At 39.1% G+C, this 286574-nt stretch overlaps 3 protein-coding genes and 2 long non-coding RNA genes across 10 annotated transcripts; 2 read left to right on the top strand and 3 right to left on the bottom strand.

The window, feature by feature from the left end:
* Nucleotides 1-7671: 7671 nt before the first annotated feature.
* On the top strand, nucleotides 7672-9736 carry ppp1r35 (protein phosphatase 1, regulatory subunit 35). 2 transcript variants are annotated; one of them, XM_058067792.1, is made up of 6 exons: nucleotides 7672-7927; nucleotides 8213-8413; nucleotides 8477-8597; nucleotides 9008-9129; nucleotides 9191-9281; nucleotides 9358-9736. In XM_058067792.1, the coding sequence occupies exons 2-6, from the start codon at nucleotides 8255-8257 to the stop codon at nucleotides 9660-9662; spliced, it is 798 nt and encodes a 265-aa protein (XP_057923775.1). In that variant the 5' UTR covers nucleotides 7672-7927; nucleotides 8213-8254; the 3' UTR covers nucleotides 9663-9736. The 2 variants fall into 2 exon arrangements, with proteins under 2 accessions (XP_057923775.1, XP_057923774.1); XM_058067791.1 differs by having other exon boundaries at nucleotides 7673-7927; nucleotides 9005-9129; nucleotides 9358-9735.
* A 420-nt stretch (nucleotides 9737-10156) lies between these two features.
* Nucleotides 10157-25219, top strand: LOC131125714 (uncharacterized). Its single transcript, XR_009129053.1, has 3 exons — nucleotides 10157-10574; nucleotides 22933-23132; nucleotides 25033-25219. It is a non-coding gene; the product is annotated as an uncharacterized LOC131125714 (long non-coding RNA).
* Nucleotides 10727-12324, bottom strand: klf17 (Kruppel like factor 17). Its single transcript, XM_058067517.1, has 3 exons — nucleotides 12215-12324; nucleotides 11330-12146; nucleotides 10727-11242 (listed from the first exon to the last, which is right to left on the bottom strand). Exons 1-3 carry the CDS (start codon nucleotides 12251-12253, stop codon nucleotides 11067-11069), a joined length of 1032 nt encoding a protein of 343 aa, XP_057923500.1. The 5' UTR covers nucleotides 12254-12324; the 3' UTR covers nucleotides 10727-11066.
* A 29637-nt stretch (nucleotides 25220-54856) lies between the features above and the next one.
* Nucleotides 54857-57759, bottom strand: LOC131125006 (uncharacterized). Of its 2 annotated transcripts, XR_009128961.1 has the most exons (4): nucleotides 57451-57759; nucleotides 56299-56836; nucleotides 56003-56175; nucleotides 54857-55524 (listed from the first exon to the last, which is right to left on the bottom strand). It is a non-coding gene; the product is annotated as an uncharacterized LOC131125006 (long non-coding RNA). The 2 variants fall into 2 exon arrangements; XR_009128960.1 differs by having other exon boundaries at nucleotides 56003-56836.
* Nucleotides 57760-58047: 288 nt separating this feature from the next.
* rnf220a (ring finger protein 220a) lies at nucleotides 58048-240270 on the bottom strand. 4 transcript variants are annotated; one of them, XM_058066074.1, is made up of 15 exons: nucleotides 239991-240270; nucleotides 222827-223694; nucleotides 88560-88689; nucleotides 83053-83101; nucleotides 81042-81137; nucleotides 77643-77685; nucleotides 75465-75511; nucleotides 74855-74984; nucleotides 69420-69612; nucleotides 69192-69247; nucleotides 68989-69103; nucleotides 66038-66149; nucleotides 62991-63185; nucleotides 62489-62563; nucleotides 58048-59645 (listed from the first exon to the last, which is right to left on the bottom strand). In XM_058066074.1, exons 2-15 carry the CDS (start codon nucleotides 223476-223478, stop codon nucleotides 59574-59576), a joined length of 1965 nt encoding a protein of 654 aa, XP_057922057.1. In that variant the 5' UTR covers nucleotides 223479-223694; nucleotides 239991-240270; the 3' UTR covers nucleotides 58048-59573. The 4 variants fall into 4 exon arrangements, with proteins under 4 accessions (XP_057922057.1, XP_057922056.1, XP_057922059.1 ...); XM_058066073.1 differs by having other exon boundaries at nucleotides 58050-59645; nucleotides 75387-75511; nucleotides 239991-240264; XM_058066076.1 differs by lacking the exon at nucleotides 62991-63185 and having other exon boundaries at nucleotides 58050-59645; nucleotides 239991-240265.
* Between the last annotated feature and the right edge of the window lie 46304 nt (nucleotides 240271-286574).

Genomic DNA, 286574 nt, shown 5'->3' with positions numbered 1-286574 from the left:
AATATTTCAACAACATACTATTTTATTTCATTTTTTTTTTCAATAGCATTAGGATGTTATTCTCATCAAATTCTGACTCGTTTCTGTTAATATTTTCATTTAATTCTTCTAAACCTACTGCTGATTTTTACATTTTTTTTCCTAGTCTTGTTTTTCTTGTTAAATTGTATTTTTAGAATGTGGACAATTAAAAAAAATATTTCAACAACATGTTATAACATGTTATTTTTTTCTCATAATTATATCAGGATGTTATTCTCATCAAATTCGGACTCGTTTCAGTTCATATTTTACTTTATTCTTCTAAAGCTACTGCTGATTTTTCCATTTTTGTTTTTTCCTAGTCTTCTTTTTCTTGTTAAATTGTATTTTTAGAATTTGGACAATTGAAAAAAATATTTCCACAATATGCTATAACATGTTATTTTTTTTCATAATAGTATGAGGATGTTATTCTCATCAAATTCTGACTTGTTTCAGTTAATATTTTCACTTTATTCTTCTAAAGCTATTGCTGATTTTTCCAATTTTTTTCCTGTTCTTCTTTTTCTTGTTAAATTGTATTTTTAGAATGTGGACAATTAAAAAAAAATATTTCAACAACATGCTATAACATGTTATTTTTTTCTCATAATTGTATGAGGATGCATTTTGTTGCCCTGTACAAGTGACATGAGCAATAACAATAAAGTCTAATCTAATCTAATCTATGTTATTCTCATCAAATTATGACTCGTTTCAGTTAATATTTTTACTTTATTCTTCTAAAGCTACTGCTGATTTTTCCATTTTTGTTTTTTCCTGGTCTTCTTTTTCTTGTATTAAAAAAAAACACTTTTGACACCCCAGAATGAATCAATGATTAATCATTTCTCTAATTAATCACCTAGTTTGGGATTAAATTCATTCATTTATTTTTTACCGCTTTTTCTTCACAAGGGTCGCCTATCCCAGCTGTCTTGGGGCGAGCGGCGGGGTACACCCTGGACTGGTGGCCAGCCAATCACAGGGCACATATAGACAAACAACCATTCACACTCACATTCATACCTATGGACAATTTGGAGTCGCTAATTAACCTAGCATGTTTTTGGAATGTGGGAGGAAACCGGAGTACCCGGAGAAAACACAGAGATGGCCGAGGGTGGAATTGATCCCTGGTCTCCCAGCTGTGAGGTCTGCGCGCTAACCACTTAACCACTGTGCCGCCCGGATTAAATTCAATTTTTTTTATTTAAAAATGACAATATTCCTCTGAAATGGGAATATTTAAACATCCAAAGTATTATCGTTGTGTTTTATGTCAAACACAGATCAGCTTTGACGTTGGAAAACATTTCCGATTCCTGTTTGTGTTTGATTCATATTCATACTGGGTCTGTCTAAAATAAGTACTGATTAGTTCCAGCCTGAGCCTAAACAGTGCTGCACAGATTCAAACCAGTACTACCAGTAACGCAGTAATGCCCCGGGACATCCATCTTAACAGTGCTAAGATGTACTAATAAGACAGAATTGGGTAAAGGAACTAAATCTTACCATGTAGTGTTCTAATATTTCAAGAAGGAAGACGGAAAATAAGAAGTTGAGCACGTCAGCATCTGCAAGTGACTGGTGGAGGAGCAAGTCAAGAGTCCACTGACTCCATCCAATGGTTGAACTTAACGTATGTACACAACGCATGGAGGGGGGGTTGGACGAGCCTATTGGACGGTGGCAGGAGGAGTGGCAGGCAGTCAGAGATTACGCCGGAGTCTCCCTGAGGCCTGATGATGTGTTGCTTCTTATGACAAGAACCAAGAGTAACATCATGGCAGTTTCTGCCGCCTGCAGAAACTGCCCATATGGAATTGTCCATAGGTATGAATGTGAGTGTGAATGGTTGTTTGTCTATATGTGCCCTGTGATTAGCTGGCCAACCAGTCCAGGGTGTACCTGATACATGTTTGTATCAGGTGCACTTTTGGGGTGTTAAGTTGCTATGTGATGAATTTAGTGCCGTTGGTAGTGACGACATCATAACTGTCACTGTACACTGGTATATTTGCACATTTACACATTTGGCACCTAGACCTCACGGCTGGGAGACCAGGGTTCAATTCCACCCTCGGCCATCTCTGTGTGGAGTTTGCATGTTCTCCCCGTGCATGTGTGGGTTTTTTCCAGGTACTCCGGTTTCCTCCCACATTCCAAAAACATGCTAGGTTAATTAGCGACTCCAAATTGTCCATAGGTATGAATGTGAGTGTGAATGGTTGTTTGTCTATATGTGCCCTGTGATTGGCTGGCCAACCAGTCCAGGGTGTACCTGATACATATTTGTATCAGGTGCACCTTTTGGGTGTTAAGTTGCTATGTGATGAATTTAGTGCCGTTGGTAGTGACGACATCATAACTGTCACTGTACACTGGTATATTTGCACATTTACACATTTGGCACCTAGACCTCACGGCTAGGAGACCAGGGTTCAATTCCACCCTTGGAGTTTACATGTTCTCCCCGTGCATGCGTGGGTTTTCTCCGGGTACTCCGGTTTCCTCCCACATTTCCAAAAACATGCGAGGTTAATTAGCGACTCCAAATTGTCCATAGGTATGAATGTGAGTGTGAATGGTTGTTTGTCTATATGTGCTCTGTGATTGGCTGGCGACCAGTCCAGGGTGGGCTCCAGCACCCTCGTGAGGAAAAAGCGGTGGAAAATGAATGAATGAATGATTGTTGCATATGTTGAAATATGTGTCAAAGTGAGAGTTATGCTTCACAAAAAAACTGCCTTTTAGTCGGGAACAGACATTTCCCTGGAACTTACCTATGTTTTACTGCTGATTACTAAAGAACGGAATCAGTTTGAATGATCTAAAATGGCCGCTAGTGAACGGCAGGGGCGTCACTAGGTTCTGAGGAGCCCCCTGGAGATGCACAGGATATGAATGAATGTAGTAGACATTCAAAAAAATCCAAAAAATCATCAAAAAAATCAAGAACCGGGATATAACTTTCCTACTTTTGGACAGATTTAGTCGAGATACTCAATTGTTTTAGGCCGCCATTAAATGTACACAAGTACACACTGCAAAACCGCTGCTCAAGTCCAAAGTGTCCGGTAAACCAGAAGCACTTTGACTGCTCAGCTGATGGCTCTTTGACAAGTTGATGAGATGAGACTCTGATTGGGATATGACGCCCTCTGCTGGATGATGCCATTATTTTCCTTTCCCAACATAAACATCTTTGCTCTATACGACCGAGTATTAAGACCACATTGAAATAAAAACAAAAAAATCTGACTGTTTTGACAATTAAGTCATGCACAGGTTACCAATATTCATGAAAATAAGTTGTAAATTTACAAGAATGTGTGACTTTATTCTTGTAATATTAGAACTTTATTCTCATAAATTAATCACTTCATTTTCATAAATACACACATTTTTTCTGGTAAAAGTAATATTACAGGAATAAAAAAAAATTGTATATTCAATATTCAAATTCTAAATACATTTAAAAAAATTGTAAAGTCATAAATGAATGTAATATTATTTAATAAAGTTCAAAATTTACCAGGAAAAAAAGTCTTAATGAGAGTAAAGATGTAAATCTACTATTAAAAAATTCTAAATTTACCTGAATTCATGAATTTATTCTAATATTATGACTTTTTCTCATAAACATAATATTACAAAAATAAAGTGGTACGTTTATAAGTACACATTCTGGTACACATTAGCCTGGAGACTTGCTGCTGCTGCCTGGGTAGACAGCCACCCAGGGTGGATACTGATATCATGGGGGGGGGGGGGGGGGGCTGCATCTGGTTAAGGTTGGGCTTATCTCCGACCATTCATGCATGGTGTCTGTTGACATACCCTACTTGGACCAAACTAGTTCTAGAGAAACCTAGATCTGCTCGACTTAGAATAGACTTCATTGTAATGATATCAGCAAAGTAAACCACTTCATTCAGTACAAGTTATAGGAGAGTGAAAGGGAATATAGGGGTGTTATTTTATTGTATACTGGGCTCTAATGAAGTTTAACAGCATATTTAGAAGGTCATGAAAAAAATATGAAAATATTCTACTCATAAGCAGGGATTCCTACTTATGGAACTTCATTTATCACTGTGGTGTCTGGAAGTAATTATTGTCAAATAAAGGAGGGATTCTTGTCTGTTTATATAGACATATTGAAACATGAATGAATGCAATATTAGGATATTTTCTCATACATGTAGTATCAACTTTGGTCTTTTACCATTTTGGTTAAAAGTGTACATCTTTTCTGCTTGTTTTTCTTCTTATTCAATATTTTTTTAATGTTATTTAATATTAAGATTAAGATTTTATTATATTTTGACTTTATTCACATAATATTATGACTTTATTCTTGTAATATTATGACTTCACTCCCATAATCATTCCCATAATATTATGACTTTATTCATATAATATTATGGCTTTATTCCCATAATGTAATGACTTTATTCACATAATATTATGACTTTATTCCTATAATATTGTGACTTTATTCCCATAATATTGTGACTTTATTCCCATAATATTATGACTTTATTCATATAATATTATGGCTTTATTCCCATAATGTAATGACTTTATTCCCATAATATTGTGACTTTATTCCCATAATATTGTGACTTTATTCCCATAATATTATGACTTTATTCCCATAAAATTGTGTCTTTATTCCTATAATATTATGACTTTATTCCTATAACATTATGAAGTTATTCCCATAATATTATGACTTTATTGCCATAATATTATGACTTTATTCCTATAACATTATGACCTTATTCCCATAATATTATGACTTTATTTGTATAATATTGTGACTTTATTCCCATAATATTGTGACTTTATTCCCATAACATTATGAAGTTATTCCCATAATATTATGACTTTGTTCCCATAATATTGTGACTTTATTCCTATAACATTATGACCTTATTCCCATGATATTATGACTTTATTCCCATAATGTTGTGACTTTATTCCCATAATTTTTTGACTTTATTCCCCACAATATTATGACTTTATTCCCATAATATTATGATTTTATTCCTATAACATTATGAATTTATTCCCATAATATTATTACTTTATTCCTATAACATTATGACCTTATTCCCATAATATTATGATTTTATTCCTATAACATTATGAATTTATTCCCATAATATTATGACTTTATTCCTATAACATTATGACCTTATTCCTATGATATTATGACTTTATTCGTATAATATTGTGACTTTATTCCCATAATTTTATAACTTTATTCCCCACAATATTATGACTTTATTCCCATAATATTATGACTTTATCCCTATAATATTCTGACTTTATTCCCATAACATTTTGACGTTATCCTCATAATACAATGTTTATGAGCATGTACTGGTGATACTGCTTTTGGGGAGATTTGGTTAGGGAGATTTTTCTACTATTGTTGCATTTATCACTATGTGGTCATAATAAATATACAGTATATGCACTGTATGTACTTGTACTCATATTGTTACTTGGTCCATGTTTCCATAACTCTCACAGCTGCAGGGAATTCTTGAATTTATTTATTTACGTTTAAATGAAAGTTTCAACAAGCTATCACATGTGTGTGATGGTAAACAATAATAATATAGTATATATATAGTATATAGTAATATATAGTAATATAGTATAATATAGGTTATAGTCTTACTGTGATGCCGGCTGCTCCTCTGCTTCATTTTTGGTTCTCTGCCAAGTTGCATCATTTTTGTCCAACTTCCTCTCCGCGGTCACTACATAACAGTTGGTGTCAATACCACGGTTTGTTTAGGTTGTTGTTAGTACGATATCATATGAAGATCATATACAGAACTAGCTATATCTTTGATATCGAATCCACACCAAGTATCGCCCCACTTCCAGCCGTTACAAGCTGGTCGTCGACGCCGCCCAAGCCCCGCCCATTCCAACTCAAATATCCACTTGGGGGGGAAGAGGGGGGGGGGGGTAACTTCATGGGAGCGCACGCTCGCACGCACGCGCACTGTCGTTGTCAGGGACGCTACTCTTCCTTGATTATTAATTGATTATCAATTACTCGTCAATATCTGCATAACCATTCTGGGGATGCGTTCACTGTCATGTTTAGGAATCATGTTAAGGAATGTAATAGAATTTATAATTGCAGGTGTTTGCAGCACTGAATGCGTCATCTTTTTGTCAACGTGCACGTGCACACGCGTTCACGTGCATGTGTTCGCGTGCTGCAGAGGCATGGATGCATGCGTGGATGCATGCAGCGTTGCAGACAGGTGCGGTAACCTGGAGTGTGTGTGTGGTTGGGGTGTGGGGGGGGGGGGTTTTGATGATGAGGATGATGATGCATGGACGCGGCGCTGCAAATATGGAGCTTGGATGTGCACGTGACGGCTGCACGAGTGATGCAGACGAGGAAGACATGATGGTGGAACTCCGGCATGCAGATGTTTTTACCTTTGGCTTTGGTGTGGGAGACGCTGCCGGTGCGCCGCTGGTCAGAAGGTGTGGGGGGGGTTCGGGGTGGGGGGAGTGGGGGGGGGGTGATGGGGGCTCTGACCATGTCATGTTGCAGCAAACCCATACCCCCCAAACAATTACAAACCACCACATTACTTCATATGTTATTATTGTTGTTTGTCATACAAATACTAAAATACATTACATAATAATAATAATAATAGAGTCATTCACTCTCTCTCAATAGTTGACATGTTTTATTGTTCTGATGCATTTTGTCAAGAGTGTTTATTTTGTTTTGTTTTGTTTTTTTTTTTTTTATTTATACACTATGCAGCCAACAGGTGAAACAATACATTCTTCATTTCCGGGTATTTTAGTCATGGATGTGATTGGAAATGATTCATACCAGGTCTACTGAGTCCAGTCTGCTTCTAGAAGATTCTTCACACATGTCATTTCACTCAACATTCTCCAGCAGGAAGAGGCTTGAACAAGATGTTAGCTTGCAAATGTAATTTCTCTACTTTAAATTGTAAATAATTTGTTTCTTTAAAGCTATAAAAAACAGAGTACGTTTAAGGCGGACACCTGCAAAAGTAAAAAAAAACCCTGCCATTTATAACCCGCAAGGCATGCTGGGTAACTTCCCAAATAGTATTGCTTGTCATGCGAACATATGGAGAGCCATTGTATTTTGTTGTGATTTTAATCATAAGTTACAAATGGAAGACAAAATCACAGAATCATCAAATTTTCTAGATAATTTAAATTAAAATGTATCCTATCAGTATCTGTATCGACTATACTGGAACTGTATTTACTTGGTATAGAATCGAACCCCTTGTAATCTGTCAAAATTAGCTGGTTCCAGGCTCCAATCTATCAGCGAGTAATGTAAATATATGGACATCTAGTGGTGAAACACCAGAATGCAGGCACTCAGTATGAACATACACGAATAGCACCTTTGGGTTGGGGCGCGTGCACGAGGCCAACTTGCTCTTTTTCAGTTATTGTTGTAGTTTTTTGTGTTGTTTTATTGTTTACATTTTTTTAAATGTATGTGGGAGCCAATAAAAAACACTTTTGTCACGCCAGGTTTAAAAAGAAACCACAAAACCGACTTATGATGAAATTGGCCGCCAGATGTCGCTGTGGAATTTAATACGACCGGAACCGGAAATACATTTGGAAAGAGCACCACTATGGAGGGGATTTGAAACGGACACGGCTTCCGTGTAGCAATAATAACAAAGATAGAATAAAACGGGAACCAAGGACTTTATTTAACTGTATCATGTGATACGTATCCACGGAGAAGTTTCATTGTTGATGAAATGAACACGATAAATTAACAACGCTAGGAACTGCTGTTTCTCACACGGCTAATGGTGTCGGTGGTCGAACACAAAGTCAGGTAGGACCGTTTTATGTTACAATAATAAATACACGTTACTATGATCTGCATATTACTATAATACAGAAGTATTTAGGTTACTAAGTCAGCTTTATTAGCAGCTGACATTGGAGGACACGTTAGTTAGCTAAGTAGCCCTGTTAACGTCCTTTTAACGTCCCACTGTTTATACAGTGGGCCACCAGGCACATTATTCCTTATTGTGTATTCCTATGTGTATTCCTTATTACGTCATAAAAATGCTTTGTTGAAGTGTACGTGATATTTTTTTATGATTTATTCCAGTAACTTCAAGGGAGGAGTGTTCCACCGCCTGTTGATGCTAGGATGCAAGACTCCGCCTCCATCCCTTCACCATCAGCACCCCCCATCCCTTTCTCCTCCACCTCTTCCCTGACACTCTGTCCCGAACTTGACCTTTCAGTAACGGCCAGCCCCCCGAAGCCGCCGTCCCACAAACAAACGCGAGGAAAAAGAAATGCAAAGGTGAGGTATGTTTGCTAATCATGACAACACCCATGCACTCTTTAACACTGCTGTCACTGACAGGTGTCTTTCCACGAGTGTGTGGTTGCCAAGGTAACACCAGAGCCGCAAATGCCACCGGATGGTGATGCTCTACCTCCGCCAGCGACCACCAAGCAGAGGATAGGGAGAGGCTGTTTAAGCAGTGAGTTTCCTTGGGCTTTCTTAGCCATAATATTAAATTATATTATATTCACAAAATATTCTAACTTTTCCGACAAATTAATTTTCTGAAACTACAACTTTTTTAAATGATATTATTTTTAATAAAAAATATTTGACTTATTAGAATTAATACTACTAAAACAATGTTTTTTTCATCCCATTATTATGACTTAATTCTCATAAAATCATGTTTTTTTTCTTGTTAGATTGCAAATTTTTTCTCTTAATATTTTCATCTTATTCTTTTCTTCAATGATATTTTTAGAATGTGCTGCAGTCCACCAAAAAACAACATTTTCTGAATTTTTCTTTGACATGCTAGGAGTTAAATCCGGTTTTGTTGTTTCTGAATGTGTCCTGACAATTGAAGCTATTCGTCTTCCCCAGCAGGGGGAGCCCCAAACCAGGGGGTGGACCCACCGGTTGAGGCGTCCAACGAGCATCCAGACAGTCTGGAAGATGTGCAGCTCAACACCACCTTGGCTGTCAAAGCGGAGCTTCTGGCGCTACAGGTTCATGCTACTGCTAATGTCGTAATAAAAACCCAGCTATAACATTAGCGGTCCTCCACAGGGGGCGGAGTTTAACTCCCAGAAAGCGGTGAAGGAGACGTTGGAGAAGATGGAGCACACGAAAAAGCAGATAAACAGCAAAGCGGCGCAAGGTGAGACGTCGTTTTTATTCTTGGGTACCTCGCCCCGCTCCGGTTAAGTCATTAGCCGCAACTCATTATCTGGCAGGAATCAACGTGTCGCGCTCGCAGACACTTTTCACCTCGCTGGTCAGCGTCGACGTTCCCGAGAGTGAGCTGATGAGCCAAGTCTTCAAGGACAGGCTGCCTTTGGCCCCGCCCCTTCGCAGCCATGACGCCAAATCCACAGACGGCCCCTGCCATCTCATCTTTTTGACCTCCGATTTGTTTCGGCAGAAGCCACTTCCACCGGAAGAGGAGCCGTTCGATAGCACCGCTGGCCCTGTCCCTCGGGCCGCCTCTTCGACCTTTGACCTTTACAGACGACAGAGACGTTGGGAAGCCAGCCCGTGACACGCAAATTATCTACATCTTATTGGTCAAATTGTCCTTTGTCACATCGTTTTTTTTCAATAAAGTCTGTTTTTTTGTATCAGTAATAATTATATATTCTATTTGGTATATAACCAAATATAATATAAATAAGAATTAAGGGTAATGAAAAGACACACACAGACAAAATTAGCGGTGAAAACTACTAACTCTATCAAATCATTGATGAACGATTCCGTTCACTGACTCGAGTTCGTATGAACCACTGAACTAAATCGGGTATTCTGCATGTACTCAATTCGCTGGAGTCATCCGTCACATAAGTTGAGACACCCGAGTCTTTCTCCAGCACCCGTGAGTCAGAGCGAATCAGTCATTGAGTTTGTGATTCATTCGAGCAGGAAGGGGAATCGATTAGTGACAGTTCATAACTGGTTCCCTTTTTTTTGTTTAGCTAGCAGTAGCTAGCTAACTGGCTAGCACATACGGTATCTATCAGTTGAGTTTGTGAGCAATATATACTATGATTTAACAACACAGCAGCTATTTTTTAATGAATAATATATACTGAAAACGATATGGTGAAAGAGTCGAACATTTCTGTTACATGGGCTAATTAGAGGAAACACTTAATTTGCCTTCTGATAAACCCGTCTGGCCCAGCTGTCTCAGATTCCAAGCATAATTGAACAAACTGCCGACGTGTATCTCACGGAGTAATTAATCTGCCGCACGTTAATTACAGGAATGTGTCTGTTGGACGGCCAAATCGTCCGCCGTAGTTGTGACGCACTTGGTTATTTTAGGAACGTGAATGTTAAATGAATGAGAGCGAATGTGAAACCAAGTCAATGGCAGCCCGGTTGCTGTTACACAGATTGGCCACAAGAGGGCGGCGTTTCACCAGCAAGGGAAGCCCTGCCTGGGAGACAGGTGAGTGTTATGGTAGGCCATTTATATGACTCTATTATACAGTATCTTATATTACATGTCAATTTAGGTAATACAGAACCTCGAGGCAATGCTAATAAAACACGTTAGTTTGCTAACGAATAAAAAATGTGCATCACTTGGACACTTAGACATTTACTTAAAGTACTTTTTATTTTTCAGCCCTTTAGCGTAAAAAATACAATCTTTTCAAGTGAAAGAGGTACAGATCTGTGTCTCATACAGCAGTTCAAATTTAAAAATATATATATATCATGATAAAATAGTTTTTCCCCTGCGAATGGAACATGAACACCTTCATTGCTTAGGCACTTTTGTCATGAAAATATAACACAAAATGTACAAACAATTCTAAAGTCAACAGCAGCTGGTTAAGGCAGTCAATAACTTATTGCAGAGACATAATTTAGCAAAAAATATATATATGCACAGGTATGTACAAAGTGTGGAGAGTACGCGACATCCCATAATAGGCTACATGTGGCGTTTCATGTGCAGCGCCAAGTGATCCGAGCGGGAGAAGGCCCTCTCGCAGAGGTGGCACTGGAAAGGTCGGTGACCTGTGTGCTTGCGGAAGTGGCGGGTCAGCTCGTCCGAGCGGGCGAACTTCCACCCGCAGCCGTCCCAGTTGCAGTGGTAGGGCTTCTCACCTAGCAGAATAAAACACAAACACGTAAGAGAAGCTGTGAGGTGGCGATATATACGCCACGCATGAGGCGGCGACGGCGGGGGCTTACCTGTGTGCGTCCTCATGTGCGCTTTAAGGTGCGAGCTCTTAGTGTACGTCTTCCCGCACCCCGGGAACTCGCAGTTGTGTGTGGCGGCACGCTTCCTGGCCCACGACCTGCGTCCTCGCTTCTGCTTGACGTCATCCGGAGCGTAGAAGTCCATGACGGACGGCGAGGACGGCGGGGTGAGCATAACCACCCCCTGCGTTTGGTGGTGCGGGTGCATGTTGTACTGTCCGTGGAAGTTGTGTTGCGCGTAATGGTAGTGGGTGCTCACGTAGTGGGGGTGGAAGTGGGGGTCAGCGCGTCCCTGAGGGGGCACGGCGTGCATGAAAGCTGCCTGCTTCTCGTACATGTTCCAGTCCGCACCCGCCAGCATGCAAGACTGACCGCCGGACTCTCTTTTCACCTTGCATCCGGGAGGCGGCTGCTGCTGGTAGTGGCATGCCGGGTTCGGCGCGCGCAGCTCGGTGTACTCCCGCCCGTCCCTCCGCTTGGCGTCCGCGCACTCCGGCAAGCCGACATCGGGCGCCAGAAGCTCCGCCATGAGGCTCCGCTCCGTGAAGCGAATCGCGCCTTGGTAGCACTCGTTGACCGAGCTCCCACCGCAGCTGTCCGGGGACTCCGGCAGCGCGTAGGCGCACGGCGGTGACGTTCCTCCGCTGGAGTCGGTGCCGCTGCTCGGCGCGTCGGAACCCAGCGTGTTGGATAAAATGAACTCCAGATCTAAGAACTTGCCCAGTTCGTCGTCCTCTTTCGGGGGCAACAGCGGAGACTGGATGCTGAACTGCACTTGGATGTCCGTTGCGCAGTCGTCTTTGCGCCGCTGTGCGGAAACGACATGTTTAAAACATGGCTTTTTTGCGCAAAAACACCCGGAAAAGTCATACTTACGGGATTAAAGTGGTCCATCGTCATGTCGATCAACTCCATGCCCGACTTAAAGTGTCCTTTCTGTGCTTCCAGGATGCGGCATGGAAGCTTCTTATAAGCACCTTGGCGCACACGGGGGGCGGGGCTTCAACTTCTCTACACAAACACACACCTCCCCCATCTACACACACACACACACATTAAAAAGCCATCAGGTGCGCCATGCAAGGTAAATCATCCAAAATGTCATTTCCTTGCTTTATTATAAAAAATGCAGCTGTCAATCATTTAATCAGTTTAATATATTCTTGTTTCATGCAAACCCCTCCACCTCTGCGGTTTCGCCCCCCTCCCAAATCATGAATTTGTCCTGACTTGATCCCTGCGTGTTTAAAACAAATGCGTGAGATGGCCCATCGAAACGACCTGTTAATCTGGGAGCCAAACAAAAGACGACATGTTTTTTTAATGACCCCCCCCCCCCCCCTCACACACACGTACACACTCCCCCCCAGTCATTGCAATTATAATGTAGCCTCCAAGTGCATGTAAGGCTGCAATGCAGGGAGAAGAAAATGTTTCTTAAAATGTGGAAAAATGAGACTTTTACTGGATTAGGATATTTGAACATGCAGCATCTGGCAACCAGCATGCCTGGCAACCTTTATGCTAGTCCTCCAACAGATTACTTAGCCTATATTTTTAATCCAAGTGTTGACAGGTATGTGTTTTTTTTAGTTTAAAGTTAAAATATGGCGCCGGGTAAGAAGAGTAAAGGTAAAAACAGGAAGTCTGACAGGTAGTACTACCATGTTTTGGTACTTTTTGTTTTAAAATTAAAAAAATAAAAAGTAGAAAATATAATATTTTTATATTTTAAAGTTTTACTAAAAATGCTACAATATTTATTTATTATTTTGTAAATTATTTTATAAAAATATTTTTTAAATGAAAAAAATAAATACAATTCTGTTTTAGGAGTAAAATTATTTTAGGGTTAGGGTTTTGTAACATTTTATGCTTTATGCTTTATGCTAGTCCTCCAACAGATTCCTTGTCTTATATTTTTAATTCAAATGCTAACAGGTATGTGTTTTTTTTTAGTTTAAAGTTAAAATACGGTGCCGGGGATGAAGAGTAAAGGTAAAAACAGGAAGTCTGACAGGTAGTACTACCATTTTTTGGCAGTTTTTTACACATACCCACACATAAAAATACTAATGATAATACACTATTTCTACTTACTAAAAATATGGCTTGTTTTTGAAAACATTTTCCCCCAAGGAATTCCCGTCTTTGTCATTCTTTCCCTCGTTTGAATTTAAAAAAAATAATTTTCTTTTAATTTCTTCAAAATATTTAAAATACATTTAAAAAATAAAAACATTAAAAAAAGATTTTGTAGAAAAAATAAAATTTTAATATTTAAAAGTTTTACTAAAAATGCTACAACATTTATTTATTATTTTGTAAATAATTAAAAAATATTTTTTTTAAATGAAAAAAATAAATATAATTCTGTTTTAGGAGTAAAATTATTTTAGGGTTAGGGTTAGGGTTTGTAGGGGTTGTTTGTAACATTTTATGCTTTATGCTTTATGCTACTCCTCCAACAGATTCCTTATCCTATATTTTTAATCCAAATGCCTATAGGTATTTGTTTTTTTACAAAAAAAAATAAAATACGGTGCCGGGGAAGAAGAGTAAAGGTAAAAACAGGAAGTCTGACAGGTAGTACTACCATTTTTTGGTAGTTTGTACACATATAACATACACAATAACAATAGTAATGATAATACACTATTTCTACTTACTAAAAATATGGCTTGTTTTTGAAACCATTTTCCCCAAGAAATTCCCGTCTTTCTCATTCTTTCCCTGTCGTTTGAATTATTTACAGTATTTTCATGAGTCTTTTGTATTTCATATTATTTTAAATGTTTCTTCATTTTTATTAATTTCTAATTTCATCTCTAAGAGTGACAACATATGACACGTAAAAATGGGAGGGTTGACTATTTTTTTAACTTTTTACCCATATTGACACATAATAATAATATTCATACTATCATTTGGATTTCAATCTAAAAATATATTTTTTTGTCAACCTTTCCATTTTTACCGGCCGACGCCCTCCTGTTTTAATAGTTTCACGTATATTCCCCGTCAAAAACAAAAATCCGGTTCTGCTGGATAAAAGAAATAAAATAAAAAACGCAGAGCAGTAAAATAGCACGGTTGCACCGCCGTAGGCAGTACCCCCCCCCCCACCCTTCCAAAAACAAAATGTCTGAAATAAGGGGAGGGGTTGCTGGCAGATGAATTTTATGGCAGATTAAAATAAAAAGCTGCTAAAATCGTTGAAAGGGTTAAAAAAGGAGGGCACCAGGAAAATTGTTAGTTGATTACCATGGTAACCACTTTGTAGTTGTAGTTTGTACACATCGTCATTGGCGTTTTTATTCCCGTTTTGACTGCTCCCTTTCCCGGCACCTTCCTGTTTTAATAGTTTCACGTATAAACTGTCATTAAAAAAAAATTCCAGGTCAACATCAATGGCAAATGGTGTGAAGGGGGGGTACTGTTTTGCCCCCTCATTTTCACCGGTTGTGTATCTTAAATATCTTTCAGTATTGTCAAAGGTAAATGCTCCCTGCTTCCGTGGAATTCATCCCAACCGACGGGTCTTACTATGCAAATGAAATAGCATTAGCGTCTATAAAGCTAACTTAAATAAACACACAACGATGCTGCCTTTCATAAAAGACGCTTTTTTGGGAGTTTCCAGATAAAGAGAAAGACAAACGCATGCGTGCTCGTCGCCCTCCCCCTGCAGAGAAACACACATCCCGTCAATGGTCGGCTCAAACTCATGTAAGTCAGGTGAAAAACAACCGGGCCGAGAGATAAGAAGCACCTGAGGCTCGGGTTTCTGCCTTTGTGACTCTCTTTTTAAAGCGGGAGGAAGCCATGCAGCGGCCGTGTTGTCTAAACACAATTACTGAAGATTACACTCGGACAATAAAGTATGCCAGCGTTCCCAAAGAATCAAGACAACTGACTCGGGTGAATTATTTCCACCTGAAATATGGCGGATACTTATCTTCACCGCCCAAAAGTAGCCAACCTCTTCTCTGTCTCCATCTTCACCATGAAGCTTACGACCGACATATAACTTCATCTCTGCTTTCTGGCTTCAGCGTGTTTCTTACCAGGGCCAAGTTTTTTCAATAAAAAAAAAATGTGTACAAATTTTTGCTTACATTTTTGTAAGTTTGTGGTCAAAAAAAATAATTCTTTAAATATTTTTCTTCTATTTTTGCTTACATTTTTGTAAGTTTGTGGTAAAAAAATATATTTTTCTTAAAATATTTTTCTTCTATTTTTGCTTACATTTTTGCAAGTTTGTGGTAAAAAAAAATATATATTTTTCTTAAAATATTTTTCTTCTATTTATGCTTACATTTTTGTAAGTTTGTGTTAAAATATATATATATTTTTCTTAAAATATTTTTCTTCTATTTTTGCTTACATTTTTGCAAGTTTGTGTTAAAATATATATATTTTACTTAAAATATTTTTCTTCTATTTTTGCTTACATTTTGCAAGTTTGTGGTAAAAAAATATATCTTTTTCTTAAAATATTTTTCTTCCATTTTTGCTTACATTTTTGTAAGTTTGTGGTAAAAAAAAATCTTAAAATATTTTTCTTCTATTTTTGCTTACATTTTTGTAAGTTTGTGGTAAAAAAATATATTTTTCTTAAAATATTTTTCTTCCATTTTTGCTTACATTTTGCAAGTTTGTGGTAAAAAATATATCTTTTTCTTAAAATATTTGTCTTCCATTTTTGCTTCCATTTTTGTAAGGTTGTGGTAAAAAATATATATATATATTTCTTAAAATATTTTTCTTCTATTTTTGCTTACATTTTTGTAAGTTTGTGGTGAAAAATATATTTTTCTTAAAATATTTTTCTTCCATTTTTGCTTACATTTTGCAAGTTTGTGGTAAAAAAAATATATTTTTCTTAAAATATTTTTCTTCCATTTTTGCTTACATTTTGCAAGTTTGTGGTAAAAAAATATATATTTTTCTTAAAATATTTTTTCTTCTATTTTTGCTTACAGTTTTTGTAAGTTTGTGGTAAAAAAAAAATTATTTTTTCTTCTATTTTTGCTTACATTTTTGTAAGTTTGTGTTAAAATATATTTTTTTTTCTTAAAATATTTTTCTTCGATTTTTGCTTACAGTTTTTGTAAGTTTGTGGTAAAAAATATATTTTTCTTAAAATATTTTTCTTCTATTTTTGCTTACAGTTTTTGTAAGTTTGTGGTAAAAAATACACCTTTTTCCTAAAATATTTTTCTTTTAGATTCTTCAAAATATTTTTAAAATACATTTTAAAAATAAAAACATAAAAAAAATTTTGGTAGAAAAAATACAATTTTAATATTTTAAAGTTTTACTAAAAATGGTTACAATATTTATTTATTATTTTTGTAAATAATTTTAAAAAGTAAAAAAAAAATGAAAAAAATAAATACAATTCTGTTTTAGGAGTAAAATTATTTTTTAAAGTAATATTTAAAAACAGTTGAAAAATTGTAAAAAAAAAATTTAAAATACATTTTTCATAAAAACATTTTTAACTGCAAAAAATACTATAAAAATATTTTCTTTAAAAGCATAATACATGATAAAAGTACACGATCATGTGTAAATAAATGATGATCCAGGTCTCATGTACGACACGCATGTCGGTCTTGTAAAAAAAAAAACACAATTTTGACATTTTTACGTCTTTATGCTTCACTGGCAATATTTTTCACTCATTGAGATTTCACACTTTGTTCGGCAGTCCTTGAAAGCACCATAGTTGTCACCAATCTGACTTCTGGATGAGCAAGCAGGAGTCGACATGTGGCCCCGAATCATCATCATAATTTGGGTTAGGGGGGGTGTGCTGGAGCCTGTGGTGGGCACCCTACACCAACGGGGCCGGTGGGCAGGAAAGGGAATAAGAAAAGTCCACGGATCATCCCGGGAAAAGTGTGTGATCGGCTGCTTCTTCTACGTCAAGTCCTTCCAGATGAAGAAGACACATTTGCATATGGATAGATTTAAACATCATGCCGCATGCTAATGGAATCAACAGATTATCGCCCCACCTCCGTGTTTAGTTAGCAACGGCGCTAAAAGGTTTAGCTTGCGCCATGAAGCAGACAGCTCAAGGCGGCTAAATGGTTTAACTGCGCTAATCAAGCTAGCGACAGCTCAGCTAATGAGATCAGGTGATCACAGACCACGGCGACAATCATAACCGGGTGATATTTTATATATTTCATCTCAGCTTTGGCTTGGAGGTGAAAAAAATACTTTCTTAATATAACGTCACTTTGTATTATATAATATTACAGGAATAAAGGCAAAATATTGACAGAAAAAAGTCAATTCTAACCATAAAATTTTATAATTTTACCACAATAATATTATTTAGTAGCACAGAGCTGAAATATGAAAGAAAAAATATGTAATAAAAATCTTTATAACATTAGAAACAAGGACAACAAAATAAAGTTGTCATTTTTGGAAAATTTTCTTGTGGAAATAATAATTTAAAAAAGAAAAATGAGCAGAAATGGAAAGCTGGAATTTCCAGTGAATAAAAAAATATGAATAAAATAATAAATAATATAATAAATAAATAATAAAATACCAAAAAGTGGTATTGTAACAAGGAAAATAAATTATTTTACAAAATGAAGTGGTAATAAAAAAAAATCAGCATTCTAAAAAAAATAGTAATATTATGAGTAATATGAACAAAACAAAATAAACAAAATAAAACAAAATATTTCATCTCAGCTTTGGCTTGGAGGTGAAAAAAATACTTTCTTAATATAACGTCACTTTCTATGATATAATATTACAGGAATAAAGGCAAAATATTGACAGAAAAAAGTCAATTCTAACCATAAAATGTTATAATTTTACCACAATAATATTATTATTTAGCTGCACAGAGCTGAAATATGAAAGAAAAAATATGTAATAAAAATCTTCATAACATTATTGTCTTTTTTCTTGTGGAAATAATAATTTAAAAAAAAGAACATTCACAAGAACACAGTTTAAGAAAAATGAGCAAAAATGGAAAGCTGGAATTTCCAGTGAATAAAAAAAATGAATAAAATAATAAATAAATAATAAAATACCAAAAAAGTGGTATTGTAACAAGGAAAATAAATTATTTTACAAAAATCAAGTGGTAATAAAAAAATAATCAGCTTTCTAAAAATGGTAATATTATGAGTAATATAAACAAAACAAAAAAATAAACCAAAAATTTGGTTGTGAAAAAGCTCCAATATTATGTCAATAAAGCCATCATTTTACAACAATAACATGTCATATACTAAAGTAGAAATATTTTCAGGAAGTTGAATCACCTCTCAGTAGGATAACTTCTGTGCGTGGCGTTCAAGGGCTCCCAAAAGCCCAAGAAACCAGAATTTGATGGGAACGATTGGATGGAAAAAACAATGGCAACCGTGTAACCAAACCCCCGGACTCAAAAGTCTAGCAGCTGTTATTCAACCCGATATCGCACTTTTTCCTCAATAAAGCAGGGAAGAAGAACCGGTCCCGCTTCTTTTGGCTCTCAGTTTCAGCTCCTCCGTTGTGGCCTGCAGTTCCTGCTACCAGCTCGTTCATACCTGCAGGGCTGATTCTCCCCGTTTCACCTGTCGTGGTGCTTTTCCATTCACGTTTATCATTAGAAACGTACACATTGACTTCACGCGGCAGCGATTCCAGCTTCGCGTGGAAACATGATGTATCCGAGCCGAGCTGTGACATTCTAGATGCGTGCCGAGGGCTCCAAATCGAAGCCATTGTCGTGCTTTTGTTCGGACCGCAAGAAAAACCGTCATTGTGCCAACAACGCCGCTTTAAGAAAGGTTACATGCGTCAAATACCAAAAGGACTTGGTCTTGACTTTCCTACGCGGGTGAGCGAGGGGTCGGAGCGTGATGTATGGGTTTCTAACACTTTTAGTACTCTGAGTTCAATTCCCACAGCGGCCACACATGCGCTTACTGGCAATATGTGGTCAAAGACGATGTCATAGTCCCGCCTCCCTACTTCCTGATCATGGACAGCAAGAATTGTAAACAAACATGAGAATTCTACCTACCGTAAACTGCAGAAGCAAGTATGGGGGGGAGGGGGGGGGGGGTTCTGAGGCTCATGGAACAACAAAATCAAGTGGTAGACCCCCCCAAAAAAATGAGCCGAAGATCCCAGTACTGGTGTCCAGTGCAGTCCACTTGACGGCGCACTTCCTGTATTTTACATGTTCTCTGGTTACCATTTTGTCATCGGGGAAAAAAATGATTAAAAATGTCACTAGTGACGCTCATTCATCCAGTAGAATTCGTTATGGCTTATTAAGAGTTAGCGTCCTCAATAAAATGTATATTTTTTTGCACTCTAACCTAGCCTGAGCTATGCTTATGTTGCTCTCCCACTCACGGTGCAACCAAAAAAATGAGCTGAAGATCCCATTGGCTGTCCGTCAAGAAACAATAAAGTTTGGTACTGGTGTCCAGTGCAGTCCAATAACCATCAGACGCCGTCTGTTAATCGTTAATTGGACAATGGAGCTTCTGATTGTGCAGGGCCGTAAAACGGCATGACGGACGGCCACTGGTCTGTGTAGTAATGACTGACTTTTCCAACACTTGACAGCGCACTTCCTGTGTTTTACATGTTCTCTGGGGAAAAAAAGGATAAAGAATGTCACTAGTGACGCTCATACATCCAGTTGAATTTGTTGCTAGCTTATTAAGAGTTAGCGTCCCCAATAAAATGTATATATATTTTTCAGGTTTTCCCTCTTGAGACAGTCACATTGAGTTGTCACATTGCGTCTTTGTCACATTGTGTTTATCATTTATATGCATATTAATGTTGTGAACAGATTAATTGGATTATACTCTTTTTATTTACAACATATTGCGCAACTGCAAGGTCTTGAAACACATGCTAACTCGCAAACTAGAGAGCTATAGCGACCTAAACGGTAGCCTTCAAGTTATTTCCTTTCAACTTAAATAGCCAAAAACTTTACCACTTCCACACGGATAGGGAGGATAACTATTAACAGTTATTTAACCTTTAACATGAACATTAATCAAACGTAATAATTTTTTCTGGGTACATGATACCATACAGCATCCATATCAAACTTGCGTGGGCCGCACTGACATCAAACTTTCATATCAAGGCGGGGGGGGGGCTCAAACTTGTGTCCTGCGGGCCACATTTGGCCCACGGGACGCATGTTTGAGACCCTGCTTTAGAGGGTACAGAGTTTTTATTTGCCAGCATACAACTACGTACTTTGGCTTGATTTTGGAACATGACTGAATTCAAGAAATAACTCATGGCAAAACATGAAGGTGGTGTCTGTGGCGATCTAGTTGTCACATTGCGTCTTTGTCACATTGTGTTTATAATTTATATGCATATTAATGTTGTGAACAGATTCATCGGATTATACTCTTTTTATTTACAACATATTGCGCAACTGCAGGGTCTTGAGACCCATGCTAACTCGCAAACTGGAGAGCTATAGCGACCTAAACGGTAGCCTTCAAGTTATTTCCTTTCAACTTAAATAGCCAAAAACTTTACCACTTCCACACGGATAGGGAGGATAACTATGATCATTAATAAAAACGTAATAATTTTTTTCTGGGTACATGATACCATACAGCATCCATCATTAAACTTTCATATCAAGTCGGGGTTCTCAAATTAGTGTCCTGCGTGCCACATTTGGCCCGCGGGCCGCATGTTTGAGACCCCTGGTCTATGTAGTAGAAAAATGAAATGAAGCCACAGGTTGAAGTTCCACCTTCTCTAATCTGTGGAGGCCAGAATGGAGGCTCGTTTTGCGATATACTTTTCTCGCCAACGGAAATGCAGGAGGTCAGATTGTGATAAGAGTCCGGCCCTTTGCAGGGCATTATTGGGATGAAGTGATAACAGGCTTCACAGAAACATGATGCAGCACTAAAATGGCCGATCATGGTGGGCACCTCCGATGTCTGAAATACTACTTCAGTAAATATTTGTTTTGTATACTTTACTACCTATATTGGATTAATTTGACATTTCGGCATTTGACTGATTGTTCAGTATTCAGTATTCGGTGTTCAAACATAATTATGAACCAAATTGGAGGATTAGAACTTGAAAAAAAGCCAACAAACCCTGAGATGTTTATGTGTTACACATGATTGTACGCATTTGTGTACGTGAGTTTCTGTTAGGCTCCTGTCCCCGTGATGGTGCCGTGCATTATCTCTTCCCTCAAGTTTGTTTTTGTTGCTCTGCTTGTTGAAACAGACCATTAAAGGTCGGAGGCAGACTTGGTCAAACAACGGTTATCTGAAGTGGATCCCATTAGGCCTCTAAATGTGACAGAAGGCTTGGGGGGGGGTTGGAGTTGTTGGTGGGGGTGGAAGAGAGAGAGGGGGGGGGGTCATTTCACATAGCAAAAGTCAGCGAGCGCATACATATCATGACAAATTGAGGGGGAGAAAAAACGTGTCAAGCAAGCGCATTTGAAAAGGGCCAAAGATGAATGTAGGACCTAAGCTGAGCTGCGTGCAAAAAACATCTGCAGACCACCTCAGCGTTTCGGGGGGGGGGTTTGCACAACGCCGAGGAATTAACCTGTCAGCGCTATAACCTCAAAAAAAAAAAAATTACATCGTTAACCACAAATAATGACAAATGAGGGGCTAAATGACAGGTTTTTTTTACTGACTAAACGCAAAGATCCTGATAAATGTGCTCAGCGCCCCCCCCCCCCCCCCCCCCCCCCCCCCGATTAGAGTGCAAAACTGCTCTGGACGGAGGAACGGCTTCATGTTTGTCTTGATGACCCTGCAGATAACATGCATGTCCTCATGTCAGCTAACATGATACACTGCAATTACAATAAATTGTAAATAAACTGTTTGAAAATATCCTGACCTAAAATTGGAACATGCAAGCATTAAAAAATGGTGACTCACCCAAAAAAAAAAAAAAATTTGTGTCACTTACTTAAGCAACTATGTAGAATTTCACCCAAAACCTGCTTATAAACATCTAAAAGCAAAACAAGTAAAACCTTTGTCCTCACCAAATATTCATATGAGTGATAACGGTTGCGATGACTGGACACCACGTGTTTTTTTTTTTACTTTTTTTTTTTAACGTTTTATTCAGGTGCCGTAATTGTGTACTAGAAAACAAAACAGACAGTGATTCCCATGTTAAATAACGCGTGCGATGGCAGAGGACACCAACAGTGAAGTTGCTGTATTTTGTCGGAATTACATTTGTGTCATGTAAAAAACAAATGTGTGTTTTTTTTCAGTCAGACTGATATTTATGATATATATTTATAATATATTTTGCTGGTGTTTTGTATTCTGTTTGTGTACAATGAAGCTAATATGATCATGTTTTATGTACTACTACAAACTACAGTTATTCATATTGAATGTTTATGTTATTCTTATATATTAGGCTACCATATTGTTAGAAGTTACTCTCAGTGTGATGCGCTAAACTTGTACACCGCCTGTGGAGGAATTTCAGAAAGTACTCGCTCTCATGAAAAGCCCCCCCCCCCCTCAAACATCTCTGCCCCTCTTTTCTTTTCTTGCTCTTCTTAGGCACGTAAAAGGGGGTGTAATTGGTTGGGCCCGCTCAGGTGAAAGCACACCTCTTGTCTGGGGACACAAAACTGTCTCCCGGTGTGTGTCTGCAGCCCAGTTGGGTCAAAAGGACATGCAGTGCTGGGACAAACACACACAGAGGCCTCTTCACTCATCCTTCCTCCAACCCCAACAATCGGCCCAGATACCTGGGAAAGGTAATTATTTGCTCTCCTGTCTGTCTTACAGCTGCCACGTCTGAGGAGAAACAGACAGAAACTAGAATGACGATACTCTGTTCTGGTACACAGTAGAACCTTGGTTAGCGGCATTCATCTGTACTCTAACCAAATAAAAGTTTTTCATAAGAAATCATGTAAATCCAACGAATCTGTTCACAACATTAATATGCATATAAATTATAAACACAATGTGACAACGACGCAATGTGACAACTACATCGACACAGACACCACCTTCATGTTTTGCCATGAGTTATTTCTTGAATTCAGTCGTGTTTCAGTGATCGCGACTGAAAGAATCCAAAATCAAGCCAAAGTACGTAGCTGTATGCTGGCAAATAAAAACTCTGTACTCTCTAAAGCATGGTCTCAAACACGCGTCCCGCGGGACACGAGTTTGAGGCCTCCGCCTTGATATGAAAGTTTAATGTTTGATATGGATGCTGTATGGTATCATGTACCCAGAAAAAATTATTACGTTTGATAAATGTTCATGTTAAAAGTTAAATAACTGTTAATAGTTATCCTCCCTATCCGTGTGGAAGTGGTAAGTTTTTTAGCTATTTAAGTTTAAAGGAAATAACTTGAAGGCTACCGTTTTAGGTCGCTATAGCTCTCTAGTTTGAGAGTTAGCATGTGTCTCAAGACCCTGCAAAATAAAATAAAATAAAATAAAATAAAATAAAATAAAATAAAATAAAATAAAATAAAATAAAATAAAATAAAATAAAATAAAATAAAATAAAATAAAATAAAATAAAATAAAATAAAATAAAATAATAAAGTAAAGTAAAGTAAAGTAAAGTAAAGTAAAGTAAAGTAAAGTAAAGTAAAGTAAAGTAAAGTAAAGTAAAGTAAAGTAAAGTAAAGTAAAGTAAAGTAAAGTAAAGTAAGATAAAATAGGCAACCAGGAAGTAAACAAATGTAACAGTTACTGATTGTAAAAGTACCAGATTCCGTATTTTGTCAGATCATGCACAACAGTCACATTATATCAACTTGTACTTCGGTATGAGGTGCATTATTAAAAAAAAAAACAAAAAAAAAAAACCTTAAACTGTATTGTGGAAAGCAGGAAGTGAACAAATGTAACAGTTACTGATTGTAAAAGTACCAGATGGAGGGTCATTGTATTATATTGTATGTAATGTAATGTTCGGTAAATAAAATTAAATAAAATTAAATAAAATTAAATAAAATTAAATAAAATTAAATAAAATTAAATAAAATTAAATAAAATTAAATTAAAACTATATTAGGAAAGCAGGAAGTGAATAAATGTAATTGACTCGGACTCAGTTCCTCAGCAAACCTGCCATCCATTTTTTTTTATTAAAAAAAACAGACCACACATTCTGCCACAAAGAAGATTGGCAGCCCGCCCCGCCAACCCCCCTACCCCCCTTCATTTTGTCGGGTCCAGAAACGGCGCCTGTGGTTTTGTAGATAGCATCTCTCCCCATGACCACATGAAAAGGATAAAGACCAACGACAAACCAACAGTCAATTACAACATTAGTAGCGCTTGTGATGTGAAATGGGCGTTCAACTTATTTCATCCCATTAAGGACTGGTAGAAACACACAAAACACAACACTAACACCTCAAGTATTTATTTCTAATAAGAAACTCCAACATGCATGTTAGCTGTCCAAGTCGTCCATAGGTTTAAATGTGCTAAGCTATCAACCAAGCCTTGAGGTCCTGGTGAAGTATTGACATAATAATAATAATAATAATAATGCTATGTCAAACACAGGATTATCTTTTGATTGCTTTCCATGTTTAAGGTGTGAAATAAAAAAAAAATACAACATGTGATACCACTAATGTGATTTGTGCTCGAGGCTGATGTCTCCTCATTAATCCTCCCCAGAGGCCCAACGGTGACAAGGACCTTTTTCTGCTTGAATGCCTCAGGCCAGTCCCTGGACAGATGAGTCTGGCTGCTTTGTCACTGGAACAGGTTTTTAGCATCAGGCCGCCAACACACACACATCTCGTAACAGAAGACTCTTGTCTTTAAAGCTGCGATGAACATAAACACGAATTTTGGATTATTACCATGACAACTGTGTATTGTTGACGTTGTGTTTTTCTCACAGAAGATCCTTGCTTTATGTCTTACATGGAATGGGGCTGGAGCCTATCCCAGCTGTTTTCCGGCAACCAGCCAACCAATCACAGGGCACATATAGACAAACAACCATTCACACTCACATTCATACCTATGGACAATTTGGAGTCACTAATTAACCTAGCATGTTTTTGGAATGGTTTTGGAGGAAACCGGAGTATCCGGAGAAAACCCACGCATGCACGGGGAGAACATGCTAATTCCACACAGAGATGGCCGAGTGTGGAATTGAACCCTGGTCTCCTAGCTGTGAGGTCTAGGTGCCAAATGTGTAAATGTGCAAATATACCAGTGTACAGTGACAGTTATGATGTCGCCACTACCAACGGCACTAAATTCATCACATAGCAACTTAACACCCAATAGGTGCACCTGATACAAACATGTATCAGGTACACCCTGGACTGGTGGCCAGCCAATCACAGGGCACATATAGACAAACAACCATTCACACTCACATTCATACCTACGGACAATTTGGAGTCGCTAATTAACCTAGCATGTTTTTGGAATGGGGGAGGAAACCGGAGTACCCGGGTGGGTATGGAAATAAAGGCTCCGCACTAATAAAGATGCAAAACAACCATTTTAAGACACAAGGCAAGCTGGGTAACTGGTTTTTGAAGATTCAGGTTTTACACGACCAGTTTGTATTTGTGGTGCAAACGGAGCCCGGAGATTGAGTGAGACATGTGGATCCTGATGGATGTCCTTGACCTTTGACCCGCCTGACACCTTGTCTGCCCTGGGGACTCTGTAGTCCTCCCTTGACTGCTACGTCTGATACTCTTTCTTTTCATGTCCTGGAAGCTAGCTTTAGTTAGCGCCACTGATTGTACAGCAGAATGCTAAAAACAGTCCATCAAAAGTCATGTCTTTGAAACACTATTCCATGGTAGCGACAACGCCGGAAGCCTTATATAAACATATTTTCACAGCCATATGTTTACTATGATGGGCACGGTGGTCGAGTGGTTAGTGCGCAGACCTCACAGCTAGGAGACCAGGGTTCAATTCCACCCTCGGCCATCTCTGTGTGGAGTTAGCATGTTCTCCCCGTGCATGCGTGGGTTTTCTCCGGGTACTCCGGTTTCCTCCCACATTCCAAAAACATGCTAGGTTAATTAGCGACTCCAAATTGTCCATAGGTATGAATGTGAGTGTGAATGGTTGTTTGTCAAAAAAATAAAATACAATTATTACATTAATAATAAAAATAATGAAATAATAATAATTATTAAAAAATATTAATACATGAATTAATAAATTAATAATTAATTAATTTATGTTTTTTTATAATTTTATTAATAAATTAATGAATAAATGATTAATAATAACAAATAATAACAACAATAATAATAATAATTATTATTATTATTATTATTACTCCGGTTTCCTCCCACATTCCAAAAACATGCTAGGTTAATTAGCGACTCCAAATTGTCCATAGGTATGAATGTGAGTGTGAATGGTTGTTTGTCTATATGTGCCCTGTGATTGGCTGGCCACCAGTTCAGGGTGTACCCCACCTCTTGCCCGAAGACAGCTGGGATAGGCTCCAGCGCCCCCGCGACCCTCGTGAGGATAAGCGGTAGAAAATGAATGAATGAATGAATGTTTACTATAAAAAATAGAACATCAAAATGCTTGAGAGCCCTTTTATGTTTATATTTATTGGCCTGTGTGAGAAGAAGAGAATTCCAAATAAAATATATAAAATATTTAAGTAAAGTAGATGAACCATGAGAGGGATCGTTTAGAAGAAGCATGGCGGCGTTTCATTGGCTCCTACCTCCCTGTGACATGTCACGTTTGATGTTGTACACTTTCCACTTTGTATCCCTCGCTTTTGTTTCCCTCGTGTTCCCTCTCTCGCCCTCCTGGTCTCTCATCGCTTTGCCCACGTGAGAGCACATGAGGATCAAAGACCGTACTTGACGTCGCAAGCAGCAAAATCGGAAGTGAAGACATGCTACATTTCCCCGTGCTTGAAGGTGTTCACCTTAAACAATCCTCCCCCCCCGGGGGCCTCTTTCATGTATCAAACTACCAATTCTGGTGTTTTATGGCTTCGTGCACAAAAGCTTCGGACCCCCCCTCGGGGACGTGGACTGGAAGATACAAGGCCTGATCGTCATCAGATCCCGTTGTACCTCCAGCAACACCGTGACACCTCTCCCTCGGTCTGACCACCACTTTCTAACCCCCTCCCGATACCCCTGCCCACCCCCCCTGCAGGAAAGTACTGAAGCAGCCCACTAAACAACACTGAACAACACAATAGTATTGACACGGAACGCTCATTTTTCCAAAACCTCTTTTTTAATTTTTTTTTTACCAAGAAAGTTCATTTTGAATTCAGTAACACTTCCACTATGTGTCAAATACTTCTTACGATATTTCTTCTATGAATTATGAATCCATAAACAAGCTCCAGAAGCCAGCTAGCACATTTTTTTTCCTCAAAAAAGCTGATTTATTATAAATTCATCTAACAATAGTATGGCTTCAATAATAAATAATTCTAAATAATTCTAAATAATTCTAAATAATTCTAAATAATTCTAAATAAATTAATAAATTAATCATTCCTGACACAGAGCAAATCTGTTTCGCATGTAAGGGTTTTTTTTCCCCCCAAAAGGCTGATTTATCATAAATTCATCTAACAATAGTATAACTTCAATAATAAATAATAAACAATTCTAATTAATTCTAAATAATTCTAAATAAATTAATAATAAATAAATAATAAATAATTCCTGACACAGAGCAAATTTGTTTAGCATGTAAGGGTTTTTTTTCCTCCCAAAAAGCTGATTCATCATAAATTCATCTAACAATAGTATAACTTCAATAATAAATAATAAATAATTCTAATTAATTCTAAATAAATTAATAATAAATAAATAATAAATAATTCCTGACACAGAGCAAATTTGTTTAGCATGTAAGGGTTTTCCCCCCCCCAAAAAGCTGATTTATCAGAAATTCATCTAACAATAGTATGGCTTCAATAATAAATAATAAATAATTCTAATCAATTCTAAATAATTCTAAATAAATTAATAAATTAATAATAAATAATTCCTGACACAGAGCAAATCTGTTTAGCATGTAAAGGCATTTAGATCAACAATACTATCTGCCCCAATGGCTGGACGGGACAAAAATAAAAATAAAAATAAAAATAAAAATAAAAATAAAAATAAAAATAAAAATAAAAATAAAAATAAAAATAAAAATAAAAATAAAAATAAAAATAAAAATAAAAATAAAAATAAAAATAAAAATAAAAATAAAAATAAATGGCTTCAATAGTGTGTCAAATGTTTCTTATTATATTTTTTCAATGAATTCCTACAAAACCCATAATCTTGTTTTGATTAATTCAACTCCTTTCAAGTTTTACACTTTATACTCACACAGTCCAAAAACACATCGAGTATGTAAGATATGAATATAACCCCTTTCTTCAAATAACTCAATTAACAAGCAACATACTGTCCTCAACATACTTGCTAGTCAGCATACCGTTACCCCAGCAGCCTTCCATAGTACTACTTCATGTCGAACAATTTAATTGCTTTCACCTATGCAGTAATTGATACCTGGTTTTGTTTGGAAGTTCTTGTTGTTTTCATCAGAAACCTCATCTCACCTCCACGTCTCATTCACCATCAAGAAAGTCCACAAAGTCTTCCACTTTCCAATGCTCATGTAGAGTTACGACAAGCTGGCAACATGACTTTCAAGTCGGATGTCTTATTCAGTTAAAAAACAACAACAACAACAACAAAACTGTATTTAACTTTGTAGTTTGATGTGGTCTGATGTTTAAAGTGCTCCTGAAAAAGGCAAATGAGAACATACAGCTGATAGTACGACACTTAATTAGACTAATAATTCAAGGCGGACTGTTAGAATTCCAAGTGTAAAATAATGTGTGTGTGTAAAATAAAATAAAATAAAATAAAATAAAATAAAATAAAATAAAATAAAATAAAATAAAATAAAATAAAATAAAATAAAATAAAATAAAATAAAATAAAATAAAATAAAATAAAATAAAATAAAATAAAATAAAATAAAATAAAATAAAATAAAATAAAATAAAATAAAATAAAATAAAATAAAATAAAATAAAATAAAATAAAATAAAATAAAATAAAATAAAATAAAATAAAATAAAATAAAATAAAATAAAATAAAATAAAATAAAATAAAATAAAATAAAATAAAATAAAATTTGAAAAACAAAAAAAAACGTAAACTATATTAGGAAAGCAGGAAGTGAACAAATGTCACAGTTACCGATTGTAAAAGTACCAGATGGAGGGGTAGGATTTAATAAGCTTTGCTTCTTCCTACTCCTTTTGGACATGTGGAACTGTGAACTGATTATGTGATGCATTCAATTGTAATCTGATGCATGTTCAAATCAAATAAAACCATTAAAAAAATGAAAAAAATAATAATTACAAAAAATGAACATTTTTTTTTATTAAATTAAAAAAATAAAATAAAAATAACTTAAATTATATTAGGAAAGCAGGAAGTGAACAAATGTAACAGTTACTGATTGTAAAAGTACCAGATGGAGGGGTAGGATTTAATAAGCTTTGCTTCTTCCTACTCCTTTTGGACATGTGGAAATGTGAACTGATTATGTGATGCATTCAATTGTAATCTGATGCATGTTCAAATGAAATAAAACCATTACCATTACCATTACCATTACGCTATGCCCGTCAAATTATTCAGATGACAGAAATGACAAGCCGGTGTTTTCAGACTTTCCCACTCTGGATGCCGTTTCAGGACACCCGGAACGCCAACGTCATTATTAAACATGATATTGCTTCCCCTGGCTATCTAATATAACTTTTCCACGTCTAACCATCATACATTTCCAGAGATATGAATCATAGTTTCATATGCTTTGACTGTTTGTGTGCCGATACTCTGAGATTAGCATCAGTTTACACATCCCAGAAAAGAAAACAAAACAATTACATGAGTAAAACATTGTTGTTTGGCTACATTTTTTTGTAACAGTTAGCCCATCAATTGATAAACATTGTTGCCCTTGAGTTGACTGTAATGACAAAGCATCTCTTTATGTAAACACGCTCGCACTGAAGGGGACTGAGTGCGATAAAAGATCACAGAGAATTTTTTGGTAATTGCTGAGCTAAATTCCTGCCAAAGGAAGTATATCCATAGACATGGCTGAGATGCCAGCGCTCAGATGGCATGGAGCAATTAGCCATGGCAAAGGGGTCATGTGATCACAGGCAAAAACAAACATGGTTGCTGAAGAAAACTAAATATGAGAGGCTTCGGAAAATTGCAACATTTTTCCGGGAAAATAGTTTGTTAAGTGAATTCGGAGCTAATTCCGCTCACAATGAGGGGTACAATGGACAGTTGGGATCTTTGCTCGTTTGGTCGTTCACATTACCAATGCCACATGTAAACGTGACAACACGGTTTCGTGTTTTTATCGAAGTAAACACGCTCCTTATTTGTGGTCTCCGTCCTGACGCAATTGTGGCAATTTGAAGAATTCCGAGTCGGATTGTTGGATGACCAGAAGAAGATTTGCCTACATCTGTGAGTACCTTTGGATGAAGTATAGGTCGGATATACGCAATCCAAACATTGGTAATTATCATAACTTTCTGAATTCAATACGAGTACGTATTGAGGAAGTACCGATAAAACCAATAACAACCACAGTAACCGATAATTTACTGGTTGTCTTACTGAGCTAATGTGATCAAATCAAGCGCTCCTTTCTGTGAGGTTCCCACCTCCCCGGAAGCTAAAAGCCAAACAATCATGGCCTCCATCGTGTGGGACTTGCTATTTCTACCAAATGTTCTGCAAACATTCAAGGCATCGGATCGTCCGAGCATCAGTTCCTGTTCAAGACTAGATAGGACAGCTCTGGTCCGACTGAGAGTCTTGCATATAGAATGAAAGCAAAGCAAACATCTCTGCGAAAACCAAACGATGCCCATCTTGTCCGGAACAAATACTTATACACGTCAATACTTCGTACCAAACTGTCACTACGAGATCAGACTAATATAGTCTATGGAATATTCCATAGACTGCATTGGCCTACTCCAAAAACTAGTTCTAACGAATCTATGCCCGGACCCTTGAATGTTCCCACGAATCCATCTCCCACCCACACGATCTAGGAGTGTGCAGATGTTGACTCACCGCACAACGCCAACGCCAAGAAACGAAATTGCTGATGGCGTGTCAACCGATTGTAACGACTGTAATTACCAACACAATGAAAGCAACTTCCAAGAAGGTCTGAGATTGTCAAAGCAATCACTAATTACGGACTAATATCTTTAGCCGTGCACGCCGCTGGAAGTAACGACTTGTTCTTGTGGTGATGTTCACCCGAGGACTGGCATGTTCTTTCATTGCGGGTTTAGTACGAGTTCTAACCACAAACTACAAAAATGTCCCACACCCAACCGCAATAAATTCATGTAATGCTAATAAATAGGGTTAGGGTTTTTTAATTTTTTTTCAACTTTTTGGGTAAAAAAAAAATAGGGGAAACCTCACACACACTCAACAGGGGCCCCAGGGGCACCCAAAAATGGCATAAAATGCCAAAATTTTAGGGCGTCAATTTTTTACAAAAAAACGTTAGGTTAGGGTTAGGGTTTTTTTTCATTGTTTTTCAAATTGCTTCTAATGCACTCTTCGAGTAAAAAAAAAAAAACAGGGGAAACCTCACACACACTCAACAGGGGCCCCAGGAGCACCAAAAAAATGGCATAAAATGCAAAAATTTTGGGGCGTCAATTTTTGACAAAAAAACGTAAGAGGTTAGTATGTCGTTTTTTTCAGTTTTTTCAGTTTTTTTCAACTTGCTTCAAATGCACTTTTTGGGTAAAAAAAAACAGGGGAAACCTCACACACACTCAACAGGGGCCCCGGGAGCACCCAAAAATGGCATAAAATGCAAACATTTTGGGGCATCAATTATTGACAAAAAATGCAAGGGGTTAGTATGTCGTTTTTTTCAGGGTTTTTTTTTCAGTTTTTTTCAACTTGCATGTACTTTTCGGGTAAAAAAAACAAAAAACAAGGGAAACCTCACACACACTCAACAGGGGCCCCAGGAGCACCCAAAAATGCCATAAAATGCCAAAATTTTAGGGCGTAAATTTTTGACAAAAAAACGTAAGAGGTTAGTATGTCTTTTTTTCAGTTTTTTTCAGTTTTTTTCCAACTTGCTTCTAATGCACTTTTCGGATCAAAAAACAGGGGAAACCTCACACACACTCAACAGGGGCCCCAGGGCACCCAAAAATGGCATAAAATGTCAAAATTTTAGGGCGTCAATTTTTGACAAAAAAAAACCCAAGAGGTTAGTAAGTCATTTTTTTTTTCATTTTTTTTTCAGTTTTTTTCAACTTGCTTCAAATGTACTTTTCGGGTAAAAAAAAAAAAAAACAGGGAAACCTCACACACACTCAACAGGGGCCCCAGGAGCACCCAAAAATGGCATAAAATGCCAAAACATTAGGGCGTCAATTTTTGACAAAAAACATAAGGGGTTAGTATGTAATTTTTTCATTTTTTCATTTTTTTTTCAACTTGCTTCTAATTAAATTTGTGGATCAAAAAACAGGGGAAACCTCATACACACTCAACAGGGGCCCCAGGAGCACCCAAAAATAGCATAAAATGACAAAATTTTAGGGCGTAAATTTTTGACCAAAAAACGTAAGAGATTAGTATGTCGTTTTTTTCAGTTTTTTTCAGCTTGCTTCAAATGTACTTTTCGGGTAAAAAAAAAAAAAACAGGGGAAATCTTACACACACTCAACGGGGGCCCCAGGAGCACCCAAAACGGCATAAAATGCCAAAATTTTACGGCGTCAATTTTTGCCAAAAAAAACCCAAGAGGTTAGTCTGTTTTTTTTTTCATTTTTTCAGTTTTTTTCAACTTGCTTCAAATGCACTTTTTGGGTAAAAAAAAAAACCCAGGAGCACCCAAAAATGGCGTAAAATGCCGAAATTTTAGGGTGACATACTAACCCCATGGGCGCTCGATGAAGACTCGAGTTGAACTGACTCGTGGGTGCTTGCTGTTACGCAATGGCCGCGTGATGGCGAAGGTGGCTTTTCCTTCACGTGTCATGTGATGTTCTACCACTACCGTGCCTCATGCAGCCGCCCAGCGGGCCTCACCGCAGGGGCTACAACAACGGTGCAGCCCCTTTTCCTGAGTCCCCGCCCACCATAAAACCCACCTGAAACCTTCAATCTCAGGAGGTCCATCTCGAGTTACTGCCAGGTATTTAGGACGGGAATGCGCTGTAAATATATGGAGTCAAAGCTGAACAATGCTAGTTTAATTAAAGCCACCCAGACGTGGAGGGAGGTGGGCCGGGGCGCCATTAGTTTACCCCATGGGGTTGCACGGCGGCCTAACAGCAGGGGCAACACTACCTGGCCAACACCTATTCCTCTGGGCTCCCTCCATCCCTCCCTCCTTCTCCGATGCCGGCACATTCCCAAGGATGAAACTCCAGTACGGGCGAGAAATTTCGATAACGTAAATATTTATTTTTATTTTTTTATTTTTATTTTTGCAAACGTCTTTTACAAAATGGCCGAATACAAGATCAAATATTGTCTGAAAAGCTTTTTTTTATGCTACCTTCTTCTTGTCTAATCATAAAAAAATACAAGAAAATAATAATTCAAACATACAAAAAAAATATGAGAAAATTTTAAAAAAATTATAATTATGGAAAAAATAAACAATTATGACAAAAAGTTATAGTTATGAGAAAAATGTCATAATTGTGAACTAAACAACCAAAATAAAGGAGCCTCCGTCCATTAGCACTTGTTTTCAATTTGATCATTTTAGCTTTTTAATTGAGAATGATGACTTTTTATCTAATAATTTAGAATTTTCATATCATAATTAAGACAGGGAAAATGAGGAGATAAAGCATAACAGCATACAAGATCAAGTATTGTCTGAAACCCCTTCTCCTTGTCTATTCATAAAAGAAATATATGAAAATAATAATTCAAACATACAAAAAAATGATGAGATAAAAATTTATAATTATGGAAAAAAGGAATAATTATGAGAAAAAGTTATAATTATGAAAAAAATGGCTTTTTAATTGAAAATGATGACTTTTATAATAATATAATAATATAATAATTTAGAATTTTCATATCATAATTAAGACAGGGATAATTAAGAGATAAATTTTATTTTATTTTAAGAGATATTCTTATTTAAAAATCTTATTTTATCTTAAAATAAATCATAAATAATTAAATTAAATAATTAAATTTAAGAAATTATTTTATTTTATCTTATTATAAATTTTAAATCTTAATTATAAGATAATTTAGAAATGGGCTTCCATAATATTGCTTGTACAGTAAAGTACAAAGTAAAGTAAAGATATGAATAAAAATGCAAATACAAATTAAATTAATATGCACAAAAAATTATACAAATTGTTATTTTTATATTCTAATAAACATATATAAAAATAAAAATAAAATAAATAAATAAAAATAAGAACTAAATCCAATGTATAATGTGAGTTTTTTAAATATCACACAATGCTGTTAAAAGGAGCTGCCAATGGGCCTCACGGCAGGGGCTACAATAGCTTCCCACCCCCTTTCCTGGGGTCCCTCCTACCATAAAATCACAGTCATTATTTATGGATGGCCTACAGCTCAACTTAGCGTCTGATGTTTGGCCTAAATCTACCGTCAAATTCCCAAAGAACAATGGGAAGACGACAGGTGAATGATGGCGCCGTTTCCAGACGTTCCCTAGCGTGAGCCCGCCATCCACGACCCAACCGTCGTCCCTGCCGGTGTCCCGCAGTGGAATGCCTGTTCCCGTTTAAGCTCCATTACTACCCGACGCTGGCCTTTTCTCCCTGCCCTCTATTGCCTGGGGTTGGAATCGGATAAGAGCCGTAAAGCCCCACGTTTCATGGGGCTGGGTTGACTGTAATTGGAGGGAGGCAGGCCCCCTCATTCCCCACACGGTTGGGGGCTACAATCACAGGCTAGCCCTAGCCTTTGGGCTGCCCCGGCAGGCGCTTAAGAGGGTCTAAAGAGGGCACGGCAGGGGGCCGTATCAAACACCCCCATGGTGGGAACACACTCGGGCGGTCGGTCTGTCGGGACTTGTTGAGCCCCTTGAATGAAGCATTGTGTTCACGTAGGTGACATGCAAACAAATGAGGGCAGGACGGGGAGAAAAACGCCACTTTGGGTTATTATTTTTTTTTGGGAGAGCCGGATGGAGCAATGACGGGGCTGTCCAAGGTGCCGCTCGGGGACCCTTTTTGTATCGGCACCTGAAACAATTTAAAAATAAAATTTAACAACACGGCAAAAAAAGGCAAAAATTAGAAGGCATTTTCCAAAAATAAACACCAAATGCTAGACCAAAAAAGTCTAACTTTTACTAAAATAATGTTGGATATTATGAAGAAAAAAAAATATTATTAAATAATAGTCATAGTATTGGCTGCACGGGGTCCGAGTGGTTAGCACACACGCCTCACAGCTAGGAGACCCGGGTTTAATTCCGAGGTTCTCCGGTTTCCTCCCACATTCCAAAAACATGCTAGGTTAATTAGCGACTCCAAATTGTCCATAGGTATGAATGTGAGTGTGAATGGTTGTTTGTCTATATGTGCCCTGTGATTGGCTGGCCACCAGTCCAGGGTGTACCCAGCCTCTCGCCCGAAGACAGCTGGGATAGGCTCCAGCACCCACTGCGAACTTGTGAGGATAAGCGGCAGAATGAATGAATGAATAGTCATAATTTTTTGGAAATTTTTTTGGGAAATTTTTTTTGGAAATATTTTTTGGAAATTTTTTTTGGAAAATTTTTTGGGAAAAAATTTTTGGAAAATTTTTTTGGAAAATTATTTTGGAAACATTTTTGGAAAATTTGTTCAAATCTTATAAAGAAAAATAAAATATCATGGGAATAAATTATTATGATTATTATTAGGAGAAGAACTAATAAAAATTGTTGGAAAATAATCCCATATGCGGTAGAAAATGAATGAATGAATGGTCATAGTATTATGAAAAACAAAGAAAACCACAAAAATTTGGAAAATTTGTTCAAATGTTATAAGGAAAAAATAAAATATCATGGCAATAAATTATTATTATGATTATTATTATTATGAGAAGAACATTTACAAAAAAATGTTGGAAAATAATCCCATACTAAGTGGTAAAAAATGAATGAATGAATGAATGAATGAATGAATGAATAGTCATAGTATTATGAAAAATTTGGAAAATTTGTTCAAATGTTATATGGAAAAAATAAAATATAATGGGAATAAATTATTATTATTATTATTATTATTATTATTATTATTATTATTATTATTATTATTATGAGAAAAGCATTTACAAAAAAAATGTTGGAAAATAATCCCATAAGCGGTAAAAAAATGAATGAATGAATGAATGAATAGTCATAGTATTATGAAAAAAAAAAACTAGAATTAGAAAAATTGTTATTATTATTATTATTATTATTATTATTATTATTATTATTATTATTATTATTATTATTATTATTATTATTATTATTATTATTATTATTATTATTATTATTATTAGATGAACATTTACAAATAAAAATTGTTGGAAAATAATTCCAAATGTAAACACCAGCAGAAATGGGAAAAACTTGTCATTTCACGAAAATAAATCCGCAGTATGACTTAATTCTCGAGGTGCTTCGATCAATCGGTGAAAAATCACAATATCGATTACGAAAACAGTCGCGGACCCCTTCACTGCACTTGGACCCCCCTGCACTACTCTATCAGTGAACTAGTCCTAGTCCTTTAGCAGGTTTACTACTATAAAGCTGAATCATGTACACTCTTGTCATGAATGCAGTCTTTGACACACACACAAATACACACACACACACACCCACACACACACACACTCATAAAAGGCATAGGTGAGGTCCAACCTGTGGCTCCTGGTTATGTCAGAAAAGTACGGACTTATGGAGCAATGACAACAAGCAGGCTGCGTCTTAGCAGTAATCTCCCCAAGTGTGCCGTAAGAACAACAACATACAGTAAAGTGGAGTCAGTCAGGGCGGGGGTCTCCTCTTTGTTTCTACAGCTAAAGCTGGCGAGTGTGCGTGCAGGAAGACCTCCTGTGGATTCTTCCACAGTGACCCGGGCGTGAGTGTGGATGGATGTTCTTAAAGTGGAAGCCGCCGCGTGACACCGCAAAGCCACGCTCGGGCGTCCAAACGGGTCATGTTGGGATAGCGCCAACATGGCGATGAAAGGCCCGACCCGGTCACCCGGTCATGACGCCGTCGGGTTGAATGGAGGTCATTAGAACGCCAATCATGAGAAGGACTTTCTCGTTTTTACGTCTTTATGCTGGAATTTAGCGACACCTTGACTTCAGTTCCATCTGCTCATGGATCATTTTTCATGATCGTTCATGAATGGTATGATCCATCACAATATTGTTCGTAATCACCTTCTTCATTGGTCCCTTTCTATAAACCAATGGTACATTCCTATGGCCTCACTTCCAGAAGTGAGGTTGACTTCTGGCGCACAACACATGACACGTTATTTGGTGTTGGGCAACGATAACGATGACTATAGGGGTGTTTTTTAATGTCTAGAGGGCTTTAATAATGTTAAAATAACATATTTAGAAGGTCGTAAATATGTTTTCTGTATTTTTAATGTCTTATTTCCTCTTATTATGTCTACCATATTGGATAATAGGAGTGTAACAATGACTATAGGGGTGTTTTCATGTCTAGAGGGCTCTAATAATGTTAAAATAACATATTTAGAAGGCTGTAAAGATGTTTTCTGTGTCTTTTATGTCTTATTTTCTCTTAGTTTGTCTATCATATTGGGTAATAGGAGTGTACCAATGACTATAGGGGTGTTTTTTCATGTCTAGAGGGCTTTAATGTTAAAATAACATATTTAGAAGGCCGTAAAGATGTTTTCTAATCACCTTCTTCATTGGTCCCTTTTATAAACCAATGGTACATTCCCATGGCCTCACTTCCGGAAGTGAGGTTGACTTCTGGCGCAAAACACACAACACGTTATTTGATGTTGGGCGACGTGTCAAAAAGACACGAAAGAGCAAAGCGCTACTGTACCGTAGCCAAAACGTATTGCTTTGCTATATGCAAATTTGAATTCCAGTGTGACTCTCCCACACACACATAGACACACACACACGCAGAGAGAGAGACAATCCAAGTGGAGCTTACCTCCTTGATCAGGTTGACAGTAATGATAGTGTTAAGCTCCCATGAGTCAGCATTGATCAAGTCAGCCAGAGGGAAGTGTCAAAAGGAGCAGTCCATGTTTAAAAAAAAATAAAAAAGGCCGGCTCTTAAAAAGAAATGTTAGAAGTTAGAAGGATGAAAGGATGAATGAAGATAAACGTCCTTCATTAGTCCTTCCTTTGGGAGAGAATGAATAACATTCACAACATGTACAACATGGACCAAAAGGTTTTCTATTTTATACATTACATTTCTCAATACATTATTTTACATTACATTGTAATTACAGTATGTTGCATTACATTACATTGTAATTAAATTGTCATTATATTATGTTACATTACATTATATTGTAGTTACATTACGTTGTCATTACATTATATTACATTACATTGTATTTCATTACATAGTCATTACATTACATTGTATTGTCATTACTTTACATTACATTACATTGTAATCACATTGTCATTACATTATATTACATTACATTGTAATTACATTGTCATTACATTACAATATATTACATAGTCATTACATTACATTACATCGTCATTACTTTACATTACTTTACATTACTTTACATTGTAATCACATTGTCATTACATTATATTACATTATATTGTAATTACATTGTCATTACATTACAATTACTTTATAATACACAGTCATTACATTACATTACATCGTCATTACTTTACATTGTAATCACATTGTCATTACATTATATTACATTACATTGTAATTACATTGTCATTACATTGTCATTACATTGTCATTACAATGTCATTACATTGTCATTACATTACAATTACATTATAATACATAGTCATTACATTACATTACATCGTCATTACTTTACATTGCATTACATTGTAATCACATTATACTACATTACATTGTTATTACATTGTCATTACATTACAATTACATTATAATACATTGTCATTACATTACATTGTCATTACATTACATTACATTATATTACATTACATTGCAATTACATGACATGACATTACATGATATTACATTGTCATTACATCACATTACATTACATTATATTACATTACATTACAGTCTCATCACATTATATTACATTGTCATTACATTACAATTTCATTATAATACATTGTCATTACATTACATTGTCATTTCATTACATTACATTTGTAATTACATTACATTACATGATATTACATCGTCATTACATCACATTACATTACATTATATTACATTGCATTGTCATCACATTATATTACATTGTAATTACATTGTCATTACATTACATTATACTCACTTTACATTACATTACATTGTCATTACATTACATTACATTGTCATTACATGACATCATTCATTACATTACATTCATTGTCATTGGCACAGCTAGTCGTTACTGAGCCTAAAGGTCTGATCAGCTGATGAACAGCCTTTTTTTTTCACTTGAATGCTTCTTTGCAATAAGAGAGAATCTCCTGCAAAATGTCAAACCTTGTAGTTTAACGTAGTTAACACGTCACAATTGGCAGTTTAGGAATTGTAGTAGTAGTAGTAGTAGTAGTAGTAGTATTAGTAGTAGTAGATTGTAAATATCCAGTAAATGAGGCCTCCAAAGATCCACTGGTGAAAGAACAGCAAGCGGCCATGCTCACTGTGTGCTTTCCCTGCACGGCACCCACGTTGTTGCCCCCCCCCCCCACTGGTGTCCACAGCATCTGATGAAGTCTAAGATCTGACGTGTGATCCATGAGGCATATCCACCAGAAAAAAACCCTTCCACATTTCCCACGCAGTCCTGTCTCCACTCTTCACCTCAACCGTGCATGTAGGAAGTGGAGAAGTGGAGGGAAAGCCCCCTGAAGTCCCTGCCGTCTGTGTGGCCCCCCCACCCCAAAATCCAAAAAGTCAGCTTTCATCCAATTTGGTACCCCCCCCCACTGGATCTACTTCATAATTGGGGACTAACTGATGGAGACAAACCCAAGTGGAGGAAGCAGACTGGATCCCTGAGTGGGCTCCGGCATGGATGCTTATGGAATTGGGTAAATGTCTTCTGCACGTTCCGCCATGAAGGAAACGTCACCCCCGAGAGACTATTAACTATTAGACAGTCGGCCATTAGCGCTGGAAAACGGAAACTAAGCAGTTTTGCCTTTTCCGGCTTTTCTGTGGTGTCACCGTGGAACTAGCGCATGTTGAGTTCGGGAGTCGGAAGACCGGGATGTGGATTCTTAGGTCAAGGCTGGTCGTGTGGGAATGGACCCAGGACCCGAGGAGAATTCCGTATCAGACTTGGGTCATGCCAGCAGACAATTTAGGTCGCATGGATGACAAACAAGGAATGACAGAGACTTTGAAAGAGAGTGCTGATGTATACAAATATAAAGCATTCAGAAGATGCATTCAAAGACTAGAAATATTACAAGCGATAATGAGGAAGTAATACATGATAGATAGTATTAACCACTGGCCACTAGGTGTCAGCATGGTACACTGATGAGACAACAAGGAACTTTTCTCCATGTCTAGAGGGCTCTAATGATGTTACAAAAAACATTTAGAAGGTCGTAAAGATGTTTTCTGTGTCTTTAATGTCTTATTTCCTCTTAGTATGTCTACCATATTTGGTAATAGGAGTGTACCAATGAATATGGGGTGTTTTCTATTTTTAGAGGGCTATAATGTCAAAAAAAACATATTTAGAAGGTTGTAAAGATGTTTTTTTGTGTCTTTAATGTCTTATTTCCTTTTATTATGTCTACCATATTGGGTAATAGGAGTGTAATGATGACTATGGGGTGTTTTTCATGTTTAGAAGGCTCTAATGATGTTAAAAAACATATTTAGAAGGTCGTAAATATGTTTTCTGTATTTTTAATGTCTTATTTCCTCTTATTATGTCTATCATATTGGGTAATAGGAGTGCAACAATGACTATAGGGGTGTTTTTTCATGTATAGAGGGCTCTAATGATGTTAAAAAACATATTTAGAAGGTCGTAAAGATGTTTTCTGTGTTTTTAATGTCTTATTTCCTCTTAGTATGTCTTCCATATTGGATAATAGGAGTGTAACAATGACTATAGGGGTGTTTTCCATGTCTAGAGGGCTCTAATATTGTTTAAAAAACATATTTAGAAGGTCGTGAAGATGTTTTTTGAGTCTTTAATGTCTTATTTCCTCTTAGTATGTCTACCATATTGGATAATAGGAATGTAACAATGACTATAGGGGTGTTTTTTCATGTCTAAAGGGCTGTAATGATGTTAAAATAACATATTTAGAAGGTCGTAAAGATGCTTTCTGTGTTTTTAATGTCTTATTTCCTTTTATTATGTCTACCATGTTGGGTAATGGGAGTGTAATTATGACTATAGGGGTGTTTTTCATGTCTAGAGGGCTGTAATAATGTTAAAATAACATATTTAGAAGGTAATAAAGATGTTTTTGTGTCTTTAATGTCTTATTTGCTTTTAGTTTGTCTACCATATTGGGTAGTAGAAGTGTAATAATGACTATAGGGTTTTTTTTTTTCATGTCTAGAGGGCTCTAATAATGTTAAAAAATTTATTTAGACGGTCCTACACTGGTTGTCTCTGCATTAACTATGAAAGTATGGCATTTCTAAACAAAACATCTTACTTTGGGGAAATGCACTTATCAATAGCTACTTGAATAGTTCCGAGAGTGATTAATTTTCTCTATTTGGAATAGCATATTTATGTAGGACTTGAAGACAGAAAGTTAATGTAGAGTTCCACCATTCAGGTCGGCATCCAGCGAGCGTATCCAGGCTGTTAGGATAATGGACAAACAGAGAAATAGAAATGCACACACATGGCTCAAGGCATGCATTGTCCATTCCCTTGAGGAAACAACCACAAACGGACTCTGTAATGCAAAACGGAAGCGCTGGGTCTTGCCGCCAACAAACTTCAAAGAGTCCAGAATGGCCGCTAATTGGCTCCGGGAGATTCTCTGTTAAGATGCTGTTGCAGCGCTGGCACCAGCAGCACGTCTCAATGGGAAGCCCCAAATCAAATTCCCTTCCTTTTTCCCCCCTCTAGTTTTTTTTTTTTATTCCATTCTCATTCTTTCTGTCCATTTTGATGGGCTCGTGAAAAAAGACGCACGCATCCTCATCACTTGTTCCACTTTGAGTGGGTAGGATAAACATGCTAGCATGCGTGACGTTGTTGTCTCCATCAAAGAGTAGAAGCCTCCCAGTTTGGCCTCCCAGTTTCATCTGTAAATGTTTCCTTCCTGACTCATTCTATTCCGAATCTGCACGTGCCCTTTTCGCTTGTTCGATACCTGTACGATTTCATATCATATGTGGGGTAACTCCTCCGAGGGCCCCATACTTTGCTTTATTTGTCATATATCATATCTAGTAAAATGATATTTTTCCAACTTTTGCCGTTTTTGTCATATTATTTAACTTTTTTGTTTTCTTGTTTAATTGTATCTTTGGAATATTTGTCAAATTATATTTTCAGAATGTGTCACAGGCCAAATAAAACCCAACCGTGGGCTGAAAAACGGCCCGGGGGCCACACTTTGGGCACCCCCCCCCCGTTGTAATGTGTTTGTTGTGTGCTTCCACACTCATTACGTTGGTCTCATAAACAGAAGCGACAGATAAGAAGAAGGCGACGTGATAAGTGAACTTCCGACTCGCTCACCGAGACACACACATACGCATGAACACACAAATACACACTTTGTTTGGAGGCACGCCAAAAGGACTAAAAATGTAAAATGCCAATTCAATTATTTCCTAAATACAAAATAATATTAGTAAAGAACAGTGTTTTTTTTGTAAGGAATAATGTAAGGCAGGGGTCTCAAACACGCGGCCCGCGGGCCAAATGTGGCCCGCAGGACACTAGTTTGAGGCCCCCGCCTTGATATGAAAGTTTAATGTTATGGATGCTGTATGGTATCATGTACACAGAAAAAAAATATTACGTTTGATTAATGTTCATGTTAAAGGTTAAATAACTGTTAATAGTTATCCTCCCTATCCATGTGGAAGTGGTAGGTTTTTGGCTGTATAAGTTGAAAGGAAATAACTTGAAGGCTACCGTTTAGGTCACTATAGCTCTCTAGTTTGCGAGTTAGCATGTGTCTCGAGACCCTGCAGTTGCGCAATATGTTGTAAATAAAAAGAGTATAAATGTGACTATAGTCGTGTTTTGTCATGTCTACAGGGCTCTAATAATGCTTTGTTCATTTTAATGTGAAAAAAATCATTTGTCTACACACCAACTATACGTGGTTTCTTAAGTTTTTATTATTTGATGTTTTATTATTATTATTATATTTATTTATTTATTACTGATTGATTGATTTTCTTTATTCTTGATTTGTTTATTTATTTTTCATCTTAATTTGTGCAGAAAAATAAAAATTAAGATATTTGAGAAGAGTGGAATGTTTTATCAGAGCTTTTATTGTAGAAAATCGGAACCAAAGCACTGAAAAAGTTTTTATATTTTTCTGTTTTTAATAAATGCGTTGCCCAGACCCGAGCTCCAGTGGCTCCCAGGTAAATTGAGTTTGAGACCCCTGCCTTAAGGTAATAATATTGCCCTCTGGTGGTCATGACGCACATTGCACCTCATATATCCATTGTACCTGTACTTAATACTTTTGGTAAAGCTGCCATTTTCATTCACTTTCATCAAAACATCAACACAACCGACAAAAATACCTTGTTGTTGTTGTTTTTACAATTCCTGACAAACACCCTGACACGTGAAAAAAGAAATGTCAACATGAAAGCGGTGTTTGACCTTTAATGAATCTCCATCTGACGGAGGTTCTTCACGACAGACAGGTTATGTAAGATTTTTTTTTTATAGCTCTTAGGTCGCTCTTATGCTTCATTAGTGGTGAGTACCTATATACATTTTGAAGTAAAAATGTGTTTAATGCATGAGTGATGAGAGAAGGGGAGGGCCCTGGAGTCGAAGTAAAGGTAATAATTAACAGTCACTGTTATTGGTGCACTTCAGGAAACAGACCGTGGAGTAGAAGGCTCATGGCATTATTGACGGAAATTGACATAATGTGAAGGAAATGAAGCTAGCGGGGTTAGCTTAGTTTAGCAAGGTATGCCGGTGAGTGTCACTCGGGCAGTTAGAGTGAGTTTCCAGGTCCCTGACATCATTCATCCACTTCAATATTTTATATAGCTCTTGAAATTATGTTCTACGTTTTTTGATTTTTGATTGTGTGAATTATTTGAAAATAAAAATAAAAATAAAAATAAAAATAAAAATAAAAATAAAAATAAAAATAAAAATAAAAATAAAAATAAAAATAAAAATAAAAATAAAAATAAAAATAAAAATAAAAATAAAAATCATTTGATGATATTTTGTTTTTTCCTTATAACATTTGAACAAATTTTCCAATTTTTTTGTTGTTTTCTTTGTTTTTCATAATACTATAACTTGATGCTGGAGCCTATCCCAGCTGTCTTAGGGCGAGAGGCGGGGTACACCCTGGACTGGTGGCCAGCCAATCACAGGGCACATATAGACAAACAACCATTCACACTCACATTCATACCTATGGACAATTTGGAGTCGCTAATTAACCTAGCATGTTTTTGGAATGTGCCAGAGAAAACCCACGCATGCACGGTGAGAACATGCAAACTCCACACAGAGAGAGGTGGAATTGAACCCTGGTCTCCTAGCTGTGAGGTCTGCGCGCTAACCACTAGACCACCGTGCCGCCCATTTTTTTTATTTTCAAATAAATTATTATTTTGATGTAAAACAACCCTTGTTTAATTGTTGCTAATGTTGATATTTTTAGTTAGTGTAGTACAATATGTTGTGTTGTTAACGGCATGTTTTTCGCCTTAGTTTAGTGTTTTTCGGTTAACATCCACTTTGCTTTAGTTAGTGTACAATATGCTGTGTTGTTAACAGCGAGTGTTTTTCGGTTAACATCAACTTTGCCTTAGTTAGTGTACAATATGCTGTGTTGTTAACGGCGTGTTTTTTGGTTAACATCAACTTTGCCTCAGTTAGTGTACAACATGCTGTGTTGTTAACAGCGAGTGTTTTTCGGTTAACATCAACTTTGCCTTAGTTAGTGTACCATATGCTGTGTTGTTAACGCCGTGTGTTTTTTGGTTCACATCAACTTTGCCTCAGTTAGTGTACAATATGCTGTGTTGTTAACAGCGTGTGTTTTCCGGTTAACATCAACTTTGCCTTAGTTAGTGTACCATATGCTGTGTTGTTAACGGCGTGTGTTTTTCGGTTCATGTCAACTTTGCCTCAGTTAGTGTACAACATGCTGTGTTGTTAACGGCGTGTGTTTTTCGGTTAACATCAACTTTGCCTTAGTTAGTGTACAAAATGTTGTGTTGTTAACGGCGTGTTTTTTGGTTAACATCAACTTTGCCTCAGTTAATGTACAATATGCTGTGTTGCTATTTTTATTTATTTGTTTGGATATTTATTTCCACTGTCAAAAAAGCTAAATATTTGTTTACAGATTACATTATTGTCTCATATCCATATTCCACAATGTTTACAAAGTCAGATGGCCCTTATTTTGAAAGGACATATGAAACTATATGGAGGCCTCCATTGTGTGTGTGTGTGATCAAAGCCAAATGATCCATCCTGGAGGACACAGGAGGTGACAGACAGACCTGCAACCAGATCCGCCAGTCCATTAACAGTCTAAAAACTTCTCAGGTAGGTTTTGTAATGTGTCTAAATTCAGGTAATATAGAAGTATTTGTTTCGTTTTTAAGATCTGATTTTGCAACCTAACGTGGTGTCGCAGAAGCAGGAGGTAGCCTCTTTGTTTGCTTAAGTAAGTACCGCAGGGAGAACCTGTTGCTTGAACCAGTCTATCGGGTCAAGGCCAGGATGTGTGTCAGGTTTAACTTAGCGTTGAAACATTACGGCAGTAAACAAAATGGCTTACTATGATGGAACATAACACAACGCCGAGTCAGACGTCTTGGAAAACCGTGGTTGGCAATACGTTGGAACCTCGGTTGGCGTTCGCCCTGGTTAGCATGTTTTTTCGGTTAACATCCACTTTGCCTCAGTTAGTGTACAATATACTGTGTTGTTAACGGCGTGTGTTTTTCGGTTAACATCAACTTTGCCTCAGTTAGTGTATTGTTAACAGCGTGTTTTTCGGTTAACGTCAACTGTGCCTCAGTTAGTGTACAATATGCTGTGTTGTTAACGGCGTGGGTTTTTCGGTTAACGTCAACTTTGCCTCAGTTAGTGTACAATATGCTGTGTTGTTAACGCCGTGTTTTTGGTTAACATCAACTTTGCCTTAGTTAGTGTACAATATGCTGTGTTTTTAACGGCGTGTGTTTTTCGGTTAACATCAACGTTGCCTCAGTTAGTGTATTGTTAACGGCGTGTGTTTTTCGGTTAACATCAACTTTGCCTCAGTTAGTGTACAATATGCTGTGTAGTTAACAGTGTGTGTTTTTTGGTTAACATCCACTTTTCCTCAGTTAGTGTGCAATATGCTGTGTTGTTAACGCTGTGTGTGTTTTTAGTTAACATCAACTTGTCCTCAGTTAGTGTCCAATATGCTGTGTTGTTAACGGCGTGTGTTTTTTGGTTAACATCAACTTTGCTTTAGTTAGTGTACAATATGGTGTGTTGTTAACGGCGTGTGTTTTTCGGTTATCATCAACTTTGCCTCAGTTAGTGTACAATATGCTGTGTTGTTAACGGCGTGTTTTCCGGTTCACGTCAACTTTGCCTCAGTTAGTGTACAATATGCTGTGTTGTTAACGGCATGTTTTTCGGTTAACATCAACTTTGCCTTAGTTAGTGTACAAAATGCTGTGTTGTTAATGGCATGTTTTTTGGTTAACATCAACTTTGCTTTAGTTAGTGTACAATATGCTGTGTTGTTAACGGCGTGTGTTTTTCGGTTATCATCAACTTTGCCTCAGTTAGTGTACAATATGCTGCCTTGTCAACGGCGTGTGTTTTTCGGTTAACATCCACTTTGCTTTAGTTAGTGTACAATATGCTGTGTTGTTAACGCCGTGTTTTCCGCTCAAAGTCAAACTGTAATTGGAACACTATAAAAATGGCTTTTGCGTTAACGTTGTTGGCTTTCTGGAACGGATGTAAAAAAAAACATCCCTTTCTGGAATGCATTAATGACGCTAAGCAAGGTTCCACTGTCTTATGACCAGGCAGACACAACATGCGTGTGCTACTGTCTGGGTCACTCGTGTAAGCCTTTGATTTGTTACTCCTCATTTTCAACATCAAGGTAATTTCCTGTGTCCTTGTTGTAAGCCTCAAACATCTTGTCTAGCAGGGCGCCGAGCCTTGTGTTAGCATTGGGACGAACTAAAACAGATATAGGACTGAACAGAAGACAAGTTTGGAGGCCTGAGTACCTCATCTGGGGTTGAGCGCTGACTGGGATGTTGGCTAACGATGGGGGTTTGCAGATGGATCAGTGTGGTTTCCTGCAGAAATGTGGTCGCTGTACCAGATTGTTGCGGTGACGACAGAAACGAGCCAAAGGCGAAGCTCTCGTTTTACGGGACGATGGACCAAACCGCTTGCACACCCTGACCTATGGTCTTGGTCTTCCCTTGGCAGTGAGCATGGGCTCACTCTAAAAGGGAGGGGGGGGGGGGCTTGGGCGTGTCCATGCCTTGGGGCGGACATAGGCCTGGGAATGACTGAGACCAAGTGGGACCAGGATTCCAACCCTAAGCCTATTTGGTACTTGGTTTATGGTGTTTTGGGCGCACTCCCATTCAAAAAAAAAAACTAAAAATAGTTTTCAAAATGTAATTCATTTTTTATTATTTTTAAAAATATATATATATGACCAAAAATTATCTTTCAGTTGAATTCATGCTTCTATTAATCACAGCAAAACCATCACACTACCACCACCATATTTGACTGTTGCTATGATGTTCTTTTTCTGAAATAAGGGGTTAATAATTTCATTCATAATAAACATTATTTTCTTTTGTCATGACGGAAAGACAGCAACACAGAGGCTAAAGAGCCGCAGGCCTTAATTCTGATAATTTTCTGATACTAATCTTTTCCATGTTCTTGCATCCTGTAACTCTGAAATCGTTATAATTAACCCCCCGGTCACAAGCCATTAATGGCTATGTCAAGAATCCTGCGGCACTTCAGTGTTATAAATGTACATTATTGACATAGACCGCTATCAGGTTATAATTCCCAACTTATTAAGATCATTTGTGCTAATCATGTTCATTGGTATAAAACGGCATATCGTAAAGGCTTTACATGGAAAATAATTCAGCTAAAACTGTAAGGAAAATAAATGTTGGCACGATGGAGTGGTTAGCACGCAGGCCACAAAACTAGGAGACCCGAGTTCAATTCCACTTCCTGAGCGCACTCCCATAAAAAAACACAAAAAATAGTTTTCAAAATATAATTAATTTTTGTATTATTTTTTTAAATATATATTTTTAAATCTTAATTTTTGCACTTCAAAAAAAAGAGCTAAAACAGCTAAAGCTGTAAGGAAAATAAATGTTTATTTTTTGTGTTTTTTTTATGGGAGTGCGCTCAGGAAGTGGAATTGAACTCGGGTCTCCTAGCAGTGTGGCTTGCGTGCTAACCACTTTGTCCACCGTGCCAACATTTATTTTCCTGACAGTTTTAGCTGAATTCTTTTTCATGTGAGGCCTGTATGATAGGCACAATGAAGTGCAAAAATTAAGATTTAAAAATATATATTTAAAAAATTTTGTTTTTTAAACTAAAAATAGTTTTCAAAATATAATTAATTTTTTTATTATTTTTTTAAATTAAGATTTAAAAATATATATTTAAAAAAATTATATTTTGAAAACAATTTTTTGTGTTTTTTTAAACTAAAAATAGTTTTCAAAATATAATTAATTTTTTAATTATTTTTAAAAAATATATATTTTTAAATCTTAATTTTTGCACTTCATTATGCCTATAATACAGGCCTCACGTGAAAAAGAATTCAGCTAAAACTGTAAGGAAAATAAATGTTGTCACGGTGGATGAGTGGTTAGCATGCAGGCCACACAGCTAGGAGACCCTCAAAATATAATAATTTTTTTTTATTAATCAAAAATCAATTCCATCTCTGTGTGGAGTTTGCATGTTCTACCCGTACATGCACGGGTTTTCTCCTGGTACTGTGTTTGTCTATATGTGCCCTGTGATTGGCTGGCCCGCCTCTCGCCCCAAGACAGCTGGGATAGGCTCCAGCATATAAAAATACTGGAAGTAATCATAACTGAGTGAACTTTAAAGAGACAATGCTCGTCCAATGCAACTTAACAAACTTAACAGTAAAATCATCTAATTGCCACAGGAACATGAATACTCCCCAAACCTTCTCCTTTATCCAGCAGGACAAAAGCTATTGTTTGCCACAATGCACATGTCTTCCCAATGCAGGGGAGACTATCCCTGTGAAAGAGCTGCTGTTGTATCGGATACACCGTCGACACCGCACGTCAAGCCCCTCAGTCATTGGATCCACTGCAGGAATCACTAAATCACACCACAATAGCCGTGGACTGGACTCATTCACACAGGCCACATGAAAAGACACCAAGAGAAAGAGGGAAGTCTGACTTCCACGGCTCAGGCCAGACAGACAAAAGGCTCAAGATCAGCTCAGCCTGGGGACAAAATCATATGACACTGGCGCACAGGAAATCACCCAAATTGTCCATTGTCTGGGACAACATCAAAATCTCCACTGAGACGCGGGGCAGGAGAGAGCTGGGAGAAGATTGATGGGTGAGGCCGAGAGGACGGTAGAGCACCATCGGGAGTGTGGAGGACATGCAGGGGAGCCGTGTTTTTCGTGGGGTACCCTTTCCAGACTTCCCAATAAATGAAGAACTGAGCCAAGACCCGCCCCCCTCCACCCATTACTGCATTTATTACACACATTAATATCATTAGAGCTCTTTAGACATAATATAACACCCCTATAGTCGCCTTTACACCCCTTACCTAAACAATAAGACATAAATAAAACTAGTAGTTGTGTGTGTTGCTGTGATGCGTTTCGGTGGCACGGACAGGAAGTGGCGTCGGTGCTTCAGAGTAGAGTTTTTTAGGATTATTATGCTTATTGTGAGATCATTCAAACCCATAATAAAAAGCCGGTTGCAGATCTGGTGCTTGTGTGTCGCACCGAACATTACAGTAACATTAGTGGCACCTAGTGGCCAGTGTAGAATACTACATGTCATCCCAGCCTCTTTGAATGCATCTTCTGAATGGCTTCTATTTGAATTCAAAGCATTCATATGCGTGGAAATAAAAAATATAATAAAATATATAATAATATATAAATAAAAATAATAAATAAATAAAAATAAATATATGAATAAAATATTAAATAAAAATATAAATATATGAATAAAAATATGTATGAATAAAAAATAAAATACAAATATGAATATATGAATACAAATATAACAAATATGAATACAAAATAAAATAAAAATATAAATACATTAATAAAAATTTAAAATAACAAATATGAATAAAAATAAAATGAAAATATAAATACATGAATACAAATTTAAAATAAAATATATCAATAAAAATCTAAAATAAAAATATAAATATATGAATAAAAATATAAAATAAAGAATAAATATATGAATAAAAACATTAAATAAAAATATAAATATATGAATAAAAATATGTATGAATAAAAAATCTAATACAAATATGAATATATGAATAAAAATATTAAATAACAAATATGAATAAAAAATCAAATAAAAATATAAATACATGAATACAAATTTAAAATAAAATATATGGATAAAAATCTAAAATAAAAATATAAATATATGAATAAAAATCTAAAATAAAAATATAAATATATGAATAAAAATATAAAATAAAGAATAAATATATTAATAAAAATATAAACAATAATAATATATAATAGAAATTTATTCCAATAGGCTGTATTAAACGGTGAAACAGTACTAATGAATATATTTATGAAAAACTGCCATTGTGCATCTGCTGTAGACCCACTGTAAAAATATTTAGCATCATTTGTGCATGGATGTGAGGAAACTGAAACCTACAACCAAAGTAGTTAATTCTGGTATTTGCAAAGCAAACACAACCAAGAGAGTATGTTTGACTATTGTGTTGACACTCTTTTTTTTTCCTGATTTCTGTCACATCAGTGGATTCACCGAAGCTGTCATGCAAGCCTCCGAGAAGAAATACATAAAATATGATAAGATCAAACAATGCAGAGAGCGGTTGATAACTAGCTCAGATACCTGAGCTCATTGCCCCCCCAACCCCACCCCCCAATGAGGGATGTATTTGAACAGGTGAGTGCAGCCAGTGCAAGAATGATGTGCAGGTCGGCAGTCAGCCAGCCTGCCAAGTCTACCCTGAGGCAAGGCATCTATTCAGACGTACAACTCCCCGTCCGTCCCTCCCATTCCTCATTGCCAGCAGACACACCAACATGAGGGCTGTGGTCGTGTCCGCCATGTGATGGAGGGACCGCCACAGCAGTCCCAGCTGTCACGTACATTTCATACATCAGTGACAGGACGCTGCATTCTAGTTAGGAGCCACTCGCTGATATGAATCGGATACTTGGTTTGATTCACTCGAGTCACACAAACAGTCAGACCACATGCATGGAAACTCAACAAGTTCTGCAACAGACTCAAACCCAAGACTGTGTTGAGTACCCATGAGTCAGGGAAGCTCAAGTCTTTGTTGAGTACCCTTCAGTCAGTAAAATTCAAGTCTTCATCAAGTACCCATGAGTCCATGAAACCCAAGTCTTGGTCTAGTACCGGGAGTCAGAGAAACTTCATGGAGTACCCATGAGTCCATGAAACCCAAGTCTTGGGCTAGTACCCGGAGTCAGACAAACTCAAGTCTTCATGGAGTACCTGTGAAACAGTGAAACCCAAGTCTTTGTCTAGTACCCGCGAGTCAGAGAAACCCAAGTCTTGGTCTAGTAAGTACCCAGACTCAAGTCTTAACGGAGTACCTGCGAAACAGTGAAACAGTAAAACCCAAGTCTTGGTCTAGTACCCAGAGTCAGAGAAACTCAAGTCTTAATGGAGTTCCCATGAGTCCATGAAACCCAAGTTTTGGGCTCGTACCCAGAGTCAGACAAACTCAAGTCTTAATGGAGTAACTGTGAAACAGTGAAACCCAAGTCTTGTCTAGTACCCTGAGTCAGAGAAACTCAAGTCTTAATGGAATACCCATATGACCATGAAACCCAATTCTTCATCTCGTACCCAGAGTCAGAGAAACTCAAGTCTTCATGGAATACCCGTGAAACAGTGAAACCCAAATCTTGGTCTAGTATCCAGAGTCAGAGAAACTCAAGTCTTAATGGAGTACCTGTCAAACAATGAAACCCAAGTTTTGTCTAGTACCCGTGAGTCAGATAAACCCAAGTCTTGGTCTAGTACCCAGAGTCAGAGAAACTCAAGTCTTAATGGAGTACCTGTGAAAGAATGAAATCAAAGTCTTTGTCTAGTACCCAGAGTCAGAGAAACTCAAGTCTTCATGGAATACCCAAGAGACCATGAAACCCAAGTCTTGGTCTCGTACCCAGAGTCACAGAAACTCAAGTCTTAATGGAGTACCTGTGAAACAGTGAAACCCAAGTCTTAGTCTAGTACCCAGAGTCAGAGAAACTCAAGTCTTCATGGAGTACCCGTGAAACAGTGAAACAGTGAAACCTAAGGCTTGGTCTAGTTCCCAGAGTCAGAGAAACTCAAGTCTTCATGGAGTACCCATGAGACCATGAAACCCAAGTCTTGGTCTAGTAAGTATCCAGACTCAGAGAAACCCAAGTCTTCATGGAGTACCCATGAGACTATGAAACCCAAGTCTTGGTCTAGTACCCAGAGTCAGAGAAACTCAAGTCTTCCTCAAGTACACGTGAGTCCGTGAAACTGGAGTCTTCCTCAAGTACCCATGAGTCATTGAAGCCAAGTCAGAGAAATCCAAGTCTCTGACTCTATCCAGCATTTAGCTAAGGGGTACAACCAAAATGTAGTGCTATTATGCAACATGCGATGCTTCATCCGTGGGTGTGTCCGGGTCAACGTATCCAAAAGGAATCAGACTTGAAGGCTGAGTCTTGTGTGTGCTGAGTCCTCACTAACTAAGCATTGTTTCAATGTTTGTAAAAAATCTTAACAAAAACAACCACGCTAGACTCTCCCATTTGACAAACTAGCAGCTTAGCCAAGGAATTATAAAGCTGATGACCTCCGTCTATTATAAGCATTACACAATGATTATGGATGCTAATCCGTACGGGGGTCACAAGACGTGTTGCATGGTGTAAACCAGGGGTCTCAAACTCAATTTACCTGGGGGCCACTGGAGCTAGGGTCTGGGTGAGACTGGGCTGCATCAGGTTTTCAAAAAAAACAAAAAAACACATTTATTAAAAACTGAAAAATGAATGAACTTTGCTTTGGTTCTGATTTTCTACAATAAAAGCTCTGATAAAACATTCCACTGTTCTCAAATATGTTAATTTTTATTTTTCTACACAAAATAAGATGAAAAATAAATAAACAAATCAAGAATAAAGAAAATCAATCAATCAATCAGTAATAAATAAATATAATAATAATAATAATAATACTAATAATAATAATAATAATAATAATAATAATAATAATAATAATAATAATAATAATAATAATAATAATAATAATAATAATAATAATAATAATAATAATAATAATAATAATAATAATAAAACGGCAAATAATAAAAACTTAAGAAACCACATATAGTTGGTGGGTAGACAAATTATTTTTTTTCTGATTAAAATTTACAAAACATTATTAGAGCCCTGTAGACATGACAAAACACGACTATAGTCACATTTATACTCTTTTTATTTACAACATATTGCGCAACTGCAGGGTCTCGAGACACATGCTAACTCGCAAACTAGAGAGCTATAGCGACCTAAACGGTAGCCTTCAAGTTATTTCCTTTAAACTTAAAAAGCCAAAAACTTACCACTTCCACACGGATAGGGAGGATAACTATTAACAGTTATTTAACCTTTAACATGAACATTAATAAAAACGTAATAATTTTTTCTGGGTACATGATACCATACAGCATCCATATCAAACTTGCGCGGGCCGCACTAACATTAAACTTTCATATCAAGGCGGGGGGGGCTCAAACTAGTGTCCTGACGGGCCACATTTGGCCCGCGGGCCGCGTGTTTGGGACCCCTGGTGTAAACAGTCGAAAAATGAATGGTGAAAATCCACAAGTAACTGATACGCTTATAAAAATGTCTATTTTGATACACGGCTCGCCTCTCCTGCTAGCTTGGTGTTGACGGTTTCCTGTGATTTCTGATCAACCTTTTCAATAAAAGTGATTTTTTTTGGTACATGTACATATGTATGTATGTATGAATGAAAATGTTGGCGTCGTCTCACACCTTTTGTGGATTTTGAGCTGTGCTAATCACAATTCAAACAGATGAAGCTAACTTCAGAGTCAAGCTTTGGGAAGATTAGTCGTGTCGGCAAATAGACATACGTCCTTACCCCGAAAGCCTTAAATTGAAAAGAAATTGCCTTTAGGTCAGTATGCTTCACTGATGTTTCATCAAGTGTTGTGATTCCGTACTTTACCTCGATACCTAGCGCTCCGTTTTGGCTGCCGAGACTCAACAAGATGCCGGATTTCCGTCAGAGTTTTTTGACCTGAGGACCGGATCGCACGTCTTGTGCTGGAAGACACGGCCATCCCAAGTAGAGCCGACATTCCAAGTGTTCTTGCTCTATCGTAGAAAAGATAGAGGTTTATTTCATAGTGGAAATAGGAGTATCCCAAGTATCTACAGTATTGTTAGCTAGCTTATATTAACTCATTTTCTACTGTTACAATGCACAGAAGTATTGGGAAGGATGGGCAACCCCCCCCCCCCCAAAAAAAAAAAAAGTGAATATTCGGAATTCGCTGGTGGGTAACCCCTGTGTATCTGCTGCACTGTCAATGAATACTTCCCTTTATTTTTAGAGGTCTTCATAGCGGAAATAGGAGTATCCCAAGTATCCACAGTATTGTAAGCTAGCTTATATTAACTCATTTTCTACTGTTATAATGCACAGAAAATTGAAAGAAATATGTGTTCATGTTTAACATAAGTATTGGGAAGGATGGGCAACCCCCCCATAAAAAATCGCTGGTGTGTAACCCCTTGTGTATCTGCGCCATTGTCAATGTATACTTCCCTTAGAGTGTTATTAGGAAATTACGCTTGTTTAGTCGATCCCTCGGAGCACAAGGCAGTAAGACCGGCAAGGTTACTTTTCTCGTCTGAAGTGCCTTCCCTGAAGGGTGACAGCAGCTGCAGCTAAATATGTAGATTCCTCGAGCTTTCATTCCCTACTTTGATGCCAGCTTTTCAAGGCTCCAATGAGTCAATTACCTGCAAATAGAATTTGCATGCAATTTCATGTTTTTCAGTTGATGGAAATGCTTTGAATGAACTCAGGCCACCCTCGTCGAGGATCGGAATGATACGAAAAAAAAAAAGTAAGTGAAATATTACCCCTTTTTATGCTGGTGGAGGTACAAGCACTTTGAAAACTGAATCACACATGCTTACACCCCTTTATCTCTTATTGCCATCTTCCTCTTAGATACTGGAAACCTGCAACACACACACACACACATGCATGCAGAAGGCCAGGGTTCTCCCCCGGGGGAGTGCTAGCCAAGATAAAAGGAGAATGAACTACTTGTAGATGACAGATTACTTTGTAAAGCCACAGTATATCACTGAGTGCATTTGCAACTTTTACCATTATAACCAATCAGCTGGCAGAAGAAAGCCTTATCTGGAAAAGACACTAACAAAAAAAAACAATGCATGCACTTCAATGTGCTAATCATCACCATGTTAAATAGACAACAACCATAACAACAGTTGTGTTGTTATTAAGTCATTTTCACACCACTCTATTTAAGTTGTTAGCATAGCTAGCTATGTGTGATTGAAAAAAGTTAGGACACCCCTGGTCTGGTGCATCCAGTCTACTGTGTTGTTGGAAGAAAGGACACCAACAGAGATTCAAACCTGCATACACCTGAAAACACATGAAAAATACAATAAATTAAGATAAATTAATGAAGCATCAAAAGTTAAATTGTGGTAAAATTTATAATATTAAGGGAATAAAGTCATAATATTATGAGAATATAATTTACAAGGTAAAAATTTAAATAATTTGAAAATAAAAAAACAGCTGTAATTTTTTGGTAAATATATATATATATATATATATATAACTTCTTAGCACATGTACATAAGGACTGTGTGTTTCCTGGTTAGACACTGCCCTCGTGTGGACAAGTTGAGCCACTGCATAAATTAGCACAAACAAACCAAAGCACAAAAACCCCACACAATCCTCTAGATGGCAATGCTGTCTGCAGTTTGCGTGGGGTTAAAATGCCACACTAAATAATTAAAACATAAGACACGCGCTGGGAACAACGGAAACAATGCCGGGATTTGGCAGCGACCAATTTTGATCAAATCACGTATAATCTGTACGTGGACTGAATTCGTATATTCTCCATCTTTAATTCACTAAGTATTAGCCTGGTCATGTGACCTCTCAATATAGTATGAATAATCTGACTTTTCACTGACAGTTTCATGGCCGAACTTTGAATTAGTAAAGGCAAACAATTTTACCTGAAAATGCTGTTTTCCCATCCAAAGAACATTTTACTGTGCACATTCAAAACTGGCTATCAAGGTATGCTAGCCGATGCGCTAGCTACTAGCAGCTAGCACGGCCTCTCGCTAACCAGTAGCTCACTTTAACCGTAAAACCTCACGAGTTTGTTATTGGGGGTTATACAATTATACAGCACGTTTTTAATATTATACTCAGAACCACTTATTTACGCTGAAATTTAATGTAAAATCGTATTAAAGGACCGCGGATTGGCGTCGAAGCTACTCAAAGCTTGCGCTTGGCCTTCTGGGAGATGTAGTGTTTACAACCGTATTGCAGGGGCTCCTCAGTAAGAGCGGCTAACGGTTGTCCTAAAAGTGATCGCTCACTCAATGAGAAATGCTTTATACGTTTAGATTTAGTATGGAGTATAGAGATATAATATATTTTTACATGATACTTGATAAAACTCGCAAACTCGAACCAAAAACAACGAGTTACATCCATAAAGTGGCCTAGCTTAACTGAGTGCATTGACAAGCAAAGGCGAAACCAAAGGAGACAAAAAGGGAGGTAAAAGTGAGATTTACAATCATTTTAATTAATGTCAAATGTAGTTTACAAACGGGAAAGACACGTACCATTTCCAAGAATATACAAGACACAAAATAATTGTGACATAATTCATCTTGTGCAATTTGTCATCTTTGGGGCAAGTTCGAATCAGCCGTTTACTGTGTTGCTGTTGAGCGGACCCAGAATGTCTTGCTACAGGAGATGAAAAGGCGTTTAAAAGAAATCAGTGGAGATTAGCAGTTTTGTCCAAACAATGACAGAAAGCCTATTCAAATGCACAAACATAAAAGTTTCTTTGCACCCCCCGTCCTAAAACCAAACCTTTTTAAACAATGATCAACACCTTTGAATATATTTCATGATTGGGGTTTTTGTGAACAGGACCACTTGCGGTATTTGAGAATGTTTTATTTTCTTTTTTCAGCATTTTTGACAACAATACAGACATCACAGAATACATAGTTTTACAAACACAAAGCACACCACCATCTTGGCTGCTGCTGCCAGAGAAGGAAGAAGAGGGCGGAGTCGTGTTGCAAGGTTGCCAGTCCAGCCTCGGCTATTCCTCTTTTCATCCAGCGAGAAGTGCCTTTCTTTTGACCTTTGCAGCAAAAGCGGTATGAGAATAACGGGGGGGGGGGGGGGGACTTCCTGCTGTTGAATCGAAGCCCCTGAAACTGTTGTTGAAGAGCACTTCCATCACTCATCTTGATGACGTCTTGGTTATCAAGAATCTCTCCCACCCATAAAACTAAACAAAAGATCGTCACTTGCTTATTATTTTTTTTTAGATCTACAATTCATCAAAGTACTCTGCAGAAAAATTACACCTAAATCTTGACCATCTAGTCTTTGAGTTTTTTTTTTTTCTCTGTACAGTGAAACGTCATCAAATGATATCGCTTTTGAAAATATGAAGGCTTTATTCATTCCAGCCATTTTCTCTGCAAACTGTTTGGACTAAAAGATAACCTATGTCGTGCACACGTGTTGCTGTGTGCTGCAGAACTGTATATGAGAAAGTACTACAAGTGTGTAAACAGACACCGACTCTCCTTACATGTGCTTGGACTGCATGGTTTCTCTGTGACTCTCTTCTTAGTTTGTACCGAAGCTCAGTTGTAATGGCCGGGCGTCTTCTAGAATTATTTCTGTGCATAAAATAAGGGAGGACAACAACAACAACAACAACGAGAAAAAAACTGTCCAGTTATGACGTTGAAGCAGAAACCAGAGCACAGGGTGGGGGAGGTCGGGTGGTTCACGAGATCCAAAAGGTCCGGCTCCGGTGAAGCTAAAAGGTCTCAGCAGGGCTACGTGTGTCCAGATGTCTGTTGAATGACAGTCCATCAGTTTATATGACACCCAGTGTTCCACATGGGGGGGAGGGGGTCGTTCAAGGGGGAAGGTTGGCCACAGACAGTGAGCGCTGCTCATGCCCCCTAAAGCTTAGTCTCTCTAGGAAGGTTTGGGGCCCATCGATTGTGGAGGGGAAGCAACAGGGCGACTGGAAATGGCGGTGGAGGGGGTGAACGAGTGGGTGGGGGGGTGGGTGTGCTCTTTACAAGTAGACACGTCGCAGGTCCCCGGGAGAGGTGATGGTGTTGCACTGCGGGCACAGCTTCTTGTTCCCCTGTGACCAACAAGGAGAGAGTTTATGGTCAGCGTACTGTGGCTCCACCATGCACGGCACCGCACATTTGCAGCTTTTATACATAAATAAGTATATAAATTATAAATTAAAATAAATTATAATAAAATATAAATTTCCTCTTTAAGTAAAACTGTAAAAACAATAAAAATAAAAATGTGTCTCTCCAGAATATATAAAAATATACATGTGAAATTTAGCTCCATCAGTCAAGCTTTGGGACTCAAGCCAACCACAGTGAGAGCCATTATCCACAAATGTCCGAACATGGAACAGTGATGAACCTTCCCAGGAGTGTCCGGCCAACCAAAATGACCCCAAGAGTGCTGCGGCGACTCATCCAAGAGGTCACAAAAGACCCCGCAACAATATTCAAAGAAGTGCAGGCCTCACTGGACTCATAAGTTCATTCATTAATTTTCTACCGCTTTTTCCTCACGAGGGTCGCGGGGGGTGCTGGAGCCTATCCCAGCTGTCTTTGGGCGAGAGTCCTGGGGTACACCCTGGACTGGTGGCCAGCCAATCACAGGGCACATATAGACAAACAACCATTCACACTCACATTCATACCTATGGACAATTTGGAGTCGCTAATTAACCTAGCATGTTTTTGGAATGTGGGAGGAAACCGGAGTACCCGGAGAAAACCCACGCATGCACGGGGAGAACATGCAAACTCCACACAGAGAGGGTGGAATTGAACCCTGGTCTCCTAGCTGTGAGGTCTGCGCGCTAACCACTCCCCCACCGTGCCGCCCATTATTGTTATTTTCAAATAAATTATTATTTTGATGTAAAACAACCCTTGTTTAATTGTTGCTAATGTTGCTAACAACCATTCACACTCACATTCATAGTTATAAGGTTAATATTTAATTTTATTTAATGTGATGATTCCCCCCAGATGGTAATAACTGACCGCTACGTGATGAAACAGGTGAACTGTAAAACTGCTAAACACAAAAAACAACATGACCGCTCACCATTGGTCGACATAGACGTTTCATCACTTGTGTATTTTTATGACACTCCATTTCTTCTGACACTCAACAGGTGGGGAAGGATCCCACACCCATAAACCTAAATCTGCCTTCCCCCTCTGGGCCCCTCCTTTCAGGACCCGTGTGCCATGTGCTGTGAAGCAGCAGGTGATAATTCAACCCGTAAGATGTTCAGACTGGGTGGGCTTCGCCGTTATCCAATGCGCACGCCGCCAATGAAAAACACATGAATACATATAAATATACTATTGTTTCCATGACTAGTGCTATAAAGTACATGTTTAGCATGTCAACTGCAAGGTATTCATAGTGTGGGAAATAACTATACGAGCCCCCCCCCCCCCCCCCGCTGACTCTCGTAATACAGTCCAGGTTGGTGATAGCTTTATTTGAATAGGGGGCTGCAGATTTGTGACCCCTCAGTACTGGATTCCCCGCTTCCCATTTGACAGCCATGTTGGTAAGCACGTGTGTATGTGTGTATACACACGTACACGTATACAATACACATATGTGTATTGCCTAATAAAGCGAGGAGGCGCTGGCTAGTGTTCACTTTGATCCACACGGCCCGCCCTTTTTTTTTTATAGTCGTCTCCAGGCGGTGAGTTTAATGTCCCGTTCATTATCGGACTGGCGCCGGCATGAGTGCGCACTCACACGACGTGCAGGTATGTGGCAGACGGAAACAATAGGCCTCGTTTTAAGGTGTTATTCACATCCGCTAAACGTCTTTTGAAAATCAAAAGCGAAATTAAAAGCCATAGAAGTAATTTAGAACACATTCATAATGTGCGTACGCCCTGTTTTGTTCCATGTTTAACAAGCCATTTGTAGGGTGTTGCTGTCTGTAAGTAATGTGTAAGTGTAATGTTATGATACCTGTATGGACTGGGGAAGCTTGGAGACGATAGCTGTGGCGTTAGCTGCTGGCTAACTGGCTAATTACATGGAATGGACTTATTTGTCGCCATGTTGGCGTACACATTGCCTCCTCTCTCTTGTTGGGATCGATCCCAAATAGCGCTAAACGCGATGGTAGTATTCTTAGTTAGGAAGAGATGCTAATCACTGCAGTTGGATTATGCATCCGCTAGCTGCTGGTGCTCATGATTTAGCACCGCAGTGGGGAAGCCATGACATGAACAACATCAAAAGTATGGAGGACCAAAACTGCCAAAATAAAAAATAAATAAATAAATAAAAATCTAAAAATAAAAGTATAAATATAAATGGAAATAAAAACAAAAATAAAAAAATATTTATGTATATATTTTTTTATTTATTTCCATTTATATTTATTTTTTGTATTTAATTTTTTTTTCATTTTTGTTTTTATTTTCACTTGTATTTATTTATTTATTTATTATTTTGGCAGTTTTGGTCCTCGAAATGCAGAAGGAAAAACTATTCAAATGAGGGGGCGGTCCTAAGTGTGTCTTGGGTTGAACTGTTCGCCTATTGGTTGATCGACATGTGAGTGCGAAAATCGACTAGGTATGCCTGCAAACAGTCACAGCAAGAGGAAGTCACCACACCACTCTCAATGGCGGTAAATATGGCTGCAATCTCCAGGGATCTCCGTTTGCTAGAAGATATTGTCCCGGTAAATGTATACTTTTCTCCCTGTATACTTCCTCTTGCTGTGGCCGTTTGCAGGCATACCTAGTCGATTTTCGCACTCACATGTCGATCAACCAATAGGCGAACAGTTCAACCCAAGACACACTTAGGACCGCCCCCTCATTTGAATAGTTTTTCCTTCTGATTAAGATAAAACGAGACACAACGGAAAACGAAAAGTGGTGCGTGTGGGGTGCGTACCAGAGTCCGAAGCCAGCATTCTTCACAGTGGACGTGCCAGCACTGGATGGACGTGAGCGGCATCGTGTAGGAGTCCTGCACACACACACACACAGATAGAAAGAAGAAAGCTTGACTCATACGGTTGACATTCATTACAGTATGGAGTATCTTGGAAACAAAGTACTGGAGGACAAAGACCAACCCCCCCGACCAAGAAGGTGCATGACACCACTGACCACCACATGACACGACACAACCGGCAGCCACAGAACCACTAAGCAAGGCAGCATGGGGGGAGAGGGGTTGCGGGGAGCATTGCAGTGGCGGCCTGCGGGTTGTTTATGCACACACGCATAGACAATATCGGGCAGGCAAACGAGCAGCGACGACGGGGGAGGCAGACTCGAGGGGGGGATGATGGAGACAGCCATGAATGAATCCGATAGGATTGGTGCTCTCTCAAAAGTACGGAGAGATGAGGGAGGATATGGGAGGGCGAGGTGGGGGGGGGGTGCCTTACCCTCCGTAGAGGCTGTGGGAGGAGCCTCTTTAAGCCGCTGCTGTAGCCACCAATCACAAGGCCCCTGTACAGGTAGTACAGGCCGAGGGGGAGGGACTTAGGCAGCCTCTCTCCGACCTCGCTGGCCAAAGGCCGGGGACCGGGCCACGCCCCTAGTTTCTTGATTTCCACACCTGACTGGATAGCAGGCTTCTTCTGCGGAAGGGAGCGGGAGGGGGGGTGTTGGGGTTGGGGGGGAGGAGAAGGGGGGGGCGAAAGGCGGCAGCTAATCATAGAGGTGCAGCTTGTTCTGATCACACATACGCTCCCCCACAGTGCGCAACAGACACACGACGACGCCGCAAGTCCCCACGCAAACGAGAGCCAATGAGAGTCGCTGAGTGTTTCAGCAAAGATGGCCGAGCGGCTCAGTTAGGAGAATCAAATAAACGAGGTTCCACGCAGCAGCAAATGCATCACTCTGCATATGTAAAGTACTGACTTCTTAGTGTACTATTGTGCGAATAGCTGGACACTGACAGGAAGCAGGAAGACGGGGCAGCATGCTGGCACGCTCACGTCAGTGACGGATCGGTGTCAAGACGTCCGTGTATAAAGGCTGTGCACATATTTGCCCAAACGTGTCTGACTGATGAAGGGATGGTGACGGATGAGGAGACAAGAGCCAGTGGCTGATCGATCGCTGTGTCCTGCCCTCTGTGTCACCTAGGGCACCGGGCGACCTTTTCGGAAGTGCAGGCGTCTGTAATTACCCGCTGACGCACACACGAGGGCCCGATTGCGGACGCCGCACCGTCCCCCGGACTTGAGCGATGGAAAAAAATGTGTTGACACCAATTGGGGAACATGGTATTGACAATATGTGCGCGGGCTTGTCAAAGATGAGCATGTAGCCTTTAAAGTATCGATGTTAGCGAGGCTAATCAATCCTCACTGCAAACGCGAGGCTTCCTTTTACCTGACAGCGCAATTTCGAGATGCTAATCATCCCGTCCACCCCTCAGGATGCGAGCCGCACTGTACTACTGATGATGTTCTGCAGCATCATCTGCATCGTGACACTTGATGAACGGCTCCTTGACAAAAATGTTCTGTTCTCCAACTTCCTTCACTCTGAATGGAACCAAACGTACATTTACACCGCACTAGCCTTGTTATTATGTAATCACACCGCCATGCACACATTCACGTTGCCTTGCAAAGCCATGCAAGCGCTTCGACCGCCATGACAACACAACACACCACCACCTGCAGACGTACGCAGCATCCACTCCATGCATAAAGACCATACGGCGTTTTTAATGTATATAATTTTCCAATCTTCTTTCATTTATCATGCTTGACGTTTGCCCACTGGTTACTTTGTCAGTTGCCGGGCAGAAATGAGGCTGTCCTAACAATTCCTAGTCCTTGGTATTTATTCCAGTGGGATCTCGGTTTTCGTACACCCTCGTCAGTGGACACCGTCACGGCCCGACACCGCCCACACAATGGATGGACAGTGGTTCTCTGTAGAGTTGGGACACTACAGACAGATTCCGAATAGGGAGTCCTTTAATTGTGCAACTCAGTTTGTGTCTCCTAAACACTGTGCGCCCCTGCGCTGATGAGGTCTTCAAGCGCACTGCGTCTGCTGTTTGTTTTATTCCCTGTTTGATTCCCTTTCCAAAAGAAGGTGAAATGTAGCAACATTTAAAAAGAAAAGTGCACCATTTTTGGAATTTTGCCCACCATCTACAATCCTTATGTGAGACATGAACACACGTATTTCTCCTTTCTGCGCGTTGGCAAAAAGAGGCGGTTAAAAATGCACGTAATGCAACCAACTACTCCACCCATAACGCCGTCGGGAACACACCTCCACAAAGCGTCAACAACGCTCAAATGACGTCATGTGCCCTGCATAATAATCAAGCTACCGTTACCCTGAACGACCTGCGTAGTGACACCTCGTGACACCGCACTAGCCGGCTAGCAACTAGCTTCACCATACACACTCGCTCACAACGCTTAAGGCCACTAGCCAAAAGGTAACGCTACATATTGATGCTGCCGCCACTGCTGCTGTGTCAACCAAAGTCGTATTTATACGTTTATTTAAAATGCAAGGTGATGATGCAACTCCACGATAGAAGAGAGCATGTTTGGTACAGTTTTAAGGCGGAATAAAAAACATCCACAAGATGGGAGAAGTGCATTGTATAAGACCTCGGCACATACTTTGGTGCACCTGCACCTTGGCCTGGGAAAGGAGCGCTTTGCAGCAACCAGGAAGTGACAACTTGGGAGCCATGTTGGGCAGCAAAGGGAAAATTTATTGCATACACACGCACAGTTTAGTTATAGTAAATAGTTAATGGAGTTATATTTGTAAAATGTATTGAATAATAATGAATAGTATTGAAATGTATCTTTTCACAAACAGCCTTTATTCTCCCTTTCTTTTGTTGACAAAAGATACTTACCTATGTTCTACTGTTGATTACAGAAGAACGGTAAGCACCTTTTTTTCTGCGGAAATATGAGAGTGTATACCATGTCTATATGGCTCAAGAACGCCTTGAAAAAAATGGCCTGTACCAAGGGGGACAGCTTTTAAAAAGCAGCTGGGATTGAATTAGTACTGAAAACTACTACCAAAATACTGAAACTGGTTGGACAAAAAAAACAACACATAAAACGATGTTTTTCTGTCTTTAGAAAAGACATGCGTTCATAACGTACATAAGGATTGTGGATGACAATAAAAACAAAAAGTGCACTTAATTCCTGGAACCCAGGTTGCAGGGGGAAGGGTTACAGAAATCAGTCACCTTCCATGCTTTAAAGTTCAGTGTGAAATGTTTGTGTTTATATTTTGGACCATTTCGGTCATTTGCGTGTATTCTTGTGCATGTAAAACCGGAATAATTCTGGGTGTCTGGTAGGGTTGAATTAGATGTACAATATTTTTTTGCTTTTTGTTTGACCTTGTTGGACGGATTCATGACAAAAACCGAGGTTCCACTGTTTAAGGACGTACGAGTGCTGACATTCTACATACTCACCATGCAGATGAGACATTTGTATCTGTCCCCTCTCAGTATCTGCTTCTCCAACTCCCGGATTCGAGCCTTTAGAGCTTCCATGGTGGTAGCTGTGGAGTCCTCTTCTGTTACTCTGAGGAAGTGGAAGCAAAGAGAGACGATGTTGTCATGTTAAGAAAGTTGCTAAGAGAGCAATGCACCCAATGATGTACAACACACAAATTTACAACGTACGGATGCAAAGAACAATTTGGAAACTTTGGGGACAGATTCTATTGTGTTCAAACCGCATGGAAATCTCTCCCGTATTGTTGTAGCCGAAGCGGCAAATTTGGCAGCAATCACGGTTAGTGACATTGGAAGGGGGGGCCATTTATCTTGAAGGGAAAGAGCGTCTAAGGTGCTCTTGCACGTGTAAACGTGTGTGTCTGTGTGTGAGAGCTCATTTATCTTGCAGGGGAATGAGCAAAGGGAACGAGGATGCCCACGGGAGGCGACCAGATCATTACCCATCTGGGATCAGAAAGAGAGAGAGAGAGAGAGATCACGGACGCCGCCGTGTGAAAAAGCCACACACACCTACAATGTATCAATGTAACCAAAGGAGACAAATCTCATTTTCATTTAGGAATTGGAGGAGCCCCACAAAGACATGCATTTATAGAAAGCAGAGAGGAGAGGCGGGGGGGGGGGGGGGGGGGGGGGGGCGGTAGCACCGAACCATCCGACTGCTAGTTCCAATGCAATCATTCAGCATCTACTTGAATTCTTTTAAATTGATACTTAGATTAAGGCAAGTTCTGCTTTCATCAACCGCTAAGAGCGTAGCCGTGACATTGTGCTGCAATGCATCGCTGCATTTTTGTGCTAAGAACTGACCACTCCTATCACGCATGCACACACGATGCAGGAAGTGTCCACGTTCCTCCATGACAAGCTACAATCCAGCTGGAAAAGCCTGTGTGTGGGGTGTGTTGTAAAGGGGGTAAAGGACATGATGACATGCCAGACATGCAGATGTAACCAATCAGCCAAATCCTTTCCTCGTTTTTAGCCACTAACGTTCCCAGTCTCGCCCTCACAATGAGCTGACCTCTATTACCCACGTCGGGGACGAGGTGCGCATGTGGGAGCACGCCGCTGTTTGCTTGTGGGAGAATATGGATGAGGGGATGGAAATGAGGGAATGAGGGAATTACTGAGCGCTGGCCTTTCCTTCGCACAGACACACAAACACGTGGGGGGGTGGGGGGTAAATGGATAGGGTCCTGTCCCAGCTTGCAGCGTGCACACGCATGTGAATATGTGCGGGGCAAGTGAGGAAATGCGTTCTTAGGCCCACTTAAAAGGAAACGTGCACGTTTGGAGGATTTTTCCCACATCTTTCCCTTATCCGTGCCTTCCATAGATATACAAAAAAAGCATGTATCAATTTATTAAAAACATGAACGGCAAAGTAATAACCTAGATGAGTGTTCACCCCTGACTGGTCAGTATGTCATAGTGCACGTTAAAGGGGAACTGCACTTTTTTGGGCGGGAATTTTGCCCATCATTCCCAATCCTGGTTTACTTGAGGACTGGAACACACAGCCATCCCAAGGAGAGCCGACATCGGAAGTGTTGTCGCTGTATTTGTGTGTGTTAATGCATGAAATAGGAGTATGCCAATGACAGCAGGAACTCATTTTCTCGTGTTATAATGCACAGAAAAGGGAAATAAATGTGTTCGCGCAGACCTCACAGCTCAGAGACCAGGGTTCAATTCCACCCTCGGCCGTCTCTGTGTGGAGTTTGCATGTTCTCCCGGTGCATGCGTGGCTTTTCTCCCCGGGTACTCCAGTTTCCTAGGTTAATTAGCGACTCCAAATTGTCCATAGGTATGAATGTGAGTGTGAATGGTTGTTTGTCTATATGTGCCCTGTGATTGGCTGGCCACCAGTCCAGGGTGTACCCCTGCCTCACGCGGGAAGACAGCTGGGATAGGCTCCAGCACCCCCCGCGACCCTCGTGAGGATAAGCAATAGAAAATGAATGAATGGTGATCGAGTGGTTAGCGCACAAGGCCACACAGCTAGAAGACCCGAGTTCGATTCCACCCTCTGCATGTCCTCCCCGTGCATGTGTGGCGTTTCGTCCGGGTACTCCAGTTTCCTCCCACATTCCAAAAACATGCTAGGTTAATTAGCGACTCCAAATTGTCCATAGGTATGAATGTGAGTGTGAATGGTTGTTTGTCTATATGTGCCCTGTGATTGGCCACATTTGGCCCGCAGGACACTGGCCCCTGCCTTGATATGAAAGTTTAATGTTAGTGCGGCCCGCGCAAGTTTGATATGGATGCTGTATGGTATCATGTACCCAGGAAAAATTATTACGTTTTTATTAATGTTCATGTTAAAGGTTAAATAACTGTTAATAGTTGTCCTCCCTATCCGTGTGGAAGTGGTAAGTTTTTGGCTATTTAAGTTTAAAGGTAATAACTTGAAGGCTACTGTTTAAGTCGCTAGCTCTCTAGTTTGCGAGTTAGCATGTGTCACAAGACCCTGCAGTTGCGCAATATGTTGTAAATAAAAAGAGTATAAATGTGACTATAGTCGTGTTTTGTCATGTCTACAGGGCTCTAATAATGCTTTGTTCATTTTAATCTGAAAAAAATAATTTGTCTACCCACCAACTATATGTGGTTTCTTAAGTTTTTATTATTTGCCGCTTTATTATTATACTTATTTATTTATTACTGATTGATTGATTTTCTTTATTCTTGGTTCATTTATTTATTTTTCATCTTATTTTGTGTAGAAAAATAAAAAGTAAGGTATTTGAGAACAGTGGAATGTTTTATCAGAGCTTTTCTTGTAGAAAAACTCGTTTTGTTTTCTTGTTTGGAAAACCTGATGCCTCGCCCAGACCGTAGCTCCAGTGCCCCCCAGGTGAATTGAGCTTTGAGACCCCTGTTGTAGAGGAACGTACTTTTCAATCTCGCTGTTTTTACAGGTGCGAGGGACACAGGAGGAGGAGGAGGTGGAGGACGAGGGAGTGCTGGGGTCCGTCTTGCTGCCCTCGCCGTTGCTCGTTGATGGCATCTCTGTAAGACATATAAACACAATGTTTCTACTTATGCTTGTTGCCAATATCAAGGCCGTTATATTGTTTTATATCTTCTATCTGCTTACCGTCGCTGGCCCACTTGGAGAACTCTGGTGTTATTCTGTTCGAGGGCATGCCTCCGCTGAAACAGACACACAAAAGAATATGTTTTTAGACTAAAATATTCCTCTTAGGATAGTGACTTCCTGGTTTAAATGGTCTCCTGCTGAAATCAGCCATTACTGTAGTCTTTACGACACAGCGTGGCCTACAATAACCTAATCCCGCATGATGCATGTTTTTGTTGTTCATACTTCAGCACAGCTCCCCGGAGGGCCTCTCGCTCTCTAGCTTCCCCTTGGTCCTCGCCGGCCCCCGAGCAGGGGATGATGTCCGCCTCGGTGTACTGGGCTTTGCCGTACTCCAACGTGTCGTCTCCGTCTACGTCCAGGTCGGCGTCGCTGTCTGCTCCGCTCTCCTTGATGCTACATGTAGCAAACCCGGTCGCTGTGGGGGGGTTGGGGGGGGGGGGGGGGGGGGGTAGTTGTATTAATGAGATCAGGTTGTAGAAATGACAAGATAACATTTGGAGTAAGGGTGACACCTCAACCATCTATCTGGCTGAGAAACAGGACGTGGGCTTGCTTGCACGTGGGCACATCCTGGTGATGAACGACCAGCGTTGCGAACCCTCAATGCTGCCTTCAGCTCCACTTAGGTGTGATGTCGGTTGTGTGTGTGTGTGTACGACATCTTGGAGAAGTCTCCTCAGTGTTTGTTTGAGACCATTTGTCTCTCTGTCACTTAGATCCTGTATCCATGACTCCTCATTCAGCATGTGTGCTTCCTTCGCCAGGGGAGGAGTGCGCTTGGGTCTTGAACGTGCGAATGACACCAGCAATCCCGTTTGTGTGTGTGTGTGGGGGGGGGGCTTAAGATGTAACCTGTGACAGGCAAGACAGCCATCTTATTTCCACCCATCACAACTTCAACTAGCTCTCTGCTGGACTAGTGAGTGTGAGGCAAGCCTTCGAGAGCGTGGACAGCTTTTGACAGTGTTGACAGCCATCTTATTTCACCACCAGCCTAGTGTGTGGAAGTCCCCCCGTGACAACGGGTCATTGTCAAAAAAAAAAACGAACTACCCAGGCTTGACTCCAGGAGCTTTCAGCACCAAAGTAATGTTGCTGAATTTAAAACAAGCCGTAGATGCAAATATGCTGACTCTTGGGAGTTACTGCTTTACACCAGAAGATGGCGGACATCTGCATCTTCAATCCAAGCAACATATATTTATGCTTTATGCTTCTATTTTTTGTATTTTTCTCATCAGCAGGATAGTTCAGAAAGTCAAAGGTTAGCGGTTAAATCCACGCTCTCACTGTGTATTTCACTTTTGATCAGTTGCAAACAAGCTAAATAAGTATTTTATACTTAAAATAAGCATTTCCGACTTAAAACTCCTGCTTATTTTTAAATCTAGATTTAAATTTTTTAGAAATATTCAGATTTAAAATGTACTACAGACAATTTCACTAGTTTGAAGTAGTTTTTCCCCCAAAATCTAGTCTTTTTATCTTTGCAGTGTAGGCATGTGAGTCTGCCAGTCATGTTCTCCGCCCCAGGCGTGGTCCGCTATATTGTATTGTAGCTATATAGTATTTTTGGAATTGTTGGAAGCTCTTAAAAGGGGTCTCTGATATGATGATTTGCTTAAATATATTAGTTATTGTTTTCACATTGTTGGTTAAATTAGCAAAAATGACATTTCTAGCGGATGGCGCCATCCCTCATTGACGTGACGTCATGGTGGTGACGCCTCTCGGCTAATGCGGAGTAGACAAATGCTTCTACAGTTCGACTTGGTTCAGTTTATTTCAATCAAAATAGTAATCAAGCCAAAACACGTGTTGCTGCTGGATGTTCATGATATCCGAGTGATACTGTAATTGTGTTTTTTTTTCCCAAAAGAGGACGGTTTAGGACAAGAATGACGGAATCAAGTGTATAAATGCTTTTTGAATAAGAATGCTATTCTGCTGGTATGCCTCGAATCGAAAAATCGACACGTCTCAAATCTTGGCTTCAATCACCATACGCATCCTCTGTCTCGTACACCGCCATGTTTGTGTATCTGAGTCATAGTACTCCACGCGCCATAGACTATATTTTGAGAATTTACTGTCCCCTTTCAAAAATAATCTAAAAGATAATTACAAAGAGTACATAAGATAAATTAAGTTGATTAATTGTGTCAGGGACCCTTTAAGGCAGGAGCCCAGTACACAGGATCGCTGTGTGTGTGTGTGTGTGTTGTTTGTCCCTCTAAGCGGTCTTGGCAGGCCAATCTAATCTAGCAGGCAAAGGTCAGCCCCACTCTAACTGCCTTTCACTCACATTATGAAACCGCAATTCCTGTTTTTTTCCGAACGCCTCATCTTACCCCGTGTTTCTGGACTAATCATCACATCGGTTGTTTTGGCGTTGTTTTTCTTTCATGTTGTCCATCCCTTGCTCATCTTTAAATGTATCACGAATTGGCTCTTATGTTCATGCTCCGTGAACTGTTTTTGGGCATCAATAGAAACGGAGGTACTCGCCCGCGGCAGCTGACCTCAGATGAGAGACGGCACGGATGCGAACGCAAAAGAGATGGATCAAAGGATTCGTCATCACACTGAATGAAATTCCGCATCGAACCGATTGACTGACCTCCGCCGCGTCCCGTTACTATAGCAATTATCGGGAACCTCCCGTCCCTTCCAACGGATCGAGATTGGGGATGGGGGGGTGGGTGGGGTGTCAAAGGTCATCACGCTATCTGTCTGCCCTTTACAGGTCAGAGGGAGGTACGGGAGATGAGACGGCCATCTTTGAAGTCCATTTACAAAGCAAAGGGATTTCTTCGACATTGCCAAGCCCTCTGGGCCCTCTCATCGGAAATAATCCCTTTCTTCTGTCTCTCAGGACGGGCTGATATCAAATTCAAGGGTCTGTCTGTCTCACTCGTGAGTGACATTTGCTAGGTTACAGCTTGGGGAAAAAAAACATTGGATGAAATAAAACAAACTATTTTGGGTGAGTTGGAGAGAAGAACTCAGGGAATTGAATGTGGAAGACCGGCTCCAATGTCTAAACCTTCTTATGTCGGTACTTCAGCTCATTTAATGTATATTCCAGTCAAGAACTCGGAAAGGTTTGTAATACAGTAAACCTTGGATATATCGGATTCAATTGTTCCCACTGGTTTTGTCCGATAAGCGAAATCCGTTATATGCGTATACCGGAAAATGTCCGTTTTACGCATATATCGGATTTATATCCGGTATATGCGTAAATCGGATTTTATCCGTTATAAAAAGGCACTTCCTTGACTATGTTTCCAATGTACCTGGACGCGCAGGCAACGCTGCAAACGCTGCAAATGACGTCGTATAGCGGCCTGTCACGATTCGGCAAATCGGAGCGCCACGATGCGGCCATCCGATATATGCGAGGGAAATTTAATGGAAATGCATTGGAACGGGACTGGAGATTTTGTCCGAAATAGGCGAAATCCGTTATAAAAAATCCGATATATGCAATGAATTTTTATTGGAAATACATTACAGAAAAATTGGTTCTTTTTTATCTGTCCGTTGTGAGCGAATTTCCGATATATCCGAGGTTTACTGTACTATGAAGTCCACAAGAGTGGAAGTGTGAGGGAAAACACTTACCCCCGGTAACCTGTGTGTGTGTGTGTGTGTGTGTCCTCCTGTGCATATGTTCACACACAGCTGCAATTATGGAAGTCTATAGAAGTGGTGGTTCTCCTGTTTGTTTGTGTGTGTGTGTCAATATTTTGCAAGTTCTCGCCACATTATAAGCTAGAAGAGATATGTCCTTTGACTTGAAAGGATAAAAGTGTTACAGTCAACCCCCCCATGGCCCCGCTTCTGCCTTTCTTTTTGTTCGAATTCACTACTAACACACACACACACTGAGAGCCTCACCTGCCTCCCTTCCTTCCCCCCGCCAGCCTGAGGGACGGCAGACAAGACAGATCAATGATGAAATCTTAGCTAAACGACACCAAAGAGCAGCGCAAGGGTTAGAGGGGTGGCCCCCACAGACAGCCAGCCATCCATCCATCCGTCTTCCCCCCCATGCCCGCTTCCATCCATGTGTCTCTCTTGAGCGTTGTTAAACGTGCAGACACTGGACGCTTCTGCTCCACTCTAATAGGGCACCTTGTGATGTGGCACAGATAACTGAGGTGGCCTGGGGAGAAGGACTTGAAAAGCATGGACACACACACACACACACACACACACTTGTGTGGGGAAAAAGCGCTTAAGGTGGATTTTTTGTCATAAAAGCTCCACAGCAGTTCTAAGAGATGGTGCAGAATCCATAAATCCATGGCCAGGATGGAGTTGAGGGTCTCCTCAGCTGGCATGATGAAGAGAAGAGGCGCCGTCGCTTTGAGGAGCCTTGCCTCCGTCTGAGAGTGCGAGGAAGAAAGGCGGCGGGAATACGGTTCTTTCAAAGCGGCGCGCAGGCAGACAGCACCAAATCCAACAAGATCAGTTCATGTTTCAACACAGTTGGCGGAAACACTTCCCTGCGTCTTTGCCCGGCTTATCCACATCCAAAAGAGGCGCTTTTGCACCGGCTGGAGTTGCTTGTCTTTATTTCCAAGATCTAAAGTTGCTACATACAGTAAACCTCGGATATATCGGACTCGGATATATCGGAAATTCGCTCACAACGGACAGATAAAAAAGAACCGATTTTTCTGTAATGCATTTCCAATAAAAATTCATTGCATATATCGGATTTTTTATAACGGATTTCGCCTATTTCGGACAAAATCTCCAGTCACGTTCCAATGCATTTCCATTAAATTTCCCTCGCATATATCGGATGGCCGCATCGTGACAGGCCGCTATACGACGTCATTTGCAGCGTTTGCAGCGTTGCCTGCGCATCCAGGTACATTGGAAACATAGTCAAGGAAGTGCCTTTTTATAACGGATAAAATCCGATTTACGCATATACCGGATATAAATCCGATATATGCGTAAAACGGACATTTTCCGGTATACACATATAACGGATTTCGCTTATATCGGACAAAACCAGTGGGAACAATTGAATCCGATATATCCGAGGTTTACTGTATATAAAAACATGTGCCGAGTTTAATTATAAAATATTAGCAACATTGAACTTTATCTTTTCCTGTTCCTGTTTGTGCATTCTTTCAGCCAATGCTGAGATATGACATAACACGCAGCTCGAGACGTTCTTCGATTTTAAAAAAATGGAGGCGAGCAATCGGCACTGGATTGCTGCGGAATGTTTGTTTTTGATCCAAACTACATTTCAAGACTGAACGAACGGAAAACCGGCAATATTGAGTTATTCCGACAAGTGAAAGAAAAACTCGAGGAAGTCGGTATCACGTGATGTTGGTGTTTACGTTTTACTGGGCATGCCCCATTGACTATTCTGGTTGATTATAGCGCCACATTGTAGACAGGAGATTGGAATATTCCTTTCCATGTATACCATTGCTTTCGGAAAGGTAATTCGGAAAGAGGAAAAACTCATGTAAACGTGGCTAATATGCTTTCTTTCCGCTTTTCACACACATCCCATTCACAATAACGATATAGAAATATGTTTATGCACCACTCATCGTTTTTCCACAAAGTGTGGAGGTTTCATACTCCATATTATAGGTCCATATTATAATCTTTACCTCTGAAGCCTCCTTCCAGAAGAGCAGTGGCTCTGATCCTCTTCTGTCCCGCCCACTCGTACTCCTCAAAGCCACGCCCACTGTCACCGTCCATATCCACCGAGTCGTCCTCGCCCAGCACACCCTCACGCTACCACGGGCAAAAAAAAAAAAAAAATGTCATATGTCATGTAAAGATGGAGGACAGCTTATATATATTTAGAGTCCTTGATAGAAATCAAGGAATATTGGAATTTCCTGCGTGTACGTTGAACTGGAAGAAAGGACGAGACTAGTTGAGCAAGGAAAAGGTGAGATGGTCTACAACTTGGGAGCTTGCTAGTTATCCCCCTTCGATGTGCATGCGAGTCCACCATTTTAAAAAGGAGGTCATCTACTACAAGGGCTGATGCTAGGACTAACGTCTACAAGTGAGTGGAGAGCTTTGACTTAGGAAGTTAAAGAGGTCTACAGGAAGTGAAGGTCGGACAGGGCGTCCAAACTGGAGGTTAGACGAGGGGGGGGGGGGGGGGGTGGCAAGGGAATTCACTACCTGGATGAGGCATTGTTCCACATGTCTACTCATCTCCTCCTCGCTCCCAGCCAGTGGGGCGCTGCACAGCGGACATACCTGGCCCCCATCCTCCGGCTTCCTCCTCTTCATCTTCCCTATACGGGCTGGAAACGGCGATGGGAAGGTGGAAAGAAAGAAAGGCAGACAAAAAAAAATGGTGTTTAGTCGCACATGGGAGAAAAAGATTTATTTAACAGTCTTATCTCTTCCTTTTTTTTTGACAAGAACCGGATGTGACAATTCCACATCCTCCACCTCCAATTAGAAATCACACAGAGCAGAACGGCCGTCATTGCGCCCCGAGACTTTGTGTCGTTTTTGGTTTAACTGCAAATGGCACACGGGGGGGGGCATTAATTTTTAAGAGAGCAAAGGAGGCGAAAAGCGACGCCGTGACTGCAGGGTAAAACGACGCATGAGTGACGAAAAGCGGGTTAAAAAAAGAAGCAGCAATGGCAGCAGCAGCAGCATCCGCCCCTCCCCTCCCCCTGATGGTAATTGAGGGGAGCGTTGTTAAATAGAGAAGAAGAGGGGGTGCTAATTAGGATCTCTGGCCTCCCTCCGGTTATTAAGCCCAAACATGACAATGATTCCCGGCTCCATATCAAGGCAGGAAGGGATTAATGGAAGGTGAAGCTGGCATTTTGGTCACACCGGCTGCTCCGAGCGTGTGCCTGAATACAGTGCACCTTGCGGGGCCTTCCTCCTGTTCTAGTCTGGTCCTCCTGACCCCCCACCCCCAATACGCTGCTACTCCTGATAATAGTGACGTGGTAGAAGTAATGTAATGGTATTTAATTAGGATAAATCAACAGGTACAGTTGATAAAAAGTCCCTCCTTCAAATTAAGAGCGCATAACATTTTGTCATTTTATTTTGTCGGTTTGAACTGCAACTTTATTCCGTTTCTCATATCAACTCATATTCAACTTTATGCTCCTTCTTTCTCTTAAAATTATGACTTTAATTTCATTTTTGGAAAAAATACTGATTTCATTACCATTATTGTTGTTGCTTTTTTTTTATATGTTTTTGATTAATTATAGGGACGGCACGGTGGTCGAGTGGTTAGCGCGCAGACCTCACAGCTAGGAGACCAGGGTTCAATTCCACCCTCGGCTATATCTGGGTGGAGTTTGCATGTTCTCCCCGTGCATGCGTGGGTTTTCTCCGAGTACTCCGGTTTCCTCCCACATTCCAAAAACATGCTAGGTTAATTAGCGACTCCAAATTGTCCATAGGTATGAATGTGAGTGTGAATGGTTGTTTGTCTATATGTGCCCTGTGATTGGCTGGCTGGCGACCAGTCCAGGGTGTACCCCGCCTCTCGCCCGAAGACAGCAGCTGGGATAGACTCCAGCACCCCCTGCAACCCACGTGAGGATAAGTGGTAGAAAATGAATGAATGAATGAGTTCTCCTCCTATTTTGTGTGGAAGTGGTAACTTTTTGGCTTCTTATTTTGTCTTTCCCCACCCTTGGCCATCTTAGTATGGAGGTTGCATGTTCTCCCCGTGCATGCATGGGTTTTCTCCGGGTACTTTGGTTTCCTCCCACATTCCAAAAACATGCTAGGTTAATTAGCGACTCCAAATTGTCCATAGGTATGAATGTGAGTGTGAATGGTTGTTTGTCTATATGTGCCCTGTGATTGGCTGGCTGGCGACCAGTCCAGGGTGTACCCCGCCCGAAGACAGCAGCTGGGATAGGCTCCAGCACCCCCGCGACCCCCGTGAGGAAAAAGCGGTAGAAAATGAATGAATGAATGATTAATTATATGTTTAGACTGTGCCGGGGCCACAATTTGGACACCCATGCCTATTTCGGACCAGGTTTGTGTTTTGGTCATAAACATATAAAAAAAGGCAACCACTGTTGTCCAAAATCAAACCTGAAACTATCTTGTTTTGCCTAAAAAACAAAGATAATATGCCTACTTTTACCAAATACTAACCAAATTTAAAATATTCATATTTTTTAGGCTGAAATTTAGGGACATTTACAATTTAACACATATAAATTAATGGATTATTAAAATATTAATTGGATAATGGGAAAATCAGCTACATACAACATGACCCTATTTAGCTAACCTAGTTGCCATGTAAACACATACATGGCTATATTCATAAATATATCCTGATATATTCATCCTTTCCAAATGTACAATATAAGCATATAAAGGTACTATAAGGGGTCCTATGAAGTGTCAATCAAAGGATGGAAGTGTACATACCATTCAGCCGTGTTTGCCTGTTAGCTCGAACCCGTAAAAATGTCTGCAAACAGAGGAAATAAAAACACAACAAAACCACATTAGCTCACCAGGAAACATCTGACCGGCCACAGAAGCACAAGTTCGGCTTCCTGACATAGGATTGCTACGGATGCTGACAACTTGTGTGTGCTAATTCCAAGCCTGTGGAACCTACTTCTTGCTTGCCTTCCACCTCCTCCATTTCGGCTTAGCTTTCACTCACAGGTCCGAGTCGAGCAGCTGAAATGCGCCGCCTCAAACCGCACCGGTGTGCTACCAACTGCCGGACACCGGTGTTATCATTATGCGGCGTTTATGTTTGGAAACGGATGGGAAAGGATTTAAATTGGCGCCCGTTAAGCCTGGCGAGCGGCTCGAGCGACGCCATGTTGGCTTGTTGTGATCATGTGACATCCGCTGTGACGGAAGTGCTGGCGGAAGCTCACGGTGGTCGTGTGAGGTTTGGCCACTAGAGGGCAGCAGAGCGTTTTATTCATGGCCTATTCAGTACTATGGAGGATGTGTTTATTATGACTAACTAATACGCCACAATACCGTCTTAAACTTCATAATAATGCATATAAAAAATTAAATGATGCATTTAAAAGTGAGTGAAAGCTTATCCAAAGACCTGTTGTGCTTTAAATCTCATAATGTAATGTGCTAATTGGGTAAAATTATTAAGTTTCATTAATGTTCATGTTAAAGGTCAAATAACTGTTAATACTGTACATTTGAATCTGAATAAAATAATTTCTCTACCAACTGTATGTGGTTTCTTACGTTTTTCTTATTTGCTGTTTTATTATTATTTTACTTATTTATTACCGATTGATTGATTTATTTTATTTATTCTTAATTTGTTAATTTATTTTTTTATATAAATAAAAATTAAGATATTTGAGAACAGTGGAATGTTTTATCAGATATTTTGGTGTGGAAAACCGGAACCAAAGTACTGAAAAAGTAGGGTATAGCAGAAGCAAAAGCATTGAAGATAATTTTTCTATTGATTTTTTTTCCAGTTTTTAATAAATGCGTTTTTTTTTGTTTGTTTTTTTTTTGAAAACCTGATGCGGCCCGGCTTCACCCAGAACCTAGCTCCGGTGGCCCCCAGGTAAATTGAGTTTGAGACCCCTGGTCTATGTGCTTATGCATCACTGTTTTTTGTTCACCGGTCCTTGAACGCACCACAGTTGTGGTTGTGCTTTAAATCTCATAATGTAATGTGTTTGCTATAGTCACATGCAATTGTATTCTTATTGTTATAATAAACATATGTATTATTTCAGTACACGTAAAATAAACGGGTTGAAGGTTGATTCCACTGTCCTCTCTAATGCTGTAGTGGACAATTATGCACCTCGGCTCTCGTGGGATTAAATCCCCGAGGTCTGAAAGTCCAAACTATGTGCTGACTAAAGCATTCTCAGTCATGGGCTGGATGCCCTCTCCCTGACACTGCAACGGTAGGCAGCAGCTCAGTCTTCGGACCATCGGACCGCCGTCCATCAAGAAGAACTGACAACCTCATCCTCCTTTTCTCAGACCCCCCCGTTCCCACTGTGGAGGGAGAGGCCGACCTGCCACACATCACAATGCGATCTTATTCTTGCAGAATGGTAGCGGACGGGTCAGATTTTTTTAGGGAGGGATCGGGGTATGCGTGAACACGGGGTGGCAAACTCTGCCATTATGCGCCATTTGAAGGGTGGTTAAAAAGAGAGTCCATTGACTTAATCATTTGTATAATATAAGGTGAAATCAGCAGTTTCACTTAATGAGAAAATCTACTTTATAGCTCGAAGGCCTTTATGAGCTGTGTCATCCAGAACGTATGGATGTAACGTCTGCGGGGACTTAATAGTTCTTATTTTATGGTGTGGGGGGCTAAGCCCACTTAACCTAAAGATATATCTCGGCCAGTACAATTACCCCAACAAACTTTGATGAGCATAAAAGATAAGAGCAGTCAAGATGAAAAGAAGACATTGCACCTCCACACAAATGGCTTTTTTTTTTTAAAACAAAGTATCAAAAAAAGCCTTATATTTTTTTGAAAATAGGCTCAAAATGCATCTCATTCACCAAATATGTCCGAGAATGTAATAATAGTATTTTTTTATATGTCTATGTCAGTGGTCTCAAACTTGCGGCCCGCGGGCCAAATGCGGCACGTGAGACGCTACATTGAGGCCCCCACCTTGATACCAAAGTTTAATGTTGAAATGACAGCTTAAAGCTGTGTGCACACCGGACACAATTAACATGATTTTGCCCCGCCCCCATACTGTTACCCTACCTTGTTACCCCGCTCTGTTTTGCTTTGGATTAGCAATGAAGCTAAATGTAGTATCTGACAAAGTATCAAAAAAAGCCTTATATTTTTTTGAAAATAGGCTAAAAATGCATCTCATTCACCAAATATGTCTGAGAATGTAATAATAGCATTTTTTTATATGTCTATGTCAGTGGTCTCAAACTCGCGGCCCGCGGGCCAAATGCGGCACGCGAGACACTACTTTGAGGCCCCCACCTTGATACCAAAGTTTAATGTTGAAACGACAGCTCAAAGCTGTGTGCACACCGGACACAATTAACATGATTTTGCCCCGCCCATACTGTTACCCTTACCCTGTTACCCCGCCCTGTTTTGCTTTGGATTAGCAATGAAGCTAAATGTAGTATCTGACAAAGTATCAAAAAAAGCCTTTTCATTAGCTTATATTTTGTTGAAAATAGGCTCAAAACGCATCTCATTCACCAAATATGTCCGAGAATGTAATAATAGCATTTTTTTATATGGCTATGTCAGTGGTCTCAAACTTGCGGCCCGCGGGCCAAATGCGGCGCGCGAGACGCTAGTTTGCGGCCCCCTAGCTCCGGTGGCCCCCAGGTAAATTGAGTTTGAGGAGAGCACCTCGACATTTTATACTTGAAATGTGTTAATTAATTCAATCCCAGTTTTTTTTCTAAATGCCAGCCCTTCAAGTATAGCTGCCATTTTGGACTGATCTTTCAAGGCGCACAGTATTTTGTGTTCTTTGGCTCCATAAAGACAAATTACACTCTTGTTTTTCAGCAGAAAATAATTGTTTCTCCATTTTTCTGTTCTTTGGTAATCAGCAGTAGAATAGCTAAGTTTCAGGAAAATATCAGTTCCCAACTAAAATCAGGAGAAACACATTTCTTGGGGATTTAAGTTGATCCAAAATCAGATGTTTTGGTGGAGGACATATTATTTCTCACTGTGAATGTTATAGATTTGGAATGGATTATTAAGGCTTGGTGATCAGCACTTATTGATAGGTCATGCATCATCTCTACCACACAACATGTGTGTGTTTGTGTGTGTGTGTGTGTGTGTGTGTGTGTGACCTGGTATCTGTCCGAGTGGTGGGCGTCTTCAGACGACAGTGGCGAGACCACCGGAGACTCCCCCTCGCGCTTAATGTGCACCGACAACAGAATGGACTGGACAGGGAGAAACATACAGTATTATTACCACTTTCAATTTCTGACACACACTCACGTAGCACAATCAGAGTTGCACAACACTTGGATGTGACTTGTGGAAAAATGCTGTTCTTTGTCTGGCTTACACGAGCTTAACTAAGAATGCGTCTACTACTAGGTAGTACTTTCCCCGTCAGTCATATGTAAGTGTTGCGCAACTTTGATTGTGCTATGTGAGTGTGTGTTGTATGTTCTATGTATACAATGTTTCCTGTGAGAATATGCTGTAGATTTAAGATATTTAACAGTATTCTGCTCTAAAGGAGGGTCGCTAAAGGAGGTGTAGTATTTTAGGAGACCACCAGGACCGAGTGAATCTGTGTCCTCACAGGCGACATATGCGCCCCTCCGCTGAATACTAAATAACGGCCAAGGAGATGCACGGTCACGGCAGGAAGGCGAAGAGCCACTTGTCACCCTTCTTCGCCCTGCACCGCCTCTCAAAACCGAGCCCGCTCGCAGTTTGGCCCGGGGCCGCCTTAAGCTGAGGTCAGCACCCAAACGTGCGCTGGGGAATGACGATGTGCTGGTTGAATTACCGGAGGGATGTCAGCTTGCACTTTGAGCAGGGCATCTGACTTTCATGCTCTTTTGGTGACAAAATGCACCCGTCCTGCAGTCAAATGGCTTCGCTATCGATCACTTTGTGCTATGAAGTATGCATGTTTCATACACATAAACTTGGCTTTTTTAATGGACGAAATGTTTGTTTTGTTTTTAGCATTCATTTCATTTTTATTTATTATTATTATTATTATCATACTACTAATAAGAATGCAATTATTTATTTACCTTTTTCTATCTTATGTTAAATATAACGTATTTTCTGTTATGATGTGTATGTATTGTAGTGGGTAATTGGAATGTAGTGGTGACTATAGGGGTGTTATTTAATGTCTAGAGGGCTCTAATCATGTTATTATCGTACTACTGATAAGAATGTAATTATTTATTTACCTTTTTCTTATGTTCTTATCTTATGTTGAATATGTCGTATTTTCTGTTATGATGTGTACTGTAGTGGGTAATAAGAATGTAGTGGTGACTATAGGGGTGTTATTTCCTGTATAGAGGGCTCTAATCATGTTATTATCATACTACTAATTGTACCTTTTTCTATCTTATGTTGAATATGTCGTATTTTCTGTTATGATGTCCACCATAGTGGGTAAAAGGAATGTAGTGGTGACTATAGGGGTGTTATTTCATGCCTAGAGGGCTCTAATCATGTTATTATCATACTACTAATTGTACCTTTTTCTATCTTATGTTGAATATGTCATATTTTCTGTTATGATGTGTACCGTAGTGGGTAATATGAATGTAGTGGTGACTATAGGGGTGTTATTTCATGCCTAGAGGGCTCTAATCATGTTATTATCATACTACTGATAAGAATGCAATTATTTATTTACCTTTTTCTATCTTATGTTGAATATGTCGTATTTTCTGTTATGATGTGTACCGTAGTGGGTAATAGGAATGTTGTGGTGACTATAGGGGTGTTATTTCATGTCTAGAGGGCTCTAATCATGTTACTATCATACTACTGATAAGATGCAATTATTTATTTACCTTTTTCTATCTTATGTTGAATATGTCGTATTTTCTGTTATGATGTGTACTGTAGTGGGTAATAGGAATGTAGTGGTGACTATAGGGGTGTTATTTCATGTCTAGAGGGCTCTAATCATGTTAAAACTGTACTCAGAAGGTCCTAAACAACATTTCTATGCTTTCACTCAGAAAATATTAAATTTCTAAGTGTAAGGAATTCACTTTGTAATATTACATATAACTTTGTAATATGCCTGGGGAGAGAAATACAAAATTTTGCATGTTTTTCACGCGAAAAAACATCAGCTGATCTCACCTTAGGAGTTCCTGGCGTGACTGATCCATCTTTGGGAGACGGGTTCTTACTGCAGTTGGAGGGGAAAAAAAGACAACATTAGCCTTCATCTCTTTAATAACAGAATTAATTCATTTTAACATAAAATAATTCATTTAAATCACCATTTAACCACCTTCTTGTTTTGCCATTAGTTATTTCTTGAATTCGATGTTTATTGTCAGCCACAGTAACCCAAAAATGGAGCCAAGGAAAGTTGCGAGTGTGTGCCAGCATTGTGATTAAGAAGGTGAGAAACACGATTGACCCTTAAGAAATAACTCATGGCAAAACAAGAAGGTGGTGTCGGTGTTGTATCTAGGGAAACCTCGCATCATTCCTCATTGACATGTATTTTAAATAGATTGATGCGTGCCAGCCGGTACAGTGGTTAGCGCGCAGACCTCACAGCTAGGAGACCAGGGTTCAATTCCACCATCTCTGTGTGGAGTTTGCATGTTCTCCTCGTTAATGCATGGGTTTTCTCCGGGTACTCCGGTTTCCTCCCACATTCCAAAAACATGCTAGGTTAATTAACGACTCCAAATTGTCCATAGGTATGAATGTGAGTGTGAATGGTTGTTTGTCTATATGTGCCCTGTGATTGGCTGGCCACCAGTCCAGGGTGTGCCTGATTGTATCAGGTGCACCTTTTGGGTGTTAAGTTGCTATGTGATGAATTTAGTGCTGTTGGTAGTGACGGCATCATAACTGTCACTGTACACTGGTATATTTGCACATTTGGCACCGTTATATTTTAACATGGCTGCATGGCGGTCGAATGGTTAGTGCGCAGACCTCACAGCCCGAGTTCAATCCCACCCTCGGCCATCTCTGTGTGGAGTTTGCATGTTCTCCCCGGGTACTCCGGTTTCCTCCCACATTCCAAAAACATGCTAGGTTAATTAGCGACTCCAAATTGTCCATAGGTATGAATGTGAGTGTGAATGGTTGTTTGTCTATATGTGCACTGTGATTGGCTGGCCACCAGTCCAGGGTGTACCCTGCCTCTCGCCCCAAGACCGCTGGGATAGGCTCCAGCACCCCCACGACCCTCGTGAGGAAAAACCGCTGTTAACCGCTGACGACATCGTAGACTTGATCTATTTCCGTTAACTTCATGGCGCTTGTTTGCAGCAGGATTGTTTGTGTGCTGTTTTGCACTTGAGGTGTGTGTGTGTGTGTGTGTGTGTGAACAAAGAGAATAAACATGGGTGACACAGTCAAGCTGCCGTGTAATGCAGGGAAATCAGCCATCGCTCGCCCTTTTCTCTCTTTCTCTCTCGCTACTTTTCTGTCAGCACCCCTCCCCTCCCTCTTTCTCTATTTTATTCATTACCAGGAACCTCTGCAGAGGCGTCAATGATAACAGCCACATCTACCGCTACCTGCTTGTTGACGGTGTCAAACAGCGACAAGAGACGGTGGGAGAAAATTGCCACAATGACAGAGGGTGGGGGGAGACAGATGAAAGTGGAGGGGAAAGGTGGTGGGGAGGGGGGGGGGGGGTAAGGAAGGAAAGAAAAAGGAGATGAAATGCAAGGACACAGACGAAGCAGCCAGAAAGATGAAAGACGACAGAAAAAGGAGCGCGGAGGCAGGAGTCGGTTTTGCACGTGTCGTGTTTGCCCGCTTCTATGAAATGTTGATGGCCGAGGCTTGTGGGACATCCCGACTGCCTGCCTTGTTGCTGAAGTCGGGAGCTCGGAGAACTGCCGAAATGAGCGGCACACGGCGGCGACACAACACACGAGTCTGACTGACAGCAGGGTAAAAGCTGGGGGGAACGGAAGATGAGAGGGAAGGCAAGGTTTTGTGCAGAGGTAATGAGACGTGCGGCGTACAGGTGGAAAAAGCGGAGACGTGCCGGTGCTTGGAATATCTCCTGCCGCAGCGTCCGATGCTCTGTAGATGTAAATGTTCAAGAAAATGGATGGAATGTGCTTGTTTCTTAAACTTAAGCACCAATACAATCATGTAGGTTATTATTATATAACCATTATTTTAACCAGGCTGCACGGCGGTCGAGTGGTTAGCACATAGGTAAGTTTCAGGAAAATATCAGTTCCCAACTACAAAAACGATAAGATACTTTTCAAGCATAACAAATGTTTTTTTGCTTCTGTGATAGCTCAAATATGTATACCAACATAAACAACACAAAAATGTTTTTTTCACATCAAAAAAATAATTTATTTACAAATATAACACCATGGTTGCACGGCGGACGATTAATGCTATATAAGGCTATATAAACATGAGTTTGAGCTACCAAAACAAAGGTTAGACTCCCGTCTTTCAGCAGAATTGAAAAGTTTGTTTCCAAGGTTTTCTGTTCTTTAGTAATCAGCTTTAGCACATAGGTAAGTTTCAGGAAAATATCAGTTCCCCACTAAAAAAGTGATAACATACATTTCAAGCATAACAAATGTTTTTTTTGATTCTATCTATACCAACATAAACAACACAAAAAGGGTTGTTTCACATCAAAATAACAATTTATTTAGCATTGGTTAGCACCCAGGCCTCACAGCTAGGAGACCCGAGTTCAATCCCACCCTCGGCCATCTCTGTGTGGAGTTTGCGTGTTCTCCCCGGGTACTCCGGTTTCCTCCCACATTCCAAAAACATGCTAGGTTAATTAGCCACTCCAAATTGTCCATAGGTATGAATGTGAGTGTGAATGGTTGTTTGTCTATATGTGCCCTGTGATTGGCTGGTCACCAGTCCAGGGTGTACCCACGCCTCTCGCCCGAAGACAGCTGGGATAGGCTCCAGCACCCCTGCGATACTGAAACATGATTGGATGTTTTCCATGTAGAAATGATTTAGGATGGCTTTCCTTTTCTTTGGCGCACTTTACATTATTTTTTTAAAAAGAAAACCTTAAACTGTATTATGGAAAGCAGGAAGTGAACAAATGTAACAGTTACTGATTGTAAAAGTACCAGATGGAGGGGTAGGATTTAATAAGCTTTGCTTCTTCCTAGTCCTTTTTGGACATGTGGAACTGTGAACTGATTGATGTGATGCATTCAATTGTAATCTGATGCATGTTCAAATGAAATAAAACCATTACCATTACCATTACCACTCTAACTTGGCAGTTATAAAAAACGTGTAAAAGGCGTTCACTTAACTCCTCCCACCTCCAACTAGAAGTGGCTACTGATTGCTTTTGACTCCTCTAGTGGAGGCGTGGGGGGGGGGGGGGGGGGGGCATGCTCCAATGAAAGCAAATTGTTCACCAAAGAAGACAAGTGCAGGGGATGTGAAGAGGAGGCGGGGTATGTAGATGACTTTGCCCCCGTGAGTCACCTGAGGTGTGGAGGGGCATTAAAGATTTCCATTTGCTCAGCTGTGCACAGATGAGAAGCTACGGACCATGAAGAAGTAAAAGACAGATATATATATATATATATATATATATATATATATATATTATATATATATATTATATACACATGTACAATCAGCAGGAGCGTAGATAAGAAAGGAAGCCACACAGAAAAACACGAGAGAATGGATTTTTATGAAGGACGTTGTGGACTTTTCACACTGACACACAAACACACACACACACACACACCTTCCTTTCCATACCCACAGCTCTTTCGTTCCGCAAGCTCTGGTCTTCATTAAAGGCAGATTTACAACAAATTGGACCAAATTCCCACTGTCACTTTTAATGCGGCCTGCTACCATGCAGAGAGCCAGAGACAGACGGCGTGCACGCGTGATATAGAGCCTGACGACGTTTGCTAGAAGCCGCATGCACATTCCAGGATACGCTTTATGTCTCGTGTGCTGGGTTTTGCGGTGAACCACTGCACTGAATTTGAGTCTTCAGTTGTCGTTCATTCATTCATTTGTTTTCTACCGCTTTTCCTCATGAGGGTCGTGGCGGGTGCTGGAGCCTATCCCAGCTGTCTTCGGGCGAGAGGCGGGGTACACCCTGGACTGGTCGCCAACATTTTGTGCACAAACATATTTTATGTCCAAATAGTTACAAACAATTTCAGCTATTCACAAAAGTAAAAAAATAAGAAAAAAGTGAAAATTATACTTCAAATGTTTCTCTTTTTTTTTAGTCGGGAGCTGATATTTTCCTGAAACTTGTCTATGTTCATTCATTCATTTTCTACCGTTCATCTTCACAAGGGTCGCGGGGGGTGCTGGAGCCCATCCCAGCTGTCTTCAGGCAAGAGGCGGGGTACACCCTGGACTGGTGGCCAGCCAATCACAGGGCACATATAGACAAACAACCATTCACACTCACATTCATACCTATGGACAATTTGGAGTCGCTAATTAACCTAGCATGTTTTTGGAATGTGGGAGGAAACCGGAGTACCCGGAGAAAACCCACGCATGCACGGGGAGAACATGAAAACTCGGTGGAATTGAACTCGGGTCTCCGAGCTGTGAGGCCTGCGTGCTAACCACTCGACCACCGTGCAGCCATGGTGTTATATTTGTAAATAAATTGTTATTTTGATGTGAAACAACCCTTTTTGTGTTGTTTATGTTGGTATAGATAGAAGCAAAAAAAAATTGTTATGCTTGAAATGTATCTTATCCGTTTTGTAGTTGGGAACTGATATTTTCCTGAAACTTACCTGTGTGCTAAAGCTGATTACGAAAGAACAGAAAAAGTTGGAAACAAAGTTTTCTTTTCTGCTGAAAGACGGGAGTCTAATCTTTGTTTTGGTAGCTCAAACTCATGTTTATATATCCTTATATAGCATTAATCGTCCGCGGTGCAACCACGGTGTTATATTTGTAAATAAATGGTTATTTTGATGTGAAACAACCCTTTTTGTGTTGTTTATGTTGGTATAGATATTTGAGCTATTACAAAAGCAAAAAAAAATTGTTACGCTTGAAATGTAGCTTAACTTTTTTTTAGTCGGAAACTGATATTTCCCTGAAACTTACCTATGTGCTACTGCTGATTACTTAAGAACAGAAAATGTTGGAAACAAACTTTTCTATTCTGCTGAAAGACATAATCTTTGTTTTGGTAACTCGTGTTTATATAGCTTTATATAACCTTAATCGTCCACCGTGCAACCATGGTGTTATATTTGTAAATAAATGGTTATTTTGATGTGAAACAACCATTTTTGTGTTGTTTATGTTGGTATACATATTTGAGCTATTACAAAAGCAAAAAAATGGTTATGCTTGAAATGTAGCTTAACTTTTTTTTTAGTCGGAAACTGATATTTCCCTGAAACTTACCTATGTGCGACTGCTGATTACTAAAGAACAGAAAATGTTAATGGGGACTATCTTAGTGTAATATATACTGTAATATATACTGTAATGTGATTTATCCTATGTAACATAGTCCAGGGTTGGAATTGTAGTCCCAGAGCTGCCAAACAAGTCAACCATGAGCCGAGAGGAACCATCTGATGCCAGCTGAGGTTGGTAGGGTGGATCGGGCGTGGTGAAGGTGCGTATGATTGCGGCGTACAGCCTACCTGAGGCACATGCTGGCAAGTCTCTCTATCTCGGTCTCCATGTGCTCCTGGAGCTCTCCGGGCCTGAGCAGAACCTGGCAGATGGGACAGATTGGAGCCTGGCTGTCATACAGAACCATCTTCTTTTTACCTGCAGACAACAAAAACAAGAGTTATTATTATTATGTATATTATGTATATTATGCATATAACACCAACAGCTATGTAGCCCATATACTCAAGTCCTGCAAGGCCTTCAGAGTACTACACAAACCAGGATTCTTCATGTATTTACTTTCCTTTTCATATACCTCTTGCATTTATTTGTATTCAATTGTGCTTCTCTCTCTCTCTCTCTCTCTCTCTCGCTCTCCTTGCTGCTTTGACAAGATAATTTGAGTCACGCCGAGGCTGTCGCTTTTCGGCAAGGCAAACAAAGAATGATCCAATCCTTGTCTGCCGCTGATGGGGCTCTTTTCCCAAACAAACACGCCTGCAGCACACGCCCCTGGACTTGTACGTCCATTTGCTCGTCTCTTCTATGATGTTCTAGTTACAACCCGTGAAATGTTACCAAGTAGTTTTCCCAAATGATGTACTACGCAGTATGTCGACTATGAATCGGAAACCCATTCTACTGTATGACCGACCTGGATAGACTTGACTTATCCTACCAAGTCCTGCATTCATGGGTGAATTCATTCAAAAGGTAATTAGTTACTTTTACCAGTAAGTTATGGCATTAGTAATGGAATTACTAACTCAGCTAGTAATGCTAACTCCATTCCGACTCACAAGCAACATGCCTCACACTGACTTGTGAGTCAGTGAAACTCAAGCCTTAGCTAACTTGTGGGTCAGTTAAACTTGTGTCTTTGTCGAGTACACATGAATCAGTCAAATTCAAGTCTTTGTTGTGCACCCGTGAATCAGTGAAGCTCGAGTCTTGAACATGTGAGTCAGTGAAATTCCTGTCATCTTTGAGTACCCATGAGCCAGTGAAACTCAAGTTTTGGTCAAGTACCCGTGAGTCATTGAAATTCCCGTCCTCTTGAGTACCTGTGAGTGATTCAAACTCAAGTTTTGGTCAAGTACCCATGAGTCAGTGAAATTCCTGTCCTCTTTGAGCACCCATGAGTCAGTGAAACTCAAGTTTTGGTCAAGTATCTGTGAATCAGTGAAATTCCCGTCCTCTTTGAGTACCCGTAAGTCAGTAAATCTCCAGTTTTGTTCAAGTACCCATGAGTCAGTCAAATTCCTGTCCTCTTTGAACACCCATAAGTCAGTCAAACTCAAGTTTTGGTCAAGCACCCGTGAGTCAGTGAAATTCCTGTCTTATTTGACTACCCGTGAGTCAGACAAACTCAAGTTGTGGTCAAGTACCCGTGAGTCAGTGAAATTCCTGTCCTCTTTGAGCACCCGTAAGTCAGTGAAACATAAGTTTTGGTCAAGTACCCGTGAGTAATTGAAATCCCTGTCCTGTTTGAGTACCCATGAATCAGTCAAACTCAAGTTTTGGTCAAGTACCCGTGAGTCAGTGAAGTTTCTTTCCTCTTTGAACACCCATAAGTCAGTCAAACTCATGTTTTGGTCAATTACCTGTGAATCAGTGAAATTCCCGTCCTCTTTGAGTACCCGTAAGTCAGTAAAACTCAAGTTTTGGTCAAGTACCCATGAGTCAGTGAAATTCCTGTCCTCTTTGAACACCCATGAGTCAGTGAAACTCAAGTTTTGGTCAAGTACCCGTGAGTCAGTGAAATTCCCATCCTCTTTGAGTACCCGTGAGTCAGTGAAACTCAAGTTTTGGTCAAGTACCCGTGAGTCAGTGACGTTCCAGTCCTCTTTGAACACCCATGAGTCAGTGAAACTCTAGTTTTGGTCAAGTACCCGTGAGTCAGTGAAATTCATTTCTTTGTCAAGTACCGTGACTCAGTGAACACTTGTGAGTCACTGAAACTCAAATACCCATGAGTCGGTGAACTTTGAGTCTTCATTCAGCTCCCATGAGTCAGTGAAACTCAAGTCTTTGTCAAGTATCCGTGTGTCAGTGAAATTTGAATCTTTATGAAGCACCCGTGAGTTAGTGAAACTTAATCGAGCATTTGTCAATCTTTCTATCTTAAAGAAGAGTTCTTAAATACAGGTAGGACTTGCATTTCTCCTCCAAAACGCTAGGGGCCAGTGTTTTCCGGAGCCACAATATGGAGTAGTGGTGAACAACGTTGCCTGAAGCGACCTCCAGATGGACGATACGGATATCAGTGTATCATAATACGCCACATTTCACTGTCTGGCGTTGAAATAGCAACTCATTAGATTACTGGGATTACTGGGAAACTACTTGGTATTTTACTCCCTTTTTGTGTTACTCTTTTTTTTTTTTTTTTACTTTTCCCCCGATCTCTGTCACATATTCCCTGAGGGGAGTGAATGATGGGGGGAGGCAATGGCCAGATAAATCCAGGGGAGGAGAAGCGTTCGGGGGGGGTGTTGTTGATGTCGCACACCGGCCCTTGTCAGTGTCTTAAAGATGATTAATGTCAGAGGTGCACACACACACACACACATACACATACACACACACACACACATACACGACAAGGCTGCCAACAAGGCTGCGTTCAATCTGGAGGAGCGCCGGGGCCACACATGAAAGCGGATGGAGGGATGGGGGCAATGAAGACGAGGAAGGGAGGCGGATGAGAAGCGATAAGGATGGAAGAAGAAGAAGAAGAAGAAGAAGAAGAAGAAGAAGAAGGGCGGGACGATAACAAGGAAATAGGGCTGACAGGACTTTTTAGTGTGGAGATTCTTCAGCCAAACGGCGAGCGTTGCAGCGAGGAAGGGATGGATGAACACATGGATGGAGGCGCGGGGTGAGGAGGTGCGCATCTCTGACAGCTGTGATGGAGTGTAGGCCCGATTCCCCCTAATGTGCCAAGATGGATTATCTCATCTTTCTTTTATTTCGCTCGTCCCTCCACTAACTCTCTCTCTCTCTCTCTCTCTCTCCAACTTCTGTATGTTTGTCGCTCCGGCGAGCTCACGTTTTCCTGATTTTAGTTTTTTGTTCCTCCTTCTTCATCTAACCTGACCCTCCTTTAATCCTGGTTTTCCCTTTTTGCTCCATCGCATGGTCCACCGATGAACCCGAGCGAGAGAAACACATCAAAATGGAAAAACGGCCGGTAGTGAGTCAAGTATATGTATATATACTTAATATAACAAAATATATAAAATATATAAAGTATAAATGACTGTTCATAAGACAATTTATGAGTAGATGGAATCAGACTAAAGGACTCACAGACTCGAGAAGGCGTTTCTTACTCTATAGAATATATTTATCAATGTTGGAACATAGCCGAACACAGAACACATGATGCGTTCAAGGACTGTCCCAAAAAACGGAGGTACGTGATTACCGACCAAAAAAAAAACAAAATCTTAATAAAAATCTTAATAAAAATCTTAATAAAAATCTTAATAAAAATCTTAATAAAAATCTTAATAAAAATCTTAATAAAAACCTTAATAAAAATAAAAATCTTAATAAAAGTAAAAATACAAATCTTAATAAAAATCTTAATAATAAAAATCTCAATAAAAGTAAAAATAAAAATCTTAATAAAAATTTAAATAAAAGTAAAAATAAAAATCTTAATAAAAATCTTAATAATAAAAATCTCAATAAAAGTAAAAATAAAAATCTTAATAAAAATTTAAATAAAAGCAAAAATAAAAATCTTAATAAAAATCTTAATAATAAAAATCTTAACAATAAAAATCTTAGTAAAAATCTTAATAAAAATCTTAATAAAAATCTTAATAAAAATAAAAATCTTAATAAAAACCTTAATAAAAATAAAAATCTTAATAAAAGTAAAAATAAAAATCTTAATAAAAATCGTAATAAAAGTAAAAATAAAAATCTTAATAAAATCTTAATAATAAAAATCCTAACAATAAAAATCTTAATAAAAACCTTAATAAAAATAAAAATAAAAATTTAAGTTAAGTTAAGTGCTCTTCGAACGCAGCATTTCGTCTATGTACTGTTTATAGGACAAAGGTGGGCAGCTGACATTTTTTTAGATTCAAGTGGGCCCTGAGTTGGTAAAGTCTGGGAACCCCTGATCTAGGGTATCGTCTCCACAAGGGTTGGCGACCAAATCGCTTCATTCTTCAGTCCGCCTATTCTCTCCCTTGATGTCTTGGTATCACGCTGCCTCGGTGACGGAAAGACATCCATGCCCGTGTGGCTTGGGTCCGGATGAAGTGGGAATCGATAGACGCCAGATAGCAACGGGCCCCCCCAGTCACAGACTACAATGGGCTACCTCCAGAGAGGACGGGGATTGTCAGCTCAATACTCAAGTCTCAATGGAAGCGCGGATAAAAAACCATTTGGGGTGCCCTCATGGCTCAGTGGGCTAAGAGGCGCACCATGTAGCCACAACACTGCGGTCCAAATCCCATTTAATGACCTGCCTTGCGTGTCATCCCTTCACTTTTATCTTACCTATCATAGCAGCCTCCCAGCAAAGCCGCCATTGCTGTACATTGGACCGCTCCTGAGTCAAATCCTGCACCGGCATCAGACCCGTCCATGACGCGTTCATGCATATTCAGTCAGGAAATGGACTGGAATAAAGTCAAATATGCCGTCGAGTCAGGTGTTTGTTGTGTTTTATATCTTCGATTAGGGATTAAATTCAGTCGCGGCCAATCAGCTAATGATGGCCGGCATGTAAACCGCAATAAGAGTCGGACACGCCGGCTTTACGACATTCCAAACACATGAAACCATTTCCCAAATGGAATTAGCCGCCATGTATAGAGAACGTTTTTCTGCCCTTGAACAAGGCGTTTCTTACTCTATAGATAATATTTATCAGCTGGTCACAGAACACATGATGCGTTCAAGGACTGTCCCAAAAAACGGCGGTGCGTGATTACCGACTCACAGATTTTCTGTGGGAAAAAAATTACAAATTTGGACCAAAAATCCCCAAATGTCCAATGATCTAGTGCAGTGATTCCCAAAGTGTGGGCCGCGGCCCCTGGTAGGTCGTGGTGGTACTGCAGGCGGGCCATTAAAAATATGATGAAGTTTTGCAAATATTATTTTTAAAATTATTTTCATTGTAAAATATTTATTGTACAGTTAAAAAAATATTTATAGGCCTAAGAAACAACTTATTGACAATATTATTATTGACAATATTTTAGGAACCTTACACAGTTTATGATTGGAATGTAGCTCTCTGGTAACATGCCAGTCTTGAATGCAGTTATGAAAAGTATGAGAATTAATTATGTCTTGTGTGTACACCACAGATTAAAAGTTTGGGCTTCCTTTCATTTCAATCCTGAATCTTTATATAATAATAAATAAATAATAATAAAAATAAATAATAAATAAAAAATCTTAATAAAAATCTTAATAAAAATCTTAATAAAAATCTTAATAAAATCTTAATAAAAATCTTAATAAAAATCTTAATAAAAATAAAATCTTAATACAATCTTAATAAAATCTTAATGAAATCTTAATAAAAATAAAAATCTTAATAAAAGTCTTAATAAAAATAAAAATCTTAGTAAAAATCTCAGTAAAAATCTTAATCAGTCACGGCCAATCAGCTAATGATGGCCGGCATGTAAACCGCAATAAAATCTTAATAAAAATCAAAATCTTAATAAAAATCAAAATCTTAGTAAAAATCTTAATCAGTCGCAGCCAATCACCTACTGATGGCCGGCATGTAAACCGCAATAAAATCTTAATAAAAATCTTAATAAAAATAAAAATCTTAATAAAAATCTTAATAAAAATCTTAATAAAAATCTTAATAAAAATCTTAATAAAAATCTTAATAAAAATCTTAATAAAAATAAAAATCTTAGTAAAAATCTTAGTAAAAATCTTAATCAGTCGCGGCCAATCAGCTAATGATGGCCGGCATGTAAACCGCAATAAAATCTTAATAAAAATCTTAATAAAAATAAAAATCTTAATAAAAATAAAAATCTTAATAAAAATAAAAATCTTAATAAAAATAAAAATCTGAGTAAAAATCTTAGTAAAAATCTTAATCAGTCACGGCCAATCAGCTAATGATGGCCGGCATGTTAACCGCAATAAGAGCCGGCTTTACGACATACCAAACACACAAAACCATTTCCCAAATGGAATTAGCCGCCATGTATAGAGAGCGGTTTTCTGCCCTTGAACAACTGTCTCCTTCTTGTGCGTGTCAACAAACACAGCGCACCCACCACAGCCCCCCACCCAACCACCCACCCACCCCACCGCCGCTGCCTCCTTGTTGTTCCCCTAAATGAGTTTTCTGACATGCATCAAGTGTTTACGCGCGCTTACCCCCTCTTTTCTCGCCTCCCTCTCGCCAGTTAGCTATAACACCCGCCAACATCGGTAAACAAGGAAATCTCTCAGCTGCAGCGCCCCACGTAACTGCATTACGGGGGCCTGATAACCTCTTCAAATAATGTGCGATAAGAGGAATTTGATTTGATTCACAGAAAAGGGAAAGAGGGCCCCGCGTCTGATTCCCCTCAATCGCGTCCTTTTACTTTTCTTTCCTCCCGTGTTTGTTGTGTCTCGCCATTTTCTTTCTTTTGACTTGGCTCGGGGTGGGGGTGGGGGGGCTCATCTTATTGCCGCCACCCTCGCCAGAGTGACACCTCCTTGCGTCGGCAATCAAATAAATCCCGCCAAGGTGTCAGCCTTCATTTCGGCGCTCCGTCTCAATGCAAGGTGAGGTGAGGGGCCCCGGCAAAAGCCATCATCTCCATAATGGCAAATATGAGCCCTAAAGCCCAAAACCAGGGCTGTATTAACCCAAATGGGGCGAGCAAGGTGTGTGATATGTATTTTTCTTAAGTGAGCTGTGACTTAAGCGGGCCAGACACTCGCTTGATTGTGTGTGTGTGCGAATAGATAAGTCTTTGTGCTCATTCGGGAGGACATCTGATGAAATGGAACGGGGGTCAACCTCAGTTTGCCACCCCGGGTTGGCGTCCCAGCGGCGTCTTCCACTGGTTGCAAACGCGCTTTGCGTGTTCTCCCGCGGCCTGACAGTGATGCATGGCACTTTTAAATAGCATTCCTCCACGCCCGGCTCAAAACTCATCACTCTTTCCCGAGGGTGGCCGCTTTTACCAAGCAAATGAAATGGCGGGATGAAGAGACGGCTTGGGTGGGAGCATCAAGAGGGGAAAAGGTGCGCGTGTGTGCGAGCGAAGCTGTTCACGGTCAACGGACTACAAAGGATTTGTGTGAATATGGCGGATATTCACGTAACGTGCAGTTGCCGGCGTCTGTAATCATTTCTAAATAGGTGATAATACAGATCAATGGAGATTGAGATTTATTGAGCGGTCCTTGTTTAAAAATATATATCTATATTTTTAATTGTTCTTGTTTAAAAATATATATCTATATTTTTAAACATTTTTAAACATTTTAAAAAATATTTGACAAATTATATATCTATATTTTTAACATTTTTTTAACATTTTTGAAATACTTTAAAATAGATATATTTATATTTTTAAACATTTTTTAACATTTTTGAAATACTTTAAAATAGATATACTATATTTTTAAACATTTTAAAAAAAATTTGACAAATTATATATCTATATTTTTAAACATTTTTAAAAACATTTATATATATACATTTTTTCATGTTTTTAAAATATGTTTTAACATTTTAAAGATTATTTTTCAAATATGTACATCTATATTTTTTAATTTTTTTAAACATGTTTTAACATTTTTTTTAAAATATTTTTCAAATTATATATCTATATTTTTAAACATTTTAAAACTTTTTTATTTACATTTTTTAGATACTTTTAAAAATATATATATCTATATTTTTAAACATTATTTTTTTACATTAAAAATTTTTAAAAAAGATATCTATATTTTTCAACATTTTAAAACATTTTAAAACATTTTTTACATTTTAAAAATATTTTTAAAAATGTATAATCATATATCTTTATTCTTAAACATTTTTAACTTTAAAATATTTTAAAAAATATATAGCTATATTTTAAAAAAATCAAAATATTTGTAAAAATATATATCTATATTTTAAACATTCTTTTACATTTTTAAAAATATTTTTAAAAAGTGACATAAGCCTATATGTATAAATACTGTGCAGGATGCAGAAAGAACTATGAGGAAAGGGCAGAGAAATTAGCACGTCATAAATCATCAGCCGACTGCATTTAAAGATCTGCTGATAAATGGTGATCTGATGATCTGTGTGTGTGTGTGTGTGTGTGTGTGTGCATCAGCATGTGTAATGTGGTTTTACTCCTGGGACCGAGCCGCGCGTGTCTGTCTGAAAGACACAGCAGTGGGATGCTGGAGAGGTTATCTCCAACCACTGACAGCTGTTTATTCAATCAATCACTGTGTCAGTGTGTGTGTGTGTGTGTGTGTGTGTGTGTGTGTGTGCGTGTGTGGTGTGTGTGTGTGAGAAATAGAGAGGGAATGGTAAAGGAGCCAAAAGTAAATGAATAGAGCATTAACCAAGCACTGACCCACGGAGTTAAAGGCAAAGCCCAAATCTCCATATAAAACGGTGACTTGCACCAAGACACAAAAGGACTAACAATTAAAAAGTTGATGATGATGATATGATAAAATGTCTTTCTGACACACGGGTGGCCCCTCCCCCTCCAACTCTGATTTTGGATAAACATTTGCAATAACAGTGACAGTTTTATAGTTTGACGAGGAGATGGGAATCACTTTGGGGCCAGTCACAGCACACAACTATGGCGCGTTCAAGGGCAGGTGAAAAAAAAAGTGAAATCTCAGCGCTCGATGAAAAACGCTTATCCTCACGAGGGATGCTGGAGCCTATCCCAGCTGTCTTCAGGGCGAGAGGCGGGGTACACCCTGGACTGGTGGCCAGCCAATCACAGGGCACATATAGACAAACAACCATTCACACTCACATTCATACCTATGGACAATTTGGAGTCGCTAATTAACCTAGCATGTTTTTGGAATGTGGGAGGAAACCAGAGTACCCGGAGAAAACATGCAAACTCTACACAGAGATGGCCAAAGAAGTGGAATCGAACTCGGGTCCCCTAGCTGTGAGGCCTGCGAGCTAACCACTCTTCCGCCATACAGCCAGCTAACCACTCGTTCACGGTGCAGGCAGCTAACAAGCTAACAAAGCTAATACAACCAGATGGCCGAGGGTGGAATTGAACGAGGGTCTCCCAGCTGTAATGCCTGCGAGCTAACCACTCGTACACTGTGCAGGCAGCTAACAAGCTAACAAAGCTAATACAACCAGATGGCCGAGGGTGGAATTGAACTAGGGTCTCCTAGCTGTGACGCCTGCGAGCTAAACAACTCGTTCACCGTGCAGGCAGCTAACAAGCTAACAAAGCTAATACAACCAGATGGCCGAGGGTGGAATTGAACTAGTGTCTCCTAGCTGTGACGCCTGTGATCGAACCACTCTTCTACCGTGCAGGCAGCTAACAAGCCAACAAACAACGCACCGGGAGAACATGCAAACTCCACACAGAGACAGCCGAGGGCGGAATTGAACTGGGGTCTTCTAGCAGTGAGGCCTAACCACTCAACCACTGTGCAGCCTGTATTTAATTTTTTTTAGAAAATAGAAAAATGTTGATATTTTTCACAAAAACAGCCAATTTCTTTGTGATGTGGGTGAAATATTTTTCAAGCTTGCGTTTTGGGGCCTTTCTCCAGTGGAGTGGAGTGGACTTATTGTGCATGTGCGTCACCAGACGTCATGACTTGTGCGCCTTCCAGGTGTCCAAATACTTTTGTTCACGCTTTGCATCCATTCCAAGTTTCTTTCAGCGAAACTCTTTTAATCATCTTTTATATTCTCCTTTGATTGCATTATCTCCCGCCCTCTAATTATCCCTCCCCCCGCTGCTTCATATGGTCTAGCGGCTGGATTAATTACCAAAGCCAATTAACGCTAGATTGGCTGATGTTTTAACTAATTAGCCATAATGAGGGTTGTGGATGCCTGCTTGGTGTTAATTGAATCTTAACACAGAAGGAGGTGGGGAATGGGAGGGGCGGACGGATTGGGTAATACGAAGAGGAGTTGTTATTGACGATATCTTACGCTAGCTCCCGCTTTATCATTAACATCCCGGCCGACACCTGATAAGTACGATATATTATTCATGCTTTTACTTCTCATATCATCACCTTGATAAAAAAAAAAAAAAAAATGGTGGATGTTTGTTATTACAATACGTGCCTGGCAAAGACGAGCGGCAGATTAAAATCTTAAATCAATGTCACGCTGTCCTCTCAGCAGCAGATTAGCGCCCCGCGTACACCTGAGCTTCATTGTCACCTGCCGTGTGAGACGTGAAGCGTACGATTAGAAAGCCCCCCCCCCCCCTCTCCACTGCCGCTCACCTCGGTCACCCAAAAAGGGGGTCACCACATCCAGATTTTGGTATCCCGAATCCTGTATTTATCCCCGACTGTCACTTCATGAGCATGCTGTCATTGAAACGACATTGAGAAGAGTCGATCATGTTGTATGTCTGAATGTCCTTCCGTGTCACATTACGTAAAGTTACGAGGTATCGGCGCCCCCCCCCCCGTGTTCTACGGTCTGGGCAGGCTGTCTAAGGTGGCCATAAAAATCTGCATGGCTGTGTAAAAGGCTTAATGATTTTAAAGTTACACAAGAAAAGAGCCTGCGGTTTGTCTCATCCATCAACTGGAGCACCGCAGACTCCGCCAAATGGCCCTGCCACCTAACCCGGCTCTCGGCAATGCACGGCGTCCGCAAGACGTGTCTCTCTTCCTGCCTGATTGCAGTCACATCTCCTTTTCACCTTTTGGAAAAAAATGGATAAAAAAATCGGGAGACGATGTACTTCATACTAGCTTTGTGTGTGAATGCTATTATGCAGCTAACAACTTATTATTACTAAATGATTCATTCTTTTTCTAACGCGTGTCTTCGGGTGAGAGGCCGGGTACACTTTGGACTGGTGGCCAGCCAATCACAGGGCACATATAGACAAACAACCATTCACACTCACATTCATACCTATGGACAATTTGGAGTCGCTAATTAAGCTAGCATGTTTTTGGAATGTTTTTGGAGGAAACCGGAGTACCCGGAGAAAACCCACGCATTGCACGGGTAGAACATGCAAACTCCACACAGAGATGGCCGAGGATGGAATTGAACTCGGGTCTCCTAGCTGTGGGGTCTAGGTGCCAAATGTGCAAATATACCAGTGTACAGTGACAGTTATGATGTCGTCACTACCAACGACACTAAATTCATCACATAGCAACTTAACACCCAAAAGGTGTACCTGATACAAACATGTATCAGGTACACCCTGGACTGGTGGCCAGCCAATCACAGGGCACATATAGACAAACAACCATTCACACTCACATTCATACCTATGGACAATTTGGAGTCGCTAATTAACCTAGCATGTTTTTGGAATGTTTTTGGAGGAAACCGGAGTACCCGGAGAAAACCCACGCATGCAAACTCCACACAGAGATGGCCGAGGATGGAATTGAACTCGGGTCTCCTAGCTGTGAGGTCTAGGTGCCAAATGTGTAAATGTGCAAATATAGCAGTGTACAGTGACAGTTATGATGTCGTCACGACCAACGGCACTAAATTCATCACATAGCAACTTAACACCCAAAAGGTGCACCTGATACAAACATGTGTCAGGCGCACCCTGGACTGGTGGCCAGCCAATCACAGGGCACATATAGACAAACAACCATTCACACTCACATTCATACCTACTTTGTGAACCCAATCCAAAGAAAAGTTGCATTCAATGACGGTGGGGCTTGGCTATCTTTCCACAAATATGAGCTCATAGGTCGAGAAACAGCAACTTAGTGACATCCTCATTCTGTCGCCTTGACGTTTCCGAAGCCTTTCCGTCCTCTCCATTCATTTCATCTCAACATCTCTCCATCTCCTTGCAGGAAATAACCTTTCTGAATCCAACAAAAGAAGCCCCAAAAATCTCATATCTTGCCCGGGGGAATCTATCAGCAGCGGTTAAAAATTAGAAGTGCCAATCACGGCAGGGAAATGAGATGCTTTTAAACTGTGAGGTCATGACCTTCTATTTGATTTGGACAATGCAGAGAGGATTTTTTTTGAAGCGTGATATCCAAGGCCCGGGCGTTGAGATCCACGGGTTCTATTAGTGTGAAATAAAGGTACAGCGTTATAAAGCTGTGGCGCCCACAATAGGTAAATGTAAATCAGATAAACACATGGAATTGATGTCATTCAAGTCTTTTACACAGCAGATGCTATTGAAAGTGTGTGTGTGTGTGTGTGTGTGTGAGGTTGTCAGCGAGAAGAACCTATTTCCTCTTGCCGAATCCCCGGCTCTAAATGATGGATTGATATCTCTCTCGTTGTGGATTATATGTGAATATGTGTGCGAGTGCATGAGCCCTCTCAGCCTCTTGCTGCCTCTCCTCTTCAGGCCCTTATCAGCTCTTGTCACAAACACAGGATAGGGGATAATCCTTCATACAAGGGGAGCAGTCTGGCCCTTCCATCTATCTCGCTGTCTGTCTGCGCTATATTACCCCTGCTAGGCGGGCATTGCAGCTGGAATTGAAATCAAACGGGCGCAAATCAAACTTCCGATATCGCGGTATTTTGTGTTGACGCGATGAAATCTGGGGAGTGAGTTTGGTCACATTGTATCAAGTTTTTTTTTTCCTCACGAGGGTCGCAGCCTATCCCAGCTGTCTTCGGGCAAGAGCTGTCGCCAGGCAATCACAGGGCACATATAGACAAACAACCATTCACACTCACATTCATACCTGTGGACAATTTGGAGTCGCTAATTAACCTAGCATGTTTTTGGAATGTTTTTGGAGGAAACCGGAGTACCCGGAGAAAACCCACGCATGCACGGGGAGAACATGCAAACTCCACACAGAAATGGCTGAGGATGGAATTGAACTCGGGTCTCCCAGCTGTGAGGTCTAGATGCCAAATGTGTAAATGTGCAAATATACCAGTGTACAGTGACAGTTATGATGTCGTCACTACCAACAGCACTAAATTCATCACATAGCAACTTAACACCCAAAAGGTGCACCTGATACAAACATGTATCAGGTACACCCTGGACTGGTGGCCAGCCAATCACAAAAAGTTTCTTTCTACCTTTTCCCTTCCTTAGTAACCAGCAGTAGAACATAGGTAAGTTTCGGGAAAATAGCAGTTCCTAACTAAAACAAAAAGAGAAAAGCACTTTTTTGTGAACAAAAGCATTTTTCACTCTGACACAAATATTTGTTTCTTTTGTGACAGCTCAATATCAAAACTGTACCAACATATACAACCTAAAAGAGAAGTCGAAATAGCAATTTATTCCCAAACATAACACCAACTATTCCTTTTCCAAGCTCAAATGTTGTTTTGGGGCCGGAATACTGACTACTATGGCTTTATCAACATGGAAGCTACCAAAATAAAGTCTTTCAACAGTATAAAAAGTTTCTTTCTACCTTATTCTGTTCTTTAGTAATCAGCAGTAGAACATAGGTAAGTTTCAGGAAAATTTGAGTTCCCAACTAAAAAAAAGAAAAGCACCTTTTTGTGAACAAAAGCATTTTTTACTTTTGTGACAGCTCGATATCAAAACTATACCAACATATACAACCCAAATGAGGAGTCAAAATAACAATTTATTCACAAACATAACACCAAGTATTCCTTGCAAAAATTGCTCTTAAGTGAAAACACATTAGTGGGGAGTTGCATCATCACCTGAATAAATGATTTTGGGGTTTATATAAATGTATAACTGCGTCTTTGGGTTTGAATGAGTTAATAATTTCATGTATTAAAATAAAACAAGGACATATAACAGCATCTTCACTGTTTAAGTTTATGATGACGTTTTTCCTCCAAATCCCTCTTGGTGATGAATCAATAGTTATCTATCTATATGGTGCGTTCAAGGGTTGCCAATACTACATTTATGTGGTACATTTGACATTTGAAAATAATACAAATAAAGGATCTATTGTGCTACTATTACTACTACTTACTAGTACTACTTCAGCCCACCATTTCCATTGCAAACATATATTTTGCAGCCAATCATATCAGCTGTGGAATATTGGAGCTGGAATGATGTAGTTTTGGGAATACTCCAGTAGAACAATACCCTGGTTGAAATAGCTAGGAAATAATATGAGCAGATATGGCTCATATCTATGCTGGGGTGGAGTGGAGTGGGGGTGTGGGGGCTTATTGCACACCTGAGGCTATTTCATAGACACGCGTACATATGTCTGAGAGAGAGCGTGTGCATAGGGATGGTGGTGTGTTCGTGTGCGCGCGTGCGCGTGGGGCAATCAGACTTGTGATTGCATCACACAGTAGCAATTGGTTGTCATTGTGATCTTTATCTTCTCCTTATCGTTTCTGCTGCTGTTAGCAGGGTTGTTCGATAGAGGGCGCTGTTTCATAACATTATGCTCCTTTTAGCCCTGATAGCACAGTACAGTTATTATTATGATGTGAATCATACTTACATACATGATATATTTATGTATGTATTCTGTTCTGTTAGATGGTATATTTTAAAACATTTTATATCAATTAAATGACATTATTTTGGATGTTTATAATAGGTTATGTTATAATAGTATATATAATATATATAATATATAATAACATATTATATATATATATAATTATTATATATATTATATAATATTTTATAATATATATTATATAATATGTTATAATATGTTAAGTGCAGTATATTGTCTTTTTTATTCATATAAATTTTATTTTCAAAAGTAAAATGATTTATTATTTTGTTTTGCACTTACAGTTATTACTATGATGTAAATCATACTTACATACATGATATATTTATGTATGTATTCTGTTCTATTAGACGACATTTTATATCAATTAAATTACATTATTTTGGATGTTTATAATATGTTATGTTATAATATTGTATATAGTATATATAATATATAATAACATATAATATATATTATATAATTATTATTATATATATTATATAATATATAATATTATATAATATATATTATATAATATGTTATAATATGTTACGTGCAGTATATTGTCTTTTTTATTCATATAAATGTTATTTTCAAAAGTAAAATGATTTGTAAAATGATGTTTTTAATACATTTTAATAAATTGATTACCATTTTTTTTCATATGAATTTTATTATTAACGTTTTTTTGCCCTTTAAATTCAGTCAAGAAGGGAAATTAAGCTACCGGAGGCCTTTTATTTGTTTTCATTCATAAATAACGGACATATTTTTCTATTGAATCTGAATAATTCTGATCAAAATATCACTTTTATCACGTCAAATGGATTGATTAGTGATAATAGATACACGGCCTTAGATTGTAGGGGAGCGTAGGCCTCTGCAGTATGTGGCCATTGCACACACACACACACACACACACACACACACACACACACACACACACACAGTGGACGGACAGATGTACCAGCTGAGATCAATATAGAATTAAACAGACCGAAATGGCTTCTGCTCACACATGAACCCTCCTTGTGTTTACTCAGTGTCTTTCTTTGCCATCTTCTCTTCTATCGCCCTCCTCTTTCTTCTGTCTGTGTCCTTCCCTAATAGCCGGCGCTGCTGACAAGAACACTGAAGTGGAGGTTTTAGTGACGGAAAACAGGAATGCAACGTGTGTGTTCATGTGTGTGTGTTTGGCGTGCGTTCCAAAAAACGATGAGGTTAGCCAAGAGATCCCAAGACGGTGTGGATGAAGGGTGGGATGAAGAACGAGGGGGGTGCAGTAATAGCAAAGAGATGACAGGAGCTTGGATACTCTCTCTGGATGCACGTGCACACACGCGTCCCCCTGTCTGGGGACTCAAATCTCAGAGCAATTTTCAGGCCTGATGATTGGAAGCTTGATGTATATTCTTCCTTTACGAGACCCGCTGATAACGCCGGCCGATCCGTGTCAACCTCTTTTCACTTATTCTGCCACGAGCTGTCTTTTTTTTTTGAGTCGCCGAGACTCCCCGACCGACGTCCCCCCTTTTGGCTGAATCGCTCATCCTTCTTTCCGCCCTTACCCTCCCACTTTGGTTCTGCGGGCCTGTTGCGGGCCTATTACAATGACAGTGGCCGTAACGGACATTTGTCACATGCATGGCAGGGTGAGTGAGAGAAATCCCTCAACAGGTCTGGGGAGACCAACACGCAGCAGGCGAAATGGAATATCACTGCATGGCGGTTTTTCAAATATTCATGAATTCATTTTAAAAAAACTACAAAAAAACTACAAAAAAACTACAAAAAAACTACAAAAAAACTACAAAAAAACTACAAAAAAACTACAAAAAACTACAAAAAAACTACAAAAAACCTACAAAAAAACTACAAAAAAACTACACCCCCCCAAAAAAACAAAAAAATTTAAAGCCCCAAAAAAATAATTAAATTGTATTAGGAAAGCAGGAAGTGAACAAATGTAACAGTTACTGATTGTAAAAGTACCAGATGGACTTCGGCACGTGACAAAACAAAAGAAAACAAAAGAAAACAAAAGAAAACAAAAGAAAACAAAAGAAAACAAAAGAAAACAAAAGAAAACAAAAGAAAACAAAAGAAAACAAAAGAAAACAAAACAAAAGAAAACAACTTCCTACTCCTTTTGGACATGTGGAACTGTGAACTGATTATGTGATGCATTCAATTGTAATCTGATGCATGTTTAAATGAAATAAAACCACTACCATTACCATTATACCAACCCCCCCCCCCCAAAAAAAAATTAAAAAACAAAAAAAAAAAACTTAAATTATATTAGGAAAGCAGGAAGTGAACAAATGTAACAGTTACTGATTGTAAAAGTACCAGATGGAGGGGTAGGATTTAATAAGCTTTGCTTCTTCCTACTCCTTTTGGACATGTGGAACTGTGAACTGATTATGTGATGCGTTCAATTGTAATCTGATGCATGTTCAAATGAAATTAAACCATAAATTGCTATTTTGTGCTTGACTATCATTAGTCCACAAATCTTGAAAGTTATTACGTTATTATGTAGTCTTCTGGTCACTAGGAGTCAGTAATGATACATTGATTATACAGTATTACTTATTGGCCCGCATGATAGAGTGAAAAAACAGTTCTCCTCCCGTTCCATGTGGAAGTGGTAAATTTTATAATGGTGTTATTTAACGTCTATAGAGCTCTAATAACGGTAAAACCTGTCATTTGAAAGTCCTGCACAGGTTTTCCATGCTATAAGTCCAAATGTATTTTTTTTACAGCTAAGTACAGCTAAGTTGGATTCCGTGGGTCCGCCTGACACTTCATCCTCTCTTCCTCTGAGGACCTCTTTGTTTGCTCGACTGTCCCATGAACTGCGTAAGCTGCTCAGACGCAAAAAAGCATAGTTGACTTCATTGTCATCAAGCGATAATGAAGCTTTTGTTTGCGTTATAGAGACACGTAGTCGCATACACTGGGAGGCCTTTGTGTTTCCCAGCACCGTGGTACCATTAGATCCACAGCTGGACCAGTGCAGGGCAGAGACTGGGACGAGGATGGGGGGGCGGGGGGGGGGCAAGGGGTCGAGTGGTTAGCGCGCAGACCTCACAGCTAGGAGACCAGGGTTCAATTCCACCCTGTGATTGGCTGGCCACCAGTCCAGGGTGTACCCGATACATGTTTGTATCAGGTGCACCTTTTGGGTGTTAAGTTGCTATGTGATGAATTTAGTGCTGTTGGTAGTGACGACAGCATAACCGTCACTGTACACTGGTATATTTGCACATTTACACATTTGGCACCTAGACCTCACAGCTAGGAGACCCGAGTTCAATTCCACCCTCGGTCATCTCTGTGTGGAGTTTGCATGTTCTCCCCGTGCATGCGTGGGTTTTTTTCCGGGTTACTCCGGTTTCCTCCCACATTCCAAAAAACATGCTAGGTTAATTAGCGACTCCAAATTGTCCATAGGTATGAATGTGAGTGTGAATGGTTGTTTGTCTATATGTGCTCTGTGATTGGCTGGCCACCAGTCCAGGGTGTACCCGGCCTGTCGCCCCAAGACAGCTGGGATAGTCTCCAGCACCCCCCGCGACCTTCGTGAGGATAAGCGGTATAAAATGAACAAATGAATAAATAAGTTGAGTTTCTATTATGTAAAGTAGAGTAATAATGCTAGGAGTCCACTGAAACGGCGCCAGTTGGCTCCAATGCAATTTGCTGTGGCGCCTAGTGTCACCAATAAGGTGCCTAGTGGCATGCAGTGGCTCAAACTGCCTCCCAACTGGCTCATTGTGGCCCGTAACGGTGGCAAAAATTTAGTTTGGAGGCAAGAAAATGTCCGAATGTGTCCACCAAGTGGAACCAAATGTCACAAACAATCCACCTATTGGAATCCACTGGAATGTAATGGCGCGAGCCAAGTTGCAACAATGATGATAGGGGTCCACTATGCGGTAATCACGTAATTTTTGGCACCAACTGGACTCTTTGCATAAAATGTAAACATTTGCGTTGAAATAAAATAGTAGGCTATGCTGACCAATGTGGGCGTGGCCCATAAATCTGTAAGTTGTGAGGGCTTATAATCATTACTATAGAAGAAAATAATATAAACATCGTTTTCACAGCACCGCCTGCGAGATGAGTTGGGAGACGCCGTTTGCTATATTTACAGCTTTAAAAAGAGATTCTCCTAAAAAAAAATAGTGGAATCAAACACTGGAATGGCTATTAATCTGAGTGCTAAGCACATGATGGGGTGCCTCGTTCCCCCCTTCTCCCGGGCTGAGCCACCTTTCTCGCTGCCGTCTCCCATTTATCACAGCTTTAACTGCACGCCAGCCGCGCACGTTACTGTACGCTGTCACACTGCTGGCTAAACAAACGGCTCCTTGATGGATGAGGGCCAACACCCGCCATAAACATATTCGCTTTTAACTAGCGTGCTACCGGCTTGGCATGGCCAGACGTCAAATCCAGTGTGTGTGTGCGTGTGGGTGTGTGTTGTGTTATATGAAAACTGCTTGTGAGGAATTAACCCCCTGGGTACCACCTCATAACTCTCCTTCCTCTGTCCTTCCCTTCCTCCCAATCCATCTATCTTTATTCCTCAGCTCAGGCATTAGCCCTCTATTGCCCATTAGAGTGTGTCTTTGACAATGGAGGAAATGGCTCTGACGATGTCTGTATTTAAGGCTGTTTTTATATGTATTGGCAGTACCGGGAAAAAGTACTTTAAAGGATAATGACTTATAGCGACTAGTTGCTTACTCCAAAATAAAGCAAAACAAAAAGAATTTAGCAGTAAGCAAATTCACCGAGCTCACGCTCTCATTTCACATCATTGAATGGACAAAGGGCAGCGTTGAATCGCTGTCACAAAACTAGAGCGCCCTCTTGTGGCTGTGGACACTGATATTCACTCTTTAGTTCATGTGAATTAGTCAAAATAATATTTAAAAAAATATATATTTTGATATATAAGTCAGGAAAATACAGTAATTTCTGGGGAAAGTATGCATAACTTAGGTCAATTAATTCGGAGTTTGGGATTTGCAATTGTTAGGGGGCAGTGTTTTCCTGAATTCTTGTTGACTAGGAAGTTACGACACTGAAATGTTCTATATTAAAACCAAATTCAACACCATTTTCTTGCCTGAAGAATATGTATTTAAAATGAAGGGACTTGTCAGATGGGTTGGCATTCACTGAATCCATCGTAATATTTTAAACTAAATAAACTAAATAAAACTTAAATAAGAAGGTGATGGGAAAGATGGAACAAAAATACGAAACAAACAAACAAACAAAACAATTTGTCTGTTTACCAAACATCACCAGAAGAATATGTATTTAAAATTAAGGGACTTGTCAGATGGGTTGGCATTCACTGAATCCATATATTTATATATATATATATATCCAATATTTTTGTTATAAGATGCAAATTTGAAAAAACTAAATAAACTTAAATAAAACTAAATAGAACAAAATAAACTAAATAAAACTTAAATTAGAGGGTGATGGGAAAGATGGAACAAAAGTACGAAACAAACAAACAAAACAAAAAATTAAGGGACTTGTCACATGGGTTGGCATTGTCTGAATCCATCGTAATATTTTTGTTATAAGATGCAAATTTGAAAAGAATAAAATAAACTAAATAAAACTTAAATAAGACAAAACAACAAAAATACGAAACAAACAAACCAAAAAATTGTTACAAATTGGATACCACCAATAAAAAATGGCACCGTCATCCATGAAAAAGTCATTAGGCTATGCTAATATTTACGGTGATGTTGGCGTCTTGGAACGTGGGAGTTAACCGCCAACACCTTTCACCTATGTCCCCATTCTCCCAGGGTGCTTTGCGGCTTTATTGACTATAGGGATTTATTGTCTGCAGGCGGTCTGGAGTTTATCGAATGACGCCCTAATCTGCCTGAACGAGATTAAAGATTAATTGATAGCAGCATCATTATCAATATCACTCCTGCCTTGCCGTAAAGCACGCGGTCACATGCACAGCAGGGGACAAGCCAGCACGTAGATGCACACGTTTCGCCGTCGCCACCTATGTACAAGCTAGTAAAGGTTAATGACATAGATGTTCCGATTTTTTATGGCTGCAGTAAGCTGTAGGTTACACAGCCCCCCCTCGCCCCCCCCCCCCCTTCTTATCAAGCCATAAATTCATTAGCGGCTAACACACCTCAGCGGGGCAGATCATTTGGTTGTGACAAACAAGATTAGAGAACAGAAGAACCACATGGTACTTTTGGATAAGGTTCAAATGTACACTTGAGGGAGCGGGATGAGATTCCCTGTGATTCCTAAATCCAAACCCACTTTTCCATGTTTACTCGGGCTTAAATTGGGAAATTTAAACCCACCCAGTTTCTAACCCGCAACCTGCAAACACACTTGGGACATACATAGTTTTAATATGAGGCGGAATCATTCATTCATTCATTTTATACCGCTTTTTCCTCACGAGGGTCGCGGGGGTGCTGGAGCCTATCCCAGCTGTCTTCGGGTGAGAGGCGGGGTACACCCTGGACTGGTGGCCAGCCAATCACAGGGCACATATAGACAAACAACCATTCACACTCACATTCATACCTATGGACAATTTGGAGTCGCTAATTAACCTAGCATGTTTTTGGAGGAAACCGGATTACCCGGAGAAAACCCATGCATGCATGGGGAGAACATGCAAACTCCACACAGAAATGGCTGAGGATGGAATTGAACTTGGGTCTCCCAGCTGTGAGGTCTAGGCGCCAAATGTGTAAATGTGCAAATATACCAGTGTACAGTGACAGTTATGCTGTCGTCACTACCAACAGCACTAAATTCATCACATAGCAACTTAACACCCAAAAGGTGCACCTGATACAAACATGTATCAGGTACACCCTGGACTGGTGGCCAGCCAATCACAGGGCACATATAGACAAACAACCATTCACACTCACATTCATACCTATGGACGATTTGGAGTCGCTAATTAGCCTAGCATGTTTTTGGAATGTGGGACGAATCCGGAGTACCCGGACGAAACCCACGCATGCACGGGGAGAACATGCAAACTCCACACAGAGATGGCCGAGGGTGGAATTGAACCCTGGTCTCGTAGCTGTGAGGTCTGCACGCTAACCACTCGACCACCGTGCCACCGAGCCAGAACCATTGGTTGGTAAATCAGGAATCCAGTAATTTTACAGATCGGACTGCCGATTGAAGCAACGCATCCCAATTGTACGTTGTGTGTTTTTTTCCGAATCAGCACATTGTCGCATCCCGAAAAGTGCACACAAGTGTTGACTGTTGGTCGGTCTAAAACCACAGAAACACGCCACAGGCCTTTTTTTTTTTCCCCGCTTCTGCAACGGCTCGCCAGGTGCTGGTTTGTGTCGCGGTGTGAAGTTACAGGAAGTGTGTTCCAACAGTGAAGGAAGGAAGCGTGATGGAACAGACAGGCGTGGTCGTGATCGTAAATCAGACCAACACGACTTGAACCACAGAGTCGTGTTACTCTGGTTTTTACTGGAAGTATACCGAATGTTGCAGGGAAACAGTTTTGGTCACCAGGGGCTGTAAAACTACGGCCGGCGGGCCCGTTAGGATCAAATTACCAAACATCTCAAACAATTGAAATTGTATAGTATTGTATTGTTTTAGTATTGTAATATTATTAGTATTGTATAGTATTGAGTGGATGGAAGTCTGTTTACAAAGCAGCTTTAGTCCATACGATGCAAAGGAACACAAAAGCACTGTTTTGACCCCCAAAATTTTGCAAGGATATTTTTTGTTTGTTTGTTTACCGTTTGACTTCAAGTATCACACACAATATATTTAATATCAATTACACGTGAAAAAAAAATTTTACAAATCAAAATGTTGCACGGTGGTTGAGTGGTTAGCATGCAGGCCTCGCAGCTCGGAAACCCATGTTCAATTCCACTCTCTGCCTTCTCTGTGTGGAGTTTGCATGTTCTCCGGGTACTCCGGTTTCCTCCCACATTCCAAAAACATGCTAGGTTAATTAGCGACTCCAAATTGTCCATAGGTATGAATGTGAGTGTGAATGGTTGTTTGACTATATGTGCCCTGTGATTGGCTGGCCACCAGTCCAGGGTGTACCTCGCCTCTCGCTCGAAGACAGCTGGGATAGGCTCCAGCACCCCTGTGAACCCTGTGAGGATAAGCAGTGGAAAATGAATGATGTTTGTTGAATGAATGTTGTTTGAGAGCTGCACAGTGAAAGAGTGGTTTGCACGCAGGGCTCGCAGCTAGGAGACTCATGTTCAAATCCACCTTCGGCCTTCTCTGTGTGGAGTTTGCATGTTCTCCCCGTGCATGCGCGGGTTTTCTCCGGGTACTCTGGTTTCCTCCCACATTCCAAAAACATGCTAGGTTAATACATGTTTGTATCAGGTGCACCTTTTGGGTGTTAAGTTGCTATGTGATGAATTTAGTGCTGTTGGTAGTGACATCATAATAAATTGGCACTGTTATATTTTAACATGGCTGCACGGTGGTTGAGTGGTTAGCACACAGGTCTCGCAACTTGGAGACTCAAGTTCAATTCCACCCTCGGCCATCTCTGTGTGGAGTTTGCATGTTCTCCCCGTGCATGCGTGGGTTTTCTCCGGGTACTCCGGTTTCCTCCCACATTCCAAAAACATGCTAGGTTAATTAGCGACTCCAAATTGTCCATAGGTATGAATGTGAGTGTGAATGGTTGTTTGTCTATATGTGCCAGGGTGTCCAGGGTGTACCTCTGCTGTATCGTCTCCTGGTTTCTCCCCTATTTCATTTTATACCAGCATGTTTGATACCAATCCAGCCTTGTGGCCATTTCCACTCACTTTAATGTGGCCATTGCCATTAGAATGAACACACACACACACACTCACATTTACACATGCACATGTTCTTCTTCTCTATAATAAGGCCATCACCATTAAAGCTGTCAAGGCTTGAGTGTTGAATATTACTGCAGAGAAATGACTCCTCATTCACCCGGTGTGACACAGTGTGACCTGCAAACACACACACACACATACACACACACCATCTGTCCTCACATCCCCTTAACTTTGCAAGAGCAATCCATTTGTGTGTTTTTTCTTGTTCAATATGAGGATGTAATTTTCCGACACACACACACACACACAGGAATTATGTTTATAGGGCTAAAGAAATATGGAATGAAAAATGGAGACAAGGCGTGGTCGCATCTGAAAAGCTGAAGGTGCGGGCGGCGTCAGATAAATTGTTATTCTAAGTGCCAGAGACGGTCGACAGCAGGCAGCCGCCACGCCCACAGCTGGTGGCGGAAATAGGAGAGGTTTTTACAAAGTCAGATTCTGTGGGTGGGGATGCTCAATTTACGAGAATAAATTGGTAATATCATACGGAAAAATTATTAATTTTAGTTACTAAGAGTTTAAATTTAAAAAAGTAATTTAAAAAAAAAAAACTAAATAAAGTTAAAGAAAATTAGGTCAAGGAAAGGTTCTGATATTATGGTAATAAAATGAAAATAAAGTCATACTATTACAGAAAGAAAATGTACAAAAATTAAGAAAAAGTTAAAATATTTGATACTCATAATTTTCTCAACATAGTACTGTATAAATAACCTCTTAGCATATTAACAAATAAATACAAAATACAAAATAACAAATAAACGTAATGGTCGTGACAAGAATCATGTCAAAATATCCCCCCCGAAAGGCTCAATTTACTAGAATAAACTGGTAATATCATAAGGAAAATTTCATTTTAATTCATTTTAGTTAGTAAGAGTTTAAATTAAAAAAAAGTAATTAAAGAACCCCCAAAACAAATAAAGTTAAAGAAAATTAGGTCAAGGAAAGGTTCTGATATTATGGTAATTAAATGAAAATAAAGTCACACTATTACGGATTTTTTTTTTTAACAAAAATTAAGAAAAAGTTAAAATATTTAATACTCAGGGGTATTAAATATATATTAGGAGGGAGGGGGTACTTTCACAACCAGCAGGGGATGAAACACTTAATTTTACTGGTATTTTAATACGCGTCCATGTTAAATAAGACATGACTGATAAATGAAGGAAAGCCACAAATGTTTATGAAATGAAAAAAAAATAGTTTGTGAAAGGCAGGAAAAAAAAATTTCTTTGGAAAACAAATAAATTTGCAAGTGATCCCAAACTTTTTAGCGGTAGTGTATATAAAATCAATCCAACAAAATAACAAATAAACGTAATGGTTGTTGTCATAATAAACCAACCCTAAAATCTTTGTGGGGGGGGGGTACTTTCTTATGGCAATAAAATGAAAATAAAGTCATAATATTATGGAAAGAAAATGTAAAAAAAATTCAAAAAATTCAAAAAAGTTAAAATATTTGATACTCATAATTTTCTCAACACAGTACTGTATATATAACCTCTAAGCATATTTACAAACAATCAATCAGTTTCATCCTTTCATTTTTCACCCCGTCATAAACCAACCCTAAAATCTTTGTGAGGAGGGGGGGGTACTTTCTTATGGCAATAAAATGAAAATAAAGTCATAATATTACGGAAAGAAATTGTACAAAAAATCAAAAAAGTTAAAATATTCGATACTCATAATTTTCTTAACATAGTACTGTATGTATAGTAACATAGTACTGTATGTATAACCTTTATAACGATCAAGGTCTCATCCTTTCATTTTTCACCCCGTCATAAACCAACCCTAAAATCTTTGTGATGGGGGGGGGGGTACTTTCACAACCAGCAGGGGATGAAACACTTAATTCTACTGGTATTTTAATACGCGTCCATGTTAAATAAGACTGATGACTGATAAATCAAGGAAAGCCACAAATGTTTGTGAAATGGAAAAATTGTTCGAGAAATGCAGGAAAATTAGTTTTTCTTTGGAAAACAACAAAATTTACAAGTGATCCAAAACTTTTGAGCGGTAGCATATGTCATGCTAAAATGTCCTTTTTCACCATAATATTAAAAGTGTGCCAAAATATTCGACATGTAAGCCGTTCCGTGAAGTTCATTCATTCGTTCGTTCATTTTCGAGAGGCGGGGTATACCCTGGACTGGTGGCCAGCCAATCACAGGGCACATATAGACAAACAACCATTCACACTCACATTCATACCTATGGACAATTTGGAGTCGCTAATTAACCTAGCATGTTTTTGGAATGTGGGAGGAAACCGGAGTACCCGGAGAAAACCCACACATGCACGGGGAGAACATGCAAACTCCACACAGACATGCACAAGAGGGGAATCGAACCCGGGTCTCCTTGCTGCAGCCCTGAATATATTATATTCATTCATTCATTTTCTACCGCTTTTCCTCACGAGGGTCGCTGGAGCCTATCCCAGCTGTCTTCAAGCAAGAGGCGGGGTACATCCCGGACTGGTGGCCAGCCAATCACAGGGCACATATAGACAAACAACCATTCACACTCACATTCATACCTATGGACAATTTGGAGGCGCTAATTTAACCTAGCATGTTTTTGGAATGTGGGAGGAAACCGGAGTAACCGGAGAAAACCCAACAGAGATGGCCGAGGGTGAAATTGAACCCTGGTCTTCTAGCTGTGAGGTCTGCGCACTAACCACTTGGGCACCGTGCAGCCCTCCGTGAAGTCAAATTATTTTTCTGCAGCTTTGATTAAGACGTCAACTCCGAGGGTCGCAAATGGCAACGGTTGCGTCTTCAGTGTCGGAAAACATTATGTCAAGTGCGAGTGCAGTCCAGACCAATTAGTGCTGATCCCTGTCTGTATTTTTCACCCCCCCAATCTGAACACTGGAGAAATTGTGAGATGGGCTTTTAACGTTGTTTCTTGGTACAGTAAACCTCGGATATATCGGACTCGGATATATCGGAAATTCGCTCACAACGGACAGATAAAAAAGAACCAATTTTTCTGTAATGCATTTCCAATAAAAATTCATTGCATATATCGGATTTTTTACAAAGGATTTCGCCTATTTCGGACAAAATCTCCAGTCCCGTTCCAATGCATTTCCATTAAATTTCCCTCGCATATATCGGATGGCCGCATCGTGGCGCTCCGATTCGCCGAATGGTGACAGGCCGCTATACGACGTCATTTGCAGCGTTTGCAGCGTTGCCTGCGCGTCCAGGTACATTGGAAACATAGTCAAGGAAGTGCCTTTTTATAACGGATAAAATCCGATTCACGCATATACCGGATATAAATCCGATATATGCGTAAAACGGACATTTTCCGGTATACACATATAACGGATTTCACTTATATCGGACAAAACCAGTGGGAACAATTGAATCCGATATATCCGAGGTTTACTGTCCCAACGTTACTCCTTTTGCCGAGGTAAGGCTTGTGGTGATTGCACAACACTTAGATACGACTGATGGGAAAATGCTGGGCGAATAGGTGCTCTAACTTTCAACTTATTTTTGATTTTAATGACACTTTATTGTCATTGTTTCAGTGATTGGCGGGTTCCAGTGGCCGAATATGTTTTTTGTACACACCCCCTTCACGGCATCTTTACGTGACAAAAATGCATCACGAAGCTCCGTTTTGGCCTCAAAGTGAAATTCACAAATGTTGCGCACACGCAAAAGCACAGCGCGCCCGGAGGAGCGAGGGAGCGCTGACGCATTTATCACATTAGTATTAGTGCTGCGCTCTGTCGCCGCAGTCCTTACAGCTGGTGTTGACATGCGCTCCCGGCGCCCCTGCAGCAGCACTTCCCCCCCCCCTTCCCACTCGACCCCCGCAGGCCTTATGCGTGCACTAGTGTGACTTTTCATATCTGTGATCATCTTTACACAAAAGGCATACTTGGTTAAATTGCAATGTAGTTTCAAGCAGAAGTAAGGAAGAGCGTGAATGGGGGGGTTTGTGCGTGTGTGTGTGGGGGGGGGGGGTGACAGAGGAAAGACAAAGATTGGTGATGCCAGCTTCCATATGACAAGTGGCGACGTTATGAAGATGGACGGGCGGGCCGAGATGGAGCGCCTGACCTTTCCCAAAATGCCACATGTCAGCGTGCTTTTATGTCACTCGCTGCAAAACAATATGTCAGGGCATAAAAAAAAAAATAAAAAAAAATCACAAAACGCCGGCCCCTCTGAATGACACCCATTAACGGGGGCATGGCAGAAAAAATAATCATTAAGATGACATTATTCCACACTTCGCTAGGAGGAAGCTCTTTGAAAATATGATTGGTCGTGATTTCACCGGTAATGTAGCCGCGTTCAATTCCCCGCCTTTGTAGATGTATCGTTATGACATTTATGTATTGTCGTGGGACTGTGGGGACAGTGGGGATCTATTTCTATATTACGCTCGTTTTTCCAGTAAAACCGTGTAAAAGTCATATTACAGCTCCATAATTATTAGTATTATTAGTACTCTTTTTCCATCTTATCAATGCAGGGCATATTTAGTAAGGATCGACCGATATGTTTTTTTGGGGGGGGCCGATGCCGATACCGATTTTTTTCCATTATTTTTCCAGCCGAGCCGTGTAAAAGTCATATTACAGCTCCATAATTATTATTGCTCTCTGGTTATACCATATCTTACTTATTGTGTGGAAATATGGGCTAATAACTATAAAAACAATCTTCACTCGCTAAATGTAATGCAAAAAAGGCCAGTAAGGATAATTCATAATGCCGCCTACAGAGAACATACTAACTCCTTATTTCTAAAATCACAAATACTTCAACTTGCTGACAAAAAAATAAACCAAAAAAAAAATAAAATAAAATTAAGTAAAATGAAATTTATTAATTAAATAAAATTAAAATAAATTAAAATTATATTAGGAAAGCAAGAAGTGAATAAAATAAATAAAGAAAATTAATAAAATTAAGTTAAGAAAATTATTAATCAAATAAAATTTTAATAAATTTGAATTATATTAGGAAAGCAAGAAGTGATCAAAAATAAATAAAAAAATAAAATTAATAAAATTAAGTTAAAAAAATATTAATCAGGAAAGCAGGAAGTGAACAAATGTAACAGTTACTGATTGTAAAAGTACCAGATGGAGGGGTAGGATTTAAAAATAAATAAAAATTATATTAGGAAAGCAGGAAGTGAACAAAAATACATAAAAAATAATAAAACTAAGTTAAAGAAAATTATTAATCAAATAAAATTTTAATAAATTTGAATTATATTAGGAAAGCAAGAAGTGATCAAAAATAAATAAAAAAATAAAATTAATAAAATTAAGTTAAAAAAATATTAATCAGGAAAGCAGGAAGTGAACAAATGTAACAGTTACTGATTGTAAAAGTACCAGATGGAGGGGTAGGATTTAAAAATAAATAAAAATTATATTAGGAAAGCAGGAAGTGAACAAAAATACATAAAAAAATAATAAAACTAAGTTAAAGAAAATATTAATCAAATAAAATCAAAATAAATTAAAATTATATTAGGAAAGCAGGAAGTGATCAAAAATAAATAAAAAAATAAAATTAATAAAATTAAGTTAAAACAAATTATTAATCAAATAAAATTAAAATAAATTAAAATTATATTCGGAAGGCAGGAAGTGAACAAATGTAACAGTTACTGATTGTAAAAGTACCAGATGGAGGGGTAGGATTTAAAAATAAATTAAAATTATATTAGGAAAGCAGGAAGTGAACAAAAATACATAAAAAATTAATAAAACTAAGTTTAAAAAATTATTAATCAAATAAAATCAAAATAAATTAAAATTATATTAGGAAAGCAGGAAGTGAACAAATGTAACAGTTACTGATTGTAAAAGTACCAGATGGAGGGGTAGGATTTAATAAGCTTTGCTTCTTCCTACTCCTTTTGGACATGTGGAACTGTGAACTGATTATGTGATGCATTCAATTGTAATCTGATGCATGTTCAAATGAAATTAAACCATTACCACTACCAAAAAAAAACAATTGAACAAAAAAAAATAAAAAAACAAACAAAAAAACTTTAATTATATTAGGAAAGCAAGAAGTGAACAAATGTAACAGTTACTGATTGTAAAAGTACCAGATGGAGGGGTAGGATTTAATAAGCTTTGCTTCTTCCTACTCCTTTTGGACATGTGGAACTGTGAACTGATTATGTGATGCATTCAATTGTAATCTGATGCATGTTCAAATGAAATAAAACCATTACCATTACCATTATCATAATGTTTTGGGGAAAAAATGACATTAAATATAAGCCTGGATAAACAAGGAACAACTGAACAAATTTACGAAAAATCTGATCGATATTTTTGAAGAGAAGACGCAAACTCGAGGTTAGTCCCACGATCAAAAGGATGCCTCCTATTGATTGGAGCGACTGCACTCTTGCAGTCTTTGACATTCTCCTGGTATTTCCAGGCGACGGATATCGACATTTGACCTACATAACCCCGAACATGGCTGCACACGCCAACGCAAATGGCCGCTCACAGTGAACCGAAGCACACGACTGTGCTCACAAAGCTCCTGACATCAGCAGAATTGAGTTTGGAGTCAATGTGTATGTCCTCTATAAGTCAATCATCCAATCAACGCTACTCTGCCGACGTGGGTCAAGGGTGGCGGTGTGATGTCACTGCAAAAGCCCCCCGACAGAGGGTGGTATAGAACGTTCCTCGGAGCGAACGCACAGATGGGCGAACGCTCCCGTAAACAGTCAAGACCATCCACGCTTATACTACGAATCTGGCAGCTCACAATAAAGCACTCAGTGAAACATTTATGACTTTTCATAAACAAGAGTCGGTGATTAATGTTAGCCCTCGTCTTTTGGGATTTCTAATAAACTATGACACATTTACACCCTCGGTCAGTGCCGCCAAAGCCCTATTAACCATCTTAGCGTATGGGCGGCCATTTTACACAGATGCACAAACACACGCAAGGAAAGGAAATTACGAAATAACACATTTTTTTGTGTTTATTCTTATGTTATAATGAGTAGTAATACTAATTCCTAGTGATACTTGTGGAACTATGATTGTTCCGAGATGCTCATACGCGTCTTTCAGACACGTTTAACAACCTTGTAAAGGTGATGATATATTACACTGCCAACAAAATCAGGTACAGGATCCAGAAGGTTCCAGCAATACTCTGCTGCACACTGACATGATTCATTAACTTATATATATTTTTTGTAACGATGTTCTACATTCAGTCTTACGTCCGGATGTGACTTCAATGGGATGACATCGCTCGGTAAAAGCAAAAGTAAACAAACGCTTCACAAGGTAGATCGGTAGCTTTTTTTCCCCTTGCATCAGTATAGTATGCAAAAATGTTGTGTTGCTGCTGGATGTTCACAGTATCCCAGTCAAACTGTTTGTTTCATTTTTAAAATTTCATCTAAAAATTGTGACTTTCCCGTTACATATAATACGTACAACTTTTTTCTCTTTCTCTTCTAGCTTTTTTTCCCCCCTTGCATCAATATAGTATGCAAAAACGTTGTGTTGCTGCTGGATGTTCACAGTATCCCAGTCATAATATGTTTGTTTTACTTTTAAGTTTTCATTTAAAAATTGTGACAGTCCTGTTACATAAAATACAATTATTTCTTTTTCAGCTGTTTTTTTCCCTTGCATCAATATAGTATGCAAAAATGTTGTGTTGCTGCTGGATGTTCACAGTATCCCAGTCATACTGTGTTTGTTTTATTTTTAAGTTTTTATCTAAAAATTGTGACTGTCCTGTTACATATAATACAACTTTTTTCTCTTCTCTCTTCCAGCTTTTTTTTCCCACTTGCATCAATATAGTGTGCAAAATTGTTGTGTTGCTGCTGGATGTTCACAGTATCCCAGTCATACTGTGTTTTTGTTTTTATGTTTTCATCAAAAAATTGTGACAGTCCTGTTACATATAATACAACTTTTTTTCTCTTTCTCTTCTTTCTTCCAGCTTTTTTCCCCTTGCATCAATATAGTATGCAAAAACTTTGTGTTGCTGCTGGATGTTCACAGTATCGCAGTCATACTGTGTTTGTTTTACTTTTAAGTTTTCATTTAAAAATTGTGACTGTCCTGTTACATATAATACAACTTTTTTCTCTTCTCTCTTCCATCTTTTTTTCACTTGTATCAATATAGTATCCAAAAATGTTGTGTTGCTGCTGGATGTTCACAGTATCCCAGTCATACTGTTTGTTTTATGTTTAAGTTTTCATCTAAAAATTGTGACTGTCCCGTTACATATAATACAACTTTTTTCTCTTAATATTTTGACAATATTTTTGTAAAATTAATAACACAATTTGAAATTTTAACTGTGACTTTATTCCCATAATATTTTGACTTTATGCTAAGGTATATGTTGGGCTAAAGAACACACCATACTGTCTGACCAAAGGGGTACATAAATCCCTTCTTCTTATTTGGACTACTGCTAAAGTCCTCTTAGGCAATGTGTGTGTGTGTGTGTGTGTGTGTGTGTGTGTGTGTGTGTGTGTGCGTGTGTGTGCGTGTGTGTGGCTGGACACAAACCACACCATGACTCAGTCTCACCATTAATCATCTAAATATAGAGCAAGACATTAAAATGCGAATGAGGACATTGTAAGAAAGGTCTAAACACAAATGCCAATCCCACACAAACTGGCTTTCACCTTTGACCTCTGCATCGATGCCAGGCTGAGTGGGCGCTGCAAATGAAATCATTTTTCCTTGTGGTTTCAGTTCTCTTTTTACTCGAGCCACCCGCAAGGTCATTACGTGCCGCGTAACCGCCCAAGTGCGGCGTATTATAGCAAACAATTACTAATATAGACCTCGTTATTTCATGACGACACGTTGGTGCTCGCTGTGTGTCGTCTAGCCTCGGCAATCGTATCCCTTCAATTACAATGTCTGCTTATGCGACTAAAGCGTGGGAACGCGGACGCGACTTGTGATGCTGAATGGAGCGTACTCAAGCGATGGCGTTTTAGTTTTTCCACTCTTCCACTCGAATGTGGGCATTTTGTCTACTGGGAATTGAAGAGTCCCACAAAATTTCAAAATGTCTGATGTTTTGTTTTGAAATCAGATCAATAAATTGGATAATTGACTGCAATTTATAAGCATTAGGCTTTGTGAGCCCAGGAAGTTACCCAGCATGCCTTGCAGGTTATCGTGTGTGTTCCATGTGTGTTATTTGATATTTTTGGATGCAGTGTTTTTGAAGTGATTCATTCATTTTATACCGCTTTTCCTCAAGAGGATCATGGGGTGCTGGAGCCTATCCCAGCTATCTTCGGGCGAGAGGCGGGGTACACCCTGGACTGATGGCCAGCCAATCACAGGGCACATATAGACAAACAACCATTCACACTCACATTCATACCTATGGACAATTTGGAGTTGCTAATTAACCTAGCATGTTTTTGGAATGTGAAAACCCACGCATGCACGAGGAGAACATGCAAACTCCACACAGGGATGGCTGAGGGTGGAATTGAACTCGGGTCTCCTAGCTGTGAGGTCTAGGTGCCAAATGTGTAAATGTGTAAATATACCAGTGTACAGTGACAGTTATGATGTCGTCACTACCAAGAGCACTAAATTCATCACATAGCAACTTAACACCCAAATATGTATCAGGTACACCCTGGACTGGTGGCCAGCCAGTCACAGGGCACATATAGACAAACAACCATTCACACTCACATTCATACCTATGGACAATTTGGAGTCGCTAATTAACCTAGCATGTTTTTGGAATGTGGGAGGAAACCGGAGTACCCGGAGAAAACCCACGCATGCACGGGAAGAACATGCAAACTCCACACAGAGATGGCCGAGGGTGGAATTGAACTCGGGTCTCCTAGCTGTGAGGTCTAGGTGTACAGTGACAGTTATGATGTCGTCACTACCAACAGCACTAAATTCATCACATAGCAACTTAACACCCAAAAAGGTGCACCTGATACAAATATGTATCAGGTACACCCTGGACTGGTGGCCAGCCAATCACAGGGCACATATAGACAAACAACCATTCACACTCACATTCATACCTATGGACAATTTGGAGTCGCTAATTAACCTAGCATGTTTTTGGAATGTGGGAGGAAACCAGAGTACCCGGAAAAAAACCCACGCATGCACGGGGAGAACATGCAAACTCCACACAGAGATGCCCGAGGGTGGAATTGAACCGTGGTCTCCTAGCTGTGAGGTTTGCGCGCTAACCACTCGACCACCGTGCTGCCTGAAGTAATAATAATAATAATACATTTTATTTGTATAGCGCTTTTCGGAGTACTCAAAAACACTTTATAGTGAATTAAAAAATAAACAAATAATAGAGTTGAGTAAAAACACAGTAAACAATGCATTAAAATATAATATCCATACATTAATTCAGAGCTAAAAACAAGGCTAAAAGCAGGGCGGGGCTACGGTTGGTTTATGTTATGTAAGTAAATAAATTTAGATTATATAGTACTTGTACCGTCAAAGGTACTCAAAGCGCTTTGACACAGTTAGCACATTCATCGTATGAATATTGCATCACTATATAGATAGATAGATAGACTCCCTTTATTGTCATTGCACAAAAACACAGTAGTGAAATTGCCAACGAAATGTCGTTGCCTGGCTCCCATATAATAACAGACACAAAAGAAGATAAGTAATAAATAATAATAATAATAATAATAATGTGGAGAATAAATAGATAGAATAGACACCAAATATGAACAACATAATGTAAAGTGCAGCGTGAATATAATATATAATATGTAATTCTACCATACCCTTTTTTGGGTGGGGGGGGGGGGGTCCTTAAACCCCCAAATGTTCCACTATATTATCTACTGTAAACAGACTTAGTTACCCTGACAACCTTTTCAGTTGTTTTGCAGATACTGCAAAAAGTGTCATATTTACTAGCTCGGGATCGAACGCGGGGGGTCCGACAACGGAGACAAGGAGAGTTTTGTATCAGCGTTTGAAGGAAGCAAAGGGTTTGGAGGCTCAGGCCTGCCAAGCGCCATGCTGGGCCTCCACTCATTGAAGCTGCTCTTTAACAAGCGACCACGCTGGGCTGTCGGGGGGGAGGAGGGCGAACCTGCTAGCGTATTTAAGCACAAAGTGATCCGGTCTCGTCGAGGATGCAACTGTTGCTATGTGGAGGAAAATACAGTAGCGTGCTTTGGTTAAGAAATGACGAGGGTCCTAAACTAGCCTAAAATGTGGACTACATGAAATGAGTCAGTTCTTCATTGGACATGGCGGCATGTGGCGTATGGAGGGGGGGGGGCGGTGGCGGTGGTGCCAGGGTGACTCTGATTGGGAAATCCCAGTGGATGGTAATTGGAATTCAATAGGAGTCAGATCATGGCTGCTGCCTTAGTTCCTTTGAGGGAAAAGCTAGGGGGGATTAGCGGTCGTTAGCCCATCGTGATGTGAAGTGGAAAGGAACAGCTGGCTCTCAGCTACCCGCATGGTGTGTGTGTGTGTGTGTGTGTGTGTGTGTGTGTGTGTAAAAGAACAGTGATATCAAAGACGAGAGGGTGTGTTGTCGTCCCGCCATTCCCTTCTCCATCTATGTTAAAAAAAATTAAAATCACCGTCAAAAACCTTCACGGAGGATTCGGCTTAGTTTTTACTGTAAACTTTGTGTTGCTGCTGGATGTTCACAGAATCCCAGTCATGTGTTTGTTTCGTTTTTATGTTTTCATCTAAAAATTGTGACAGTCCTGTTACATATAATACAACTTTTTTCTCTTTCTCTTCTTTCTTCCATTTTTTTCCCCTTGCATCAATATAGTATCCAAAAATGTTGTGTTGCTGCTGGATGTTCACAGTATCCCAGTCATAATGTGTTTGTTTTATTTTTAAGTTTTCATCAAAAAAATGTGACTGTCCTGTTACATATAATACAACTTTTTTCTCTTTCAGCTTTTTTCCCCCCTTGCATCAATATAGTATGCAAAAACTTTGTGTTGCTGCTGGATGTTCACAGTATCCCAGTCATCTGTGTTTGTTTTATTTTGAAGTTTTCATCTAAAAAATGTGACTGTCCTGTTACATATAATACAACTTTTTTTCTCTTTCTCTTCTAGCTTTTTTTCCCCTTGCATCAACATAGTATCCAAAAATGTTGTGTTGCTGCTGGATGTTCACAGTATCCTAGTCATAATGTGTTTATTTTTAAGTTTTCATCTAAAAATTATGGCAGTCCTGTTACATATAATACAACTATTTTCTCTTTCAGCTGTTTTTTCCCCTTGCATCAATATAGTATGCAAAAACTTTGTGTTGCTGCTGGATGTTCACAGTATCCCAGTCATAATGTGTTTGTTTTATTTTTAAGTTTTCATCTAAAAATTGTGACTGTCCTGTTACATATAATACAACTTTTTTCTCTTCATATTTTGACATTATTCTTGTAAAATTAATAACACAATTTCAAATTTTAACTGTGACTTTATTCTCATAATATTTTGATTTGATGCTAAGGTATATGTTGGGCTAAAGAACACACCATACAGTCTGACCAAGGGGGTGTTTGGACTACTGCCCGCATGGTGTGTGTAAAAGAACAGTGATATCAAAAACGATCGGGTGTGTTGTCGTTGGTCCTTCCCTTCTCCATCTATGTAAAAAAAAAAATAAAAATCACGCTTAAAGACCTTCACGGAGAATTCGGCTTAGTTTTTACCGTAATGTCTTGCGTAAGCACACCGGAGAAAAAAAAAAGTTGCTGTGTTTTCTCCTCTCATTTGCTCACTCTGGATTCTTGTTTTCACCTCCACTATAAAAGTTTCTAGACTGTGGGGAGTCTGCTAAACTGTCAGCCTTGCAATGTTTTACGAGCGCGGAACACTTTGTTATTTTACACAAAAGCAGGCGGGCAGGTTTGCTAAATACTTTTTCCATTTTATGTGGGAGGATAAATGAAAAGCGGGGGGGTGGGGGTATCAGTAAAAGGGGCCCTTTAGTGTTGGAAGGCTGGGGATGCTAAGGCCCGCTTGTGACAGCGTGTCGCGTACGTGTTAGCATCCATTTTAAAGTATTAATATATGCAGACACTTAACTCTACTATGCTAGGTATTGTATGTTAGCGTTGATAGCATGCTAATGTTAACACAGCAGCCTTTTTGGACATTTGTATGAGTAGAAACTCATAAAAACACTTTATATCATGCTAAGTGTTAGCATGCTAATGTTAACACAGTAGCCTTTTTGGCCATTTGTATGAGTAGAAACTCATAGAAACACTTTTTTATCATGTTAAGTGTTAGCATGCTAATGTTAACACTCATCGAAAAACTTTCTATCATGCTAAGTGTTAGCATGCTAATGGCTTTTTGGCCATTTGTATGAGTAGAAACTCATAGAAACACTTTCTATCATGCTAAGTGTTACCATGCTAATGTTAACACAGTAGGCTTTTTGGCCATTTGTATGAGTAGAAACTCATCGATACACTTTCTATCATGCTAAGTGTTAGCATGCTAATGTTAACACAGCAGGCTTTTTGGCCATTTGTATGAGTAGAAACTCATAGAAACACTTGCTATCATGTGGGTTAGCATGCTAATGTTAGCATTTTAGAAGCGTTACTTTAATTTTTAGCCATTTTCACATGTGTAAACCTTGGCAGACACCTCGTGCTGTGATGCTAGCTGCTTCATATTATTTCCTGTGGAAAAAAACATCTCCGTTTATCACATGTACGACCTTTTCAAATAACAGGGGTGCCTCTGGGTACTGTACTTAGTCACTGTTTATAGATGGGGGCGAAACCTTTACAATGGTTTCAATCTGCGTGTAATAGAGAGCGGTACGTAACTAAAGTATACTTTTACTGCACGCGGAGAGGGAAAAACAGCCCGTCAGATGATAGGCAGAGCCTGAAGAGAGACCTCATTTGAAGCAGCGTGCGGTATAAAGACCCCCTCACCCCAGCGGGGTCAAAACTACAAGACCTACTCCTCTCATCAATGTCAACTTCTATCTCCTTCTCTTCTCTTCCCACCCCTCTCTCCATTCGGGTCAGGCTATTAAATGGTAGAATACATTACAGGCAAGCCGAGCTAATAGATTGGAATATTACAACCATACAATAATTTCATGAAAAAGTCAAGGAGGGATCATCGCTCTTATTAACTCCAAGAGAAATTGAGGCTGAAAAATGTTCAAATAGAAAATGTAAATGCCAGGCTATCGTACATGTAATTGTGCCGGCGCCATTCTCCGGGCTGGCCCCATTCATGCCACTTTATTAGTGGTAATTGAGGATATGAATTATAAATGGGGGGGGTTATATATTTCCTCCTTCTCGCTGAAAGTAAAGTGTAATGACCACTGCCATTGTTTAACCTTCATAATCACGCCTTCTTATTTCTCGCCTTTCATTTTCCTTCTTTCTTGGTTCTTGACTGGATTTATTTCCTTGTGTTGTTTTGTAATCTGTCGATTACTGTGTTTAACTTTGTGCTGCTGCTGGATGTTCACAATTTATTTTTAACTTTTCATCTAAAAATTGTGACAGTCCTGTTACATAAAATATATTTTTTTTCTCTTACTCTTCTCTCTTCCAGCTTTTTCCCCTCTTTGCAACAATACAGTATGCAAAAACTTTGTGTTGCTGCTGGATGTTCACAGTATCCCAGTCATACTGTGTTTGTTTTTAAGTTTTCATCAAAAAATTGTGACTGTCCTGTTACATATAATACAACTTTTTTCTCTTTCTCTTCTAGCTTTTTTCCCCCTTACATCAACATAGTATCCAAAAACTTTGTGTTGCTGCTGGATGTTCACAGTATCCCAGTCATAATGTGTTTGGTTTATTTTTAAGTTTTCATCTAAAAATTGTGACTGTCCTGTTACAGATAATACAACTTTTTCTCTTTCTCTTCTAGCTTTTTTCCCCCTTGCATCAACATAGTATCCAAAAATGTTGTGTTGCTGCTGGATGTTCACGGTATCCCAGTCATAATGTGTTTGTTTTATTTTTAATTTTTCATCTAAAAATTGTGACTGTCCCGTTACATATAATACAACTTTTTTTCTCTTAATATTTTGACATTATTCTTGTAAAATTAATAACACAATTTGAAATTTTAACAGTGACTTTATTCCCATAAAGTGTTGTTTCGCACGTTCTGCGTTTGTGGGGCTTTATTTAACACCTAGAAATGGACTGGACCTCACATAGCCGGAGTGCGGAGGGTTTGGCAGTGCTGGAAGTGCATAATCAGCTCCAGCGATAGAACACAAGCAGCAAGGGATCCGGAAAAAAAAAAAAAAAATTGCTGGGCGTATTTTTGGCAGCGTTTCTAAGAAGTTCTCGTTTTTTCTTATTAAAAGTCAGCTTTTCTACACCTAGCATCCAACCGAGTCAATTTGCCGAGCCTCTCGCCCACGACTATGCTTTTTTTTTTTTTTATTTTTTTATTTACAACATCAAATATTTCACTTCATTAAATGACTTTTTCTTTACTCTCTTTTCCGTCTTAACTTGAGTTGAAGCATGTTTTTCCGAAAAGTAAAGAACACGGGGGTGGTGCTGGGTATAACGGCCCTTTTGCTGCAGTCTGCAGTGGGTTTATTGGGGTGGGGGGGGGGGGGGTAATGGGTAATTGGCAGAAACTACTTAATAAGAAACTGGCATTGTGCAACTGTTGCAAAATGGAGACTAACTCAGCTGGTTTCGATGAAGCGTGGAAGGCTGCGCTTATTGTGAAGAAATGAAGAACTACAATACAATGGCGGTACTGGTACATTCGGTACTGGTACATATGGAAATGAGGTGCCTTCGGGACACACAAACACTCACCTAGCACAATCAGAGATGACTCATTTTTCCTGGCGCATGTTTACGTTAATTACGTTTGGGTTTCTTGAACAGATTGATTGGGTTTACATGATTTCTTATGGGGAAAAATGGCTTCAAATTTCACTTTTTTGGGACTGATTCCCGAACGAAATTGCGGTTCGTGTGGGTGTCGACGCTGTGCTATGATGCCAACAGAAAACCACGCGCCGCCAACCCTTCAGACTTCATACTCGGAAAACAGTACCCCCTTTATAAAAGGTTCTCGGCGGGATCGTCACATGCCACTTTCCAGTTCTGGACCAGTTTAGATCAGGTCAATCGGACAATTGGTTTTGCCGGTTTGAAATTAAAACTGCGCTACACTGAACGAGGCTAACAATGTGGTAAAATTGTCAGCAACAGAGTAAGCGGGTCCTCAAATGGTGCAAAAACATGCTAATGCATACTTGGTACTCTAGAAATAGTACCGGTTTTTCCTTAACGGAACCGTCAATTGCAAGTAGACCGCAGTGGAAAAATGCTGAATGTACTCTTGAAACGTGACTTGACTTTGTCAGCTTGTACGCACACCTCGTTGGTCATTGAAAACGTAAACAATCGAGTCTATCGGGGGCTGTGAAAGTTCTCGTTCATCAGTAACTGTTACATTTGTTCACTTCCTGCTTTCCTAATATAATTAAAGTTTTTTTTTGTTTTTTTTAATTTTTTTTGTTCATTTGTTATTTTTTTGGTAGTGGTAATGGTTTTATTTAATTTGAACATGCATCAGATTACAATTGAATGCATCACATAATCAGTTCACAGTTCCACATGTCCAAAAGGAGTAGGAAGAAGCAAAGCTTATTAAATCCTACCCCTCCATCTGGTACTTTTACAATCAGTAAAACTGTTACATTTGTTCACTTCCTGCTTTCTTAATACAGTTTAAGTTTTTTTTTTATTTCATTTTATTTTGTCACGTACCAAAGTCCACTTCCTGCTTTCATAATTATTTTATTTTATTTTATTTTATTTTATTTTATTTTATTTTATTTTATTTTATTTTATTTTATTTTATTTTATTTTATTTTATTTTATTTTATTTTGTACCGAAGTACCTTACATTTGTTCACGTCCTGCTTTCCTAATCTAATTTAAGTTTGTTTGTTGTTGTTTGTTTGTTTCTTAATTTTTTTATTTTAATTTTTATCCTAATATATTTTAATTTTAATTTTAACTTTGTATTGGATGACATTTTTAGCTGATTGGTTGTTTTTAGCCTTATGCATTATTTTAGTTGTTTGAAGATGAACTATATGAGCAAGTTGAAGTATTTGTGATTTTAGAAATAAGGAGTTAGTATGTTCTCTGTACTGTGTTATTAAAACAATAACATGATGGTTTTCTAATGTCATTGATTGCTGTTCACTCAACCGAGTTCTCTAACTCTTGTATACATTTTGGGTCCTTTGTTTACCACCCTGGACTAGACAAACTAGAACTAAAATTGGAAGGAGTCTAAAATATCCCAAGCATAACGGAGATCGGACTCCAAAAGCAGACGCGCTAACCACTAAATCACCGTGCTACTGACACCCAAATCTTTGACTGAGATTTTTTTTTTTTTTTTCCCTGACGCCATTGATTGAGACTTTGATTTGATCCGGGTCCCTCATGTACTGCCACATCTGCAGCTTGTACTGCTGTGTGAAGCAGGCGTCAGCTGTGTGAGCATATAAATGAAACCGGAGAAGAGTGAAAGCTAAACATTCTCCCCGGAATCAATATTCCAATATCTAACATCAGGCAACTCCAATAAGTACAACGCCAGGGACACTTCAATGGCAACATCAAGGAATGGAAGGTTTACACATCCAGACACACACATGCTAACGATTAGCGGCTTTCAGATAGTGATCAGGCAAGCGCTCATAAAATCCATCCTACTTAGAAGCCAGGAATAATCCATTCGGGGGCAGGTTTGGATAGGGTCCATACTAACCATATCAAGGGGATGCGCTCACAAAAACAAAGATCATTTAGAGCTGGAGATGCATTGGCAAATTTTTGGAGGCAATGAAGTGAGGTCATATGGCAGAAACCCAAATTAGCAATCAATGTTCATCAGGGTTGTTAACCCGCTAAGGCCTCGGGCCGACAAATGTGTCTGAATGTCAGTGACTCGTAAACCTGAGATTACCTCTGGCGGCTTTCACTTGGTTTTTGTTATTTATTCCTTGCAAAAGGTCAGACAAAAGCTGAAATGTAGGAAAACCAAGATGTATGGAAAACAAAAGATGGCACTCAAGGGGGTTACATAAAACATTTTGCTAAAAATTTTGGAGTAAAAACCAAATCATACAAAAACCAAATCATACAAAAACCAAGATGGCACTTATTGGAAAACTAACTCGTTTGTGTAACATTGACTAATAAATCCCAAAATATTATGTCGACAAAGCATTGCTAAATTTGCCGTTTGGCCGAACAAACCATCCGTCCGATATATTTATTAATATAACAAGATTCAACGTATCAAGGAGGTTACATAAAAAATTTTTGCTAAAAATTTTGGGGTAAAAACCAAATCATACAAAAACCAAGATGGCACTTATTGGAAAACTAACTCATTTGTGTAACATTGACTAATAAATCCCAAAGTATTATGTCGACAAAGCATTGCTAAATTTGCCGTTTGGCCGAACAAACCATCCGTCCAATATATTTATTAATATAACAAGATTCAACATATCAAGGAGGTTACATAAAAAATTTTGCTAAAAATTTTGGGGTAAAAACCAAAACATACAAAAACCGGGACGAGGTTTGACTTTCCTGACCGCAGTCTTATTTGCAGTTATATTCTATATTATTTGAATTTTTAAAGCAAAATGATATTTATAGTTGATGCTGTCCATCTCATTTCCTGAAGTGACGTCAACTAAAGCAGAGCAAACAAACACTTCTCCGAGTAGATGGTCGACTTGGTTCAGTATGTTTTTCCATCCAAAGTGTTGTGTTGCTGCTGGATGTTCACATTATACAAGTCATAGTAATAGTTTGTTTTCTCTTCCAAGAGAGAGACAGATGGACGCCCACTTCCAGTTCTGTTCTTTGCAGTGATCATTTCACTGATGACTGATATGAAGAACCGCCTTCAGAAGAAGCATTTGGCTTGAGCGCACGCGATACACATTTTGGAAAAAAATGCTAATCCACCAGAACGTCAAAGTAAGCCATGTCTTGTAACACTATTCCATGATAGTGACAAGGATGTAAAACATTATATGTGTTTATATATAAACATATTTTCTCAACAATATTCATTCATTTTCTACTGTTTATCCTCACAAGGGGGATGCTGGAGCCTATCCCAGCTGTCTTCGGACGAGAGGCGGGGTACACCCTGGACTGGTGGCCAGCCAATCACAGGGCACATATAGACAAACAACCATTCACACTCACATTCATACCTATGGACAATTTGGAGTCGCCAATTAACCGAGCGAGCCTTTTTTTTTTTTTTTAGTCGGGAACTGATATTTTCCTGAAACTTAATTATGTTCGACTGCTGATTACTAAACAATGGAAAAGGTCGGAACAATTTTTTTTTCTGATGAAAGACAGCGGTCTATTTTTACGAGGGTGGGTTTGGAACCATGCAAACTCCTGGATGAGCCTCGATCACCTGGCTAACCACTATGCCACCATGCGGACCTCTTTGATAATTATACATTAAAAAATCACAACATAAGCAAGCATACGACTTTTGAAATCATCGCTTCATACACGCATTTCAAACTTAACTTTGCGTATTAGGCTTATCGGTCCACTTTCACCCCAGCATGCCGGCCAAAACTCTGGGGGGGAAAGATGATCTGCCCACAGCAACCACTCTGCCCTCTCATCTGCCCTTCACACAAAAACACACCCGCACACACACATGCGCCGCCTTGCCCTCGCCTCTGCCCCCCGCACACCCGCAGTAATGATGTCTGTTGACCTCTAACACAAAAGCCGCCCTGACAGATTAGTTTACAAGTGGCCGAGGGACTCTGGCTTTCAAATCCAAACTCCTAAGATTCCCTGCATTGATTATGAATCTTTTTTGTTTTCCATCCGGGCCATCATTGTGAAGACGCCGGTCTTTTTGACCGATTAATGGACGTTTGAAATAGAGTGGATCCCGGCACACTTGGGCCTCAGAATTGGTAATGGTAATGGTTTTATATAATCAGTTCACAGTTCCACAAGTCCAAAAGGAGTAGGAAGAAACAAAGCTTATTAAATCCTACCCCTCCATCTGGTACTTTTACAATTAGTAACTGTTACATTTGTTCACTTCCTGCTTTCCTAATATAGTTTGAGATTTGTGTTGTGTTGTATTTTTTGTTTTTTGTGTTTTGTGTTGTTTTTTGTGTTGTTTTGTGTGTTGTTGTGTTGTGTTTTGTTGTGTTTTGTTTAGTTTTTTTGTGTTTTTGTATTTTGTGTTGATTTTATTTTATTTTATTTTATTGTCACGTACCAAAGTACGAGGTGATATGACCGTCCAATGACATAATGGGTACGATAGTAACTGTCAATATAGTGATATATATTGCAATCATGACAAATAAAATTCAACATTGAAGATGTTTAATCAGTAACTGTTACATTTGTTCACTTCCTGCTTTCCATAATACAGTTTATTTTTTTTTACATTTTAAAATTTTGTAATTTTTTTGCCCCCGTACTGAAATGCGAGGTGATATGACCGTCCAATGACATAATGGGTACCATAGTAACTGTCAATATAGTGATATATATTGCACATCATGACAAATAAAATTCAACATTGAAGATGTTTAATCAGTAATTGTTACATTTGTTCACTTCCTGCTTTCCATAAAAAATTTTTTTTTACATTTTAAAATTTTGTAATTTTTTGTCCCGTACTGAAATACGAGGTGATATGACCATACAATGACATTATGTGTACCATAGTAACTAAAATAGTAAAATTAGCTGATTTTTGTTCAAAAACATTTTGAACAAAAAAAAATTTTCCAAGCTCGTTCACCATTAGCCAATAATTATATATAAATACACAATATTACAGTTAATATGTACAGCCAACACATGGCATTCCGCAGAACATATTATACAACATTTGTTATTTATTGTTATATGTATTATTGAAGTAGCCCAAGACGTACATCACATCCCGAGTCCCCGCCGGAGGTTAAGCAGCATCTAATCCGCACGTAGCATGAATAATGAGAAATACCATAATCCTTAAAAGCGTACGCCGTCACCTCTGCGTACATGCATATGATGTTCAAGCACACAATGATGCTAAGTAGATGTGAGTTATGGCCTCGCTGTCTGGCAGCCAGCTGCTCGGGCCGACTGTTTACATGCCAACTGATTACCCTCATTTTCAAACACATGCATGGCAGCTCGGCTGATAAATAGCCCCCACCCCAGCACCGCCTTGTATTACCCAATTGCACTGAAGCACTGAATGCTACTCAGCCACACAGACCGATAATACCTTTTTGATTATTCAATAAATAACCCATAATTTGACATTGATTGGAGCCGTGAATGGGCTTTGCGTGCGGGAGGAGGATGAAGAGATGGTGAAGAGGAAGGATCATTCGGGTGGTGGACAGGGTATCGACCAGTAGTGGTCAGGGTTTAGATGACCACTGGTCGAAGGGGTCAGTGATTTGCGCTAATACACAATCACGGCGAAGGACGCTTGTGTGTTGGCGCACACCTTAGTCTTAGTCTATGAGGGTCATTAGTTCAGCCTCATTGTTTGTTGTCCAAACAAAGACGTCCAAGACTAATGGAAGCTGTTGAATCTTTTGGACGAAACCACGGAAACACGCTTGTCACATTTGGCAAATTTGCAAGAAAAATCTCAATCCACATTTAAAAGGTCGCTAGTTGTTCCGCCTCATTTTCATCAGTGATGTCATCAAAGTGCAGTACTATAAAAAAACATAATGTGTATAAGACAGATGATGTTTTCAGTGTTTACAGTAAACATATTGTTCAGAAGCACGGTGGTCGAGTGTATGCGTGAATTTCTCCTCCCACATTCCAAAAACATGCTAGGTTAATTAGCGACTCCAAATTGTCCATAGGTATGAATGTGAGTGTGAATGGTTGTTTGTTTATATGTGCCCTGTGATTGGCTGGCCACCAGTCCAGGGTGTACCTGATACATGTTTGTATCAGGTGCACCTTTTGGGTGTTAAGTTGCTATGTGATGAATTTAGTGATGTTGGTAGTGACGACATCATAACTGTCACTGTACACTGGTATATTTGCACATTTACACATTTGGCACCTAGACCTCACAGCTAGGAGACCCGAGTTCAATCCCACCCTCGGCCATCTCTGTGTGGAGTTTGCATGTTCTCCCCGTGCATGCGTGGGTTTTCTCCGGGTACTCCGGTTTCCTCCCACATTCCAAAAACATGCTAGGTTAATTAGCGACTCCAAATTGTCCATAGGTATGAATGTGAGTGTGAATGGTTGTTTGTCTATATGTGCCCTGTGATTGGCTGGCCACCAGTCCAGGGTGTACCCCGCCTCTCGCCCAACGACAGCTGGGATAGGCTCCAGCAACCCCTGCAACCCTTGTGGGGATGATCGGTAGAAAATGAATGAATGGTTCCAAACCCACCCTCGTAAAATAGACCGCTGTCTTTCCTCAGGAAAAAAAAATGTTCCGACCTTTTTTATTGTTTAGTAATCAGCAGTCGAACATAATTAACTTTCAGGAAAATATACGTTTCCGACTAAAAACATGCTAGGTTAATTGGCGACTCCAAATTGGTATGAAAAAAGGTATGAATATGGGTGTGAATGGTTGACCCTCGTGAGGATAAGTGGTAGAAAATGAATGAATGAAATCTACTATCTACTAATTACGACTGCCATTCTTATTGCAAATGTTCACCCAAAACAATGTGGGCAACTCCTCAGGAAGAAAAATAGCTATTGGTCTGGATGTTGTTTAATTGGAAAACTATAAACAAATTAGCGTTTTACCAATGCTAGTTCTTGGGTATGTTTTTGGACAAATAATTGTGGGGGTTCCACAAAGGGTCAAGGTGAGAATTGGTATGATAGAAGATCCTTTTAGAAGAACTTTACTCAACAACAACAGTCTTCGATCACGATCGAGATAGCGCTCCGTTTCTCTCGTCAATCTCGCATGTCACCATATTTTCGTCCCTCAAAAAGCATTCAAAAAGGCAATGCTGCGGCGGTTTAAGTGAATTAGGATTGGTTTTTGCCTCCCTGGGCCACAGACGGAGGTAGAGTTACCAACAATAAGATCACAAGGAGACCAATTTCATTTTCATTGCCATTCAAAACAAACAATGGGCACCTAATAGCCCTGCAGCATCTGTGGCCCCATTCAGGCCAAAACACACGATGGCCTGGTCGATAGACACCGACGGCTACAGCGGATGGACGAATGGAGTCGAACGCTACAGCACGCACGCAGGCTTGAGTGATGTTTTTTTTCCTTTTCCCTAATAGTTGAAAGCTGCCTAGAACACGTTAGCGGCTGCCAGAAAAGTGGCCTGAGTGCTTCTGAAGACAACAATCATATCAGCGAAAAGAGGAGAATAGAGGTTTATCGACTCGAAGAGACGGGAGGGAAACGTGGAGTGGGGATCGGCGCTCACGTCTCGCCAATACATATCGTATGCGATCTAGTCTAACGAGATGTTTGTGATCAGCGGTTGCTTCGGGATAATCTGGGGTATTGATGTCGTGCATCTGTACTGGTGTCCACGCTTGAATGGTAAATAGTCAGTCAAGGTACGGTAAGGCTACCACCATTGGAACAACTGTATTCCTTGGTTTCTGGAGTACATATTTAACGTGAGTCCGACTTAGTCCGTAACTTCCAGAGTATGTTATCCTATTTCTTCCGCCCGGAGTCCACAGTCAAATTCTGGATTGTGAGGACCGTTGGTTGGAAAGAGGTTGGAGAAGCCCAAACATTGCTATGACATCGATGTACTGGGCGGTATGGCTCAGGTCGTCGAGAGGCCTGGGAGTCCTGGGTTTCTGGGACTGGATTGGGTTTCGGGGCAGGGTGCATGTCTGGAGAGTGGTGACGCATTCGGGTGTGTTCAGGGTGTCAAAATGTGTCTGTTGGTCACTGTCCCAAAAAGGGACTTAGTACTTTCCCAAAGTCCCAAAGATCAACTGGTCGATAATGCGCGGGTTGCTGACCCCTGACAAAATAGTTAACCAGTTAAGCCTACGCAAAAAGTCGTAGCTGTTGTGACGTGTTCGATGTCTGACGACCAAAACGACATGACCACAACATTCTTACCAGCTGAGATGAAGGAAGACGACCGTAAGCAACCAGGGACCCTATGTTTAACGACCATCTTCACACTTTTGGGCTTACCAACTTGTATTCCATTCTGATTTTCACCCAACTTCCGTTTTATGTCCTGTGCATCGTCTGGTATGGTCGCATTTGGTGACATCATAGCCAGTATTTTGGTCTATTGTTGACATCATAGCCAGTATTTTGGCCTATTGATGACATCATAGCCAGTATTTTGGTCTGTTGTTGACATCATAGCCAGTATTTTGGTCTATTGGTGACATCATAGCCAGTATTTTGGTCTATTGTTGACATCATACCCAGTATTTTGGTCTGTTGGTGACATCATAGCCAGTATTTTGGTCTGTTGGTAACATCAAAGCCAGTATTTTGGTCTATTGGTTACATCATAGCCAGTATTTTTGGACTATTGTTGACATCATAGCCAGTATTTTGGTCTGTTGGTGACATCATATCCAGTATTTTGTTCTGTGGTGACATCATAGCAAATATTTTGGTCTATTGTTGACATCATAGCCAGTATTTTGGTCTATTGTTGACATCATAGCCAGTATTTTGGTCTGTTGTTGACATCATAGTCAGTATTTTGGTCTGTTGGTGACATCATAGACAGTATTTTCGTCCTTTGTTGACATCATAGCCAGTATTTTGGTCTGTTGGGGCGGTCGGCATTCACTCAGGAGTCCACCGACTTTACCACCCCCCCCCCCCCCCCCCCCCCAATTGAATGAAATGCAGGTCATAATCTGTGATCAGCATGAAAATATCACCTATGCTTCTATTGTACATAAAAAGATGCCTGACCTTCCGCTGGCCTCAAATGATGACATTAGGGCAGACACGTTGGCGTTGCAACCGGGTCACCCGCAGTGCAGCAATGCTGTCGCTCATGCACACACACACACAAAATGACCTATGGACGTGCACACACACACACACACACACACACACACACACACACACACACACACAATCCTGATGGAGTCCCATGGGCGAGCTGCTGAAGACGCTTCCTCTGTGCTTGCTTCTCATTACAGCAATTTAGTAAAGTGTGTGTGTGTGTCACTGGCTAACAAGTGGAGTTAGCATGAGAGAGGAGTGAGGGAGGGGTGCTTACACCTGCCCTCAAACACACACACACGCACACACCCTGGGGGTATCGATTGCAACCACTGTTTCACCTTTGCCTCTGTGACCTCCCAAATGACGTGTTTATTTACTCCATTACCACACAAATCCACATTTGAAGTATACACGCCAGCACACACACACAGGAAGGGATCCGGTGCGTGAATCGGGAACATTCTCAAATTTAGGGATAGCTTGCATCCAGTAGTTTTACATGAAACCACAAAGGCGTCCATGACTGGACGTAACTATTAGGTGGCTTTGATTGACCATACGTACGTCGGAGGACAAGGTGATAAGAAACAGTACAAAATAAAATAAAATAAAATAAAATAAAATAAAATAAAATAAAATAAAATAAAATAAAATAAAATAAAATAAAATAAAATAAAATAAAATAAAATAAAATAAAATAAAATAAAATAAAACAAAAAAAGCGGTCAAGCGGTCACAAAAGGATCACGTTCATCAGCATAAGCAACTTCATGTTCTACACGTAGACAGTGCGTTTCCTTCGCGTGACGCCCCCCCCCCCCACACTATAACACCTCAGCTGATAGTATTAGCACACAAGATGGAAGGGTCTTAAGATACGCAACATAGACCTTTATGGGTCTGTCAACCCTTTGATGAACTTTGCAGAGACTGACTGTGCAACACAAGTTGCAAAATTACATCTGCTGCATGACCTTGTCTTCATTGCATAATGGAGGTACTCAACTGCATACCGTGGTGTCGGTAAAGAAGTACCATTTGATGATTCCGATAATAACCTAGCTAAGAATTCCAGGAGACTGAATTTTGGAGGGGGAAAGGATGTAATGGTAATGGTTTTATTTCATTTGAACATGCATCAGATTACAATTGAATGCATTTTTATTATTTTATTATTTAAAAAAAACAATAATATATATAATAAAAATAAAATAAAATAAAAATAATTTTAAAAAATGGTTCAAGACTCTTCATCTAGTTTAAGTTTTGTTTTGTTTTGTTTTGTTTTGTTTTGTTTTGTTTTGTTTTGTTTTGTTTTGTTTTGTTTTGTTTTGTTTTGTTTTGTTTTGTTTTGTCTTGTTTTGTCTTGTTTTGTTTTGTTTTGTTTTGTTTTGTCTTGTTTTGTCACGTACCAAAGTCCATCATGTACTTTTACAATCAGTAACTGTTACATTTGTTCACTTCCTGCTTTCCTAATATAAAAAATATATTAAAAAAAAACAATAATATATTAAAATAAAATAAAATAAAATAAAATAAAATAAAATAAAATAAAATAAAATAAAATAAAATAAAATAAAAAATGGTTCAAGACTCTTCATCTAAGTTTAAGTTTTGTTTTGTTTTGTTACATACCAAAGTCCATCTTGTACTTTTACAATCAGTAACTGTTACATTTGTTCACTTCCTGCTTTCCTAATATAAAAAAATGTATCTAAAAAACAATAATATATATAATAAAAATAAAATAATACAATAAAAATAATTTAAAAAAATGGTTCATAGTTTGATTCCACATACTGAAATGTCTTCCATATACGTATTAGCAAATCGATTATTTCAAATTCCTTTAAACCGGGTGTCCTAATACTTTTGTCCGTGCATAGTTTTATGGTCGCATCCCTTCCTGTTTGCATACAGTATCCGCCAGAACGTGTGTGTCTGAGGCGTCAGCCAGCTTGTAGCCAGGCAAGCCATCCATAGTGATTAGTAATAAAATTTTAATGAGGCCCCCATACATATGTCTCGCTGTCAGATTTACGAGGGCATTTATACAGGCGTGCTTCACCGTGCCAGCACGGACAGCCAGGACGCCGCTCCACACACAAACACACACACACACGTGGACCGAGAAACGGACACACACCCCAGACAGCGTGTCTCATTCTGTCACGGTCTTGTTTAGCAGTGCCACGGGGACCAGTACTGTCACAGCGCTGTCAACTCGGGGTGCTCGGGGCCCTAAATGAAGGCATCAAGCGCTCTCATCCCCTGCTGTAATAAAACCCAGTCAACAAGCCCACTGCCGCAGGCATCTCATAATGGACTTTTTATTTCCGTTTGGTCGCCCCAGCCTAAAGAATTAAAGCCCGGTTTGGCGAATAGAGGACAAGGTGGCCTCAAGGTCACTGGAAGAGCTGCCGGGTAAAGCAGACACCTTTTGGCTCTGTGTGAGGAATCCGCAAACATGGAAGGGAAGTGTAAAACGGAACGCAGCTGTGGTCATGGGGAGTTTAATTGGATGGCTTTATTTTTAACTCATTGTAACTGAAAGCGGATATCATGGAGGTTACCGTTTGTTCCCGACCCGACTTCCTCCTCTTTAGACAATGCGGACTTGGGGGGCGCTTGTCAGACCACCAGTAAGTGAGAGACCCAAAAAAATGTCTATGTGACATCAATTTCATGATCAAACCGAATGTTTCCTTGCTCACGGTGCAACCATAAGTAACACAACAAGTACTTAATGATACTGTAGTATCACTTTTGAAAATTAGATGGATTTTCTACCAGAAAAAGTCAGACGCGTCATTCTAAGGACACAAAAAAACGATACTGAATCACAAATATGCACTCCAAAAAAATGACACATCACCACAAAATCAAGGAACCAGGAAGGAATGAAGGTTGGTAGTAGCTCAACATGCTAACCCCCAACCCCGGTTATCTCCTTCGCCCCACCTGCCCCTATTTAGAAAGGAACAGGAAGAAAGATAGCGGGTGGAAAAAGGTCAGCACTTGCAGTTACGTGAGAGAAAACTAACTGGTGGCAAAGGTCAAAGGGCACGTTGGTATGTGTGTGCGTCTACCAGAACAAGATACTCCATGTGTTGGTGGTATTCGGTAATGAGACAACGACAGGTGTCTTGTTAGGTTAGAATAGACAGGAAATGCATAAGCGTACACACACACACACACACACACACAGTCACCATCTGGTAATGCACAAACATTTAAGTGTTATGTCTTGTCTCTAATATCCAACGTAGTGGAATTCCAAATATATTTGGTTCACGATGATACACTGCAAGCGTGGTTCTTTGAGGTTCCGTCTATTGTGTATTACATCGTTTTCATCCAATGACCCGTTCCCGTATTGCTAAAATCCCAAAACCGGACCTAAGACAATCTGGACAGTCCCGTTAGCATCCATTGAATGAGAATACAATGACCTGGATGATGTTGGAGAACATGGGACGCATCACTAACAATTCCAGGAGACTCCATCTGGTACTTTTACAATCAGTAACCGTTACATTTGTTCACTTCCTGCTTTCCAAATATAAAGAATATATTTTAAAAAACAATAATATTTACAATAATAATATTAATAAAATAAAATAAAATAAAATAAAATAAAATAAAATAAAATAAAATAAAATAAAATAAAATAAAATAAAATAATAAAAAATAAAAAATAAAAAATAAAAAATAAAAAATAAAAAATAAAAAATAAAAAAAATAAAATAAAATAAAATAAAATGAATCATATAAAAAATTAAACAATTTTTTTTTGGTCACGTACCGAAGTACAAGGTGATATGACCATCCAATGACATAATGGGTACAATATTAACCGTCAATATAGTGATATATATAGCACATCATGACCAGTTATTTGTATTACAGTACTTTGTTTTCCCCACCTGGTATGGCTTAGCAAGATATACACCGTGGTTGGAGACATTCTACGAGTGCCCTGGTATGACGCCCTAGAAGTCGGTAGATCCAGGATATACAGTGGGTGGAGCCACCTGGTATAGCCGAGCAAAGCGGAAAGTGGTCGGACACACTTTGGGTCGCTTTGGTGCACCCCATGTTCTAATGCCAGAAGGCTGCTGTCACCGGAACGTGACAACACATTAGTGATATCACTAAGCTTCAAAGCATGACAAAAAAGTAGCGTTTTATACCCAGAATATTATAGTAGTTTTGTGGCTTAGGTTGCAAGATGTCCGGGTAGTATTATTCAATACTTATTCACCATATGATTTAATGCTGTTAATATTATTCTCTGATTATGGGGGTCCTTAAACCCCCAAAAGTTCCATTATATTTATTTTGTAATGAATGGTTAATAGGGCGGAACGGCGGCTCACAGCTAGGAGACCAGGGTTCAATTCCACCCTCGGCCATCATCCACGTGCATGCGTGGGTTTTCTCCGGGTACTCCAGTTTCCTCCCACATTCCAAAAAACATGCTAGGTTAATTAGCGACTCCAAATTGTCCATAGGTATGAATGTGAGTGTGAATGGTTGTTTGTCTATATGTGCCCTGTGATTGGCTGGCGACCAGTCCAGGGTGTACCCCGCCTCTCGCCCCAAAGACAGCTGGGAGAGGCTCCAGCACCCGCCGTGACCCTCGTGAGGAAAAAGCGCTAGAAAATGAATGAATGAATGGTTAATAGGGTGGAACGGCGGCTCACAGCTAGGAGACCAGGGTTCAATTCCACCCTCGGCCATCATCCCCCATGCATGCGTGGGTTTTCTCCGGGTACTCCGGTTTCCTCCCACATTCCAAAAAAAATGCTAGGTTAATTAGCGACTCCAAATTGTCCATAGGTATGAATGTGAGTGTGAATGGTTGTTTGTCTATATGTGCCCTGTGATTGGCTGGCGACCAGTCCAGGGTGTACCCCGCCTCTCGCCCCAAAGACAAGCTGGGATAGGCTCCAGCACCTATCCCTCGTGGGGATAAGCGGTAGAAAATGAATGATTGAATAGTAAATAGACTTTTACTTGTATAGCATTTGCAGTATCTTGCCCAAAGATACTTAGTACAAGTATACATGGGGAAGGGTGGAACCAGCAACCTTCAGGTTGGGGGACGACCACTCCACTACCTGAGCCATCATACCTTAGTGGTTACCAGATCGACAGGTGTATCAACACAACATCAACAGCTGTACCGGACTGGACCTTGGACCATATCTGGAACTGGAAAAAGTGGCCACACACCACAAAATCTGGGCTTCCCTACTGCGACCAGGACCCGTATAAGCGTAAGAAACCAGTACCACTGTACCATATCGTGTACTTTAGTAATCTATCAATTAAAATATGCCCAATGGTTTCTTGTGACAAATAGACCCGGTAAAGATATGCTATTGCTAAAAGAAGCCAACCATCAGTAAAGTACTTAGTGGTCACATGAAGTAGACTCCCTTTAGGTGATACTTTACTTAATTGAGTGTGAAACCTTTTGTCACTATCAAGATCGAGGGTTGGGTAAAGAGTAGAGACGGCAAGCGGAGGATGAAGGAGAGGAAGAGGAAGAACGCTCACGACGTGACCGAGTGTCCATGAACGCATAGAGAGTGGTCATATAGGCAGGTACCCTCCAAATGAACCTCCACCCCCTCCCCTCGTATTAACCCCCCATCCCCTGCACCCCCAGTATAGTGAACCCCACCGCTCTGTCATGCTATTACCTCCCTGTCTCTTTCATTATCTGCCGTGAACTCCGGGTAACCTCGTGGCGGCCATTCTTTATGTCACGGCGTGCAACGTGAGCTGTGATTTAGGCCCATCCAGTCCACCTAATTTGATTTCATCATCACGGGGCACGGCGAGAACTATAAAGGGGGATGTGGGTTGATATCGTTGTGTAGAAGGTGGAGGTGATCTCCAGCAGAAGGGGGTCACATTGGTAAGCGTTAGCCGAATGACTTGAAGAGGCTAATAAAGTAATCAGGGCCTTTGTTACATGGCCATCATATTCGCCCTAAAACACTGATAACTATTAGCTCTCCCAATCATTAGCCGACATTAATAGCTCCCTTCTCCTCTGCTCTTAATGTTTAAAAGAAAGAGGCACGGCGGAGACACGGGTTCAGGGACATTATTGCAGTTAGCAGCGTGTGTCTTGAAAGTGATGCCGTTGAATGGGCTTTTATTGTGAAGGGACACACTCAAAAGACAGGAATCTATTGTCTGCTAACAAGCGGTTAGCTACTGACGCAAGATAATAAGTTACTTGTTAGCCTTGGATTCTGGATTTTATGTTGGGACAGGAGCAAGGATCTGGATAAGAACTTGGGACTGATGGTTTCAAAGACTAAGAGTCAGCCTTCTTGAACAGAAACGGTGACTTAGAAGTGACTTTCTTACAGGTAATGGTAATGGTAATGGTAATGGTAATGGTAATGGTAATGGTAATGGTAATGGTAATGGTAATGGTAATGGTTTTATTTCATTTGAACATGCATCAGATTGCAATTGAACGCATCACATAATCAGTTCACAGTTCCACATGTCCAAAAGGAGTAGGAAGAAGCAAAGCTTATTAAATCCTACCCCTCCATCTGGTACTTTTACAATCTGTAACTGTTACATTTGTTCACTTCCTGCTTTCCTAATATAGTTTGAGTTTTTTTTGTTTGTTTATTTTATTTTATTTTATTTTGTACCGAAGTCCATCTGGTACTTTTACAGCCAGTAACTGTTACATTTGTCCACTTCCTGCTTTCCTAATATAAAAAATATATTTAAAAAAACAATAATATATAAAATAAATTAAAAAAAATAAAATAATAAAATAAAATAAAATAAAATAAAATAAAATAAAATAAAATAAAATAAAATAAAATAAAATAAAATAAAATAAAATAAAATAAAATAATTTTTTTGTGTTGTGTTGTGTTTTTTGTTTTGTGTTTTGTGTTGTTTTGTGTGTTGTGTTGTGTGTTGTGTTGTGTTGAACACGGTTCAGGTGGTTAAGTAGTTGTCTCCGAACCTAAAAGTAGTCCACGGACCACGGTGGTCCTCCTGTAATCATGTCAAAGTATCTCAATTTTTAAATACATTCATTTATTTTCACACAGGAAGTAACGAAAATAGAAATGATATAAAAGTTATGGTGGATAAAACATTGGTAGTATTCAATGGATAGATGTTGAATGGTTGTTGTCATGTGACAATTAGCCAATACAGAAAACCTCTCTCACACACACACACACACACACACTTAAGTCTTCATCTATTTGACACAGAGACTGACATTGCAAGGTAATCACCAACCATTAGGACAGGAGAAAGACGACAAACCAAAAGCGTCGTCTCCAAAACGGTCATTATCTTTCACTCAATACGCCATTAAGAAAAAAAAGAGGTTTTTCAGGGAATATGCAATGAGGATTTCAACGCCAGACGAGCTGCAGATAGAATCACGATCATGTCTTTGTTTGACTACCATATTGAAGAGGAAGGCCGCACAAATGGAGGCATTCAGAGACGAGCGCAGAAATGATATTCATCGAGCCGGCGCCCGCCCCGCTACCTTTTGAGTACAAACATCAACTGTCAAAATGGAGGACAAAGTGCAACGAAAGGCGATTGACTTAATACGATCTTTTTTGTGTACAACCTCATTTCGGAGCGTTTGATTGAAATCAGAGCGCCGATTGGCTGTAAATCTATATGTAATGACATCAGACGCTCCGCACCCGAAAGCGTTTATCAAAGTCAGATCTGAGGAGACCGCCTTATCACTCTTCGCTGTCACCTGTTTCAGGGGACTATATGCTAATGGATAACGATCGCTTGGATGTGTTTATCCTGGGGAGGGGGGAGGAACGATAGGCATCTATTTTCAGACACTTTCATTGCAGAAGGGTATCACATGATCAGATACGGTATTGGACCAGGATTGAACTGGAAATATTGGCGTTTTATATCAAAAAGATGACCAGAGAAGAAGATTTTAGCTTTTATTTCCAGGTTTTTACATTTGGATTAGAAGATTTGGACCGTTGGTTTGAATCCAACCATTTTCCAAGTCATTGAAAAAATTAGGACATGTGACTGACAGGTGTGTCAAACATCAGTAGGCATGCTGGGACAACAGGACATTCCCCAGCATGCCTTGTGGGTTACACACTTGTGTGAAACAGTATTGTTTTGCATGTGTGTGAGGTTTATTTTGACATGTGCATGGTTGGTGTGGTGCAGTTACTTTGGTAATGGTAATGGTAATGGTAATGGTAATGGTAATGGTAATGGTAATGGTAATGGTAATGGTAATGGTAATGGTAATGGTAATGGTAATGGTAATGGTTTTATTTCATTTGAACATGCATCAGATTACAATTGAATGCATCACATAATCAGTTCACAGTTCCACATGTCCAAAAGGAGTAGGAAGAAGCAAAGCTTATTAAATCCTACCCCTCCATCTGGTAGTTTTACGATCAGTAACTGTTACATTTGTTCACTTCCTGCTTTCCAAATAAATTTAATTTAATTTAATTTAATTTAATTTAATTTAATTTAATTTAATTTAATTTAATTTAATTTAATTTAATTTAATTTAATTTAATTTAATATTTATTTTTTCAGTTTATTTTAGTTTATTTTAGTTTATTTTAGTTCTTGAATTGGCTCATCGTTGTGCATTGTTTGAGGGTCTTACTCAATCCATTCCATAGTTTGATTCCACATACTGAAATGCTACGTGAAAATAAAATAAAATAAAATAAAATAAAATAAAATAAAATAAAATAAAATAAAATAAAATAAAATAAAATAAAATAAAATAAAATAAAATAAAATAAAATAAAATAAAATAAAATAAAATAAAATAAAATAAAATAAAATAAAATAAAATAAAATAAAATAAAATAAAATAAAATATATTAGGAAAGCAGGAAGTGAACAAATGTAACAGTTACTGATTGTAAAAGTACCAGATGGAGGGGTAGGATTTAATAAGCTTTGCTTCGTCCTACTCCTTTCGGACATGCGGAACTGTGAACTGATTATGTGATGCATTCAATTGTAATCTGATGCATGTTTAAATGAAATAAAACCATTACCATTTCTACAGTGTCCCACAGGCCACTTTGGACACCCCTACTAAAACCGATACCCCAAGAAAAAAAGGACACAATCGGTATTTGGTGATAAAATGTGGCTCAGGTGTTTGGCTAAATTTGATTATGTGTTCAAATCAACTTTCAAGTAAAAAAAAAAAAAACACTTTAAAGGAGAAATGAAACAGTGCACATAGAAAAGAGAAAAAGACAATATTAGAACCCGAGCAACAGATGGCCCGTATTTCCACATCCAGCCCGTGTGTGCGTACGTAATAATCTTTATATGAAAGGGGGACTTATTTGACAGCGCCACAAGATGACTGTAAATCCAAAGTCACATTATTCGGCACCGCAGTAATTATGTGAATAGCATGCATGTCAACAGTTATGTCTGCGCTTCAGTGTGTGTTGCATCGTTTTTATGCCACCGGCAACACACAGAGAAGCCTTGTTAAACTCAAGTCGGGAACAGACGCTCTCTCCCTGCGACCACAAAAGCCCCCCCACCCCACCCCCCCTTTGCAGCCTCCCTCCTGTAACTCTCCCCTCTCTCCTTACTGTGGTGTAAACACAGATTGTTAGGTTAGGGGTTAAAAGTGTTGTGCTTAGATTCTCTGAGCGCTAATCTGATTTCTGCTCTCTTTGCGCGTCTATATTTATTTGGTTTTGTCAACACTCACGTCTCCCTCTCTCCCGGGCCGCCGCTCCCCGGCTCGTTCTCCTCTGCCAGTGTATTGATTGTTGCTAATGGATTGGCTCTGATTCCGGAGACGTCTAACATGCTTTCCTATCCTCTTATTTTCACCCGGGGAAATCAATGAGGAAGGCCTGCAAATTTAGACAGGATCAGGTTTTAAGGAATTTACAGCGAGATGCGGCCTACCCGTGCTTGTGGGGGTAGACGTGAGTGTCTGTGCATGTTTGTAGTGTACAAGTCATTCTCAGCTTGGGTGCCTGAGGGGGGTACAGGAAGGGATGTATAGGGTCTTTTTCCGGGGGCAGTCAGGGTAGAGAAAGGGTCATGGTATAGGAAGGGATGTATAGGGCCTGGTCCTGGGGGAAGTCAGGGTAAAAGAAAGGGTGTATAGGGCCTGGTCCTAAGGGCGGTCAGGGCGCAGGAAGGGGTGTATAGGGGCTGGTCAGGGTGGTGGTCATGGTATCGGAAGGGGTGTATAAGGCCTGGTCCTGGGGGTGGTCAGGGTACAGGAAGGGGTATATGAGGCCACGTTCTGAGGGCGGTCATGGTATCGGAAGGGGTGTATAGGGCCTGGTCCTGGGGGTGGTCAGGGTACAGGAAGGGGCATATAGGGCCTGATCAGGGTAAAGGAAGAGGTGTATAACGCCTGGTCCTGGGGGCAGTCAGGGTACAGCAAGGAGTGTATAAGGCCTGGTCCTGGTGGCGGTCATGGTACAAGAAAGGGTGTATAGGGCCTGGTCCTAAGGGCGGTCAGGGCACAGGAAGGAGTATATAAGGCCTGGTCCTGGGGGCAGTCAGGGTACAGAAAGGGGTGTATAGGGCCTGGTCCTGGGGGCGGTCAGGGTACAGGTAGGGGTGTATAAGGCCTGGTCCTGGGGGCGGTCATGGTACAGGAAAGGGTGTATAGCGCCTGGTCCTAATGGTGGTCAGGGCGCAGGAAGAGGTGTATAGGGTCTGTTCCTGGGGGCGGTCATGGTACAGGAAGGGATGTATAAGGCCTGGTCCTGGGGGTGGTCAGGGTAACGGAAGGGGTGTATAGAGTCTGGTCCTGGGGGCGGTCATGGTATCGGAAGGGGTGTATAAGGCCTGGTTCTGGGGGCGGTTATGGTACAGGAAGGGGTGTATAGAGCCTGGTCCTACGGGCAGTCATGGCGCAGGAAGGGGTGAATAGGGTCTGGTCCTGGGGGCGATCATGGTATCGGAAGGGGTGTATAAGGCCTGGTCCTCGGGGCGGTCATGGTACAGGTAGGGGTGTATAGGTTCTGGTCCTGGTTTCTGTGTCTGTTCCTTTACTGTACAGTAGAAAGTCCAAATTGTTCCATTTTAGCTTACGTTTCCACCTGGTCTTGTCAGCATGAAATGTGTCCGTTCCATTTTAATGCCAGATCACTTCCTGCTCCGACCTTGACCAAGACGTTGTTTTTCTTGCCCTTCGCTCAGCAGGCGACTCCATTTTTTGATATGAGCTGACAAACGGGCGGATACGTTTAAACATAAATGGATGTCCCTACTGCTGCTCAAACAATGACTGAAGCTGTGTTGAATCTGAGAAGACAATCAATGACCAATGAGGAGTTGGGAGTGTGTTGGTGTGTGTGTTGGTGTGTGTGTGTGTGTGTGTGTGTGTGTGTGTGTGTGTGTGTGTGTGTGTGTGTGAACCCAGCAGGTTTGAAACTCTATCCTGGGGCCAGATCTTTTATAAATGGAGGATATTGATGACTTGACTGTGTGTGTGTGCTTGCAAGAGAAAGATTATGGCTCCCCCCTTGAAGTGTGTGTGTAGGTGGGAAGATATCAATGTGCTCCCTGCCTCTTCACACAGCCGAGCAAATTGGAGAAGTTGTCAGGAGTCACAACACGAGGGGGCCAGGCGGCCTGTGGAGTGGGTTGTTGCCGGCAGGATGGCGCTGCGATGATTGCTCAACACAAGGAAGAATAGGGGAGGGGGGGTTAATGAGTACTGTATCATGTGTAAGTCTTGATTACCTTTCTTGTTGATGAGGAAAAGAGGACCCCCCCCATATCATTATCATATCTCATATCATCACATCTTTCTGAATATCATCATCCTTTTTGACTCAGTGTTAGCATGTGGACAGGTTGAGAGGGAGTTGCCACTTGCGTACCCAGCATGCCTTGCAGGCTTCTTCTTGTTGTTGTTTGTGAACGAGGACAACCGTATAGTGACGCTATTATGCTAGGTGTTACCTACATGGCAGCATTTTCATTCATTTTCATAAATAGCCACATATATAAGCACCTAGCACTGCTATTCTAGGTGTTAGCATGTTAATATTAGCATGTTAGCAATTCTAGCCTACTAACATTAACATTGCATCATTTATAGCTGTTTTCATAGGTAGACACATATATAAGCACCTAGCACTATTAATGCTATGCTATGTTAATGTTAGCATGTTAGCAATTCTAGCATACTAACATTAACATTGCAGCATTTATAGCTGTTTTCATAGGTAGACACATATATAAGCACTGAGAATTATTAATGCTATGCTATGTTATGTTAATATTAGCATGTTAGCATTTCTAGCCTACTAACATTAACATTGCAGCATTTATAGCTGTTTTCATAGGTAGACACATATATAAGCACCTAGCACTATTAATGCTATGCTATGTTATGTTAATATTAGCATGTTAGCATTTCTAGCCTATTAACATTAACATTGAAGCATTTATAGTTGTTTTCATAGGTAGACACATATATAAGCACCTAGCACTATTAATGCTATGCTATGCTATGTTAATATTAGCATGTTAGCATTTCTAGCCTACTAACATTAACATTGAAGCATTATAGCTGTTTTCATAGGTAGACACATATATAAGCACAGAGAACTATTAATGTTATGCTATGCTATGCCATGTTAATATTAGCATGTTAGCATTTCTAGCCTACTGACATTTATAGCTGTTTTCATAGGGAGAGACATACTATATAAGCACTTAGGACTGTTATTCTAGGTGATGTTAATATTAGCATGTTAGCATTTCTAGCATATTAACATTAACACAGCAGCATGTATAGCTTTGGTTTCATGGTACAGTTTTCATGGGTAAACGCACACACACACACACACACACACACACACACATATACTAGGTATACTACACATATGCTAGGTTTTAGCAAGGTAACGTTAGCATGTCAGCATTTCTAGCCTACTAACATTAACATTGCAGCATGTATAGCTGTTTTCATAGGTAGACACATATATAAGCACCTAGCACTATTATTCTAGGTGTTAGCATGTTAGCATTTTTAGCATACTAACATTAACATGGCAGCATTTATAGCTGTTTTCGTGGGTAGCCGCACACACACACACATATATAAACACTTAATTATTATGCTAGGTTTTAGCATGGTAATGCTAGCATGCTAGCATTTCTAGAATGCTAATTAAATATCAGGCTAGGTTATTTTTTATTGTATATTATGACATACATGATAAAATATAATGAAAATATATTATTTTTAAAATATTTTATATATTTATAATATTTTTTCTGCTATACGGTGAGGTGTTCAGGGTCCATTCAGGGCACCCACTCCTGCAATCAATTGTTGAATAGAAATGTTTTTGGGTTTTTTTTGCCTTGGTAGCAAAGTGTTCAACCTCCCAACACAGACAAAAGACGCTAAAGTTGAAGTATATTATCTCTGTAAACCATTTGTGGCTCCATTTAGGGGGACCTATCTCCATACCAGCTGCACGGTTGCCGATGGAAACCGGAATGGCACTCCTATAATTGAAGAAGGAATGGTGTTTTGGGAAGAGCGCATGTTCCATGTGACTAACAAAGACGTATTTGACATTATACATGAGCAATATGCACTAATATAATAAGGATAGTGTGACCTATAGGAGATGAGTGAGCTTCACCCCCCGACACCCCCCCCCCACCACTTCACTTTCACTCTCCCACACAACAGATACACTGCTTTGTCCTGTTGCAGAAGCATTCCCACAGAAAAAAAACATTTACTTTCTCTCCTCCCACTAAATACCCCCCGCCCCCTTCCTATCCAAGAAAAGGGTGCCCCCCCCCCTCCTCCTCACTTTCTCCCTTCTTGTCTCCACCCTGATTTTCCTCCCCCAATTTCACACACACACGCATACACACACATACAAAGTGAACCCACCCGGTCAACAGCTGTACACGAGGTGACAAATTGGGGTCTTTGTGGGCTTAAAGGGGGGGAGGGGGGGGAACCGATACTTTGTGCACACATACATTGAGCCGTCCGCATCTATTGTGGGCGAGTTCCATTGCACGGCCGCACAATGCCGGTCGCTGCCGATGTTTAAGAGGAGAAATATGGTGCTGCCTTTGTGGGAGGTAGAGCGTCAGTTCATTGAGTGATTGATAAAGAGTCCGACGTATGAACAGGGAGGAAGACATGGAGTGTGCAAGATGGGCAGATGCAGGCCAGGGGGGGGGGCACGGTAGAGGAAGTATGGACAGGATAGAAAAGTCGGAAAACGATACACACATTGAAAAGCGGAAGTAAACGACTACAGTTTTATGTTTGGTTTTTGCTTTTTGTGCGCCCCATACATGAGTTTTATTCTAAGATTCAGTGTTAAGTACATAAATAAAGATGCATTGTTAACCTACAAATATGATAATAATCATTTTTTACATGTTTTCATTCACGGTGAAACAATTTACAATTATTTAATAATGATGGCGGTGTATTATTAGTCAAAAACATTCACACTTTTGTACATATTTTGTGTCATAACCAAAAATCAACTCTGAACCCCCAATTCTACTTCCTGTCCGCCACTGATTATGCTCCCCTATAAGTTTTAAATGGTTTATTTTTCTGACTATATCTACTGGAATGGCACTCCTATAATTAAAAAAAGATAAACCTACAAATATGAAAATAATAATTTTTTTACATGTTTTCATTCAAGGGGAAACAATTTACAATTATTTAATAATGATGGCGGTGTATTATTAGTCAAAAACATTCACACTTTTGTACATATTTTGTGTCCTAACAAAAAATCAACTCTGAACCCCCAATTCTACTTCCTGTCCGCCACTGATTCTGCTCCCCCATAAGTTTTAAATGGTTTATTTTTCTGACTATATCTACCGGAATGGCACTCCTATAATTGAGGAAGAAATGGTGTTTTGGGACGAGAGCATGTTCCATGTGACTATTTTGTGTCGTAACCAAAAATGAACTCTGAACCCCCAATTTTACTTCCTGTCCGCCACTGATTCTGCTCCCCCACAAGTTTTACATGGTTTATTTTTTCTGACTATATCTACTATATTGGGTAATATGAATGTAGAGCTGACTATAGGGGTGTTATTTCATTTCTAGACAGCTCTAATAATGTCAGTGTATTTGGAGGTCTTCTATGCTCTAAAGTGGTAGGAGTGTTAAAATGTTGCTTTGGTGATAATTCAAATTTGGGACGGATTATTTCTATTTCAGGGGTCTCCTATGGAAGACATTTTTCAAAATTCCCGATCCTTCCGCATGGTATCGATATGTATGTTATGGTAATGGTAATGGTTTTATTTCATTTGAACATGCATCAGATTACAATTGAACACATCACATAATCAGTTCACAGTTCCACATGTCCAAAAGGAGTAGGAAGAAGCAAAGCTTATTAAATCCTACCCCTCCATCTGGTACTTTTACAATCAGTAACTGTTACATTTGTTCACTTCCTGCTTTCCATAATACAGTTTTTTTTTAAATAATGTACCTCATGCCAATGACATAATCGGTACCATAGTAAGTGTCAATATAGTGATATATATATATATAGCACATCATGAGTGTGCATGTGAAATGCGTGTGGTGAAAGTGGAAAGTGGGCACCCCGGAGCACACACATAGTATGCATGCGGTGCCGAGGTGACCCTCGGGGTGAAAGAGCCAAACGTTTGACAGACTCCACCTCTTAACTTGTTAACTTGCTAATTAGACCTCACAGTCACTTCAGGGGACCGGACAATAGACTGCTGGCTGAAGGTTGAGCCTGCACACACACACACACACACACACACACATTAACCCTAAAAGCTAACAACCCCCCCATATACCGATGTGGCCACCTGCCCCCTTTAGCTTTCCAAAGGACAGTGTGTTCACCATGTGTGTGTGTGTGTGTGTGTGAGTGTTGGTGATTTGGGGTCTGGTTGTTGTGTGTGGGGTCAGGTTGCCACGGGAACCGGGGCAAAGAGGCAGGATTGATATATAGGGTGAATGATGTTGTTCCCGCTCTCTATATGCTTCGCTCTCGCCGTTCAGCTAATGCCTCCAAAAAAAAGACTTTGTTTGTGTGTGTGTGTGTGTGTGTGTGTGTGTGTGTGGTATGAGCATGTGTGCGTGTTTGCTTAGTGGTCTCCAGATCGGGGCTAAACGGGGTTAAACATCTATGTTCGAGTCCCTTTCTCTAAGTTCTGTCATTAGTCCGCAGCTTAGAGAGCTATTACTGACACAGCTGCTGCTTGCTGGGTAAACACACACACTCACACACACACACACACACACACACACTCACACACACATGTACTCAGTGGTATAGCAAGCTGCCCACCGGGACTGTGCACGCTGTCTGTTTGTGCAGCACGGTTGCCAAATACCACCAGGCAGAAAACAGGGACCGTCCAACTGGCTTCCAGTTGCGGCTTTTGTACACCAGGGTGTGCATTTTTTGTGTGTGTATGGGTATGTGTGAACGGGGGACGCCAATCGGGATGTCGCTATGGTTTGTCATGGAGAAAAAGTTGTTAGTGTGATGCGGTAAAGGATTACCGTGGTACAAATTGAATCAACACTCGGAATACCCGGAATGCCAAAGTTTTGCACTGTTTTTTGTACACCGTCCCGGTTATCATCAACACATGTTTTTAATAAAAGTATTAGCATCCTAGGGCGGCACGGCGGTCAAGTGGTTAGCGCGCAGATCTCACAGTTAGGAGACCAGGGTTCAATTCCAACCTCGGCCAATCTCTGTGTGGAGTTTGCATGTTTTCCCCGTGCATGCGTGGGTTTTCTCCAGGTACTCCGGTTTCCTCCCACATTCCAAAAACATGCTAGGTTAATTAGCGACTCCAAATTGTCCATAGGTATGAATGTGAGTGTGAATGGTTGTTTGTCTATATGTGCCCTGTGATTGGCTGGCCACCAGTCCAGGGTGTACCCCGCCTCTCGCACCAAGACAGCTGGGATAGGCTCCAGTACCCCGTGAGAAAAAGCAGTAGAAAATGAATGAATGAACGAATGTAATAGCATCCTTCCATCTTCTTCCGCTTATCCGATATGTTAATATTAGCATGTTAGCATTTCTAGCATACTAACATTAACATTGCAGGATTTATAGCTGTTTTCATAGGTAGACACATACTATATAAGCACTTAGTACTATTATTCTAGGTGTTTCATGGTACAGTTTTCATGGGTAGACGCACACACACACACGTATATAAACACTTAACATTAGTATGCTAGGTTTTAGCATGGTAATGTTAGCATGTTAGCATTTTTAGAAGCATACTTCCATCTTCTTCGGCTTGTCATCTGGGTGCACAGTGAGTAGTCTGTGTGTTAAATAAATGAATGTGGAGTTTAGCCCATGTGCTAACCATGTTAGAATAACAAGAGCAGAGCTGGGTCCCACTCAAGCCTAACATGGTGCTCTTCCGCTCGGTCGCTTCCCCTGGGTGAAGCCCAGGCTCCATCTGGGGCCTTGTATATTTTTCCCTGGCCGCCTCTTTATTTTCCCTAAGCTCAGATCAAAGTGTCTCCTCATTCGATCTACACCGGCTATTTTTTCATCAGAGCCACCAAGGTTGGAACCATGAAAGGATGCTGAGGAAGGTGTAAAGTGTTTGTGTACCGATCTGAAACAACTGGCTGTACTTCTGAGCATTGAGGGTTTTATGACAGCAGGGGAGTGGAGGAAAAAAATACTGTTTTCCAGTATCCCAGTCAGATGCGATGGCTTGTGAACAAAGACCAATACAGTGGATCCTCAAACGGTTCAGCAGCTGAACAACCTAACATTTCATGCCCTAAAAAACAACCGCTAACCCAAACAGAAACATTTACCGATTTCCGTGGCCTCTGTGAGTGTCACAAGCCACGTTTACATGAGGAGTTTTTTTTCTTTCCGAATGACCTTTTCCGAAAACAATGGTATACATGAAAAGGAATATTCCAATCCTGTGTCTACATGCGTCGCTATAATCAACCAGAATAGTCAATGGGGCATTTGCAGAAAAACGTAAACATCAACATCACGTAGCAACTTAACACCCAGAAGGTGCACCTGATACAAACATGTATCAGGTACACCCTGGACTGGTGGCCAGCCAATCACAGGGCACATATAGATAAACAACCATTCACACTCACATTCATACCTATGGACAATTTGGAGTCGCTAATTAACCTAGCATGTTTTTGGAATGTGGGAGGAAACCGGAGTACCCGGAGAAAACCCACGCATGCACGGGGAGAACATGCAAACTCCACACAGAGATGGCCGAGGGTGGAATTGAACCCTGGTCTCCTCGCTGTGAGGTCTGCGCGCTAACCACTTGACCACCGTGCAGCCGAATAATAATAATAATAATAACAATAATAATAATAATAATAATTCCTTTAGCCATTTTGGAAAATGTGTAATCACCACGTTAGATGTTACCGATGTTGTAGAGAAACGCTAAAGCTACTCATCATTGACAGACGTCTTGAAGTAACTTCTTTTCCTGGGAAACTTCCGACTGTCCAGTCTCTACTTCCGGATCGGATTCGGAATCCAACACATATGTTAAAAACAGACATTTTAAAAAGATAAATCACTGTTTATTATCAACTCCATTAGCGGCACAAACCGGAAGTCCTTCTAAGGAGTGTGACCAACCACAATTCTGGAGGCAGGCTGAGGGTCGAATACATTTTCCCAGAAGCAAAAAACCCCCCAAAAAATAGAGCTGAATAGGTGTAGATTCCGGAAGAACTAGAAAGCGCTCTGTGCTGGTTATTGTGTGTAGCTGCTCTATCCGAGTCCACAACTCAATCCAAAAGGGCCTATAAATGAGCACAATAGGCCCCCTTTAAGTGTTCCTATTAACTAAATGAAATCAGTTTCAGTTCAGTGTTCCATATACTTCATATCGGATTAGAACTTCAACATTTTTAATGTCTTTTTTAATTTACGTTTTTTTTTTATTTCTATCATGTCTATCAAGTGTTCAGGCTTGTACGCTAAAATGTAGTTGTTTTGATGTGTAGCAGCTAAACATGGATTCCTCAAACTCGTCGTGGCGAAACTCCTGGAAAGTCACGGTGGCTGTGATGGTCGGAAAGACGGGAATATCAAGGTTGAAAACCAGGAGCGCTGCTACCTCCGTGTTCCAGTGACCATGTTAAAACGGGGAGTAACACTTGCACAATTAGCGAGTTATCAAGATATCAGAGACGAGTGCCTGTGAGTCGTAGATCAGCTAAAAAATGTGCACATTTCCAACATGTCTTCCTCTGGTTTTTAGAAAATGTAGCAATTTTTTTTTTTTTTTTTTGTAGCATTTGTGCTGCCAAGTTAACTAAGCACTAGATATTATTTCCAACCGCACCATGAGCAAACCATTACACCAATAAGCTTGGATCATTTCTGAAGAATCCAATTAAAATTTGCTCTTACTGCGCCTCACTCAGAAAACAGATGTTCTCCATCGAGAACGAGCAAAACACACACAAAAAAATTACTTGTAATGTGTGTATTAGTGTGTATCTGGCTGTCTGTGGATAGTGATATCTGTATCGGAGGGGTGGGTGACGCTTCAGGGTTTCCATGTTTTGGTCTGTGACTCTTCTCATTGTCTCCATCTTGTCTCTTTTTCTTGCCTTCTTCCGTCCATCAGCTTGTGTCAGTCACCCCCTCGTCTATCTTTTCCCTCCTTTACTCTTCACTGACTCGGCCTGGCATCTGTTAAGCTGCTAAAGAGAAAAATGCATATGCACGCATGCGTGTGTGAATTTGTTGGTCTTGCTGGGTTGGATTTGAACAAGCCGATGCCTGTTCTGCCCCGGTGGCCTATGAAATGAGAAAGGCAGCCACTGTGTTGCAGACCTCCGCTGATAAATCTAGCAGGGTTACCCCCTCATGTGTGAATCTGAGCGGGTGTCTACGAGCGTATGCATAGTATGTGTGCCCGCAAATGGCTATCATCTGTGTTTGCGCCTTCAACTTGCGACGCTAGAATAGAGATTTGGTGAGATTTGATTGCACACTTCAAAATATGTGTGTGTGTGTGTGTGTTCATGCCCCATGCGGCGTAATCTCCTATCATCGCATCAAATGCGTGACATTAAAACCTACCAGAGTGGATTCTTCTCCAGGAATTCTTTTCCTACCCCCTTGTTTTTTTTTTTTTTAATCTTTTGTCTCACTTCCATCCATGTGTACATATTTGAGGATCAGGGGTCATGTTACCATTCTATGCCGCATTCAAAGACATGTTGAAAGCAGGCATAATCCAGTGGGCATGTACATGACACCGAGGTCAGACATGCAAGATATGAAGTCACTTAAACACATCACTATTAAAGGAGGACAACAATGTGTAGTAAAATTAAGCCCCGCACATTGGGGATTCAAACACGCATTCACCGATTTTTTTTCTCTGGAAAAAAAAACTTTTTCCTCGAGCCAAACCTGTTATGCTCATGTTCCGACCGTTTTTTCGAACTTTTTTGATTAGTATGATTGGTCACACGCCCAAAGTGCTTCCTAGCTATAAACCATCTAAAGAAGGCCTGCCCCTCTGTGACATCACAAAGGGTCAGTTTGACCACGCCTTTTGAAACCGAGCGTTTTGAGCCATCCCAAACTTTTTCCAGGGCTCACTTCCAAATGCGCAAAACTCATTATCTGTAACTTTGGCATGGTTTAATACCAGAATTATGCAACAATGTGTAGTACAATTAAGTCCCACACATTTGGGATTCAAACACGCATTCACCGATTTTTTTTTTCTGAAAAAAATATTTTTTCCTTGAGCCAAACCTGTTATGTTCATCTTCCGACCCCTTTTTTCGAACTTTTTTGATTATTTTGATTGGTCACAGGCCTAAAGTGCTTCCTAGCTATAAACCAAATAAAGAAGGCCTGCCCCTCTGTGACATCACAAAGGGTCAGTTTGACCACGCCTTTTGGAACCGAGCGTTTTGAGCCATCCCAAACTTTTTCCAGAGCTCACTTCCAAATGCGCAAAAGTCATTATCTGTAACTTTGGCATGGTTTAATACCAGAATTACCCAACAATGTGTCGTACAATTAAGCCCCGCACATTTGGGATTCAAACACGCATTCACCGATTTTTTTTCCTCTGAAAAAAATTATTTTTTCCCTGAGCCAAACCTGTTATGCTCATCTTTCCGACCCTTTTTTCGAACTTTTTTGATTAGTGTGATTGTTCACACACCCAAAGTGCTTCCTAGCTAGAAACCATATAAAGAAGGCCTGCCTCTCTGTGACATCACAAAGGGTCAGTTTGACCACGCCTTTTGAAACCGAGCGTTTTGACCCATCCCAAACTTTTTCCAGGGCTCACTTCCAAATGCGCAAAAGTCATTATCTGTAACTTTGGCATGGTTTAATACCAGAATTATGCAACAATGTGTAGTACAATTAAGGGATTCAAACACGCATTCACCGATTTTTTTTCCCTGAAAAAATATTTTTTTCCCTGAGCCAAACCTGTTATGCTCATCTTCCGACCCTAAAAAAAATAAACATTAACATAAATAAACACATTATTTCACAAAAAATAAACATGAACAGAAGAGGTGTCCAGTGTTTATGGAACATAAACAAGTCGCTCTGGAGTATAAGTGGCAGGAACAGCCAACCTATGAAAAAGAAGTGCGACTTATAGTCCGGAAAATACGGTAAAATAAAAAACAGCCAAAACGGCAAAGTCAATTTATCAGTTACTCAAAGGTAACTAACATAAACAGATGGAAGCATTCAATTCGTCTTAAGAACCATCCGCCCGTCCGTGCATCGTCTCTATGTAAGTAAAAACCGGAGCCAATTCCGTGTGCCCGCCATATTTTCACCGATTAAATCCGTGCGTGTGGATGTGTAAAAAAAAAAAACAGCCCGAGACATTATCTTCAAGCCGTGACAGCTGTAATTGTGGAGGCACAATAAAATGGCTGCAGGGTGACACCTCTAACCACCTTCTATTAACACACACTTACACTACCCCCCCCCCCTCGCCCCCCCCCCCCCCCCCCCCCCACATTCCCTCCCAATGTCTCGCTCAGACACACACACAAACACAGAAAAGTGATTTCACTCTGGTCAAACAGGGAAATGAGCATCTTCAGACCCATCAAAGCTGAGTGCCTTGAGGTAGTCCACAGTCTGATGAATGTGTACATGCTGATGTCTTTATTATACGTGTTCAAGTCCTCCACGGACAGATCTGCATGCTCCGACAATTGGAGGTTAGAATAGAAAGGAATGAGTACAGAATAGGGCGGCACGGCGGTCGAGTGGTTAGCGCGCAGACCTCACAGCTAGGAAACCAGGGGTTCAATTCCATCCTCGGCCATCTCTGTGTGGAGTTTGCATGTTCTCCCCGGATTTTCTCCGGGTACTCCGGTTTCCTCCCACATTCCAAAAACATGCTAGGTTAATTAGCGACTCCAACTTGTCCATAGGTATGAATGTGAGTGTGAATGGTTGTTTGTCTATATGTGCCCTGTGATTGGCCGGCCACCAGTCCAGGGTGTACCTGATACATGTTTGTATCAGGTGCACCTTCTGGGTGTTAAGTTGCAATGTGATGAATTTAGTAAAACGATATCTCGCCATGCATGTGATTGCATCAGTTGATGGAATCATCGTTCTCCGATAGAAACCAAAATCATTCCTTAGTCCAAAGTTCATTTTTGGGTGTCTGGATCAAGATAGGGCGGCACGGCGTTCGAGTGGTTAGCGCGCAGACCTCACAGCTAGGAGACCAGGGTTCAATTCCACCCTCGGCCATTCTCCCCGTGCATGCGGGGGTTTTTTCCGGGTACTCCGGTTTCCTCCCACATTCCAAAAACATGCTAGGTTAATTAGCAACTCCAAATTGTCCATAGGTATGAATGTGAGTGTGAATGGTTGTTTGTCTATATGTGCCCTGTGTGCACCTTCTGGGTGTTAAGTTGCTATGTGATGAATTTAGGTTGCAGAGTTTTGGGTGTCTCGATCAAGATAGGGCGGCATGGCGGTCAAGTGGTTAGCGCGCAGACCTCACAGCGAGGAGACCAGTGTTCAATTCCACCCTCGGCCATCTCTGTGTGGTGTTTGCATGTTCTCCCCGTGCATGCGTGGGTTTTCTCCGGGTACTCCGGTTTCCTCCCACATTCCAAAAACATGCTAGGTTAATTAGCGACTCCAAATTGTGAGTGTGAATGGTTGTGTGTCTATATGTGCCTCCAACATATTGGCTAAAATATTCACTTTAGCTTCACGTCTCTGCAAACCAGAATAATCAATATACCCAACTGAAAATTGGAAATCACCAAAAGCTATTTTTTGGGTTTGTGTGTTAGTTAGCAATTAGCCAAAATGCTTCTGCATCGCAAGAACCGTGCACTAGTTTTGATGCATATCGAAATAAGGTTCATTTCTCTGGTCATTGTGAAGCCAAACACCATCTTTGCCGCCGAGCGCCACCCTCTGTTTCTCAAGTCCAACTTTTTGAAACACCCGACACGCCACACAACACCCGACAGATGCACATACACACACGGCGGCGTGCATCCATGCAGCACTAATCTGTGCAGCCAATAAGCCCGGCCAGGCTTCAGATGCAAACCAAGGGCAGCATGATTGTTATAGATCCTTCCTTTCCTCTCTTCTCACTAAATCTCTTTTCCTTTCAGGGTCACACACACACACACACACACACACACACAGTGGATCCCTCACGATTCCGCATTCAGACATTTGATCTGAAGTGTATTAAAAATATAAAATAAGTTGTTTTTATGCTGAAAAACACATGTCGGTCATAGTAACAATATAAAATGTCCAACATACATGTACCGTTGTTTAAAGAAGCTTTGATCGGAGGTCCTTGAACTCACCACAGTTGCTGTAAGATGCAAAATGAGACTGACACACTTCGGCAAAAATAAATAACGGACACCTTGTTGGTAAGGCGAACTAACCCTTTGGCCTTTGAGAGAACGTGGAGGAGTGTAGCATGCAGAAGGTGACACACTTTAGCAAAAATTAGTTCCAAAATTTTAAATGATTGTAATAATCTATAATTATGTAAATTATAAATAATTAATTGTGTTATTTTTGTAAATAAATTGTTGTTTTGATGTAAAACCATCCATTTTTGTGTTGTTAACATTGGTAGGTTTAAATATTTGAGCTGTCGCAAAAGCAAATCTTTCTTTTGGTAGGTTTCATGTTCATATAGCCATAGAACACAATATTTTTATTTGTGTTTTTATTTGTATTTTTATTTATTATATTTTTATGTGCCTTGAAAAATGGTCAAATTGTTTAAAACGGCCGCTACTGAAAGGGGTTGAATTGGCTGGGATTCAATGAGTTCTGCTAAGCTGACATTTTCTGGTTACAATAAGTTTGTGTTATCGCAAAACGTCCTCGTTAGCTTGTTAGCACAAGGAGTGAAAATAGGCTCCATTGCTCATCTGTGCCTCCATCAGCAGTCGACTAGCTACCACGGTTATACCTCAAGTCATTTTGATAAAGAAAGCGAAAAATGCTATTGAAGGTGAAAGTCATCTTAAAAGGGGGTGTTTTTCTTCTTCTGTTGTTTATTGGCGGTTGGCAAGCAGCTTTCGGTGTGCATTAGCGCCATCTGTGGAACAGAATCTAAACCCTTCTATAATTTATTCACAAGTCCAGTTTTTATTAAAAAAGAAAATATATATCTATATAAAACATGTTCCGAGTTTAATTATAAAATATTAGCAATATTGAATTTGATGTTTTCCTGTTTAAATTTATCCCGGGTGCGTTTTTTTCAGCGCATGCTCAGATATGACGTAACACGCAAATCCAGACGTTCTTCGGTTTTGAAAATGGAGGCTGGGCTGCTGCGGAAAGTTTGTTTTGGATCCAAACTAAATTCCAAAAAAAAACTGGCAATACGGAGTTATTCCAACAAGTGAAAGAAAAACTCGGGGAAGTCGGTATCATGTGATGTTGATGTTTACATTTTACTGGGCATGCCCCATTGACTTGTTTGATTATAGCGGCGCATGTAGACAGGAGATCGGAATATTCCGATCCATGTATACCGTTGTTTTCGGAAAAGTCATTCGGAAAGAGAAAAACCTCATGTAAACGTGGCGACTGTGGGCCGTTTGTATTGATGTGTGTACTGGAGAGCAGCTACACACAATAACCCGCACAGGAAGCTTTCTAGATCTTCCAGAATCTTCACCTATTCTCACACATTTTGTAGAGCTTGTACCCGGACACGCCCATATAAGGAAGTATTGCCGTCACAGTGAGCCAGTGTTAGAAAAAACTCTCCAAAACCCGGCACAAAAACAACCGATCCAAAGTGACGCATTTGAATGTTCACCATGAAATTGGTCTCCCTTTCCCCCGTCCCGGGGTCTTTGTACCTCTCAGGGTGTCAGGACATGTCAGGACTTAATGCCTTCCAATCTTCTCCCCAACACACACTGTCGCCTTTCATTTACAGACCCGCTGACAAGGATGACCACCGTCCCGCCCACCCTTCCCTCGCTAACGTCTGCCTCTCCTGTGCTCACAAGTCATTAGGTCTCCTTTGAGGTGTTACCTGAACCCCTCGCCTTCCTTCATCCGCACCGAGATGCTTTTATTCATTTTCCTCCAACCATTCCTTCAGTTTCTGATACATCTAATACTCCATCTCTGTGTAGTCATCGCCGATGCGTTCCCCCCCTCCCCCCCCCCTGTCTCCTTCTCTCTAACAGCTTTCTATCTATTTGTCTCTGTGTCAGTGCTCAGCACCCCAGACCGCCACTTTAGCTCCTCTCCCTATTGTGCTTTTCCCAGCCCGCCACGCCAACCAGGGTAAACACTAGTTGCCCGGCATCAATCACATAAAACACACACACTAGGCAAGAGTGGGTCTCCAATTCACTCCCCCCCCCCCCCCCCCCCCCCCACCCACCCCCATCCTAATAACACACAACATGTTCAAAACAATCTAAAATGAGACAATATGCAGCGGATTGGGGGGGGGGGGGGGGGGGGGTGCAAAAACAAACACTACATGTCCATCAACGTTACGGCTTTTTATTCTCCATTCGCCAAATCCAAAATGTTATTGGCTTGCTGGAGGAGAGCTCAGCTTCTTCCTCCTCCTCTTCAGTTATTGAAACGTCTGCTATCAAAATGTTACACCCGGCATTTTTATTAAATACATGTGCTACCTGCAGGGGGGGGGGCAAAACAGTTTTCCACCCAGGGCCAACAGAGACGGGGCGGCACTTTGATATTCCTCACAGTTGTATTAATAAAGCATATCAGAAATCAATATATGAAGTAGTTAAAATAAACTTAAATAAACTGAAATAAACTAAAATGAAATAAACTAAAATAAACTAAAATGAAATAAACTAAAATAAACTAAAATGAAATAAAATGAAATAAACTAAAATAAACTAAAATGAAATAAACTAAAATAAACTAAAATGAAATAAACTAAAAAAAACTAAAATGAAATAAACTAAAATTAACTAAAATGAAATAAACTAAACTAAACTAATATAAACTAAAATAAAATAAAATAAAATAGAATGAATGAATGAATGAATGAATGAATGAAACTAAACTAAACTAAACTAAACTAAACTAAACTAAACTAAACTAAACTAAACTAAACTAAACTAAACTAAACTAAAATAAAATAAAATAAAAATTAAATTAAATTAAATTAAATTAAATTAAATTAAATTAAATTAAATTAAATTAAATTAAATTAGGTCAGAAATGATATTTCTAATGTTTTTGGGTTGTTTTTGACCAAGTCAAATATAATAGTAGGTGATGAATATTTTATTTTATTATATATATTCATTTTATTATTATTTTTAAGTTTTCTAATCTACAAATCTCACCTCAAAAACATTTTGGATGTACATTAGCTGTCTATTTCTGGCAATACTGTTCCATAAAAGTGTTTAAACCTGTGCTACAAGTGTGTGCCTTGGACTGGCCACAACAAAAGGCCACATGCAGGTCAGTTTAATCACATGACAATGCCATTCCATGCCCGTTGTAGCGTGTATGTACGCTGGCGATACGTCCACCATGAAGAGAGAATCTGTGTATATTCCACGGTGATGAATTGCTCAGTCGGCATGATAATAGTGGAGGCCGGCCGGTGTTGTGGACTGGACTGTGAAGCAAAGAAAACACAGTGCTGGGGGGGAGGGGAGGTTCGAGTCCTGCTGACAGACTAGCGAACCCCATCTCAGACTCTGGAGTGCAGTGTTGGGGGAGCCTTGTTAAAGCGTCTAACTGAGCAGCATAATACGTTGATTTTCTCTCACACACACACACACACACACACAAGGACAGATTCTAGCTCTTGTCTAAAGAATGATTTCTTTGTTGTTGCCAGGTTCGGTCTGTGCAGCATCACCTTATGGCCTGCAACACACCATAAGAGCACTTCAGAAGGTGTGTGTGCAGGAGGGGGGCGGGGGGGGGGGGGGTGGTGGATGGATGGGGGGGGGGTTCTCCGCACATGAAATCAGTGCTGTGCTAATTGGTAGGAACAACAGCAACACTTTGGCAGTATATAATGTTTTATGTGTGTTTCCTTTATGACCGTCTTTAATGTTCGCCGCCGTATGCGTGCGCCGGCGTTCCCAGCTTTATGTCCACGTTCCGCTCGAGTGTGTATATGTACTGCATGATGATCCTAATGAGACGCCGTGGATGACAGGGGACTGGGAAATGCGCAGAGGAACAGAGCATGATAAGCTTCTTAACGATCATCACTCAGCGCTTGTGGGTATGATGATGTGGGGGAGGAGGTGTTGGGGGGGGGGGGGCTCTCCACCACCAGCGAAACGCAATCAACGCAGCTCTCATTTGCTATCGGTAATTAGAATGCTAATTAGCCCGTGGGAGCTAACGGGGACCAGTGTATTACAAGGGCTTGATTAGGACTGAGCTGTTCCTATGGGAGGGATTTACACCGGCACGCCATTGGTGGAGAAGGCTGTCAGTTATGAGCCCTCTCCATCAGTTGGGTGTGGTTATGGCTGATGAAAACCAATTAGGCAGCGACTGGGAAGGAACCAACCTTTTTCTGTCATAATAATATTATAAATCACAACACAGGAGATGGTCATGGTTATTTTTCTGTTATCTAAATATGTTTTTATTATTATGATTTAATAATTTATGTATATATATTTTATTTTATTCATATTATTATATTTTTGTATTGACTGTGGATACATTAATTTTTTATTATGTATTGTATGTTTTTATTAGTGACAAATGTATATTTTATTATATATATATATTATATATATTTTTGATTTTTATGAGAATATCCAAACTTTTATATTTTATATTTTATATTTTATATTTTATATTTTATATTTTATATTTTATATTTTATATTTTATATTTTATATTTTATATTTTATATTTTATATTTTTGTATTGACTGTGGATGCATTTAAAAAACATTATTATGCATTGTATGTTTTTATTAGCGACAAACGTATATGTATTTTAATTTTTGATTTTTATGATGAGAATATCCAACGTATTTCTGTACCACGTATCTTTCATAATAATATAATAAAACACAACACAGGAGATGGTCATGGTTGTTTTTCTGTTATCTAAATATTTAATTATTATTATTTAAAAATGTATATATATAATATATATATATATATAATTTTATTTATATTATTATATTTAGATTTTTGTATTGACTGTGGATACATTAAATTATTTTAATTATTTATTGTATGTTTTTATTAGCTACAAACGTATATGTATTTTAATTTTTTCAATCTGCATACACTTCTTACTTCTTATTGTAAATAATTAATTGTGTTATTTTTGTAAATAAATTGTTGTTTTGATGTAAAAGCATCTATTTTTGTGTTGTTTACGTTGGTAAGTTTAGATATTTGAGCTGTCGCAAAAGCAAATCTTTCTTTTGGTAGGTTCCATGTTTATATAGCCATAGAACACAATATTTTTATTTGTGTTTTTATTTGTATTTTTAATTATTATTATTTTTACGTGCCTTGAAAAATGGTCAAATGGTTTAAAACGGCCTCTACTGAAGGGGTTGAATTGGTTGGGATTGAGGAGTTCTGCTAAGCTGACATTTTCTGGTTAGCTTTACAATAAGTTTCTGTTATCGCAAAACATCCTTGTTAGCTTGCTAGCACAAGGAGTGAAAATCAGCTCCATTGCTCGTCTGTGACTCCATCAGCAGTCGACTAGCTACCACGGTTACACCTCAAGTCATTTCGATAAAGAAGGTGAGAAATGCTATTGAAGGTGAAAGTCATCTTAAAGGTGGAACTATGATGCTCAATAGCCACGTATACATGGACCCAAATATTACAATTGCACTTCTTACAAATGGTCATCCATATTTTCCACTCGTCACACTTGTCCTTGTATAATTCACATTTTCACATAAAAAAAAAAACAAAAACCAATTGGTAGCACCAAGACTATTCATGGCGGCCCCCTCCAAGAAGGATGCAACTCCATCCTTCCATCCTTCAGTTTGTATACAGTTCGTACTCGTTGGAGTCCCAGAAGGGTAAAATAGGGGAATGTCCTGGGGAGAATGGGAGGGGTTGGGGGGGGGGGGGGGGGGGGGGGGGGGGGGGTATGCAGCTACTGTGTGTTGGACCCCCCCCCCCCAACTAAGAAAGTCTCTCACACACTTATCCCCACACACTGCCAGCCTATTCATTATTTGCATCGGAGCTTTTCAATATTTCAGAAGACCCCCCCCCCCTAATCCCATTAGTGTGATACTGTGATAGTGTGTAGTAGAGTGCATGTGTGTGTGTGTGTGTGTGTGTACTGTATAAAAAAAGCACGGAAATAGGCTGCTTAACAAAGATAATAATTGTAAAAAGGCTAAAGAAAAAGGGGGGGGGGGTGATGCATTCAGGGTCTTTGAGGTCAAGGGTGGGTGGGAACACCAACTGAATGTAAACTGTGTTTATTGTGTGCATGTTTGTGTGAGCGTGTCCCGCATTGCCACAGCCTAGTCTGCCTAGCAACCCGATAACCAAGGTTTCACTCTCAAGTATTGTTAAGCATATTTAGCTACCTGCTTAAACGTCCGCACCGCGGAATCCGTTTGTTAAAAGGGAAATTTGGCGACCGGGACTTCCTGTCTGCACCCCCACCACCACAACAATAAACACCCCCTACTTTCAAACACTGTATTCATGTTTGTTCAGTGTCTGATTGCTGCTCGGAACCTGGAAGACGCCCGTTTATGATGGTGAAGACCAGGGGCGTCACTAGGTTCTGAGAACACGGGGGGGGGGCTGGAGATGTACACAAGTACACACAATCTACACTGCAAAACCGCTGCTCAAGCTCTGCAACCATTCTGTCCAGTGGACAGTGATCAATGACATCATAATCATTATTATATTATTAATTAGCCTATTATTATTACTATCATCATTATTCTTCTTCTGATTATTACTACTACTAGTAGGCTAGTATTAGCCTGCTTATTGGCTTGCTTATTAGCCAGTTTTTTTCCTATTATATGAAATTTGTCAGAGATTTTTTTGTTAAAAAATAAAAAATATATCAAATTATTTATTTTATTTTTTACTTTTCATTCTTTTTCTTCTGATTATTACTACTACTACTACTACTACTAATAGTAGTAGTGGGCTAGTATTAGCCTGCTTATTGGTTTGCTTATTAGCCTGTTTTATTCCTATTATATGAAATTTGTCAGAGATTTTTTTGTAAAAAAAAAATAAAAATAAAATAAAATAAAAAATATTAAAAAATAGATCAAATTATTTATTTTATTATTTACTTTTCATTCTTTTTCTTCTGATTATTACTACTACTACTACTACTAATAGTAGTAGTAGGCTAGTATAAGCCTGCTTATTGGCTTGCTTATTAGCCTGTTTTTTTCCTATTATATGAAATTTGTCAAAGATTTTTTTGTAAAAAAAATAAAATAAAATAAAATAAAAAATATTAAAAAATATATCAAATTATTTATTTCATTACTTACTTTTCATTCTTTTTCTTCTGATTATTACTACTACTAGTAGTAGTCGTGGGCTAGTATTAGCCTGCTTATTGGCTTGCTTATTAGTCTGTTTTTTCCTATTATATGAAGTTTGTCAGAGATTTTTTGTAAAAAAAATAAAAATAAAATGTATATCAGATTATTTATTTTATTATTTATTTTTCATTTTTCTTCTGATTATGATTAGCCAGTATTAGCCTGCTTATCGACTTGCTTTTGCCCAACTATATGAAATTTGTCAGAGACTATTTTGTAAAAAAAAAAAAATATCAATAAAAAATATCAAATTATTTATTTTTCATTATTCTTCTTCTGATTATTACTACTACTACGACTAGTAGGAGTAGTAGTAGAAGTAGGCTAGTGTTAGCCTGCTTGTTAGCCTGCTTTTGCCCTATTATATGAAATTTGTCAGAGATTTTCTTTTGTAAAAAATTTTTTTTGGTAAAAAAAATCTATAAAAAATATAATAATATCAAATTATTTATTTTATTATTTATTTGTAATTATTATTCTTCTGATTATTATTATTATTATTATTCAGAGATTTGTTATGCAAAAAATAAATAAATAAATAAATCTATAAAAATATCAAATTATTTATTATTGAATTTCACTTTAAATTTATAATGACGCCACTGGTGAAGACAAATAAAGGCAGACATATGCAAGTCCTGCCTGACAAGCCACCTCTGCCCGACTTGGCTCTTACATATTTAATATCCAACCAGCCCTGCATTTAGACCGCTCATTTACAAAAGGACACGCACACTCACCTTGTCACCTTGGTCCCAACAGACACGTCATCAGTACATACCTTTGACATGACTGCTGTGTGTGTGTGTGTGTGTGTGTTACAAGGCCACCTGTTGTTTTGGTATGTGCTTAACTCATTCAATCCCAGCCATTTAAAAAAAAAAAAACGAGACTGATCTTTCAAGGCACACAGAACATTGTGTTCTATGCTTGTATAAACATGTAACATGCCTAAAGAACAACGAGACTCCTGTCTTTCATGACAAAAAAAAGTTTGTTTCTCGCTTTTTTCGTTCTTAAGTAATCAGCAGTAAAACATTGGTAAGTTTCAGGAAAATATTAGTTGTAAAGTAGGGTTGAAGGCAGCTAAAATATCTAAACTATACCGCAACATAAACACAAATTATGGTTGTTTTACATTAAAATAACAATATATTTACAAACATAACAAAGAGTTTTCATATTTGGTACTATTGTTCCTACAATGTGTTTATTTCTGCACGCTACACTCCTCCATTCTGATTATTTTTGTGTTTTTGTGGTGGTTTTTATGTCTTAAAACCGCTCTAAAAGTGTGAAGTTACATCATCACCTCATAGAAATACACATATAAATACTTCTTTGGTATTGAATATGTATGCAAATGTATTTTATTGGACAATTGGACCAAAAATCCTCTCTTGTGACGATATTAAACTGCAGAAATTGCAAGTGAGGTTCACTCCAGTGCACATATGAGTCAGCTCCAGGGTGTGTATAAATGTGTGTGTGTGTATGTGTGTGTGTGTGTGTGAACGAGTGCTACCAAGAGCTCTTATAATTAAGGCTGAGTGTGAGGCTTTCAGGCCAGGCTGACTGATCTTCTGTAACCAAGCCCCGTTGAGTGGCCTGGGACCGTTTTAACAACCAGCCACACAAGTTGAGGCCATTTCTCATGGTGACTTCATAAAAGTCTGGATTCCCCCCCCCCCCCCCCCCCCCCCACCCTCAACCCTCATGTTCCCTTAAAGCCCCTGTGTTCACCTCCCCCACATGTGTGTGTGTTTCAAAGGGAGACATTGACTTACCTAAGGGTGGACGTGGATGCAAAGACAGGGCACCAAAGAGAGAAGGGGGAAAAAAAGGACAGAATTAGTGAAGTTCTGCTGCAGTATCAACCAAACAGTCAACAAATTGTACTTTTTGTAGTCTGGCGGACTAGTGGTTAGCGAGCAGACCTCACAGCTAGGAGACCATGGTTCAATTCCACCCTCAGCCATCTCTGTGTGGAGTTAGCATGTTCTCCCCGTGCATGCGTGGGTTTTCTCCGGGTACTCCGGTTTCCTCCCACATTCCAAAAACATGCTAGGTTAATTAGCGACTCCAAATTGTCCATAGGTATGAATGTGAGTGTGAATGGTTGTTTGTCTATATGTGATCTGTGATTGGCTGGCGACCAATTCAGGGTGTACCCTGCCTCTCGCCCGAAGACAGCTGGGATAGGCTCCAGCACCGCCTGCGACCCTCGTGAGGAAAAGCGGTAGCAAATTACTGAATTAATGAATGAACATAGACAAGTTTCAGGAAAGTATCAGCTCCCGACTAAAAAAAAAAACATTTCAAGTATAATTTTCACTCTGACACAAATATATTTTTACTTTTTATTTTTGTGACAGCTGGAATATTTTGTAACTATTTGGACATAAAATATGTTTGTGCACAAAATGTTGGCGATCAGTCCAGGGTGTACCCCGCCTCTCGCCCCAAGACAGCTGGGATAGGCTCTAGCACCGCCCGCGACCCTCGTGAGGAAAAGCGGTAGAAAATGAATGAATGAACATATACAAGTTTCAGGAAAATATCAGCTCCCGACTAAAAAAAAACGGGAAACATTTCAAGTATAATTTTTACGTTTTTCTTATTTATTTTTTTTTACTTTTGTGACAGCTGGAATTTTTTGTAACTATTTGGACATAAAATATGTTTGTGCACAAAATGTTGGCGATCAGTCCAGGGTGTACACCCCCGATGACAGCTGGGGTAGGCTCCAGCACCCCCTGCGACCTTCATGAGGAAAAATCGGTAGAAAATGAATCAATGTTTTTCTGGCGGAAGTGCGCCAAAGAAAAGGAAAGCCATCACAAAGAAAGTCAGTAGTCAAATTGCTTATTCATGCATTTCTTCTTCTTCTGTCATTTTTTTTGCTTCATTAATTATAGAGACAAAACAGCCCCCCCCCCATGATCACGACACACTTCATAAATGATGTAAATGTGAGCGAGGTGACTTACAACCGGCGTATGTGTAAAAATAATAATACAACACATGTGCCGGTTAAAAAGTGGGTCCTACCACTGCTTAACTACTCCTTGCAGACCCATAAAAAGCAAATGCTAGATGAAGCAATATAAAGGGACGGTAAGAAAAAAAAAAAAAAAAAAACACCCAAGTACTCTTCAAGAAGATGATCAAGTGAGTCTGGACGCAGATGGCAGAGCAGGAAGAAAGCAGGGATGCTAATTAGAAGATAACGAGAGGCGTGATGATGCTGGTAAGAGTCGGTACAAAGTCGGCCACAATGTGCTTAGCCTCCATGTGGAGGTTGAAGCCTCGCTGTGGGTTGAGTAGCAGGGGCCACCTCCGGCTAACAGCTCCTACTTGGGCTATAAATTCACCTTCATAAACAGGACAGGCATGTGAAAACATGGCGGGGGCGCATGGATACATGGATAGCTTGCTCGGTCCATAGACGGATGGACGGGGGCAAACATGAAGACAAGCGACCGGTCTTCCGAAAAGGTGAAAATGTTCGTGACCATTCTGGTTTGGTCATTAGCAGCAACTCTATGAGTCATTGGAGTGGACAGTCCTCGGAGGGGTAGCCTCCTGCGGCAGGAGGCTTCGACCAATCACTTCCCCAGATGGCGCCGGGTCAAACCAGGAAGTAGGAAGTCAGGGTCAGCCAATGAAAATCAGGTCTTTGCCTTTCCCACTGACCTGTGACAACATCCTGCCATGGAAAACAGACCCGGGGAAGCGTGTGTTTGTATGTTTGTGCGTCGAGGTTCCGTTTAAGTCGTACACATTTGGGTGTATATTGTTCAGTCTGCAATGTCCATGCGTTTACGATGCTTAAGAGGCAGACCGATGTTTGATTCAAAGTGTCGTCCAGACATCAATCCCGATTAAAAACTAAGACAAACGGAGGTGTCTTTTCTTGCAAATTGATTCCCCTCGTGTTTCCCGTGTCTCTCCTCCAAACGGATTTATTACCTTTTTCCTTGTTTACTTCTTATCCAACTGTCTTTTCCCGTGTCAGATTGAGATAAAGCTGATCAGGGTCTCTGGAATTTATATCCAAACCAGCTTAGAGCTGATTGGTCAGAGATTAACTCATTCGATCCCTGGACATTTTGGACCATTTTCACAATAACCACGTATACATGGACCCAAATATTGCGATTCCAATCGGGTTATTTGCTGAAACTGAAAAAATGTAACCTTTGTATACACCTCATTCCGAAAGAAAAGTGCCAATCCGAATGAATATATAATCGGATTCCCAGGGGTGGAATATTCCTTTACCCCAATCCGATTGAGGTATCTTGTACCCGCTGAAACAGAAAGTTGTCAGACTGCGTTCTTCTTCTTCTGTTGTTTATTGGCGGTTTATTGGCTTCCGTGTCTATCTAAACCAGGGGTCTCAAACATGCGTCCCGCGGGCCAAATGTGGCCCGCAGGACACTACTTTGAGGCCCCCGCCTTGATATGAAAGTTTAATGTTAGTTTGATATGGATGCTGTATGGTATCATGTACCCAGAAAAAATTATTACGTTTGATTAATGTTCATGTTAAAGGTTAAATAACTGTTAATAGTTATCCTCCCTATCCGTGTGGAAGTGGTAAGTTTTTTGGCTATTTAAGTTTAAAGGAAATAACTTGAAGTGCTACCGTTTAGGTCGCTAGCTCTCTAGTTTGCGAGTTAGCATGTGTCTCAAGACCCCTGCAGTTGCGCAATATGTTGTAAATAAAAAGAGTATAAATGTGACTATAGTCGTGTTTTGTCATGTCTACAGGGCTCTAATAATGCTTTGTTCATTTTAATCTGAAAAAAATCATTTGTCTACCCACCAACTATATGTGGTTTCTTAAGTTTTTATTATTTGCTGTTTTATTATTATTATTATATTTATTTATTACTGATTGATTGATTTTCTTTATTCTTGATTTGTTTACATATTTTTCATCTTATTTTGTGTAGAAAAATAAAAAGTAAGATATTTGAGAACAGTGGAATGTTTTATCAGAGCTTTTCTTGTAGAAGTCCCCAAAAAGACGACCACGTCCAGCCCCAGTCTACCCCATAGGGACAAAGATGTCCGCCTTTCATCCCAAAAGTCACGCATCCTTTATGCTGTAAATATATTTTCAATGAGACACATCCATCTGTGCTTTCAATGATCTGGACGCATCTTTCCTGTACCCGTGTTCTTTCTCTCGCTCCATTTCATTCCTGCTTTCAGTCTCTTCCCAGCGGTCTTTGAACCGAGATCTGAAGCAGCATTTTTGGCTCAAACGCACCATTACTTGTGTCCGATTCAAGTCCAAGGGCTTTTCTTTATATAACGTTATATATAGGGTCATGATGTGAGGAAAAGGGGTAGAAAATGAGTGAATGAATGAATGAATGAACATAGACAAGTTTCAGGAAAATATCAGCTCCCGACTAAAAAAAAAAAAGAGAAACATTTCAAGTATAATTTTCACTCTGACACAAATATTTTTTACTTTTGTGACAACTGAAATTTTTTTTAACTATTTGGACATAAAATATGTACAAAATGTTGGCAACCAGTCCAGGGTGTACCCCGCCTCTCGCCTGAAGATGGCTGGGATAGGCTCCAGCACTGCCCACGACCCTCGTGAGGATAAGCGGTAAAAAAATGAATGAATGAACATAGACAAGTTTCAGGAAAATATCAGCTCCTGACTAAAAGGAAAAAAATGAGAAACATCTCAAGTATAAGTTTTCACTCTGACACAAATATTTTTTACTTTTGTGACAGTTGGAATTTTTTGTAACTATTTGGACAAAAAATATGTACAAAATGTTGGCAACCAGTCCAGGGTGTACCCCGCCTCTCGCAAGAAAACAGTTGGGATAGGCTCCAGCACCCCCGCGACCCTCATGAGGATAAGCGGTAGAAAATGAATGAATGAACATAGACAAGTTTCAGGAAAATATCAGCTCCCGACTAAAAAAATAATATATAATAATTTTTACTTTTTTCTTATTTTTTACTTTTGTGACAGCTGGAATTGTTTGTAACTATTTGGACCTAAAATATGTTTGTGCACAAAATGTTGGCAACCAGTCCAGGGTGTACCCCGCCTCTCGCCCGAAGACAGCTGGGATAGGCTCCAGCACCGCCCACAACCCTCGTGAGGATAAGCGGTAAAAAATGAATTAATGAATGAATGAACAAGTTTCAGGAAAATATCAGCTCCTGACTAAAAGGAAAACAATGAGAAACATTTCAAGTATAATTTTTCACTCTGACACAAATATTTTTTTACTTTTGTGACAGTTGGAATTTTTTGTAACTATTTGGACATAAAATATGTACCCCGCCTCTCATGAATGAATGAATGAATGAACATAGACAAGTTTCAGGAAAATATCAGCTCCCGACTAAAAAAAAAACAATAAACATTTCAAGTATAATTTTCACTTTTTTCTTATTTTTTACTTGACAGCTGGAATTTTTTGTAACTATTTTGTAACTATTTTGTGAGGATAAGCGGTTGAAAATGAATGAAAACATAATGAAACAGAACATTATATATACTTTTTCTAAAATAAAAATACTTTTTTGTTTCTTTACTTTATTTGCCTTTTATTTAACGTTGTTTTTTTGCATCTACCTTTCATCCTAAAAAAACGATTGGTCATTTACCTAAAATAATTTGTTAACCAGTAAAAAAAAAAATTATTTGATGACTGGTGGTGACATGTGTGACCAAATGAAATTATGAGATGTGTGCTAATATTCACAGCACACGTAAAAAAAGGGGACGGATGGTAAAAAAGGATTGGTGAGACAGACGGATGAATATTGATGTTTTGTCTTTCAAAGGAGGAGCATTAAAAAGCCATAAAGAGAACTTAACTGCTACCTTTACACCTGTCAGGAACCGGTATTAAATATTTATATCTGACACGTACCCACTCACACACACACACACACACACACACACACACACAAAGGGGGGAAAACAGGTGGTTGGTTGCAAAACGGACACTTCGACAACAACCTCACTGCAATTTTCTGTAAATTTCCCCCCCATAAAAAAAACACATTTAAGCACACACATGGATGGACAAAAACACACACACACACACATACACACACAAGGTTGTATATATCGGGCAGCTATCATATAGTTGCTGTCAAAGCCCCCCGCCAATTATGACCATTAGGAGTCCCATCATGTCACCAGTTGTCCCTGCTGCGCCCACCCCCATCCACCTCCCTCTCAGAGACCAGAACCTATAATCCAACCTCACTTTCCTCCCATCACACACACACACACTTCAATGCTGTTTTATATTTTCTGTCTTCTTTTCTGTGTTTTTTTTTTTTTTTTTTTTTTACACAGGCAAATGGATGTTCCAGGTATTGAATAATTGAAATTTTCACCACAAAATATCGTAAAGTGACGCTTTTTATATTATTAGACCACCACCGAATGGCCAGAAAGTAACTGAGACGCCATAAAAATGTTCTTTTTTTTTTAATTTCAAGAGTGATGGACAAGCTACACACAAAAACTATCGCCATCTTTAAATACATTTCCTAAAAGATGAGACGGGCAGCTGGAAAATTAGTGTGTTTGTTTTAGTGTGTGGGGGGGGGGGGGGGGCAGGAAGCTATTAGCTCCGGAATCAAGGGGCGGGTAAAGGGGGTAAAGCCACCTGATTCAGTTAACAAGTAGCTCTTAGTTTACGAGTTGAGGTAGTCGGTTTCCAACGGCGACAGACAACCTATGCCGATATTCTGCTCTTAAAAAAAAGACTTCTTTCGGATTTCCACGCCACGCCGCATTAGAACTAATTGAGGCGACTAAATTGAGGTGACGGGCAGAAAAGAAAAGTAGCATCAAAAAGCACTTTAATCCTGAAAACACTCCCAGTAAACTATTAACTGCAAACATGACCTTGATGTCCATTTGGGATGTCTTAGCAAAGTGTATTGCATCACAAAGCTGGCACTGATGGCCGGCCGATGATGTCACTGCCTCACACACACACACACACACACACACATATGCATGTATTCCCGAGCAAGTTGGAAGCAACACCGGATTGGTTGTGCTGCAGTGCCAAGAGCGACACGTCCCTGGGCTCTCAAATGTTCCCACAGTTTCATCTGGTTCTTGAACTTTCTTGTGAAAAAAAAATATATAACACTTATTTTTCCCGAATATTTAGATATTATTATTGTAAAATTTTTATTTAAAAACAACTAAGAACACGGCTGCACAGTGGACGAGTGGTTAGCGCGCAGACCTCACAGCTAGGACACCGGGGTTCATTCAATTCCGTGGGTTTTCTCCGGGTACTCCGGTTTCCTCCCACATTCCAAAAAACATGCTAGGTTAATTAGCGACTCCAAATTGTCCATAGGTATGAATGTGAGTGTGAATGGTTGTTTGTCTATATGTGCCCTGTGATTGGCTGGCCACCAGTCCAGTGTGTACCTGATACATGTTTGTATCAGGTGCACCTTTTGGGTGTTAAGTTGCTATGTGATGACTTTAGTGCTGTTGTGACGATATAACTGTCACTGCACACTGGTATATTTGGACATTTACACATTTAGAACCTAGACCTCACAGCTAGGAGACCCGAGTTCAAAAAACATGCTAGGTTAATTAGCGACTCCAAATTGTCCATAGGTATGAATGTGAGTGTGAATGGTTGTTTGTCTATATGTGCCCTGTGATTGGCTGGCGACCAGTCCAGGGTGTACCCTGCCTCTCGCCCGAAGACAGCTGGGTTAGGCTCCAGCAACCCCCTCGTGAGGTAAAAGCGGTAGAGAATGAATGAACAACCAAGAACAATCGGCCCAGTCTTTTGGGTGGAGCAGGACAGTGATAGTAATCTGCCACTGAAGCACATTGGATGAGGCTGGTTACTGCTCTTTTCTTACATTTTTCCTGTTTTAAATGTAATTTTCGGGTCACAAATGGTGCCTAGACCGCACTTTGGACACTCTTGACACCAAATGAATATGAACCAAACACACACAGTTACTACTTTGGTTCGCAACATATCAAAAAAGAGGCAACACACAATGTGTTATTATCCTTTTTTGCTAAAAACACAAAAAATAATAAATTGTTTCAGTCCTCATTTAGGAATTTTAGGGAGTGTTTCAACAAGAAAGACAAGAAATTGTGACATTTTAAAAATATTACCAGGAAGCAGTCTAGCTGTAAACCACACACACACACACACACACACACACAGGTGCAGAAGCCCACCGTGTCCCAGTGTGTGTTATTAGGCCTATCAGGGACACTCTAGAAGGATTAGAGGACTGTTAGAGGAACCAGGCTTCACTCTAACACTCAAACACACTCTTTCTCACACACACACACAGTGACAACCTAACAGTGGGTTGTCTACACAATGTTGGACATGAAATCCCTGCTAGTGTGTGTGTGTGTGTGTGTGTGTGTGGTGCACGTGCCAAGTATCTGGTGCATCATGCTGTGAGCGCTGAGCGAGGATATCAGGACACCGCTGGGCCCCTTGCAGATCTAATCTGTCAAATACACACACATACACTAAAAACACACACACACGTTCAGTGAAAAACTGGATATCCCGATGTAAATATTGGCTGTAGTACGTCTACGATATTTTGTGTATCCAACTGAATAATATTTTCATCGTTTCTTATTTGAAGGTCTGATGTCTTTATATCGTGCAACTTCGTTTTTTTGTCGAAAAAAAAAAATCAATTTCCGTACGGCCAAACATTGTCAAACATCGACGACTACAAAATCACCGCTCATTATTGTGAGGTTGCAGAGTCACGACGTGTTGCGGCGTAAAACGATATCTCGCCATGCATGTGATTGCATCAGTTGATAGAAACCGAAATCATTCCTTAGTCCAAAATTTCATTTTTGGGTGTCAAGACAGGGCGGCACAGCGGTCGAGTGGTTAGCGCGCAGACCACACAGCTAGGAGAACAGGGTTCAATTCCACCCTCGGCCATCTCTGTGCGGAGTTTGCATGTTCTCCCCATGCATGCGTGGGTTTTCTCCGGGTACTCCGGTTTCCTCCCACATTCCAAAAACATGCTAGGTTAATTAGCGACTCCAAATTGTCCATAGGTATGAATGTGAGTGTGAATGGTTGTTTGTCTATATGTGCCCTGTGATTGGCTGGCCACCAGTCCAGGGTGTACCCGGCCTCTCGACAGAAAACAGCTGGGATAGGCTCCAGCACCCCTCGCGACCCTCGTGAGGATGAACGGTAGAAAATGAATGAATGAACATAGACAAGTTTCAGGAAAATATCAGCTCCCGACTAAAAAAAACGAGAAACATTTCAAGTATAATTTTCACTTTTTTCTTATTTTTTTACTTTTGTGACAGCTGGAATTTTTTGTAACTATTTTGACATAAAATATGTACAAAATGTTGGCGACCAGTCCAGGGTGTACCAGGCCTCTCGACAGAAAACAGCTGGGATAGGCTCCAGCACCCCCCGCGACCCTCGTGAGGATAAGCAGTAAAAAATGAATGAATGAACATAGACAAGTTTCAAGAAAATATCAGCTCCCGACAAAAAAAAAAAAAAACGGAAAACATACGTTTGGTGTAACAAATACAGCAAAGTTAGAAAACGGACTGACGAGGTGAAACATATTGATGCCGCTTGCCCGAGTCGGGGGCCGCCACAGATGGCGTTCTAAAGATTGAGGAGAGGGCGTTTCCCAGCCAACATATGCACTGACAGTCTGTCTCTCTGTTGACCTCTGCTTTTCTATTACACCTGCTTAGCGGGGCATCCCGACCACAGAAAGCAGCACGGATGGCGAGCGAGGAGGCGAAAAAGAGGCTTTTAAATGCAGCATCCAGCCAACCAGTCAGTCAGTCAGCCAATGGTTTGGGGAAGAAACAAACACAAAAGAAGTTGGTGTGTGTGAGCGGCTCTTTTCAAGGCTGGTGTTTTGTGTGTGTGAGCTGGTAAAGGAGGGGGGGGCACCCTTTTTCAGGGGTAGAACAGGAGGGGGTGACAATGTGAAGTAGACTGGGGTGCATAAGCTCCCTTAAAGTGGCGCAGTCACCAAGCCAAAGGGCTGGTCATTTTACCGTTTTGAGCAAAAAAGGAGTGGGCTAATGGTGGCGGGGGTCTTTAGCGCTCTTTAACTGGTGACCATTTCCACCAGCGCGATATCCTCCAACTATTCTTCCCTTCCTACAGAGGCTTTCTCCAGGTTGGGACGAGGAGTGCTTTCAGGACAAAATAAGCCGCCGATGGCTTTTATTATCATCAAGTACTGTTGGAGAACTTTCGAGACGTTTTCACAAGTTGAAATAGCTACTGTTTGTGTGGTTCGATTCCCCTGCTTTCAACTTCAACTCACGTAGACACATACTTCCCCTTCATCCAATAAACGTCTTTGCCGCTATATATGAGAAATATGATCTCAGGGAAGAACATTTGAAGTCATTTGAAACACTTTTATGCTAGGACTACATTAATAAGCCGTAGTACCGTAGTCGTTACGTGAAAATAAAATAAAATAAAATAAAATAAAATAAAATAAAATAAAATAAAATAAAAATAAAATAAAATAAAATAAAATAAAATAAAATAAAATAAAATAAAATAAAATAAAATAAAATAAAATAAAAAATAAAATAAAATTAAAAAAATAAAACAAAAAAAAACTATATTAGGAAAGCAGGAAGTGAACAAATGTAACAGTTACTGATTGTAAAAGTACCAGATGGAGGGATAGGATTTAATAAGCTTTGCTTCTTCCTACTCCTTTTGGACATGTGGAACTGTGAACTGATTATGTGATGCATTCAATTGTAATCTGATGCATGTTCAAATGAAATAAAACCATTGCCATTACCTTATTATTACCTCATTACATTATTTTTGACACTTACTATGGTACCCATTATGTCATTGTATGGTCATATCACCTCATACTTCGGTACGTGAAAATAAAATGAAATAAAACTAATAAAATTAAATAAAATTTAATAAAATTTAATAAAATTTAATAAAATTTAATACAATTAAATAAAATTTAATAAAATTTAATACAATTAAAATATAAAAAACTAAAACAAAAAAAATAACTATATTAGGAAAGCAGGAAGTGAACAAATGTAACAGCTTTGCTTCTTCCTACTCCTTTTGGACATGTGGAACTGTGAACTGATTATGTGATGCATTCAATTGTAATCTGATGCATGTTCAAATGAAATAAAACCATTACCATTACCTTATTATTACCTCATTACATTATTATTGACACTTACTATGGTACCCATTATGTCATTGTATGGTCATATCACCTCGTACTTCGGTACGTGAAAATAAAATTAAATACAATTAAATAAAATTTAATAAAATTTAATAAAATTTAATAAAATTTAATAAAATTTAATAAAATGTAATAAAATTTAATAAAATTTAAAAAACTAAAACAAAAAAAAACTAACTATATTAGGAAAGCAAGAAGTGAACAAATGTAACAGCTTTGCTTCTTCCTACTCCTTTTTGGACATGTGGAACTCTGAACTGATTATGTGATGCATTCAATTGTAATCTGATGCATGTTCAAATGAAATAAAACCATTACCATTACCATATCCCTGTCACGGGTGCTAACCGGACAAGGACTGTAGCTTGTTCCGATTATGGCTGCATTTGCCGACGCATTTGGGAACAGCTCCACTACCCTTTCCCCCTTCCCCTGGTGCAAGTCTCTAGTTTATGTTGTAAAAAGTTTGTTAAGTTAGTTGTTTGGAGCGTTGCTTGGAATTGTCACTTTTTTACCCCCGTACCCTATCCTATATCGTATCCTGTATATCAGATTTTCCAAATATTCACACTATTCCAATCGATACAGGAATATCGTATATGTCCGGTTTTCAACAATATTGCCAACTATTTCCGGGAAAGCTCAAGTTTATGTCAGGAAAAAGATGAGATGGGGCATCAATGAGAGAACAAGAGAAGGGATAGAAACGGATAAAAGCTGTCTCCACTTTAAAGTGGATTAGGGGGGAAGACAGTGCTGAAACAATGGGAGGTAAAAAGAAATCTAATTAGGCCTCCCGAGGCATCAAACAAGAAAAGCGTCCTCTGTTGCTAATCTGTTGACTCAGTTCAAATGATGGCCACCAGCATTCCGAGGAGTCGGCTTTGAAGCAAGTTATATATTTCATATGACGTGTGAGTGGAAGCTCGGGATTTTCCCCCGCGCTAAATGACTTCCTTACCCGTCCGCCCCGTCCCACGGTTCCCAGTAAAGGAGACGGATACCCCAGTAGTGATGCATGTCCCATTGTTCACGCTCTGCCTCCAATTTGCTCTCCACATTCTGCGGCCTCGGCCGAGACGTTACGCCGGCTTAAGGGACAAATCGCACACACAAAAAGCGAGAGAAAAGGGGAGACGGTGGGCGGGGTGGGGCCAGTGGATGCGGGGGAAGCGATGGAGAGATGAGGGGTGAGGTTGGGGTGAGGCGCGGTGGTGGTTGGGGGGGATGGGGGGGTTCAACCCTCTTCACAGCAATGCAATTATGGTGCGCATTTGAAGCCAACGGGGGTTTACGCGCTGCCCCCAACCCCCCCTGTCCCCTGCCCCTGTCTCTCTCTGTACTTTAGCGCCGAAGCTAATAGCCATAGCCGCCGCAATTTCTACGGTACATGACATTAACATGGTAGTGTGTCGGCGACAAAGGGGGGCCTTTCAAAAGGACTTTAGAAAAGAGCAGCGGTTTCGCCTGGTTAAGTAGGCCTCAACCTGCCAACACGGCCAGACAGACAGACAGCTAGTGTGTTTATTACCGAGCCACCTAGGGAGTCGAGCGGGGACGCAAGAGCGAGCGTGTAAGCACGGGCCAAAAAAAATATAGAAATAGGTTAGTAGTAGGAAATGCAGCATATGTACCACATTTTACGTCCCAATAACATCCAACGCGTCTTATTGGTTACTTCACGGCCACACAACAGGTGGTCTTGTAGAATTCGAACCTACAGATTTATTTCTGCTGTGGGACTTTAACAGCAGACGTTAATACCACATTCTCCATGGGTCCTAAGAGGAAAAAACACAATAACATGTTGTGCTGCTGATACGGATAAAGTAGGAATGCGTATCTAAAATTGGTATTCCTGATGTGCTGATTTCTTAACAAATCCAATACAGAGAAAAAAATTCAGGCTATCAGTAATAGTAATATCCAATACTTGGATATATGCAGTCATCCCTCGTTTATCACAGTTATAATTGCTTATAAGTGATAAGTGAATTCCGCAAAGTACTAATTCGAATTCCGAAAAGTACTAATAATATATAGTTTGATGTTAAAAAAATAATTAGAGCCTTTTTCAAAAGACATCCCATCCAGTAGCGGCCATTTTAGTATATTGCGTTCTAGGGTTATACATTTCATCCATTGTTTATTATAACTGTGATAAACGAGGGATGACATTTTTTGTTTGGGAGGTTCCATGTTTATACTATGTAAGAATAAAGGCATATCTTACATAGTATAAACATGGAACCTCCCAAACAAAAAAATGTCATAAATGTCATCCCTCGTTTATCACTGTTATAATTGCTTATAAGTGATAAGTGAATTCCGCAAAGTACTAATAATATATAGTTTGATGGTAAAAAAAATAATTAGAGCCTTTTTCAAAAGACATCCCATCCAGTAGCGGCCATTTTAGAGGATCTTTCAAGCACATAGTATATTGCGTTCTAGGGTTATTCATTTCATCCCTCGTTTATAATAACTATTATAACTATATATTATTAGTACTTTGCGGAATTCACTTATCACTTATAAGCAATTATTACTGTGTTTGATTTTTTAACATCAAACTATATATTATTAGTACTTTGCGGAATTCACTTATCACTTATAAGCAATTATAACTGTGATAAACGAGGGATGACATTTTTTTGTTTGGGAGGTTCCATGTTTATACTATGTAAGATATGCCTTTATTCTTACAGTAGGAAATGTAGGAAATGTCATACTATGTAAGATATGCCTTTATTCTTACATAGTATAAACATGGAACCTCCCAAACAAGAAAATATCATCCCTTGTTTATCACAGTTATAATTGCTTATAAGTGATAAGTGAATTCCGCAAAGTAATAATAATATATAGTTTGATGTTAATAAATAATTAGAGCCTTTTTCAAAAGACATCCCCCCATCTAGTAGCGGCCATTTTAGAGGATCTTTCAAGCACATAGTATATTGTGTTCTAGGGTTATACATTTCATCCATCGTTTATTATAACTGTGATAAACGAGGGATGACATTTTTTGTTTGGGAGGTTCCATGTTTATACTATGTAAGCATAAAGGCATATCTTACATAGTATAAACATGCTACCTCTCAAACAAAAAATTCCATCCCTCGTTTATCACAGTTATAATTGCTTATAAGTGATAAGTGAATTCCACAAAGTACTAATAATATATAGTTTGATGTTAAAAAATAATTTGAGCCTTTTTCAAAAGACATCCCATCCAGTAGCGGCCATTTTAGAGGATCTTTCAAGCACATAGTATATTGCGTTCTAGGGTTATTCATTTCATCCCTCGTTTATTATAACTGTGATAAACGAGGGATGAAATTTTGAGGGATGTTTATGTTTATACTATGTAAGATATGCCTTTATTCTTACATAGTATAAACATGGAACCTCCCAAACAAGAAAATATCATCCCTTGTTTATCACAGTTATAATTGCTTATAAGTGATAAGTGAATTCCGCAAAGTACTAATAATATATAGTTTGATGTTACAAAAATAATTAGAGCCTTTTTCAAAAAGACATCCCCCCAGCCAGTAGCGGCCATTTTAGAGGATCTTTCAAGCACATAGTATATTGCGTTCTAGGGTTATTCATTTCATCCCTCGTTTATTATAACTGTGATAAACGAGGGATGATATTTTTTGTTTGGGAGGTTCCATGTTTATACTATGTAAGAATAAAGGCATATCTTACATAGTATAAACATGGAACCTCCCAAACAAGAAAATGTCATCCCTCGTTTATCACAGGTATAATTGCTTATAAGTGATAAGTGAATTCTGCAAAGTACTAATAATGTATAGTTTGATGTTAAAAAATAATTTGAGCCTTTTTCAAAAGACATCCCATCCAGTAGCGGCCATTTTAGAGGATCTTTCAAGCACATAGTATATTGCGTTCTAGGGTTATTCATTTCATCCCTCGTTTATTATAATTGTGATAAACGAGGGATGACATTTTTTGTTTGGGAGGTTCCATGTTTATACTATGTAAGAATAAAGGCATATCTTACATAGTATAAACATGGAACCTCCCAAACAAAAAAATGTCATCCCTCGTTTATCACAGTTATAATTGCTTATAAGTGATAAGTGAATTCCGCAAAGTACTATTAATGTATAGTTTGATGTTAAAAAAAATAATTAGACTTTTTCAAAAGACATCCCATCCAGTAGCGGCCATTTTAGAGGATCTTTCAAGCACATAGTATATAGTGTTCTAGGATTATACATAGTATAAACATGGAACCTCCTAAACAAAAAATTTCATCCCTCGTTTACCACAGTTATAAAAGCAGTTTTTTTGTGAAAAGATACATTTCTAGCATAACTGTCACTTTGACGCAAATGTAGCTACAGATATTTAGCCACAATATCTAAACAACTATGTCACAACATTAACAACACAAACATATGCTTGTTTTACATTAAAATAATACAAAATATTTTTAAAAAAATTACCAATTCACAATTTTTCCATGACACTTTGTCAATTTTTTCACATTTTGAAACAAAATTTGTGGCACAAAAAACTACTGGTACCTCATTTTGGTGTTGTTTTTTTTTGTATCAACAAAGGACTCGGACACATGGCGAGGTGCATTCAGGAACATGGGGATCCTGAACATCAACTGTTGCATGACCATGATTTCTGCTCCAATTGTGAACTTAAGTTTACATATGTACTATATATGGGACATATATATGAAATATACCTTTTTATTATTATTTTACTCTTGTTTTATTTCTATTAAATTAAATTGTGTTTTTATTTATTTTTCCACACAGAGGGTTTAAAATGTTATGTGCCTTTTTTTTTTTTTACACATGTGTGCGACGGGGGCAGATGAGCAGAAGGTAGAGTTAGTCGGCGGCCGAGGCTTTGACACAAAAGCCATTTGAAAAAGAGAAAAGTTGGCGACACAAAGGGAGAATGAAACGGAGCAGCAAAACGGCTGCCTGGACACAAGAGGAGGAGGAGGAGGAATAGGAGGAGGAGGACGGGATGGGGGAAGCAGTCGAAAAGCCCGAGTAAACTCCCACATTCACACACACACACACACACACACAAGGGAACCCCCGCCCCATTGAAAAGACCATCTGTGGCTTGAAATAGATGAGAGTGTTTTTTTTGTGTGTATTGTTGAAAAAATATAGATACAAAAAAAAACACTTTAAAATCATTCTCTTCCTCAAGAAGTGTCACTTTAAACAACTGAGCATAAACAAATCCAAATGAACTCTCACTCTTTCCGTGTGTGCGTGTGCTTGCATATATATATGTGTGTGTGTGTGTGTGTGTGTGTGTGTGCATGTCAGCTACACAAACCAAATTACACGGGGCCGGAGCCGGACAGACACAGTTATTTTGGAAACAAAACAAGTGTACAATCTGCCATTAGCTGCCATTAGCGACACACAAAGTGACATAGATTTAAAAGACGCTTAAGGAAATGCACCATGTCCCGCTTTGGGAGTAAAATTACAACCAGCAATGCTTTTTATAAGCAAATGAATCGTTGGCGTCCATTTTTGGTGACTTTTAGGACACTTTTAGTCACCACCCACGTCCCTGTGAATCATTTTTATTTTGTTGTTATATCTTTGGAATATTACTATAACAAATTTTGACTGTTTCTTGTTGAAATATTTTTTTTGGTAATTATCACTTTATTATCATAACTTTTTGCCCCAACCTAAATTTTCCAAAATCACTCAATATTTTTAGGTGTTTTATTTATTTTTAGACACTTTTAGTCAGCACTCACGGACCTGTGAATCATTTTTATTTTGTTATTATATCTTTGTAAAATTATGAGCTTATTGTGAGAAAATTTTGACTGTTTCTTGTTGGAATATATATATTTCTTTAATTTTCCAACTATTTCTTCTCGTAACTATCACTTTATTATCATAACTTTTTGCCCAAACCTACATTTCCCCAAAATACTAAATGTTTTTGGGTGTTTTATGTACTTTTAGACACTTTTAATCATTTTTCCTACTATTTCTTCTGGTAATTATTACTTTATTATCATAACTTTTTGCCCCAACCTAAATTTCCCAAAATTACTAAATGTTTTTGGGTGTTTTATTTACTTTTAGACACTTTTATTCAGCACCCACGGCCCTGTGAAACATTTTTATTTTGTTATTATATCTTTGTAATATTATAAAATTATTGTGAAAAATTTTTGACTGTTTTTTGTTGGAATAATATTTTTTTATTAAATTTTCCAACTATTTTTTCTGGTAATTATCACTTTATTATAATAACTTTTTCCCCCAACCTAAATTTCTCAAAAACACTTTTTGGGTGTTTTATTTACTTTTTTTTTCGTTTTTTAAATTTTTTTCTTAACTCATTCAATACCAAAGACGTATTTAAGCAAAAAAACGTTGTCAAAGTTATGCTTGAAATTAATATTTTCACACAACCTGGCTTTTTTTAGTGGGAAACTGATATTTTCCTGGAACTTGGGTCTGTTCTACTAGTGAAAGGTCGAAACAAACTTTTTTCCCCTGACTTATTTTGGTGGGTTCCATGTTTCTATAGATATAGAACACTAAATTCTCGCTACTGAAGAGGTTGTCTTTTGAGGAAAACTACGGCCCAGGGGCCAAATGCGGCCCACCAAGGGTTTGAATCCGACCCAACAGTTGCTTTCTATGTATTTCAACTTTTAACATACAAACTGGCAACGTGACTTGCAAGTCGGATGTCTTACTGAGTAAAAAAAAACTAATAACAAAATAAAATAACTAAAAAATAATAATAATAATAACTACAATAACAAAATTGTAAAATTAAATTACAGATGCTCCTGAAAAACGGGACATAAGAACATACAGCTGATAGTAAAACACTTTTGCAGATAAAATTATTATCTGAAAAAAAAACATTTGCCCACCCCTGGACTAAACTGATGTTATTTTTTCTCATAATATTACGTCATTATCCTATCCTAAGTTACGACATTAAATGATTACATTTTTTTTTCTGACTATTATGTGGTGTTTGGGGGTGGTGGGGCGATAAAAACACAGCGGCGGCCCACAAATGGCTACTGGGCCGCACTTTGGAAACCCCTGTTTTACAAGTTCCAGATAATAATTAAAAGAATAACACAAATATAAACTTGCTTTTTGTCTCTCATTACCCCCCCCCCCCCCCCGCCCCCCACTCCATATTGAGTGCCTCCGATTCAATCCCACCCCGCCATGCTTGTTAATTAAGTGCAGGCTTTTCTTTTAGCCGTGCCCGCCAATTAGCATGAGATAAATATGCATTAGTTGAATGTTGTCTCGTCAATTACCGCCATCCTCCCCTCCAACCCTGTCCTCGTGTTAACCATAATTTGCATCACAAGGGGGGGGTTTAAATGTGTGTTAATTAGGACCAGGTATGAGGTTGCACCTGAAGAACGTGTTCAAGTGCTTTTTTTTTGCCTGCATTTTAATTCAAGTCGCAACAAGTTTTCCATGTCTTTGCGAAATGCTTTTATCAAACAAAAAGTAGCAAAATGCTTGTAAAACAAGCAAAAGGGATCTTTTCACATCCCATAATGCTCGATGGCCTCCTGCAAACTTCCTGTTAAGATAATCAAATAATGGACCCAGAAGTCGATTTTCTCTAATAGGCACCGAGGCAATTGAAACGATAGACTTCATAGTATTACATCACTCACAGAGCACTCTGACAAGCCATTTACTTACAATGAATTACCTCACTGCCCATAAAAACTAAACTAATGTGAAATATCATATATTTTAATCAACTTGGAGGACGTGGGAGGGGGGAGGGGGGGGGGATGTTTGGCTCCTTTTAAATATTTGGCCGGACATTTGGGTGGAGCGCTTTAATGAAATGACTGTGAGGCCATGTTTGATTTGTGCCCATTAAAAACCCTGAAAAAAGTAGCAAGCTAGGTTAACGGCTTGTAGAAAAAAAGTCGTCCGCCGGTGTTTTAATTACGACGGCCGCTTTTTTTTATTGTCACAAACTAAATAATCCCACAAAGTGATTTTATTTTTTATTTTTTTTTCAGCCGGGGGGCGCGTGGTCACCTTAAATCAAAAAAGGAAGGAATGAAGGGATGAACATAGACAAGTTTCAGGAAAATATCAGCTCCCAACTAAAAAAATAAAAAGCGGAAGTCGGAGTCGGCCCATGATGCATCCTCTCGCTGGCGTCCGCGTCCGTGGAAGTTACTTTTAAAGTCATTAATTAGGACGCTCATTTGTACAAGTGAATAATGCTGCACTAGGAAGCACTTCGGCTATCTTACCGCCCTTCCTAGCGGCCATCTTGGATCATCTTTCAAGGCACTACGGAATGATGTGTTCTCCGGCTGTATAAACTTTTGGTGGGTATGCTTAACGCACAGACCTCACAACTCGGAGACCAGGGTTCAATTCCGGTTTCCTCCCACATTCCAAAAACATGCTAGGTTAATTAGCGACTCCAAATTGTCCATAGGTATGAATGTGAGTGTGAATGGTTGTTTGTCTTTATGTGCCCTGTGATTGGCTGGCTGGCGACCAGTCCAGGGTGTACCCCGCCTCTCGTCCGAATACAGCTGGGATAGGCTCCAGCATACCCCCGTGACCCTCGTGAGGAAAAGCGGTAGAAAATGAATGAAGAAAGGAACATCGACAAGTTTCAAGAAAATATCAGCTCCCAACTAAAAAAAAAAAAGAAATATTCCAAGTATAATTTTCACTCTGGCAAAAATATTTTAAAATATATATTATATGCATATATAAAAATTATAAATTATATTAAATTAGATATATATTAAAACATATTTTTTTCTATTTTTTTTTACTTTTGTGACAGCTGGAATTTGTAACTAAAGTATGTTTATGCATGTGTTAAAATGTTGACCCGACACTCCTCCACGCTCTCTCACTTCCTGTCATATGTGAACACGCCTTCTCTAAGGTAATCAGCCGTTTGACTTCACTGCGGCAGAGAAGACATCCAACTACGGGACTTGTTTTCCTTTCTGAGGCGTTATATTGCATATATTACATACATATTACATCATAAACTTTGATGGTGACATAAGGATGATCTGGCCATTTAAAAATCCCGTATTTAGACAAGATGGCTATGATTTGATATCCTACAAAGGTTGGAATATCGCACACATGCCGGAGTTGGAATCTCGGTGAGTGGACGTGGTCCGTTGAGCACTAAATTCTCTCACGTAACAAAGCCTCTGAAGGGCCCAAAGAGGAACTACCATGTACTGTTTGTGTGTGTGTATGTGTGTGTGTGTGTGTGTGTGTGTGTAGAGGCCTCTTGTTTCTTGACCCCTGAAGCCCCCCCTCTATGGCACAAGCTGACAGGACCCCCCATCCTCTCTATCAATTATCATTTGTCCACACTGAGCATGCATCATCTGCCTCGACGTTAAGAGATGCACTCACTCAAAATGCAAATGTAGAGCCGACATTTTTCTTAATGGAGGGGGGGGTGAGTTGGTCAGCTTTGGATCATACCTGTTTAATTTAGAAAACTTTAATGAGTGCGTGTGTGTGTGTGTGTGTGTGGGTGGGTGGTTTGCCTGATGGAGGCTGAATGCCGCCACCCAGTAGGCCGTGAAATCAGAAACCTTTGCCAACAAGCCAGCCACCCGCACACCAGCCACTGGCCATTGTGTGTGTCTGTGTGTGTATGTGTGTGTGTGTGTGTGTGTGTGTGTGGCCCCTCCAGGGAAAGCGCAGTCATGCAAGGTATCATCCTGCTCCTCCTCCTGCCATCTCCGGCCCTCCTCCTGCTCCGTGTCCACCGTCTGCATTTACAGCTTTGTTACCACTTTAACGTCGGTGATGCTCCAACGTCCCAAAACTTTTTTTTTTTTCCCAGCGAGGGTTACTTAGTGACCAATGAAATGCCAGGAATCTCGACATCTTCCATCTCAGCTTTGTCATGTAGCTAAAAAAGGCCTGGTTTTCATATTATTATGTGTCTCCATTCTTCCTGTTGTTTTCATATTTTCATTATTAATGTTTCATTTTTTCATTTCTGCATTTTTTTTCAATGTTTTCAACTATTTCAAATGTTCTGCTAGTTATTACTATTATTATTTTCCGGACTATAAGTCACACTTTTTTTTTCATAGGTTGGCTGTTCCTGCCACTTATACTCCAGAGCGACTTATAAATGAAAAAACTGTTTATGTTTGTTTATTTTTTTATAAATGTATGAATATTATATGAAAAAATTATTAATTATTACCAAAATAGTTGTTGATTACCGTAATTTCCGGACTATAATTCGCACTTTTTTTCATAGGTTGGCTGTTCCTGCCACTTATACTCCAGAGCGACTTATAAATGAAAAAACTGTTTATGTTCGTTTATTGTTTTGATTAATTTATGTATATTATATGAAAAAATGATTAATTATTACCAAAATAGTTGTTGATTTCCATAATTTCCGGACTATAATTCGCACCTTTTTTCATAGGTTGGCTGTTCCTGCCACTTATACTCCAGAGCGACTTATAAATGAAAAAACTGTTTATGTTCGTTTATTGTTTTGATTAATTTATGAATATTATATGAAAAAATGATTAATTATTACCAAAATAGTTGTTGATTACCGTAATTTCCCGACTATAAGTCACACTTTTTTTTCATAGGTTTCATAGGTTTCATAAAACGAATGAATGATTAGCGTAATAATCAGCTTGCTTAGTAGTCTAAATAAAAGTAAATAAAAGTAAAAGTGTGTACTTTATGATAACCATAACTGCAATACAAGTACAAATAAATCATGTAAAGAATTGTAGAATTTGAGATGTGTAATATCACTGGTGTGGAACTGTGAAGAGGAAAAAAGGGGGTCCTTGAGACAAACACCCGCCCCCTTTAACCAACTTGCCTCTTTCCTTAGTGTCACAGTGAGCCGGCCTGTTTACCATGCTACCAGTGACTTTTCCCCTTTTCTTTCACTTTCACTCCTTCTAAAGGGCACTTCATAAAATTCTTTAAAAAAAAAAAGTCTAATCTGTATGTGAGAGTGTGCGAGAGAGAGAAAGACTCTCCCTTGTTTTGTTTGTGCACCCCCCCCCCCACCACCACCAAAAGGGTACTTAATAAATTAGTGGAGGCCTTTTCACCAAAGCAAGGCATACCCCGTGTGCACACACACACACCGAAACACAAAAATAACAGTTCCTATTTACTTCCCATAATACTCCATATGTCACTTCTTTATTGCAAATGTTTGATGTTCCCCACTCATGGATTAATAGCAGTCATCAATACTTTCCCGAATGCATACAGTCCACATAAAAAAACTTTGCAACAGTCCCTTCCTCCTGGAAGACTAACGACAAAAATCAACAATAAAGAAGAGATTTTTGATCACAACTCGATAGGACAGCTGTAGTGTAGCTGTCCTATGTAGTATTTTAGCATGGGATAAAATAGTTTTAGTCTTAAACTGTCCTTTCTAGTCGTTGAATATGGATTTCAGCACTAGTCAAAAACTGTGCTACTGAGTATTTGAGCTTGAACACATTCAGACTGTCCTATCTAGTCTTGTTGTGCAACCAGAACCGTCCTTTAGCATGAGTTGCTTTTGTTTGACGAGAACTTTGGGCAGTTCAAAATGATTCACCAATCGTGAAAAAAGTCGGTATTGTAATCACCACTAGTGGCCTGGTATAAATATGAAAATGTATCAAAATTTGCATATTTTCTAAAATTAATTCTTAATTAATTGATCTCTGTGTGAATTATTAATTCATTATTAATTAATTGTGGCTTTATTATTATTATTATTATTATTATTAGGGCTATCAAATGATTACATTTTTTTAATCAGACAAATGAATTAATCATGATTAACTAGAATTATGACTATTTTTACGGTATTGTATTAAAAGAAAGGTAAAGCACCAGGTAGGATTACGTGATGTTTTACATGCTAACCGCTGCAAATGAAATGAGACACCGAACCAAGCTACATGCCTGCAAATATGTTTGCCTGGCAGAACATCGGAATCAAACTTTAACCGTGTTATTGCGAGTCAAAGACGCGGCGTCATTTAAGTTGAATTAATATTTTTATTGTCTTTATTTGGGGGGGGGGGGGATTTTGTAGAATATCAACTGATTGTATAGTTATAGTGAAGGATTTAAATATCACTCTGCCAGGGGACGGTAGAGGTCGGGTGGCTGAGCGGCGTAGTTATGAAAACAAACACGTAAAAGTGTACTAAAAGACGCTAAAAGAAAATGATTAATGTTGGAGAAGCTGCATAAATAGTGCAATAGTTTTAGTCTTAAAATGTCCTTTCTAGTCTTTTAATATGGATTTCAGCACTAGTCAAGAACTGTGCTACCTAGTATTTGAGCTTGAACACATTCAGACTGTCCTATCTAGTCTTGTTGTGCAACCAGAACCGCCCAACTTGAGCATGAGTTGCTTTTGTTTGACGAGAACTTTGGGCAGTTCAAGTCAAAATGACTCAGCAATCGTGAAAAAAGTTGGTATCGGTATCACCACTAGTGGCCCGGTACGAATATCAAAATTTATCAAAATTAGCATTTCATTTTTTATTAATTCTGCTGTGGCTTTATTATTATTATTATTATTATTATTATTATTATTATTATTATTATTATTATTATTATTATTATTATTATTATTATTATTATTATTATTATTATTATTATTATTATTATTATTATTTAGGGCTATCAAATGATAAATTTTTTTATCAGATTAATTTTTCAATTTTTCAAGTTTTCAAATGAATTAATCATGATTAACTATGTCAGAATTATGACTATTTTTACCGTATTGTATTAAAAGAAAGGTAAAGCACCAGGTAGGATTACATGATGTTTTACATGCTAACCGCTGCAAATGAAATGAGAAACCGAACCAAGCTACATGTCTGCAAATATGTTGCCTGGCAGAACGGTATCGGAATCAAACTTTAACCGTGCTATTGCGAGCTGTGAAGGGTTGCAGTCAAAGACGCGTCGTCATTTAAGTTGAATTCATATTTTTATTGTCTTTATTTTGTAGAATATCAACTGATTGTTTCGTTATAGTGAAGGATTTAAATATCACTCTGCCAGGGGACGGTAGAGGTCGGGTGGCTGAGCGGCGTAGTTATGAAAACAAACACGTAAAAGTGTACTAAAAGACGCTAAAAGAAAATGATTAATGTTGGAGAAGCTGCATAAATAGTGCAGAAGAATCTCCCTCTTCATCCCGACCCCCCCCCCCACCCCCCCCTCCACCCCCCTCTCTCCACTCACTCTTAAATTATTCAGGGCCACTTCTGTTGCATGCTTGATTAAGTTTTCATTTCTGCAAATTACCATTTGGAAATGCGGCGCGCTACTGAATCACGTCGCCGCTACAAGCGCCATGACTGTTTACCTGCTGTTAAACAGAGAGCGGAAGGCAGCATAAATCATCACATTATACCTCATTTCTCCACATTGTTGTGATCATCGTGTTTTGTAAACCACTTTGTCGACGCCGCCGATTCTCCGACATGGCAGTCAGGCGTCTTCTGTGAATTAAAAAAAAAACGGCAAACAAAGCAAGAGAGACAAAAGCGCAGCTTGTCTGTCTCTAATCTGGTGTGCAATGCTACGTACGTAGCGGTGCACTTTGATTGCAACATCAATAGGACCCATTAGGAAGAAGAATGGAAGCAAGTCCAAACATTTTACACCCAGTTAAACCGCTATTAGGGACGATTCACCCGAGTGCCAGAAATCTTCATGTTGGGATGAATCACCCTCCTCACTGAGGTTTAACCTGCTGGCCCACCTTGATATGCTCAAAGACCAGATAGGACAGCTTCAGTCTGACTACAGCTGGTCTCACAATATCTGGGTAGGTTCCATCCATTGATGCTGAAAGACCAGATAGGACAGCTTCAGTCTGACTACAGCTGGTCTCAAAATATCTGGGTAGGTTCCATCCATTCATGCTAAAAGACTAGATAGGACAGCGCTAATCTGACTACAGCTGGTCTGACACTATCTGGGTAGGTTTCGTCAGATCATGCTCAAAGACTAGATAGAACAGCTTCAGTCTGACGACAGCTGGTCTGACAAAATCTGGGTAGGTTCCATCAGTTCATGCTAAAAGACCAGATAGGACAGCTCCAATCTGACTACAGCTGGTCTGACACTATCTGGGCAGGTTTCATCAGATCATGCTCAAAGACTAGATAGGACAGCTCTAGTCTGACTACAGCCGGTCTGACAAAATCTGGGCAGGTTTCATCAGATCATACTCAAAGACCAGATAGGACAGCTCCAGGCTGACTACAGCTGCTCTGACAAAATCTGGGTAGGTTTCATCAGATCATGCTCAAAGACTAGATAGGACAGCTCTAGTCTGACTACAGCCGGTCTGACAATATCTGGGTAGGTTTCATCAGATCATGCTCAAAGACGAGATAGGACAGCTCTAGTCTGACTACAGCCGGTCTGACAAAATCTGGGCAGGTTTCATCTGATCATGCTCAAAGACTAGATAGGACAGATCCAGCCTGACTACAAATGGTCTGACAACATCTGGGCAGGTTTCATCAGCTCATGCTCAAAGACTAGATAGGACAGCTCTAGTCTGACTACAGCTGGTCTGAGAATATCTGGGTAGATTTCATCAAATCATGCTCAAAGACTAGATAGGACAGCTCTAGTCTGACTACAGCTGGTCTGACAAAATCTGGGCAGGTTTCATCAGATCATGCTCAAAGACTAGATAGGACAGCTTCAGTCTGACTACGGCTGGTCTGACAATATCTGGGTAGGTGTCTTCAGTTAATTCTGAAAGACCAGATAGGATAGCTCCAATCTGACTACCACTGTTCAATCTATTATATGAGCATCTTTAGTAAAACCAAACCAGAGCAGTTCATGTTCAAGGATGATTCTAGTCTGACAAGAAGACTACATAGGACAGTCTGAATAAGTTCATACCGAAAGACCAGCTAGCTAGAGCTGTTCTGTCTAGTTTTTGAACATGAACTGCTCTTGTCTGACTACAGCTAATCAAAGACCAGATAGGACAGTTCTAGTGTGACAAGTAGACTAGACAGCCTGACTAGAACTGTCTCAGACTACTGTCCTATCTTGTTGTAGTCTAGGAGAGTTGACAGTTAGGACACTTCAAGTCTATCTCACTTGTGGTAGTCTAACTAGAACAGTCTCAGACTACGACTATCCTATCTAGTCTTGGGGTAGGAAGTCTCATCTTTGACCATGAAATGAAGAAGCCAACTCGCCTGAGAGGCCATCTTGAAAACACCGGAATAGTCCAGTTGCAATCGACTGACAAAGGACAGTATTGAGTGTTTTCATGGTCCGGCATATTGCAACACACACAACACGACATGAGCCTCGACCAATTTCCTATGGCCGGAGCAGCTGGCGTCTTGGAATGGCAGGCCTGTGGAGCTTCCTGCAGGGCAGGCTATCATGACTATGATCAGCATGTAGGGATGCTGTGTGAGGCGACGTAAGCGGCATTTAGGGAAATGATGGTGGTTACGTGCATGTTTAACACCGGGGACCGGCGGCGTCCATGCTGTGCACAGTTGCAGGGTTGCGAGGACACCCGTCTACTATCATGTAGTTCTGGCTTCCATTTTGTGAAACAGGACAGCTCCAATCTGACTACAGCTGGTCTGACAATATTTGGGTAGGATTCATCAGATTATGCTCAAAGACTAGATAGGACAGCTCCAATCTGACTACGGCTGGTCTGACAATATTTGGGTAGGTTTCATCAGATCATGCTCAAAGACTAGATAGGACAACTCCAATCTGACTACGGCTGGTCTGACAATATTTGGGTCGGTTTCATCAAATTATGCTCAAAGACTAGATAGGATGGCTCCAATCTGACTACAGCTGGTCTGACAATATTTGGGTAGGTTTAATCTGTTCATGCTGAAAGACCAGGTAGGACAGCTCCAATCTGACTGCAGCTGGTCTGACAATATTTGGGTAGGTTTCATCAGATCACGCTCAAAGACTAGATAGGACAGCTCCAATCTGACTACGGCTGGTCTGACAATATTTGGGTAGGTTTCATCAGATTATGCTCGAAGACTATATAGGACAGCTAGTCTGACAATATCTGGGTAGGTTTCATCAGATTATGCTCAAATACTAGATAGGACAGCTCCAATCTGACTACGGCTGGTCTGACAATATTTGGGTAGGTTTCATCAGATCACGCTCAAAGACTATATAGGACAGCTAGTCTGACAATATCTGGGTAGGTTTCATCAGATTATGCTCAAAGACTAGATAGGACAGCTCCAAACTGACTACGGCTGGTCTGACAAAATTTGGGTAGGTTTCATCAGATTATGCTCAAAGACTAGATAGGACAGCTCCAATCTGACTATGGCTGGTCTGACAATATTTGGGTAGATTTCATCAGATTATGCTCAAAGACTAGATAGGACAGCTCCAATCTGACTACCATTGTTCAATCTATTATATGAGCATCTTTAGTCAAACCAAACAAGAGCGGGGACCGGCGGCGTGCATGCGGTGCAGAGTTGCAGGGTTGCGAGGACACCCCGTCTACTATCTCTGAGGTTCTGGCTTCGCTACGGGTATCCGGTTCTTGCAAAAGCAGCGGCCATTATTTGCACGATGCGCACACAAATCCACTTTTCTTACGCCTCATTAGCCCTCGTATTAGTCGAAGTCAGCAGATTTACGAGTAGACATGCGTATGGACAGATAATCAGCAAGGGGCCCCACAAAGGAGCCCCCTGTGGCTACAAGATAAAGATAACCATCGGAGCACATTTGCAACACACAACAAGCACCTGTAGCTTGTAGATAAGACTTGTCCTTTCATGACAGAAACAAAAGCAAAAGATTTACAACTTTGGATAACTGTAGCAAAATACCCAATGCCCAATGGACGTATGCGATGCCGTACACGGTTGATTTGTGTGCTATCGCCGATAGAGGTAATTTGTACACTCGGGGTCAGGCGGTATCTCGAACGCGTTGTGAGTGTGTCGCGCAAAAAAAGGTTTTGCGCCGTAGAGTTACAGCTGTCTCCCATGGTAAAAGAGCCGCAATGATTCGCCGACCGACAATGGACGATTGGATTAATGGTCCGCCCTTCAAGCCTTCCCCCCCCGTCTGTCTTGCTGTTTCTTTCAGCTTGTTAAAAATCAGGCGGCTAATTAGCGCTGGCAGAGGCTGGTGATAAACGATACGCTATCGTTGTGACGTGTTTTGAAGAAGAGACGTATATTTTAATGGTGTTTTGTTGTCATGTTGCCTGGAGGGTGTTCCGTGTCGTATCTGTTATTTTTTGCTTTCTTGCTCTTATTTTCGTTTTCGTTTAATCTTACTGGACTTTTCTTTGAATATGTCGGTTGCTATGCGTACGGACAAACATTAGCTCAAAACAAATACATGCCTTTGCTCATTGACAATCCTTACTGTAGTTGGGAGAGTAGAACCTCGACTGTCAAACACAATGCATTCTGGGATACTGATCAATCAACCTGTGATTTTCCTCATATGTCTCTGACTGACCTTTGGCGAGTCCTAGGTCTATCTGATACATGTTTGTATCAGGTGCACCTTTTGGGTGTTGAGTTGCTATGTGATGAATTTAGTGCCGTTGGTAGTGACGACAGCATAATTGTCACTGTACACTGGTATATTTGCACATTTACACATTTGGCACCTAGACCTCACAGCTAGGTACTCCGGTTTCCTCCCACATTCCAAAAACATGCTAGGTTAATTAGCGACTCCAAATTGTCCATAGGTATGAATGTGAGTGTGAATGGTTGTTTGTCTATATGTGCCCTGTGATTGGCTGGCCACCAGTCCAGCGTGTACCTGATACATGTTTGTATCAGGTGCACCTTTTGGGTGTTAAGTTGCTATGTGATGAATTTACTGCCGTTGGTAGTGACGACATCATAACTGTCACTGTACACTGGTATATTTGCACATTTACACATTTGGCACCTAGACCTCACAGCTAGGAGACCCAAGTTCAATTCCACCCTCGGCCATCTCTGTGTGTGGAGTTTGCATGTTCTCCCTGTGCATGCGTGGGTTTTCTCCGGGTACTCCGGTTTCCTCTCACATTCCAAAAACATGCTAGGTTAATTAGCGACTCCAAATTGTCCATAGGTATGAATGTGAATGTGAATGGTTGTTTGTCTATATGTGCCCTGTGATTGGCTGGCCACCAGTCCAGGGTGTACCTGATACATGTTTTTATCAGGTTCACCTTTTGGGTGTTAAGTTGCTATGTGATGAATTTAGTGCCGTTGGTAGTGACGACAGCATAACTGTCACTGGTGCCCTGTGATTGGCTGGCCACCAGTCCAGGGTGTACCCCGGAAAAGCGGTAGAAAATGAATGAATGAATAAAATCTTATGTCACGAAAATCCACTCAACACGGTCGTTTCATGGAACCAATTATATTATATATTATTATTAATTATTATTAAAAAAAGAGTCTTACAAAAAGGACTCGGTTGGAAATATGTATCATAGTTTGACCCAGCCCGGGTGATGAGATTAAAACAATGGGGACAGAACAATCAAAAGCCATCCCGATGTCACGTTTAATTCCGCAAAGCAAAATGTGACTTTCTTGCTGTATAAATATTTGATTTTCATTCATTTCCTCTGAATTAATTTTACGATTCCTGCAGCCCATTACGGCCTCTCTCGTCTTTGCTCCCGCTGCCCTTCTGTTTCTCTCTCGGCGCCGAGGCCATAGATCTCCGTAACCGGCACTATCTGCAGCCCTAAGCCCTAATGAGGCATCATAAGGAGAAGCGTTTGCAGCAGCACCGCGCTGTCTTTTATTTGTCAAACCATATCTCTTTCCGCTCGCCGCTCCCGACTGCCCTCTCCTCCAATCTCAATTGCTCCATCAGTCTGCCCCGCTTGCCGTATCGCTCCCTCTCTGTCTCCTTCCTAGGCGCCTTCATCTCCTCCTTTTTTTTTTTTTTTTTTTCCCCTGCCCTATTGTGCTTTATCTCTCTTCTCATTCACCCGCCGAGCTTCCCCTCTCCCCTCTTCCAAGCCGTGTCGGTTTGAATCATATCTGGCCGTCTACATATGCTAAAGCCTGTGTAATTACAGCAGCTCTTAAATAAAGACACGCTCCTAAAGCTGTCGACTGGAATCACAGCTAAACAAGGCAGGAGGGGCCTCCCAGCAGCTACAAAGCTGTCATAGATAGCTACAGATTTATCACTGCCAGGGATGGTGAAAGGGGGGGGGGGGCTTGCATACCCGCTCAGATAAATCTACCTTTAATTTTCACTGAAAATGTGTGGAAAAAAAAGGACGCAGGAAAAATAAAAATGACATTGATGGGAGGGGGGTATGTGGGCTAAGCTATGCCTGTAAAATTTTAAGGCCCGGTCCGCACCATGCGGCATTTTTAATTTATAAGCATTTCTCGGAGATTAAATTGGAAACTAAACATTATTGACGTCAGTGGTGAGGGTTTCTAATATGGTTACCGTACAGCCTATAATGTACTTTCATTTTTAGATGCTGCGGTGCCTCGGTTAACATCACCAATCCATTGCAAACCAAAACAAACTCTAACCAAAGCAAATTGTCCCATAGAAAATACATCCGATTCATCAGTTTCAGAACACGAAACTCATTTAATAGAAAATAATTTTTGTTTTATATGCAGAAAATGATACTGCAGATGACAAATGAAATGAAATCTGAACATTTAAGGTCACTTTTAACCCCCCCCATATACCCCCCCACGCCTACAAACCCATCACTTCACAAAATAAACACATCAAACTAAATATCAACATTCTGGAACCCATAATTATTTACCTTGTTTGAATGCTTAAACAATTTTGGATGCTAACTGAAAACTCTGTTAACCAGGGTGGATGTTAACCGAGGCACCGCTGTAAATAAAATCTAAAGTTGTTATATTTCAAAGAAAAAAAATTTATGAAAATTATTTAAGTAGAAATTTCAAACATTTGTAAATTTAAAACAAAAAATAACAACAGCAAAAATGAGAAAACGGAGCAAAAAGTGAAACTGATACGAAAAGCTTTTTCCCCTATTTTTTTTATTTATTTATTTTTTAAAAATATATAGAACTTCTTAACCTATCTCCATGTCTTGTTTTGCAAAAGTGGAACCTTTCATTTTTTTTTTTTCATTTTTTCCTTCACAGGAAAAAATTTGGACGCCCCTAGTTTAAACCATGTAACTTTTTTGTCTCACTTCTGTAGCTTTTCAATACTTGTCTCTCATTTTATCCTTTAATATAATCCACCTGATGTTTGTACTCTCCTGGAACCCATAATGTGTACCTTCTTTGGATGCTTAAAAAATTTTGGTTGTTAACTGAAAACGCTGTTAACCAGGGTGGATGTTAACCGAGGCACCGCTGTAAATAAAATAGAAGTTGTTATATTTCAAATTAAAAAAATATATTTATGAAAATTATTTAAGAAGAAAGTTCAAACATTTGTAAATTTACAAAAAAAATACAGCAAAAATGAGAAAACAGAGCAAAAAGTGAAGCTGATACGAATAAGCTTTTTCCCCTACATGACAAAGCTGAGATGCGTTTTTTTTTTTGTTTTTTTTTTGCGGAATGCGGATTTTTAAAAAATATATAGAACTTCTTAGCATATCCCCATGTCTTGCTTTGCAAAAGTGGAGTCTTTCATTTTTTTTTTTTTTCATTTTTTCCCGTCACAGGAAAAAGTTTGGACGCCCCTAGTTTAAACCATGTAACTTTTTCGTCTCACTGTAACTTTTCAATACTCGTCTCTCAATTTATCCTTAATATAATCCACCTGATGTTTGTACTCTTCTAACAGAACCTCACAGCATCTTCTTACACCAGAACCCCCCTCACACACACACACACACACACACACGGCCTCTTTGGATCTTCTGTAATTCATCAGTGCAAGCAGCAGTACAGATTGATCAGCCTCTGAAGGCATTCCGCTATGTGCTGCTGATGTAGCAGTGACCTCCGATGAATAGTGAGCAGTGTGTGTTGTGTGTCGTGTGTGTGTGTGTATGTATGTGTATGTCTGAGCGGTACGGGGTGAAAGTGGAGGGGACATTTTTTAAAATGTATTAATCGTCGCGGTAACAGGGGATGAGAGTGGCTGAGACAGGCCCATCTTTTGAGAGGGCGAGCACATGTGACATGTGAACACACACACAAAAACACACACAAACACACACACACACAGGGTTCATGCAAGTACAACACACAAGCTCACACATACCGATACCGGCGCTCGACAAACCCACACAGATACACAACACCTATGGGGAAATACAAAGCAGTCCATCAGTAATGACTAGAACTGCTTCCATTGGTATTCATGTGGCGTTCCCATGATTAACAGCTTTCCACGGAAAACTTTATCTCTCTCAAAAAAAAAACAGCCTTTTACATAAATCAGGAATGTGGAAAGATTCCGCTTTGTGATGCATCATCTTCCCTCTTTAATTGCTGTTTCTTTGTATCTTTTTGTATCTGCAGTATCTTCTTGTATTTAGTGTCGTGAAAATACATTCTGCATATATATATATATATATATATATATATATATTTTTTTTTTTTTTTCATATATGTCTAAAATATTACCAACTTATGATGAATGAGGTGTTTTCTCTGGAAAAAAAAAATTTAGACAAAAAAATCAGTAAATGTGCGGGTGAATTGTCGATTTGTAGTCATAGAAACATGCATAGGCTAGTAAGGATAACTCAATCGAGTTGATTAGCTGTTTCCGGGGGATCTGACCAAATCCCATCATTTATAATACATTTTCAAATATACGAATAAAAATACTTATCGAGTAAATCAGTAGAAGATGGACGCTTTTTGTGTGGGTTACACCCGGGAATACCAATAAATGGCGAAAAACTGTGAGTGATTGATAATACCATAAAATGTATAAATATTTTGGGTTATCGCTGGGAGTATTAGCAAATGGTGGAAAACCGAGTCATTGGCACACAGCTTACCTGCATGATTAATATATGTCTAAAATATTACCAACTTATGATCAATGAGGTGTTTTTTCTGGGAAAAAAATTTTAGACCAAAAATCAGTAAATATGCGGGTGAATATTCGGTTGTGCAAATGCATTATATTGTAGTCATAGATAAATGCATAGGCTAGTAAGGATAACTCAATCAAGTTGATTAGCTGATTTTACCAAATCCCATCATTTATAATACATTTTCAGATATACAGTAAACCTCGGATATATCGGATTCAATTGTTCCCACTGGTTTTGTCCGATATAAGCGAAATCCGTTATATGCGTATACCGGAAAAATGTCCGTTTTACGCATATATCGGATTTATAGCCGGTATATGCGTAAATCGGATCTTATCCGTTATAAAAAGGCACTTCCTTGACTATGTTTCCAATGTGCGCAGGCAACGCTGCAAACGCTGCAAATGAAGTCGTATAGCGGCCTGTCACGATTCGGCGAATCGGAGCGCCACGATGCGGCCATCCGATATATGCGAGGGAAATTTAATGGAAATGCATTGGAACGGGACTGGAGATTTTGTCCGAAATAGGCGAAATCCGTTATAAAAAATCCGATATATGCAATGAATTTTTATTGGAAATGCATTACAGAAAAATTGGTTCTTTTTTATCTGTCCGTTGTGAGCAAATTTCCGATGTATCCGAGTCCGATATATCCGAGGTTTACTTTACGATGAGTAAAAATACTTATCGAGTAAATCAGTAGAAGATGGACGCTTTTTGTGTGGTTTACACCCGGGAACACCGACAAATGGTGAAAAACCGTGAGTGATTGATATTCCCATAAAATGTATAAATATTTTGGACACCCAACTTACCCTTATTACCGTGTTTTAATAACTTAGTACTGACTTATGGTGAATGAAATGTGTTTTGTGTGGAAAAATGGCCTATTTGAAGAGAAAAAATTTCTAGACCAAAAATATGCAAATTTGCGGGTGAATATCGCAAATGTGCAAGGATCCATTGTATATGATATGTATTGTATTGTACTTATATGTGCATGCATAGGCTAGTAAGGAAAGGCTAGTAGGTTTTTTTGCCAAATCGTCAATATTCCGTCATTGATAATGACTTTATTCCGAAAAATCAGTAGAAGATGGACGCTTTTTGTGTGGGTTACACCCGGGACCACCGACGAATGGTGAAAAACTGTGAGTGATTGATATTCCCATAACATGTATAAATATTTTGGACACCCAATTTACCCGTATTGCCATGTATTAATAACTTAGTACTGACATATTTGTGTGGAAAAATGCCAAAAAAAATTCTAGACCAAAAATCTGCAAATTTGCGTGTGAATATCGCAAATGTGCAAGGATCCATTGTATATGATATGTATTGCATTGTACTTATATGTGCATGCATAGGCTAGTAAGGAAAGGCTAGTTAGTTTTTTGCCAAATCGTGAATATTACGTCATTGATTTATTCCGAAAAATCCCAACCACTAAAGTTTTGCTTCTTGCTATTCAACTTTCTTCTCATGGATTTTTATCTCGGAAAATTACTTTTTTTTCTCCGTAATATTTTGACTTTATTCCCATAATTTCACCTTTTCTTTCATATTTCAGCTTTAACAAGTAAAGCCGACTACAGTAACATTTCAATATACAACAGATGATTACGTTTTTTCGAGGAATCGTGTCAAAAATCCATCTACATTCCGTCATCGATGACGAATTCCTTCAAATAGTCCCGACCGCTAAAGTTTTGCTCCTTGCTATTGGAAAAAACAAAACGTGTTTGAGAAGGTCCAACTTTGGCGTTCAAGTGCAAGTCGTGTGTGGTCGATGTTTTTGCAGGACCGCATAAGCGATGACGGAAGAGGAGGTGGAGGGGTGAAGGAGATGAGAGCAAACAGAGCAAAGGAGGAGGAGGAATCCGTGGAAGGGGAGGAAGGGATGAAGGCAACGGAGGAGAGGAAAGAGAAGGAGCTGGTGGGTGGAGGAGAGGTGACAAGGCTTCAGGGACAGACAGAGACATGAATTATTCATCGGCACTTCTGATGGACAGATTAGGGGAAAAAATGAAGAGGGACAGAGCGCAGACGGGGGGGTGGGGGGGTTGAGGAAGCAGGAATGAAAGCGGTGGAAGGAAAGGAATAAAATGACTAAGAGAGAGAGAGAAAGAAGAGAAGAAGAAAGCAAGTGAAGGGTGGAGGGGCCACACAGTGGAGCTCTTTGATCCTAACAAACCTCTCTCACCCTGACACCACCATGCCATCTGGGGCCCACCGTATGTGTGTGTGTGTGTGTGTGTGTGTACAGAGACACACAGAGAAGAGACAGTGACAAAGGAATGGAGGACAGATACACTCGGTGTACTTTTAATCCAAATTAAATTTGCTCTTTGACAGTTGATTTCTAGGATGCGTTGAGTGTCTGCTATCATCTTACACTGCAAGTTTTCCTTCCAGCAGGTGCAGCATGGCGACGCTTTGCTGTACCATTATTGCCTCCACGCTAACTAATGCCATAATTTCCCCCTTTTTTTGCCTTTTTTTAAACAATTTTTTTACATTTTTTTTGTCACTATTTAAAAAAAATTAATACAATTTTGTACTAGAATAACATGATTTTCCTCATGATATTACGAGGTTGTTTTTCCTCTTTATTGTTGATTTTTACATTTCTGATTTTTACTTTCTTCTTCTGCATTTATGTCTCGTAAAATGACTTTTTTTCTCTGCAATATTTTGAATTTATTGCCATAATTTCCCCTTTTTTTGGCCTTTTTGTTTTTCACAATTTAAGAAAATTAAACAAAATTTCCGACTAGAATAACATGATTTTCCTCATGATATTACAAGGTTGTTTTTCCTCTTTATTGTTGATTTTTACATTTCTGATTTTTACTTTCTTCTTGTGCATTTTCGTCTCGTAAAATGACTTTTTTCTCTGCAATATTTTGACTTTATTGCCATAATTTCCCCCTTTTTTTACACATTTTTTTTCTTTGTTTTTCAAAATTGAAAAAAATATATTAAATTTCGTACTAGAATAACATGATTTTTCTCATGATATTACGAGGTTGTTTTTCCTCTTTATTGTTGATTTTTACATTTCAGATTTTTACTTTTTTCTTGTGCATTTTTGTTTTGTAAAATGACTTTTTTTCTCTGCAATATTTTGACTTTGTTGCCATAATTTCCCCTTTTTTACACACTTTTTTTGTTTGTTTTTCACAATTTAAATTTTTTTTATAAAATTCCCTACTAGAAAAACATTATTTTCCTCATGATAATACAAAGATATATCTCATAAATATATGTAAATATATCTTGATATTATCTCGTGAAATGATTTTTTTCTCTACAATATTTTGAGTTTATTGCCATAATTTCCCCTTTTTTGGCCTTTTTTTTTACACATTTTTTTCTTTGTTTTTCACAATTCTAAAAAATTAAATAAAATTCCATACCAGAATAACACAATTTTCCTCATGATATTACGAGGATATATCTTGTAAATATATATATATATAAATATATATATATACATACATACATATATATATATATATATATATATATATATATATACATATATATATATATATATATATATATATATATATATATATATATATACATATATATACATATATATATATATATATATATATATACATATATATATATATATATATACATATATATATATATCAATATTATCTTGTAAAATGACTTTTTTTCTTTGCAAAATTTTGACTTTATTGCCATAATTTCCCCTTTTTTTGCCTTTTTTTTACACATTTTTTCTTTGTTTTTCACAATTTAAAAAAATTAAATAAAATTCCCTACTAGAATAACACGATTTTCCTCATGATATTACGAGGATATATCTCGTAAATACATATAAATATATCTCGATATTATCTTGTAAAATGACTTTTTTCTCTGCAATATTTTGACTTTATTGCCATAATTTCCCCTTTTCTTTAATATTTCAACTTTATGCTACTAAAATTATGTTTTTTACAACATTATTCTCATAAAATCTATGCTAAATTAAAGTGATATCATTTAGAGTCAAGGAGAGGCAAAAATATGATGCATATATATGTATACTATGCTGGCCACAATAAAAGGCCTCTCCAAAATGTGGAGTTATATCACACGGCACAATGCCACAGCTATCACAAGTGTGAAATAGCCACGCTGACAGCAGGACTGGCGGCCTTTTATTGTGGCCAGCCTATATAAATACAGTATAGAATAAAGAGAATGAACATCAGTGTTATCACAAGCATACATACATACATTCAGACATCCGTATTGGTGAACCATCCCCAATCCGTCCCCCGTTTTTTGACTTTGACGTGTTCTTTGTTGTTTAGCTCTTCCTCTCCCTGCTAGCGACTCGCAGCACACCTGCCTTTCATTATCCCAGCCAGCACTTTTCAGCTTACGCCATCAGCAGGAGCAGGGTCAGCATGCGGCCTGCCCACATTATACTATGGCCCTGCCTCGCTGTAGACAACAACCTCACCTTGTCAGAGTCCACCCCGCACTCCCCTCTGACTCGCACACGCACACGAACTGCCATTACCGCTTGGCCGGCGATCAGCCATTACCGGAGACCTGGCGCGGCGCTGCCGTGCCGGGTCAAAAGAGATGTGACCCGACACGGAGTGCAAACAGCGTTTCTGACATTGATGCAAAAGCGTGTTTATTTTTCTTCGGCCGCAGTTGCTTCGACTCCAAACCCGGCAGTGAATATGCTAGCGGTGTGTTATTACCGAAGGTCATGTGAAATATGTCCCTCAAGTGATATGCTTTTATTCAAGTCTATGGAGCGTTTTATTATCATTTAGCTCATTGTTTAGTGCAGTAACATGACTCTTGCTTCAGTTTCAGCACTTCTTGGGGCTCTCCTAACATCTACGATACAACATGTCTGCCTTTTTTTTATTCTTGCAGTATTTTCCTGCATGTGTGCATCAGATGTAGTTGATTAAGGAACTCAAACAATGCACAACGACAAGCAGTTGATGTTTGCTAAATACAAGGATGAAGAGTCTTGAACCAGTCATGATGTGCTATATATATATATCACTATATTGACACTTACTATGGTACACATTATGTCATTGGATGCTCATATCACCTCGTACTTCGGTAAGAGGTACATTATTAAAAAAAATAAAATAAAATAAACCTTAAACTGTATTATGAAAGCAGGAAGTGAACAAATTTAACAGTTACTGATTGTAAAAGTACCAGATGGACTCTGGTACGTGACAAAATAAACTAAACTAAACTAAACTAAACTAAACTAAACTAAACTAAACTAAACTAAACTAAACTAAACTAAACTAAACTAAACTAAACTAAACTAAAATAAAATAAAATAAAATAAAATAAAATAAAATAAAATAAAATAAAATAAAATAAAATAAAATAAACCAACAAAAACAAAAAAAAATTAAACTATATTAGGAAAGCAGGAAGTGAACAAATTTAAGAGTTACTGATTGTAAAAGTACCAGATGGAGGGGTAGGATTTAATAAGCTTTGCTTCTTCCTACTCCTTTTCGACATGTGGAACTGTGAACTGAGTATGTGATGCATTCAATTGTAATCTGATGCATGTTCAAATCAAATAAAACCATTACATTACCAAAAAAACAAACAAACCAAAAAAAAAATAAAACCCCCCAAAAAAATTTAAATTATATTAGGAAAGCAGGAAGTGAACAAATGTAACAGTTACTGATTGTAAAAGTACCAGATGGAGGGGTAGGATTTACTAAGCTTTGCTTCTTCCTACTCCTTTTGGACATGTGGAACTGTGAACTGATTATGTGATGCATTCAATTGTAATCTGATGCATGTTCAAATCAAATAAAACCATTACATTACCAAAAAAACAAACAAACCAAAAAAAAATAAAACCCCCCCCAAAAATTTAAATTATATTAGGAAAGCAGGAAGTGAACAAATGTAACAGTTACTGATTGTAAAAGTACCAGATGGAGGGGTAGGATTTAATAAGCTTACTTATTCCCAACTTTCCGAAAATTCCCATTGCAGGACTTCAATGAATTGTAATTGTGTTGTCATGGCGATAGACAACAAACACACATAACCAACAGCGGTACTTAACACCTTCTTCAGTGGGACTTGAAGCTGCTGGACTTTGGGGGCCTTGCAATTAAAATGGGAAACAAATGGGGGCTCTAAAATCGGACCGCACGGCCGGCGGCGTCCCTCAGGTCATTAGCAGGCGACACTAACAAGTCAGCGCCGGCTTTAATATGGTGGCGTCGTGCAACGAGGTGTCCAACGAGGTCAGGTTATGTTAATAAATGGAAATAGCATTCCAATTGAGTCGATATATCAAAAAAACGGTGTAATTGATTATACAATCAGGCATATTTTATGTCGTTTAACAATGCTGCACGACAACGGATGCGGAGGGGACGGCACTTGTGTGCTTACACACACACATACTCACATGCATAGACCCCCCCCCCCCCCCCTCCCCTGTTGGACGTAGAGGAGAATCAATATGTCTTTGAATGGGGGTCAGGAGGGTTGTCTGCCCAGGGAAAGCTGACAGATTTGCTCTCTTTTGCTCGGCTAAGCCCCTGCCTTCTTTTAACACCCTCTGACACACACAAGCATCCAGATGCAGAAACGCACACGTACAAACAGCCGTGGGGGGGGCGGAGATGTTACACTCCTCCCAGAGGGCAAAAAATTCTTAGCATTTTGCCGGGGGGATGTGACATTAGTCGTTCTACATCGAAATGACCCCTGCTGTGCACCGCGGTGAACATGTTAGTGTGTTTTCTTATGGGGGGGGGGTTCGGGGGGGGCTGAGTGACAACACTGACTACCAAACATGGTCGATTGTACACAACTGGAGGATATACACAATGACACTCAACTTTAAAAACAACAGTAACGTTTCTTCATTTGTTGCATTCAAAGGTGAACGCACCGAGACCGACAACTACCAAAGTACCGCAACGGTAAAACTCCACAACACAACAAAAGTCACCCCCCCCCCCAAAAAAAAACACAAAGGCTTCCATACGGAAATACAGTTGCCATTCAGCATTCACGCATCAATTCTGTTGTTTACATTTTTTTTCTCTTTTTACGCAAAAATTTGGTTCGGTTTCAGCACCTCTTTGGTTCCCGTGAGCAAGTTTTTTTTCCAATGATGTGACCCAAAAGTACACAATATGTGTACTAAACATTTTTGTGTGTGCCAAGGAGACACAAACGTTCTGCTTGAAAGTAGGAATTTGAAAGTGAGAAAAAAAAAGTATTTATTTTTGTCGCATATTTGGCTCACATCACACTTTCATTTTCAGATGAAGTATTCTTTATTAGGTAACACAATCTTATTAGATGTAATATTACAATGTAGAATATCGTTCATAAAAAAAAAATTATTTAAAAAAATATGTGAAAGTATATTAATAATTATATATTTTATATAATAATATATACTATTTCAATATAATAATTGACTATGTAATAATTATATAAAATCGGTGTGTATAAAATATTATATGTAAGCAAAACATGTACATATATAACTGTATGTAATAAAATGATTTAATAAAATTAGTTTAAAAAAAGAAAAATTAAATTAAATATCATAATAATTAACTAACTAACTAACAATATATCATATCATAATGGTCACTATATAGCAAAATTTTGTAAAAATTATTTTAAAACGAGAAAAAATTATTTAAAATGTTAAAAAAGTCACTCCTAGTCTAAATGTCACATTTCTAAATCATTTAAAACAGATCAAATTAGATGTAATAATATATACAATATCAATATAATAATTTACTATGTCATAATTACATACAATTGGTGTGTATAAAATATTATATAGTTAAAATATTAACTGTAGGTAATAAAATAATTTAAAAATAAGTTTAAAAAAGAAAAATATAATTAAATATAATAATTTATGCAAACTATATATCATAATGGTCATTATTTAGCAAAATTTGGTAAAATTATTTAAAAAAGAGAAAAAATGATTTAAAATGTTACAAAAGTCACTCCTAGTCTAAATGGCACATTTCTGAATCATTTAAAACGGGTCAAATTTTATATAATAATATATGCTATTTCAATATAATAATTTACTATGTAATAATTACATACAATTGGTGTGTATAAAAAATATATGTAACAAAAATATGTACATATATAACTGTAGGTAATAAAATAATTTAATAATTAAATTATTTAAAATAATTTAATATACATTTGTATAATTGGTGTGTACAAAATATTATATGTAACAAAAATATGTACATATATAACTGTATGTAATAAAATAATTTAATAAAATAAATTTAAAAAAGAAAAAACAAATTAAATATCATAATAATTTATGCTAGCAATATATCATGTCATAATGGTCATTATATAGCAAAATATTGTAAAAAAAATATTTTAAAACGAGAAAAAATGATTTAAAATGTTTAAAAGTCACTCCTAGTCAAAATGTCATGTCTAAATAATTTAAAACGGGTCAAATTTGATAAAATTATATATACTATTATAATATAATTATATTATAATAATTTACCATGTAATAATTACATACAATTGGTGTGTAAAAAATATTATATGTAACAAAAATATGTACATAAATAACTGTAGGTAATAAAATAATCAAAAAAATAAGAAATCTAATTAAATATAATAATTTTTTATAACAATATATCATAATATGTTATAAAATATGTTATCATAAAATGTCATTATATAGCAAAACTTTGTAAAATTATAAAAAAAAAAAGATTTAAAATGTTACAAAAGTCACTCCTAGTCTAAATGTCACTTTTCATCATCATTTAAAATAATTTAAAAGGGGTCTCGGCAAAGCAATTTACCATCTAAGCTGAAGAAAAAGGTGACTTCACGAATCAGGCCTCGGATGTACGATAATATTCGATATCTAGTACATTGTCACACTTCCTCAGTCCTTGATAGCAGACGGAAAGCCCAAACGACAAGAAGCATGACTCCGTAAAACTCCCAGAAGCCCTTGCAATCAGATTGTTTCTGGTGACCTTGACTCTGCAATCACTTTCACTCAATGAAGATGAAGTCCAGCTGACAGCTCCAGGATCTGAATATGAGCTAACTTGCACATCATAGAGGAGCTCGAGTGCGTCCAGTATTGTGTGCGCGTGGCGCGGATGCACAATTACCAAGCAGGCGTGAATCGATAGGTGCCTGCTGACAGATGGATTAGCACGGTAAACAGATGATACACACACCGCTAAATTATTCATCTGCTGAACGGTGGGCTGGGATTCCTCGCACACCTTCTGACAGAGGCTTGAAGAGGAAGGGGGGATGGAAGGATGGACCGGGAGTCAGGAGGATGAGATTCTTTAAGGCCTGACTCGTCATCCCTCTGATGGCTTTTAGATATGCGGATGCACCGCGGGGGTCGACGTGAAGTATGTTGGGAGACATTTGCGATACGGAAGACACGCACCCGCGTGAGCAAACAATGGCGCACTCATCCTCTTTATCCCCGTCTTTTCCTCAAGTGCGGGCAAATCCGTGCTCGTCGTCTGTTTATGCCTTTAACAAGGCCGGCGCCAGGAATGCAATTTTACACGCTTGCAAGCACACACGGGAGAGAATGGGCGGGATAAACTCCATCATGTCACGGGGAATCTTTGGTGCTACACTTGTACGCTAATCACTCGCCACGTGGCGCTTACATTTGCGCCGCTTCACTCTATTGCGCTTTTTCGAAAGTATACTCATGAATAAAATATGTTGTCTTGGGGTTGAATGCGTCAAAATATTTGCATATTTAAGCATTTTTCTATGTTACGTGTTTGTTTGTTTTTTGCCTAAATTAAGCATGCATAAAAATGTCTAAATGAAGTAAAATAGTAAAGTAAAAATCAGAAGGCACATTCAAATATTTTTTTATTTTAATTTGAATATCAATTTTAATTTCAATTTTAATTTTTCTATGAATTTTTATTTTTCTATTAATTTTTATTTTTCTATGAATTTTTATTTTTCTATCAATTTTTATTTTTCTATGAATTTTATTTTTCTATCAATTTTTCTATCAATTTTATTTTAACATCAATTTTTCTATCAATTTTATTTTAACATCAATTTTTCTATCAATTTTATTTTAACATCAATTTTAACATTTTAATTTTAATTTTAACATTTTAATTTTAACATTTTAATTTTAACATCAATTTTAACATCAATTTTAATTTTAATTTTAATTTTAATTTTAATTTTAATTTTAATTTTAATTTTAATTTTAATTTTAATTTTAATTTTAATTTTAATTTTAATTTTAATTTTAATTTTAATTTTAAACACTGGACTTCGGAGCGGATGCCTCGGGTTCGAATCTCCACTTGTAAGCACCATCGGTATTCATCAGGAAGGGCATCTGGAATATATAAAAGGGCTCAAGCCAAAATTCCGTATGCGGATCAAAAAAGATCCGCTGTGGAGACTCCTGGTCACCAGTCATGCTACTGTAATATGTGGTGTGACACACAAGCACCAGACTTGGTTTGATGTCTTATGTATGTTTTATATATCTTATGGTCTCTTATTATGTCTACAACATTGAGCAATAAAGTATAAAGGTGAATATAGGGGTGCTATTTCATGTCTGGAGTGCTCTAATAATGTTAAAAACTAACATAATCTCCTCTCATTAAAAATGAATGAAGAACACAACATCGTAACAAATCATAGTGTCTTACGTCTTACTAGTCAACATTTGCGTTATTTAATAAGAGACGTTTTCCCACAGGTTATTTTCTTCTAACAGCTGTGGGGGGTCTCGTGGACAGTTTACAATTTCAGTCAGCACCGGAGAGAGCGATCAACTGCCATCGAAGGTTTCGCCGAGTCCAATCAATCAATCATTTGGTGCCTGATTTCCAAGTGAAAGGTCTTATGATTGTGTTATGTATCTGTGGTAAGTCTTTGTCTAAACCAGGGTGGAAAATATTCCATTCCTAACACATTGTCCCACAAAGATGAAAATTAAAAAATGAGAAGTTTACGATAAACTATTTCACAGGAGTTTAATTATTCGAGTATATTTACAATATAAAGACAGAAGGTCATGATGAGAATTGTAATTTCTGTGTTTGACTGATTTGTGCAGCGGGCACGGATCCATGTGCAAATCGCATCCACGCATTTGCACACAATCTAGCATGCACATGAAACGTCCAATATTGATTCGTTTCACCTTTCTAAGGGACTTTGGAGGCTTTTAAAAAGGAGCAGATGCTAGCGTTGGGCCCTCGGGGAGAGCCGCAGAAAGAGGTGGAAATGTAACGCAATAGCCACTCTCTAATTGTTATTTGCAGTTGGGAGTAAACACTCCATTCCCTTTGACTCCCGATTAGACATTTGGTCTAAAAAACGGTCTTTTGACTGCAGTTTGGCTGCAGTTTTTTGAGAAGTGACAGTAAGGGATCTCAAATCCACAACCCCCTCCTCACACACACACAAACTGTTCTTTCGCATCATGGCCGCCATCAGCAGGAACCAATCAGATTTGATGAATAATTCAATATTAAAGAGGGTGTGACCAGGATCGGGGAGGGGTAGGGACCCTCTGCCAAGCCAGTGGGCCTTTTTGGAAACTGTGTGTGTGTGTGTGTGGGTGTGTGTGTGGGTGGGTGGGTGAAAGTGAGGCGGAGGGGGTGAGTCTGTCACACTAGACTGCATCCACAAACTGCTGCAGATTAGATTACTAAGGAGGAGAGGAGGGGAGGGGTGTCGAGAGGAAGCGAGAAGGATATAAGGACAGAATGCAAGGAGGGAGGAGAGGTGGCGACGAATGAAAGGAAGTAGGAAAGGTGTGAGAAAGGATGGATCAGGAAGTATGTAGAACGCAAATATTCAGATTGAACATGAAATTGATACCTTGTTGACCGTCCATGTAATTATGAATATTTTCATAACATTGATTTATTGTAAGTGTAAGCAGTCAGAATGATTAGCTAAGGTGCGTTGCCAGATGTAGCCTGTTTAAATGGGGGACAGTGGAGTTTTAAAGCGTGAGCGAGGCCAGTGCAATAATGCAGTCATGACCAAAGTGTGTTTTATTTCGAGGTGATGTGTAACGGCTCGTTCACTCACGGTGCAACCAAAAATAACACAAGCAACACAATTGGAACTGTAATGCAAAACAATGCTACTGTAATTTATAATCCACGGTATTGTTTTGCAGTTATATTAGTGTGTATTAGTGTGTCGCGAGTTTTATGTTTGGTTGCACCGTAAGTAAGGGTGTAAATTTGCCTACTGTTTGCCTACTGAGAATTTTCTTTTTGGTAGAAAAATGTATTTTTTTTTACTCAGAAAATTGACTTTCTACCTCTTTTATTTTGGTTACACCATTGCCTGTTTTTTTTGCCAGTTTTATTTTTGGTTGCACCGGGAGCAAGTGTATAGAGTTTCTCTAATGAGATTTCTTCCACCAATAAAGTGCCTCATTATAGAGATTACAATCACAAAGCTGTGGGTTTGCCCACAAATAAAAAAATATTGTAATATTTTTCTATACTGTAATATTTTTCATGATCAAAGTGTGTTTTATTTCGAGGTGATATGTACTGATGTGTAACGCCTCGTTCACTCACGGTGCAACTAAAAATAACACAAGCAACACATGTGGAACCGTGATGCTAAATGTTTTGCAGTTATATTAGTGTGTTCCTCATGTTTCCCTAGTTTTATGTTTGGTTGCACCGTGAGTAAGGGTGTAAATATCAATTAAGATGCCAGTTTGCCTAATGAGAATTTTCTTTTTGGTAGATTTTTTTTTTTTTACTCAGAAAATTGACTTTCTAGCTGTTTTATTTTGGTTACACCATTGCCTGTTTGTTGTTTTTTTTTTTACCAGTTTTATTTTTGGTTGCACCGGGAGCAAGTGTATAGTTTTAGGAGTTTTAAAGCGTGAGCGAGGGCAGTGCAATAATGCAGTCATGACCAAAGTGTGTTTTATTTCGAGGTGATGTGTAACGCCTCGTTCACTCACAGTGCAACCAAAAATAACACAAGCAACACAATTGGAACTGTAATGCAAAACAATGCTACTGTAATTTATAATCCACTGTATTGTTTTGCAGTTATATTAGTGTGTTCCTCGTGTTTCCCTCGTTTTATGTTTGGTTGCACCGTGAGTAAGGGTGTAAATATCAATTAAGATGCCAGTTTGCTTAATGAGAATTTTCTTTTTTGTAGATGAATGATTTTTTTTTTTTACTCAGAAAATTGACTTTCTAGCTGTTTTATTTTGGTTACACCATTGCCTGTTTTTTTTTCTACCAGTTTTATTTTTGGTTGCACCGGGAGCAAGTGTATAGTTTTAGGAGTTTTAAAGTATGAGCAAGGGCAGTGTAATAATGCAGTCATGACCAAAGTGTGTTTTATTTCGAGGTGATATGTACTGATGTGTAACGCCTCGTTCACTCACGGTGCAACCAAAAATAACACAGCAACACAATTTGAACTGTAATGCAAAACAATGCTACTGTAATTTATAATTGACGGTATTGTTTTGCAGTTATATTAGTGTGTTCCTCATGTGTCCCTAGTTTTATGTTTGGTTGCACCGTAAGTAAGGGTCTAAATATGAATTAAGATGCCAGTTTGCTTAATGAGAATTTTCTTTTGGGTAGAATTTTTTTTTTACTCAGAAAATTGACTTTCTACCAGTTTTATTTTGGTTAAACCTTTGCCTGTTTTTTTTTTTTTTTTACCAGTTTTATTTTTGGTTGCACCGGGAGCGAGTGTATAGAGTTTCTCTCATGAGATGTCTTCCACCAATAAAGTGCCTTATTATAGAGATTACTATCACAAAGCTGTGGGTTTGCCCACACAGTTATATTAGTGTGTTCCTCGTGTGCCCCTAGTTTTATGTTTGGTTGCACCGTAAGTAAGGGTGTAAATATCAATTAAGATGCCAGTTTGCCTAATGAGAATTTTCTTTTGTTTACTCAAAAATTGACTTTCTACATGTTTTATTTTGGTTAAACCTTTGCCTGTTTTTTTTTTACCAGTTTCTTTTTTTTGGTTGCACCGGGAGTAAGTGTATAGAGTTTCTCTAATGAGATGTCTTCTACCAATAAAGTGCCTCATTATAGAGATTACAATCACAAAGCTGTGGTTTTGCCCACACAGTTATATTAGTGTGTTCCTCGTGTGCCCCTAGTTTTATGTTTGGTTGCACCGTAAGTAAGAGTGTAAATATCAATTATTATGCCAGTTTGCCTAATGACAATTTTCTTTTGGGTAATTTTTTTTTTTTACTCACAAAATTGACTTTCTACCAGTTTTATTTTGGTTAAACCTTTTTTTTTTTTTTTTTTACCAGTTTTATTTTGGGTTGCACCGGGAGCGAGTGTATAGAGTTTCTCTCATGAGATGTCTTCCACCAATAAAGTGCCTTATTATAGAGATTACAATCACAAATCTGTGGGTTTGCCCACAAATCAAAAATATTGTAATACTTTTCTACGGGCATGAAGTAGTAGGCCTGCAGTGTGTGTGTATGTGTGTGTGTGTGTGTGTGTGTGTGTGTGCGTGTGTGTGTGTGTGTGTGTGTGTGGCGGCCAGTCGGGGACTGACAGGGAGGCAACATGAGAGGGACAAGGCTTTTAACATCTGGCTAGGCACTGACAGGAAGACACACACACTCGGGCAGGCAGGCCGGTCCCAGTCCTAATTATTAGAACACTCTTACTTAACTTAACCCTGCCACTGGACCGTGACAGGCAGAGATGCGGGGGGGCTGGCACGGTGGAGGGGGGGTGTGGGGGGCAGATTTTGGCGAGGACACAGAGAAGGACGACCGTTTCTGTCTCCTTGACAGATTTTTTTAACCCCTCGTCTGCCACAGTAGGATATAGAGGAATGAATGGGTGTGCAAAGTGCAGCTTTATTTTAATGTTTTTTTTTTGTTGTTTTTTTTTGGGGGGGGGGCTTTGACACATTTTAAAAATACAATTAAAGAACAAAATGACTGGGAAAAAATATAAATATTGATGTCAATCATAAGGCATATTTAATAAAGCATATTTAGGGCTCAAACCTGGATTGTACTGCGAGTGAACAATGGCAATTGAAGAGAGAATCATTACAACAGTCGCTTTGATTGTAAATAGGGATCCAAAATGTAAGAAAAACGTCAACATGAAGCTAGTAAGAGGGTTTGGAAAAGGGGGGGGCAGGGGTAGGAGTTTGTCAAAAATGCACAATGGTAATTGAAGAGAGAAGGGGAGAAGTTACGATTGGAGTGGAGTGAGCCGTGTGTCAAAAATAGACAATCTTCTCTATGAGAACGCTGTATGATGAATTTAGGGGTGGGTGGGGTGAGGATAGCATAAACAAACCAAAAAAAAGGCAGCAACCAATCAGATAAAAGGCGAGGAACAGGAAGGGGAGTCGATTTTTTTGTCACACGCTGATGGGAAAATAAGGGGCGACGTTTCAAAGCGATGCACTCGCCGTGAGAACAGCGAACAAAAATAACATTCTGTCGTAGCGCCCCCATCGTGTCACAATACCATCTATAAATACGACGTAATATCTCATTCTCTCATGCATTTTCAGTTGATATGTTAAAAAGGGATAGGATAAGAAAGACTTTGGTGTAAAGATGTAAACAAACATTCCCTGGCTGTCACACATGGAAGAGAAAAAAAGGAAAAAAAAATGATGCTACGTGTTAGCACAGCATCCTAAGTGCAAACAAACAAATGCCGTCTTTTACTTTTCGATGAAAACATTACAAAGTCAATGAAGTACAAGTAATAGCTTTTACACGTCTAGTCCTATTAAAGCATGATGGGGCCTTTATGGGCAGGTTTAGCGCTTGACAGATTAGCGGGTCTAGTTAACAGCCGACGTGTCCGCCTGTGCATGGGGAGGATTTGCGAAGGCTTTGCAGAGAGCGCCCCCAACCCCCCACCCCCCGCTCCCCAACCCGAGTGCTGCTTGGGGTAGTTCGCACAAAGATGGCATACAAGCGTGTTTTTTTTTTTTTTTTTCACGTTGTATTCAAATATTCGCTTAAGTTAAGAGGATTCCTCACACGCTTTGGATTACATGGGACGCCAGATGATTGGGCGGTAATCACATCGAGGAACGCAAACGTGTAAACTGACGTAAATGGCTCCCAAAAGTCAGGCGGAGTAATACCACTTTAACATCTTTTATCCGTCCTGTTATGCATATGCAACTGCACTGCAGTCTGGCGGCGGGTTGGTAGTTAGCTTTGTAATGAATTAACATGGGGAGTTTAGATTCTGGCACGGTGGTCGAGTGGTTAGCAAGGCGACCTCACAGCTAGGAAACCAGAGTTCAATTCCACCCTCGTTCATCTCTGTGTGGAGTTTGCATGTTCTCCCCATTTCCGGTTTCCTCCCACATTCCAAAAACATGCTAGGTTAATTAGCTTAACTCCAAAATGTCCATAGGTATGAATGTGAGTGTGAATGGTTGTTTGTCTATATATGCCCTGTGATTGGCTGGCCACCAGTCCAGGGTGTACCCCGCCTTTTGCCGGAAGACATCTGGGATAGGCTCCAGCATACCCCCCCCCACGACCCTCGTGAGGATAAGCGGTAGAAAATGAATGAATGAATGAGTTCTCCTCCTATTTTGTGTGGAAGTGGTAACTTTTTGGCTTCTTATTTTGTCTTTCCCCACCCTCGGCCATCTCTGTGTGGAGTTAGCATGTTCTCCCTGTGCATGCGTGGGTTTTCTCCGGGTACTCCGGTTTCCTCCCACATTCCAAGAAACATGCTAGGCTAATTAGCGACTCCAAATTGTCCATAGGTATGAATGTGAGTGTGAATGGTTGTTTGTCTATATGTGCCCTGTGATTGGCTGGCCACCAGTCCAGTGTGGATAATCCTCGTGAGGATAAGCGGTAGAAAATGAATGAATGAATGAGTTCTCCTCCTATTTTGTGTGGAAGTGGTAACTTTTTGGCTTCTTATTTTGTCTTTCCCCACCCTTGGCCATCTTTGTATGGAGTTTGCATGTTCTCCCCGTGCATGCGTGGGTTTTCGTCCGGGTACTCCGGTTTCCTCCCACATTCCATAAAACATGCTAGGTTAATTAGCGACTCCAAATTGTCCATAGGTATGAATGTGAGTGTGAATGGTTGTTTGTCTATATGTGCCCTGTGATTGGCTGGCCACCAGTCCAGGGTGTACCCCGCCTCTCGCCTGAAGACAGCTGGGATAGGCTCCAGCAACCCCCCCCCCCTCCCCTGCGAACCTCGTGATGATAAGCGGTAGAAAATGAATGAATGAATGTTTAGATTCTAAAGATATAAAAACAGCTAAAACAAAGTGCAAAATCTCAACACATGACTTTCTAACAGTGGCTTTCTAACTCTTTAAAAATAAAATAAAATAAAATAAAATAAAATAAAATTAAATTAAATTAAATTAAATTAAATTAAATTAAATTAAATTAAATTAAATTAAATTAAATTAAATTAAATTAAATTAAATTAAATTAAATATTTACATAGAAATTATTTCCAACTCGTGAAATGTTTTTTGCAAGTAAAAAAGTCAATTTTCAGAGAACAAAAACATTATTTTGAGACCAGAAATCTATGCATTTGTGGGTGAATGTTGAAAAGTGAATGTACACTACATTATATTATTGTCATATAGGAACAAAAAGTTAATAAAAATAATAATAATAATAATAAACAGCTGCTTTAACTAGTCTACATTCAGTCATTTGCGATGTATTTATTGGAATAAATCCCAACTACTAAAGTTTTGCTCTCTGCTATAAAAAAAAGAATGTGTTTTTATGGGCCTTTTCTTCTCTCGTGGTTTGAATTATTTATCTTATATTCTAAACAGGGAGAAAAGTGAAAAATGGGCATAATTAAACATGAATACATCAATATAACCTTCCATCATCAATTCCAAATTAGCCAAAAAAATGCACTAATCACCAAAGTGACACTGGGATCCCTTCCCTTAAAAATCAGCACCGCGGCTGCTGCTGGATAGCTAATGTGTTTGTGAAGCACGTGAGAGAGAGAGTCGTTCTCATGGGATTGCGCTAAAGTGTTGTTTGTTCTTTACGCCGCTCTACTCGATGACCAGAACCAGTGAAGGAGAACCCATAACTCTTTGTTGTGCCTCTGCACATCCAATTACATTAGAAGCCTATGGTAAAGGTTGGGCCCACTTCTGCCAAGATTTAACCTGATTAGATTCAGCCGTTCCAAAAGACAGCCCAAATTCCCTGAGACCATTGGCTTCCAATTTTGGACCGGTATCTCTTAACATAGATGATGAAAATCAATGTTGATGATTTTTTTTAATATGTATTTCTTCCTTCTTATTTCACTCAGACAGGGACTAATTTCCCAAATGGCAAAAGAGCTTCTTTATCTGACACTTTTATGTCGTATGATTGGAGGAAAATGTTGTCATTAACTATGTATCGAGAATAAAAATTATTCTCTATAAAACGTATTAACATTATTTCCTACAGGAACAATGGTAATGGTTTTATTTCATTTGAACATGCATCAGATTACAATTGAATGCATCACATAATCAGTTCACAGTTCCACATGTCCAAAAGGGGTAGGAGGAAGCAAAGCTAACTGTTACATTTGTTCACTTCCTGCTTTCCTAATGTAGTTTAAGTTTTTTTTTCATATAAATATTATTTTGAAGCAAAAATGCCGAAATATATTTGTACTATAATATTTATATTTATATATTAAATCCTACCTCTCCAACTGGTACTTTTAAAATCAGTAACTGTTACATTTGTTCACTTCCTGCTTTCCTAATATAGTTTAAGTTTTTTTTTTTATATAAATATTATTTTGAAGCAAAAATGCCGAAATATATTTATATTACAATACCTATATATTTATATATTAAATCCTACCTCTCCAACTGGTACTTTTACAATCAGTAACTGTTACATTTGTTCACTTCCTGCTTTCCTAATATAGTTTAATTAATTTTTTTTTATATAATATAATTTTGAAGTAAAAAAAATTGTAAAACTATTTATTTATTTATTTATTTATTTGTGTACCGAAGTACAAGGTGATATGACCATACAATTGTTTTGGTTTCCATACAGTTTTTAATTGACCATATTGAACAAAAACATCCCTATTTTTTTTCAGCTTCACTCTAACCCATGATTTAAAAATATTTAAATATGTAATATTTAAAATATTTAAAAAATATTAATATATTATATATATTTTTTTATATATTATATATTTTTATATATATTATTTTAATATTATAATGAATATATATAATAAAATATTTTTCAAAATTAATAAATCATACTTGGTTTGTGGTTGGGTATTTAAAAGGTCGTAAACTTCTGCTTTAAGAAAATATTCCTACGTTGCGGATATTCACGTATTAATAAATGAACCACAATGAACGAATGATGACAATCGGTGACAAAGTGACACTCCAGGAAAATTTGTTGGCGCTAATTTGCGTCCGAGATGCGATTCAGCTCCTTGGCATGTGTGCTAGATGTCAGAGCTCACGCCGAAGGCTGTGTTTGTGCTTGGAACCGCTCCTACTCCTTTTCAACACACACACACACACACACACACATACACACACACACAAACAGACAGACGAGCAATGTTTCGGGTGTGTGGGTAAATCTTTTGGCAACAAGGCCGCCAGTGTGGAACTATGATGAATACTGATGGCAAAGAGCATGGCCGACACACAGTGGAACACACACACACATACACACACACATACAGGGTGCAGAGGGCCAAATGGCATCCCCCTCGGCTGGTGAATACTAATGCGACTAGTGGAGCCTGCGTGCTTGTGAAACAAGGATGGAGCGAGCCAAGAGAGATGATGACAAGAAAACATAGATGGGATTGCTTATTGGGGTGTGTGATACAAAGTGTGCGGAATTAGCAAACTCTTGCAAGTTGCACTTTCTAATTAAAGATCCCGTATTGAATTTTCCGTTTCGTGAATGAAAAGGTAAAAAATTCTACTTACATCGTTCGATGCGGTCCTCGGGGCTTGACGAGGTCTCTCGGTCTGAAAGAAGGCCGGATACGGCGAAGATCTTCTTCCCGCTGTCCTCGACGGCTTTCAAGGCGCTGCTGGGCGAGCCCCCGGGTGGGATCTGGGCGCCGCCAAAGTCGTATTCTTTGCCGTCAGCATCGGAGTACCTCAGATGGGGTGAAGCCTCAGCATCCAGGCACCCTTTGAGGCGCTTAGCAGGGGTGAAAGCGGACTGGTACCCGCCTGGCGCGCCGTCTCGATCCTCCGGGGAAGCAAAGGGTCTGAAAGCCCCCACGCCGCTGTGATTGAGCATGCTGATTGGTGAGCAGTCCAGATTCGGCGGCGCGAACTGATGATGGAGGTGAAGCAGGGATGGAGGAAAGTCCCGGTTGGGGAAACCAGGAGGGACGGCGCCTTGGCGGTGGTACATGGATGCAAAGGTGTAGGAACCGTTGTTGAAGGGCAAATGAACATCTTTTTCCACAGAAACCGGGACGCCAAACGGGCGTGGCTGCTGGCAGGGAATGGAAGCGTCACGAGAAGCTTCAGCTGTGGAGGCCAGAACCATGAGGGCTGGCGAGGCCAAGGGATTGGGCAAGTAGGAGGAGCTCTCCATCTTGAAGGCTGCTCTGTGGAGGTCCATGTCTGAATGGAGGAGAGGGATCTGAGAAGATTTCGGGAGGAGGAGGAACCGATTCCTCCTCAGATAAACTGACGCTGTCTCTTTAAGAAGAGCGTGGAGATGGTCAGTTGTGATGCCTCACTGGTTCAGGGCCTTCTGTCGGGTCATTCAGTCTTAAAATAGAAGCACCACTCAGGTTGGACAGTCTTTGGGTGTCACAGTAGGTTCCTCATCTTCCTGTCGAGGAACAAAACCCAAACATTAGATCACAGCCATCACTGCTCATTTAAGAAATGCTCTTCAACTCAGTATGAGTCCCACAAGAGATGGTCAGAGGCAGTTAATCACGTTCCTTAATTGGTTAAACCAGAGTCAACACTGAAGTGACATTGAAAGGTCATTAACGCAACACTAACTACAATCCTGGTGTGAAAAGAAAATAAAATAAAATAAAATAAAAATAAAATAAAATAAAATAAAATAAAATAAAATAAAATAAAATAAAATAAAATAAAATAAAATAAAATAAAATAAAATAAAATAAAATAAAATAAAATAAAATAAAATAAAATAAAATAAAATAAAATAAAATAAAATAAAATAAAATAAATCATATATTTATATATAAATGATTTCCAACTCGTGAAATGTGTTTTCTGCAAGTAAAAAGGTCAATTTTCAGAGAACAAAAAAATTATTTTGAGACCAAAAATCTATGAATTTGCGGGTGAATAAATAAAATAAAATAAAATAAAATAAAATAAATCGTATATTTACATATAAATTATTTCCAACTCGTGAAATGTGTTTTCTGCAAGTAAAAAGGTCAATTTTCAGAGAACAAAAAAATTATTTTGAGACCAAAAATCTATAAATTTGCGGGTGAATAAATAAAATAAAAAATAAAATGAAACATATATTTACATATAAATTATTTCCAACTCGTGAAATGTGTTTTCTGCAAGAAAAAAGGTCAATTTTCAGAGAACAAAAAAATTATTTTGAGACCAGAAATCTATGAATTTGCGGGTGAATAAAATAAAATAAAATAAAATAAAATAAAATAAAATAAAATAAAATAAAATAAAATAAAATAAAATAAAATAAAATAAAATAAAATAAAATAAAATAAAATAAAATAAAATAAAATAAAATAAAATAAAATAAAATAAAATAAAATAAAATTAAATTAAATTAAATTAAATTAAATTAAATTAAATTAAATTAAATTAAATTAAATTAAATTAATCATATATTTACATATAAATTATTTCCAACTCGTGAAATGTGTTTTCTGCAAGTAAAAAGGTCAGTTTTCAGAGAACAAAAAAAATATTTTGAGACCAGAAATCTATGAATTTGCGGGTGAATAAAATAAAATAAAATAAAATAAAATAAAATAAAATAAAATAAAATAAAATAAAATAAAATAAAATAAAATAAAATAAAATAAAATAAAATAAAATAAAATAAATTAAATTAAATTAAATTAATCATATATTTACATATAAATTATTTCCAACTCGTGAAATGTGTTTTCTGCAAGTAAAAAGGTCAATTTTCAGAGAACAAAAAAATTATTTTGAGACCAAAAATCTATGAATTTGCGGGTGAATAAATAAAATAAAATAAAATAAGAAAGCAGGAAGTGAACAAATGTAACAGTTACTGATTGTAAAAGTACCAGATGGAGGGGTATGATTTAATAAGCTTTGCTTCTTCCTACTCCTTTTGACCTTGTATTACTGCATCAACCTATATTGCACAACACAACTCTACATTTTTTTTGTCATTACATTACTCTGATGACTTGCACTGAATGGAATCAGCTAGGAGTGCATAATGAAGTGCATAGTGAAGTTAGCTGGGATTTTCGGAGGGAACTCAGTGTCATGGGCTGTGTTCGAAACCGCATACTAACTACTACATACTTCCATGTCCATACTATCCACACTCCATCAGACAGTATGCGAAGCGTTTACACTACAGAACTACATAAACCACAATGCATTGCGCTCCTACCCGAGCCCAATCGACGACAGCTGATTTCACTTTAGCTCTAAACTCTTTCAATACATCACTTTATTGAGTGTTTTTTTTAATCAGACAAGAAAGTGGCCGTTTAGATCCCGAGTGTGCCATTTATTTGTCCAAATACCAAACGTTTACAATTTCGTTCGGACGAATTCGGCAAAAATTTAAGCTAGCCGAAGTGTTCAACGCACTTTCGGGTATTTTTACAAAATAAAACACCCGCTTAATTTTCTCATACAAAAAAACATAGTGATAAATCATTGCTTTTACTTTGAAAACAAGAAGCGAACCAACTCGGAATATATCTCGCTTGACACCGCCGTTTGGTACATCCTGCTGCTCAAGTGTTCAGCCAATGTTTTTCTTCTTCGGTAAAGCAGTTTGTCGACTGATGAGGCAAACGCACTTCGAAAATGACATTGTGAAAAAGTAGTCATCCTCCCACTCCGTATGGTAGTGGTAGCTCTTCGGCTTTTTCCAGTCATTTTTATTTCCTCTTTCTCACTCGCTAGCTTGCTAGAGTTTTGTGGTACTTAGCGCGGTTATATGCGCATGCGCAGTGACCCGTGTGTCAGAATAGGCTGGGGCTAACTTTTTTTTCAATGCCATTTAGATTCTAAATATTAGTGCAATATTAATATTAATTTACTAATATACTAATATATACTAATATAAATATTTAGTGCAAATACGCTTTTTGAACATTTGAACAAAAACATGCCAATACATGATGAGATCATACAATCAATAACTATTACATAAAAAGTTTTTGCACTTCAATCTTTGTTGCCTTCCATCCTTTCCCAAATCCCTCTTCCTCCTCCTTCCTCCTGTCCTCTCGTCACCTAATCAATCCCCCCTCCCTTTTCGGCATTCTCATCCCCTTCCTCCCTCCCATCTCAGATGGCGGTCTAAGCCGCTTATTCTTACCATCTCCCAGATCTTAGTGGACCAGAACCACTTGTCTCGAGATAAGAACGCACATACATTTCTCCAGCCGAGCCCCCCACACACATAAGCATCTGATAAGAAAGACGATAAGAAACTATGAGGTCGGATGTTCAGCCCATCATTGAACTCGCATGAATTCTACACGCTATATCATCTTTTAATTTTCCAAATATTTCCAATCTGGCATTATTTCCACATCTCTGCTGCCAATCTCCTCTCCTCACCCCCCCACCCACATTTCCCTTGAGTGATAAAGATGGGCGATATCATATCAGATCTCTCCATCTGCCATCCACGAGCCAGAGGAAATCTGACTGAGTGAATAAATTATCTGTACTTGACCCCCGCGACCTGTCAGCATCCGTGGCGAGAGTTCTTCCCTCTTGGGGATTTGATCGCAGTGTGCGATTGGTCGGGTCAGCGAGGCAGTCAAATGAAAATGATAAAATAACATTTCAGAGATGTTTATCCCCGAAGGGTAATTTGAAGGCGCATGGTTTGCTAAGCATCCAAAATGTTAGGATTTACGAGGACCTTTGCAAAAATTACCCACAATAGTAACAGTTGCTGTTCATCAACAATGACAAAAAAACGCTTGGCAATTAGCTGTACACCAGGGGTCTCAAACTCAATTTACTTGGGGGCCACTGGAGCTAGGGTCGCATCAGGTTTTCCAAAAAAAAAAAAAAAAAACACATTTATTAAAAACAGAAAAATATACAAACTTTTTCAGTGCTTTGGTACCGATTTTCTACAATAAAAGCTCTGATAAAACATTCCACTGTTCTCAAATATCTTTATTTTTTATTTTTATTTTTATTTTTATTTTTATTTTTATTTTTATTTTTATTTTTATTTTTATTTTTATTTTTATTTTTATTTTTATTTTTATTTTTATTTTTATTTTTATTTTTATTTTTATTTTTATTTTTATTTTTATTTTTATTTTTATGCACAGAATAAGATGAAAAATAAAACAAATCAAGACTATCAAGAAAATCAATCAATCAGTAATAAATAAATATAATAATAATAATAATAAAACGGCAAATAATAAAAACTTAAGAAACCACATATAGTTGGAGGGTAGACAAATTTTTTTTCAGATTAAAATGAACAAAGCATTATTAGAGCCCTGTAGACATGACAAAACACGACTATAGTCACATTTATACTCTTTTTTATTTACAACATATTGCGCAACTGCAGGGTCTTGAGACACATGCTAACTCGCAAACTAGAGAGCTATAGCGACCTAAACGGTAGCCCTCAAGTTATTTTCCTTTAACTTAAATAGCCCAAAACTTACCACTTCCACACGGATAGGGAGGATAACTATTAGCAGTTATTTAACCTTTAACATGAACATTAATCAAACGTAATCATTTTTTCTGGGTACATGATACCATACAGCATCCATATCAAACTCGCGCGGGCGACACTCGCCTCCCTCCGACAAGGCTTGAGAGCCGAGAGATGTTTTACATTACCGCAAATGTACACGAGGCTAGCGCAGCGGTGAGAATGGCTGACGCTAACATGCCTCTGGTCTGGACTGATGCCATATGGAGTCGTATTACACATCCTCCTCTTTTCCCGATACCTGCCTCAATCCATCATGGAAATGGCACCTTGATAATGTGGCCAAACTCCTAACTTCATCTGTCTATCACTTTACTCTCTTACGAGCCTATCCTCGTGTCCTCAGATAGCTCATCTGCAATGTACGTGTTGACAATGTTGATACTTCAATTTCATTATCATCACCAATTAGTCGAATGAGGAGTCAGACATGAGAAAAATATAAACAGTCACTTTTGTCCATGTCAACATCAACATGGCAGTCTTTCTACGATGAACATCCAGCAGCAACACAACGTTTTTGGCATCATATCAGTTGATATCCACCTGTTCTATGGAAAGTATATATACCGTATAAGCAAGGTCAGAATCTTCATCGTACAATCCTTGTCCACCATCTTTGACCTTTAACCTTTGATCTGTCTATCACTTTACTCTCTTCCGAGCGTTCCTCATGTCCTCCACTATAGTCACAATTATACTCTTTTTATTTACACCATATTGCGCAACTACAGGGTCTTGAGACACATGCTAACTCGCAAACTAGAGAACTAGCGACCTAAACGGTAGCCTTCAAGTTATTTCCTTTAAACTTAAAGAGCCAAAAACTTACCACTTCCACACGGATAGGGAGGATAACTATTAACAGTTATTTAAACCTTTAACATGAACATTAATCAAACGTAATCATTTTTTCTGGGTATATGATACCATACAGCATCCATATCAAACCCAAGTCCTAACCCAATCCTAAACCTGATCCGAACACCTAACCCAACCCTAAATTAAACCCAAATCTTAGTCCTAACCCAATTCTAAAACTGATCCGAATCATTAACCTGATCCGAATCCTAACCCAATCCTAAACCTAATACCAAACCTAACTCAATCCTAAATTTAACCCAAATCCTAATCCTAACCCAATCCTAAACCTAACCTAACCCTAACCCAATTCTAAAGATAACCGAAACCTTAATCCTAATCCTAACACAACCCTAATCATAACCCTCACTCAACCCTAAACCTAATCCTAACCCTAACCCAATCATAAACCTAATCCCAACCTTGGCATGAACCCAACCCTAACCCTAACCTTAATCTTCAACGTAACCCAACCCTAATCCTAAATTTAACCCAAATCCTAATCCTAACCCAATCCTAAACCTAACCTAACCCTAACCCAGTTCTAAAGATAACCGAAACCTTAATCCTAATCCTAACACAACCCTAATCATAACCCTCACTCAACCCTAAACCTAATCCTAACCCATACCTAAACCTAATGCCAACCTTGGCACAAACCCAATCCTAATCCTAACCTTAATCTTCAATCTAACCCAACCCTAATCCCAATTTTATCATGAACCCAACCCTAATCCTATTCCCTGATCTTCAACCTAACCCAACCCTTATCCCAACCTTAGCATGAACCCAACCCTAATCCTAACCCTAACCCAATTCTAAAGATAACCGAAACCTTAATCCTAATCCTAACACAACCCTAATCATAACCCTCACTCAACCCTAAACCTAACCCAATCCTAAACCTAATCCCAACCTTGGCACGAACCCAACCCTAATCCTAACCCTAACCCAATTCTAAAGATAACCGAAACCTTAATCCTAATCCTAACACAACCCTAATCATAACCCTCACTCAACCCTAAACCTAACCCTAACCCAATCCTAAACCTAATCCCAACCTTGGCACGAACCCAACCCTAATCCTAACCTTAATCTTCAATCTAACCCAACCCTAATCCCAATTTTATCATGAACCCAACCCTAATCCTATTCCCTAATCTTCAACCTAACCCAACCCTTATCCCAACACCTAACCCAACCCTAAATTAAACCCAAATCCTAGTTCTAACCCAATTCTAAACCTGATCCGAATCATTAACCTTAGCATGAACCCAACCCTAATCCTAACCCTAATCTTCAAACCCTGACCCTAACCCTGCCCTAAACCAAACCCTGATCCTCAACCTAAACCACACACTAATAGCATGATAAATATCCGAGTTCCTGCTTATTATCATCATGTTGACTTTCCACAAGATATGGTTTATTTTTAAACTGATCTTCTGGAGGTGTCGCCGGGCCCTTTACCACACAAACAAAGATGATGATTTCGGAAGACAGACACATATGGGTGTCATGGGTATACAAGCACAATTACAGCCAATGCACACACATCATGTCGGTCGGTGCCACTTACAATCCCATTTGCCACTGAGTGGATATCAGCCACACGTCGTCTGACATCGCCTATATGCATTTTATAATAGAACATGTCACAGGGGAACATTTACCACACTGGCATAATTTCATTACAGTGTGCAAGAATGATACAGCTGTCGCTGTGATATGAAACTCCGGGGGCGATGGGAGGATTCCTGTCAAACGTGCAGAAATTGTTACATCAACGCTCATCTTCTTTAACCTAATCAAGGGAAATTACACTTATCCTGTCAGAGGAGTTGCATTCATGACCGTTTCTAACGAGGATGATAAAAGTTGTTCTTTAAGAATAATTGTAGGCTGCTATGTGATTGGTAAATACGTCAAAACACTATTTATTATTCACATAAGATGCTTGCGTATACATGAGATGGACTGCAAGTTACTGAGACACCCTAATCCTAACTCCACTCTAAACCTAACCCACTCCTAACATTAATGCCAAACCTAACCCAATCCTAAACTTAAGCCAAACCCAAGTCCTAACTCAATCCTAAACCTGATCCGAACACCTAACCCAATCCTAAACTTAACCCAAACCCTAGTCCTAACCTAATCCTAAACCTGATCCAAAAACCCAACCCAATCCTAAACGTGATCCGAAAACCTAACCCACTTCTAAACTTAACCCAAACCCAAGTCCTAACCCAAGCCTAAACCTGATCCGAACACCTAACCCAATCCTAAACCTGATCCGAACACCTAACCCAATCATAAACTTGATCCGAATCCTAACCCAATCCTAAACCTAATACCAAACCTAACTCAATCCTAAATTTAACCCAAATCCTAATCCCAGCTCAATCCTAAACCTAATTCAACCCTAACACCAACCCTAGCTCAAACCTACCCCAACCCAATCCTAAACCTGATCCGAACACCTAACCCAATCCTAAACTTAACCCAAACCCCAGTCCTTACCCAAACCCAAACCTGATCCGAACCCTCACTCAACCCTAAACTTAATCCTAACCCTAACACCAACTCTTGCCCAAACCTAACCCTAATCCTAACTCTAACCCAATCCTAAACCTAATCCAACCTTGGCAGGAACCCAACCCTAATCCTAACACTAATCTTCAACCTAACCCAACCCTAATCCCAATTTTAGCATGAACCCAACCCTAATCCTAACCCGAATCCTCAACCTAACCCAACCCTGCCCTAAACCTAACCCTAATCCTAACCCTAACCCAATCCTAAACCTAATCCCAACCTTGGCATGAACCCAACCCTAATCCTAACACTAATCTTCAACCTAACCCAATCCTAATCCCAATTTTAGCATGAACCCAACCCTAATCCCAACCCGAATCCTCAACCTAACCCAACCCTGCCCTAAACCAAACCCTGATCCTCAACCTAAACCACACACTAATCCTGACCCAATGCTAACCCAATCCTAACCCTAAAACCCACCCTGATCCTAACCAAAACTCACAAGGCATGCTGTGTGACTTCCTCCCAGCATGCTTTGCAGGCGATACAGCGTAATAATTACCCCCACTGGCTCTGATAACCATCAAGTAAACATTTTATGAACTAAATAGTTGAAGAGTTGAAATATGTCAAACAAACCAAATCCAGAGTTTTCCGGTGTTGGCAGCAAAGTTTTGCATTGGAATCCATTTTTGTTTTAAAAATGGCGTGTCGACTGTGACCAGCACGTGGAAACAAGAGCTTTTGCATCTTCAGATGTTGGGACGTAAAGAAGCTGATTTTTTTTCCCATTTTTGTTATGATGCAGACAGATAAGACGTCAGGCCCGTACGGCTGCCTTTGCATGATCGTGTGTGTGTGTGTGTGTGTGTGTGTGTACACACTGTATACATGTTTATGTACTGCAGTGGTACATTCTGCATCCCCCCATAAAATGAATAGAAGTTGTTGAAACGGCTTTGTCCTGTTTTTCCTCTCCCCTCTTTGAGTCAATGAGAAGATTCTAAATTTGAACCACTAAACAAATCCAACACATAGAAAAAGAGAGAGAGGCCAAGACTGTGGAAAAGTCAGATGACGAGTGACAGCACAAGCCCTTCTCTTCATATTTTGACTTCATTCTCAAGACATAATTCATTTTACACATAGCTTCACATGAAGCCACAAAACATCCGAGCAGCCACTCAGGAACCCAAAGAGTCGGCTCTCAGTGAACCGAGCGCGTAAGAGAGGCGGAATTCCCACAACGATCTATCACCATCTGTTGTTTTACTATCAGCTGCCCCGCTATGTGTTTTATCATTCCGCTGGTTAGCGGGCATTAAACCTTTGTGATTATGCACCCAAATGGCACACAGACTGTGGCAGTCGCCAAGCGTGGGGCGCAAGGAGATGCCGCAAGGCCCTGCACCAAACCATTCCGATGGAAACCATTCCATTTGCGTTTGGATCAGGAAAAAAGTACGCTTTTGTTGTTACTACTGTAAATTGGGACAACAAAAGTATTTACAGTGGGACACTTCCTGATAGTGTTCACACTTATAAATTAACTAAATTAACACTAAATTAAATAAACTAACACTAAATTAAATAAAATTAAATAAAATTAAATAAAATTAAATAAAATTAAATAAAATTAAATAAAATTAAATAAAATTAAATACAATTTTATTACATTTTATTGAATTTTATTACATTTTACAAAATTTTAGTACATTTTAGTACATTTTAGTACATTTTAGTATATTTTAGTACATTTTAGTACATTTAGTACATTTTAGTACATTTTAGTACATTTTAATTAATTCTATTTTATTTAATTTATTTAATTTAATTAAAATTAAATAAAATTTGATTACATTTTATTGAATTTTATTACATTTTATTACATTTTAGTACATTTTATTAAATTTTATTAAATTTTATTAAATTTTAATTAATTTTATTTAATTTTATTTAATTTAAGTGTGAACACTATCAGGAAGTGTCCCACTGTAAATACTTATGTTGTCCTAATTATTAAATTTTATTAATTTTTTATTAATTTGTATTAAATTTGTATTAATTTTTATTATTTTTTTATTAATTCTTATTAATTTTTATTAAATTTTATTTTAAAAAATTCAGATCATCAAACAAATGTAAATATTAGTCAACGTCAACACAAACTGCAGAAGCCAAGTTGCTTTCAGCTTGAGGTCACCAACAGATGGCCTGACATTCTCCTTCAACAGAATCCATGCTTCCATTCATCACAGCAAATCAGCCCAGACCATCACACTACCACCACCATATTCTTCTTTCGCTCAAATGCCCCATGTAATGGGACATGCACCTTCCAAAAAGTTGAACTTTTGTCTGGTCAGACCACAGAGTATTTCCCCAAAGGGATCAAAAATATGTTTTCGGGCAAAATGGAGACCAGCCTTAATGTTCTTTTTGTTCAGCAGTGGTTTTGGTCTTGGAACTCTGCCATGCAGGCCGTTTTTGCATAGTGTCTTTCTTATGGTGGAGGCATGAACACTGACTTTAACTGAGGCAAGTGAGGCCTGAGCTTCTTTGGATGTTTTTGTGGGGTCTTTTGTGACCTCTTTTTTAGCCACTCTGTTTTAGCCATATGTGGATTATTGCTCTCACTGTGGTTGGCTGGAGTCCTAAAGATTGAGCTCAGGTGTGATAAACATCCGGGAAGTTATGGCAGTCACATTTTCCATATTGGATATTTTTCCCCCTTCATAATAAAAATGTTCCTTCATTCATTTTCTACAGCTTATCCTCACAAGGGTGGCAGGGGGTGCTGGAGCCTATCCCAGATGTCTTAGTGTGAGAGGTGGGGTACAACCCTGGACTGGTGGCCAGCCAATCACAGGGCACATATAGACAAACAACCATTCACACTTACATTCATACCTATGGACAATTTAAAGTCGCTAATTAACCTAGTCTTTTTTTTAGTCGGGAACTGATATTTTCCAGAAACTTACCTATGTTCGACTGCTGAACAACCCATTTTTGTGTAATTTATGTTGGTACATTTGTTTAGATATTTGAGCACAAAAGCAAACAAATTGTGCCAATTATGCTTGAAATGTTTTGTCTTTTTTTTAGTCGGGAACTGATATTTTCCTGAAACTTACCAATGTTCGACTGCTGATTACTAAACCAGCTGCTACACCCTGGCCAGCCAATCACAGGGCACATATAGACAAACAACCATTCACACTCACATTCATACCTATGGACAATTTAGAGTCGCCAATTAACCTAGCCTTTTTTTAGTGGGGAACTGATATTTTCCTGAAACTTACCTATGTTCGACTGCTAATATTGTTATATTTGGATGTAAAACAACCCATTTTTGTGTCATTTATGTTGGTACATTTGTTTAGATATTTGAGCACAAAAGCAAATGTTGAAATGTTTTGTCTTTTTTTTAGTCGGGAACTGATATTTTCCTGAAACTTACCAATGTTCGACTGCTGATTACTAAACCAGCTGCTACACCCTGGCCAGCTAATCACAGAGCACATATAGACAAACAACCATTCACACTCACATTCATACCTATGGACAATTTGGAGTTGCTGATTAACCTAGCCTTTTTTTAGTCGGGAACTGATATTTTCCTGAAACTTACCTATGTTCGACTGCTGAACAACCCATTTTTGTGTCATTTATGTTGGTACATTTGTTTAGATATTTGAGCACAAAAGCAAACAAATTGTGCCAATTAAGCTTGAAATGTTTTGTCTTTTTCTTAGTCGGGAACTGATATTTTCCTGAAACTTACCAATGTTTGACTGCTGATTACTAAACCAGCTGCTACACCCTGGCCAGCCAATCACAGGGCACATATAGACAAACAACCATTCACACTCACATTCATACCTATGGACAATTTGGAGTCGCCAATTAACCTAGCCTTTTTTTAGTTGGGAACTGATATTTTCCTGAAACTTACCTATGTTCGACTGCTAAACAACCCATTTTTGTGTCAGTTATGTTGGTACATTTTGTTTAGATATTTGAGCACAAAAGCAAATGTTGAAATGTTTTGTCTTTTTTTTAGTCGGGAACTGATATTTTCCTGAAACTTACCAATGTTCGAATGCTGATTACTAAACCAGCTGCTACACCCTGGCCAGCCAATCACAGGGCACATATAGACACTGCTGATATTGTTATATTTGGATGTAAAACAACCCATTTTTGTGTCATTTATGTTGGTACATTTGTTTAGATATTTGAGCACAAAAGCAAATGTTTGAAATGTTTTGTCTTTTTTTTTAGTCGGGAACTGATATTTTCCTGAAACTTACCAATGTTCGAATGCTGATTACTAAACCAGCTGCTACACCCTGGCCAGCCAATCACAGGGCACATATAGACAAACAACCATTCACACTCACATTCATACCTATGGACAATTTAAAGTCGCTAATTAACCTAGTCTTTTTTTTAGTCGGGAACTGATATTTTCCTGAAACTTACCTATGTTCGACTGCTAAACAACCCATTTTTGTGTCAGTTATGTTGGTACATTTTGTTTAGATATTTTAGCACAAAAGCAAATGTTGAAATGTTTTGTCTTTTTTTTAGTCGGGAACTGATATTTTCCTGAAACTTACCAATGTTCGAATGCTGATTACTAAACCAGCTGCTACACCCTGGCCAGCCAATCACAGGGCACATATAGACAAACAACCATTCACACTCACATTCATACCTTTGGACAATTTGGAGTCGCTAATTAACCTAGCATGTTTTTGGAATGTGGGAAGAAAACCCACGCATGAGAGAACATGCAAACTCCAGAGATGGCCGAGGGTGGGATTGAACTCGGGTCTCTTAGCTGTGAGGTATGCGTGCTAACCACTAGACCACCGTGCAGCCCTAATAAAAATGTGTCATAATAAAATAAAAAGTGCATTTTGTGATGACTAATATTATATTTCAACGTTTTTTTTTTCCGTTTTTTTTTTGATGATGTGAAACATCATGCAAAGAGGCGGGTGACCAGGAGGGTTTGATGGCCGTGTGCACATGAAGATGCTGATGTTGGAATCATGAGTCGATACTATTGAAATCTCCTCATTCATGTCTGGCCGTGAGCTCCAACGTCCTTGTGAATAACAATCAGCCTCATTAATCTCGCCACTTGCTTTTCTCGTTTACATTGTTCCTTCCTGTCTTATGAACGCCCTCCAATCACACTCATAAGTTTCAGTCAGCAGCTTGAGTAGGCTCATGCATAGTGTTGTGTTGGTTTGCTGCATCCTTCAACAGCGCTGAGCCGTTCTGATGTGAAAATAGGATTTAGCTCTTTTCCACTTTCTTTAGGACTTTGGGAATATTCGCAGACATGGAGTCACGGCCTGGACCCGCGGTGGCGAGGATTTCTATTCAGGCCTCGCTCACAGGGCCCGCCGCGACAAATAAATCATTTCTGTTTGCCGGGCTCGAAAGAACAATCAGTATACGGCCTGGCGGTGACACATCACCCGGCTGCAAACAAGCCGACAGGTGACGCCGCCTGCCCGTCTTTGCTGACTGACAGGTGAGCCTGCCAGTTGACCTTTATACCAGGGGGGCACGGCAGCGGCCTGCTAATCCCAGCAACTCCCTGGGGGCAAAAAAAGTGGCACACTTCCTTTTTTTTTTAAGCAAGTATGATTTTATACAACTGTACAATCGATGGATGTGCTCTGAGACTAATTGACAAATGAACGCAGAAACCTGAGAGAGATGATGGGAGGGTGAAAGAGACACCCAAAAGTATCTTGACACCCGACACAAGCCCTCACCCCCCCCACACTCATTATAGGCTGCTAAGCCGGCTTTCCCTTGTTGCCACCCGAGTGATATTTCCCGCTATAATAACAGCATTAGTACGCTCTGCCTTCTCCAATGCCATCAAACCATTAAACACGGCCTGCATCCCATTTCCTTCCAGCACAAAATGACACAAGAGAAGCTCGACTCCCATTTTTTTCCCCCCGCAGCAATAAAAATGACCATAAGCCTCCCCCCTTTTTGTTGGGACAACTTGGAGTGGAAGGGATAGGCATCACAAATGGAAACATGTGAATGATGAGTGGGAAAAAAAGTTTAAATATATTTTTAATTATAAGAATTGTGTGTGTGTGTGTGTGTGTGTGTGTGTGTGTGTGTGTGTGTGTGTTGTTTGCCACGCCTCAATTTCAATTTCAACAACCAATCCTAATGGCAACAATAAGGAATAAAGGCAGGGTGCTATAATAAATGATGAGGAATTAGTGCCTGTTAATTAAGTGTCACGTGTGCATTAATTATGCAAAAATATTAGCATGCATAAAGATTTATTGTGGAATTTAAATAATATTTTTTTAGCAAATTATCCAAGCCTCACTTTTTTTAATTATTTAAATTTAATTTGGGGGGGGGGGGTTCTCGTTTTGTAAAATATAATAAATTATAAAGAATATTATTCCATATGTATTAATTCATTTATTCATAAAAAAAACTGATTATTTTATATTTATTTCGATGTTTCAAATAAAACAACCCCCTCTTGCAATTGAAATAAAGTTGTCTCTCAGCGGCCATCGACCCCGCAGGACGGAGGTGTGAAACGGACATTCATTTTAGTTCACACGGCGTGAAGCACCCGGGATCAATGCCCGGCAATAAAAACCAATTGCCCGGGAAGGTTTTTCCAAAAAGAAATCATCTTTTGATACATATTCTTATGTTTTTTTTTCTTGTTCAACTCCCTTTTGCACAGTTCCAGCTTTGTCCGTGCGCCAATGCGCAAAAAAAAAACCCAGTCGGGGCCTATAAATATGTACAGTAATTAAATATAATACATATACTACTAATATTACTTCTGTTTAGTTTATTAAATATAACGTCTTTTGTATTGTGCGTGGAAATAATTAAGAGGGTTTTTTGTGTTCTATAATCCCAAAGCGCCATCTCAACTCAAATTAACACATGCGCACAAATAAATGACTTTTGCATATTAAAGAGCCGCAAAGTCAGCATGCGGAATTTGCTGGGAGTTACTCAAAAACATGGGCGGAGGTGGGTTCGGGTGAGGGGGGTTTGGGGTGTGTGTGTGGGGGGGGGGCTACTCTTCCGCGCAGGGCACTAAAACGGCACGGAACACAAACCGCTTTAATTGGAAAGAAAAGTGTCGGCCTATAAATCACTGAGGTGGGAAAAGTAAATTGGAAAATAATAACCTGATGCACTGACACCCACGCAGCCTGACATCATCTTGCGGGGAACAACACTACATGACATTGTGGGGGGGTCGGAGGGGTGTGGAAATATGCATATTTAATTCCGGTTGGAAAGGACTTTCGTGAAATTACGTTCAATAATTATTATGTATAAATAAATGCGACATTACTTTACACGCAAAATTAAAAAAAACACGTGTATAGAATTAGTTAAATGTATATTGACTTAAATAAACCATAAAATTATCATAACAATAATATTGTGTGTATTCTATTCAGGCAAAATCGGAGAACCAAAACTTCCCGATGTCATTTGAAAGCATCCACTCCCTTTTATTGCCCACATTTGGAAAAGATAATTGTTGTCCGGTGTGTTTTGCGTGGAAATTAAACAAGCGCGGCAGGTCGTTAAAAGTCAGAGTCCGGCTGATCTGTCAATCAATAAATCAATTTCAAGTCATCCATCACTGAAATCAAAGCAATCATCACTTCATCTGATTTTGTTTCCTCCTTAAAAAGTCACATTTCCTTTAATTGGCTGAGTGCCTGTGACTTTAAATTCCTGTGCATGATTTTATAATATAAAAACATAGAAATCATAATCGTTATTATTATTAAATTAAAATGGCCTTTTGTCGTTTTTAAAACAGAAAACTACGCCAAAAATCATGTAATAATTTTTTAAAAAGTGATAAATCCTGCCAAGGAAATGAAAGATTGAGTCTTAACGAGGCGTGTCTTTATAATCCAAATAAATGTCGGCTAAGATTTAAAAAAAAAAATAAAAAAGTGCCGGTGCAGCAACGGCCGGAGCTGCTGCAGAGGGAAGCCGGCTTTGGCTGCCGGCGCCCGGCCAGAAGATTGGAAGCCCCCCCCTATACCCCTCGGGGGCTCCGTCCGGCTTGGGCGCTGCTTGTTTAGAGGGGTGGGGGGTGGGTGTAAATTATAGTGGCTTCCTAGTTAACAGGTGTTTCTCTGTGTGCGCGTGGAGACGAGCACGCGCTCACACTATTACTGTATTCCAATATGTATAATGTATACATGGAGTTGATCGATTCTATTAAATGCAAATTAAAAGTACATGATACCGGTGAAGCTGTTCTATATAATAATTCAAATCCAATGCGGGTGGGGGGTAAGGGGGGTAGGACTTCTATAGGACACCCCAATTTATGCCCCCATTCAGAAATGTTCCAAATTGTAACTTTATTGACAAATATCCTTTTTTGTGCCTGCGTAAAGTTTATTTAAAAGTATAAATTTAATGAGTTATTAGATAATTAAGTCTATTTTACATCATGGGGGGGTGTCACATCATCGAGAAGCACGAATATGAGTTATAATAGTTAATACTTTGCAAGGAGATTCGGCTCGGACATCCCCAACTATTAAGCGTATTTACGCACAAGCGAGCCCCCAAAAACGGCACAAACAAACCCAAATCCACATAAACGGACACGCACGCACAAGTCATTGTCCAAAGCGACTCACAATCCGCTTCCCAAAAACAAACTTTGTCAGCTCCAAGCACACAAAAGTCGGCGAAGAAAGTCTCACTCACCTCTTCCGGGTAGAATCCGCTACTTCCAAAGCAAAAGCAAAAAAAAAAAAAAAAAAGCAAAAAAAAACTTTTCGCTAAATATCAGCGTTGTGAGGTTTTAGTGGTGGTGTTGGTGCGCTTCGGCACTAAAAGTAGTTCACACCTCGTCGTGAGGTTGCCAAGGGAGGGAAGTGTGTGATGGACAAGAAAAGAGAGGCTGACTTTCCACACACGCAGTTGACTAAAGTGGCCGTGCAGGAAGGAGGAATGGAGCCGCAGAGGGAGCGCGACGCACGGTGGCAGGCGGCTGGGGAAGGAGGGGTGGTGGTGGTGGTGGTGGTGGTGGTCTCGGCAGCGTGTGAGTGGAGGAGGAAGAGGAGGAGGAAAGGGGGAGGGCTGGTCCAGGGTCCAAGAGCAGTTAGGAGGCGCAGTGCTGCCGCGCAGTGCTCACAGGGGAGAAAAAAAAAGGCAACATCCCCTTCCTTAATGTGTGCTTCTTGGTCATTTCAGGACATGTCTGATAGGGGAACAGGGCAGGGGTGCGTAAAGTGTATTTTTAAATATAAATATATTTTTTTAAAATTCACTTTAATAAAATAAAGGCTGCATAAAAACACTAGGAACCCCATTGATATCTCATGGTGATGATTATATTGAAAGGTGAAGTTATGACATATTTTTTTGAAGGCTATATTATGGTTATGGTAATGGTTTTATTTCATTTGAACATGCATCAGATTACACTTGAATGCATCACATAATCAGTTCACAGTTCCACATGTTCAAAAGGAGTAGGAAGAATCAAAGCTTATTAAATCCTACCCCTCCATCTGATACTTTTACAATCACTAACTGTTACATTTGTTCACTTCCTGCTTTCCTAATATAGTTGAAGTTTTTTTTAAATTTTATTTTATTTTTTTTAATTTATTTTATTAATTTTTATTTTTTAGTTTTTTAGTATTTTTGTCACGTACTGAAGTACAAAGTGATATTTTGGTTTTCATACAGTTTTCAATTGACCATATAGAACAAAAACATCCCTCTTTTTTTCAGCTTCACTCTAACCCAGGATTTAAAAGTATTTAAATATTTAATATTTAAAATATTAAAAAAATAATCTATTATATATATTTGTTCACTTCCTGCTTTCCTAATATAGTTTAATTTTTTTTTTTTAATTTCTTTAATTTTTTTTTGTTTAACCCATATTAACCAATGGTCAGGGCTTAAAAAAACAATCTATTTTTAATTTAGTAAAAAGGCTAAATATTATCTGATACTGAAAGACAAAGCATTGTTATTATTTATTATTTTCCAATTTTTTGCTGTGGTTGCATTGTCTGGTGTTATTTCTACAATGAGCTGCAAGCCACACTTTGGACACCCTTCTTTCTGTTCTAATGTAGTCTAACGCAGTCAAAAGTCAACCTGTTCTATTCTGTTTCATTATGTCATCCCTTAAACCCGAATCTCCATCATATTCGGTTCCGGGCCTCCGTGTGCAACATCAGCACGGACACCAACCCAACACACATGGAACAGCTCGCACTTTGCACTACCACCCTCGTGCCGCTCCCCTCCTGTCTGCTGTTTGAGTCCCCTGGGCGATTTCAACTGTGCTTTGTGAGCAAAGTGAATGAATTATCCCCCTCCTTGTTCTCACTCCTGCTCTCCCTCTCTCTCTCTCTCTCCTGCAGCTTGCCATCAAGCCAATGAAGTCCACCTCTTCACACAAAGAGAGTAGAAGTGGCTGCAGAAGTTGGTGTGCGAGCAGGACGCCGTGACGCATATGTTCATATGTTAGTATGTATATATATATATGAGGGGAAGTGTGGGAATACAGTACAGATTTAATATTTAAATGGTCTTTTGTGTGTGGAAGAGAGCTGTTGTGTCCTTTTCTGGGCCTTTGCACTGCACCCCCTGCTGGTCACTTATGGAACTGGACTGTGCATGGGAGCCGGTTCTTTATTGTGACAAGGAATTCCATCAGTATCCTACGTACTTTTGGCTTTAAATTGTAATTTCTCTGCAATTAACGTGTCGTACAGAAACACACATTTCACTCAATGGGCTCTTGGAGGCTTTGATCTTGTTTCACGCTTTAATATACTGATGTTTGGGTAACAATAGCGTGGGAAAAGTGAAGAGTCTTGTGTGTGTGTGTGTGTGTGCTGGGTGGTCTCCATGCACAACGGAGGGCCGTGGCCGGGCCTTAGCAGTGCCATTAGTGCTGTGTTGTCTTGCTAATAGGCTCAGTTTGGAGTCAATGGGCTGACTGAGGAAGAGGACCATCCATGTATTAGATCCCTCTCTATTCAAAGTCTAATGCCAACCCTTTAGTCCAGCCCCCCTGATGTTTCTAAATGCTGCTTCTGTGTGGATTGGCCGAGGAAGCACTTTGATAGCACCTGTTTCACTGCAGATATTACCCCCCCACCCACCCACCCCACCCACCCACCACCACCACTAGAGACCCACCCCAGATGCACATACTTGACTTGAAAAAGGACACCACACCACACAAAGAAATCTTCAAGGTCTTGGGTATTTTCTTCAGTCCCACATGATGCGATTGATCGTCTTTCTTTTTCAATGCATTCTAAAGATAAAAAACAGATAAAAATAGATAGCACATTACTGCACGTAATGGGCCACACCTTTAACACCTCCACACAGATTTTATGCTTTATTATATACGCACTGTAACCTGTAATGTAGTAACAAGTACAAGTACTACTGACGGTATTTTGGTCCTAGCTAGCTAAATTATATGAAAACTATCCAATAACTGATGGACGCAGTCATATTTCAGAAATTAAATGATATTTAGATATGTAATACGCATCATAACAAAATGTGGTTAATTAGAACAGTAAATGGGTTTATGAGCTGTTGGGGTTGTATGCGGGTCGGCTTCCCAGCATGCTCTGCGGGTCATAAATGAGTGTAAAATGGTATTGTTAGAGTCCAGTTTAGGTCTAGTGATTACTTTCCGAGTATGTAAAGCAAATTTCACCATTATAGGATAAATTGTAAATTTTTCTAATTTTTTCTCGCTCAAAAGTTTGGGATCACTTGCAAATTTCTTTGTTTTCCAAAAAAAATTTTTTTCCCTGCGTTTCACAATTTTTTTTTTCCATTTCACAAACATTTTTATCAATTTCACAAACAATTAAAATGATTTTTAAAGAAGGATGTACATTTTTTGCATAGAGGCCTACTATCAACAACTGTCAGTCCTCGGCATCAAACTCCTGGTATGGCTGCTAATCCAAGTTCATCATTTTATAAAGCTAATAGATTATTAGAAAAGCCATCTAAAAATCTAAACTAAAATCTCCTACCATGCTGTTAACTACGCCCTTCAGAGAGCAGTACAAACTGGGTCTAACAAGGACACAAAAACGCTGCACATATATGTGCAAGAAGACAAATATCTGAGAGTGTGTAGTTTAAGACAAAGACCTGGCAGCTGCACTAAATAGTAGCCGTCAAACATCAGTGTCAGTATCAACAACGAAGCGACCACTTCAGGATGCTGGACTTCATAGCAGGACTGCTAAGAAAAAGCCAGATCTCAGACTGGACCAAAAAATTTTCCAAGTGATCCCAAACTTTTGAGCGGTAGTGTATATAATAAGAGTCGGGACGACAAGGGACGGTGGTTTTCCGCTTCCTGTTGTGGTTGAGAGACGGGGCTTTCATGTCTTTTATGTCTTTACGTAGCAAAGAGTGCAAGTTAATGTTTGCAAGAAAAATAAAGTTTTCTCCCAAATTCGACACTCCGCCTCAGACTCCAGTTCTTCGGCGCTTCACTGGTGACCCCGACGGTAGTCCTGAAGTGTTCGGAGCTACCCACACGGGGGATCGGCACGGCATGTTTTGTGTTTGTCCGCCACGACGCGCACCGTGGGCCTTTACGCCCACCCTATGACGGACCATACAGGGTCCTGGAGCATGGCGACAAGTATTTTGTTTTGGACATGGGTGGCCGACAAGAGACTCGGAGAGTCTCGGTGGACCGGCTGAAGGTTGTGCTGGTGGACGACACCCAACCCCTGACAATGGCGGAGCCCCCTCGCCGGGGTAGGCCCCCGCTCCCGGGCAAGGCGCCCCCTGCCGGGCCAGGATTGTGGACAATCTTGTCCCCTTCACCACACGGCGGGGCCGTGCGGTTGTGCCCGCATGCACGAACGATTTTGACTATGGGTGAATTCTGGTGGTCGGTTACCGGGACATAATTCACCCCGGAACTATCGATAGGGGAGGTGTTGCCACCCGGAGGGGTGGGCGCAAGGGACGGGGGTTTTCCGCTTCCTGTTGTGGTTGAGAGACAGGTCTTTCATGTCTTTACGTAGCAAAGAGTGCAAGTTAATGTTTGCAAGAAAAATAAAGTTTTCTCCCAAATTCGACACTCCGCCTCAGACTCCAGTTCTTCGGCGCTTCAAAATAAAGATTTCAAGTCTGTGATCCATCAAAGAAGCTGGTGGAATTTTGCCCGCAATAAACGATGTGCATCGATCTCTTCCACTATCAAAAATCTCGAACTAAACATCTCAAAATTTTGTCTTAAGCAACAAAAATCATAATAATTTCATAGTTGAAAATGTGCATGTCAGACCCTCTGACTGACTTATAACCTAAAACATGGGTTGGAAACCTGTCGATCGCGAGTGACCGGTCGATTCTCGGGACTTTGTCGGTCGATATCAAAAAATAACAAAGTTTGGGATCACTTGGAAATTTTGATGGCTTTTTCTTAGCAGTCCTGCTACAAAGTCCAGCATCCTGAAGTGGTCGCTTCGTTGTTGATACTGACACTGGTGTTTGACAGCTACTATTTAGTACAGATGCCAGGTCTTTGTCTTAAACTACACACTCTCAGATATTTGTCTTCTTGTGCACAGTTGTGCAGCGTTTTTGTGTCCTTGTTAGACCCAGTTTGTACTGCTCTTTGAAGGGAGTAGTTAACAGCATGAAGGATGGCTGGATGGATGGATGATGGCTAGATGGATGGATGGATGGATGGCTAGATAGATGGATAGAAGGATGGATGGATGGCTAGATAGATGGATAGAAGGATGGATGGATGGCGAGATGGATGGATCGATGGATGGATCGATGGATGGATCGATGGGTGGATGGATGGATGGATGGCTAGATGGATGATAGATGGATGCTAGATGGATGGATGGATGGTTAGATGGATGGCTAGATGGATGGCTAGATGGACGGATAGATGGATGCTAGATGGATGGATCGATGGATGGCTAGATGAATGGATAGATGGATGGATGCTGGACGGATGGATGGATGGCTAGATGGATGGATAGAAGGATGGATGGATGGCTAGATGTATGGATGGATGCTGGATGGATGGATGGATAGAAGGATGGATGGATGATAGATGGATGGATGGCTAGATGGATGGATGGATGACTAGATGGATGGATAGATGGATGGCTAGATTAATGGATAGATGGATGGATGCTGGACGGATGGATGGCTGGCTAGATGGATGGATAGAAGGATGGATGGATGGCTAGATGTATGGATGGATGCTGGATGGATGGATGGATAGAAGGATGGATGGATGGATGGATGATAGATGGATGGATGGCTAGATGGATGGATGGATGACTAGATGATGGATGGCTAGATGGATGGATGGATGACTAGATGGATGGATAGATGGATGGCTAGATTAATGGATAGATGGATGGATGCTGGACGGATGGATGGATGACTAGATGGATGGATAGATGGATGGCTAGATTAATGGATAGATGGATGGATGCTGGACGGATGGATGGATGCTAGATGGATGGATAGAAGGATGTATGGATGGCTAGATGTATGGATGGATGCTGGATGGATGGATGGATAGAAGGATGGATGGATGGATGATAGATGGATGGATGGCTAGATGGATGGATGGATGACTAGATGGATGGATAGATGGATGGCTAGATTAATGGATAGATGGATGGATGCTGGACAGATGGATGGATGGCTAGATGGATGGATAGAAGGATGGATGGATGGCTAGATGTATGGATGGATGCTGGATGGATGGATGGCTAGATGGATGGATGGATGACTAGATGATAGCTAGATGGATGGATGGATGGATGGATGGATGGATGGCTAGATGGATGGATGGATGGATGGACAGATTTTCCAGATGGCCGGACATTCAGGATTTTTTGTTGGACAGCAAAATTCATGGTTCCATTTATCACAGCAAGTCTTTCAGGTCCTGAAACAGCAACACACCATCACACTACCACCACCATATTCTACTGTTTGATTTATGTGACTTTTAAGCCAGATGTAATGGGACACACACCTGTTCAGAAGTGGTCTTGGGTCTTGGAACTTGGGAAATCATCTGATTCATTTTCATTGTTTGTAGACTGGGACTGCGACCATTGCCCTATATAGATGCTTTACAACACATCCACCTTCATTCCTGTGATTTCCGGCTAATCTGCACAGCTAATAGTCATATCTTTCTTTCGTCTTAATCATACACGGCGGGTGGAATTTACAGTTGCGGCTTCGGAGACGTGCATGCCGCCATATCCATATGTCTGTGATATAATGAGATTTTAGCACAGCAAGATTGTAAATTATGCTGTGATTTGCTCTCTTGCTGTTTTGTCAGAGCACATCCATTGAGTGTGTGTGTGTGTGGGGGGGGGGGGGGGGGTGAGGGGTAGCTCGGGGATATGGCTGGCATTTGGCTGCCACAGCGCTCTAATTGCTGACGTACACACAGATAGATTGGACCTGATGGTCGGTGTCGCCACTGGAGGGAGAGAGGAGGAGGAAATAGGAGAGATGGGAGAAGGAGCAAAGAGGACAAGGGAGGAGGACGGCCATGCGGGGCATGGATGGATGGGTAAATAGATGGAGAGACAAGTGAGAAGGAGAGATATTGTCTCGTGACGGGAGACGCAGCTGCCAGCGGCTACACGGCCAAGCGGTTAACCGCACTGAAGGGGCCGCATTTAGAGAAAGCAAAGTGTGTGTGTGTGGGGGGGGGGGGGGGGGGGGGGGGGACGAGGGGCACAATTGCATCCACATTCATCTCGCTCCCAGATCCCTTGCTCCGGGGAGCTGTTGGAAAATGAAGAATTACATGGCCCTGATCCGATTACATTACAGAACCAGTGATTACATGCATTTGACTCTTGTACCAAAGAAGAAAAAAAAATGAAAGGAGGAGAGCGGAAACATACATGATCTGATTCATTAAGTCATTACGTGCTATTTGTCCCAGCTATGATGCATGGCTAACATTTTGAGGGAAGGTAGACGGCTAATTTCATCAATGCTTCACTGCCAGTCGTTGCAACTTGCTACGATGATAACGGCCATTTCCAGCCACCCGCAGACCGATCCTCGGATAAACAATAACTTTGGGATGGTGCGTTTGCTGGGAGACGGGAATGAAGGCCATCGACTGTCACAGTGGAAGTGTGCAGAAAACAGAAGAATTGCAGTAATGCATGAAACTATCTATGGATGGATGGATGGATAGATGGATGGCTAGATGGATGGATAGTTGGATGGATGCTGGATGGATAGAAGGATGGATAGAAGGATGTATGGATGGCTAGATGAATGGATGGATGGCTAGATGGATGGATGGATGGCTAGATGGATGGATAGATGGATGGATGGCTAGATGGATGGATGGATCGATCAATGGCTAGATGGATGGATAGATGGATGGATGGCTAAATGGATGGATAGAAGGATGGATGGATGGCTAGATGAATGGATGGATGGCTAGATGGATGGATGGATGGGTCGATGGCTAGATGGATGGATAGATGGATGGATGGATGGCTAGATGGGTGGCTAGATGGGTGGCTAGATGGATGGATAGATGGATGGCTAGATGGATGGATGGATCGATGGCTAGATGGATGGATGGATGGATGGATGGATGGCTAGATGGATAGCTAGATGGATGGATAGATGGATGGCTAGATGGATGGATGGATGGATGGCTAGATGGATGGCTAGATGGATGGATCGATGGCTAGATGGATGGATAGATGGATAGATGGATGGATGGATGGCTAGATGGATGGATGGATGGCTAGATGGATGGATGGATGCTGGATGGATGGCTAGATGGATGGATGGATGCTGGATGGATGGCTAGATGGATGGATAGAAGGATGGACGTTACGGATGGCAAGATGGATGGATGGATCGATGGCTAGATGGATGGATAGATGGATGGATGGATGGCTAGATGGATGGATGGATCGATTGATGGCTAGATCGATGGATAGATGGATGGATGGCTAGATGGATGGATGGATGACTAGATAGATGGCTAGATGGATGGATGGATGACTAGATGGATGGCTAGATGGATGGATGGATGACTAGATAGATGGCTAGATGGATGGATGACTAGATGGATGGATGGATGACTAGATGGATGGCTAGATGGATGGATGGATGACTAGATGGATGGCTAGATGGATGGATGGATGACTAGATAGATGGCTAGATGGATGGATGGATGACTAGATGGATGGCTAGGTGGATGGATGGATAGATTGATTTTCACTGAACTCGTTGTATGTTTTTGCTTTTGTTTGGTTTGCCAATCCTGAGAAGGCTCACCACTGATCCAGGTTTTGGCCATTTGCGGATAACGGCTCTCACTGTGGTTAGCTGGAGTCCCAAAGCTTTAGAAATTACTTCATAACCTTTTTCTGATAAATTCATTTCAGTTGTGTCCATTTTCATGGCCGTATCAATTACTGTTCTAAACAGTAAACATCATTCCATTGGGAATGTGGACCATACCAAATCAACTTAGAGGTGGCACATATGTGCTTGCTAGTTTCATAATTAATAACTTTCTTCAAATGCAAAATATTTGGCCTTGCACGGGAGCAGTTGTGAAACTTCCTAATGAGGTGCTATCAGAGTCGGGGTTGGACTGTGGAACTTTTAAGATGGGAAGGAACTGGAACCAGGATAGTTATTTTACTTCTTTGAAAGTCCAGCTTTCAGTTGCTCAGCCAAGGCTGAAAGATCACGCCATTTGGAAGGCAGGGGCCGAGTCATTATCATTTGCCAATGATACTTTTTTGTGTACAATTATCAATATCGGAACGTAGGGAATGTTCTTGTCGTGTAAAGTTTGGGATTTAACCGCAATGACATTTTTCAAGCGTTATAATAAGAGCAACAATAGGAGCTTAAAAATGGCGTGTTGACGATCATAGTGCATATCCTCCCTCGTTGCTCCGGTCCCGTCGTCATCTTCAAACATCCACAGGGAGTGACTTGTTATTTGCTCTGAGCTGTCGGCATGGTTTGGCTTTTTGATTAGACGGAGACAGGAAAGAGAGAGCGGGTGAAGGGAGGGAGGGAGGGAGGGAGGGAAGATAGTGAAGACAGAGGCAGCCTTGAGGCACATGTCAAGCAATGTCACAGATAATCACACATTGTCTTAAAATAGCTTTGAAAAATCACAGTGTTGCGGTCGGGGATAAGGAGGCTGATGCCGAGCCTTTGGAGCTGGGGGGGCACATGTTCCTCAATAAAGACCAGATGAAATTAATTTCTCACATCTCCTGAGGGAACATTTATCAAGGGCAACATATGAAAAATGACATGTCTGTGAAAAACAAAAAAAGGAAACACGGAGTCTGCCGACGTCTGCTTTGTGCTGCCATACTTAAGGGAATAACAGGAGCCACTACATTGTACTTATTAAAAATGGAAAAATAACCAGTATTTTTATAAGAATGAAGTACAAATACGTTGGTCTCAATCTGATTCCGAGATAAAATTGGCTAAATATTATTTCTTTTGATAAGATGAAGTGAAAATCCATTGATAACTGTGCTGCTTAACTTATGTATTAAGGACATTCCATTATATTGTTTAACATCCAAATCATATCTGTTTATACAATATATTTAAGTATTTTTGCTTCAAAATAATATTTATATATAAAAAAATATATATATATATATTTTTAATTAAACTATATTAGGAAAGCAGGAAGTGAACAAATGTAACTTACTGATTGTAAAAGTACCAGATGGAGGACTACTTCGGTACGTGACAATAAAATAAAATAAAATAAAATAAAATAAAATAAAAAACAAACAAAAAATAAAACTACATGAAGAAAGCAGGAAGTGAACAAATGTAACAGTTACTGATTGTAAAAGTACCAGATGGAGGGGTAGGAGTTAATAAGCTTTGCTTCTTCCTACTCCTTTTGGACATGTGAACTGATTATGTGATGCATTCAATTGTAATCTGATGCATGTTCAAATGAAATAAAACCATTACCATTACCATTACCATTACCATTACCATTACCATTACCATTACCATTACCATTACCATTACCATATATTTGGAAAATCTTTATCGGTCAAGAAATAAAGAAGTAATATTTAAGACAGGCTGCACGGTAGTCGAGTGGTTAGCGCGCACAGCTAGGAGACCCGGGTATTCCGGTGTCTTCCCACATTCCAAAAACATGCTAGGTTAATTAGCGACTCCAAATTGTCCATAGGTATGAATGTGAGTGTGAATGGTTGTTTGTCTATATGTGCCCTGTGATTGGCTGGCCACCAGTCCAGGGTGTAACCCGCCTCTTGCCCGAAGACAGCTGGGATAGGCTCCAGCAACCCTCACGACCCTCGTGAGGAAAAAGCGGTAGAAAATGAATGAATGAATTAATAAATTTTGTGAAAAACTATATAAGGAAAGCAGGAAGTGAACAAATGTAACAATTACTGATTGTTAAACTACCACCAAACTACTGGAAAGTCCTGGTGGAATCCTTCCACATCATCACTTACTTCCCCACACTTCCATGGAAGGAAATCTTGATGGGAATGCTTAAAGTGGTTTTTTTTTAGTGATATACAGTGTTTTCACCAGCTGCTTATAAGGATCTGCCTTGTAGTTCCTGGTACTAAAGTCAATTTCTGCTATTGTTTTATCGATTACAAAATATTTCAGCAAATAAAAACAAAACACTTGATGTCAAAACTGTAGACAAATAGAAATATTGTTTATTTTAGTCATATTAAAATAACACAATGTCATATTTGTAGCTTTAAAGTGGGAAGAAAGCATCAAGGACTGTTTATTATACTGTAAAAAAATGTCATGATGTGTAACATTTGTCTGCTCAAGCTGTGGTTAAGCTAAAATAATGTTTATTCCTGGCGATGTTTAATGTTTAATGGTGCGTCGAATGGGATAACAAGGTAGGAGAACCCCCCCACCCCACCATCCCCACCCCGCCGATTCCCATATGAATTAAACAAGCCATTGATTTTATGCCGCACATTATCGTGCCATATTCCTCAAGAGCTCTTTTAATAGAGATGTGGAATGATCGGACAGAGACACGCAGCCAAGTACCTTTCCATCTGTTTTTTTTTTTTCTGGTGGTCTGGAAGTTAAAAAAAAATCATACTAATTCAAAAAATCTAATAAAATTATAACCACTCTTAATGAAAAGGAACTTTATGTCTATGAAGTAGTGGAATATTATGTTTTTGTACTGTATATCTCTCTATGTCTCTATGTAAATACCGTGGATTTCCATCAAATATGACATTTTTCCACAGGAAACCCACCCCGAGATTGCTAAAAAAATATATAAACATGTGCTAAAATGCCAAGCATACATGTACCTGTCAAATTGAAGTGACGGTTCTGGAGCCGAATGAAACCTAACTAGACGCTGACGCCAAACTGCAATGCTATACACTCGCTGTCGAATCCGACACCCGATTCCTGATGAGCTGACGCCAGACTGACATGCTGTAGCTAGCATGTTCACTGTTAGCATACTAACACCACGCATGACAGCTATTGTTAGCATACTACCGATGTTAACATATAAACTGTTGCCATGCTAACACCTAACCACTTTTGAAAATAACAAAAGATTTAATGCGCTAAATATAGCATGCCAGTAATGCTAACATGCTTGCTGTTAACATGCTAACACCACATGAGAACACTGTCTATATAAGTTGAAAATAACAAAAATGTTAACATGCTAATTGTAATAGTCTAGCAATGTCAATATGCTAGCTGTTAGTTTGCTGACATTAGCATACCAGCAAAGCTAACATGATAAGTGTTATCATGGTAACATTAATCCTAAAATACTGTTCATGTCGGTTTATAGCATTATAATTAAAATGTTAACATGCTAATGTTATCATAATAACACCTACCATTTTTACGAGACTAACATGCTGCAGCTAGCATGTTCACTGTTAACATAATAACACCTAGCATGATAGCTAATGTTTGCATACTAGCAATGTTAACATATAAACAGTTGGCATGCTAACACCAAACACTAATATGCTTGCTGTTAACATGCTAACACCAAACATGAAAACACTGTTTATATAACTTGAAAATAACAAAAAAGTCAACATGCTAATTTTAATAGTCTAGCAATGTCAACATGCTAGCTGTTAGCTTGCTAACATTAGAATACTAGCAAAGCTAACATGTTATCATGGTAACATTAATCCTAAAATACTGTTTATGTCGGCTTGTAGCATTATAATTAAAATACTAACATGCCAATGTTAGCATAATAACACCTAACATTTTTATGAGACTGACGTACTGTAGCTAGCATGTTCACTGTAATATTACATGATTATATTATTATTATAATATATTTTATACTGTAATATTTTAGCAATGTCAACATGCTAGCTGTTAGCTTGCTAACATTAGCATACTAGCAAAGCTAACATGTTATCATGGTAACATTAATCCTAAAATACTGTTTATGTCCGCTTGTAGTATTATAATTAAAATACTAACATGCTAATGTTAGCATAATAACACCTAGCATTTTATGGGTGTACAAAATAACCTGCAAATTTGTACTATTTGCTGCTCTTGCAAAAAAAACTACTAAGAACATGGTGGACAGGTGCCACCATATTGGATGTGACAAATAAATAATGTTTTTAACTTCAGTGCGGTATTGAAAAGCTTTTTTCTAGAAGTTTTGGCCTACAAAATAAATGCTATGTTACCGCAGCGGAAAGATCTTTCTGGAGGACCCCAGAGATACCTTGGATACTGCCAGTGCATATAACTTCTGATGTCTCCTCCACTGCGTTAGTCATGCTTCTGCGGGCCTTTAAATTGTGTTTGAAGGCAAAACAAGACCACCTTTGACAGGTTCATCATGGAGGCCTTTTGCCTGACTTGGCAACCCGACACTCGGTCATTCTATTACCCGGGTGTTTTCATCCCTAATGCCCTCCTGGGATTCATAAAGTATTTCTACTCGTCTGTCGAAGGTACAATGATGCTGGTTTGCAGGCGCAAGCGTCGTGTTGAGGTAATGCAGGCGTTAAGCGAACGTTACACCGAGAAGTCAAGTGACAAATTCAAGTGGCCAGAAGAAATATAATTTCATTAAGGATGAGTGAGCAGCAAGCCAGCTGTCAGAGAGAGTGGGTGGGGTGGGGGTGGAGGGGGTGGGGGTGGGGGGTGCTCAAAAGGGCTTACCCCTGATATGACACATGCATTAGACGCAAGGGAAAACCACTTAATTGTTCATTGTTCACTTACTGTCTTTGTCAGAATCACCACAGACTGACATGCTGTTAGCATGTTTACTGTTAGCATACTAACACCACGCATGACAGCTAATGTTCGCATACTACCGATGTTAACATATAAACTGTTGCCATGCTAACACCTAACCACTGTTTATGTAAGTCTATACTTTTGAAAATGGCAAAAAATTTTATGTGCTAAATATAGCATGCCAGTAATGCTAACATGCTTGCTGTCAACATGCTAACACCAAACACTGTCTTTAAGTTGAAAATAGCAAAAAAGTTAACATGCTAAATGTAATATTCTAACAAACAAGCTGTTAACTTGTTAGCATACTAGCAATGTTAACTTATAAACATTTGACATGCTAACACGGAACACGAAACCAATGTTTATGTAAGTCTATACTCTTGAAAATAGCACAAAATTGAATGTGCTAATTATAGCATGCCAGTGACATGCTTGATGTTAACATGCTAACACCAAACATGAAAACACTGTCCATTTAACATGCTAATGTTAGCATAATAACATATGCTGTAGCTAGCATGTTTACTGTTAGCATACTAACACCTAGCATGACAACTAATGTTAGCATACTAGCAATGTTAACTTGTAAACCTTTGGCATGCTAACACGGAACACGAAACCAATGTTTATGTAAGTCTATACTCTTGAAAATAGCAAAAAAATAGAATTACAGCATGCCAGTGACATGCTTGATGTTAACATGCTAACACCAAACATGAAAACACTGTCGATATAACATGCTAATGTTAGCATAATAACACTTACGATTTTTATGAGACTAACATGCTGGAGTTAGCATGTTCCGAAAATACTGTTCATGTCGGCTTATAGCATTATAATTAAAATACTAACATGCTAATGTTAGCATAATAACACCTAACATTTTTATGAGACTGACATGCCGTAGCTAGCATGTTCACTGTAATATTACATTATTATATTCATTCATTCATTTTCTACCGCTTTTATTATTATAATATATTTTATACTGTAATATTTTAGCAATGTCAACATGCTAGCTGTTAGCTTGCTAACATTAGCATACTAGCAAAGCTAACACGTTATCATGGTAACATGAATCCTAAAATACTGTTTACGTCGGCTTATAGCATTATAATTAAAATATTAACATGCTAATGTTAGCATAATAACACCTAACATTTTTAATTAACCTAGCATGTTTTTGGAATGTGGGAGGAAACCGGAGTACCCGGAGAAAACCCACGCATGCACGGGGAGAACATGCTAACTCCACACAGAGATGGCCGAGGGTGGGATTGAACTCAGGTCTCCTAACTGTGAGGTCTGCGCGCTAACCACTCGTCCGCCGTGCAGCTATGTTAAAATATAACGGTGCCAAATGTGCAAATATACCAGTGTACAGTGACAGTTATGATGTTGTCACTACCAACAGCACAAAATTCATCACATAGCAACTTAACACCCTGAACTGGTGGCCAGCCAATCACAGGGCACATATACGTAGACAAACAACCATTCACACTCACATTCATATGAATGTGGGAGGAAACCGGAGTACCCGGAGAAAACCCATGCATGCACGGGGAGAACATGCTAACTCCACACAGAGATACCTGAGAGTGGGATTGAACTCGGGTCTCCAAGATGTGAGGTCTTCATGCTAACCACTCGACCACCGTGCAGCTTGTCGCCATCCAATTAACCTAGCATGTTTTTGGAATGTGGGAGGAAAGTGGAGTACTCGGAGAAAGCGCACGCATGCACGGGGAGAACATGATAACTCCACACAGAGATGGCCGAGAGTGGGCTTGAACTCGGGTCTCCTAGCTGTGAGGTTGGCATGTTAACCACTCGACCACCGTGCAACCATGCTTTGTTCTGGGCAGGTAGACAAGTCTGTCCTTTACTGTGAATGATGCCGTGGAGAGCACGGGGGGGGGGGGTTCTTACATTTTGCTTATCTCATAGCTAATAGAAACATCTCAGAGTCTGACGCACGTCAGGCACCTCATTCCGCCAAATTACCGACAAAGACAGAATGAGTTAAATTACTTTCAATGTGACATTCAGTTCTCCATTGAACAGATGTCTGGTCACTCAAATGCCACAGGATGTGATTTTTTTTTCAAAGTAAAATACAAGGACAAACGTTTTAAAGCTGCGTGATTGTCATCAATCTTTCCTAAAGGCCATGCAATCGTGAATAAAGCACGAACGGGGTTAATATGTGGGAATTATTTTGTTATTAATAATAATTTCTCAAATATCTAATGGCTCGTAAAGACAGACTGGAAGCCTAATCAAAGCTGATAGGAGAGTTTGTCTTTGCACGTCACAAAATGTCCTCCCCTTGGACGGATTTAATTCCTATCAATGTTCTTAACTTTTTAATTGGCTGACGAGATTTATTATTTAGTTTTTTGGGCGTGAAAGTTTTTGTTTTCTTGTCTATTTATACTCCATACTCGTATTCATTTGAAGTGTAAATATACAAACAAAATGAAATGGTGCATTCGTGTGTATGTCTCAAATACAGTGACAACATCACATTGAAAATATGAGCTGGAAACCTCATATTACAAATATACAACATAAGGCGGCCAGATATATTTAATATTTATTTGAACAAATTTGTTCTCAATCAGAAAAATCACTCCACACTCTTTATTGCTCTCTGGTTCTACCATATCTTACTTATTGTGTGGAAATATGGGCTAATAACTATAAAAGCAATCTTCACTCGCTAAATGTACTGCAAAAAAGGTCAGTAAGGATAATTCATAATACCGCCTACAGAGAACATACTAACTCCTTATTTCTAAAATCACAAATACTTCAACTTGCTGATATAGTTCATCTTCAAACAGCTAAAATAATACGTACGTGACAAAAAAAATAAAATGAAAAAAAAAATAAAATAAATAAAACTAAAAAATTAACAATTAATAAAATAAATTAAAAAATGTAACTAAAAAAACTATATCAGGAAAGCAGGAAGTGAACAAATGTAACAGTTACTGATTGTAAAAGTACCAGATGGAGGGGTACTTCGGTACGTGCTAAAATAAAATAAAATAAAATAAAATAAAATAAAAAACACACAAAAAAACTTAAACTATATGAAGAAAGCAGGATGTGAACAAATGTTACAGTTACTGATTGTAAAAGTACCAGATGGAGGGGTACTTCGGTACGTGATAAAATAAAATAAAATAAAATAAAATAAAATAAAAAAACTTAAACTATATGAAGAAAGCAGGAAGTGAACAAATGTTACAGTTACTGATTGTAAAAGTACCAGATGGAGGGGTACTTCGGTACGTGATAAAATAAAATAAAATAAAATAAAAAAACAAACAAAAAACAAACAAAAAAAATCTTAAACTATATGAAGAAAGCAGGAAGTGAACAAATGTTACAGTTACTGATTGTAAAAGTACCAGATGGAGGGGTAGGATTTAATAAGCTTTGCTTCTTCCTACTCCTTTTGGACATGTGGAACTGTGAACTGATTATGTGATGCATTCAATTGTAATCTGATGCATGTTCAAATCAAATAAAACCATTACCATAACCAAAAGGAAAATATTATTATGATTCTATTTTATCCTAGCCTTTTGTGTGTGTGTGTGTGTGTGTGTCAAGACGCATAATGAAGTACAACAAAAAGCCGCCTTTCATTCACCAAACCCTTAAAGGAGCAATTATGGTTAATTTGTCCTTTAAAACAGACACTGGAAGTCATTTGTCTCAAAAAAAAAAAAAAAAAAAACACACACGAGCAAAAAAAGGGGGGTGGTGGGGGGGGGGAATATTCATGTCTCAACCTCCCCCTTCACAAACACTTAGGAGCTAATTATTGTTATTAACATCATGGTTGAAATCCCTCCACAAGGACATGTCAGCACACTTCAACATCTGCACCCGTCTCTACCTTCATCTAAGAAATGAAAGAAATAGGGGGTGGGGGTTCGGTATGGAGGGGGGGTAGGTAGGGGGGGTCTGACACATAAAAATATCTTGGGATCACCTTGAAAAAGCCATACTCACAATGTACTACCTGTCCGAGTCCTTTTGTGGAACACAATAGTAATAGGCTATCGCAACATGCCCGCCTGGCTATATGCATGAATATTGATTTAGCCATAAGCAGCCCCCCCTCCATGCCCCCCCCCCCTCCATTACAGGCAAATACCACGCTCTTCTTATCATGCTATTATGCTCCACAATACGCCCATGGTAATATGTTAAATATAATTGTAAACTATAAAACATTACACTGTGGCTTGATTCCTATTCAGGATCAATGCAATAAAGACGGAAAAGATCGATAAATCGTGCCTTAACATCCATTAAATGAAAGTGAATGGAGACAGAGACATTAATATATGTGAAAAATTGCCCCCCCCACCCCCCTTTTTCCTGAGTTTTTATTTTTTTGCATGTTTGTCACAGTTAAATGTTTCATTTTTGTATCATTCTCCTGCTACATTACACTACCACCACCATATTTGACTCTTTTTTTTCTCAAATGCCAGATGGAATCGAACCTTCCAAGAATCTTTGTCCGGTCAGACCACAGACTATTTTCCCAAAGGTCTTTAAAGGCATCATGATGATGTTTTTGTGTTTTTTTTCCCATTGTCTTTCTTATGGTGGAGTCATGAAACGGAGGCAAGTGAGGCCTGCGCTTCTTTGGATGTTTTTGTGGGGTCTTTTGTGACCTCTTGATCGAGGTGGATCATTGTGGTCGGCCGGTCACTCTTGGGAAGGTTCACCACTGTTTTGCCATTTGTGGTTAATTGCTCTCTCTGTGGTTGGCTGGAGTCCTAAAGCTTTAGAAATGGTTTCATAACAATTCATATCTCAGTTAAGTTATGTTTTAATGGAAGGGGGGGTCACTTTTCCACATTGTACCACTGTACTTTCTAATTTGCCTTGGCGACTGCGTGTCTGTAAGTAATGTGCAACAAAATAAGGCAATGCCATATATAGAGCTAAAACTATAACGACAATAAAATAATGGCGTCCATCCCATTCAATGTCTCGGGGGTGAGTAAGATGCTTAAAATATGGATGGAGTTCTTGTGAAGGTTCCTATCGGGTAAATAACAGTCAATGTTGACTCGGAGGATATCAGTTAGTCACCTCAGTAAGTGTCGGGGTCACGATGGAGGCTTTTGGTTCCTTGAAGACCCCGAATGAGCTCTGCACAAACATGAGCAGATTGATGGATAGCTGGATGAATGGAGAGGGAATGACTTGAAGAGAGGAGGCCGGAGACCATCCTTATTTATTGTTCATGCATTTTTAAACAGGAGAGCAATGGGGTCAAACGAGTAAACAGGACTGCCAGATCTTTTTTTTTTTGGAGGGATTTATCGTATTATTTATTCATTATTTTATATTTAAACTGGAGTTACCTATTCTTGTCATTTTTTAAAATTATTATTTTAATAAAAATAAATAAATAAATAAAAATTACATTTTCTTTTATTCTTAAATTTAGGCATTATGTACGCATTATTAATGTAATGAAAGAGATTGATTTTATGATTTATTCTTTGTTTTATTTTTCAACTGAGGTTGTCCTTTTTTTGTAGTTTTTTAATTAAAAAAATTAAATTCTTACTTTTTCAATGTATTGAATATTTTGACATGGTTTAGTTAATGTTTTTAAATTAATAGATTTTATGATTTAGGCATTATTTTATTTTTCAACTGAGATTGACTATTTTTGTAATTATTATTAAATTTGTATTATTATAATTGTTTTATTTTTATACTTTTTTATTTTAAAAAAATTACAAAATGTTTTGTTAACTCTTCAATTTACCCGATATTTTTTCTGCAATAGAAGTAAATTTTTCTGATAGTAGGGATTGATGTTATTATTCATTCATTATTTGTATTTTTTATTTTTTAATTTTTTAATTTTTGTATTTTTGTATTTTTGTATTTTTGTATTTTGTATTTTGTATTTTGTATTTTGTATTTTGTATTTTTGATTTTTTTAATTATTTTATTTGTTTATTTTTTATTTTATTTTTTATTTTTTATTTTTTATTTTTTATTTTTTATTTTTTATTTTTTATTTTTTATTTTTTTAATTTTTAATTTTTAATTTTTAATTTTTAATTTTTAATTTTTAATTTTTAATTTTTAATTTTTAATTTTTAATTTTTAATTAATTATTTTTTTATTTTTAATTAATTTTGTATTTTGTATTTTGTATTTTGTATTTTGTATTTTGTATTTTGTATTTTGTATTTTGTATTTTTTATTTTGTATTTTTTATTTTTTATTTTTTATTTTTTATTTTTTATTTTTTATTTTTTATTTTTTATTTTTTATTTTTTATTTTTTATTTTTTATTTTTTATTTTTTATTTTTTATTTTTAGTTTTGTAATCATTATTCTTTTAAATATCTATTATATCCGAAAATGCATCCTTAAGTCAAATTTTTGGTCATTTCATAATTGCAGATGGACCACATGACATGCCTTAACGTATTCAATAAGTCAAAAGCGGGCCTGCAGGTGAATTGACCTTTGACCCTTGACCTTTGCACACAAACAGGCACGCAGCCTGCAGCGTGTGACTGACTGATGTGGCTGATATTAGCCCCATCTCCACGGGGACTGCGACTCAGCGGTGAGTGGTACGTCTAAGTGACAGAGGGACAAAGTGGAGTTGGGGGGTCTGAGGGTGGGGTGGGTGGGGGGGGATCAGGATGCATTGATTTGATAAACAGAAGCTAAAGTCAAGAGGTCCATGTTGACCTTTGACCGTTTCTTTGAGTGTGTGTGAGTGGAAGGAGCGATGCAGCTTTTTTCGGGAAGGCTTCAGTTATGAGCCAAATTATTTTATAACAAACAAGAAATTTGATTTTTTTAAGACAAAAAGTTCTAAATTTAGGAGAATAAATTCGTAAATTCACGAGAAAAAAAAGTGGTAATATTAATTTTGGCCAAAAAAACAAGACAAATCTACTACTTTTTTATCCAAAAGGTATGACTTAATTTCATAAATTTATTTCTGAAATCTGATTTTTTAAAAATAAATTTCCTGTCAATATATTCCAGGTTTATTCTTGTAAAATGGTGATTTTTGTCTTCATATTTTGGCTTTACTGTGGTAAAAATACAGCTTTTTAAAAAATTTGCGAACTATTTAAACTTTCTTCTTGTACATTGTTTTCTTGTAATATTCTCATTTTTGACACAACGTAATTTTCTCCCAAAAAATTTCATACCACGTTAAAAAAATGTTCTTTAGTATTTCAACATTATTACTACATTATTACAAAAATGACTATACTTTCCACTACATTTTACATTATTCTATATTACCACTTATTATTATATATTATATATTATTATATATTATTCTTATATTACCACTTTATCCTTTATTATTTTGACTTAATTCTTGTAAAATTACTTCTGTTTTTGGTTGTTATTATTTTTTCTTTTTTAGTTTTCTTGTTAAATTCTATTTTTGGAATTTTTTGGACACCCCTGACTTATACAAATGCTACACTAAGCTAGTAAGTACGGTATTTAATCAGCCATATAATTCATAAACATTTGACATAATGTATTTTTTCCACATGGATTCATTTTACTCATAACTTGATATTATTTGTAATAATATATGAATTTAACCAACAAAAAAAAAAGAAATCAGAGCCAAATCATAAGAAAAACAACTTTTAAGCAACTAGGTAAAAATGATTGGATGCTAGAGGGGTCATGGATTCGGTGCGCTGTCACAAAGAGATCTTTCTATGATTTCAAAAGTTGAATTCTGAGCGATTGAGCAACATTTTTTTTTACTGTTTCCGTTACGATTACTCGTACGGAATTATTGAACACAGGAAACATGCGCACGGGGTGTTTTGTTTTTTTTTTTCGGTCCTCCATCTCGGTTGCCATGGCAGTGAAGTGTGATTACAACTCCGACCTAACCGACGTGGCTGACGGTATTGACTTCCTGTCTGTTTCATGCAAACAGGATGTGACAGATTTAATTTGTTTGTCAGCCCGCCTTAATTTTAACGGAGGGCTGGAAGCACGGGGGGGGGCAGGTAAAGAGTGACGGGGTACTTGCAATGAAGTCCCAGTGGCGGGTGGATTCCCTTTATGCCCGGATAACCTTGCACACCTAAAAAGCATACAGTAAGAGCGAATAACATGGGGGGTGGGGGGGCTAAAGGATTGGCAGACAGGAAATGGAAGCGAATGTGCCAGTCAAATATGGTCTACGTTTAGCGGAAGGACCGACAGAAGACGCATACAAAAGAGACAAGCGGAGTGTGTTAAGCAGAAGTGACATGATGGTGTGAGTAACAAAGTGAGCGGGGGGGGCAAATGCGTGAGGAAGAGCGGATCCGACGTCCAATAGGAGAACAGGAAGGGAGCGTCCGTCAAAGAAGAAGAAGAAGAAGGAGGAGGAGGCTGATTTGAAGAAAAGACCCTGAACCAGATGGACATTCTCAACTTGTCTCCGTCTGGCAGACAATTGGGATGGCAGCAAAGAGTGAGAGTGTGACAGTGAATACAGAGGCCGGCATTATTGTTGGAATCATTGATCGCCCCCCCCCTCTCTCTTTCTCTCTCTCTGTCAATCTATCGCCATCCTCAGTGTCTGTCTTCCTTCTTCCAATCTTTGTCGCCTAGAAGATGCTTGTGTCACAGCCACGCATGCATCTGTCCTTCATGTCTGTCTACGCTATTTCTGGCTCTGATGTCCACGTCCGTTATTTCAACGCTCTTAAAGGTCTTGTGCATCCCGCTGGCGGAATTGGGTGCACAGTCGGCGTCGTAACAGCATCCCACAAAGGGTTAATTATTATAATCCGAGATAACAGTTTTTATCTAGTCCTGGAACTAAAGGTACCTCGGCTAGGGGGTCCTTCCATCCATCCATTTTCCTACCTTTATCTGGGTCCGGGTTGCAGTGGCCACTTCCCGGTACCTCTTCCAGTTCCAGTGGGAGGACACCAAGGCGTGCCCAGGCCAGCTGTGGGACATAATCCCTCCATCGGGTGCTACTAGGTCTGCCCTGGGGCATTCCTCGACTGCAGGTGTCCAGTCCCAAATGATCGAGATCCTCACCCTTCCCGGTCTCCAGAAGGAGAGGGAGTTCTCCTATGAGCCCCCCCCCCCCCCCTAAATGACCGAGATCCTCACCCTAGCGGGTCCTACTAGGTCTGCCCTGGGGCCTTCCCCCGACTGGACACCACACCAAGGAGGTGTCCAGTCACAAATGATTGAGATTCTCACCCTATTTCAGACTTTCCGGTACCCAGCTACCTCTTCCAGTTCTAGTGGGAGGACACAAAGGCTTCCCCAGGCCAGTTGTGGGACATAATCCCTCCATTGGGTCCTACTTGGTCTGCCCTGGGGCTTTCCCCTGACTGGACACCTCCCAAATGATCGAGATCCTCACCCTATCTCAGACTTCCTGGTCCCCAGAAGGAGAAGGAGCTCTCCTCTGAGCCCCTCCCAAATGACTGAGATCCTCACCCTAGCGAGTCCTACTAGGTCTGCCCTGCGGCCTGCCCTCGACTGAACACCACACCAAGGAGGTGTCCAGTCACAAATGATTGAGATTCTCACCCTATTTCAGACTTTCCGGTACCCAGCTACCTCTTCCAGTTCCAGTGGGAGGACACCAAGGCGTCCCCAGGCCAGCTGTGAGACATAATCCTTCCATCGGGTCCTACTAGGTCTGCCCTAGGGCCTTCTCCCGACTGGACACCTCCCAAATGATCGAGATGCTCACCCTATCTCAGATTCCAGTGGGAGGACATCAAGGCGTCCCCAGGCCAGCTGTGGGACATAATCCCGCCATTGGGTCCTACTAGGTCTGCCCTGGGGCCTTCCCCAGACTGGACACCTCCTTCAGTCTCAAATGACCGAGATCCTCACCCTATTTCAGACTTTCCGGTCCCCAGTTACCTCTTCCAGTTCTAGTGGGAGGACACTCAGGCTTTCCCAGGCCAGTTGTGGGACATAATCCCTCCATCGGGTCCTACTAGGTCTGCCCTGGGGCCTTCTCCCGACTGGACAGTCCCAAATGACCGATATCCTCACCCTATCTCCTAGGGTGAGTCTAGGCACCCTATGGAGGAAACTCATTTCAGCCGCTTGTAACCACCACTTCGTTTTTTGGTCGCGACCCACAGGTGAGGGGGGTAACATAGATCGACAGGTAAATTCTGCGCTTTGCCTTCAGGCTCCACGACGGCCACCGCGTTACTACACCGACCTACCTGTCGACCTCACATTCACTTGTTGACACATGAAGACCCCCTGTGGGCTCTCCTTTAGAGATAAGGTGAGGAGAACTCTTTGCCATTGAGAGGAGCCAGATGAGATGGATGGATCCCTCAGAGGGAAGACCCAGACCACGTTGGAGATACCAAGTCCTTCAGCTGGCCTACAGTAGGACTGACTGTGGTACCGGCTTGTTACCATGGCAGGGAAATGGCCAGTGATGAGGTGGAGTGACAAGGAGCAGACACTCTCTCCTCAAGGCTCAGCAGTCAAGGAGGCAAGGGAAGGGGGGGTGGTCGGGGGGACGTGTGTGTCTGCGTTTGTGGGTGTGTGCTTGAGAGGGTGTGAAGCAGGCGAGGGTGACAGTGACGTGACACTGGTGAAATAATTACGAGTCCAAAACAGGACAGACCGTGCCCTTCAACTATCTGTCAAGTGTCATTAACACCGAGCACTGATACGCCACCGAGGGGGGGCGGGGGCAGGGGGGCGACACAAGGGACACTGCCAAAATAATCCATCGTGACTCATTTCAAGTTGAAGTTGCTTAACATCAAATTGAAGCGACAAAACATCATTTACTAAAAAATGGGCCGTGCGGTGGATGTGTGGTTGGCATGATGGCCACACAGTCGGAGGATCGGGAAGATCTTGGTTTACAGGGTTCGGGGGTACCCCACTTTTGGGCCGAAGTCAGCTGGGATAGGCTCCAGCATCCACATAAAAATGGCCGGATAAGATAATTTAACAAGAAAATAAACAAAAAACAATAACAATAATAATAATAAAAATTGAGAAATCAGTCATAATTAAAATAAAGTTGAAATATGAAGAGAAATTTGAGGAGAAAAATTTTGTAATTTTTGCATAAGAAATTCCAACATTATGAGAATAAAGTCAAAATATTATGGAAATAAAGTCATTATCACAAGAGCATTTAAATAGTTGGAAAACATGTTAAAATGACAAAAGCGAAAATTAAATAAAACAGCATTTTCTGAGAGTACTGCTTCTATACACCAGAGGGAGGCTGACGTCATTGCAGCCTCCCAGTGAATGCGTTATAACTTTTAAATAGGTGATAATACAGGCCAAATGTAGGGCAAGAAGGCAAAACTGTTGTGAAAAGCCAGCAATTTCCAAATATTAGTTATTATGGTCCTTGAACGCACCATAGTTATTGTTGTTTGTTTGGCTAAGGAAGCACAAGTAGCTGCAAAGGTCAATTTGAATACACGTTAATCATTCCAAAAACAGAAGTTAACATGAAAATTGAGGAAAAACAGCAAATTTCACAAGAATAAAGTCAAAATATTAAAAGTGAAAATTATGAGAATAAAATTTTAAAGAAAGTGAAACTTTTTATGAGAATAAACTTGTCATTTAGGAGCATTTAGTGCATTGAAATATGCCAAAAAAAGATAAAAAAAATTTCATAGTATTATAAGAAACAAAAAAACTAAATAAGGTTGGGGAAAAATGATTCGAAAAAAAAGTGAAAACAAGAAGAAAATTGCTGAAGTTGATTAATAATAATAATAATAATAATAATAATAATAATAATAATAATAATAATAATAATAATAATAATAATAATAATAATAATAATAATAATAATAATAATAATGTGTAGGGATGTCAGATATTAGCCTTTTTGACAAAATCGGTCCAACTCTTAATTTCCAATACCAATATCAGCCGATACTGATATCAGCCGATACTGATATCAGCCAACACTGATATCAGCCGATACTAAATCAGCCGATACTGATATCAGCCGATACTGATATCAGCCGATACTGATATCAGCCAATACTGATATCAGCCGATACTAAATCAGCCGATACTGAAATCAGCCGATACTGATATCAGCCGATACTGATATCAGCCAATACTGATATCAGCCAATACTGATATCAGCCAATACTGATATCAGCCGATACTGATATCAGCCAATACTGATAGCAATATGTGTAACATGACACATGTCCTGTGGTGGAATGAACACATATATCATTTCTTAAGTATCGTTTTTCATGGTCGGGAAAACATCAGATACCGATATTGACTGATATCATATTTTAATGCTGTTATCAGGACATCCCTAATAATATGCTTTTTCAGACACTCCTTGTCTATAAACTATAAATCATGACTAATCAGATATCATTCATGTTTGTGTTGCTATATTAACTTCCTTCTATTTGGGAGTAATGTGTGTTTTTTTAATGTGGTGTTTGCCATCGGTCTATTATGTGGATGTGGAGCCTGTGTGGGTGATATTCAAGGGGCGGAGAGATGGAAAGATGAAGTGTGTGTGTGTGTGTGTGTGTGCTACTACTCGCTGGAGAGCTAATAAGCAACAAATATACAAACGCGATAAATTAATGGTGTGGATAATTAACGAGGACTGTGGCTGCAGATGCATGAAAGAGCACCAGCCACCATTAAGGAACACACCATTACGGCGGGTGTGTGTGTGTGTGTTGTCAAACCGAGTGTGTGCCTGTGTGCCAGTTAATTGTGGGAGCAAAAAATAATAAATAAAAATCCTCTTGTCATCGGAAAAAGCTGTTAAGAATAAACAAGAGGAAACGTTCGTTTTAAAGACGGACAAATTTGAGTCGATTGTGAGGCTCAGGTGAACAAAAGGCAGAAAGGACAATCTTTATTGTAGCATGGAAGATACCAACTATAAACCAGACATTTTCATCTGGGTAGCTTTACCATCATTTTGACCCAAAAAACTTTACACTGAAAAATTACACTGGTCTACAAATGTTTGGATTTGGTCTGCTTCTGAAATAAAAGTGACTAAATCTCATTTTTTTTGATAAGATGAGGTGAAAAATTTTCCTTTCAATATATTCCAGGTTTATTCGAGTAAAATGGTGACTTTTCTCCTCATATTTTGGCTTTACTGTGGTAAAAATACAGCTTTTAAAAAAAATATCCAACTATTATACATTGTTTTCTTGTAACATTCTCATTTTTGACACAACCTAATTTTGTCCCAAAAAAAATTCATACCACTTTTAAAAAAAATGTTTTTTATTATTTCAACATTATGCTACAAAAATGGCGATACTTTTCACCACATTTTACATTATTCCCATTATATTACCACTACTTATTATTTCGACTTAATTCTTGTAAAGTTACTTCTGCTTTTTGCTGCTATTGTTTTTTCTTTTTTAGTTTTCTTGTTAAATTCTATTCTTGGAATTTTGGACACCTATGAAATTCACAAATGAAGTGAAATGAAAGTGAAAATGCACATGGATCCAAATCTATATATTTCATGATATTTTACATCAAAATCACATCCATTTATACAATAGATTTAGGCATTTTTGCTTCAAAACAATATTTATATTTTGAAAATATTGAAATTGAACTTCTTCATCTGTCAAGAAATAAACAAGTAATATCTTAAAGAGAAACCTTTTGTGCTTTTCCACTTTCCTGACCTATAAATTGTGTTACAATGTTATATTCTCGATGCTAAAGTTCCAGATAATGAGGTTCGCACATTTGGAAGTGAGCCCTGAAAGAATTTTGGGATAGCTCAAAACACTCGGTTTCAAAAGGCGTGGTGAAACTGTTCCTTTGTGATGTCACAGAGGGCTAGACTCCCAAATGTGGTTTATAGTTAGGACACTTTTCGGCAGGAAGCACAAATCCAAGGAAATACATCTGGGATAAATGCAGATTCGACAAAATCTAAAAATGTTTCTGTGCGGGTTATTGTGTGTAGCTGCTCTATCGGAGACCACCACTCATTACAAAGGGCCCAAAAACGAGCGTAATAGGTCCCCTTTAAGACAACAGGTGATTGACTATGTTATGAAAAACAAGCTGAAGTATCACTTAAAAAAATAAAGCTCCCTTTATTCAGTGTCTGAATGAGGTTTTTGGGGTTGTCATGCCTTTTTCATCGCTGCAATGTCCTGGTGGAATCTTTCCCTGTGCTCATCACTTACTTCCTAACACTTCCACGGAAAGAAACATAAATAGGAATGCTAAAGGTGTATCTTCAGGGACATATTGCAGCCAAGAGCGTCACTACCAACGACACTAAATTCATCACATAGCAACTTAACACCCAAAAGGTGCACCTGATACAAACATGTATGAGGTACACCCTGGACTGGTGGCCAGCCAATCACAGGGCACATATAGACAAACAACCATTCACACTCACATTCATACCTATGGACAATTTGGAGTCGCTAATTAACCTAGCATGTTTTTGGAATGTGGGAGGAAACCGGAGTACCCGGAGAAAACCCACGCATGCACGGGGAGAACATGCAAACTCCACACAGAGATGGCCGAGGGTGGAATTGAACTTGGGTCTCCTAGCTGTGAGGTCTAGGTGCCAAATGTGTAAATGTGCAAATATACCAGTGTACAGTGACAGTTATGCTGTCGTCACTACCAACGGCACTAAATTCATCACATAGCAACTTAACACCCAAAAGGTGCACCTGATACAAATATGTATCAGGTACACCCTGGACTGGTGGCCAGCCAATCACAGGGCACATATAGACAAACAACCATTCACACTCACATTCATACCTATGGACAATTTGGAGTCGCTAATTAACCTAGCATGTTTTTGGAATGTGGGAGGAAACCGGAGAAAACCCATGCAAGTGGGATTGAACTCGGGTCTCCTAGCTGTGCGCTAACCACTCGACCACCGTGCAGCCCTTCCATCCATCTTCTGCCGCTTATTCAAGGTCGGGTCACAGGGGCTGAAATGGAAATCTTAGCATAAAGAAATACGGAAGGGCCAAAGTTGCATGCTTTCATTTTCATTTTATCAAGACCCCTGCTTTAACCGACTCACACAAAAACCGAGACGGACACACAACACTCCACACAAGCCTCCAAGCGCCTGTGAATAATAAATGATGTACCTTATTACCTTTGTTTTCTAGTCCCTCCATCTATTTCAACTCACTCTCATTTTTGCCCCGAGTCCAGCCTCATGGTAATATTCTTCTTGCCGTAATTTGCCCGACTCCCATCCAGTGAAAACGTTCCCTGGTGGCGCACTGAAAGCGCAAACAAGTTTGCAATCAACCTGCAAAAACCCTGAGAAGCGTCCCGGCTGGGGCGGTGCAGGAAATGAAATGTGCATGCATTACGACGCGGCCGCTAGCAGATCTTCAACGCCTTGGACAGGCCTGAAGAAATGGCCCATCACAGCAGTTCGCAGAGATGGATTCACTGCCGACTCAAAGTGTCCGGCAAGGATTGAAAAGGTCGCTTATGTCAGCCAAACAAGCCCTTCCACTTCCTGTGCACTTCAGGCTGCCGATCTGAATGGCGTGCGTGTGCGTGTGCGGCGGCGTGTAATCTGAATAGTAATAAGGCCGCCTGATAGATTGATGCATAACAGCCGAGAGCATGCAGAGCAGGCGGGCTGTTTGGGTGTCACCCCCCCCCCCCCTTTTTTTCTTTCTGTTCCGCGAGGCTACCTCAGATGTCGTACATCTAATGTGAGGCTTTGAAGACGGAGGAAGGACTTTAATCAAAGTTTGGGTCTTCATCTCCGAGTTGGAGGTGATGTGCTTTGACGTTTCATTTTGTCCTTTTCCCGTTAAAGGCCGTTTGGATCGTTCTGATACCTTGCTGCTCGGCATTCCCGTCGTAAAGGAAGACAGCATGTCTTTCCATACGTTATTATATAATTTAAATTATAATAATAATTATAATATATTATAATAAATAATATTTATATTATTTTTAATATTATATATATATATACTATTATTTTTAATTATTATATTATTATTATAATTTTAATTATGTAATTTTAAATGTAATTTTAATGACTATTTACTGTCCAAGCCAGGGGTCGGCAACCTTTCCTAACAAAAGAGCCCTTTTAATAATAATAAATTATATATTTTACTCTGCATTCTCGTCTTAAAGGAAGACTGCATGACTTTCCATACGTTATTATATACATATAGTATATGTGTGTATTACACACACTTTTTTCAATGTATTTGGATCATTTTTTACAATTTCTATTTAAATGTTTACATTTAATGTTGATTTTTTGTAATTTAAAATGTAATTTTAATGACATATTTTTTGTGGCCCTGGTTAGATGTAGTGTACCAGGTCAGAAAATATGTTTTTTTCTTTATTTTTCTCAAGCTGCTGTGCCTCTCATGAAGTGTACCGTCTAAGCCAGGGGTCGGCAACCTTTCCTAACAAAAGAGCCATTTTAATAATAATTAATTATACATTTTACTCTGCATTCCCGTCTTAAAGGAAGACTGCATGTCTTTCCATACGTTATTATATACATATAGTACATCCTGTATTACACACACTTACTTTTTTCAATGTATTCGGATCATTTTTTTACAATTACATTTTTCTATTTAAATGTTTATGTTTAATGTTGATTTTTTTGTAATTTAAAATGTAATTTTAATGACAATTTTATTGTGGCCCTGGTTAGATGTAGTGTACCAGGTCAGAAAATGTGTTTTTTTGTTTATTTTTCTCAAGCTGCTGTGCCTCTCATGAAGTGTACCGTCTAAGCCAGGGGTCGGCAACCTTTCTTATCAAAAGATCAGTTTTAATAATAATAATAATAATACATTTTATTTGTATAGCACTTTTTAGAGTACTCAAAGACGCTTTACAGTAGAGAAAAAAATGTTAATAAAATAAATAAAAATAGAGTTGAGTAAAAACAGAGTAAACAATGCATTAAAATACAATATCCATACATTCATTCAGAGCTAAAAAGCGATATCATCAGAAGCCATTAATAATAAACAGAATTCCAAAAGACATCCCTGCGGTTCATTTTGTGATTCCATTGGAATTCCATTAAGAGTGGCCAGTCCGTAGGTTTGGAAGATTGATTGTAATTACAGTAAGTCCACTTTGAGGGACTGGACTGGCCTTTAACAATTGTCAGCCTGTGTGAGTATTAAAAATAATATTAAAATGGCCGCCTCCATCTGAGTCCTCCACCCGGCCCTGATTGCTATCTTAACCCTTGACTGGTGGGGGTGGGCACACTCGGCAGGAGCGGGCACCCCAGTCCATTCTGATTCCAAAACAGCCACCAGCCTGAGAGGAGTTTAATTTTTTTTCCTGCATGTGATTTGCGGATAATGTATGCATGGAAGATATTAGCATCAGGGCTGTGATGCAACGCTTCCACTCACGTTTATTCGTCTATGGGACTGAAAGATGAGAGAGAAGGCAGCTATTATGTATGAATTATGCTGAATAACTTCTAATCTGCTCTGATAGAAATAGCGATGTGTCAGAACCACGAGGGCAACCCTTAAATCAAGTTGGGAAGAAGCGGGGGGTAACCGTAGATGGTTGGAACCTTCCGACCAAGAGCCTCAACTCATCCAAGAGATGAAAACCACCGCTTAACACAAATTTTGATTGTCTCAATTTTGACAGGAAACATCTTGACGACGGGCTGCACGGTGGTCGAGTGGTTAGCGCGCAGACCTCAGTATGGAGTTTGCATATTCTGCCCGTGTATGCGTGGGTTTTCTCCGGGTACTCCGGTTTCCTCCCACATTCCAAAAACATGCTAGGTTAATTGGCCACTCCAAATTGTCCATAGGTATTTGGGTGTTAAGTTGCTATGTGATGAATTTAGTGCCGTTGGTAGTGACGACAGAATAACTGTTACTGTACACTGGTATATTTGCATATTTACACATTCGGCACCTAGACCTCACAGCTAGGAGACCCAGGTTCAATTCCACCCTCGGCCATCTCTGTGTGGAGTTTGCATGTTCTCCCCGTGCATGCGTGGGTTTTCTCTGGGTACTCCGGTTTCCTCCCACATTCCAAAAACATGCTAGGTTAATTAGCGACTCCAAATTGTCCATAGGTATGAATGTGAGTGTGAATGGTTGTTTGTCTATATGTGCCCTGTGATTGGCTATTGGGAGCCAGTTTAGTAATCAGCAGTCAAACATAGGTAAGTTTCAGGAAAATATCAGTTCCCGACTAAAAAAAAGGCTAGGTTAATTGGCGACTCTAAATTGTCCATAGGTATGAATGTGAGCGGGAATGGTTGTTTGTCTATATGTGCCCTGTGATTGGCTGGCCACCAGTCCAGGGTGTACACCGCCTCTCGCCCCAAAACAGCTGGGATAGATTTCAGCACCCCCCGCGACCCTTGTGAGGAAAAGTGGTAGGAAATGAATGAATGAACATTTTGGGGGGAAAAATACTCAGACAAAATTGAACTTTTTGGAATGTGTTCCATTACATCTGCTGTAAAAGTAACATAGCAACAGTAAAATATGGTGGTGGTAGTGTGATGTTGTGGGACTGTTTTTCTCTGATAAATGTGTTTAATTCACTTTAATAAGTGTTGAATGAATATTTAGGACTTAAAACTGGTGGAAACATCTCTATGTTACATATTTCATGTTACATGTAGGCCTATGTTACCACATGACCAGACTGGTCTACCTGCTGTATTTCATCTCTACCATACGTATATTAGTTTTTGTTTTTATATAGTATGTGATGTTTCCCAAAGTTATATGTGCCCTGTGATTGGTTGGCGACCAGTCCAGGGTGTACCCCGCCTCTCGCCTGAAGACAGCTGGGATAGGCTTCAGCACCCCCGTGACCCTCATGAGGATAAAAGTATCATAGCAACAGTAAAATATGGTGGTGGTAGTGTGATGTTGTGGGGCTGTTTTTCTCTAATAAATGTGTTTAATCCACTTTATTTAATATTAGGATATTTAGGGCTTAAAACTGGAGGAAACATCTCTATAGGATGTTACATGTTACATGTTTCATGTTACATGATACATGTTACATGTAGACTGGTCTACCATACATTAGTTTTTGTTATTATATATGTGATGTTTCCCAAGGTTATATGTGCCCTGTGATTGGCTGGCCACCAGTCCAGGGTGTACCCCGCCTCTCGCCTGATGACAGCTGGGATAGGCTCCAGCACCCCCGAGACCCTCATGAGGATAAAAGTATCATAGTAAAATATGGTGGTGGTAGTGTGATGTTGTGGGGCTGTTTTTCTCTAATAAATGTGTTTAATCCACTTTAATAAGTGTGGGATTAATATTTAGGGCTTAAAACTGGAGGAAACATCTGTATAGACTGTTGGATGTTACATGTTACATGTTAGCACATTTGTTTTTGTTTTTACATACGTATGTGATGTTTCCCAAGGTAGTACCTGCTAGTATTAATAAATACTTGGTCACATTACAGACATCACAAACCGCAAAAAGTCAACGTTACACACTAGGAGCCCGGCCATTGTTGTTTCATCCTTCCCGAAGACCTAAATCTTCATTTCACCCCGCTGTTCCCTGCCGACGCAACCTTCCCCTTTGTTCCACACGCTCCTATTTATCACTGTATGAAAGCTGAAAGAGATATTATTATGGGGTGGCGGCTGAAGACAGCCGACAGGGGTAGCCACATGGATCGCGTAGCGAGGGAGCGCGGCTAATGACGAGAGGACAGGCTTGGTCAGTGGTCTGTGGTACCTGCTGGGTGTGATAGATGGAGAACACCGAGGAGAGCGGAGGGAGGGAGGGCGCATGTTGGAGAGTCTCGGGTCTGCTTGTACATATTTTATATTATTGTCTCCAGCATGTAACTTGGTACCACACCATGGGGGGAGTAGGGCAGTGGCAAGGGCTTTTTTTATCTGAGGCCAGAGACAAAGGCAGCATATGAAAAAATGACTGTTTCAATGTATGAAATTATTAATTATTAAAAATTATGGATTAGATGAAGCATTGTTCAGTTTTTCAAAGCAAATGGTAAATTCTCACAAATAAAAAAGTAATAGTTGATGGTGGAAACCATATGCTGCCTCATTTCCCAAAATGACCTCTCAGCTAAAGAAGAGTACAAAAAACTTCTTGGAGTAAGATGGTGAACTTGCTTCAATATCAAAAAATAATTGTTGGGCCAAAATGATGTGTTGCTGCTGGATGTTCATCAGGCCCGAGTCAAGCTTTCTTTTCCAAAAGAGGAAGATTTAAGACAAAAATGAAAAGTACACAGAAGAAGAGACATCCACCTCCAGTTCTGTTTTTTGCAGTGATCATTTCACTAATGACTCTTATGAAAGAATAAGATGTTACAAGAAGGTTTTGTCTTGAAGGTTTGGTATAAAAACATATTGAAAAAGAATGCTATTTCATGGAAAAGACAGACAAAAAGGCTAAAGAAGAGTACACAAACACTTCTCAGAGTAGATGGTGAACTTGGTTCAGTGTATTTTTCCTCAAAATTATAGTCGGGCCAAAATGATGTGTTGTTGCTGGATGTTCATCAGGCCTGAGTGAAGCTTTCTTTTCCAAAACAGGAAGGTTTAAGACAAAAATGAAAAGTACAGAGAAGAAGAGACATCCACCTCCAGTATTTTTTTTTGCAGTGATCATTTCACTAATGGCTCTTATGAAAGAATAAGATGTTACAAGAAGGTTTTGGCTTGAAGGTTTGGTATAAAAACATTTTGAAAAAGGATGCTTTTTTCGGGGAAAATACATAGAAGAAGGCTAAAGAAGAGTACACGAACACTTCTCAGAGTAGATGGTGAACTTGGTTCAGTATATTTTTCCTCAAAATAGTAGTCGTGTTGCTGCTGGATGTTCATCGAGAGGAAGACAAAAATGAAAAAATACAGAGAAGAAGAGACATCCACCTCCAGAAGAAGAACAACAACATCAATGTTACCACAGAGTTATGTCTTATTTACATCTTGTGTCTTCTAAACACAATTCCATGATAGCGACAAGGCTAGAAAGCATTACATAGCTTATAGAAACATCTTTTGGCAGTGATATTCATGTTTATTGTTTTGGGGGGGAGGGGTGCTGGAGCCTATCCCAGCTGTCTTTGGGTGAAAGGCGGGGTACACATTGGACAGCAATATAGAAGATAGTTGATGAATCATGTCAGGAACCCTGTAAGCAGGAAGTGGGCTGCTTCCTGTGCAGTTGTTTTTTTCTTCATCAAGTCCATAATACTTGGACTCCTTTCTTCCTTCTCAGAAAACAAATATCCAGACAGGAAATGTAGTGCGGTGTTGCTGGAAATTTTATTATTTTTCCTCATTTTTTTTTTCCGGAACATTTCCCTTAACTGAGCGCACTTGTTCTTTCTGTACTGTAATAAAGTACTAAACAAAATGTTCTCTCCATTTTCTTCCTGTGGTAATTTATGCAATGCAATTACAGGATTTCTGCATAATACTGTTTTTATACGGGGCATCTAATGACAGAATTAAGCCACTTCTGCCTGTATTTTTTATTTTTTTTATACCAGTAACAAAACGGCTAGAAAAGAGAAATAAATTGCAATCATTACCGGTGATGAGTAATCATCATAAATATTTGATACCAAAGTGTAATTTTGTGCTCCGTCTCAGGGAAGAGAGTGCATGGTTTAATTGTGGAGAAAAGCAACATTTATATTCGTTTGTGCTGTGAATAATTGAACTAGGCAAAATTAATTAACTTTGCCATTCATTTAAACTCACCTTCTACACTTGGTGCACGGAAAAAAAAAAAAAAACATATATTAATTCTTCTTACACACACACACGCCCTCTCATACGCGCTTGTCTAGAAACAATCTGAGATGAATATAAAGGCTGGGTATAAGACTATTCATCACTAGATGATTACCACCTGACAGCAGTAATTGAAAAACACTTATTGGGGTGGTTGGGGAGGAGGGCTGTTTCGGTCCCATCTGACAAAATAACCCTCAGAGGGTAAGAACAGTCTACCGCTGCTGATAAATGGACATATTTTTATCATTTCCTTTTTACAGCCCTACAAATAAAGCTTACTTATGAAGATATGTCTTTCTATAAGGACTGGCTGCTTTTTACTGCAATCTATATCGCTAAAAGTTATTTGTGTAATTCATTTATTTCCGTAAAGTAGCTAAAAGGAAATATTTCCCAGTTAGAGTAAAGAAAATCTGTCTGGACATGAAATAACACCTCTCTCGTCACCTTTACGCTCATATGGCCTATTATAGTAGACCTAATAAGACAAAATAAGACATCAATCCATCCGTTTTCCATAGCGTTTTTGCGTATTTGTGTAATTATTTTGCCATTTTGTTAAAACATATTTCCAATTAAATATCATAATATGCAGTGGAACCTTTAAGGTCAAACACAGTCTTGACTTATGATGTTATTGTATTTCCAAACACTTTTTTCATTAAATATAAAACATATTGAAACATAAATATGAAACAATCCTTCCTTTATCTCCTTTAATCGGTTCCAGACCCGACTGTGATATGTACATTTCCTCAATGAAGGATTTCTTACTTAAAAATTAAATATTTTTGTAGTTGGACGAAAGAAAATCTGTTTATTCTATATTTAACATTGTTAGAGCCCTCTATACAGGAAGTAACACCCCTATATTCACCACATATGTAAATATCATGTTGTAAATTTCCTTGATGTATTTAAAAATGTTATATTTTTATAGTTAGAGGAAAGAAAATCTTTTTATTCTATATTTAACATTGATAGAGCCCTCCATACAGAAAGTAACACCCCTATATTCACCTCATATGTAAATATCATGTTGTAAATTTCCTTGATGTATTTACAAATTTTATATTTTTATAGTAAGAGGAAAGAAAATCTCTTTATTCTATATTTAACATAGATAGAGCCCTCTATACAGGAAGTAACACCCCTATATTCACCTCATGTGTAAATATCATGTTGTAAATTTCCTTGATGTATTTAAAAATTTAATATTATTGTAGTTAGAGGAAAGAAAATCTGTTTATGAGCCCTCCGAGCCCTCTATACAGGAAGTAACACCCCTATATTCACATGATATGTAAATATTGTGATGTAAATTTCCTCAATGTAGGATTTCTTATTTAAAAAATTAATATTTTTGTAGTTGGAGGGAAAAAAACCTGTTTATGATATAATAAATACATTCTATGTACAACATTGATAGAGCCTTCCATACAGGAAGTAACACCCCTATATGCACCTGATATGTAAATATCGTGATAAATATCATGATGTAAAATTCCTCAATGTAGGATTTCTTATTTAAAATTTTTATATTTTTAGAGGATAGAAAATCTGTTTATGACATATTACATACATTCTATGTTCAACATTGTTAGAGCCCTCTATACAGGAAGTAACACCCCTATATTCACCTGATATGTAAATATTGTGACGTAAATTTCCTCGATGTAGGATTTCTTATTTAAAAATTTTATATTTTTGTAGTTAAAGGAAAGAAAATCTGTTTATGACATATTAAATACATTCCATATTTAACATTGATAGAGCCCTTTATGCAGGAAGTAACACCCCTATATTCACCTGATATGTAAATATTGTGATGTAAATTTCCTCGATGTAGGATTTATTTAAAAATTTAATATATTTGCAGTTAGAGGGAAAAAAATCTGTTTATGACATATTAAATACATTCTATGTTCAACATTGTTAGAGCCCTCTATACAGGAAGTAACACCCCTACAGTCACCTGATATGTAAATATCGTGATAAATATCATGATGTACGTTTCCTCAATGTAGATTTTATCATTTAAAAATTGAATATTTTGTTTGAGTAGAGCCCTCTATTCAGGAAGTAACACCCCTATATTCACTTGATATGTAAATATCATGATGTAAATTTCCTCAATGTAGGATTTCTTATTTAAAAATTGAGTAATTTTGTAGTTAGAGGATAGGACATCTATTTATAACCTTCTAAATATGATTTTTTTTTACATTAGAGCCCGCTGTACAGGAAGTAACATCCCTATATTTGCTTTTACAAAATAAGACATCCATTTTTGCTACAGGTACTCTTGCAGACTGTAGGCCCAGCTGGTTCAGGATCATTGGTTTGTTCTTCCCAAAAGACGCCAAAAATAGAAACGGGAAAAAAAACCCGCCAAGATTGACATTAGCGTCTTTGTAATGAACGTCCATGTCCGCCGCCTCACCTCCTCGCTTTAAGCATCGTACTTGGCTCCCGTGCCAACGTACGTGTTACTTAACAAGCCATTTGTCTTTGTGATCTAGCGCCGCTTGATGTCCGACACGGACGATATGGAGCACTGCTTTTTAACCAACTAAGACATCGCCATTATTTTGAAAAATGGCGTCTCTCTCTGAGTGGAGTTGTCCTTCTTCCTCTTGGCTCATTTCGTTTGTCTCCTTCGTGAAACGCTGTCCTCTGCTTGCGTCTCGTCCTGTGGAATGAGGGTCGAGTACCACTGTCAGTTTTTCCTATTGTTAGTAATTAAAATGTCATCCACTTCCCTCACTCACAGTGCAACCAAACAATAACACACCATATAACTGCACTACACAGCATGTATGGAAATAAAATTTTGCACACTATTACGCCGTAGATGCAAAACTATGCTGTTTTATAATGATGTATAACCCACAAGGTATGCTAGGTAATGTTTTTTAGCTTCATTCATTCATTTTCTACCACTTATCCTCACAAGAGTTGCGGGGGGATGCTGGAGCCTATCCCCTATCACAGGGCACATATAGACAAACAACCATTCACACTCACATTCATACCTATGGACAATTTGGAGTCGCTAATTAACCTAGCATGTTTTTGGAATGTGGGAGGAAACCGGAGTACCCGGAGAAAACCCACACATGCAAACTCCACACAGAGATGGCCGAGGGTGGAATCGAACTTGGGTCTCCTAGCTGTGAGGTCCAGCGCCAAATGTGTAAATGTGCAAATATATCAGTGTACAGTGACAGTTATGCTGTCGTCACTACCAACAACACTAAATTCATCACATAGCAACTTAACACCCAAAAGGTGGCCAGCCAATCACAGGGCACATATAGACAAACAACCATTCACACTCACATTCATACCTATGGATGATTTTGAGTCGCTAATTAACCTAGCATGTTTTTGGAATGTGGGAGGAAACCGGAGTACCCGGAGAAAACCCACGCATGCACGGGGAGAACATACAAACTCCACACAGAGATGGCCGAGGGTGGAATTGAACCCCGGTCTCCTAGCTGTAAGGTCTAGGTGCCAAATGTGTAAATGTGCAAATCAATCAGTGTACAGTGACAGTTATGATGTTGTCACTACCAACAGCACTAAATTCATCACATAGCGACTTAACACCCAAAAGGTGCACCTGATACTAACATGTATCAGGTACACCCTGGACTGGTGGCCAGCCAATCACAGGGCACATATAGACAAACAACCATTCACACTCACATTCATACCTATGGACAATTTGGAGTTGCTAATTAACCTAGCATGTTTTTGGAATGTTTTTGGGAGGAAACCGGAGTACCCGGAGAAAACCCACGCATGCACGGGGAGAACATGCAAACTCCACACAGAGATAGCCGAGGGTGGACTTGAACCCCGGTCTCCTAGCTGTGAGGTCTGCGTGCTAACCACACGACCATCGTGCAACCTTGGCTTTTAGCTTAAAAATGATTAGCTAGAACGTACGTAGACCCGCACTAGAAGACAAATGGATGTTATATTCAGGTTCAAGATCTAGTTCAGACATCGGCATCATGCAGCAGACTTCTGATGGCCTTTGTTTACCAAGCCCAAGCATCCACTTTGGTCTCTTCTTCTCTGATCCACTTTGACTGGTTCTCTGATACGCGTGTTTTTGATGACGTCGCCTCGCCTGCCGCTTTTGTCTGCGAGAAGCTGACAGACCTTTGCTATCTTTGATGGGCGATAACGAGCACCCCTTGTCAAATTACAGCTAAACAGACAGGAGCCGACGGAAACACTTGATGACACGTCTGCATCAAAGGCCGTGCCGCCGTCACCGCCGCCGCTTCCTTTGGAGATGAAGGAACACGCGTGTTTTAAACAACCAATCGTTGATGAGATGTCTTTTTCAATAGCTGTGTCGCAATTCAAAATCAACGCTGGCGGTCCCACTGATGCTAATGATAACAAAACAAGAACACGTAACACATCACAATAAAATTACAGAAGTTAATGAGGAATAAACCCACCTAAGCCTAACCACTACTCATTAGTTCCTCAGTAACTACTCTAACTTATGTGGTTAGTCACTAGTTCCTCATTAGTTTTTCAATAGTTCCTTAGCAACTACTCTAAATCTATGTGTCTTAGTTCCTCGGTAACTACTCTACATGTATTTGTTTTAGTTCCTCAGTAACTATTCAAGTCATTAGCTCCTGAGTAACTACTATACTCATTAATTCCTCAGTAACTACTCTAATTTATGTGGTTAGTCACTAGTTCCTCATTAGTTTTTCAATAGTTCCTCAGCAACTACTCTAAATCTATGTGTCTTAGTTCCTCAGTAACTACTCGACTCATTAGCTCCTGAGTAACTACTATACTCATTCATTCCTCAGTAACTACTCTAAATCTATGTGTCTAAGTTCCTCAGCAACTACTCTAAATCTATGTGTCTTAGTTCCTCAGTAACTACTCGACTCATTACTTCCTCATTAGGTCTTCATTAGTTTTTCAGTTACTACTCTACATCAATGTGTCTTAGTTCCTCTGTAACTACTCTACTCATCAGTTCCTCAGTAACTACTCTAATTTATGGGCATTATTTCCTCAGTAACTACTCTAACTGTAAGTTCCTCATTAGTTCCTCAGTAACTACTCTAATTTATGGGCATTAGTTGCTCAGTAACTACTCTAGCCATAAGTTCCTCAGTAACTACTCTAATTTATGGGCATTATTTCCTCAGTAACTACTCTAGCTGTAAGTTCCTCATTAGTTCCTCAGTAACTACTCTAATTTATGGGCATTATTTCCTCAGTAACTACTCTAGCTGTAAGTTCCTCATTAGTTCCTTAGTAACTACTCTAATTTATGGGCATTAGTTGCTCAGTAGCTACTCTAGCCATAAGTTCCTCATTAGTTCCTCAGTAACTACTCTAATTTATGGGCATTAGTTGCTCAGTAACTACTCTAGCCATAAGTTCCTCATTAGTTCCTCAGTAACTACTCTAATTTATGGGCATTATTTCCTCAGTAACTACTCTAGCTGTAAGTTCCTCATTAGTTCCTTCGTAACTACTCTAATTTATGGGCACTAGTTGCTCAGTAACTACTCTAGCCATACGTTCCTCATTAGTTCCTCAGTAACTACTCTAATTTATGGCATTAGTTGCTCAGTAACTACTCTAGCCATAAGTTCCTCATTAGTTCCTCAGTAACTACTCTAATTTATGGGCATTAGTTGCTCAGTAACTACTCTAGCCATAAGTTCCTCATTAGTTCCTCAGTAACTACTCTAATTTATGGGCATTAGTTGCTCAGTAACTACTCTAGTCATAGGTTCCTCATTAGTTCCTCAGTAACTACTGTACTTTTGTGTACCTTACTGTAAAGTCAGACCAAGTCGTATACTCAACAAGAAGACATATGCAGTACTTTTTTTGGCTGAACTCAAAGATCTATAACTTTTTCTATGTACGCAAAAGGCCTACATGGTAACCCATCCACCTCCAGGTATGGCATAGCAGCAAGCTGATTAGAGAGTGTGGTGATTGTACAGGTGTGCCTTAAGCTGGCCACAATAAAAGGCCAGTGCAAAATGTGCAATTTTGACTTTGGCTCATGAAAGATGGGAGCAAAAACATCATCTTGATATTGTTGGTTACAGTGTTTCAATCATGACTACATTAGGTATCTTATATTTCTACAATGTTGTATGTACGTATGTACTTATGAATACATTTAAAAACACAGTCTGTGTATAAAAGCAAAGGCATTGCCTTTATCACGGGTCACCATCTTTCTACCGCTCTCTCTCCATCTAAGTGTCAGGATCAAAGCACGATGTGGGAGGGGCTAATGGAAAAGCTCCTGCCCCTGTTCCCCTTGCTCGCCACACTAATGTGAAAGTCACAATGCGTGTTGCCGTGACCAGGCCACCCTGTCATAGTCTACTGGTCTCCCAGCTAATGGGCCGACCACAAAAAGAAAATGAAAATGAACACACAGACACGCCAAACCAGAAAATATTGAATTATGGAAAATGTGGACATTTTTCCAAACGTCCAGATAGATAGCCTACATGTCCTGATTGAGCGGATTATTTTGATAGTGAATGGTTTTCAATGTAAAAATACTTTATATAAATATTTCTAAGGATTGAACCAGCAACCGCCTGGTTAGATTGTTTTTTTTTAAATAGTGTAGAATTTCATATTTTCAAATTTTATATATAAATATTTCTAAGGATTGAATCAGCAACCGCCTGGTTAGATTGTTTTTTTTTAAATAGTGTAGAATTTCATATTTTCAAATTTTATATATAAATATTTCTAAGGATTGAACCAGCAACCGCCTGGTTAGATTTGTTTTTAATAGTGTAGAATTTCATATTATCAAATATTATATATAAATATTTCTAAGAATTGAATCAGCAACCGCCTGTTTAGATCGTTTTTTTTTAAATAGTGTATAATTTCATATTTTCAAATTTTATATATAAATATTTCTAAGGATTGAACCAGCAACCGCCTGGTTGGATTGTTTTTTTTTAATAGTTTAGAATTTCATATTTTCAAATTTTATATATAAAAATTTCTAAGGATTGAACCAGCAACCGCCTGTTTAGATGGTTTTTTTAAAAATAGTGTATTAATTCATATTTTCAAATTTTATATATAAATATTTCTAAGGATTGAACCAGCAACCGCCTGGTTGGATTGTTTTTTTTTTAATAGTGTATAATTTCATATTTTCAAATTTTATATATAAATATTTCTAAGGATTGAACCAGCAACCGCCTGGTTAGATTGTTTTTTTTAATAGTGTAGAATTTCATATTTTCAAATTTTATATATAAATATTTCTAAGGATTGAACCAGCAACCGCCTGGTTGGATTGTTTTTTTTTTTAATAGTTTAGAATTTCATATTTTCAAATTTTATATGTAAAGATTTCTAAGAATTGAACCAACAACCGCCTGGTTGGATTGTTTTTTTTTAATAGTGTAGAATTTCATATTTTCAAATTTTAGATATAAATATTTCTAAGGATTGAACCAGCAACTGCCTGGTTAGATTGTTTTTTTAATAGTGTATAATTTTATATTTTCAAATTTTATACATAAATATTTCTAAGGATTGGACCAGCAACCACCTGGTTAGATTGTTTTTTTTTATAGTTTAGAATTTCATATTTTCACATTTTATATATAAATATTTCTAAGGATTGAACCAGCAACCGCCTGGTTAGATTTTTTTTAATAGTGTAGAATTTCCTATTTTCAAATTTTATAAATAAATATTTCTAAGGTTTTAACCAGCAACCGCCTGGTTGGATTGTTTTTTTTTTAAGTTGTTTGGAATTTTATATTTTCAAATTTCATATGTAAATATTTATAAGAATTGAACCAGCAACCGCCTGGTTGGATTGTTTTTTTTTAAATAGTGTAGAATTTTATATTTTCAAATTTTATATATAAATATTTCCAAGGATTGGACCAGCAACCGCCTGGTTAGATCGTTTTTTTAAATAGTGTATAATTTCATATTTTCAAATTTTATATATAAATATTTCTAAGGATTGAACCAGCAACCGCCTGGTTAGATTTTTTTTTAATAATGTAGAATTTCATATTTTCAAATTTTATATTTAAATATTTCTAAGGATTGAACCAGCAACCACCTGGTTAGATTGTTTTTTTTAATAGTTTAGAATTTCATATTTTCTATATAAATATTTCTGAGGATTGAACCAGCAACCGCCTGGTTAGATTGTTTTTTTTAATAGTTTATAATTTCATATTTTCAAATTTTATATATAAATATTTCTAAGAATTGAACCAGCAATCGCCTGGTTGGATTGTTTTTTCTAAATATTGTAGAATTTAATATTTTCAAATTTTATATATAAATATTTCTAAGGATTGAACCAGCAACCGCCTGGTTGGATTGATAGATTTTTTTTTCATATTTTTCATTTCATATTTTCAAATGCTTTAAAATGCATTCACACAATAAAACATGAAAATATGTGTTACATAAAATTGTCAAGAGTTAAAAGTCCATTTATGGAAAATAACTCAAAGAAAATAAGTAATTTCTAAGGAAATTTGCCCTTTTTTTAGTGTTTCTTAAATGACACAGTTTTATTTTCCACTTGCCATCCTAGTAATGTTGTGCAGAAAAAGGGCGCTGGCACCATTTCTCATCAATTCTGCATATTTCTTTTGAAATCCTGGATCCTGGCTGATTCTGTCATCACACACCCTCACACATATGCCGACAACCCCTGCAGTAGAAATGTCAACAAGAGCAGTCTGGCTATTGTTTATTTATTCTCCCGAATTAGCATAACGTTGTGGCCAACCACCTCAGACTTTGTGACAAGCTTTACTCCGACTAGACTTTACCAGTACACTCGGTTTTATCAAGGTACATGTCATCATACCTCCCACTGCAGGCCCTGGAGGCATCAGGCATGGGATGCACATTTTTACCTGACTGGCCCTGAATCCTCCACGACTGAACCTTCATGTTTTAGTATGTCAGACCGAGACTGGTCTAGATCAAGATATAGACTGGTACACAATGGTCTAGACCAGGGGTCAGCAACCTACGGCTCCAGAGCCGCATGTGGCTCTTCAGCCTCTTTGTTGTGGCTCCCTTTGCAATGCTCAAATATTTGTTTTAACACCCAAATGAGGAAAATATGCATCTTTGTAATTACTTTTGAAAAAAATGGGACTTTCTTTGAGACCGTATACTAGCAAGAGTACTTGATCAACTCCGCTTTTTCTCCTCTGAACTACTCTGCTCTGGATGTGAGCATGTTGCTACACATTTCTTGCACGGGGAGAACATGCAAACTCCACACAGAGATAGCCGAGGGTGGGATTGAACTCGGGTCTCCTAGCTGTGAGGTCTGCGCGCTAATCACTCGACCGCTATGCAGCCCCTATATTCTGCTGTTAAATTATGTTTCGCGGCTCCATTCTATTTTTCTTCAGTGAGCGAGGGGGTAAAATGGCTCTTTTGATAGTAAAGGTTGCCGACCCCTGGTCTAGACAAAGATATAGACTGGTACACAATGGTCCACACCAAGATATAGACTGGTACACAATGGTCTAGACCCAAGATATAGACTGGTACACAATGGTCTAGACCAAGATATAGACTGGTACAGACTGGTCTAGACTAAGATATAGACTGGTACACAATGGTCTGGACCTAAATATAGACTGGTTCAGAATGGTCCAGACCAAGATATAGACTGGTACACAATGATCTAGACCAAGATATAGACTGGTACACAACAGTCTAGACCAAGCTATAGACTGGTACACAATGGTCTAGACCCAAGATATAGACTGCTATACAATGGTCTAGACCAAAATATAGACTGGTACACAATGGTCTAGACCAAGATATAGACTGGTCTATGCCAAAATATAGACTGATCTATGCCAATATATAAACTGGTACAGACTGGTCTATAAATACCAAGATATAGACTGGTCTATGCCAAGATATAGACCGGTACAGACTGGTCTGTGTATACCAAGATATAGACTGGTACAAATTGGTCTATACCAAAATATAGACTGTATAAACTGGTCTGTACCAAAATATAGACTGGTAAAAACTGGTTTATACCAAAATATAGACGGGTACAAACTGGTCTATACCAAAATATAGACTGGTACAGACTGGTCTATGTATACCAAGATATAGGACTGGTCTACACCAAGATATAGACTGGTACACAATGGTCTAGACCAAGATATAGACTGGTACACAATGGTCTCGACCAAGATATAGACTGGTACAGACTGGTCTATGCCAAAATGTAGACTGGTACAGACTGGTCTATGTATACCAAGATATAGACTGGTCTACACCAAGATATAGACTGGTACACAATGGTCTAGACTAAGCTATAGACTGGTACAGACTGGTCCATACCAAGATATAGAGTGGTACAGACTGGTCTATGTATACCACGATATAAGACTGGTTTACACCAAGATATAGACTGGTACACAATGGTCTAGACCAAGATATAGACTGGTACGCAATGGTCTAGACCAAGATATAGACTGGTACAGACTGGTCTATGCCAAAATATAGACTGGTACAGACTGGTCTATGCCAAGATATAGACTGGTACACAATGGTCTAGACCAAGATATAGACTGGTACACAATGGTCTAGACCAAGATATAGACTGGTACACAATGGTCTAGACCAAGATATAGACTGGTATAATAAACTGGTCAATGTATACCAAGATTTAGACTGGTCTATGCCAAGATATAGACTGGTACAGACCGGACAATGCCAAGATATAGAGTGACCAAGACTGGCGACAAAGTGGAATTACTTCTGTGTTTCCATGTGGACAGTCCCTAAGAACCTGAACAGTCCAATTCTGATCTATTCAACGGTACGTATGGATGATTGACAATATTTAAACTACACACACACTCTGGGTTTATTTTGTTTTCACTTTTTGTTATGTTTTCCTATGACGAGCTCCACATGTTCAGTGGTTTTGAAGGGTTTGGACAAGTCCTGCCATAGCCGACAGATGAACAAACAAAAGACCAGAGTCAATGCTTTTTATTGTCCATCATACA

This window comes from Doryrhamphus excisus, chromosome 3, assembly GCF_030265055.1.
Source record: "Doryrhamphus excisus isolate RoL2022-K1 chromosome 3, RoL_Dexc_1.0, whole genome shotgun sequence".
NCBI classification, from domain to species: Eukaryota; Metazoa; Chordata; class Actinopteri; order Syngnathiformes; family Syngnathidae; genus Doryrhamphus; species Doryrhamphus excisus.
This window is presented reverse-complemented; position numbering and strand designations above follow the sequence as displayed.

Bases quoted from the DNA above. Each gene is read 5' to 3' on its own strand.
- ppp1r35 (XM_058067791.1), top strand. From the start codon at position 8,255: ATGCAAGACTCCGCCTCCATCCCTTCACCATCAGCACCCCCCATCCCT. The intron at 8,598-9,004 runs GTGAGTTTCCTT...CGTCTTCCCCAG, and splicing joins AGGGAGAGGCTGTTTAAGCA to CAGGGGGAGCCCCAAACCAG. The intron at 9,282-9,357 runs GTGAGACGTCGT...ATTATCTGGCAG, and splicing joins AAACAGCAAAGCGGCGCAAG to GAATCAACGTGTCGCGCTCG.
- klf17 (XM_058067517.1), bottom strand. From the start codon at position 12,253: ATGGAGTTGATCGACATGACGATGGACCACTTTAATCCC. The intron at 12,147-12,214 runs GTAAGTATGACT...GTTTCCGCACAG, and splicing joins CGATGGACCACTTTAATCCC to CGGCGCAAAGACGACTGCGC. The intron at 11,243-11,329 runs GTAAGCCCCCGC...TTATTCTGCTAG, and splicing joins GCACATGAGGACGCACACAG to GTGAGAAGCCCTACCACTGC.
- rnf220a (XM_058066073.1), bottom strand. From the start codon at position 223,478: ATGGACCTCCACAGAGCAGCCTTCAAGATGGAGAGCTCCTCCTACTTG. The intron at 77,686-81,041 runs GTCACACACACA...CTCTGTTTGCAG, and splicing joins ACCACTCGGACAGATACCAG to ACATTTTTACGGGTTCGAGC. The intron at 66,150-68,988 runs GTACGTTCCTCT...CCACTTCCTCAG, and splicing joins AAAAACAGCGAGATTGAAAA to AGTAACAGAAGAGGACTCCA.